A 253,061-nucleotide genomic window follows, 5' to 3' on the forward strand; every position below is an offset into this window, starting at 1 on the left:
CCAAATCTGTAGGCATCTAAAGCCTTCTTACTTTCCAAGGTCACCTGAGATCTTCTAGTCTAAACATCCAAAAGCTTTTCATTGATCAAAACCCTCCTTGAACTTTTTTATTTTTTTGAGACAGAGTTTCACTCTTGTTGCCCAGGCTGGAGTGCAATGGCGGGATCTCGGCTCACTGCAACCTCCGCCTCCCGGGTTCAAGCTATTCTCCTCCCTCAGCCTCCCGAGTAGCTGGGATTACAGGCGTGTGCCACCACGCCTGGCTAATTTTGTATTTATAGTAGAGATGGGATTACTCCATGTTGGTCAGGCTGATCTTGAATTCCCAAAGGTGATCCGCCCACCTCGGCCTCCCAAAGTGCTGGGATTACAGGGGTGAGCCACCGCACCCGGCCCCAAAATGGATCTCTTTAGAGACATGGGGCTGGGTGCGGTGGCTCATGCCTGTAATCCAAGCACTTTGGGAGACTGAGGCGGGAGGATCACTTGAGGCCAGGAGTTTGAGACCATCCTGGGCAACATGGTGAAACCCTGTCTCTACAAAAAATACAAAAATTAGCCGGGTGTGGTGGTATGCCCTGTAGTCGTAGCTATTTGGGAGGCTGAGATGGGAGGATTTCTTAAGCCTGGGATGTTGAGGTTGCAGTGAGCTGCGACTGAAACTCTACACTCCAGCCTGGGTAACAGAGTGAGACTCTGTCTCAAAAAACAAACAAAAAACAAATTTTACTATTTTTCCCACACAGATGACTAGTGGGATATTGATGAAGCTTAAGGTCTTATGTCCAGGATGCTTTCTTATAAGTAAGTGATTCCCAATGTTTCCATTAAGAATCATTGTCATAGTCAGCCACGGTTATTTATGGACTGTGTCCTGTGGTTTACACTTATTGAGGTGGAAACGGTTAAGAATCAGTATATGGTATACAGAAGGTGGTTTGAAGCTTGCCTCTCCCTGTAGAACTTGGAATGTGAATCACCCCAAGATTCTTTTGTCTGGAATATGGAAGGTGACTTTCCCCAGGGGTTCCTTCCGGAGAACTTACAAGGTCCTGGGCCACAGGTTTTCTTCCTATAGACTTTGCTATTTCCGACTCTTAATTGGAGTCCAGTAGATCTGGGGGTCACTGAAGAAGCTTGTTGGGATGGGCATGCTGCGAAAAGGGAGTGCACTGGTGGCAGAATTGGGGTAATCCCCATCCCGGTGTCTACACTTGGATGGCATATTACCAAAAACCACATCCCAGTGAAGCCATGGGACCAATTCACCAAGTGGGTTAAAAAGTCTCCTGATGAAGAGGTGCTTCTGGCTTTGATGGGCCACAAGGCTTGTCATGTGGTTATAAAACTCCTCTAATAGGTGCTGTCACTCAAAGATTACCTTTGGAATTCTCTCTAGGCCAAATGGTATCACTCCATTCTACTGGTGTCAGCTGCTTGAAATAGTGTAGACACAGAGAGTTCTGGGACCCATGTCACTCAGAAACAATGTCAAAGTCCTGGCTGAAGGTATCTACATTACCCACGATTTGCTGTATATGAGTGGAATGTACAAGCACGGATGCAATAGCAAGAGAACTAAATTTGTTTTGTGCTTCAAAGTACACAGTTTATAAAGACTTCTATATTCTACTATCTAAATCCTAAAACAGTCCTTAAGGTCAGCAGGGCAGGCATTGCTATCAACACTTTGGAGATTTGTAGATAGGTAAACTGAGTCTCAAAAGCGACTTGTTCAGAACCATATACTAGTAAGTTGTTGAGCCAACTGCTAAACACAGGGACTTTATTCACATTTTTTGTTTTTTGAGACAGAATTACTCTGTTGCCCAGGCTGGAGTGCAGTGGCATGATCTCGGCTCACTGCAACCTCCGCCTCCTAGGTACAAGTGATTCTCCTGCCTCAGCCTCCCAAGTAGCTGGAATTACAGGTGCATGCCACCATGCCTGGCTAATTTTTGTATTTTTAGTGGAGACAGTGTTTCACCATGTTGGCCAGGCTGGTCTTGAACTCCTGACTTCAGGTGATCTGCCCACCTTGGTCTCCCAAAGTGTTGGCATGAGCCACTGCACCCGGCTGACACTGGTTTGTCGATGGCATCAACAACAGGAAAAGTTAAGTGCCAGTAGGAGCTTAAGGACATGGAGAGAGGTACTGGACACAAGATAATCAGGAGATGTCACTTGATTACCACATTTGCAATTTCTTGAGCAAGTTTAAACATCATAAGAATGCAGAAAACTTTTTGAGTAAATTTCTCAAGCCATGTTGCATAAGCTGTGATCCTGGGGCCAATACTGGTTGATCCACACACATGGGGAATGCTTAACACTAAGCAGGAGAAAGCAATTGGATTTTGCACAGGTAGGTGACCAAAGGGGAATAAAGCAGTCCACTGGTGGCCTTGAGCAATCAGAGACGTGAGACTTGTCACATGATGACCCTCCTGTAGCACATTCAAACCCCTGCTGATCACAAGCCTCCTCCAGAATTCAAAATTACCCAATGGGAATCAGATACCATCTCCCGTTGCTTTTCTTGCTTCTCTGGACCATAGTGTCAGCTTCCTGTTCATCACCCCTATCCTAAGCTCCAGTTATGCAAGGCAGGGGTCATTTTGCAATTATTTAAAAGGCTCATGGGTGAGAGGCAGTGGCTCCCTTTTCCTTCGTCATCAGCTTATCTAACATAAGATGGTTGATTCTGGCACAGTTCCTCCTCCTTTTTCTTTTTTTTCTGGGGAGTTTCCAAATTTATTGCTTATCAATGGACTCATCTTGGAAATTGAGCTGTAAAACACCACAATAGAGGATAGTCTTGGTTGCCAAATCTGTTCCCCTACCAGGGCAGTGTTGTTTACTTCCAAAACATTTTAGGTCTCCTCCAAAGGACTCAAGGGAAGGGAATTTCACCACCTCTCATGGGAGGTTGTTTTATAGCCTCTTACATCTTACCCATTATGAAAGTTCTTCTGATGAAACATTTTTTTTCCCCTTTGGTTCATTCATTACCCTTAGATAATCCCCTAAAGAGCACCTTCACAATCCCTCTCCTTCTTTGGGGCTTATGCCTTCAACTATCTGCACATGGCTATCAGGCCCCCATCCCACACACAGGCACCTACACTCCTTAGCTCTTCAGCCAGGCCTACCCACATGCAATTCTTTTCATCTTTCCTCATACATCAACACCGCAAGTGAATTCGAAGGGGGATTATGGCTCTCTTCTCAAGATTTTCTCACGTCAGCTGCATCCCTTCTCCTCAACCACATACCAGGTTTGTGTACACCAATAGTCATTCACCAGTGGAAATGAGGTTTTTCTGGAATGCTGTGTTCTATAGTTAAGAAAAAGATTCCTTCTACCCATAGCTCATATCTAGATTGGATCAATATTTATACAAACTATAATAAGGAGGAAAAATCTAAAAGAAGTCTGGAACTACCTTAAATCTCCAACCCACCAAGAAACTTTTAAACTACAAATAAAAATCTCAAAATAATATATTTCCCTTAAACATAGGCTATGAATTAATAAAAGAAATTCAATCACCTTTTGGTAAAGGAAGCATGAAAGGATTGACTACTCATTTCTTTATGGATGAAAAATTAGCATGGATGAGTGCCCCAAATGGAAAAGAACCCTTCCTTTTCGTCTTGTTTTGTTATTTCCTTCCCACTGACTTTGTCAGGAGCCACTTCCTTTTGTTCCTCAACCACTCTGAATAGCTGGTAGTTTCCATGCTCTCTGAAGGGATTCACGTACACCACAGTCCTCAGCGGCAATAGGGACCACCAGGAGGGCCTCATCCTCCTTATGCAACCTCAGGCCTTCCTTCTCCTCTGTTTTCTCCCAACTGCACTGAGTGCCAGCCTTCTACAGCCCTAGGGGCATCACAGACATCTTCAGAGCCCAAGACCCCACCTATCATTCCTACGCTTAGAAGGAATCTCTCCTTTTCCAAACCTTCCCATCCGAACCCGATGGGGCTCTCTCTTCCTTCCCAAAACTTACCCATCCATCAAGATCTAGCTTCTGTTTCATTTCCTCCAGAGGAAGCTGCCTTTTCCTCTAAACTTCATAATGTTTAGTGTCTATACCATTAAAATATGCTACTTCGCATTATTCATGCCTCCATTTGCTGCTGCTGAATTTTTTTTTTTTTGAAACAAGCTCTTTCTCTGTCATCAAGTTTGGAGTGCAATGGCATGGACACGGCTCACTGCAGCCCTGACTGGGCTCAAGCAATCCTCGTGCCTCAGCCTCCTGTGTATCTGGGATCACGGACATGCATTACCATGCTCAGCTAATTTTTTGATTTTTTTTGTACAGACAGGGTCTCACTTTATTGCCCGGGCTGGTCTTGAATTCCTTGTCTCAAGCTCGGCCTCCCAAAGTGCTGGTGTTAGCTGCTGTGCCTGGCCCATTTGCTCCATTTTTTAAAGTTTTATTTTATTTTTAAATGATAAATAATAATTCTATATACTTATGAGGTACAATGTGACATTTTGATACATGTATACATTGTGGAGTGATCAAATCAGGTGAATTAGCATATTCACCACTTCAAATATTTGTCATTTCTTGGTAGTAAGAACATTTTAAATCCTCTTTTTTAGCTATTTTGAAGCACACAGTACCTCATTATGAACTGTAGTCACCACACTGTGCAACAGAATACCAGAACGTATTCCTCTTGCCTGACTGAAAGCTTTTAGCCATCGACCACTCTCTTTCCCTCTCACCCACCCCTCACCCCTAGCCTCTGGTAATCACTGTTCTACTGTCTACTTCTATGAGTTCAATTTTTTTAGATTCCACATATAAGTGAGAGCATAGGGCATCTGTCTCATTATACCTGGCTTATTTCACTTAACATAATGTTCTCTAGGTTTATCAATGTTGTTGTAAATGACAGAATTTTCTGTGTTTTTTTTCAAGGCTGAGTATATTATATTGTGCATATATACCACATCTTTTAAATCCATTCATCTTTTGATAGATACTTAGATTGTTTCCATATCTTGGCTATTGTTAATAATCCTGCAGTGGACATGGGAAAGGAGACATCTATTCAACACACTAATTTCAGTTCCTTTGAGATTCCTGGAACATATGGTAATTTTATTTTTAGTTTTTTTGAGGAACCTCCATACTGTTTTCCAAGATGTCTGTACTAATTCACAATATAGCCAAGCATACAAGGGGCCCCTTTTCTCCACAGCCTCGCCAACACTTGTTATCTTTCTTTTTTCTTGAGACAGGGTCTTGCTCTGTTGCCCAGGCTGGAGTGCAGTGGTGTGGTTTCAGCTCACTGCAGCCTCAATGCCTCAGCTTCCCCAGCTTAAGTGGTTCTACCACCCCAGCCACCTGAGTAGCTGGGACTACATGCACACACCCCATGCCTGGCTAATTTTTTTATTTTTATTTTTACTTATTTATTTATTTATTTTTGTAGAGGCGGTGTTTCACCATGTTGCCCAGGCTGGTCTTGAACTCTTGAGCTCAAGTGATCTTCCCGCCCTGGCCCCCCAGAGTGCTGGGATTACAGGTGTAACCTGTAACCACACCCAGCCAAGATCTCTTTATAGGGACATTCAAGACTGATTATTTTGACAAGGCTGATGTTTTACTGAATGTGAAGGGGGGCTTCAGGCCAGTGAGTAGCCCTAGGTGGGGCGCCAGGAGTTGGGAGAGGAAAGTCTCTCCTCTAGCCTCAAGGAGGAGAAACTGCAGGGTGACCACCACCACCTATGGGACCAGCCCCATTCTGGGGCATCATGCATGCTTATAGGGGAGCTGGGGCAGGTGATCGGAGGCTGGAGCAGGGCATAGGCAGGAATGTGCTTGGGGGCCCATGCCACAGTTTTAATTCAGAGACCTGCGGTTATAAAGAAAGCAGATCAATCCTGATATCATGCGTAGTTCCATTTTGTGCTCAAGCTTACAATTCTAGGCCCAGGACTAAGCAGAGCCATGGGAAAAGGTTCCCAACTCAGCTGGATCCAGATATCCACTCCCCTTTAGTCCCGCATCATACTGTCCTTGTCCTTTGCTCTCTGATCCAGCCTCCCAACCAGGTCGTAGCCTTTTTCCCATACTGAGCCCCACACCCTTAAGGAACTCCCTCTCTTGGTGTATCTCACCCGTAAGCCATGGAAAGGCAAGCCTCAGAACAAGGAATATAGACAACCTAGGACTCTGCGGTCCTCTCCTCTGCCCCCTCAGCACCCTGAAGTATGTGAGACTGGGGTTCCTCCTGCCCCTGTCCTTTCCCCGCAGCTGAGAGGGTGAAGTGAGGGAGGGGAGCTGCCCGTCTCTACTCCACCAGGGGACAGCTCAAGGTGAGACAGGACAGGAGCCTCAGACCCATTGGCTGAGCCTGGGAGGTGGGCAAAGCCTGGGAGGGGGGCAGTGCTCTTCAGCCTTCCTCCCCGGCCTCGGTCCCCACCCCAATCCATGTCGGCCCTTTCAGGAGCTTTTAGTGGGAATTAGCTCAGACCCACAGCACAGGCCCCGGCTCCCCTCCCGTCTCAGCTCCTCCCATTGCTCTTTGATCGTCTCTTCTGTCCAATCTCTGAGCCCTCTCTCCACCAGGCACATCTGCAAGCAGCCCCCTTCATCCCCAGCATCGCCTCTTCCTCCTGTTTCTCCTTCCACTCCCAGTTCCACATCCTCCTCCTATTCCCCTCTCTCCCCTCTTCAGACCCCCACCTTCCAGTTCCCTCACCTCCCCTTTCTGCTGGTCCCTGGGGCTTGCAGCAAGAGGGAGAGACAGCTCCTGACAGGATTGATGGTCCTTCCCCACCCTGTCCTCTCATCCACTCCCTCCCCAGCGGGCACAGACATCCCCCTACAAAAGGCAGGAGCCCAGGCTGTGTGGAAACAGCTGCTCTCAGACGCCCTTCCCTTTGCTCTCTGCTGGCTAGGCTGCGCTGCGCCTCTGCTCCCTCTTCCTCCAGCTGAGGGTGGGCACCTGGGGTACCGGGCCTCCCTACCTCATTCCCCATGAACGCTGTGGAAATTCCTGAGGGGCAGGAACTGCAAAAGCTGGGGAGTGGAGCCTGGGACAACCCCGCCTACAGTGGTCCCCCTTCGCCACATGGGACGCTGAAGGTCTGCACCATCTCCAGTACAGGGCCCCTCCAGCCCCAACCCAAGAAGCCTGAAGATGAACCCCAGGAGAGGGCACACAGGACTCAGGTGTCCAGCTGCTGCCTCCATATCTGTCGAGGCATCAGAGGTACCGGATGGGGGAAGGTTCCCCTGGGATATTACAGTCAGGAGAAGGAGTCACCAAAAGCTTTAGGGCAGGGGGTGGGGGTGGAATGTGATCTGAAGAAGAGGTGACCTTTCAGTGTCACTTTGGGGTGTGTGAATTGCCTGTGGTAGTGCTGCACGCCCCAGAACACAGAGACCAGCTGAGCAGTCTACTGGTTGTGGGGAGCCTGGCATGGTCATCACCTGGGGACCCAGAAGAGTATGTGGGAGCTGGGTTGAGGGAGGACGTGGATGTGAGGATGCCCTAGACTACCCCACCTGGAACAGGTGCCTCCTTTCCATGCCTTCATTCTCTACGAGCCAGGACCTTCACCTCTGTCGACCTCAGGGAGTTGATGGGAAGGGCAAGCATGGGTGTGGGTAGAGAAGCTAGATTCAGACAAGGATGAAGGTGATGGGCAAGGAAGGGCAGGGGTGGAAAGGGGCTAAAGTCTACGGACAGATGGGTGGGGATGACTGGGAGGAACACTGCCACTGAGGATCCCAGGCATCTCTCCCATGCCCCTTAGGACTTTGGGGAACAACCCTGACTGAGAACACAGCTGAGAACCGGGAACTTTACGTCAAGACCACCCTGCGGGAGCTGTTGGTATATATTGTGTTCCTGGTGGACATCTGTCTGTGTGAGTAGCATCTGTGTTTGTGTACCTCTGTCTGTGAGAAACATCTATGTGTGCTCCATCTGTATAAACATTCCTGTGGGTAACACCTGTGGAGCCAGCATCTATCTGTGTAAGCAGGCTATATCCGGGAACTTTAGATAACAATATTCCAATCCCATCTATTTACCTTTGCAGCTTAAGATATTTTGTTTAAAAGGAATATGTCAGAAGAGGAAGGCAGTTTGGTCAATAATTACAAGGGGAAACCAATTTTTAAGTTCACTTTGTGGCCATTGTTTTCTATTGGCTGAAAAGGTGAAAGGTGAAAATTTTTTACCCTTCTGTAGAGAGTGGGCTGGCACGGTGGCTCACGCTTGTAATCCCAGCACTTTGGGAGGGCGAGGTGGGCACATCACCTGAGGTCAGGAGTTTGAGACCAGCTTGGCCAACATGGTAAAACCCTGTCTCTACTAAAAATACAAAAATTAGCTGGGTGGCAGGTGCCTGTAATCCCAGCTACCCAGGAGGCTGCGGCAGGAGAATCGCTTGAACCCGGGAGGCAGAAGTTGCAGTGAGCCAAGATCGCGCCACTGTACTCCAGCCTGGGTGACAGAGCGAGACTCTGTCTTTAAAAAAAAAAGAGTGGAAAACCACTCCCTTCTGTTTGGAAAAATAGTTTGGTGGGCTTCACATAGTTATTATACTGTATCTGATTCATGTTTCTTTAGAGGCAGTAAAAGAATGGAAGAAAAAAGAGAGGAAGTAAAAGATTCAGGCGACTTTAGATCTCAGATCCCTGCTAAGAGAGGGAGGGACACACATGGAGTGGTGATGGTCCCATGTGAGAGACCACCATGCCACACACCATTGGAGGAAGCTTACTGAGGCTCTAGCTATAGACACAAACTGAGAAGGTTTGATCTCCAAGTTGAGAGAAGCAAGTGAAAAGATAGGAGGGCGACTATGGAAAGATAGAGTCAAAGAACTGTAAATAATAATACAATTGGACCAAACAGATACTGTTAGACCTGTAGGTAGTGACAGCACTTTGTATTTGGTTTATTACTTCTTTCAAAAATTGCACAAGTGATGTTTGCCTAGTTTAATATAGTTGTGTGTGGAGTCGTGTTTTGATTAAAGCTGTAGGTTGGACCATACAACTAAGGTGCCCTCATTATTAGGTGTTCTAGGCTCCACAATACTCTGTTCTTGTCGGGCTGCACAAATCTTTTGAAAGTGGAGTCAGAGAGTCTCATAACATCAATGTTGATGGAACGTTTTCTTATTTTTTGAGCCACCCACATTTGTGCGAGCCCTCTAGGAAAGCTGGCAGAAAGCACTGGTTCTGGCTGTGCTCTATCGGAACTCACTCCATGCTGGACAGAGGGGACAGTCCTCTGTGTTTGCCACTGGCCACTCAGCAGGGAGTGAAAGGATACAGTGCAAGTGAGGAACAACGGCTGACCCAATGTACATTTTTGTGGAGCCTTTTCAATTCCTTTCAGCAAATGGCTGTCAGAAATTCATCTGTTGATGTATTGATTTTTTTGTCCTAACCATCTGCTAGCAAGGAGAAGTCATCCCCTTTTTCAGATCCCATGACAGCAGCTGAATCCCACAGGCAGAGCCTTTCTCTAAAATGACTTAAACATCTCTCTTTCCAGATTAGCCTCTGGAACAGGACTGTTTCTAGCTCCCCAGAGTTACAGTGAACCATTTCTAACTCCATTGTATGGAGCTGGAAAGAGTGGAAGCTTGGGTTCTGGAAGTCCAGGAGTCCAATCCACTCATGTTCTCTGCTTTTTGAGATCTCAGTGCACTGATGCATTGCCGGATGGTCTGTGACTTGCCAAAATCTGAGTCATAGACTTAGTCCAATAATTACAGAATCCTTGAGTGGATGGGGACGTTAGAGGTCATCTAATTTTAGGATGCAGAATACGTGCAATCCTTTCTCTGTGATCCTTCCCATGGCGCTCTGTCAGGAGGCCAACCAGCCCAACTGGGGGAGTGTCAATGGGGCTGTCACCATTTCATGAGGCAACCCGTTCTACTACTGGGCAGCTCTGTTTCCTTCCTCTTATGAAGCCCCCTCCTCCGAGCCAGACGTTGGACTGAGAAACACATAGATGACAGATACTTGGGCCTTTCCCCTCAGAGGCTCACTTCCTTTTTAGAACTTTCTTCTATTAAGCTAACTACTGATGTGTACCTGTTACTCTCTGAAGTGACAACCTTTCAACTGTTTGAGTGAATATAGCTTGCCCTTGGTCATCTGTTCTCTAGGTTAAATGACTTCTATTTTATCACTAATCTAGTCATGATACTATGGTTTTCAGAGGTAGTATTATGCAGGGATTGAAGGCATGGGCTCTGAATTTGCACAGGTTTGGTCAAACATCATGCATTGCCATTCACCATTTGAGGGCCCTCGAGCAATTTGCTTAACTTCTTTGAATTTCAGTTTCCTCATCTGTACTTACCCAATCCAATAGGATTATGTGAGATAATAGCCATGAAATCATTAACTCAGTGCCTGGCATGTATTAAAAGCAATTTCAGAACGTTCTCCATACTGGTTGCCTGCCTGCAGACTTCATCTATGTGATGCCTGGCACTGGACAAAATATGCCATGGACAATCTGACCAGCACAGAGTACTGCGATGCCATTATTTCTGTTGTACCCAGATTTGGGGGATCTGTGAGGAAATGCAGAAGAAGTGATATCTGAGCTAAAACCTGAGAGATATGGAGGATTTATCCCCTTGAAAGGGAGGTGAATAAAAAGGAATTCTCCGGGAAGAGGGGACAGCATGTGCCAAGGCCCAAAAGGGACAGAGGGCACAGTTTAATTAAAGTGCATCAACGTGGCTGGAGCAGACAGTTTGAGAAGCAAAATGGTAAAAGACACCAAGGCTGGCCTTATAAGAAGGGGTTGATCATGAGGGGCCTTATAAGGCATGATAAAGAATTTGGACTTTATTCTGAGGGGTACAGGGAGAGCTATTGAAGAGTTTTAAGCATAGGAGTGACATGACAAATTTTAAGTTCTCCTGAGGAGAGGACAGAAATATAAACCTTGGGTCACAGAAATATCTCTGGGAAAGTTGAGTAGGGGAGATAATAGTCCTTTGCTAAGGATATTAATGGGATTTTTAAAAACAAAAGCCTTACAAGGGCCACTGAGTCAATCTGGTGGCAGTATAGCCTGCTGGTTAAGCAGTGAGGCTCTGAAGTCGACTATGTGGGTTCAAGATCTGGTGCTTCCCCAATTATCAGTTGTGTGATCCTGAGTAAGTTTGCTAACCTCTCTTATCCTTGGATAATGATCAGACCCACCTGAGAAGATGATTATGCAGGTTAAATAAAACAGCTCACTAATATGCTTAGCACAGTGTCTGTCTGGCACGTGGTAAATAGCGCCTGTTGTCTTCAAGTCACAGCAGCACTGTAAAACTATAAATGTGGCATCATAAACCCAGCCAGCAGTGGAGGGTGAGGAAGGGAGAATTAATCTGATACCTTTAAACCTCAGAAAACCTCCAAGTCCTATGGAATTGGGCTCTAAATAAAGACCCTGAAATCGTTAGACTACCTGAAAATGTGCCGTTTAACTGCCTTGGGCCTTGAGAATTAAAGTCCACACTCACAAAGTGCCGGCCACACAAGAACTTTTTATGAAACAGAATTAGGAGGCCTTCACATTCTGATTATTCCTACAACATTTAGTAAGATAAAACGAATACTAGTTTTCTAGCCCCTGCCTCTACCTGCCTTTTCCTTTCAGACATATTTTCAGGCAACATGGAGCCTTGGAATGGCCTCAAGAGGGCCACTTCAGCGCTCTCCAAGGTCCTGCCCTCACCTCCCTGGTGTCTCAACTCCCTGTTAGCCTCCCTGAGCTCTGGCCAACTGCATCAGACCATACGTTCTCAGTGGGGATGATGTAGCCCCCAAGTGTGTAAAAATAGTTTCTGCAAGGGCAAAAACAATCCTTTAGATATTACAATGGCTTTTGGGCCTCCGAAGAGCCATGGTACATAAGAAAATGTAGAGTCTGTCTGCGGTATTGGAACTGGGAGTGATTAGGAAGAAAATGTCTAAAGAGACTTCTGGGGAGGTGGGTAATGCAAAAAAGGTAAAGAAACACTGAACCAGATCCACTTAATTTGGCTAGTCAGTATGCTGACGGAGCTCTCCTGCCTAAGGATTGGGCATACAAGTTATAAGACTGAAAGCTGGCACCAAGCGGGGTGGCTATTGCATTGCTCTATCAGGATGCTGTTTTCTAAGAACTGGAGTGACATGCAGTTGGATAAGCAGCTGTGCCAGTGTGCTTTTCCATGTCAGTTCCCGTGACTGGGTTTAAATGCTCCAGAACCCGTGTTTATTATTAGGTAAGCACTGTGGCATGATGAAAGCATAAAAACATTGGAGTCAGATGCAGTGGATTCAAATACTAGCTCCTCTACTTCCTGGCTTTGTGACCTTGAACACTTGTTCTACCAATAAGGATAATAACATTTGTCTTCTGGAGATAGCATGCATAAAGAACCAAACACAATCACTGGTAGTAGTTATCTTTGTATTATCTAGTGGAAATTCAAAACCCTCACCTGGTCTTCTAGACTGGTCATTTAAAAAATATCTTTCAAGAGAGAAGTCGATCTGAAAAGGCTACATACTGTGTGATTCCAACTATATGCCGTGGTGGAAAAGACAAAACTATGGAGATACTAAAAGCTGTCAGTGGTTTCTAAGAGTTGGGGAAGGAGAAGGATGAATAGGTAAAGTACAGAGGATTTTTAGGGCAGTGAAACTACTCTGTATAGTGAATACCTGTCATTATATGTAAAACCCATAGAATGCACAATACCAAGAGTAAAACCTAACATATACTGTGGACTTTGGGTAACAATGATGTGTCAATGTAGGTCCATTGTATAATAAAGGTACCACTCTGGTGTTGGATGTTGATGGCAGGGGAGGTTGTACTTATGTGAGGGCAGGGGATCTATGGGAAATTCCTGTACCTTTCATTCAATTTTTCTGTGAACCTAAAATTACTCTAAAAAAATAAAGTGGGCTGGGCGCGGTGGCTCATGCCTGTAATCCCAGCACTTTGAGAGACCGAACCGGGTGGATTGCCTGAGGCCAGGAGTTCGAGAATAGCCTGGCCAACATGGTGAAACCCCATCTCTATTAAAAATACAAAAATTAGCCAGGTGTGATGGCGGGCCCCTATAATCCCAGCTACTCAGGAGGCTGAGACAGGAGAATCGCTTGAACCTGGGAGGCGGAGGTTGCAGTGGAGCCAAGATCATGCCACTGTACTCCAGCCTGGACGACAGAGAAAGACTCTGTCTCAAAAATAAATAAATAAATAAATAAATAAATAAAGTTTATCTAAAAAAGTGCATTAAAAACAACTTTTCAGTGCTGCTTGTGGAAACCTGGAAAAAATAACTTTCATGATTACAGTTAATAATAATGTATTATATCTTTCAAAATAGCTAAAAGAGAGGATTTTAAATATTCTCAACACAAAGAAATATTTGAGACGATGGATATGTTAATTAGCCTGATTTGATCATTCCATGATGTACACATCTGAAGAAACATCACAATTGCACCCCATAAAGATACAGAGTGGGCCGGGTGCAGTGGCTCATGCTTGTAATCCCAGCACTTCGGGAGGCCGAGGCGGGTGGATCACCTGAGATCAGAAGTTCGAGACCAGCCTGGCCAACATGGCAAAACCCCGACTCTACTAAAAATACAAAAATTAGCCGGGTGTGGTGGCTCGCTCCTGTAGTCCTAGCTATTCAGGAGGCTGCGGCAGGAGAATTGCTTGAAGCTGGGAGGTGGAGGTTGCAGTGAGCCGAGATCGTGCCACTGCACTCCAGCCTGGGTGACAGAGCAAGACTCCATCTCAAAAATAAAATAAAATAAAAGCAGTGATTATTTGCCAATTAAAAGTAAATCAATAAATAACATAAAATTACCTTTCAAAATTTGTAGTTGGCTCCACATATAGGGATAGTATTATTTGAGTAGCATCCTTTAAGTGACGTCAGACTTTTAAGATAAGTACTTTCCCTGGAAGCCCTCAGTTTATCACAACCACTACCACCATCATCATCATTATTAACAGCACAAACAACAAACCTTTATTGAATAATTTCTCAATGCACCTAGCGCTATGTTATGTACTTTAACTCACTGGCTACTTCCAATGACTCTGTGAAGTTGGTTCTGCCTATCACTACCATTTTACAAATCAGAAAGATTTAGAAAAGTCAAACAGCTTGTTCAAGGCCACACATGCAAGCAAGTGAAGAAAGAGGAATCCAACTCAGCAATTGGTTGCCTGACTTGAATTCCGAGGCTTTTAACCACTGGAGTATACTACGGTCTTTCTACCTGGAAATGTATTGCTCATAAATTTACTAACACCCATCATCATCTTAGCAAGGACCACTCCGTGCCCTACCCTAATAGAATCAGAGTATTGAGAAATTCTACTAGCTAACTACTATTCTTTCTTTTTATTGCTGTATTTAAAAGATGATATAAAAATATTAAAGAATATTTTAAAATATAGTTCGCGACCACTGTATTAAAGAATTTTTCATTTTTCATATTACCAGTGTTTATGTATACATTCTTACCTAGTTGTATTATATGGTATATTTTCATTTATAACATTTCATCATATTTCTAAGTAGTTTTTATTTTTTCTTTTTTGAGACAGAGTCTGGTTCTGTCACCCGGGCTGGAGTGCAGTGTCCTGCCTCAGCCTCCTGAGTAGCTGGGATTACAGGTGCCCGCCACCACGCCCAGCTGATTTTTGTGTTTTTAAGAGACAGGATTTCACCATGTTGCCCAGGTTGGTCTGGAACTCCTGACCTCAAGGGATCAGCCCACCTCAGCCTCCCAAATTGTTGAGACTACAGGCATGAGCCACCGTAGTTTTTGTTTTTGTTGTTGTTATTGTCGTTTTGAGGCAGGGCCTCGTTCTGTTGCTCAGGCTGGTGTGCAGTGGTATAATCTCAGCTCACTCCAGCCTCAAGCTCTTAGGCTCAGGTGAGCCTCCCACCTCAGCCCTAAAAGTAACTGGGTCTACAGGCATGCACCATCACACCTGGCTAATTTTTGTATTTTTCATAGAGACGGGATTTCCTCATGTTGCCCAGGCTGGGCAACTCCTGGGTTCAAGCCTTTCAAAGTGATAGGATTACAGGCGTGAGCCACTGTGCCTGGCCTCTAAGTAGTTTTCATATTCCTTCCCTTCCCTTCCCTACCTTTTTTCTTTTCTCTCTTTTCTTTTCTTTTCTTTTCTTTCTTTCCTTCCTTTCTTCCTTCCTTCTTTCTCCTTCCTTCCTTCCTTCCTTCCTTCCTTCCTTCCTTCTTTCCATCCTTCCTTCTTTCTTTCTTTTCTTTTTTTTTTTGAGACAAGTTCTCACTCTGTTGCCCAGGCTGGAGTGCAGTGGCATGATTTCAGCTTACTATAGCCTCAACCTCCTGGGCTCAAACAATCCTCCCACTTCAACCTCCCAAGTAGCTGGGACTATAGGTGCACACCACCACACCCTGCTAATTTTTAATTTTTTTTTTTGAGACGGAATCTCGCTCTGTCGCCCGGGCTGGAGTACAGTGGCTGGATCTCAGCTCACTGCGGCCTCCGCCTCCCGGGTTTATGCCATTCTCCTGCCTCAGCCTCCAGAGTAGCTGGGACTACAGGTGCCCGCCACCTCGCCTGGCTAGTTTTTTTTGTATTTTTTTAGTAGAGACGGGATTTCACCGTGTTAGCCAGGATGGTCCCGATCTCCTGACCTCGTGATCCGCCTGTCTCGGCCTCCCAAAGTGCTGGGATTACAGGCTTGAGCCACCGCGCCCGGCCTAATTTTTAAATTTTTATAGAGATGGGGTGTTGCTATGCTTTCTAGGCTGATCTTCAACTGCTGAGCTCAAGTCATCCCCCTGCCTTGGTTTCCCAAAGTGCTGGAATTACAGGCATGAGCCACCATGCCCAGCCAGTTTTTATATTTTTATTTTAAGGACTACAGTCACACCACAATTATCTAAAACATTTCTCTGGTTGTTTCTGTATTTGCCTATCATGGGTAAATGTATCTATAGCTGCAGCTTTTTTTTTTTTTCACTTTTGTTAAATTATTTCCTTCGGAATTGCTAAGGAGAGAGATTACCACGAGGCCAAAAGATAGAAATATCTCCTTAGTATTTGCTATGGTTGTCATTTTACCTCTGTAAGGGATTATACAAATTTGTTATGCCACTACTGCTATAAGATCACATCAATTTTGTCACAACCTCATCAAAATTGGAGGTTCTCATTTATAATTTTTATTATTAAATAGGTATAAGATGGTACAACTCACATTAATTTACTTGCCTTTTATTACCAATGAGGTTGGACACTTTTCTCATGCTTTAATTTATAATGTGTAATTATTTTTGTGTAAATTGCATGAGAGATGTTTTCAGGGGGACAAAAGAGGGAAAGGAAAGTGGGGAACTTGGACCATTAGACCCTAGGTGGGGAATCAACCATCAGCGACCTCATTTCCAGGATCTGGGCTCTTGGGAGTGGAAAGAATAGCCAACAAAGTTAGCCATCACCTGCCCAGCAATTTGATGGGGGACAAGCCCTGGTAGACTATCATGGTCAGCCATACTGACCATGTTTCTTCTCCCTTATGCTTTATTCTAGGAACTGGTGGACCTAGAAACCAAGACTATTTGGAATCTCATCTGTCTAAAACACAGCTATCTTTTTCATGCAGGCAATATGGGTGACCCATCAATTGTCTGATAATAATAATAATGTCAATTGTGCAATCCTTGAAACCTTACACAGAGATTTCACACGTATTATCTCATTTTATCCTGACGGCAATCCTGTAATGGCTCAATATTTTTACTTTCTTTCTGCAGATTAGGGAAATGTTATTATTGTCATTATGAATAGTTCAGGAATGATTAGTCACTCGTAGCTCTTTCTGAGGGATGGAGTCAGTCCTGTCCCAGCTATTCCTCAGCAGAGAAAGTGCTGGAGAATAATCTTCCTGGCTCGCCCTTCCCACTGGGCCCACACCATCATCATGATATTTATGAAAAGGCTTCCAGCCCTTTGTCTTCTTGGAGGGATGGCTGTAGCCTTTTGTTGATGGAGGAAACATTGAAGGTCTTTGTGTAGAAATAATGGCTGTTTGTTTTAGGAGACATTATTGTTATCTGAAAGGTGCACCTGGGACTGGCCCTGTATAGGAGAGGCTCTAAGCCAGGAAATGGCTGGGTCTGATCACCATGGAGCTGGGGAGGAGGGCAGAGACCCTCAACCTTTAATGCCTAATGGCTACATGCCAATTAATATCAATTGGATGCTCTTAATCCATCACTCGTTTTAAAGAAATGCATGCCTCTCTTTACTCTGCTTTCTTTTAGTGGATTTCAAGGTTCTATCCGTAGATTGGTGGAATTGCATTAATAGGAGAGGTTGAAGTGAGCTTGTCGAGAAAGCTTGACAGTATTTCTAGAATCAACAAAGAAAGGAGCAGAAATATATTGGAGGTTCAGAAAGTGTCTGTGGCTGAGTCCCTGGGTGGCTGTAATGATGTGAGAAGATACTTTGTGATATAGAACCACAATTTTAGTGAAGGCACAGTTGTATAACGGAAAGAGTGTGTGACCTGGAATAAGGTGGTCTGATCCAAATGATGGTACTACCAGTTATTAGCCACACATCTTTGGCAAATAGGTCAAGATACTTAAATCTTTCTAAACCTTGATTCCTCAAGTGAGAATAACATCTTCTTTTGTGAGGTTGGTGGAAAACAAATTAGGTATTTAGTAGTACAGTGCTTGGAATATAATAGGCTTTTAATAAATATTAGTTGTCATTCCCCATCAAGATATAAATTAGGAAAATATTGAAATACATCTCAGCCAGGCTCAATGGCTCACGCCTGTAATCCCAAAACTTTGGGAGGCTGAGGCAGGTGGATCACCTGAGGTCAGGAATTCAAGACCAGTCTGGGCAACATGGTGAAACCCCATCTCTATTAAAAAGACAAAAATCAGCTGGGCACGGCAGTGTGTGCCTGTAATCCCAGCTACTCGGGAGGCTGAGGCAGGAGAATCGCTTGAACCCCCGAGGTGGACGTTGCAGTGAACCAAGATCGCACCACTGTACTCAGCCTGGGCGACAGAGTAAGATTCCATTTCCAAAAAAAAAAAAGAGAGAGAGAGAGAAAGAAAAACATCTCAATACTCTGGATTGTTGTAGATGAGGCCAGGATGCAGTACTGCTGATGTAAGTGGCTAGCAAAAGAGCATATAACTCGTATTACAAGGTGTGAGTTTGAGCCCTAGCTCTGCCTCTTGCCCTGAGCAAATCATGTACACTCCGAACTTCATGATTCATAGAAAATTTTATGAGTAAGATGGAATCAGCAGACATGTCTGATAGGCAACTGGGAGACATTACATAGGAAAACTCTTTGAAAACTATGAAATAACGTACACAGGTAGGGTAGGTAGGGGATTATAAGGATATTGACAATTATGTTATTGGGTGGTGGCAGCAGGATTGCTGAGATTTTAAGTTCAGACAGAACTTCCAGACTGGGCAGAGGTTCAACTAACAAAAATAAGGAATGAGGGCAATCTTTTCTTTTTCTTTTTTTTTTTAGACAGAGTCTTGCTGTGTCGCCCAGGCTGGAGTGCAGTGGTGCAATCTCGGCTCACTGCAACCACTACCTCCCAGGTTCAAGTGATTCTCCTGCCTCAGTCTCTGGAGTAGCTGGGATTACAGGTGCGCACCACCACGTCCGGCTAATTTTTGTTTTTTTTTTTTAATAGAGATGGGATTTCACCATGTTGGCCAGGCTGGTCTCGAACTCCTGACCTCAGGTGATCCGCCCACCTCAGCCTCCTGAAGTGATGGGATTACAGGCATGAGGCACTGTGCCTGGCCAGAGCAATCTTTTTCAAAAGTGTCCTCTGAGGACCCCTAGGGTTTCCTGAGACCCTTTCAAGGGGTTTGTGAGGTTCTCTCTTACCCCAAAACATATTTGCTTAAGGTCATATTTTCTTCATATATTTCAACCAAAATAACATATTGCAACAGATTGTGCAGAAGCAGATACGAGAATACAGCTGTCTTCTATTAAGCCAGACATTAGGAGACTTGCAAACATGGAAAACAATTCCATTAACATTTTTCTTTGTTTGTTTGTTTTGAGACAGGGTCTCACCCTGTCACTGAGGCTGAGTACAATGCTGCCCTCAGGGCTCACTGTACCCTTGACCTCTTGGGCTCAAGCAGTCCTTCCACCTCAGCCTCCCAAGCAACTGGGACTACAGGCATGTGCCACCACACCCACTTAATTTTTGATTTTTTGTAAAGACAGGATCTCATTATGTTGCCCAGGCTGGTCTTTTTTTTTTTGAGATGGAGTCTTGCTCGTCGCCCAGGCTGGAGTGCAGTGGCGCGATCTCGGCTCACTGCAAGCTCCGCCTCCCAGGTTCACGCCATTCTCCTGTCTCAGCCTCCCGAGTAGCTGGGACTACAGGCATGTGCCACCACACCAGGCTAATTTTTTGTATTTTTAGCAGAGACGGGGTTTCACCGTGTTAGCCAGGATGGTCTCAATCTCCTGACCTCATGATCCGCCCACCTCGGCCTCCCAAAGTGCTGGGATTACAGGTGTGAGCCACCGCGCCCGGCCAACCCAGGCTGGTCTTGAACTCCTGAACGCAAGTGATCCTCCCAAAGTGCTGGGATTATAGGCGTGAGCCACCGTGCTCAGCCAAATTTTTGGGGGGTTTGTTTGAAAAAATATGGTATTTTAAAAAAATGTGTTATTTGTGTTTACATATATTGGGATTGTTATTTTCAAACGAATGAATTAATACATATTTACATTTTTCCTGAGTTTTATTTTATTTTTATTTTTTTGAGACGGAATCTTGCTCTGTCACCCAGGCTGGAGTGTAGTGGGGTGATCTTGGCTCACTGCAGCCACTGCCTCCCAGGCTCAAGGGATCCTTCCACCTCAGCCTCCCAAGTAGCTGGGACTATAGGCACTTGCCTCCACACCCAGCTAATTTTTTGTATTTTTGGTAGAGATGGGGTTTTACCATGTTGCCCAGGCTGGACTTGAACTCCTGAGCTCAAGCTATGCACCTGCCTTGACTTCCCAAAGTGCTGGGATTACAGGCATGAACCACTATGTCTGACCAGTTTTAACTTTTATAAGGTAATGATTGATAGATATAACCCAAATAAATGAAAACTGTTTGCAGTCCTCAAAATGTTGAAGAGTTACAAAGGGGTTCTGAGAACAAAATGTGTGTAAACCACTGGCTCAGAGACTGAGTCTAAGCTGGTCGAATTAGATTATTTCATAGCATGGAGGAAAAAAACAGATGAGACAGAGAGCTCATTAGCAAAATGCTGAAACTAAGTTTGAGATCCTGGATATTCACACATTCATTCATTCAAACATGTATGAAGTCCTACTATGTGCCAGGCCCTAGGCCAAGTGCTGAGGGTTTTGAAATACCTGAGACAAGGCCGAGCAAGGTGACTCACGCCTGTGGCTCAGCATTTTGGGAGGCCAAGGCGGGCATATCACCTGAGGTCGGGAGTTTGAGACCAGCCTGACCAACATGGAGAAACCCTATCTCTACTAAAAATACAAAATTAGCCAGGTGTGGTGGCACAAGCCCGTAATCCTAGCTACTTGGGAGGCTGAGGTAGGAGAATTGCTTGAACCCGGGAGGCAGAGTTTGCAATGAGCCGAAATCATGCCGTTGCACGCCAGCCTGAGCAATAAGAGCAAGACTCCGTCTCAAAAAAAAAAAAAGAAAAAAGAAAAAAAAAGAGAAATACCTGAGACACATCTTCTGCCTTCAAGGAGTAAGAAAGGTTGACATGTAAACAAACAGTGACATAGAGTGTGATGAGCGCTACAGTGGAGAGTGCACTGGGACCATGGTAAGAACTGGGAGACAAAGTGGGCAGGGAGATCTGGGAAATCTTGAATGTCCCAGAGACAGGTACCATTCATGTTTGGGGAAGCCCAGACATCGCCATTTGCTTGCTTACTTATTTTAACAGTGCTAAAACTGTTTTTAAGTAATTGCCAGGGAGGCCCAAAGTCATTGCCATTTGCTTGCTTGCTTGTTAGTTTTAATAGTGCTGGCTGTCAGCCTGGAGGAGGCAGGGGAGAGAGGAGGTAACACCAGCCAACTAAGGCCTCAGGCTAAGAATATGCAAGAGTTTTGCCACAGTCAGAGTCTCAAAGGGCAAGTAAGAGGAAAAAGGTGTAAACCAGTATTTCTTTTCTTTTTTTTTTTTGAGATGGAGTCTCGCTCTGTCGCCCAGGCTGGAGTGCAGTGGCCGGATCTCAGCTCACTGCAAGCTCCACCTTCCGGGTTTACGCCATTCTTCTGGCTCAGCCTCCCGAGTAACTGGGACTACAGGCGCCCGCCACAAAGCCCAGCTAGTTTTTTTGTATTTTTTTAGTAGAGACGGGGTTTCACCGTGTTAGCCAGGATGGTCTCGATCTCCTGACCTCGGGTGATCCACCCACCTCAGCCTCCCAAAGTGCTGGGATTACAGGCGAGCCAGTGCACCCGGCTCATTTCAATTGTTTTCTAGACACATATAAATATACATGAATTTTAGATAAAGAAGCTTCTGTTGGTTTACACTAGAAGGATGTGTAAAGTCAACAGCAATGCAGTCTGTGAGGTGGAATGTCCGCTGATTGTGATAAACGTAGTGTAGGAGGCTCCCCTAAAGTGCTGATGGCTAAAATGGCAATAAAGTCAGTGAAGGAGGTGCTCTGGATGCACTTTGTGAAAGATAAATCACACTTCAGAATAACTCTAAGGCCCTGCCAGCTTGCAGCGAAGCCCAGGATCAGGAACAGTACTTCTTGCTGGATACTTCTGGGCCCTGGACTGGCTCTCCCCGTGCCTGCTTCCTTGTCTCTCTTCTCTCTCCCCAGGCACTGGTCCGCTTTGCTTTCTTCTGCCTGACCTCTGCCCACAGCTTTTGACTCCTCCTCTTTTCTCCCTGGTCCTCTGTCTCATAGGCTTTTCAATGTCTTCCTGTTCCAGACACACAAGCCTATGGCTTCTTGAGATTTTTTTTTTTAAGGGCTCTCCCTGCTGGGAACTCCAGGGAATCACATTTTCCACTTTTGGTTCTTGAACCCCAGGAAAAGTTTGATAAAGGTGTTTCAGGAAGTTCATGACCTTCCAAGTGGTTATAACATAGTTTCTGTTTAAATTATTTACAGGCAAGGCATGGTGGTTCATGCGTGTAATCCCAGCAGTCTGTGGGAGGATTGCTTGTGTCCAGGAGTTTAAGACCAGCCTGGGCAACATAGAAACCCCATCTCTATTATTAACATGAAAAAATTACATATATAACAATTGTTTATAAATCAAGCAACTATTAACTACTTAAATATGATTTCCTTTTATATGTAACCATTTGAGAGCCTCCTGTTGTGTACCGAGTGAGAAAGCCCATGGTAAAGAAGGTGATGGCCGGGTGCGGTGGCTCAAGCCTGTAATCCCAGCACTTTGGGAGGCCGAGGCGGGCGGATCACGAGGTCAGGAGATCGAGACCCTCCTGGCTAACACGGTGAAACCCCGTCTCTACTAAAAATACAAAAAACTAGCCGGGCGAGGTGGCGGGCCCCTGTAGTCCCAGCTACTCGGAGGCTGAGGCGGGAGAATGGCGGGAACCCGGGAGGCGGAGCTTGCAGTGAGCTGAGATCCGGCCACTGCACTCCAGCCTGGGCGACACAGCGAGACTCCGTTTCAAAAAAAAAAAAGAAGGTGATGTATCTCTCTGGGGTGACCAACGCTGTCTGCGTAGAGTCTTCTTGAATGGCCTTTATTTTGCAACACTTCATGAAACAATGATGAGTTATTGATTGGTTATTGAACCAATGCCAATAATCAATTCTCTCTGGAGTTACTGGGTCTATTGAGGGTAGATAGATATAACTCAAATAAATGAAAACTGTTTGCACTCCTCAAAATGTTGAGGGTAGGCCCAGTAACTCCAGAGAGAATCGATTATTGGCATTGGATGAACATATGATTCGGTCATGGTGTTGATTATCCTGTAATCCTTACAGAATCTTATTGATCCAGGTAGCTTATACTTCACAATTACAGGTAAAAGCCAGGACTTCTATGTAGTAAAATCACTTGTTACCAACTCTATTAATTTAGTTACTGCTCCCTTATCATTTGTTAAGACAGTGTATGAAATTGGCAATCCAATTGGGGTGACCCCTTATATATGTAATCACTAGGTTTTTCCTGCCTGATTTGCCATCTTCTCGGGTCCATATGTTCAAAGACTCCAGCTTGGGCACCTTTTAACAAGGGCCACTCTTCTCATGGTTTCTAGCACTAAATACTTTTTTTTTTTTTTTTTTTGGTTCAGCTAGATTTAGGCAGCAAAAAGTCTCCGGGTCTCAGCACTAGTATACTCTCTGTAGCTTTAGTTTTTCCAAAATGGCCAGTTTCTGGGAAATCTTGAGCAAACTAGCTCAAAGAAGCACTGTAAGAGCAAGCGCAACTCTTCCTCTTTTACCTTCTACAGGAGCATGTGGAATCACCACTGTCTCATCAGCCGGAAAAATCCCTATATCAAGATAGGCCTTTTATGTTTTACTACAGTTGGTGTCTTCAGCTCTTTTGAAACAGTGTGCCCTCCTTCACAGAGACCATAGCTACAGAAGTCTTACCTTATCTCTTATGACATTAACTGAAGTTCATGCTATGTCTCGAGGTTTCTGGGCCACACAGAAGCAATGCTATCAAGGGGCAGTATTTTTCCAGGATGACTCTAGAGAAGACTCTTCATCTTCCTTAGGACTCTTGACTTCCTGATTTGATTGCTGTCTTCGTAAACTCTTTACACAGTTCTGACACCACATGAGAATTTACAAGCCATCAACTAAAGCCATACTGAATCCATAAGAATCAATGGCTTTGTTTTCTCTTGATTCTGCATTCAGAATGGAAGAGAACAGGGAAGTTCCAGCAGCCTCCTTGTTTCATCGCCTTATGCCCTGGCCCCTACTCCTATCTCCAGCCTTCTAGGTATCTGATTTCAGTGTTCCATCCCCTGAGAGAATCTATTATATTGATTAAGCATGGACAAGTATGTATAGGTCTATTCTTCCAGCTGGGCTAAGATCTCAGAGCTACTAGAAACTTCAGGGGGACCACTAACAAGGTCTTGGATTCATTTCCGTTTTTCCAGAGTAATCATCCTCAGTCTGATTGTTTTTCCTTCAATAGCAACTCATAAAACCTTTTGGCTCTGAATCTAATTTCCTAAGAAGAAACTGACCATGTGTCATAGGTTCTCTAGAACCACAATCTTCTGAACCTAAAAAGCTTAATAATGCTCATAGACTTCATTACTGAAGCAGATGTGAGTGAATCTAGTTCTCTCAGTTGTAGTCTCTGTAGACACACTGATATGAAATGCACGGTTTCAACAACCTTCAGTGCATACCCTGAGGTTCTAACCCTTCCCTCGTTTCCACGTTCCTACTTTCCCCTGCCTACTCTCTGTCTTAAGACACATGAAGTATTTGGAATCCAACTTGGAATGACCCAGTAACGTTCACCAGAATGTGTGGTGGGACAGTAGCAAAGATAATGGAAGGAGGAATTGCCCAAGAGGAGGAAGCAGGAGGGGAGGAGGAGGAGGAGAACAATAAAAGACTTTTTTTTTTTCAGTAGGGAACTTTCTACTCCAAAAGGAATAAGGGTCTGTGTACCCAGTAAATGGTTTTAACCAATAAATCTGATTAGACTTGACTTTATTAGGATAGAAAGTTTGTGCTGTTTGTTGACATCAGTTCTATGTTTTTTCCCTCTAACAGCAAAAAGCCCCAAATTTTTATGTGAATTTTCTTGGAAAGACTTCTTTTGGAAAATATCCATCTGGCATGGGTATATTCATACAAGTATATGTTGGGATATGGATTTAGCTGCAAGAACGAGAACAAAATAACAGTGGCTTAAATAAGATTGAAGTCCATTTCTTTCTCACATAACAGTCTGGGCCATAAGAAGCCCTGGACTAATGTGGAGCTTCACAAGTGACGTGGAGCCCAGACTCCTTCTACCTTACTACTTTGTCATTCTCAATACATGGCTTCCTTTTTTTGTTTGTTTGTTTGTTTTTTGAGATGGAGTCTCACTCTGTTGCCCAGGCTTGAGTACAGTGGTGTGATCTCGGTTCACTGCAATCTCTGCTTCATGGGCTCAAGTGATTCTCCTCCCTCAGCCTCCTGAGTAGCTGGGATTACAGGTGCATGCCACCTTGCCTGGCTTAATTTTTGTATTTTTAGTAGAGATGGTGTTTCACCATGTTGGTCAGGCTGATCTTGAACTCCTGACCTCGAGTAATTCTCCTGCCTGAGCCTCCCAAAGTGCTGGGATTACAGGTGCGAGCCACTGTACGCAGCCCTCAACACATGGCTTCTATCTTATGCTTCAGCTGCTGCTCTTCTGTCCATACTTCGGCTAGCAAGAAGGAGGAAAGTAAAAAGGAAAGGCATGTTCCTTCCTTTAAGGACATGAGCTGGAAGTTGTAAGCGGAAGTATATCACTCCACTCACATTTCACTGGCCAGAACTTAATTAAATGGTCACCAGGCCTAGCTTCTAAGGTAGGCTGGGTGATGTGGTGTTTAGTGGGACAGCAACGTGCTCCAAATATAATTGCATTATTATGTAAAAAGAGGGGAAAGGTATTGGGGAATAACTAGCAGTCTGTGCCAGTTAAGGTGAGGAGGAATCTTGCCCATAGTTTGGTGCTGGGTGAAACAACAGTTAATGGAACCTGGAGAAATCAAGGCATTAATTGAAAAATCTCCTGGAGACAAAATCATTAGGAAGTTGGATGAGAGGTGATTCTTTTCTAACAGGAGTGGATGTGGATATTAAAGTGCATAGCTAAGCTATTGTGAAACTATTACCAGAGGCTGTTGAGGAGGCATAAGAAGGGATCATTTCATGACATTGTATTGTATTTCACAAGAAAGTGAACAACCCTGTAGGGATAACCACAGACCTCTCCTCACCCCAAATTATTTATATGATCAAAGCCAAACTGGATCTAGTGTGCCAAGATACAGATAGAGATGTTTCAGAGAACTTCTCAGCAAGATACGGGATGAGGGGCTCAAGAAGAGGCCATCAGAGGAGCGGATAAATTTAGAGAACTGATAAGGGCCCAAGGAACTTCCAACTCTTCAACAGTTGGAGGATTGACGGAACAGTGGAGGCTCTATCTGAACAATGACTGTCAAGGGAGGGATTATGAGTGGAAGACATCCCCAGATTTCTAGAGAAGCATCCTTACTGCTTCTCTTCAGAGCTATCTAGCTTAGGAAGGAGCAGTTGACTTTTGAGTGTCAAAAAAAGTGTATATATAATAGTTCCTTTATGTGTGCCACTAGTATAGACACATAAAGGAACTATATACACTTGCTGGCAGATGCACCCCAGCCCTCCGATATTCTTTGTCAATAAGTTGAGGAAAGGGATTCCATTCCTTCCCAAGGAGAGTATTGTTGGAAAAGGACAACTGTGTTCCATCACATATCACTTATTAGGGGCAGGGAAGAAGCTCAGTAGCATACGATGGCCTATATATGGCAATCACCTGGGAAAGGAGATGTACAAAGTTTCCGACTGAAGTCAGCGCTGGTGACTTCTTACTGCTCTGAGCTGGGCAGGTCTTCCAGCAGTTCAAAAGAAAGCACAAAAATATTCAGTCTCTACTGTAAACATAGGAGTGGATAAAATTTGGTTATACCCAAGCTCATGATGTTAATGATTAATAATAATTATTAGTCATACTTCTTCAGTAACAATACATTTATGCCCCACCTATGTCTAAAAGGGATCAGAGCTTATGTTAAAAAGTGCAGATACAGTGAAATATAGCCTGTTAGAACTACAATAAAAACTACTTAGCAAAAGAAGTGGGAAAAAGTTAGGAGAGGAAAAAAACATGTACCAGAACACTCAAGATTAAACAAGAGTACTGCAAATGATAACAAAGCCTGAGGTTCCTAGTGGCCAAAGCAAAGAAGAAAACACAAATAGGTTTCATAGTTCTCATTGCTGAGTAAGAAAAAAGCACACCAGTTAATAAGGAGGTGCTAACTCTGGGAGCAATTGGTCTTATTGGTTTTTATATAAGGAGTATGGAATATCATAAACGATGAAAGCAATGTTAAAAATTGGAGCTTCTGGCCAGACACAGTGGCTCACGCCTGTAATCCTAGCACTTTGGGAGGCCAAGGAGGGCAGATTACCTGAGCTCAGGAGTTCGAGACCAGCCTGGGCAACATAGTGAAACCCTGTCTCTACTAAAAATACAAAAAATTAGTTGGGAGGGGTGGCCCATGCCTGTAGTCCCAGCTGTTTGGGAGGCTGAGGCAGGAGAATTGCTTGAACCTGGGAGGTGGAGGCTGCAGTGAGCCGAGATCGCACCACTGCACTCCAACCTGGGCGACAGAGTGAGACTCTGTCTCCAAAAAAATAAAAAATAAAAATTGGAGCTACTTTTCATCTGACTTTTTTTTGTATCTGTCTTTCTTAAAATTCATATTAAATACTCATCTTATAAGGGCAATTTTAGGAGTGAGGTGTGTGTGTGTGTGCCTGCACACACATATGTAAATGTATGTGTGTGTATGAGTGTGTATATAATATACATTTTTCATGGTATTTTAGAGATCTTGCTTTACCCAAAAATAAACCTTGAAGAGCCTGAGGACTTAATGATAGGCATGTTTTTAGAATACCATCATCAGTTGACTTGCTCAGCAAGCTCCTTTTAATATAGGATAAGAATGTATTTTAATTAATGTAGGCTTTGGCATCCATTGCTCTCTTTTATTTTGTTGTTGTTGTTGTTGTTGTTGTTGCCGTTTGGTTTTTGTTTGAGACAGGGTCTTGTTCTGTCACCCAGACTGGAGTGTGGTGGCACGTACACAGCTCATTGCAGCTTCAGCCTCCTGGGCTCAAGCACCCTCCTGCCTCAGCCTCCCCGAATAGCTGGGGCTACAGATGTGTGCCACCACATCCAGCTAATTTTTTCTCTTTTTGTTGAAATGGGGTCTCACCATGTTGCCCAGGGTGGTGGTGAACTCCTGTACTCAAGTAATCCTTCCACCTTGGCCTCCCAAATTTTTGAGATTACAGGTGTGAGCCACTGCGCTGGGCTCACTGCCCTCTTTTCTAGCTCTCTTTTCCTCAGAAATAGTGCAACCTCTTTGAAAATGTTATGGTTGCGATATAAGTAAGGACTATGTTACAATGAAGGACAACCCAATGAAAACTAGCTTAAACCATAATGGGATTTATTGTCTGGGTAACGAAAGTTCAGAGAAGGGCAGGGTTCAGGGCTGATCAAGCTAGTGGCTTAATGACATTGTCAAGTATCTGTCTGTTTCTGTTACTCAGTTTGCCAGGGGCACAATCAGTTTCATCCTAAGGCTGACTTTTCTGGGGCTTTCTCATTCACATCTAGTAGAAAAGAGAAGATCCCCAAAGGTTCCAGAAATCTCTCTTTATGACTCCTTGGCCTGAAATGGGTTACAAGGTCATCCCTGAACCTGTAATTGTGCTAAGGGAGGAGTCTTTGCAGATTTGCTCTGACCTGAACTGCTTGTCCAAGTCCTATAGCCAGGATTGGATTTAGCTTCTGCCAACATATCTGAGATGACCCGGAGAGGTGTGATACCTCAAACAAAATCATGGTATTAGCCAAGAGAGGAGGGAACAGATCTTAATGAAGCAATAGCAAAGTCAGTACAGCATCCAGCACCTGGAAATTTCAGCCTACAACTTGGAAACACACAGACGAAAAATTTTAAAATAATTTTATAGTTTTTATATTCTTTTACTATTATTATAGCATTAATTAAACTCCATGAGAATGAAAAGAAAGAAAATGCAACTATTATACTACTGGTTTTTTTTTTTTTTTTTTTTTTGAGACGGAGTCTTGCTCTGCCACCCAGGCTGGAGTGCAGTGGCCGGATCTCAGCTCACTGCAAGCTCCGCCTCCCGGGTTTACGCCATTCTCCTGTCTCAGCCTCCGGAGTAGCTGGGACTACAGGCGCCCGCCACCTCGCCCGGCTAGTTTTTTGTATTTTTAGTAGAGACGGGGTTTCACCGTGTTAGCCAGGATGGTCTCGATCTCCTGACCTCGTGATCCGCCCGTCTCGGCCTCCCAAAGTGCTGGGATTACAGGCTTGAGCCACCGCGCCCGGCCTATACCACTGGTTTTTTAAAAGTCAGTTTTTCCTTCAAGTTTTTACACTTAGTATGTTTTTAAAAAATTTTCATTGTATGGATACAATCATTGTATGGATAGAATTTTGCATTGTTTTTGTTACTATTTTAATGACTGTATCATATTCCATTAAGTGACTCAGTGATCTCATAATTTACTTAATAATTGTCTCTAAGATTTTTAGGTTGTTTGCAATTTTTTTGACATTATAAATAACCCAGGTATCATTTTTGTGCATGTGACTTTTTCCTTCCTTGGGACTTGTCTATGTCAGAATATGGTTCCTGATACAGATTGAGATACCGTTATTCATTTCATACCAGAATGGAAACTTCTTCCAAGACAGCGATCTTTTGAGTTTAACAAGTGCTTCTGCAATTCACTTTCAGACTCAGATATTAAACTCTTAAAACAGAGTTTGCTTATAAGGACATCTTATAAACTTGCACAATCCTAACTATTTGGATGGAATTTTGAAAGGAGAGTCAGAATCCTTAATCAGAAGGGTTTAGGGTGTTAGGATGATAGCATGATATATTAGTGTAGTATAGAATAGTGGTTAAATCATGGTTTTTGGAGTAAGGCAGACTTGAGTTTGAATCCAAGTTGTATTAATCCTTGCTTACTGTATTATCTTTTGACAAGTTATTTAATACCATTCTGGGGCCTGGCACAGTGACTCATGCCTGTAATCCCAGCACTTTGGGAGGCCAAAGTGGGTGGATCACCTGAGGTCAGGGGTTTGAGACTAGCCTGGTCAACATGGTGAAGCCTGTCTCTACTAAAAATACAAAAATTAGCCGGGCGTAGTGGTGCGTGCCTATAATCCTAGCTACTTGGGAGGCTAAGGCAGGAGAATTGCTTGAACCTGGGAGGCAGAGGTTGCAGTGAGCCGAGATCGTGCCATTGCACTCCAGCCTGGGCAACAAGAGTGAGACTCCATCTCAAAAAAAAAAAAAAAAAAAAAGCAACATTCTAAATCTGAGTTATCTGCATAAAATGGAGATGGTAATTCCTATTTTATTGGTATTTTTCAGGATCCTGGGAGAAAATGTATATAAAGCCTGGTGAATACTGTGTCAATAATGGTGGTGGTTGTTATTATTGAACAATTGTGAATTTGATCTGAGGCCAAGATTAAGAAGCATGATGTAATGTGTGCAGAAGAATTTAATTTCTGTCCAAGAAAAAAAAATCGGATACTCTCTATATTTGACGTGAAACCATCACCTAGTCTCTGAATCCCCTTCACACATTCTTATGTAGTTATCATCCAGTCTCCAAAGATCTCCTGGAATGAGCCCATTTCTGCCTCAAAATGGTAGTGATATATTGACATACTGGCATTTGACATACTGAGTCAAATCCTGACTCATTCCACCCTCTGGTCTAGTGTTACCTTATGAAATACAAAGGGCAATTGCACTCTCACTGTATCTTACAGGAAGGAGCTGGGAAGGCCAGCCCTAGAACCCCCTCCATGTGAGCCTCAGATGATCCTCAGCTGACAATACTTTGCTGACACTCCCAGTGGTGAAAAGGATGTTTGTGAAGTGGCCCATTTCATAATTGAAAGCACTAGTGGTGAAGAAGGACTGCCTTTTATGTAGCTTAAGTTTCTCCCCTAAAACTTATTTTTTTTTATTATTTGAGACAGGGTCTCACTCTGTTGCCCAGGCTGTAATGCAGTGTCATGATCACTGCTTACTGCAACCTCAACCTCCAGGGCTCAAGCGATCCTCCCACCTCAGCCTCCCAAGTAGCTGGGATCACAGGTGCCCACCACCATGCCTGGCTAATTTTAAAAATTTTTTGTAGAGACAAGGTCTCCTGGTTTTGCCCAGGCTGCTCTATGAATTCCCAGGCTCAAGTGCTCCTCAGGTCTTGGCCTCCTAAAGTGTTGGGATTACAGAAATGAGCCACTGCACCTGGCCACCCTCTGTAACTTCTATCTCTTGGGATAATTCTGGGAGTGATACACAATCAGTCTACTATGGAGGCAGACAGATTTGCATTTTAATCCTGGTTCCATTAGTTGTTTTCCTTGGGCAAGTTACTTAAACTCTCCAAAACTGGAAAGCATGGATAATATTGGCACCCACTGCATAAGGCTATAGTAGGATTAAATGAAATAAGCATGTCAAGCACTTAACACAGGACACATAATAGGTGTTTTGAGGCAATAGGTGTCTAGTCTTGTCATTTCTTTCTCCTGATTTGGAGAAGGGTGATGATGAAATGGATACATCGAGCCTCTGTCAGATTCAGAAATCTTTGAACCAGGTGTTTCAGTTAAACAGGCTGGTTCTTGACTGTAGAGTCAAACTATGATACTTATTACCTGAAGAGAATAGAAACTAGTGGGGATGTAGGGGGAGGAAAACACCAGGAAATATCATCAAGTTATTTTCTCTTTCTTTCTCTCTTTCTTTCTCTCTCTCTCTTTCTTTCTTTCCTTCCTTCCTTCCTTTCTCTTTCCTTCCTTCCTTTCTCTTTCCTTCCTTCCTTCCTTTTTCTTCTTTTTTCTTTCTTTCTCTCTTTCTTTTCTTTTTTTTTTTTTGACAGGGTCTCACTCTGTCACCGATACTGGAGTACAGTGGCACGATCATGACTCACTGCAGCCTCCATCTCCTAAGGCTCAGGTGATCTTCCTGCCTCAGTCCCCCGCATAGCTGGGACTACAGGTGTGTGCCAACACACCTAATTTTTGTATTTTCAGTAGAGAGAGAGTTTTGCCATGTTGCCCAGGCTGGTGTCGAACTTCTGTCTCAAGCAATCCACTCGCCTTGGCCTCTCAAAGTGCTGGGATTACAGGTGTGAGCCATCGTGCCGGACACATCAAGTTGTTTTCAGTTTTCTTCTGCAATAATGCACCCGAGGGATGTGATCCCCTTACGTGACTACCAGTGGTCCGTGTGGGCAGTGAACTCAGTGATTTTCCCCTGGAGTGGGAAGGAGGTGTCCTAAGTGGTCTATGTAGTTTATAAAAGCATCTTGCAATCCCTGGGAAGTTCTGAGGTTTTTTCTGGGAGGTTTTTTCTCTTTTCTACTCTCTATCTTGAGAATCACCAAAATAGATACTGGGAAACCCCCTGCCTTCTTGACATCTCTATTGAAGACAAGTGGGATTGCTTGCTTGTCTGATTGCAACAGGTCAAGGGAGCAGTTCTCAAAGTGTGGTCCCATGACCGCGAGTATCACTTTGGAACTTATTAGAAATGCAAATTGTTGAGCCCCACCCAAACCTACAGCAATCCATGTTTTTTAGGGGCTTTTTGTTTTTGTTTTTGTTTTTTTGTGATGTTCGTGGCTAACTGCAGCCTTGACCTCTCACCTCAGCCTCCCGAGTAGCTGGGACCCCAGGTGCACACCACCATGCCTGGCTGATTTATGTATTTTTTGTAGAAACAGGATCTTGTCATGTTGCCCAGGCTGGTATTGAACTCCTGGACTCAAGTGATCCACCCATGTCAGCCTCTCAGAGTGCTGGGATTACAAGAGTGAGCCCTGTACTTGGCCAGCAATTTGTGTTTTAACAAGCCTTCCAGATGATTCTGATGCATGCTGAAGTTTGCTTATCATCAGTGGGTTAAGAAAAGGGGAGAAAGACACAGGAGCCAAATCATCACCCCGTGAACAAGCCTGGGTTTCCTCTACCCTGCTTTTAGATTCAGATTCCTGCAGCCTCCATGCCTGATGCCCATCTGATGCTCTCAATGGATGACTTATTAGAGAGACTGAGTTCTGCCAGCACCATTTCTACCCTCACACTGTGTAGGGAGGGGTTACTGGTAAGCTGTGCTTGCTTGCTAGGTCAACCAAGGACTGGCTTTCTCTTACCCAAGACTTGTATGAATGTATTATTCTCTTTGGACTAAAGAATGTTCCAACCGGCCAGGCACGGTGGCTCAAGCCTGTAATCCCAGCACTATGGGAGGCCGAGACGGGCGGATCACGAGGTCAGGAGATCGAGACCATCCTGGCTAACACTGTGAAACCCCCGTCTCTACTAAAAAAATACAAAAAACTAGCCGGACGAGGTGGCAGGCGCCTGTAGTCCCAGCTACTCGGGAGGCTGAGGCAGGAGAATGGCGTGAACCCGGGTGGCGGAGCTTGCAGTGAGCCAAGATTTGGCCACTGCACTCCAGCCTGGGCGACAGAGCGAGACTCCGCCTAAAAAAAAAAAAAAAAAAAAATGTTCCAACCTCTTTCCAACATTTTCTAAATATAAATTATCCTTGACTATTTTGATGACATTGCTGTGATGGGTCAAATATGGAGTAATAGTGTTTTACTCAGTTTGAAAATGATTCACTTGGCCGGGTGTGGTGGCTCATACCTGTAATCCCAGCACTTTGGAAGGCCAAGGCAGGTGGATCATTTGAGGTCAGGAGTTTGAGACCTGCCTGGCCAACATGGTGAAACCCTGTCTCTACTAAAAATATAAAAATTAACGGGGTATGGTGGTGCGTGCCTATAATCCTAGCTACTTGAGAGGCTGAGGCAGGGGAATTGCTTGAACCTAGGAGGCAGAGGTTGCAGTGAGCTGAGATCGTGCCACTGCACTCCAGTCTGGGTGACAGAATGAGATTCCGTCTCAAAAAAAAAAAAAAAAAACCCTGGCCCAGTGGCTCACGCCTGTAATCCCAGCACTTTGGGAGGCTGAGGCAGGCAGATCATGAGGTCAGGAGTTCAAGACCAGCCTGGCCAACATAGTGAAACCCTGTATCTGCTGAAAATACAAAAAATTAGGCATGGTGCCAGGCGCCTGTAATCCCAGGTACTCGGGAGCCTGAGGCAGGCGAAGCGCTTGAACCCGGGAGGCAGAGGTTGCAGTGAGCCAAGATCACGTCACTGTACTCCAGCCTGGGTGACAGTGTGAGACTCCATCTCAAAAAAAAAAAAGAAGGAAAAAAAAAAGAAAAAAGAATGATTCACTTATTTCATTTCTATCCTTTATTATAGTATTATAGTTATTTTTAATTTTTTCACTGTTGGTTCAGCCAACAAACACTCATTGGGAACCCACTCAACTACTTGTTGAGTTACCTAAGTGGTATTATACTTCCAGTTTTACAGATGAGAAAGCTGAGACTCAGAGCCCAAGTCTATATTGTAAGTGGCAGAGCTGGGATTTGAACCTAGATCTGTCTGGCTCCAGTGCTCATGCTCATTCTGCTACATCAAGTTCATTCTGGGACATGTCTTCCTCAATAGAACTTTTTAAGGATAGAAACCATGACACTGCTGGTCATGCTGGCTCACGCCTATGTTTCCAACACTTTGGGAGGCTAACGGATGAGGACAGCTTGAGCCCAGGAATTCAAGACCAGCCTGGGCAACATAGTGAGAACTTGTCTCTACAAAAAATAAAAAAATTAGTCAGAAGTGGTGGCACGCACTTGTGGTCCCAGCTACTCAGGAGGCTGAGATGGGAAGATCACTTGACCCCAGGAGGTTGAGGCTGCAGTGAGCCATGATAGTGTCACCCCACTCCAGCCTGGGCAACACAGCAAGACCCTGTCTCAAAAAAATAAAAGGAAAAGAAAAGATAAAGATAAAAGAAACCATGACACCTAGCAAGGTATTTTACACATTGTAGAATTTGAATAATGTTTGTGTAATGAATATAAAATGTGTTTTTAGAATAATTCAGGTTGATAGGCTGATAATATGGGTTACTAACTATGAACATCGAGGATATTAGAAATAGTTTGGGTTTCATAAAATGGTGGGAAAGTACCCCTCATCTCATGGGATGAAGTACAAAATTAACAGATATAAGAATGAACGAGGGAGAAAGAGTGTTTGTATGGGGAGAGAGTGTTGAACAGGTACTAAACGAAATTTAGATTCTAATTTAGAAAATTTTTAAGGTTGCTTCTTGGTCTTTTCTGTACCTATGCACTTCAATTTAAAAAGTTACAAATAACGAATACTCAATTTCTGCCTGTCAATAGGCATTTTACCAGGTGAAGCCATTTTTCTCAGAAGACATAATATTTACTGCCTTGTATAATAATCAAAGATATTAGGCATCCATATATAGTTGACAGGCCATTCAGAGCAAGGTTAATTCTCTGAACTGGAAAAGAGTAAAAGCTACAGCAATGAGTACCACCTAGTGGTTACTCAGAAGATGTGACAATTTAGCCAACCTACTTCATTAGGAAAGGTTCAGCTTGCTATCGGTTGTAACTGTGATGGGCTCTCCGCACGCAGAAGTTTGATTTCCAGCAGGAACCCATTTTCTAGATCCAGAAAAACTGAGTCCAGATAACTAACGACAAGTAATCACAGATTTGAGTTAGAAATAAAGCCATGTCTTGGACTTAACAGTGTGGAATGGGGAAATGTGAATAATAATGTTTCCTTCTTTGCTGTTTCTCCCCCGTGAAAAAGTATAATGTTAGTGCCCAATCCGTGATCATTCTCCTTCCAGATGAGGAAATGGGAGAAAATATGGCCCAAGATCTGAAAAGGAAAATTCTTAAAGGGAATTGCTCACAAGAGGCTGACAAATTCTACTTTTAAAATGTTTGATGTAGCTGGGCGCGGTGGCTCATGCCTGTAATCCCAGCACTTTGGGAGGCCGAGGTGGGCAGATCACCTGAGGTCGGGAGTTTGAGACCAACATGGAGAAACGCCGTCTCTACTAAAAATATAAAATTAGCTGAGTGTGGTGGTGCATGCCTGTAATCCCAGCTGCTCAGGAGGCTGAGGCAGGAGAATCGTTTGAACCTGGGAGGCAGAGGTTGTGGTGAGCCGAGATCATGCCATTGTATTCCAGCCTGGGCAACAAGAGTGAAAATCTGTATTAAAAAAAAAAGAGTTTGATGTAATTATAGACTTACAGAAAATTTGCAAGAAAAATACAAAGAATTATTGATACACTGCACACATTTCACTCAGATTTTCCATATATGAACATGTTACCATGCTTGCTTCTCCTTTCTCATTCTCTTTCCCCCATCCTCCACACATGTGTGTATACACACACACACACACATATATATACACAACACATACATGAATACATGAATTAGGAATAAGGGAAAGCTCTTCTGAAGAAAATGTCAACTAATAAATGGAGAAGGAATTGTGGAATTTAAAAAAATCGCCATTTGAGGTTGGCGCAATGGCTCACACCTGTAATCCCAGCACTTTGGGAGGCCAAGGTGGGCGGATCACCTGAGGTCAGGAGTTGAAGACCAGCCTGACCAACATGGAGAAACCCTGTCTCTACTAAAAATACAAAATTAGCCGAGTATGGTGACACATGCCTGAATCCCAGCTACTTGGGAAGCAGAGGCAGGAGAATTGCTTGAACCCAGGAGGTGGAGGTTGTGGTGAGCCGAGATCACACCATTGCACTCCAGCCTGGGCAACAAGAGTGAAAAAACAAATCACCATTTGACAATATTAGTAATAATCAGGCAAAAATCATCAAGGGATGCTAAAACTAGCATTCATTGATGCTCAGTGAAAGTGAATGATGGATGAGTAACAGAATATTTACACAGTTTGAAAGGGTCTCCCCCAAAAAACACATATAATTACAGAAAGAAAAACAGTAATTTTATGTTGAAGAAACGGGCAGACACCACCTTAACAAAAGATCAAAGTTAACCTCACTAGTAATGAGATGAACAGGCAATATGTAGTTCCTGATATCATACCCTGAGAAAGACACAGTATCACTTCTATGGTATTCCTCCCCAAATGCATAACCTGAATTAAAAAAATGAGAAAACATTAAACTATCTTAAACTGAGGGACAATCTATTAAATAAATGGCTTATACTTTTAGAATCCTGCTTTGTAAACAAAACTTAGAACTCCCTACAGCCCCACCGGCACATGGGACTGGATGGGTGTGTTAGGGTGCATGAGGGAGATCAAGTTCTTCAGGGTAAAGGCCAGTTTTCTTTTCTTTTTCTTTTTTTGAGACGGAGTCTTGCTCTGTGGCCTGGGCTGGAATGCAGTGGCCGGATCTCAGCTCACTGCAAGCTCCACCTCCCAGATTTACACCATTCTCCTGCCTCAGCCTCCGGAGTAGCTGGGACTACAGACGCCCGCCACCACGCCCAGCTAGTTTTTTCTATTTTTTAGTAGAGACGGGGTTTCACCACGTTAGCCAGGATGGCCTCGATCTCCTGACCTCGTGATCCGCTACAGGCTTGAGCCACCACGCCCGGCCAGTTTTCTTTTTTTTTAATTTAACTTGCACACAATGTATGCACAGGGAGAATCACAGGGCGATTGTTTCTAGGTCTTTTTTGATCTGGGAACACTGAGTTGCTCTCTCAGGAGATGACTGTGCCCATCCAATTGCACAAGTCATGCCAGGGCCAGAGGTGCTGTGCCTACCTGCCACTCCCATGGCTACAGTCACTGACACCAGGGGCCATGAGACCATATCTCTATTGTAAGGTGTTTGGCCAAGGCGAAGGCCTTGAACTCTAGAGGGAGTACTCTAGAATTTGGGGGCATTTCCCAAAAGGCATCACTACCTTTTGGAAGAGGACAAAAGGAATCACTACCCAGTGCAGAAGGCAGAAATACCTTGGCTCTGGGGAGTAAGAACTGGGAAGTTAAGCTGATTCAGAAAAAGAAAAGTGTAGTTTCATAATGACAATGTAAGAGATAACTACTGAGCAGAGTTCAGTCTTTCTGAGGTGAATTGGAAGAAGAGGAGGAGACACTGTAGCTACAACGCTTCCCTCATGCATTTCCTGGTCTTCCTCATGCCACCCTTAGGCTCCTAACCAAGTCTAGGGGATGGGTCCAGATGGGGATGGGCTTCCATCTTGGAAGCATCTCTGGCTCCAGGGCAATGGGTTTTCTTGTCTCCTCTGGGGGAACAGTGAGAAGGACACAGCCTCTTGGGTTGTTTTCTAGTGACCTATGGAATGACAAGCTCCAGTGCTTATTACTACACCAAAGTGATGTCTGAGCTCTTCTTACATACCGCATCAGACACTGGAGTCTCCTTTCAGGCCATCAGCAGCATGGCAGACTTCTGGGATGTGAGTATAAGATCTTTTCTACCCCTCCCCTCTCTTTCTCAATGGCCTGAGGCCACAGGTTAGACAATGGATCAGACCTTATGCTGGGAAATCAGGTCAGTCAGGGATCAGACTGAGTCAAAGGGCCAGGTTGAATTAATGGGTTAGGCTAGAGTTCAGGTGGAGGTGGGTAAGGGATTGATTAATACAGCGATCAGGGAATTAAACCAGGAGTTAGACTAGTATCGGGAGTCAGAGGTAAGGCTGAACTTCAAAACAAATTTTAAATAAAGAGCAGGGCCACTTCAGATCAGACTCTGGTCAAAGTTCATTGGTCAATGGAGGAGTTTTAAAAAGCAGGCCAGGCACGATGGCTCACACTTGTAATCCCAGCACTTTGGGAGGCTGAAGGAGGCAAATCACCTGAGGTCAGTTGTTCAAGACCAGCCTAGACAACATGGTGAAACCCTGTCTCTACTAAAAATACAAAAATTAGCCGGGTGTAGTGATGCATGCCTGAAATCCCAGCTACTTGGAAGGCTGAGGCACGAGAATCGCTTGAACCTGGGAGGCGGAGGTTGTAGTGAGCCGAGATTATGCCACTGCACTCCAGCCTGGGTGACAGAGTGAGACTCCATCCCTTAAAATAATGATAATAATAATAATAATAATAATGATACTTTTTTTAAAGCAGACTAGAGACAAGCTGGGGAGTCAGAGGATGAGGGCAAAGGTGGTTATCCTAAGGGTAGGGGATCAGGAGGATGCTGGGTAAGGTTCAAGCCAGCTTGTGGTTCAGTTTGCCCAGGGCCCACTACTGGACAGTTTATATTGGACCAAATGGTACAACAACCAGAGCCTGGGCCATGGCTCCCACTCCTTCATCTACTATGAGAACCTGCTGCTGGGGGTTCCGAGGCTGCGGCAGCTAAAGGTCCGCAATGACTCCTGCGTGGTGCATGAAGACTTCCGGGAGGACATTCTGAGCTGCTATGATGTCTACTCTCCAGACAAAGAAGAACAACTCCCCTTTGGGCCGCTCAATGGCACAGCGTGAGTGAGCCTATCCTACCAATGTCACAGGGCTTGCCCCTCCAAACCTGACACCATCCCAAGGTATGGGAACCACTTCCACTGAGGCTTAAAGAGCCTCGAGAGCACTTCAGGGGACTTCAGGGGGCATCTCCCTGAATCCCAGCTGTGGCTGTTTGGGGACCTTGGTCTGTGTCACTCAGGAACAGAGGAGGTAGGTTAGCAAACACAGCCGTAGCCTCCAGACTTGTTCCCACACACGGGTCGCAATCACACTTGTCCTACCTTGCATGCAGTTCTTCCAGGGAAAGCTTCCTTTCTTGCCTAGAAGTTGGTTAAGGGTATAGAGAATGGGTGAAATTGAAAAGCCCAACGCTTGAGATTGATACGTGGAGCAGCAAGGGGTCAAGGATGGATGATGAATTAGGGAAGAAGGAGAAAAGGGTGGACAGGACAGGATGGAAGAGGGAGGAAATAAACACCCAGGATAGAAAGTTTAGTGGATAGAATGGAGAAACATGAGGTGAAGGAGCCTGATGTGCAGTCACAGAGCTGGAAGGAGCTTTTCCTTCTGGTCCAGGTGCTTCCCTTAGGGGGACTATTCAAGGTGGGCCAAAAGTGGGGCTTGGCTTTGTCATCCAAATCTTTGAGTGACATGGTGAAAAATCAGATTTGCATTTGAGTTTCAGTTCTGTCATTCATAGCTGCATTATTTCGGTAACCTCTTTCATAGTTTTCTCTTCTGCAAAATGTGGATAATAGTCACCCTCCCTTCTCAAATGGTTGTTAGTATCAAACAGAATAATAAATGATACACTATATATGTATATATCACATATCATACACACACACACACACACACACACACACAATATGTAAACCTGTAAAGCCCAGACAATAATAAAGCATTGTCATTGCCTTGGAAGATGAACTTTTGGGCTGGCTCAGCCGGCATTTTCTGTGGCAGGTGGACATACCACTCGCAGGATGAGTTGGGGGGCTCCTCCCACTGGGGCAGGCTCACAAGCTACAGTGGAGGTGGCTACTACCTGGACCTTCCAGGATCTCGACAGGGTAGTGCAGAGGCTCTCCGGGACCTTCAGGAGGGGCTGTGGCTGGACAGAGGCACTCGGGTGGTGTTCATCGACTTCTCAGTCTACAATGCCAACATCAATCTTTTCTGTGTCCTGAGGTGAGCCCCCTTTCCCTACTTCATCCCCCCTTCCCTGGCTCCTGGTTCCCGTCTCTTGTGCATGAGACCCTTCTCTAAACTCATACCCTGTGGTGAGGGTGGAGAGGAGAGGAAGTGGGAGGAGCTGTCCCAGCCCAGGCTCTACTAGATGTCTCCCCCTCCCCCCATAGGCTGGTGGTGGAGTTTCCAGCTACAGGAGGTGCCATCCCATCCTGGCAAATCCGCACGGTCAAGCTGATCCGCTATGTCAGCAACTGGGACTTCTTTATTGTTGGCTGTGAGGTCGTCTTCTGCGTCTTCATCTTCTACTATGTGGTGGAAGAAATCCTGGAGCTCCACATTCACCGGCTTCGCTACCTCAGCAGCATCTGGAACATACTGGACTTGGTGGTCATCTTGGTGAGGGACAGATATCTAGGACTTGGGACATTCTGGGGGGAGGAGGGGGTTCCACTCTGATAGGGGCTCCAAGTTCTTCCATTTGGAGCCCTAAGCCCTCCTTCTGACTTTTGGTTAAATCATCATTTAACAGCTCCCTAAGTGAGATGGAGATGTTCCCCTCTCTCAGCCCTTGGGAAACCCTGTCTCTCACATCTCCTCTCCTCCTCACCCGTTATCTGAGCCCTGCTCTTTTTTTTTTTTTTACTATATGCTGTTCCTTCCTTGTCTTTTACGACCTGTTCTGTGGAAACCCATGCCTTTTGTCTTCTATTCAAATATTCTGCCCCTTCATCTTCATCTCCCTCCTATTAACAGGACACATTCATTTCCTGACCAAAGCTTGGAAGTGGTGGGAGCGGAAGGAAATGACTGGTTCCAGTTCCCTACAGCCCTTTACAATCTATATATTAATATTTACCACTGGCCCCAAACCCTTCTCTTGGGCTTTAGAACACTTAAGATGCTCCCCAGTCATCCTACCCAGTTCTATTTGAACCTGAGATAGTGAACAAGTCAGCAAGGAAGGCTTTTTTCTCACCTGTCTTACCTACCCTGGCTCTTCCTTGGGGCCTCATCTTGGAACTTCCCTGGAGATCCCCTTGCCTTCTCTGACACCCCCGTGACCCCTGTGTGACAGCTCTCCATTGTGGCTGTGGGCTTCCACATCTTCCGAACCCTCGAGGTGAATCGGCTCATGGGGAAGCTCCTGCAGCAGCCAAACACATATGCAGACTTTGAGTTCCTCGCCTTCTGGCAGACACAGTACAACAACATGAATGCTGTCAACCTCTTCTTCGCCTGGATCAAGGTACCTGGCACTCCCACACCCAGCTTTGCTTCAAGGCATGCTCATTCTCCCTTCTTTTTTCCTTCTTCTTCTTCTTTTTTTTCTCTTTTTGAGATGGAGTCTTGCTCTGTTGCCCAGGCTGGAGTGAAGTGGCACAATCTCGGCTCACTGCAACCTCCGCCTCCTGAGTTCAAGTGATTCTCCTGCCTCAGCCTCCTGAGTGTCTGGGACTACAGGCGCCTACCACCACGCCTGGCTAATTTGTGTATTTTTTGTAGAGACGAGGTTTCACCTCATTGGTCAGGCTGGTCTCGAACTCCTGACCTCAGGTGATCCGCCAACCTCAGCCTCCCAAAGTGCTGGGATTGCAGGAGTGAGCCACCATGCCTGGCTTTTTTTTTTTTTTTTTTAAAGACAGAGTCTCTCTAGAGTGCAGTGGCACAATCTCAGCTCACTGGAACTTCCACCTCTCAGGTTCAAGTGATTCTCTGCCTCAGCCTCCCAAGTAACTGGAATTACATGTGTGTACCACCACGTCCAGCTAATTTTTGTGTCATTCTCCCTTCTTCAATGTGTGTCTCATTTTCTTTGTCTGGCTTGGCAACTCCTGTGGCTTCCATAGGCCCTTGGCATGGTCTTTTCAACACTTTTCCCTTTTCCTTCTTCATGCCTTGGTTCAACATGGTCCTTCCAGATATTCAAGTACATCAGCTTCAACAAAACCATGACCCAGCTCTCCTCCACGCTGGCCCGCTGTGCCAAGGACATCCTGGGCTTCGCCGTCATGTTCTTCATTGTTTTCTTCGCCTATGCCCAACTCGGCTACCTGCTTTTCGGGACCCAAGTGGAAAACTTTAGCACTTTCATCAAGTGCATGTGTGTGTCCTGCCCCCTTCACTCCTTCACTCCTCCCTGGCCCCTCACCCTCCAGCTCCATGGGTGTATGTATCCTTGGGGAAGATGAGTATGTGCGTGTGGGCATGTCTGCGTTTAAAGCATCTGTGTGAGCGTCTCCGGAAGCCCTGATGTGTGTGTGCTCAAATAATCTAAGCACCCTGCGCTGTGTCTATCAGATTGGGGTGGACGTGTGGTGAGGGGTCTGTCTGTGGTTAGGAAAGTGGGATAAGGGGGTGTTTATTAGGCTCTAGGTAAAGCCCAGACCTGGTCTCTCAGTTTCACTCAGTTCCGGATAATCCTCGGGGACTTTGACTACAATGCTATCGACAATGCCAACCGCATCCTGGGCCCTGCCTACTTTGTCACCTATGTCTTCTTCGTCTTCTTCGTGCTCCTGGTGAGGGTCTCTCTGAGGGGTGGGGACAAAGAGGGCCTGCAGGGTGGAGTTTTTGTCCCAGTATGTCCCTCACTCAAGATTGATAAGTTCCTTAAATCAAGGATGGAGAGTGAGTAGGGGGGGCGGGGTGGGGGCAGATGTCTGGATCTTCTGAGAGATGGTTAATGTAGTATTAACCAGTTTGCAGGTTTGCAGAGTATAAGGGAACCTGCAGACTCCCTCAGTAAAATCAAACCCTCATTCTCCAAGGATGAAAAGGGGAGAAAAGTGCCTCATGAGGAGTAGTAGCTGCACCTGGAAGCTTCTATGACTGTCCTCCAAGACTCCCCTTCTTCTGGGGATCTCATGCTGGTTTCTACTGCCACTACTTGGTAGTTCTCTCTCCCTGCCAACCAGGAATAATCTGGATTTTAATTAATTAATTAATTTATTTTAGACAGGGTCTCACTCTGTCACCCAGGCTGGAGTGCAGTAGTGCAATCTTAGCTCACTGCAACCTCTACCTCCCGAGCTCAAACTATCCTCCCACCTTAGCTTCCTGAGTAGATAGGACCACTGGCATGGTCGGGAGCCACCACACCCAGCTAATTTTTGTATTTTTTGTAGAGACAGGGTTTTGCTATGTTGCCCAGGCTGGTCTCTAACTCCTGGACTCAAGCAATCTGCCTGCCTTGGCCTCCCAAAGTGCTGGATTACAGGTGAAGGCCACTGTGCCTGGCTCTTGGATTTTATTCTTACTAACAAGGCCGGTGATTTTATTTGATCAATGGATGGGGATACAGATATGGATTGCGGGGTAGATGGTAAAGAGATCATAATTGTACTCTCACCCTGAAAAGCTTCTAGTTCCAATGATTGATGGGCCCTTATATGAAGGAGGTCTGTGGCATATGTTAGGGTATCTCTGTGGTCAGAAAGGCTACTGCAGCAACTGAGAGTGAGGACACCAGTTTGGTCAAGAAGCATGATCCATCTCTAACAGAATTGTGCTGAAAGGCTGGGCTCTGGGGACCCTGAGAGGCAGGGATTGGTGGGCTGCCGAGCTGGGATTGAGAGCACTGACTCCTTTGGAACACAAGTCTTGGACATTAATGGGGTCAGTGGGCTCAATCCTTCCAGTGGGTCTGGAGGTGAGGACCCAGGTCCCCACTTTATTTTCCAGAACATGTTCCTGGCCATCATCAATGACACATATTCGGAAGTCAAGGAGGAGCTGGCTGGACAGAAGGATGAGCTGCAACTTTCTGACCTCCTGAAACAGGTGACTGCTCAGTCTCCTTGAGCTACACATTTTCATCAGTGCTGCAGTCTAAGTCTCTGTGTCCTGGTCTGTTCCTGACTGACTGAGGTGCCTGTGCCCTCGTGTGCATTTAATTTATCCTTGGAAGCCTGGCATACTATGAGTGGGGCTGGGGGCCAGGGATGTGTGAGCAGCTTGTGAGAACTTGTGCCTACTTCCTTTCCCTTTCAGGGCTACAACAAGACCCTGCTAAGACTGCGTCTGAGGAAGGAGAGGGTTTCGGATGTGCAGAAGGTCCTGCAGGGGGGGGAGCAGGAGATCCAGTTTGAGGATTTCACCAACACCTTAAGAGAGTGAGCAACCAGAGACCCGGCCTTCTCTAATACTAGTCTCTTGAGTCCTCAACCCTCAACCATACTTCATTTGCCTATAAGCCTTTGGTTTTGGTTTAGGGGCCTCTGATCTTGACTTGCAGGCTTCAGATACGTGCCCATAGGTCTCTGCTCCTGACCTTCAGAACTGTGCCCTTGGTTTAAAGATCTCTGACCACGATCTATAACATCCTGGATCTTGTTGAACAACTCTTAGGAACCAATGTAATAATTCCCTAATCATTGAATACACAGCCCACTCCCACAAAACTCTGATTTTTGTTCTATGCTTCCCCACGAACACTCATCTATTCCTTTAGCTATTCACTCCCTGATTCCCAGTCAAACATATTAATACACATTGAACAAATACATTGTGAGCACCAGCTGCAGATCAGGCACTAATAGACAAACTAATTTTATTTTATTTATTTATTTTTTGAGACAGAGTCTTGCTCTGTTGCCCAGGCTGGAGTGCAGTTGCACAATCTTGGCTCACTGCAACCTCAGCTTTCCCGGGGTCAAGCGATTCTCATGCCTCAGCCTCCTGAGTAGCTGGGACTACAATCATGTGCCAGGACGCCTGGCTAATTTTTGTATTTTTAGTAGAGATGGGATTTTGCCATGTTGGCCAGGCTGGTCTCAAACTCCTGGCCTCAAGTGATCCACCTACCTCAGCCTCCCAAAGTGCTGGGATTAGGAGACAACATAATTAAATGGGACAAAGTCTTTGTTTCCTAAGAACTCATAGACTTGCAAATAAACTGAATCACAGAAGAAGTTCAACAGAAGTGACTGGGAGTAGAGGGTGATCAATTCTATCTCTGAGCTTAAGGGAAGGTTTCCTGGAAGGGGTAATGTCTAAATAGGGTATTGGAGGATGGATAGCTCACAAGTGGACAAACAGAGGAAGGCTGTTCCAAGAAGAGATGAAAACACATATGAAAGCATAGAGGTCTGAAACCAAGCAACATACACAGGAGGAATAAGTAGTTGAGCATTGCTAAGGTATTAAATCAAGGGGCAGGGACAGGGGGTGGTCATAGCAGGAGATGAGATGAGAGAAACAGGCAAGGGCCATACTGAGAAAGGCCACACTACCACTCTGCCAAAAGAATAGGGTGGCAGAAGGGGTTTCAAAAAGGGACATTTTTAGACCTGCATATTAGAAAGGTTAATTACTTTAGTTGTATTGTGGACGATGAATTTCAGGGGTAGGGAGTAAAGGGAAAGCTGGGGGATAGCAGGCTATTTAGAGACAAACAGATTTTGCAATAATCCCTGTAGAAGCTCATGAGGCCCTGAACCTAGTAAGCAGGAGTCAGGAGAGGAAGAAGAAATAGAACCAAGTGTTTTCTTGGGGGTAAGATTGCTAGACTTTGGAGAACCTTCTTTTCTAGAAAGCAAAACTTTTGCCAGAGTCAAGCAAAAGAGTGAGGAAGTCCATAACTGAGAGGTCACAGCCAGAGCTGGGCAGAAATCATTTCATCATCCTTTTCTCAGACTGGGACACGCAGAGCATGAAATCACTGAGCTCACGGCCACCTTCACCAAGTTTGACAGAGATGGGAATCGTATTCTGGATGAGAAAGAACAGGAACAAATGCGACAGGACCTGGAGGAAGAGAGGGTGAGCTGGGTTGATGGGTGGAGAGACAGTGTAAGGAAATAGCTCACCCTCCCCTTCCCCCAACACACCTAGAACACAAACCCAACCTGAAAACTCTCCCATAGACAGTAAAGATCTCTCTAGAACAGTAGTTCCCAAACTGCTGCACATAAGAATACCCTGGGGGGCCTTTAAAAATCTTCATACTCAGGACACACACTCTAGACCAATTAAACCAGAATCTCTGGGTGTGGGGCCCAGACATCAGTACTTTTAAAAACTCTCTAGGTGATTCCAGTACATAGCCAAGGTTGAGAACCATGCTTTAAAATACAGGCTCAGGGAAAAATGACCAATTGCCCAAGAATCACTGATAATTCCCTCAGAGGACTTACCTTCTTCTGGGAATTTTCAAACTCAGATTCTTGGCTGTCCCTACTCTGCCTGCTCCATCCCAATCCAGTGTAGACCAAAAAAAGTCAAAGGCAGGGTGACAGCAGTCTAGAAAGTGCCAAGAATACTGGTAGTGTCCCTCCTCTGCTAAAATGAGTTGACCTCTAGTAAACACCTCATCCATCAAGGCTTCTAGGATCTTGTGTTTTCTTTGAGAGGTGACTCCTCCAGAGGTTGGTCCGGCACCACCACCCTGACCCTATTGTCTCCAGAGTCTGGGAGGGAAGGGGAATAGCAAGAACTAGAACCTGAGGCTTGATCCTGAGGTCCTGGTAGAGGGGGTGATAGAACAGGAGCTGATGGCTTCCCAGAGTTATCTCCTCCCCTCTAACCTCTGACTTCCTGAGCAGGTGGCCCTCAACACTGAGATTGAGAAACTAGGCCGATCCATTGTGAGCACCCCACAAGGCGAGTCTGGTCCAGAGGCTGCCAAAGCAGGAGGCTGGGTTTCAGGAGAAGAATTCTACATGTATGTGCAGCCAAGAAGGACTGGCTCAGGGCTGGCAACACTTCTATTATGATACCCTATCTTGTACTTTTCCCCACAACTTTCCAATTATCTGTCCTACCCCAGGAGGAACCTCTGCTCCCCTTTAATTCTGCCTGCAAGGCTGGGTCTTCCCTTTCTGTTCCAATCCGGACACATGCCCTTCTATGAACCCTGCCTCTTTAGACATCCAGTCCCCAGACACAGATTTCTGCTCCATTAGTCTCTCTCAAATCCCGCACAGGCTCACAAGGAGAGTTCTGCAGCTGGAGACTGTGCTGGAAGGCGTAGTGTCCCAGGTTGATGCTGTCGGCTCAAAGTTGAAAATGCTGGAGACGAAGGGGTGGCTGGTTCCCTCCCCAGGCGTGGTGAGTGGCCCTTCACCTGGTCCTCTTAGTTCTGCACAGCTGAACTCTGCCATCTTTTCCACTCAGTGGGTGGGGCAAGAGTATTTTTGAAAGACTTATGTTTTCAGGCTCCTGGGGAAACATGTTTACAGTGGTCAGCCTATCAGCAGAGATGGGTCATGGAGATAAGGCCTGGAAGTTGCTTGCCCTGGCCTAACGGCTGCCTTGGCCACTCTGAGATGGTCTGTGTCAGTCTGTTTGGGCTGATATAATACATTATCATAGATTGGGTGGCTTATAAGCAACACAGGTTTGTTCCTCACAGTTTGGGAGGCTGGGAAGTCTAAGATCAAGATGCCAGTAGATTCAGTATTTGTTGAGGGCCCACTTCCTGATTCATAGACAGCTGACTTCTTGCTGTGCCCTTTCATGGTAGAAGGAGTAAGGGAAGTCTATTTTATTATTTTATTTTATTTATTATCATTTTTTGAGATGGAGTTTTGCTCTTGTTGGCCAGGCTGGAGTGCAATGGCACGATCTTGGCTCACTGCAACCTCCGCCTCCTGGGTTCAAGTGATTCTCCTGCCTCAGCCTCCCAAGTTGCTGGGATTACAGGCAAGCGCCACCACGCCCAGCTAATTTTGTATTTTTAGTAGAGATGGGGTTTCTCCATGTTGGTCAGGCTGGTCTCGAACTTCTGACCTTGGGTGATCCACCCACTTCGGCCTCCCAAAATGCTGGGATTACAGGCATGAGCCCATTCATATGTGCTACATACTCACTATCTAATCCCCTCCCAAAGGTCCCACCTCCTAATACTATCACATTGGGGGTTACAATCTCAAAGGATGAATTTGGGAGGGATGCAAACAGTCTATAGCAGTCTGAGTTCTCTGGAATCAGATACAGAGAAAAGAAAAGTGGTACACAAACTATTTCTTCAAATTATTTGTCCCTTTCTTCTTCCAACAGGAGGAACAAGCTATTTGGAAGCACCTGCAGCCAGCCCCAGCTGTGACCCCAGACCTCTGGGGAATCCAGGGTGGGCAGGAGTGTAGTGAGGAAGGAGGCCTAAAGCATCAGACAGCAGGCTCCCCTCTCTCTGCCTCCCCACAGGCCCCCTCACCACAACCCCTGCACTTCTAGGACAACAGGTCCCATCATGGCTGCTGCTGAGCCCCACCCAGAATCTGGCCTTTTGAGCCAATGTTTGTGTGTGTGGTGGGCATCATGCTTAGGCTTGTGACTCAGTGTTTCTGTGTGTCGCCACATAGCTCTGTGAAATAACATCTTCCACTGGGCCTTTTACTCCCTGTGTACTTAGCTCTGTGTGTTAATTAAAAAAGAAAAAATTAGCAAACAGGATAAAGGGAGGGAGGGTAATGGCTCTTCCTAAGCACCTGGATAGCCATGGTGTGTGAAAAAGGTAGAAACCAAGACAGTAGGCAGTATCTACATGTCTTCCTACTTCCCAGTGAATCTTATTCTTATCCTTTGTGCATCCCAAGATCTATTACTAGCACCCATGGGTTTCTCGTTTTCCCCTATAGAGGTTCCCTATAAAAGAGAGAGGAAGCCTTAGAGGACAGGAGACTCTCACGTGGTGAGATTCCAATGTTGCAGAGGAATTAAGTATGAGGCACTCCTGCAGCAAAGGCTATGAAGGATCTTCTGCAAGAGGCTGCCTCCTGGTCCACTGAACCTGGGAACTGAGTGGGCTTTAACCAGGAGATAAAAATGGAGCCTGAAGGGAATCAGGCAAGGAAATGACCTCAGGATTCAGAGATCTTTGAATTAATATGTGGTGGGTTCTGACATTCTTCCATAAGACCATGTGGGTTTCCATGGTGGCTATCAATAAAACTCCTTAGGAAAACTAGGAGTTTGCATTTGCTTCTGGTATTATAGAGGGAAAAAAGGCTGAAATTGTGGGCCATCCACGTGCCTGGGCTGGAATAGTTCATGCTCTCCAGGAGGTATAGAGTAGGTGCAGTGATGTGAAGGAGCTGGGCTACTACAGGAATCCTCAAATAAGAACTTCTAGGCCCAGCACGGTGGCTCACGCTTGTAATCTCTACATTTTGGGAGGCTGAGATGGGTGGATCACTTGAGGCCAGAAGTTCCAGACAAGCCTGGGCAAAATACTGAAACCCTGTCTTTACTAAAAACACAAACAAATTAGCTGGCTGTGGTGGCACGTGCCAGCAATCCCAGATATTTGGGAGGCTGAGGCATGAGAATTGTTTGAACTCGGAAGGTGGAGGTTGCAGTGAGTCAAGCCGAGATTGCGCTACTTTACTCCAGACTGGGTGACAGAGCGAGACTCTGTTTCAAAAAAAAGAACTGCTGGTTCGCAGGAATGGCTTGAAATAGTGGCTACTATGGTTGCACCATGGGAAAAGTGAGGACAGGTGACAAGTGAGACTCAGTCCTCAGAGTGGAGACAGTCAGGGTAGGAGGGCTGGGGATAAGGGGTAGCTGGTGTGTGTGTGTATGCATATGGTGTACTGGCATCGGGGTGGGGTGAGAGGTTGCAGATGGAGGATAACCAGGGATAAGATAAGAAACTCCTACACCAAGATTTTGGGTGTCCAGGAGCCTGCCTGAGGCCTGTTGAATATCTCCTCTCCCTTCTTCTGTGGCCTTTATCCCTCCTCATTTTGCACCTTCGATTGCTCCCCAGTCACTTCTTCTCATCTACCTCTTTCACTCACTCCTGTTCTCCCATCCCATTAAGTACTCTGTACACCTAGGAGGCTTGTGAAACAGTTTAAATGCAATTAAGATAACCAGAGTGTATCCTCAGCCCTAAAAAAGTTACAGTCCAAACTTTCTTCAAGAAAGGCTGTATCAACTGAAGAGAAGTAGATGCCTGTCTGCAGTTTTAAGAAATAGGGGCCAGTGAGTTGGTGTTAACCCAGGACATTGGGAGGGAGAGTATTTAGGACCAGGGATTAATGCCTGAAGGTTTCCCCAAAGCGTGGACGAGACAACCTGTAAAACTTTGGATTTCCTGAGCCATCTTTTGATGACTAACTCCAGTGCGGAGTGTCATGGGAGGGGGCAACCTGTCTTTAGTGGTTTTGTTCAGCAGGCCACAAACAGGGTTGACTATTCCCAGACGGGTCATGAGTGGTACAAGACGAGTGATCCCTCCAGGGTGTGACTGTAGGGATGAGCCAGCCCTCAGTCCCAGACGTCGCGACTGTTGGCAGTGGATCGATTCACAACAGCCTGGCGTAGCTTCAGTTTCGGCTCCGGAATCACCCTTTGCTGTGTCATAGACCTGAAGCTGGACTGGACTGCGAGGTGCAGGACTGCAGGGTCGGCCGGGTGGGCGGGGCACACCCAGTGCGCATGCGCAGCACCCCGGCCCGGAAACAGCGCAGGGTCAGCCATGGCGGCTGCAGCCGAGGGCGTACTGGCTACCCGGCGTGATGAGCCCGCCAGAGGTACCCGGAATGGATGAGGAGGAAGCGTCCGGTGGGGGGCCTGGGGCTCCGTCTCGGGAGGGCGAGGTTGAGTGTGTGATTGGCTCACCTGGCAGGAACGGGCTGGTGGGAGGAGTACACTTGTCTCTGCGCGCGAGTGTTTGTCCTGTCAGGGTGACTGGGATGGTTTAGCAGGGGTGCCGGGTATCGGCGAGGGGCTGTGCGAGGGAGGCGAATTGGTGTGTCAGATGGGCAGGGACGCCGTGAAGGACTTGAAATTATGGCAGATGGAGAATGGAGCCGACTTGATGGAATGAAGGCAAGTGGAGGGATGTCGGAACAGGCAGTTTTGGCTGGATTAGCACCGGGTGTAGGCGGGACACTTAGTCATTCTCCCTTGGCCCAGACGATGCCGCCGTGGAGACAGCTGAGGAAGCAAAGGAGCCTGCTGAAGCTGACATCACTGAGCTCTGCCGGGACATGTTCTCCAAAATGGCCACTTACCTGACTGGGGAACTGACGGGTAAGGCTGGGTCTGGGTTGATTGGGGTGCGGTTTGGCCCGAGAGGCCTGGGAGATGGTTAACAGCATCAGTCTGCAGCTCCGTTCCTACCCTGCATGCCCTGAGACAGGCCTCTTGGAAGTTTGGGGACGTCATGAATGGGAGAGAAAGAGAATACAACTCTGCAGGCCTCTGTAACATAGACTAATGAGAAAACAATGACAAAAAAGAATTAATATCCAGCAACATTAATCAAGAAGTGCTTCCTTGGGGAAAGTGTATTTTGAGCAGGGTTGTGAAGGGAATTGTTGGTGGAAAAGGGGGAGATGATACAACTAGTGAATGACGTGGTATGTGCAAGCAGTGTGTTTGGCTAAAGCAGATGTGTTTACTGGGGTAAAGGGTAATGAGGAACGGGGAATGACCTGCAGATTTAGGGACCTATTAAGTTGGTCTGAGGATTTGATAACCCACCCTTTGGGACATGACTAGTGTTTGATTGTTTCCCAGTGGACACATGACCTATGTGTGGAGGAGGATCAGAAAGTGAAGTATGGACCGGGCGCGGTGGCTCACACCTTTAGTCTCAGCATTTGGGAAGCCGAGGCTGGTGGATCACTTGAGGTCAGGAGTTTGAGACCAGCCTGGGCAAAATGGCGAAATCCTGTCTCCACTAAAAGTACAAAAGTTAGCTGGCCGTGTTGGCAGGTGCCTGTAATCCCAGCTACTGGGGAGGCTGAGGCAGGAGAATCACTTGAACCCAGGAGGTGGAGGTTGCAGGTTGCAGTGAACTGAGATCATGCCACTTGCACTCCAGCCTGTGTGACAGAGTGAGACTCCATCTCAAAAAAAAAGAAAAAAGGAAAAAGAGAAAGAAAGTGAAGTCTGGGCCAGTACAGCATCTCAAAAACATTTATTAAATTGTTTCACTTCTCCAGAAAATTACTGTAAGCTAAATTTGTGAATGAGAATCTATGAGAAAAGGCTTGATACAGAATAGTAGCGTTGTGAATCTGTAATTTTTTTTTTCTTTTTCTGTTTTTAAGAGACAGGGTCTCATTATGTTGCCTGGGCTGGTCTTGAACTCCTGAGCTCAAGTGATCCTCTTTCCATCTATTTTGGTTTTAAGCCTGGTATCCAGTCTTAGTCTGCTTCCATCCCTCAATATCTACTTGAACAAGTCCTATAAATTCCACTTCTGTAATGTTCTTGCTCCTATGCTCTCCTTTCCATTCCTTTTACCACCACTCTGCCTGAGATCTTCATTACTTTTCTTTTATTATTATTATTATTATTGTTATTTTTTTAAATATGACCAGACACGGTGACTCACGCCTGTAATCCCAGCACTTCAGGAGGCCGAGGTGGGTGGATCACCTGAGGTCAGGAGTTCCAGACCAGCCTGGTCAACATGGTGAAACCCTGCCTCTATAAAAATGTAAAAATTAGCCAGGTGTGGTGGTGCACGCCTGCAATCCCAGCTACTCGGGAGGCTGATGCGGGAGAATCACTTGAACCGGAGAGGTGGAGGTTATAGTGAGCTGTGATCGTGCCATTGCCCTCTAGCCTGGGCGACGGAGGGAGACTCTGTCCTAAATAAATAAATAATAGAGACGAGGTCTGCTCCGTTGCTCAAGCTGGTTTTGAACTAATGGCCTCAAGTGATCCTAATGCCTCAGCTTCCCAAGATGCTGGGATTACAGGTGTGAGCCACTGTGCCCAGCTGTGACTTTCTAAGTTATCAGCCTGATTATTTATTTGTTTGTTATTTTTAGCAAGAGAAACCAGGTAACAAAATGTAGACCTTTGGCTTCCCTTTAACAATTCCAAAGATTTGGCGCTACTAGCCCCAGCATTCTTTCAACTATAATTGACTAGAGCTGAGCAGCTGCCTCTTTTAAAAGGACTAGTGCTATCTAATTTGTCCTTACCACTTCCTGTTTTCTCCCCTAAGAAACTGAGAACTAGTGTCAAGTGCCATTGATCACTGTTATTTTTATTAGTAGCAGTACAGAAATGGTTTTCTATACCAATGCCTCTGTCAAAACTGGTAAAGCAAATGATGGGCAAAGAGGACCACATATTCCAAGAAGTAAGGGGAAGCATATCTCTTCGTGGAAGTGAATAATTTTCTTATGCATTTAATGTGCAAACACTTGGCTTACTTTACTCATTTACATTATCTTGCTGGCTTCTAGGTGTTTGAATACATCACCCCTGTTTTATTTTATTTTATTTAGATGGAGTTTTCACTCTTGTTGCCCAGGCTGGAATGCAGTGGCACAGTCCCGGCTCACTGCAACCTCTGTCTCCCCGGTTCAAGCAATTTTCCTGTCCCAGCCTCCCGAGTAGCTGGGATTATAGGCACATGCCACCACGCCTGGCTAATTTTTTTGTATTTTTACTAGAGATGGGGTTTCTCCATGTTGGCCAGGCTGGACTCGAACTCCTGACCTCAAGTGATCCACCACTTTGGCCTCCCAAAGTGCTGGGATTATAGGTGTGAGGTGCAATGCCTAGCCGTGACCTTTGTTTTAGAGAGACTAATTTGATAGCAGTATCAATATGAGAGTATAGATATGGGGGAGAGAGAACAGAAAGAGATGAGCAATAATTCAGATGAAAAGTAATAGAGGACCAGGCACCGTGGCTCATGCCTGTAATCCTAGCACTTTGGGAGGCAGGAGGATTGCTTGAGGCCAGTAGTTCAAGACCAGCCTGGGCAACATAGCACGACTCCATCCTTGTAGTCTTGTCTTTTCCCCTACCATCCAGAGGTTACATGCTCCAAGTAATCTAATAATAATAAAAGAAAAGAAAAGTAATGATGATCTGAGGCAGAGTGGTGGTAAAAGGAATGGAAAGGAGAGCATGGGTGCAAGAACATTACAGAAGTGGACTGTATAGGACTTGATTAAGTAGATATTGAGGGATGGAAGCAGACCAAGATGTATCTGAGGTTTTAAGCCTGGGTGGTGCCATCAGCCAAAATAGCTGGAAAGAGGAACCATGTTTAGTGTGAAAATATTTTCAGTTTTGGGTTGACTGCTTGTTGATGCAACTAGGGAACTCAGGTGACTTATACATTGGATTCCAGAGCTCAGAGACTGATCAGAGCACAAGAAACAGATTTCAGAGTCACTTTCATAGTGGTGCGATTGGAGGCTGTGCAGGATGAGATTGCCAAGGAAGAGCTTAGAAGTAGGTAAGAGAGCCTAGGCTAAAATGTCAGGGAATGTGTATATGGTGCACTTAATTTGTTTTTAATAACACTTAACATACCTAGGTTTCCAAATGATTTATTATATAATTAATTTAAAGCAAATTGTTCTTTTCCTATGATTGTTATTCTTACTTGCACAAATGCTTTATTGAATTTAAGAGTAAATTGATATTTCCTCTTAAACTAGGCTAGTTTCTAGCATAATCCTGGGAATACCCATAGGTATGTGCTACCCACATAAACATCAGTTACGTGTTACAGCTGAGAAAAAGCTGAGCGCTGATAGTTAAGGGGGTCTGATAAGAAAGGATCTGGCATAGAAATCTAAGAAGAGCAGTTAGAGATTAGAAAATCGGTGTAGTACAATGCTATAGCAGCCAAAAGAAATGAGCATTTCTCAAAGAGAAAGATCAGTAATGTCCAAGACAATGAGAGGTTTAAGAGGATAAGAACTGAGCAAATGCCATGGATTTGGTGGTTAGCAGGGCACTGATGACCTTGGAGCATGTAATCTCTGGATGGTAGGGCCATAGACCAGACTGCAAGGGTATATGCAAGTTGCAAGTAAATGTTAAGGAAGAGGATGTAGTGAGTGTCAGCTACTTTTTCAAATTGTTTAGCAGCGAAGCTCCTTTGCTTTACTGAGCAAATGATACAGGTGTAGCAGAATAGAGAGAGTGCTTTTGAGCTGGAGGAAATCTGAATATATTGCTATAGAGAGAGGAAGGTGCCAGGAGAGAGGGAGAATTTGGAAGTGCAAGTGAAAGGAGATGATTGAAGAGAGGCCCTGAAGAAGTAGAAGTGTTTGGGATCAAGGCCACAAGAGGAGGGGGGCTGTCTTGGCAAGAATAGAAACACTTCTGCCTCTTGGGAAGATATTAAGATCCAGAGAAGTTTAGAAGTAAGGCAGAGAGAAAAACAAAAAACAAAAGAAGTAAGGCAGAGAGAAAAACAAAAAACAAAAGAAGTAAGGCAGAGAGGTTGAAGCAGCTTATGTTTATAGACTTGGCCTTGGGAAAGTTGGAGTAGAGGCCATTTGCTTTGAATGGGGATAGGGAAAGAACTGAGGATATGAGAAGCAGACAGATGGTTTGGAACTGTCACTGCATAAAATGCAATATAGAATTATACATGGTAATACATGAGTTAACTAAGAAGTAGTGAGGTCCTAGCTGATTGTGTGTGTGTGTGTGTGTGTGTGTGTGTGTGTGTATATATATATATATATAATTTTTTTTTTTTTTTTGAGATGCAGTCTCACTCTCTCACCCAGGCTGGAGTGCAGTGGTGCGATCTCAGCTCACTGCAACCTTCGCCTCCCGAATTCAAGCAGTTCTCTGCCTCAGCCTCCTGAGTAGCTGAGATTACAGGTGCCTGCCACCACGCCTGGCTAATTTTTTTGTATTTTTAGTAGAGATGGGGTTTCACTATCTTGACCAAGTTGGCCTTGAACTCCTGACCTTGTGATCACCCACCTTGGCCTCCCAAAGTGCTGGGATTACAGGCATGAGCCACTGCGCCCGGCCTGATAGTATGTATATTATATGTCTGTATGTTAAATGTTTTCATGCTGTAGAAGTACCAAGACTATTTTACCTCCCTTTTCTTAGGACATGAGTTTATTATTTCCCTTTGTAACCACGATCCTGAACCTTCTGGATCTTGCTTGGTTTAAATAATTTTCTGATTGTTGCCTGAATTTCTACTGAGACTTTCAGAGTACATAGGCTGAGTTATAAATGTCATAGATCAAAAGTGGCCCACTCCATTGACACTTCCTTGGTCCTGCCTTGAACTACCACTTAGCCTATACTCCCACATTCTAATGATCTAAGACAAATCTTAAAGGCATTACGTCTTCTGTTTAATTTTCAAGCCACCAGTGAAGACTATAAGCTCCTGGAAAATATGAATAAACTCACCAGTTTGAAGTATCTTGAAATGAAAGATATTGCTATAAACATTAGTAGGAATTTAAAGGACTTAAACCAGAAATGTAAGTAATAATATTTTTAATTAAACATGTTTGTATTTAATGTTCTTTTGTGCTTGGGGCCATGGAGAAGAGGAGGGAACATGACATCCTTGTCTCGTGGGAGCTTGTTTTCTAAAAATGAATTCCAAATTTAAGATGAATCTCTTCCATTCTGAGGATGAGCATGTTTTGTTGGTATGGTTATTTTTGCTTCTAAATCTTGATTTTATCAGTTTATTCCTGGAAGGGAGGGGGCGAAGGAGGGGTGGCCAGATTCTAATGAACTGATTTACAAATCCATAAAGGATTACTCTATAAGCAGAAAACCAAAAACTCTATAATGGAAAACACTAATTTAGAGTAATTGAATATATTTTTTCCATTGACTTATTATTTTTGTGTTCCTTGTCTCTAGGGTGCTCTTTCTTGGTATGGGAGTACCCAAGAAACAGAATCAGTAATGGAAAGATTGCTCGAGGAGCAAGAAATTAAAAAGAATGGAAAATTAGTAGATGAGAGACACTAAGTCTGGGCCACAGTTGAGGCTGATCAACTAGCTACTGTCTTCTAAAGCACCTGCCCTGCTAGTGGTCAGAATCATGTCACTCCACCTAATCTGTCTTAGCATAGCTGGAGAGACACTAGCATTATTACTTTTCCACTCTTTTCCTATATTCCTTGTTAATAAAACCATATAAACATGAGTTTTTTCTTTGTTTTTAAAGATGCTGGACTACAGCCTTATCTGGATCAGATCAATGTCATTGAAGAGCAGGTAGCAGCTCTTGAGCAGGCAGCTTACAAGTTGGATGCATATTCAAAAAAACTGGGTAACCGTTTTTATTTTTGTTTTGATATAATAAAGAGTGCCTCTTGGCCAGCATGTCCTTAGTAAACGTAATAGTTAACATTTATGGTGTGCCTACAGTGATCTATTAATCTTCACAAAACCTTAGTAATTTATTATTATATTAATAAAAACAACATTTCCCGATTACTTAATGATATATCAGGCACTATTCTTAGTGCTTTACATGTATTATGTTTATTTTTTGTTTTGTTTTTTTTGAGACGGGTTTCATTCTTGTTACCGAAGCTGGAGTGCAATAGTGCGATCTCGGCTCACCGCAACCTCCACCTCCTGGGTTCAAGGGATTCTCCTGCCTCAGCCCCGCCAAGTAGCTGGGATTACAGGCGTGCCACCATGCCCGGCTAATTTTGTATTTTTAGCAGAGACAGGGTTTCTCCATGTTGTCAGGCTGGTCTCGATCTCCCAAGCTCAGGTGATCTGCCTACCTCGACCTGGCCTGTATTGTGTGTTTTATCTTCCCAATAATCTGAGGTGAGTACGTGATTTTTGTTTTGTTTTGTTTTTTGTACTTTTAGTAGAGACGGAGTTTCACCATGTTGGCCAGGCTGGTCTTGAACTCCTGACCTCGTGATATGCCTACCTCAGCCTCCCAAAGTGCTGGGATTACAGGCATGAGCCACCACGTCTGGCTTAAGTACATGATTTTTATCCCTATTTTGTAGGCAAGGAAACTGGTTTAAGGGGATGAGTAGTTGCTTAAGGACACAAAGCCAGTACATGTAAGAGCCATATTTCTAAGCAGGTCTGTTTGCTTACAAAGCTCAAGTTCTTATTTATAGTTGAGAAGGCAGAAGCACCTTTAATAATGTAGATAAATATGTCTTAAACAAATAGTTGAGGATTTTCTTGAAAGATCACTTTTCCTTTGAGGAAGAAACTGGTACTTTTAGTGCTTGTGGCTTACTAACTGGCTCTGGCTCTTACATACATGGTTAAAAGTAAAGAATTTAGTGGTTTTTTGTTTTTTTGTTGTTGTCTTGTTTTGTTTTGTTTTCATAAGAGATGAGGCCTTGCTGTGTCACCCAGGCTAGGGTGCAGTGGCGTGATCATAGCTCACTGTAGCCTTGAACTCCTGGGCTCTAGTGATCCTCCTGCCTCAGCCTCCTGAGTAGCTGGGACTACAGGTGTGCACCATCGCATCCAGCTACTTTAAAAAATTTGTTTTTGAAACAAGGCCTTGCTGTGTTGCCCAGGCTGGTCTCAAACTCATGGCCTCAAGCAGTCCTCCCACCTCAGCCTCTCAAGTAGCTGGAATCACAGGCCTGAGCCATCACATCTGGCCTGAGTTTGTTTTTGTCCTAGATAACATTTATAGATTATTTTATTTTCATCATTTAACAAGGGCTGATTACTTCAAGAGAGTAGTTTGTAGTAGGCTAGGGTTTGATATGGGTGGTGATTAACAATCAGTTTTATTTTCTACAGTTACATTTAGCCAATGATTACTGTGAACCTTACTGTGTAGAAGGCAGGGGTAACCTTACCATGTAGAAGGTATCTTGGTTCACCGTAACCATTTGTGACAGAGTCCCTTTTTCTGTTAAAATTGTGAAACCAGGTGCTTTCATGGTTTTAATAGAAAAATGAGATGTCACAGTAAGAGGCTTATTTGATGGCCTTTTAAATCTCTGTATCTTTCAAAATTGCTTTCCTGGAGTAAGGTGTAAGGATAAGAACATAAAAGAGGAAACATACATTTATACTTCCTGAGGGTTCCAGTCTGGTTCCAGAGGGCACCTGGGACAGTGCTGAGAGAGGCAGTTTTTCAGTAAGGCTCCCGATAGGTCAAGTGACAGATCTGCCCCATCCTGGTGGAGCTGTCTAAGCAGATGCTGTTGACAGGGTTAGAACTTCGTGAACCTGTGTTAGGCTCTCGATTCTGAGTGTCTGTGCTTGAATTCTTATTCCAAGTTCTACAGATCAATGATCTGTATATTTGGACAGATGATGAGATAGAAGCTAATAGATTTTTAGCAATATAATACGTATTTTTTTAACTTGACTGGAAATGCTAACTAAAAACTCTTTGTAAGAGCCAGTTTTAAAAGATGTAACTCTCCCTCATCCCTCACAGAAGCCAAGTACAAGAAGCTGGAGAAGCGATGAGAAACTTATTTCTATGGGACAGAGTCTTTCTTTTTAATGTGGAAGAATGTCTTATAAAACCTGAATCCTGAGGCTGATGAATTGTGAAAACTCCTCAAAAGGAAACTATGCTGGTCATCCCAGGAACATCTCAATGTTAGAGTAAACTGGAGGACTGTGGCTATTCCTGAACCTTCTTTGAGGCAGAATCCCTCAGAATCTCACACTTATAACTCCCTACCTTTTACTTGAATGCTTTACCATATTCAGGACAGAGACTCTCACAAAGTTCAGAAAACAGCTGGGCTTACCAGTGAAATCAAATGAGAGGACCTATTTTCTCTGGTAGTGGTTGATTACTACATTATTTTCTTAAGTGGCTGGTTTTTGAGCTACTATGTAAATGGTTGTTTTTTCTGTTAATGATGCTAATGTGTTGTAAACAAGATTCTAAATTTAAAAAGGAAAACAAACTTGTTCTTTGCAGCTTATCACCTTGTGAATGTTGGTAACTTACTTTTCCGTAGTATTGCAAATAACATAAAATCTTAAAATAATTCCAAGCTGAATCTTCTAGATTGAGCAGAAATGGTGAAAGGAGTATTGATAACTTGGCATATGTGATGGGCCCCTCTTGTTTATTTTCTGTGTGAGTCAGATTGACATGTGGCCAGTTTTGGAAATGTGATGAAAACAAAGACTAGATGGGTATGTGTGTTTATGTGTTGGATGGGGAGTTGAGGATTGCCACTCATAAAATAAAGGATTTTATAAAATGCCTTCCTACTGTGTGTGTGGATCGGGGGGGATCTTAGGGACCTAATCGACTTCTTTTCACACTAAAGACATCAGACAATGGGACATACTGACTGACCAGTCTAGGTTGAAAGATAGGCAGCCTTACCCAGAACACAACATTAGCAGCTGAGAAGGTGTCTGAGGTCCCCAATTACATATCCCAAAGAGTTTCTTACTTCTGTTTCTGTCGTTTCCCCTCTGTTCCAGATGGTCATCATTTATCCTCTGTTCTTCTGGACTGTTGCTGTGGGCTCTTCTCATCTTAACTGTCCCTCCATACCACCCTCCACACTGCTGCCAGAGCAGTCTTAAAAATATAAACTGGCCCCATTACTCCCGCTTAGAACCCTATAGTGACATATCATGGCCTTTTTGAAAAAACTAGACTTTCATTACACATACAAGTCCCTTATGTTTTTTCGTTTGTTTATAGACAGGGTCTCTATTGTCACCCAGGCTGGAGTGTGGTGGTGTGATAATAGCTCACTACAGTCTTGACCTCCTGGGCTCAACTGATCCTCCCACCTCAGCCTCCTGAATAGCTAGGACTACCAGCATGCTCCACCATGCCTTGCTAATTATTTTTTATACAGATGGAGTCTCACTATGTTGTCCAGGCTGGTCTTGAACTGGCCTCAAGTGATTCTCTTACCACAGCCTGCCAGAGTGCTGGGATTGTAGGCATGAACCACCATGCCTAACATAAGGCCCTATTTAAACATCTTTTTAAAACTTGTAATATGTATATTATTTTCTCCCATTATAAAAAATAAAAAAAGAGAAACTGTAACTCTACCATTTCAACATAGAATCAGTCTTACCCCTTCCAACCCTTTTCCTTTTCCGTGCATGTATTGATCTTTTTTTGTTTTTTTAGACGAAGTCTCCCTCTGTTGCCCGGGCTGGAGTGCACTGGTGCAATATCAGCTCACTGGAACCTCTGTCTCCCAGGTTCAAGCGATTCTCCTGCCTCAGCCTTCCGGGTAGCTGAGATTACAGGTGCCCACCACCACGCCAGGCTAATTTTTGTATTTTCAGTGGATGGGGTTTCACCACATTGGCCAGGCTAGTCTCGAACTCCTGACCTCAAATGATCCACCCACCTCAGCCTCCCAAAGTGCTGGGATTACAGGCGTGAGCCACTGTGCCCGGCCATATTGATCTACCGTTTTTATTTCCTGTTACACTGTGTTCAGCTATCTTTAGCCACCTTAAATTCCCATGGATGAGTTTTCATAAACTTTTTTAGAATAGATTTAGATTTACAGGAAAGTTGCAAAGATAATACAGAATTTCATGGATGAGGTTTTTATATTGATATGTAATAGATGTATGTATTTTCAGAGTGTGTGATAATTTAATACATGTATGTAATGTATAAATATTAAATCAGAGTTATTGGGATATCCATCACCTTAATATTTATTTCATCTTTATGCTAGGAACATTATTTGAATTATTCTCTTCTACCTATTTTGAAATGTACAATAGATTAACATTAGCTATAATCACTCTTCTGATCTATCATAGGTCTTATTTCTTCTGTATTTGTGTCCACTAATCAAACTCTTTATCCTCACATCCCCACTACCTTTCCTGGCCTCTGGTAACCACCAATCTACCTCCATCTCCATGAGATCCACTTTTTTAGCTCCCATATGTGAGTGAGAACATGTAATGTTTGTCTTTTCTGTGCTTGGCTTAGTTCAGTTAACACAATGACCTCCAGTTTCATCCATGTTGCTGAGCGTGACAGAATTTCATTCCTTTTATGGCTGAACAATATTCCATTGTGTATATATACCACATTTTCTTTACCCATTCCTCCACTGATGGGCACTTAGGTTGATTCCATATTTTAGCTTTTGTGAGTAGTGCTGCAATAAACATAAGAGTGCATATATCTCTTTGATAATGTTGATTTCCTTTCTTTTGGACACATACCCAGTAGTGGAATTTGCTGGATCATATTGTAGTTCTATTTTTAGTTTTTGGAGGAAACTCCATACAATTTTCCATAGTGGCTGTACTCATTTACATTCCCACCAGCTGTGTGTAAGAGTTCCTCTTTCTCTGCATCCTTGCCAGCATCTGTGAATTCCTGTCTTCCTGATAGGAAATTTTAAGCGGGATGAGGTGATACCTTGTTGTGGTTTTGATTTGCGTTTCTCTGATGATTAGTGATGTTGAGCATTTTTTCTTATAGCTGTTGGCCATTTGTATGTCTTGAGAAATGTCTATTTTTGATCTTTTGCTCCGCCTCCTTTTTTTTTTTAAGAGATGAGTTCTCATTATGTTGCTCATGCTGGAATCAAACTGGGTTCAAACAGTCTTCCTGGGGCTGGGCTTAGTGACTGAGGCCTGTAATCCCAGCACTTTGGGAGGCTGAGTAGGTGGACCATCTGAAGTCAGGAGTTCAAGGCCAGCCTGGCCAACATAGTGAAACCCTATCTCTACTAAAAATACAAAAAATTAGCCGGGCATGATGGTGAGCACCTGTAATCCCAGCTACTTGGGAGGCTGAGGCAGGAGAATCTCTTGGACCCCGGAGGTGGAGGCTGCAGTGAGCTGAGACTGCACCACTGCTCTCCAACCTGGGTGACAAAGTGAGATTCCATCCCCCCACCCCACCCCCCCAAAAAAGAAAACAAAAACACCACCTGCTTCAGCCTCCTGGATAGCTGGGACTATAGGCAAGCATCACCACATATGGCTTTGCCCATTTTTAGATAGGATTATTTATGGTTTTTTTTGCTATTGAGTTGTTTGAGCTCCTTGTTTTATTTATTCTGGTTATTAATCCCTTATCAGATGGATAGTTTGCAAAAATTTTCTTCCATTCTGTGGGTTGTGTCTTCACTTTGTTGATTGTTTCCTTTGCTGTGCAGAGCTTTTTAGTTTGATATAATCCTATTAGTCTATTTTTGCTTTTGTTGCCTGTGCTTTTGAAGTCGTATACAAAAAAATTTTTGCCCAGATCAATGTCTTGGAACATTTCCTCAGTATTTTCTTCTGGTAGCTTCGTAGTTTGAGGTCTTTTTTTTTTTTTTTTTTTTTTTTTTTTTTTTTTTTGAGACGGAGTCTCGCTCTGTTGCCCAGGCTGGAGTGCAGTGGCCGGATCTCAGCTCACTGCAAGCTCCGCCTCCCGGGTTTACGCCATTCTCCTGCCTCAGCCTCCCAAGTAGCTGGGACTACAGGCGCCCGCCACCTCGCCCGGCTAGTTTTTTGTATTTTTTAGTAGAGACGGGGTTTCACCGTATTAGCCAGGATGGTCTCGATCTCCTGACCTCGTGATCCACCCGTCTCGGCCTCCCAAAGTGCTGGGATTACAGGCTTGAGCCACCGCGCCCGGCCAGTTTGAGGTCTTAATTTAAGTCTTTAATCCATTTTGATGTGATTTTTGTATATGGTGAGAGATAGAGTTGAGTTTCATTCTTCAGTTTAGGGCTATCCAGTTCTTCAAGAATCATTTATTGAAGAGATTGTCCTTCCTCATTGTATGTTCTTGGCACCTTTGTACTTTCGGTACTGACTAAAATGAGTTGGTTGTAAATGCATGTATTTATATGTGAGTTTTCTATTCTGTTCCATTGGTCTATGTGTCCATTTTTATGTCAGTACCATACTGATTGGGTTACTATAGCTTTGTAGCAGATTTTTAGGTTGGGTAGCATCATGCCTTCAGCTTTGTGCTTTTTGCTCAGGATTGCTTTGGCTCTTTGGGGTCTCTTGTGGTTCCATATAGATTTTAGGATTTTTTTTTCTATTTCTATTTCTTTGGAGCAGCAGTCCCTAACCTTTTTGGCACCAGGGACCGCTTTTGTGGAAGACAATTTTTCCATGGACGTGGGGGGATTTTTTTTTTTAATGGTATGAACCATATTTATTGAAAACATTATTTCTCACCTTTCTCAAATTGAAGACTGCAAAAAATAAGAGCAGTGCTTTACTGAGTTGTCATTAACCTTGAGAGCAGTGGCGCTGCCTCTCCACGCTCTGGGTACAGTGGAAACCGTGGCTGGTGCGTACCACATCTATCCCACCTCGCTTTACAAAACAATTCTGATGTCACTATCGTGGCCGGGCGCGGTGACTCACGCCTGCAATCCCAGCACTTTGGGAGGCCGAGGTGGGCGGATCACGAGGTCAAGAAGATCGAGACCATCCTGGCTAACACGGTGAAACCCTGTCTCCACTAAAAATACAAAAACAAAATTAGCTGGGCGTGGTGGCGGGCGCCTGTAGTCCCAGCTCCTCTGGAGGCTGAGGCAGGAGAATGGCGTGAAGCTGGGAGGCGGAACTTGCAGTGAGCCGAGATAGCGCCACTGCACTCCAGCCTGGGCGACAGAGCTAGACTCCGTCTCAAACAAAAACAAAAACAAAACGAAACAACAAAGTATCGTACATGACATTTACCTTAGAAAAAGAGAGCTGAGTGTAGGGATGGGGGATGGTTTGGGGATGAAACTGTTCCACCTCAGATCATCAGGCATCAGATTCTTGTAAGGTACGCAGCGCCCTAGAACCCTCGCATGGGCAGTTCACAACAGGGTTCCAGCCTCTGTAAGAATCTGGCACCACCACTGATCTGATAGGAAGTGAGCTCAGGCGGTTATTCTCACTTGCCCACCGCTCACCTCCTGCTGTGCATCCTGGTTCCTAACAGGCTACAGATGGGTACTGGTCCATAGCCCGGGGGTTGGGGATCCTTGCTGTAGAGAATGCCATTTGTATTTTGATAGGGATTGGATTGATCTGTAAATTGCTTCAGGTAGTGTTGTCATATTTTTTTTTTTTTTTTTTGAGACGGAGTCTCCCTCTGTTTCCCAGGCTGGAGGCTGGAGTGCAGCAGCTCACTGCAAGCTCCGCCTCCCAGCTTCACGCCATTCTCCTGCCTCAGCCTCCCGAGTAGCTGGGACTACAGGCGCCCGCCACCATGCCTGGCTAATTTTTTTGTATTTTTAGTAGAGACGGGGTTTCACCATGTTAGTCAGGATGGTCTCGATCTCCTGACCTTGTGATCTTCCCGCCTAATTATTCTAATCCATAAGCGTGGAATATCTTTCCTTTTTGTGTGTGTGTCCTCTTTAATTGCTTTCATCAGTTTTTTAGTTTTCCTTTTATGGATCTTTCACTTCTTTGGTTAAATTGATTCCTACGTAGTTTATATTCTTTGGTAGCTATTGTAAGTGAGATTGCTTTCTTGATTTCTTTTTCAGATTGTTTGCTGGTGGTGCATATAAATGCTACTGATTTTTGCATGTTTACTTGGTATCCTGCAACTTTTACTGAATTCGTTTATTATTTCTAACAGTCTTTTTCATGGAGTCTTTTGATTTTTCAATATGGATGAGTTTTTATATCTTACTTTTGTATCCTTTTCTGGGAATTATTACCTGCTCAGGTTTGGCAAACTTCTACTCATCTTCAAGATTCAGTCTTGAGTGCCACTCCTGGGCGGTGTTGTATTATCCAAAGATTAGGAAAAAATGCATGCTTATATGCCAGCAAAGCAGAGCCATCAGTGTTTATGAGGCAAGAAACAAAAAGAAGCCTTGCAGGCTGTGGGAAAAGCCAGAACTTTGTAGTTTTGTTTGGTTTTTGAAACAGGGCTTGCTCTGTCACCCAGGCTGGAGAGCAGTGGCAAGGTAATAGCTCACTGAAGCCTCCATCTCCTGGGCTCAAGTGATCCCCCAACTTCAGCCTCTGGAGTAGCTGGGAGTATAGGCATACGCCACCATGCCCAGCTAACTTTTTTTTTTTTTCAGGCTTCATTCACTTTATTTTTCTTGTATAAAAACCCTATGTTGTAGCCACAGCTGGAGCCTGGGTCCACTGCAGGGAGACTCTGGTGTGGGTCTTGACAAGGTGGTCAGTGATTTCCTGATAGGGAGACTTGGTAAATACAGTCTCCTTCCAGAGGTCAGGGGTCAGGTAGCTGTAGGTCTTAGAGATGGCATCAAAGGTGGCCTTGGCGAAGTTGTCCAGGGTGGCAGTGCAGCCCCGGGCTGAGGTGTAGCAGTCATCGATACCAGCCATCATGAGCAGCTTCTTGGGCACAGGCGCTGAGACGATGCCAGTGCCCCTGGGTGCAGGGATGAGGCACACCAGCACAGAGCCGCAGTGGCCTGCCACCTTGCAAGGGACAGTGTGGGGCTTGCCCATCTTGTTCCCCCCGTAGCCTCTGCGCACGGGGACAATGAAGAGTTTGGCCAGGATGATGACCCCATGGATGGCGGTGGCCACCTCCTTGGAGCACTTAACACCCAGGCCAACGTGGCCATTGTAGTCCCCGATAGCAACAAAGGCCTTGAACCCGGTGTGCTGGCTAGCACGGGTCTGCTTCTGCACCGGCATAATTTTCAAAACCTCGTCTTTGAGAGAGGCACCCAAGAAAAAGTCAATGATCTCAGATTCCTTAATGGGCAGGGAGAAGAGGTAGATCTCCTCCAGGGACTTGATCTTCATGTCCTTGACCAAGCGGCCCAGCTTGGTGACGGGCATCCACTGGTTATCCTTGGCCTTGCCTCCGGGAGCTCCGCGGCCTCGGCCCCAGCCCCAGATGCCACTGCCGAAACCTCCGCGGAAGCCACCGCAGTTCCCCATCCCAGGGCCACCAGGGCCTCCAGGTCCCCCTACTGCACCGGCGTCATCCACCATTTGGTGTTTTCTTGGAGAAGAAGCACTTTTTTTCTCTTTCAAAATTTGTAGTAGAGACAAGGTCTCGCTATGTTGCCCAGGTTGGCCTTGAACTCCTGTTCTCAAGTGAACCTCCCGCCTTAGCCTCCCAAAGTGCTGGGATTACAGGCATCAGCCACTGTGCCTGGCCTGTAGTTCTTCTTTAATCTTATGTTTTAATTATTTTGAATTATTTAGATGTCCTTGATTAGTCTTTCCTTCCCCTCAGTCGTCAGGATCTCTCTATTGTTTCCATTTCCTTACACACTTGTTTTCTACCACTTGGCCTGAACCCTTCAAAAAAGTCAGTATTACAAAAACTAAAACCAAATAGGTAGGAGGGCTTTTGTAGATTAAAATAAACTAGAGACAGAACCAAATGCAAGTGTGAAACTTGATTGGATCTGAATCAAAACAAGCCCCAAATATAAAATCAATTTGGGGGGACAAATGGAGAACTTTAAATATGGATGTATATTAGATAATATTGAATAATTAATGTTAATTTTCGTAGCTGTATTAATAGTATGATGGTTATGTAGGAGGATGTCCTAATCTTAGGAGATGCATGCAGATGTATTCCTGTTGTCTGCACTTTATTTTGTTTTTGAGACGGAGTCTCTCTCTGTCTCCTAGGCTGGAGTGAAGTGGCGTGATCTCGGCTCACTGCAACTTCTGCCTCCTGGGTTCAAGCGATTCTTCTGCCTCAGCCTCCCTAGTAGCTGGGACTACAAGCACGTGCCATCCCGCCCGGCTAATCTTTTGTATTTTTAGTAGAGACGGGGTTTCACCGTGTTAGCCAGGATGGTCTCAATCTCCCAAAAACGCTGGGATTATAGGCGTGAGCCACCGCGCCCTGCCTGCACTTTACTTTCAAATGATCCAGTGAGAATGGAAAAGTTTGGGCACTTTGAGAGAAAGAGAACACAAGCAAATTTGGCAACAGGCTGAGACTTACTGAATCAAGGTAATAGCCATTATTCTTTTAACTTTTTTTTTTTTTTTTTTTTTAATTTGAGACGGAGTTTCGCTCTTGTCCAGGCTGGAGTGCAATGGCGCGATCTTGACTCACTGCAACCTCTGCCTCCCAGGTTCAGACAATTCTCCACCATGCCCGGCTAATTTTTGTATTTTTAGTAGAGACGGAGTTTCACCATGTTGCCCAGGCTGGTCTTGAACGCCTGACCGCAAGTGATCCGCCCGCCTCAGCCTCCCAAAGTGCTGGGATTATAGCCATTAGCCGCCCCGCCTTTTAACTTTTAACTTTTTAACTTTTTGATGGGTTAAAAACTTACAAAAAACGTGGATCGAGGGGGTCTGTCTTGCCCACTACACCGATATGGTTAGGTCAGGTCAGGTTAGGTTAGGTTAGAACCCGACATTCTGCTCTGTACTTCCTAGCCATTCACTCGCTTCAAGTGCTCTGAAATGTAATTTAAAAAATTATAATTGGAATTCTTTTGGTCACTTCCTCTTTCTCTCTTCACTCCTCCCCTTTCCTCCTGATTCTTCCTTGAGGCGCAGCCACCTGAGAGAGGCTTCTGTCCCTCGGCGGTCTCCGTAAGTAAGTGAACCGTTATTGGCTGGAGGGCGCTGACGTCTGATTGTTGCGCGGTCACATTTTTCCGAGGAGCGCAGATTCGCATTCCCAATTTTAGGTGGCAGTCCCAACTCATACTATTCGGACAGATGGCACAGAAACCGCTGCGCCTGTGAGTGACCGTGAATGGAAGCCTCTCTCTTTTTGTCTCTTTCGTGTGTGTAGGTGTCGACACCGGTGGGAGTCTTTCCCGTGACAGGAAGGGAGAAGGAAAAGGCGGAGAGACACGGGGCTGCTGGGGAGCTTAGGTGATGTCTTTTCCTGGCCGGGGCTGGCCTCTTTTCCTGGCTTTTTTCGCTTCTGAGGAGGTTTTTCTTGGCGACGCTCGTTGGGAGAGGCGGAACCTCCCAGAGTTAGGCCTCCTCCATCTTAGGGGGCAGTCTTGGCCTCTGACACATCCTTTCCCTTTCGTTTTTCCTGTCCCCATATATTTAGTCACCAAATACTCTTAGCCACTTATGGGCCCTGGGCAGTGGTGGACAGAGTAGATAGGGACCCTTCCCTGGCGCACTTCTTTTTGCGGGGAGGAGGGGCGCGGGTGGTGGCTTCATTCAGCAAGTATTTATTGAAGAATTGCAGGTGTGCTGGACGGTGTGCTAGGTGTTGCAACAGATGGAGTTCCTGCTTTAACCAAGCCTATAGTCTAGAGGGACAGGCACTAAAGAATCCAGATAATGGGCCGGACGCGGTGGCTGAGGCAGGAGAATCGCTTGAACCTGGGAGGCGGAGGTTGTAGTGAGCCGAGATCGCGCCACTGCACTCCACCCTGGGCGACAAAAGATACTCCATCTCAAAACAAAGAAAAGAAAAACCAAACCAACCAACCAAACAAACAAAACAAATAATGGCCGGACGCGGTGGCTTATGCCTGTAATCCTAGCACTTTGGGAGGCTGAGGTGGGCGGATCACTTGAGGTCAGGAGTTCGAGACCAGCCTGGCCAATGTGGTGACACCCTGTCTGTTCTAATACACACAAAAAATTAGCCAGGCGTGGTGGCGCTTGCCTGTAATCCCAGCTGCTCAGGAGGCTTGAGGCAGGAGAATCGCTTGAACCCAGAGGCTGAGGTTGCACAGTGAGCCAACATTGCACCACTGCACTCCAGCCTGGGTAACAGAGCGAGACTCAGTCTAAAAAAAAAAAAAAAAGGAATTCAGATAAATGTGAAGTTACCATAGTGAGAGGGCCAGGCGCAGTGGCTCACGCCTGTAATCCCAGCGACTCTGGAGGCCGAGGCAGGAGGATTGCTTGAGTCGAGGACTTCAAGACCAGCCTGGGCAGTATAGCAAGGCCCGGTCTCTACAAAAAAATACAGAAAAAAAAAAAATTAGCTGGGCGTAGTGGTCCCAGCTAATTGGGAGGCTGAAGCGGGAGGACCACCTGAGCCTGGGGAGGTCGAGGCTGCAGTGAGCTGTGATCATGCTGCTGCTCTCCAGGCTGGGTGACAGTTTGAAACCTTGTCTCAAAAAAAAAAAAAAAAAAAATTGCAATAGTGGTAAATTTTGGGAAGAAAAGATTCATGGTTCTGGGAGAGTGCATAAGAGGCATGTTTGGCTTAATGGTAGGAGTCAAGAAGGCTTCCTGAGAAAGTTAGGATTGAGCCTTGGGAAATAGAGTAATCCATTGCTTAACAGCAGGGTTATGTTCTGAGAAATGAGTTAGGCGATTTCATCATTGTGCGAACATCTTTGGTGTACTTACAGAGACCTAGATGGTATGGCTTCCTATACACCTAGGCTAAATGGTGTATAGCCTGTTGCTCCTAGGCTACAAAGCTGTACATCATGTTACTGTACTGAATACTGTAGGCAATTGTAACACAATGGTAAGTATTTTTGTATTTAAATATAGAAAGGGTACAGTGAAAATACCTGTCTGGGTGCGGTGGCTTACACCTGTAATCCCAACGCTTTGGGAGGCCGAGGTGGGTGGATCACCAGAGGTCAGAAGTTTAAGACCAGCCTGGCCAACACGGTGAAACCCTTTATCTAATAAACATACAAAAATCAGCCGGGCATGGTGGCGGGCGCCTGTAATCCCAGCTACTCAAGAGGTTGAGCCAGGAGAATGGCTTGAGCCTGAGAGGCGGAGGTTGCAGTGAGCCGAGATTGCGCTACTGCACTCCAGCCTGGGCCACAGAGTGAGACTCTGTCTCAAAAGAAAAAAAGAAAATACTGTATACAGGGGAAAAAAAAAGGGTATACTCGTGTAGGACACTTATCATGAATGGAGTTTGCAGAACTGAACGTTTCTCTGAGTTAGTAAGAGGTGAGTGAATGTATTACTTTACGCTATTGTAGACTTTATGAATACTGTACACTTCACCTATATTAAATTATTTATTTATTTTTTTTTTTTTTTTGAGATGGAGTCTCGCTCTGTCGCCCGGGCTGGAGTGCAGTGGCGCGATCTCAGCTCACTGCAAGCTCCGCCTCCCGGGTTCACGCCATTCTCCTGCCTCAGCCTCCCGAGTAGCTGGGACTACAGGCGCCCGCCACCTCGCCCGGCTAGTTTTTTTGTATTTTTTAGTAGAGACGGGGTTTCACCGTGTAGACCAGGATGGTCTCGATCTCCTGACCTCGTGATCCACCCGTCTCGGCCTCCCAAAGTGCTGGGATTACAGGCTTGAGCCACCGCGCCCGGCCCTATATTAAATTTATAAAAACACTTTGTTTTCAACAATAAACTTTAGTTTACTGTAACTTTTACTTTATAAACTTTAAGTTTTTTTAAACTTTTTGATTTGTTATAACACAGCTAAGATGCAAAACACATTGTACAGCTGTACAGAAATATTTATATCCTTATTCTACAAGCTTCTATTATTATTTTTTCTTTTTACCCTTTAAACTTTGTTTTTTTTTTTGGAGGCAGGGTTTCACTGTCGCCCAGGCTGGAGTGCAATTGTGCAGTAACGGCTCACTGCAACCTCAACCTCCTGGGCTCAAGTGATTCTCCCACCTCAGCCTCCTGAGTAGCTGGGACTACAGGCACAAGCCACTACACCTAGCTAATTTCTGTATTTTTTGTAGAGAGGGGGTTTTGCTGTGTTACCCAGGCTGGTCTTGAACTCCTGGGCTCAAGTTATCCTCCTGCCTCAGCCTCCCAAAGTGCTGGGATTACAGACATCAGCCACTGTGCCTGGCTTTAAACTTTTTTTGTTGCAAACTAAGACACACACACACATGAGTCTAGGCCTACACAGGGTCAGGATCATCAGTATCACTGCTGTTCACCTCCATATCTTGTCCCACTGGAAAGGCTTCAGTAGTAATAACATGCATGAAGCTGTCATCTCCTATGATAACAGTGCCCTGTGGAATGCTTCCTGAAGGACCTGCCTGAGGCTTTTTTACAGTTAACTTTTTTTTTTTTTAAATACGTAGGAGTATACTCTGCAAAATAACAGTAAAGAGCATATCATACTACTTTTTTTTTTTTTTTTTTTTGAGACGTAGTCTCACTCTGTTGCCTAGACTGGAGTGCAGTGGCGCAATCTCGGCTCATTGCAAGTTCTGCCTCCCGGGTTCACGCCATTCTCCCGCCTCCCTCCTGAGTCGCTGGACTACAGGCGCCTGCCACCACGCCTGGCTAATTTTTTGTATTTTTAGTAGAGACAAGGTTTCACCGTGTTAACCAGGATGGTCTCGATCTCCTGACCTCGTGATCCGCCCACCTCGGCCTCCCAAAGTGCTGGGATTACAGGCGTGAGCCACCGCACCTGGCAATAGCATACTAAATATTATATATATACGAGTAACATAGTTGTTTATTATCATTATCAAATATTGTATACTGTACATAACTGTATGTGCTACACTTTTTATAACCACCGGCCCAGTAGGTGTTTATACCAGCATTACCACAAACAAATGAGTAATATATTGCACTGTAATGTTACAAATGGCTAGACATCACTAGGTGATAGGAATTTTTCAGTTCCATTATAATCTTATGGGACCACCATCATGTATGTGGTCCCTTGTTGACCGAAACATTGTTATGTGCACATAACTGTATTTTTGTCTTTAACCTAAAAGGGTTATTGAAATGCTTAAGAATGCCTTGGCATGATCAAATTTTCATTTTGGAAAACAGTTCTGTTTGCAATGTGGAGAACAAATCAGAGCCAAAGTAGAGAACAGTTGGGATTAGGTGGAGTGATGACAGAGGAAAAGTTTAGGGATTAAAGTTTATTCAGGAAGTAAAATCATCAAGGCTTGTGATGGTTTAATTGTGAGTGAAAAGGAGTTGGCCCTGTTGGGTCATAGATTTCTATGTTTGTTCAGCGAGATAGAGAACACTGGAAAAGGGCCCAGATGAGGAGATGAGGCACCTCATGATGTATAAACTGGGCAGTGGATCGCCCAGAAACAATGATAATTCCATGTGACAACTGCTGTGATGGAAGAAATGCAGGATCCTATGGGAACACTAGAAGTTGGTAACTGGCCGGGCACGGTGGCTCACGCCTGTAATCCCAGCACTTTGGGAGGCCGAGGCGGGCGGATCACGAGGTCAGGAGATTGAGACCATCCTGGCTAACACGGTGAAACCCCGTCTCTACTAAAAATACAAAAAATTAGCCGGGCGTGGTGGTGCGTGCCTGTAGTCCCAGCTACTCGGAGGCTGAGGCAGGAGAATGGCGTGAACCCAGGAGGCGGAGCTTGCAGTGAGCCGAGATGGTGCCACTGCACTCCAGCCTGGGCGACAAAGTGAGACTCCGTCTCAAAAAAAAAAAAAAAAAAGAAATTGGTAACTGATAGGTACTAGAAGTCTTCCTAGAGGAGGTGGCACTCAAAATATAAATAAAAGTCCTGTTAGTTTATGACAGAGCTTGCTCTGAAATGCTGTAATATGGTTTCCTGAGGTTTTGAGAAGGGGATGACTTCTGAGCCAGCCAGCGAGGCTTCAGAAATGTGCTAAACCCTGAAGGATGGGAAAAGCTTAGATTCAGGATGGGTAGGGTGGAACTACCCTAGGGAATGACAGAGGCAGAGAGTAATCAAATTGCCAGTAAGTAAGGTTTCAGTTAAGAAAACTTGCAGAAAGCATTAGAAAGACGACAGGTCAAGGCCTATGGAAAGCTGTGGTTCTGTAGGCAGTGGGAAACCTCTTAATGTTTTGAGGAAAGGACATTAAGCTGACAACTTTATGTAGGATGGATAGGAAGAAGAGAAGGCATTAGAGGAAACATAAGTGTATTTTCTGCTTGGAATCTAACACTAGATTCATTGTATTTTTCTCTGATTCTTCCTCTGCCATAAGAAGGGGGTGGGGTGGAGTGGAGTGGAGGTTGCAGTGAGCCAAGGTCGTGCCACTGCACGTTAGCCTGGGTGACAGAGTGAGACCCTGTCTCAAAAAAAAAAGAAAAAAGTTTGGCGAGGTGGACAATAAAAGCACGCCAGAAAGACACACTCACAAAACAATTAAATTTTAGTATTTCAAGATGAATTAAAAGACATTAAGAAAATGATATAAGCCATGGAAAAACCATATAAATCAGAATTAGAAAAACTCAGAAATGAGATGATAGTAAAAGTCCCTTCATAACCTAGGGCCAGTTTACCTTACCGATGTCAGCTCTTGCCATTTTCTACTTCCTGCCCCATAACACCTGTACCTCCTGTTATAGCCCTTTTCTTACAAATTTATAACGATTAGAGTGTTTTCCTTTCCCTGATTATAAACTCCTTGAGTCTTAAACTGAGTCTTCCTCCACCTTGTACTGCTAACATGTTCATAGTATACTTGGCATATTGTACTTAGCGTATTGTAGCTGTCCAGAGTCTGTTTATCAAATGAATGAAGCCCTGTACTAAGATAGGAGGAGTCAAAATAAAAAGGATAGAATGAATGTGAGATGTCTGGAAAAAGGGATTGATGGGACTTGGTGACTGGATGGGATATTTTTGACTCTTGTTGAGCGTGTCAGCCATAGACATGTCCATAAAACTTAGGAATGAGGAGAAGAAGCTGGCTCAGTCGTGGAGTAAATGATAAGCTAAATTTTAGATATCGCGAGTGGGAGGTGTTGGTGAGACCCTCAGTGGATCTGCCCAGTGGTTTACATGCCCTGAACCTTGCAAGGTAACTACAGAGAGACTAGATCATGTATCTATCTAATCCAAAAGACTAGTATATACCAAATCTGGCAGGCCCATTTGTTTCCTGAATTGCTATAATGTTTATCTGTTTGTTTGCAGCTTGGCTTGTGGAGATGTTGAAGGAAAGTTTGATATTTTGTTCAATAGAGTCCGAGCAATTCAGAAGAAAAGTGGAAACTTTGATGTAAGATGTTTGTTTTTACTGAATTTAATTTTACCTTTGTAGTCACACGTAAAAATAAAGTTTGCACTCCTTTAGGTCTTGATTGAACATATACCATTTTTGTTAAATTGAGTTCCCTTCATGAGCATAGGAACTTAGTAGCTACTGAGTGGTTAGGGGAGGGAGACCTATTTACTATTTACTATTGATCTTTATATTTTTTGACTTTGAATCTTGTTACTTTATCACTGTACAAAAAACTGAAAACAGACTAGCAACACTTCCCTAAGTGATTCTGACCCCTGGGTTTGGGAAGCACAGATCTATTTCATGAATGTGGTGAGGATTAAGTCAGGTAACATATATATCAATGCATCACAGGCTTAAAAGCTCTATGTGAATGTTGTGTATGGTTGCCAACTAGACTGTAAACTCTTAAGAGTACAGAAGAGAGTATTCCAAGTATGAGGATAATTTGTTCATTGGGTTAAAGGTTGAGTGAAGACAACAGTCAGGAAATGTGTTTTTTATGCCCCGTATTTCTCAGAGTTTCTAATATTTTAAGTTTTTTTTTTTTTGTTTCACATGGGGATCTTTAGAGATCTATTTCTATGTGACTGTATATTCCAGGGAAGGATATGTGGAGAGAGCCATGAGTGTCAGAGTGGGACTGAGAATTTGAGGAGTCCTTGAATTCTAACTTCTTTTAAAAGTTTAGTTCCTTGAGTGTAACATGAATTTGACAGCCAAAAGCCAAAACTTAATAATTCATAGAATTAACAGTTGCTGCTAAAGAATTGTATATTGAAATCTGTAAATTGATTAAGAATAAACTGATTTGAAACTATTGAATAACTAGTTAAATATTACTATCAATTATGTACTGTTTGATATTTTAAAATCTCATATATCTGTTTAAAAAACTCATTTTAGCTGCTGTTGTGTGTAGGAAATTTCTTTGGCTCCACCCCAGATGCTGAATGGGAGGAGTATAAGACTGGCATCAAGAAAGGTATAGAAATTATTTTTATTTAACATACGATTTCTAATAAAATTTCAAGGGCCACAGTTCTTGCTGAGTTGTTTTTCATTATTTAGGAATTTAAGAATAATTTTCAGTATTTAAGAATTTAAGTTGTTTTTCATTATTGAGACTATCCCGGTGCGGTGGCTCACGCCTGTAATCCCTGCACTTTGGGTGGCTGAGGCAGGCGGATCACCTGAGGTCAGGAGTTCGAGACCAGCCTGGCCAACATGGTGAAACCCTGTGTCTACTAAAAATACAAAAATTAGCAGGGCATGGTGGTGCATGTCTGTAATCCCAGCTTCTCGGGAGACTGAGGCAGGAGAATCACTTGAACCGGGAGGCAGAGATTGCAATGAGCCGAGATTGCGCCACTGCACTTCAGCCTGGGCGACAGAGCAAGGTTCTGTCTCAGAAAATAAAACAAAACAAAAAATAGTCAAGCTACAAGGTTGGGTGTAGTATATCCTTAGTGGATAGCAGTTCCACATTTAGGATTGCTAAATATGGGGAATGTGAATGCATGGACGTTTACTTTTGCTGTAAATATTTTTTCTATAGAGAGGCATATCTCAAGTTCTAAAGCAGATCTGGTAACTATATGGTGTCATGTCTGTTTTCCACACTAGCTCCTATTCAGACATATGTGCTTGGTGCCAATAACCAGGAAACAGTAAAATATTTCCAGGATGCTGATGGATGTGAATTAGCTGAAAACATTACTTATCTGGGTAAGCTGATACTTGTTACATTTGTGTGTGTGTGTGTGTGTGTGTGTTTTTTTTTGAGACGGAGTCTTGCTCTGTCACCCAGGCTGGAGTGCAGTGGCGCAATCTTGGCTCACTGAAACCTCTGCCTCCCAGGTTCAAGTGATTCTCCTGCCTCAGCCTCCTGAGTAGCTTGGATTACAGGCGTGTGCTACCATACCTGGCTAATTTTTTATAGTTTTAGTAGAGACGGGGTTTCACCGTGTTAGCCAGGATCATCTTGATCTCCTGACCTCGTGATCCGCTTGCCTTGGCCTCCCAAAGTGCTGGGGTTAGAGGCGTGAGCCACTGTGCCTGGCCGATATTTGTTGTATTTGTAATGAACATAATATAGTGTTCTCAGGAATTAGTGTCCCAGGAAATTTTTGGCTAGATTTTTCAGTGATTACAGCCTGAGATAATGGGGTTTGGAGGGTTTTTTCCCAAAGTCTGTATATGTGCTGCTGTGCCTTTAGGACAATACCCTTAGAACAGCGGCATTTTTCCTTTATTATTTCTACCACTTAGCCCCAATCTCGTTATGTTCCCACAACCCAGTACACACTTGTTTAGCCAACTAGAGGGATAAACTCCTTGTCTACGGTATATGGGATACTTAAGGTATAAATTATGTTCACACAAAGGAAATTTCATGTATGTGGCCTTACCATACAATCTTGCTGGATATATACAGCTTACTTGTTAATTAGGCTCCCAACTATTTACCGCTCTAGGTTTCACTCTAAGGTTTTGGCAACTCACATTTTTAGTGCTGTTCTTTGGGGATTTTTTACTTTTTTTTACTCTCCTTTTTCTGGTTCCAGGTACACTCTTCAGTTCCAGCTTAAAGTTGTTTCCTCCACAGTCCTCTGTATTGCTTTTAGTGACTCTTTCAATGTCTGGCCATTTTCAAAAGCACTGTCAAATTTTGCTTTTGTTTTCCCCCCACCTGCTGGCAGTCTGCTGCCTCTTAGATCATTCAACTCCTTTTTTTTCTTTTTTTTTTTTGAGATAATGTCTCGCTCTGTTGCTCAGGCTGGAGTGCAGTGGCGTGATCTCAGCTCACTGCAACCTCCGACTCCCTGGTTCAAGTGATTCTCCTGCCTCAGCCTCCCGAGTAGCTGGGATTATAGGCACGCGCTACCACACCCAGCTAATTTTTATGTTTTTAGTAGAGACAGGATTTCAGCATGTTGGCCAGGATGGTCTTGATCTCCTGACCTCGTGATTCGCCCGCTTCAGCCTCCCCAAGTGTTGGGATTACAGGCATAAGCCACTGTGCCCGGCTTTTTTTTTTTTTTTGATTGACTCTACTATTCTTCACATTTCCTCTTTGTTGGTCTTATTTCTCTAGAAAGCTTTTTCATTTTCTTTGCTGTAAATGTCTTCTCTCTCCTTCCCCATTATAGTTCATCTTGGCCTTTAGTCTCTGTTTGGCTGTGGCCCTCCTGTTACCAGTCTTATTTTGTTCTAATCCTATGGGACTTCTTTAAGCAAAAATTGAAGGAAGGACTTTATTTGTTTTGTTGTTTTAATATGGAACTCTTCATGAATTTGCATGTCATCCTTGTGCAGGTGCCGTGCTAATATTATCTTTATCTTTCCAGTTTTAGTATATATGCTGCTGAAGTGAGCACTGTTTATTTTTAACTACACATGTCAGATACACATTTTGAAATTCTGTTGTTGTATATTTTAACATGCGTCTGACATGCAGTTCTTGGTGTAGTCTGTAGATTTGGATTAAGGGCATTACTATAGATACTTGGCAGCCATTTTACTATATGAATTTAGTGTCAGGAGTGTAAAGAGCAGCTGAGGTACTTGGGTTACTTCTGTGAAATAGATTTTTTGGATCCAGTAGGAGGATCAAGCAAAGAACTTGGTAGTGAACATGTGACAGTGAGCTTGAAGTACTGGTAAGACATCCAACATATAGTTGGAAGTGAGCGTTATTATTATTATTTTTTTGAGATGGAGTTTCGCTCTTGTTGCCCAGGTTGGATTGCAATGGCGTAGTCTCAGCTCACTGCAACCTCTGCCACCTGGATTCAAGCGATTCTTCTGCCTCAGCCTCCTGAATAGCTGGGGTTACAGGTGTGTGCCACCATGGCCGGCTAATTCTGTGTTTTTTAGTAGAGACAGGCTTTCACCTTGTTGGTCAGGCTGGTCTCGAAATCAAGGAAGAAATACAGTCAGAAGGGAAGCAGGTAGATGATAGTACCTTGGTGGGTGGGGATGGTATATCTTCATCTTGGGGGTAGGAACAAAGACATAAAAGTGCTTAGAGGACTGTTCAAGAGGTAAAGACATTGTCAACTTCAAGGAATCTAAGTGAAGATAACATAGTTTCAGGAGAACATTGGCAAATATAGCGTGACCTTTGAGAGAGTGATGGGAGAGGGAAACTGATTGCAGGGGCTTTAAGGAACTAATAAAGTAGGCTGGGCACGGTGGCTCATGCCTGTAATCCTAGCACTTTGGGGGGCTGAAGAGGGCAGATCATGAGGTCAAGAGATTGAGACCATCCTGGCCAACATGGTGAAACCCCATCTCTACTAAAAATGCAAAAATTAACTGGGCATGGTGGCGGGCACCTGGAGTCCCAGCTACTCGGGAGGCTGAGGCAGGAGAATCACTTGAACCCGGGAGGCGGAGGTGGAGGTTGCAGTGAGCCAAGATCACACCACTGCACTCCAACCTGGCGACAGAGCAAGACTCCATCTCAAAAACAGAAACCAAAAAAAAAACCAAAAAGCAGGTAAAGCACTTAGCATGGACTGCTCTTCAGAAGTTCAAAACTGAAGACGAGGAAGTTTCTTAGTATGTGTGTTCATTTTGGATGGGGATGATTGAGCATGTTTTTTTCTGAACAGAAAGCGCCAGCTGTGTAGACTCAGTAGATGAAAGGGAGGTGAAAATTGATGGAGCAAGGTCTTGAAGGCAACAGGAGGGAATAGAAACAAGGCCACAAGCCAGGAATAACCCTAGAAGAGAGTAGAGTCTTTAATTTTTCCTAAACACTTGCTCTTTCCAAATGTTTTCCTTCACTTGGAAGTTGCTACCTGCTCCCAAGTAGCTGGGACTACGGGCACATGCTGCCATGCCTGGCTAATTTTTTGTATTTTAGTAGAGATGAGATTTCACCGTGTGCATCTTTTCTAGACTGTAGCTTCCTTAGAACTGTATTTTTCTTCTCATTGCCTTTTCCTGTGTCCTGATGTTTGCATTTAAGTCCATGTAGAGTCTTCTCTAGAAGGCAGAAAGCCTTTTTCCTAATCTTCTCTTCCTAGCTTTTTCTAGTAATATTTGTAAGGCACCTGGTGTAAACATACTGGCCCGTGGGCTCAGTAGCCTCCATGTAGGGCTGTTTGTATTTACTGAGCAGGAATATTGTTGGTAGCCATTCACCATTGATGCCTAGCAGCCAGAAGGGAGTTGCTGGAGAGTTTACACTTCAGATATGTAAAATGGCAGGGACATAGGAGAGTCATGGGAGATTCATCCCCCTATTGATGGCTTTTCATTCTACAATTTTGACTAAAATTTGTTCGTTTTTCTTTGAACCCAGGTCGTAAAGGTATCTTCACTGGAAGCTCGGGGCTGCAGATTGTGTACCTCAGTGGCACAGAGTCCTTAAATGAGCCAGTACCAGGTTATAATTTTAGTCCCAAGGATGTGTCTTCTCTGAGAACAATGCTGTGTACAACCTCCCAGTTTAAGGGTGTTGATATCTTGCTCACATCCCCGTGGCCCAAGTATGTGGGGAACTTTGGGAATTCTTCTGTGAGTAGTACTTGTTCAGTTGGAATTTCTAAAAGCAAATTGCACTAGCTTGAGTTGGGCCTTTTTTCTTTTCCTGTTTATATTGAGTATTTTAGCTCTTGGGTACTTTTTATTAGAAGTCTTTTGTGAAAATTTTCAGGATTCTAAAAGCTGTATCAACTGACCAAAGCAAAAGTTAATTTCATGAAAGTGTGCTTCATAGATGAGACTGCTGAAATCTTAGTTATAAAGGATTTTTTTTTATATTCTCTGCTTCAAGTGCCCTTTCCTAAGCCTCTTAATGTTTTGAGGCTTCATTGATTTTTTATTTTTTTGAGATGAGTCTCACTCTGTCACCCAGGCTGCAGAGCAGTGGTGCAATCTTGGCTCACTGCAACCTCCTCCTCCTGGGTTCAAATGATTCTCCTGCCTCAGCCTCCTGAGTAGCTGAGATCACAGGCATGCGCCACTGTGCCTGGCTCTTTTTTTTTTTTTGAGGTGGAGTTTTACTCTGTCTGTCACCCAGGCTGGAGTGCAGTGGCGCCATCTCTGCTCATCACAACCTCTGCCTCCTGGGTTCAAGCAATTCTCCGGCCTCAGCCTCCCAAGTAGCTGAGACTACAGGCGCACGCTGCCGTGCCTGGCTAATTTTTTGTATTTTAGTAGAGACAGGGTTTCACCGTGTTGCCCAGGCTGGTTGTGAACTCCTGAGCTCAGACAATCTGCCTGCCTTGGCCTCCCAAAGTGCTGGGATTACAGGCGGAATTTTTTGTATTTTTAGTAGAGATGGGGTTTCACCATGTTGGCCAGGCTGGTCTCAAACTCCTGACCTCAAGTAATTTGCCAACCTTAGCCTCCCAAAATGCTGGGATTACAGGCATGAGCCACCGTGCCCAGCCTAATTTTTGTATTTTTAGTAGAGAGGGGGTTGCCCAGGCTGATCTTGAACTCCTGGGCCCTAGTGATCCACCTGACTTGGCCTCCCAGAGTGCTGGGATTACAGGTGTGAGCCACCATACCTGGCCAGATTTTAATATTTTATGAGTAATGTTGAAAAGGATGGTACACCAGGAGTGACAACTATCATGGGGAGTGAAATACTACACTGGTGGTAGTAAGCCTAAGGAATATTTTGAAAAGGTTATGTGTGAGGACAGAAAACATTGGCTGAGCTTCATTGAAGAGAAATGTAAGAATGCATTTGGGGACAAATCTCCATGGATGGATTCAGGATTATCAGTGATGATCCAGAAGTGGAGCCTGTACACCACCCCCTGCCAATTTCAGCACCATGTGTCCATGACCAAAAAGGCCAACAGGATACCAGGCATTATCAAGGAGGATGCTCTGTTCTTTTTTGACAAACCTGTGGTTACTCTTTACCTAGACTACAAGGGGTAGTGCTGGTTGGAGCACAAGGATATAGCAAAGCTAGGGAAGATCTAGAGAAAGGCTGCTAAAGTGATGAAGGAAGAGAGAAAGACACATGTGATGCTCTGTAAGGAAGGATGAGAAAATGAGGCCCCTTCGTCTTGCGGGGAGCTAAAAATTGATTTTGATCAAGGCTTATAAATAACCATACAGTATATTTATGGAGGAGAAAAGTATAGTTCACCAGTCCCTAAGATACTAGGACCGACCTCAAAGCTAATTCCCTGCCCTTCAGCAGAAACCTGAAGGAAACAAGCATAAGACAAAAGGAAATTCCTGCTTTACGTAGTGGAAAACAAACTTGGTTAGCTTATTTCCAAGTAATACCTTCTCTTAGAATACAGTTCATAAATAATGCTGTGGGTGAGAGATCACTTAATTGGTTGTTAACAGAATCTGAGGTGTTCTGGGAACAAGAATAAGTTTGGGCAAACTTCATGTTACTTAAGAAGGGTGTGGTTATGCCCTTCCTGAAACTGCTGCTTCCTTGACTCACGCAAAATAAAGGATTATATGCTCATGATGAAGTCCTTGAGTGCTCTATATCAGATATTCTGTGGATCCTAGGAGCCCTGAAACATAGCTTTTCACTTTGGTTTTCTGAATTGACTATGACTCTCTGGACCTGTGAACTGCAGATGCAGTACAAACAAACTAGAGGCTGGGTGTGGTGGCCTACGCCTGTAATCCCAGCACTTTGGGAGGCCCAGGCGGGCGGATCATGAGATCAGGAGTTTGAGACCAGCCTGACCAACATGGTGAAACCCCGTCTCTACTAAAAATACAAAAATTAGCTGGGTGTGGTGGCATGTGCCTTTAATCCCAGCTACTAGTGAGGCTGAGGCAGGAGAATCGCTTCTCGAACCCAGGATGCAGAGGTTGCAGTGAGCCGAGATCGTGCCACTGTACTCCAGCAGCCTGGGCGACAAAGCAAGACTCCATCTCAGAAAAAAGAAAGCAACTAGAAGCCCAGTCTGTGGGCTCCAGAGGGAGAGCTTACTTTCCAAAAAAGGTTTTAATTATGTTTTGGGTATTGATATGGAGGAGTAACCTTTTAATCTCTGGCTTCCAACAGTTGTTCCTATTTCTACATTCATAATAGTTCAGCTCCCTTATTTAAGATTTTTTTTCTGATTGCCATATGTGTGAAATTCACTGTGCAATTCCTTCTGCCCACATTTGTATTCATGTATAAATTTCAAAGCCATTTCAAAATGTATTATTTATTTGCATTTCTTGATAACTTTTGGTCTGTATGGATGACTAAGTTTTTGTTTACTAGGGAGAAGTGGATACCAAAAAATGTGGTTCTGCTTTAGTTTCCAGTCTTGCCATGGGCTTGAAACCAAGATATCATTTTGCTGCTTTAGAAAAGACCTATTATGAGAGGCTTCCATATCGGTGAGTAGCATTTCATTCTCTTTGGCTTTTTGAAGAATTTGCCATGGATCTTCTATATAAACTTCTCTTGTTCGTTTTTAACCATATAACGTCTTGGTTCCATTTGGTTACTCAGACAGTGAAATAAGTGACTCTCAAGTGATTCATCTTCTCTGAGTTTGTTCCCTAAGTTGAAATCACTTTGGAATTCCTTCAGTTTCAGAATCAAGAACTTGTATCAGTTTTTTCCTTTTCAGGGCCAGGCATGGTGGTGTGTGCCTGTAGTTCCAGCTACTTGGAAGGCTAAGGCAGGAGGCTCGCTTGAGCCCAGGAGTTCTAGGCTATAGTGTGCAATGACTATGCCTGTAAATAACCACTGCACTCTAGCCTGGGCAACATAGGGAGCCCCATTTCTTTAAAAATTTTTTTACCACAAATAAATATGAGATAATACATATGTTGATTAGCTTGATTTAGCCATCCCACAATATATATACATTTCAAAACAACATGTTGTATACCATAAATATATACAATTTTTAGTTGTCAATTAAAAGTAAATGAGAAGGAAAAATTAAAAAAATTTTTTTTTTGTCTTTTTTTTTGTTTTTGAGATGAAGTCTCACTCTGTCGCCTGGCTGGAGTGCAGTGGCATGATCTCGGCTCACTGAAACCTCCGCCTCCTGGGTTCAAGCGATTCTCCTGCCTCAGCCTCCTGAGTAGCTGGGATTACAGGTGCGTGCCACCAGATCCAGCTAATTTTTTTTTTTGTATTTTTATTAGAGATGGGGTTTCACCATGTCAGTCAGGCTGGTCTTGAACTCTTGACCTCATGATCCGCCCACCTCAGCCTCCCAAAGTGCTGGGATTACAGGCATGAGCCACTGCGCCCAGCCAAGAAAATATTTTTTTTTCTTTTTTTTATTTAGCACTCAGAGGTGGAGTTTTTATTTTTTTAATTTTTGTGGGTACATAGTAGGTATATAGAGGTCAAGTTAATTCTTTAAGAAAGAATATATTGCCAAGAAAACCAGTGTTTTACAAGTGAGCGAGTTAAGTAAAAGCTCAGAATTATCTTCACCGATGAAGGGCATGGATTATCCTTAAAATAACTTATTTCTCTTCTTTTTTTACAAAAGTAATATACACTTGTTGCCAGTTAAAAAAATGTAAGTGAGCAAGAAGAGAATACCCCCCTTACCGTAATCCCATACCCTAATGCAGAATCATAGGTGATACAGCTTTTTCTGTTAAATCTCCATATATGCATTCCAGAAAAATGTCTTGTTCTCTAAAAATATACTGCAAAAACAGAAGTTTTGGGAACAAGCCACTCAAAACGTACACAGTTCTTAAGAATCTGAATACAGTTTTTCGTAGAACATATGAAAATGGCCAATAGGGCTGGGCGCGGTGGCTAACGCCTGTAATCCTGGCACTTTGGGAGGCCAAGGCAGGCAGATCATGAGGTCAGGAGATCGAGACCATCCTGGCTAACACAGTGAAACCCTGTCTTTACTAAAAATACAAAAAATTAGCCAGGTATGGTGGCGGGCACCTGTAGTCCCAGCTACTCGGAAGGCTGAGACAGGAGAATGGCATGAACCCAGGAGGCGGAGCTTGCAGTGACCGAAGATTGCGCCACTGCACTCCAGTCTGGGCAACAGAGAGAGACTCCATCTCAAAGGAAAAAAAAGGCCAATACACATATAAAAAGATGCTCGTATCATTAGCCATTATGGTAATGCAAATCAAAAGCACAATGATCTACCACTTAAATACCCACTAGGAAGGCTGTAGTCAAAAAGGCAAATACATAATAACAAGTGTTGGCAAGAATGTGGAGGAATTGGAACCCTCACACATTGCTGGTGAGAGTGTAAAATGGTGCAGCTGCTTTGGAAAACTGTTTAGCAGTTCTTGAGAGGTTAAACATAAGAGTCAGCAGCATGGTAATGGCAATTTTATTCCTGTCCCAAGATAAGGGAAAACATATGTCCACACAAAAACTTGTACACAAATGATCATAATAGCATTATTTATAATAGCTCAAAAGTGCAAACAACCCAAATGTCCATCACCTGATGAACGGGTAAATTAAAAGTGGTAAATATATGATGAAATGTTATTTGGCAAGGAAAAGCAATGAAGTACTGATATGTGCTACAACGTGGTTGAACCTTGAAACTTCATGTTAAGTGAATGAAGCCAGACACAAAGGACTACGCATTTTTTTTTTTTTTTTTGAGACAAGATCTCATTCTGTATCCCAGGCTAGAGTGCTGAGGTACGATCATGGCTCACTGCAGCCTCAACCTGGTGGGCTCAAGTGATTCTCCTACCTTAGCCTTCTGAGTAGCTGGGACTATAGTTATGCACCACTATACCCAGTTAATTAAAAAATTTTTTTGTAGAGACAGTCTCACTGTGTTGCCTAGGGTGGTCTCAAACTCCTGGGCTCAAGCAGTCCTCTTGTCTCAGCCTCCCAAAGTGCCTGGCCTATTTTATTTTGGCTCTTTATTACACAAAAGAAGAGGCAATAGTAAAATGAACCCTCATGTGCCCATCACTTAGCTTGAACTATTGTCACCATTTTACTAATTTTACAACTCTTTTAAAGCCAAAAGTTGGAGTTTTGATGGTTTCTGAAGACATAATCTCATCTCTTCCTAAAACAGCCTTGTGAGGTAGGGATCGTTGCCCTATTAGACGGATAGATAGTAACTTATCTGAAATCATTTGACTTGTGATGAACTGAGGACCTCTGCTCTTTTTATGGCCCCATGGAGTCCACATATTTTGTCATTGCAAATCAAAAGTAAAATTGTAATATTTTGTCTCTCAAATATGTTCTAGAAACCATATCGTTCTACAGGAAAATGCACAGCATGCCACCCGGTTTATAGCTCTGGCAAATGTTGGAAATCCAGAAAAGAAAAAGGTAAAGATTCACCTATTTGGTGGAAAGTTGATATTCACGGTCTGCCTGATAAATGTATCTCTTGCCCAGTTTAGCATTCAGATCTTTTCTCCCTCACTGCAAGGTCCCAGCAGCTTCGGAGACTCCTTTGTAAAGATACGGTAATGAAAGGTCAAGTCTCTTTGGGTCTTTTTGTAGGAGACTTTAAAGAAGGGTTTGGGAAAATAGGCCCAGAGGAGTAAAGGCAAAATATCAAATGAACAGCATCTTTACTTTCACATCTATGTGGTTGTCTTTGTGAGTATTTGTGAATTTGCCCTCAGATGCTTGCTCACTTCTTTTAGCAACTTCATTTAGCTGAAATAAAAAAACCCCAAAGAGCTGGGCATGGTGGCCCATGCCTGTAATCCCAGCACTTTGGGAGGCTGAGGTGGGCGGATCACTTGAGGCCAGGAGTTTGAGACCAGCCTGGCCAACATGGTGAAGCCCCATCTCTATAACAAATAAAAAAATTAGCCAGGTATGGTGGGGGGCACCTGTAATCCCAGCTCCTCAGGAGGCTGAGGCAGGAGAATTGCTTGAATATGGGAGGCGGAAACTGCAGTGAGCTGAGATAGGGCCACTGCACTCCAGCCTGGGTGACAAAGTGAGACTCTGTCTGGGGAAACAAAAAATCAGAAAACCCAGAGGACTTACCTAAGCCCTCCTTAGGGCTAAGATTTCCTGAGGGATATCTTAATGATACCTAGAATCTATCTTTGTATTGGAAAACAGTGCAGTTGATGAAAGAGAATATACCAGAAAAGTAGGTTGTTTTTCTCACTTCTCTGAGAGCATTTCTGATTTCCCAGGGCCAAAACTGACCTATTATGGATTGAGACAGCTAAAATAAGAACAGTTAGTGAAGTGGGAAAATAGGCAGATAAAGAGTCTGAAGATTATTCCATTATCACATGCCATAGACAAAGCATACAAAAGATAAGCAAATCGATATTTTTTTTCATAATATTTTAAGCTTTTTTTGGGGGGGGGGTAGGGCGCGGATCTGAAGTGATTTTACCTTTATTTCCTTCACTTTAAGCCAATCATGAAATTTCACAGTGATTTCTAGGGTGGGGACAGAAGGAAGACAGTGTTAAGAATCATCAGGGCTGTGGCCCAGTTGGCCGCGGAAGTGCAGGCAGGGTGGCCCCTCAGGGGCAGCTGGAGGAGCATGGACTGCCCCGCTGGAAGGGAGGTGATGTTCCCAGAGTATGAGAGCTGGTACGTGATGTCCTCTGCAGCTTCCAGCTTGCGCAGCTCGATCAGGCTGTTCCCTGTGGTGGCCAGTAAGTTGGCGATCAGCTTGGCTGCCTTGGAATCGCCCTCAGAAGAGATGATGGCTGCCTTTTTCTGCTGCTCAGCCTTTTCTACCACAAATCTGGCGCTCTCTGCTTCCTGCTGAGCCACCTGTTTGGCTTCCACTGCTTCTGTGAACTCCTTCCCGAAGGTCAGATGTGTCAAGGACTTGTCATCCAGGATGAGCCCAAAGGTGGCTGCTCACTCCATAAGGTCATTGCTCATCTGCCTGGAGACCAGCTCTCTTTAGGTGATTAGTTCTCCAGCATCAAAGTGAGCCACCACTGACTTGAGGATCTCGGTAGTGATGGACAGCAGCACATGCTCATCATAATCCTCTTCAATGCTGGTCAAGATGCGAGGAAGCTGGCTAGCGACAGGCCCCCATGTGCACCGTGATGTCATTCTGTAAATCTTTGCTATCAGCGATGACTGGCACATTACATGGTCAAGAACGGCAGTCAAAGATAATTGGTTTCTGGACCCATGGAATGAGAAAGTGAATCCTTTCCCCTACCACAATATTCTGTATTCCACAGAATTGGTCAAAGATGACCAATTTTTGCCCAGCATCCACGTTATATAGGGCAGAGTTCACCACATCTCCTGCAACAGCTAAGTCCAGGCCAAACTTGCTGATGGACTCATAACACTCTGGCAGCTATGTTTTGTTCTGTTGGACCCTCTCATACCTGCTTCCACTTTGACCTCCACATAAATTCCCCAGCCTATTTTCAGCTGTTTTGCCCAATTCTTAGCAAGTTTAGATTTGTAATTTTTCTTTTAATTGCCCTTTCAAACTGAATAACACTTAGTATTTTCAGTCTGTTTTATTCTCAGGGACATGTTAGCCTCAGCCATAAGCAACTTATACTTTAGTCAAAAGGTGTGCACATTATAAAATTTGGCAAGCATTATTAAATTCATCTAAAAATTTTGTTCCAATTTGTACCCCTACCCCAGCGGTGTGTTTTGTTTTGTTTTGTTTTTCTCTCTCCATAATTCTCACTGGATCACAGCAAAGTTTTTTTTTTTTTTTTTTTAAGATAGAGTCTCTGTCTGTTGCCCAGGCTGGAGTGTAGTGGCATGATCTCGGCTCACTGCAACCTCTGCCTCCCGTGTTCAAGTGATTCTCCAGCCTCAGCCTCCTGAGTAGCTGGGACTATAGACATGTGCCACTACGCCTGGCTAATCTTTTGTATTTTTAGTAGAGACGGGATTTCTCCACGTTGGTCAGGCTGGTCTCTATCTTCCGACCTCAGGTGATCCTCAGCCTCCCAAAGTGCTGGGATTACAGGCATAAGCCACCACCCCCGGCCCTCATCAAAGTTTTATTAAAGTTTTTGCCAATGTGATAAATGATATATAATTGTTACTTAGTTGCAGTAGTAAGTTTAAACATCTATATCTTATCTAAAGTTTTCGATATATGTGGCATTAGTGCAAGATTCCAGATATTTATATGAATATCTACTTCTTCGCTGCTAGTCTCTTAAGAAAATTTTATTAGCATATATAGCAGAATTTGTATAATATCAAGAGAGAGAAACCCCAAGTTCATTTGTAATTTTCATTAGGAAAAATGAATGGCAGTGCCACAATTCTGTGGACAAAGTACACAAAGATAAGGGACTCAGAGGCAGAAGCAGTTTGTCTTCAAGCGTTATAGAGCAAGTCCCTCTGGGGGACAGTTGTCACTATTCCATTATTCAAGTGAGAACTCCTGGTTTGTGAGGGCTGGGGCTTTGATTTGTTGTTCATTTCTTTGTCAGCCCTTGGTGAGCCCCTGCAGAGGCCACTGAATTGGCATTTGATTTACTGTTTATTCTCTGAGCTCTGGATGGGCTGGTTGCTGTTCTTTTAATTTTACTTAGTTTCACATGTTTTCCCTGAAATCTTCACAGTAAAATAGGTCGATTACAGTTGGATAAATAGTATATCCCCTAATGTCGTTATGTTCTTTTTCTGTAAAGTATCTTTATGCATTCAGTATTGTTCCCATGAAGCTAATGGATGCAGCAGAACTGGTAAAACAGCCTCCGGATGTCACTGAAAACCCTTACAGAAAATCTGGGCAGGAAGCATCCATAGGAAAGCAAATTCCTGCCCCTGTGGTATGTTCTGATTGAGGGCTGGCATTTTCTGGGCAGGGTTGCCCATTACATGTGTTCTTTTCCTGGTTATAGTTTAGTACATAAAACAAGTTTAATCCTTAGAATCTAAATCTTTTTTTCCCCCCTTGGGAAATCATGATGATGTTTAGAAAATCTTAGTGGATTTTAACTAAGCTTAGTGTTTTTTATTGTAGTTTGGGGTTAACAGTTTCATAGATTAGGTCTTTCTTTGTCCAGACTGGATTCATACGTTTGGGGTTACAGTTTTATTTGTAAAGTCTTTGTCTAAAGTCGATTATCTGTTCTTAGCTCTTTAGGCAAGGCCATAGCAGTTTCGTAGCAATGTAATTTGTGATTTTATGATGATTGCTAGTAGGAAAATAAGATTCACTCTGAAGAAATTTTCTTAATAGCAGAGTTTTCTCAAATTAATTTTTTCCCCACTAAAGCAAGGAATGTCAAGTTCCCTTACTAGCATGCACAGTCTGCTTTCTCAGACTTTTCTTTCTTTCCAAGCAGCCTTCTCATCTCTCAGTCAAGGCTGAATTAGGCTTATTTGACCTGTGAAATTGTATGACTACACTATGTTCCTGTTGAGAGAAAAAGGAAAAGGGAATTTGGGTGGGTTCATGTTGTTCTGTTTTAGGCAAGAATTACTTTATAACTTGCATTTTAACTTGTTTTTCCAAAGAGATGAATTTGGCAGTAGTTTGGGTAAGCATTGATGTGTGACTGAGAGTTCAGGCGTCAGAATTGGGAAGATATTTTGCTTCCTTAGAGTATGCAGAAAGGACTGAGAAGAAAGAAAGATACGGCATGGCAGGAATGTTCTCTTGTATGTGAGTGGCTGGCTACTTATCTAAAGGTTGGTTGAATAATATTTAATCTTCTGCTTTTGGCCATTCCAGGAAGAATCAGCCTGTCAGTTTTTCTTTGATTTAAATGAAAAGCGGGGAAGGAAGCGTTCATCCACAGGTAGAGATAACAAATCTTCTCCTCACCCAAAGCAGCCTCGCAAACCTCGTAAGTACCTTTATTCCAGAGGTGTCCTCTGTGAACAGTAACTGTTATTTTGGCTTTTGTTTGGAAAGCAGCATTGCTAAGAGAGCCTCTTCTGGCGGGGGAGAATTGTGCAATGAGTCATTAGGATCAACAATAAAAATAAAATATAAACATGGCCTTGGCTGGGTGTGGTGACTGCACCATCTTATATTCCCACCAGCAGTGTATGAAGATTTCTGCTTTTCCACATCCCTGTCAACATTTGTTATAGCAATAGCCAGTTTTACAAGCTAGGTCTCTCTTTTCCTCTCTCATAAATAGGTATGGTTCTCCAAGGGTGACGCTTTTATATACTTCTTGGACTCTCTGTATTTTCAGCCCATCTACTTGAGAGAGATGAGTTCCTTTTGCTAATTACCATTTAAAGAGATTTTCTTTGTGCTGAAAAGGCAGTCTTCTGTTGCTTATATACCCATATTGGGATAAAAATGTTGATATTCTTGGCCAGGTGCGGTGGCTCATGCCTGTAATCCCAGCACTTTGGGAGGCTGAGCCAGGCGGATCATGAGTTCAGAATTTCGAGACCAGCCTGGCCAACATAGTGAAACCCCTTCTCTACTAAAAATACAAAAATTAGCCAGGTGTGGTGGCCTGCGCCTGTAGTCCCAGCTACTTGGGAGGCTGAGGTAGGAGAATTGCTTGAATCCGGGAGGTGGAGGTTGCAGTGAGCCAAGACCATGCCATTGTACTCCAGCCTGGGTAACAGAGTGAGACTCCATCTCAAAAAAAAAAATTGATATTCTTTTTATAGCTTCAGATTCAGAAACTAGAGCTACATGAATTTTTATCTAGATTTATGTAATGCTGGAAACTGATTCACACTAAGTGTAATCCCAGCACTTTGGTAGGCCAAACAGCTGGATCACTTGAGGCCAGGAGTTCGAGACCAGCCTGGCCAACATGGTGAAACCCTGTCTCTACTAAAAATACAAAAAATTAGCAGGGCGTGGTGGCACCCACCTGCAGTCCCAGCTCCTCGGGAGGCTGAGGCAGGAGAATCACTTGAACCGAAGAGGTGGAGATTGCAGTGAGCCAAGATCGTGCCACTGCACTCCAGCCTGGGTGACAGAGCAAGGCCCTGTCTTAAAAAAATAAAATAAGACTGGCCTGACTTTTAGGCTGTTCTGAGGCGCTTCCTGCAAGAACTATGGAAAAAGCATCTTTCCTTTATGTCTGTAAAACATGATGAGGTAAAGAGCCTCCAAAACCAATATAGGTTCATAAAATAATAGAATGATCAAACTCGGAGGAAGGACTTTAAGGTTGTTTCATTGAGATTCTCTTTCTTCGTCTTTTTGTTTCACAGAAGAAGCTGACCTTAGGGTAAATTTTCCAGGGTCATCGCTAATGGCATAGTTGGGGCTATAATTAGGGCTCCTGACACCCTGTTCAGTGTTCTTTTGTTGTAGCCTATTGCCAGTTATGTGCTACTTTAGTCAGTGTGTGATTTTGCACTTGTGGGTTACCTACCTGTGGATTGGTTACAAATTCTAATGGAAGTTTAATTTCATTGAAAATGTTCATGGGGATCATAGTGAGGAACACAGGCTCAGCCCATTGTGGCAGTGTTGTATACCAGTCTTTTCAGGATATAAAAATCAGATAAGGGGCCGGGTGCGGTGGCTCAAGCCTGTAATCCCAGCACTTTGGGAGGCCGAGACGGGCGGATCACGAGGTCAGGAGATCGAGACCATCCTGGCTAACACGGTGAAACCCTGTCTCTACTAAAAAATACAAAAAACTAGCCGGGTGAGGTGGCGGGCGCCTGTAGTCCCAGCTACTCGGGAGGCTGAGGCAGGAGAATGGCATAAACCCGGGAGGCGGAGCTTGCATTGAGCTGAGATCCGGCCACTGCACTCCAGCCTGGGCCACAGAGCGAGACTCCGTCTCAAAAAAAAAAAAAAAAAAAAAAAATCAGATAAGGCTAAGTTCTGTGGGGTGATTATATGCTGTGCTTGGACCATAGTAACACCCGGCTTTCTTTTACATGAAGCTCAGCCTCCAGGACCCTGCTGGTTTTGCCTGGCTAGCCCTGAAGTGGAAAAGCATTTGGTGGTCAACATCGGCACACATGTGAGTTACTTCCTTGGACCTTTATAGAGAAGGAGATGCCTATTTGTTTTTTTTTTGTTTGTTTGTTTGTTTGTTTGTTTGTTTTTGAGACGGAGTCTCGCTCTGTCGCCTAGGCTGGAGTGCAGTGGCCGGATCTCAGCTCACTGCAAGCTCCGCCTCCCGGGTTTGCGCCATTCTCCTGCCTCAGCCTCCCGAGTAGCTGGGACTACAGGCGCCCGCCACCTCGCCCGGCTAGTTTTTTTTTGTATTTTTTAGTAGAGACGGGGTTTCACCGTGTTAGCCAGGATGGTCTCGATCTCCTGACCTCGTGATCCGCCCGTCTCGGCCTCCCAAAGTGCTGGGATTACAGGCTTGAGCCACTGCGCCCGGCCTGCCTATTTGTTTTTTAGTAACTTTATTGAGGCATAATCTACATATAACATTTACCCATGTTTAAGTGTACGATTCAGTGATTTTCATAAGGTTACTGAGTTAGGCCACCATCACATAGTATAGTTTTAGAACATTTTTATCATGGCAGTAAGATCTCTTATGCCCATTTACAGTTAATCCCTGTTCCCAACTTTAGCCTCAGGCAGCAGCAAGTAGTCTACTTACTATCTCCATAGTTTGCCTTTTTTGGACATTTCTTATAAATGGAATCATACAACATGTAGTCTTTTGTGTCTAGCTGTTTTTACTTAGCATCATATTCTTGAGGTTCATCCATGTTGCAGCATGTATCAGTATTTCATTCCTTTTTATTGCCAAGTCATATTCCAGTATATAGATATACCACATTTTGTCTATATCCGTTCATCAGTTGATGGACATTTGGGTTGTTTCTACTTTATGGCTATTAGAAATAATGCTCCCATAAAATATCTGCATGCAAGTCTTTGTGTGGATATATGTTATTTATTTTGGATACACCTGGAATGGATTTGCTAGGTTATATGGTAAATTTATGTTTAACTTTTTAAGAAACTACTAAACTGTTTTCCAAAATGACTGCACCATCTTATATTCCCACAAGCAATGTATGAAGGCTTCTGCTTTTCCACATTCCTGTCAACATTTGTTATAGTAGTAACCAGTTTTACAAGATAGGTCTCTCTTTTCCTCTCTCATAAATAGGTATGGTTCTCCAGGGGTGATGCTTTTATATACTTCTTGGACTGTCTGTATTTTTTAGCCCATCTACTTGAGAGTGATGAGTTCCTTTTGCTAATTACCATTTAAAGTGATTTTCTTTGTCCTAAAAAGGCAGTCTTCTGATGGCTTATGTACCCGTATTGGGTTAAAAATGTTGATACTCTTTATAGCTTCATATTCAGAAGCTAGAGCTTTATGAATATATATATATATTTTTTTGAGATGGAGTCTTGCTCTGTTGCCCAGGCTGGAGTGCAATGGCGCGATCTCAGCTTTCTGCAACCTCTGCGTCCCGGGTTCAAGTGATTTTCTCTCTTCGTCTTTTTGTTTCATGGAAGAAGCTGACCTTAGGAGGGTAAATTTTCCAGGGTCATCGCTAATGGCATAGTTGGGGCTATAATTAGGGCTACTGACACCCTGTTCAGTGTTCTTTTGTTGTAGCCTATTGCCAGTTATGTGCTACTTTAGTCAGTGTGTGATTTTGCACTTGCTTCCCGAGTAGCTGGGATTACAGGCACCTACCATCATGCCCGGCCAATTTTTGTATTTTTAGTAGAGACAGGGTTTCACCATGCTGGCCACGCTGGCCTCAAACTCCCGATCTCAGGTGATCTGCCCACCTCAGCCTCCCAAAGGGTTGGGATTACAGGCGTGAGCCGCCACACCCGGTCTATTAATTTTTATCTAGAATTATGTAATGCTGGAAACTGATTCACAGTAACTGATCACATCGAAGATAAAATTTCAGTTTTGCTTATTAGTGGAGGGTGTAGCTTACTAATGACAGGAATACCCATATTCACACTCCTGGTGTGAGTATCTAGGAACCCAAGATGATGATAAGGTTGTTTAGTAAGTATTGAATCAAACTATGAGAACGGGACAGTCTTGAGTATGATTTTATTCAGGTGGTGGAAAGCTTGAATGTGTGTGTCTCATGGGAAAGTCATTCTACTTCACATTTCCCCAGATACTTTTGCTTGTGTAGGGCTGGATTAGATATTAAATAATACCTGTCTTCGACTCTCTTTCCCTGGGTTTTCTATAGACCATTGTTCTTTTTCATTCATTTAGAATGCAGAAAGCTTAATTTTTAACACTGTAGTCACTGATGACTGGAACTGGATATTCCCCAGGATTCCTGAGGAAAATATTTACAAGCTGTTTTTGTTTTGTGACAGTTTTGGGAGGTGGGGCCTAATAAGTGGTGATTAGGTCATGAGGACTCTGCCCTCATGAATGGATTAATGTTATCACAGGAGTGGGTTATTATGAGAGTGGCTTTGTTAAAGTGAGTTCAGGTCCCCTTTTGCTCCTTGACTCTCACCCTCACTTGCCCTTCTGCCATGGGGTGATGCAGCACGAAGGCCATTGCCAGGTGTCAGTGCTATGCACTTGGACTTCCCAGTCTACAGAAACACAAGCCAAATAGATTGCTATTCATATAAATTACAGCCTGGTATTCTATTATAGCAACACAAGATGGACTAACACAGTTCCTTAAATGTATAGTGCTTCTGAAGACAGGTGCTGTCATCCATTTCTCATTGATTTGTTCAACTTTTGGTTTCCGGGGTTGATCCTTTCAACTTATCCTAACAATCTGAGGACCCTTTTTTGTGTCTTCCTTCCTATAGACTGACTAGAGTTTCAATTTCATCTTGTACTTTAAGGGGTTACTCTTCTGCCTGTGTTGTTTCCACCTGTAGAGTCTCAGTCTTTTACATTTTAAAAAATGTCTTGGCCGGGTGTGGTGGCTCACGCCTGTAATCCCAGCACTTTGGGAAGCTGAGGCGGGTAGATCACGAGGTCAGGAGTTTACGACCAACCTGGCCAAGATCGTGAAACCCCGTCTCTACTAAAAATACAAAATTTATCTGGGCGTGGTGGCAGGTGCCTATAATCCCAGCTACTCGGGAGGCTGAGGCAGAGAATTGCTTGAACCTGGGAGGCGGAGGTTGCAGGCCGAGATGGTGCCACGGCACTTCAGCCTGGGGGACAGAGCGAGACTCTTGTCACAAAAACAAAAAAAAGTCTTAATTAGTGGCACACTCCTATCTCTAGGGGGAGCACTAATGGGGTCAAAGCCTGTGACTCAACTGAGCCACAGAACCTATTGGATGACATCTTGGGTGGAATAAGAGCAAACTTGAGAAGCTCTAGCTTTTACAGCAGTGCCCTGTTTGGATGATCTCTTTTGCATCTTTTTTCCTTTTTGGATTAGTTTATGCCATTTTTCTCTCCCACACAATTTGTATAGTAAGGCAGGCTTTGAATTGCCTTCTGTTTGGGAAGCTTCTGTAGGTTCAAGATCACACGCAGGAGATAAGAGATTTGGAATGTGTGACATAACTCAGTGCTGCTCTAGGCCTCAGTGAGAAGTGACTTTTCTTTTCTGTTCATCTTTCTGTTGTCCAGGTTATCTAACTCAGGATGTGGGCCTGGGCAACAATCAAGGAAATCTGTTTTCTTCTCATCTAGGCCTGAAACTAGAGGGGAAAATGGTCTTGTTTGTGGGCCAACCCAACATCCCAAGTAGGCCACATGAGTATTTCAGCCTCAAGCCTACACTGTCCTTAGGTAGAAAACGCTTACAAACCTGGTGTCTGGAGAAGGGTTTGGGATCTCTTCCCTGCAACTTTTCTTTTTGATTGCCTTTTTTTGTTTGTTAGATTTTTTTTCCCTGGCTTTCTCTTTGCCATGCCTTCCTCAAAGGTAGTACATAGAATTGTGCTGATGGTCATAGCCACAGATTAGTTAAAAGGGGGAAGGGCTGCTGATAGTCTAAAAAATTATTGCAAAATCAATGCATTTTACTTATGGGGAGAACCATTTATTCAGGTCCTATTTATACATGGTTAGAGATAATTCTAGTATAGAACAGATTAGAAGGCGAGATTTTGAAAAAGAGAGGAGATTAGGCAAGTGTGAAACTATTCACAAAAATTGCAAGTACAGGATTAGAGATGGTGCGGAGGAGCTATTTAGTTTAGACATCATTACCTAAAGAATGCATATCATCATAGAAAAGCTGATGTTTATGGCAGTGACCTTCTGATAAAAAAATCTAGAAGACTCAGGCGTCTAGAGTAACCTTTTAAACAAATACAATATAAAGCGGTTATTATAAAAATAAAAAAAATGTTTAGTGCCTATGAGGTTTTCATCAACTTCAGTCATCTGGCAAATTAAGTTTGTCAACATGCCCAGTCCTCTCTGCCAAACAAATCAAGGACAATCATGCTTTAGTATCTTTCCAATACATATCCTGTCATTCTATTGGACTTTCTTATTTAGACGAGAAATTATTCTCTCCTTCAGCCTTAACTTTGAGCCCACTACACTAACAGTATACTTGGGATAAAGTTTTTTTTTTCTTTTTTTTTTTCCCCGAGACAGAGTCTTGCTCTGTCATCCAGGCTGGAGTGCAGCGGCACGATCTCGGCTCACTGTAACCTCCATTTTCCAGGTTCAAGCAATTCACCTGCCTCAGCCTCCCAAGTAGCTGGGATTATAGGTGTGCGCCACCATGCCCAGCTAATTTTTGTATTTTTAGTAGAGATGGGGTTTCACCTTGTTGGCTAGGCTGGTCTTGAACTCCTGACCTCACGATCCACTCGCCTCGGCCTCCCAAAGTGCTGGGATTACAGGCATGAGCCAGTGCGCCCAGTCTGAATAATTGTTTTCTAACATATCTATGTTTGCCTATACTGCTACTCAATGGGCCCTTCTGTGCTCACTCATGGCATCTTCCCATCAGAAAATATCTGAGTGGTAGAACATTCTTGCATGTTTTGGTTTTTACAGAAATATTTTTAGTTGCCATTAAAGGCTGACATCCATTGTTGGAAACCATTCTTTTCTGCCTCTTTGGATGCATCTGAGTTTGAGGTTTTACTTTCCTTCTACCCCATTAGGTTGTATGTTTGCTTTTGTTTTGTAGAGTTTAGTCAGCAGCTTAAGGCTTAGGAACATTAGATACTAAGCATGCCATCTTAGCCTTTTTTGTGAGCCCAAGGAATAAGTATATTTGGGGGTGGGGGTGGGAATGAAAGCTACTGGGGAGGCAGAAAGTGGTCATTTTCTTTTTTTTTTGAGACGGAATCTCACTCTGTCACCCAGGCTGGAGTATAGTGGCACGATCTTGGCTCACTGCAACCTCTGCCTCTTGGGTTCAAGCAGTTCTGTCTCAGCCTCTCGAGTAGCTGGGGGACTGCAGGCACATGCCATCACAGGCCTGGCTAGTTTTTGTATTTTTAGTCAAAATGAGGTTTCACCATATTGCTCAGCCTGGTCTGGAATTTCTGACCTCAGGCGGTCCACCTGCCTCGGCCTCTCAGAGTGTTGGGATTACAGGCGTGAGCCACTACCCCAGCCACAAGTGGTCATTTTGAAATCAGAAGTTGTATCTTTTTGTGGTTCAGGGTGATAAAAACTGAAAAACTGTTTTCAAGTTTGGAGCCTGGGAGGGAAAACGCAGCGATTTGTTCTGGTCTCTCTCAGCTCAGTGTGTTTGAAGCCAAAAGCCTGTTTGTGTGCCTCTCCCAATTCATTTACTCCTAGTTCATTTGCTTCTTGTATAGAAATTTTTTATGTCTAATCTGATTCTTCAGCGGATACTTGAGAACATTGTTGCTGCAATCTCTAAAATCAGAGTTTTTAAAGAAAGAATTTTTATTAATAACCTCAAGTACTTCCCCTACATCCTAAGACTCACTCTTTGTATAGGCTTTTCTCCCTGGAGAATCCTACATGCTGTATTGATGTCTCAATTCTGTGTGCTGCTTCTTCAGTGCTACCTCGCCCTGGCCAAAGGAGGCTTATCTGATGACCATGTCCTCATCCTGCCCATTGGACACTACCAGTCAGTGGTGGAGCTTTCAGCAGAGGTGGTAGAAGAGGTGGAGAAGTATAAGGCCACACTGAGACGGTTTTTTAAGAGTCGAGGGAAACGGTGTGTTGTATTTGAGAGAAATTATAAGAGCCATCACCTCCAGCTACAGGTAGGTGATCTGTTCATAGAAACTTGGAAGGGCACTATGGGGACCTTCATATTGGTAAATAAATATTTAAATAGGCCGGGCGAAGTGGCTCATGCATGTAATCTTAGCACTTTGGGAGGCCAAGGTGGTTGGATTGCCTGAGCTCAGGAGTTCGAGACCAGCCTGGGGAACACGGTGAAACCCCATCTCTACTAAAAATACAAAAAAAATTAGCTGGGCATGGTGGTGGGTGCCTGTAACGCCAGCTACTCTGGAGGCTGAGACAGGAGAATCGTTTGAACCTGGGAGGTGGAGGTTGCAGTGAGCCGAGATTGTGCCACTGCACTCCAGCCTGGGCGACAGAATGAGACTCCATCTTAAAAAAAAAAAATTTAAATAATGTTTAGCTTTAATATTTAAAGTATTTAATATTTTTATATTACTATTTAAATAACGTTCATTTAAAAAGTTTTTAAAAAGTATCTGGTGGTAACCCCAGAGACTTCACAGGGAAGTGTGTGGTCAGTACATGTAAACAGCATAGATAGTAAGTTCTTTGTTTAGAAAAGGAATGGGTAGTTGAGGAAGTTCCAAGGAAGTGCCAAAGAAGATGTGCGGCTTGTTGGATAAGAATTTGGAAGAAAGTGAGTATTTTGTGTGGAGGCCCAGCATAAGGGAAAACTTAGTGGCAGGAAATAGTCTCAAAGCCTGCATGGGGCTAGCAGCTCAGAAAATCAGATTGTAGATCATTTGTAGTTGTGGTGGTTTTCTTTTTGGCACATTTGTTAAGTTTTCAAATGGGCCTAACTCTGCCACATATATAATATCGGAGATGGCAAAGGCTTGTGACAGAGATATCTCTCTTAAGCCTTTCCTGCATCAGAGAATGACTCCCACATGTGGCAGGCCATCTCATAAGTTTAAGTCCTTACAGACCGGCTGACACAGGCTTGTCTGGCCTGAGGAGATTCTGTGCTGAGGGGTGTTTCTCTACCCCTGTGATGGGTTTGCCACTTCTCAGAGACCATGCAGGCACAACTTCTCTGGGACCTGCACAAAGCATTTCTCCTTTCTTCCCAACCCCCAGGTCATTCCTGTACCAGTCAGCTGCTGTGCTACTGATGACATTAAAGATGCCTTCATTACCCAGGCCCAGGAGCAGCAGATAGAGCTGTTGGAAATCCCAGAGCACTCTGACATCAAGCAGGTGAAACGGGATGGTGATATTCAGGGAAGAATAAAGATCTGTTTTTTCTGTTGTTGTTGTTTCTTTGTGTTTTTGAGACAGAGTCTCGCTCTGTTGCCCAGGTTGGAGTGCAGTGGCACAATCTTGGCTCACTGCAACCTCCGCCTTCCAGGTTCAAGTGATTCTCCCGCCTCAGCCTCCCTAGTTGTTGGGACTACAGGCATGTGCCACCATATGTGGCTACTTTTTGTATTTTCAGTAGAGATGGGGTTTCACCATATTGGTCCGGCTGGTCTCGAACTCCTGACCTTGTGACCTGCCTGCCTTGGCCTCCCAAAGTGCTGGTGTTACAGACATGAGCCACCATGCCTGGCAAGATCTGGTTTTTGACATGATGAGCCTAAGGTGCTATCAAGGCATTCCAAAAATGTTATTACATAGGCAATAGGTCGGACATGGTGGCTCACACCTGTAATCCCGAGGCGGGAGGAGCACTTGAAGCCAGGAGTTCAATACCAGCCTGGGCAACAAAGTGAGACACTTTGTCTCTACAAAAAATTAAAAAATAAGCTGTGCATGGTGGCATGTGCCTGTAGTCTTAGCTACTCGGGAGGCTGAGAGTCAGGAGGATCACCTGAGCCTAGGAGTTTGAGGATGCAGTGAGGTGTGATTGCATCACTGGACTTCAGCCTGGGCAACATAGCAAAACCCTGTCTCAAATAAAAAACAAAAGAGGCAGTGGACAATTTGGAACTAGAGTACTGGGTATTGACTAGACTGGAGATGAAGAGGGCATTACTCCAAAGTTTAGTGCTTTCCTGGGAAGAGCAGGAAATTAGAATTTCCTAAGGTAGGAACTTAGAAGGATGGATGCCACTGGGAGGATATTGGTAGTATCTTCCAGTTAGGCTTTTTAAGCCCTAGTTCCACTAAGTGGCTTGGGATCTGTAGCAACATACACATCTTTTTTCTTGTGCATTTAGACTGAATTCTTTGCCTAGAGATAAACTAGGATTATCGATTTTTAAAGCATTATTGGACATCCTCATACAACTCTGTTTACTTTAGATTGCACAGCCAGGAACAGCATATTTTTATGTTGAACTTGACACAGGAGAAAAGCTTTTCCACAGAATTAAAAAGAATTTTCCTTTGCAGTTTGGAAGGTATGTTTTTCTTCTTTTCAATGTATTTTCACTAGACTTTGTATGAACAAAGTGGTGGGTACATGGGACAATTGATAAAAAGCTAAATTGTAAACAGTCCTTGCCCCAAAGGACCCATGGTCTTAGGGCAGATGTTTACATATATGACAGTAATGTAATGTAGAATGTGAAGAGTACCATGACAAAGTTTTGGAGAACAATGTGCTGTAGAAATTCAGAAAAGGGACAACTCATTTCTACTTGGTGAAAACCTTCAGGAAAGTGGCAAAGTTGAACCTGAGAGTCATATTTAGAGGGCAAAGATTGGGGTGAGGGCATTCTAGCCAGAAGTGCTAGGGAACTTTAATTGAGCACATACTCTGTGCCAAGAACTGTGCCAAGAACTTTACACATACATGACTCATTTAATCTTCACAACTCTGTAAGGTAGGTACTGTCATCCCGATTTACCAGTGTGGAGAATGAGGCTCTAAAGTAGTGCCCAGTAGACTTTTCACAACGATGGAAATGCTCAAATATATGCACTGTCCAATACAGTAGTGACTAGCCACTTGTGGCCGCTGAGTGCTGAAATATGGCTAATGTGACTGACGAACTAAATTTTTGATTTTATTTAATTAATTAGAATTTAAATTTAAATAGCCATACCTGGCTTATGGTTACCCCACTGGATAGCAGGCTGTAGAGAGGTTAGGTAACTTGTCCGTAGTCACACAGTGGTAGGTTCAAATGCAGGCCTGTTGGACCTCAAAACTTGAGATGTTAACCTCAGTGTTCTACAGTATGGTAAAGGCCTGGAGGAGGCTTCAGTTCCTTTCCTCGTATCAGGCAAAACATGACTGCAAAACCATAGAGGGAGTAACATAAGTTAGGCAAAGATTGAAGATGGGAAGTTGCTGACAAGAAGATACGGTTTGAAGGGGAGTGGAAAGTGTGTAGAAGAGAGTATCTGATGCTGGTGTCTGTGATTTGCAGCTATTTCTTCCCCTCTAGTTAACAATGGGCTTTGAGTGAGCCTTAAACCTGTCTTGGACTAATTCAGAAAGCCTCCAAGAGACTGCCCCCTTAGATAAGTCCAGTAAATGTAGTTGTCTGCATTTTTCAGAAAGATAAATGGGAACAAGTGTGTTACGAGCTTCAGACATCTGACATGATTTTTTGTTGTTGCCTCAGCAACAGATGCGGTTATGAACATTGACAACATAAGCACATGATTGCAGATACACATAGGTGTATAAAGCACACAAAAAGGAGATTTTCTGAATGGTTTTGTGCTTATGATAGTTGTATTTTCAATATTGAGTAATTATCAAGATACTAATTTATAGTTTTATAGCATTTTATAGTTACCAAAATATTTGAAATGGCATTTTTTTCAGCTGTACAAGAAAGGTAGTTCTATTTTCCTTTTACATTTGAAATAGGCTCAAAGTTTGCCTATTGAAAAGAGCGTAGGTTCTTTGACTTTTAGAGCATTCGTGATTTGTTTCTAACTCTTCTATTTATTGTAACTTCAAAGTGGAAAATGAACCACATAAATGGGTAATAGAATTATTTCTAATATATCAAAATAAATAAAAATAAAAATATAAAGCAATGGCAATTAGAAGGCAGCTTGTGTGTGTGTGTCTGTATGTAGTTATTCTTTAGTCCTAAGAACCAAGATAAGTTGTTTTGTTGATATTGGGCTTATGCTGCTGTTATGTGGGCCTGAGTCCCCTAGAAGGAGAGGCAGAGGAGTTTTAAATCAGAGTGGGTATGACTAGGCTCCTGACTCTGCAAACTCATGTCTAGGTGAGGTGACAAAACTACAGTTTAAGGCAGGTTGTAATCACAGTTAATATGGCACTTTGTGTTATCTCTGTACCTCACAAAAACCCTGTATAGTGGGTATTCTTATTTGCATTTCATAGGTGAGGAAATCAAGACTCAGAGATGAAATCATCTGTCTGAATCATAGATAGCAAGCGGCAAAGCTGGAAATGGAATCCGGTCTCTGATCTTTCTCACACCAGGGCCTGCCCTTTTTCTACTATGTGGTGTTGCTTCTCTAAGTACCAATAATATAGTTCCGAGTTTTTTAAGAGAGGGAGAAGCAAGTGGTGTTTGAAGGATCAAGAAATAAATAGTACCTGAGCCGGTCATTTAAAATGGGTATGATTTGATCAATAGTATGCCAGAGATGGCACTCAGGGCAGGAGAGCAAAGTCAGATAAATCTGCATACCTTCTTTGGGTGATGTTGAGGAGAACTCAGGCTTTTAGTTTCCATTTTGACTTCTTTGTGCTCTTTCTGCAGGGAGGTCCTGGCCAGTGAAGCCATCCTTAATATTCCTGGTAAGTCTGACTGGAGGCAGTGTCAGATCAGCAAGGAAGACGAGGAGACCCTGGCTCGCCGCTTCCGGAAAGACTTTGAGCCCTATGACTTTACTCTGGATGACTAAACAAAGGGAAGACCTTTTTATGAACTTCATAGGCAGTAGTAAAGCCTTTTTGTTTTTTTTTTAATTAAAAGAATTTTTTTCAAGACAAGGTCTCGCTCTGTCACCCAAGCAGGACTGCAGTGGCGCAATTGTGGCTCACTGTAGCCTCAAACTCCTGGGCTCTAGAGTTCTTCCCACCTCAGCCTCCTGAGTAGCTGGGACCACCAGGCGCATGCTACCATGCCTGGCAAACTTTTTAAATTTTGGGTAGAGGGTAGAGACGGGGGTCTCCCTGTGTTGCCCAGGCTGGTCTGTAATGCCTAGGCTCAAGGGATCCTCCGCCTTGGCTTCTTAACCTGCTGGGATTACAAGCATGAGCCACCATTCCTGGCCTAGAAGCATATTTTTAAAGAAACTACAATCTCCCATGGGGACTGTTTCCCCACCTCTTTTGTGCAGTCCCATGGAACTTGCCTGCAGCAAGAGGCCTAAGATTGAATCTTTTTGGGGAAAAGTCATTCTAGGATGAAAATCCTATGTTAAGGCTGGGCGTGGTGGCTCACGCTTATAATCCCAGCACTTTGGGAGGCTGAGGTGGGCATATCACAAGGTCAAGAGATGGAGACCATCCTGGCCAACATGGTGAAACCCCGTCTCTACTAACAATACAGAAATCAGCTGGGTGTGGTGGCGCACATCTGTAGTCCCAGCTACTCAGGAGGCTAAGGCAGGACAATTGCTTGAACCTGGGAGGCGGAGGTTGCAGTAAGCCAAGGTCGCACCACTGCACTCCAGCCTGGCAACAGAGTGAGACTCTGTCTAAAAAAAAAAAAAAAAAAAAAAAATTCCTATGTTAAAAGCGTGTCACCAGGCACAGTGGCTCATGCCTGTAATCCCAGGACTTTGGGAGGCCGAGGCAGGTGGATCACCCGAGGACTGGAGTTTGAGACCAGCCTGGCCAACATGGTGAAACCCCATCTTTACTAAAACTACAAAAATTAGCTGGGTGTGGGGCCAGGCACTTGTAATCTCAGCCACTCGGGAGGCTGAGGCAGGAGAATGGCTTGAACCTGGGAGGTGGAGGTTGCAGTGAGCCGAGATTGCTCCATTGCACTCCAGCCTGGGTGACAGCGAAACTCCATCTCAAAAATAAAATAAAAGAATAAAAGTATGTCTGTCATCCAGCTTCAAGTACAGCTTGTGTATATCAACATTTTCAAAAACCTTTAAACTACTAAATGAAATCCAGATGTTTTTCCATGGTTGAGAAGTGTCTTGTGTTCATGTTGCCTATGACCATTGAAATGAAGTAGTATGTGTAATTGGAGGGGCTAGAGCTTTAGGCCCAGCTGTTACTCCAGAATCACACAGGGCGGTTTCTCCCTGAGCAACCCAAAGTGGAGAAGGGATCCAAGGCTTTTGCTACTTTTCTCTTAAAGCATTCATCTGATTCATAGATAACAGCCCATTTAGTCCTTCAAATATTTAACTCTTATGTGCCAGGCATTTTTCTAAGCTCCAGGACCATAGTCATGTACCAATATGGTCCCTGTTGTCCCAGAGATTACAGTTTAATGGGGAAGAGAAAGGACAGATTAAAAAAAAAAAAAGATAAATTCTGCTTTGGATATTGTTTTATGTGCTTAATATATCTAATGTGTGTCTTTTTTGCTGCTGGGCATTTCTAAACTCATTGGTACCTGGGTTGGTTACAGGGCTTTGGGGATCATCAGGGTATAGGCCATAGGTGAAATTAAGATAGGGTAAATAACAGTCCTGAGCTGAAGATGATTACCTAAGAAATATCAGTTTTTTTTTTTTTTTTGGAGACAGAGTCTCGCTCTGTCGCCCAGGCTGGAGTGCAGTGGCCGGATCTCAGCTCACTGCAAGCTCCGCCTCCCGGGTTTAAGCCATTCTCCTGCCTCAGCCTCCCGAGTAGCTGGGACTACAGGCGCCCGCGACCTCGCCCGGCTAGTTTTTTGTATTTTTTAGTAGAGACGGGGTTTCACCGTGTTAGCCAGGAGGGTCTTGATCTCCTGACCTCGTGATCCACCCGTCTCGGCCTCCCAAAGTGCTGGGATTACAGGCTTGAGCCACCGCGCCCGGCCAGATTTTTTGTATTTTTAGTAGAGACGGGGTTTCACCGTGTTAGCCAGGATGGTCTCGATCTCCTGACCTCATGATCCACCCGTCTCGGCCTCCCAAAGTGCTGGGATTACAGGCTTGAGCCACTGCGCCCGGCCAGAAATATCAGTATTTAAGGAGGGCTTGAAAATAGTGATCTAACATTTACATGGAGAAGGAGCAAAGAGAATACTACATAGTAGGAGCCAAAAGAAAAATATTTTTACCTTTATATTGGGCACTTATGGTCCAGACACTGTTTCATTTAATCTTCACAAAATCTCTGTGAGGTAGGTATTACCTCTATTTTACACATGAAAAATAATAAAAACTGAAGACTCAGAAAATTGAAGATTGTGGAGCCTGGGGTCAACAGGCTTAGGCTTTTTAAAAAATTTGAAGGCTGGGCGAGGTGGCTCACGCCTGTAATCACAGCACTTTGGGAGACTGAGATCAGGAGTTTGAGAGCAGCTTAACCAACATGGTGAAACCCTGTCTCTACTAAAATAGAAAAAATTAGCCGGGCATGGTGGCACGCGCCTGTAATGCCAGCTACTCGGGAGGCTGAGGCAGTAGAATTGCTTGAACCCGGGCGGTGGAGGTTGCAGTGAGCTGAGATCACACCATTGCACTCCAGCCTGGGTGACAGGAGTGAAACTCTTGTCTCAACAACAAAAAACAAATTACTCATGGCCCTGGGAATGGGGGCATTTAAAAAGTTAACAAAGGCAACCAACCTGGTTTCCACAAAGATGGCCACTTCCAGGTCAACCCAATCATCAGTATCCCTGGGTCCTCAGCATCCCTTCCTCGTTTGAGTGCGAATTATGAGATTACAGCTCCACCTATGGAAATTGAGCACACTAGCACTGGCCATACTGTACATACAGCAAACGAGAGGGCTTCATACTGTTATAACAATCTGTACCACAATTCTCTGTGCGGTCTGCCCAGCTCTAAATGACATGTCCTCAGAGGCACCATCATCTCCAAGTCCATGGAAACCATGCACTTATAGAAACCAGAACCTCCCATACCACATGTTACTAATGACCTACAACATCGACTTGGTCTGTATCATGCAGTGCTCAACATTCTGGTTGCAGCATTACATTTCTCAAGAATTTGATTCCATGCTGACTCCTTTACTTGGAGTATTGAGATTCCCCAGGTACAGTGAAAATATGAGCCTCTGAAATGGAAGACCAGGAGCTGGTTTCCCTATGCTATGGCAATCTGCCACCCGGAAGCACTTACTGCACCAACAGCATTCCCAAAGCTTGCCTCTGCAGCCCTGCAGCACCCATTAGAAACACTTCTCACAATGAACTACTGTGCTGGCAGAGCCATAACTGGACTGCCGGACAGCAAGCTCTGTGAGGCATCTAGGAAAAAAGTTCCCGAAATCCCGAGAAACATTCTTCACTCCGGAATAGCGTCACATCATTGAGTCATTTGGGATGACGGGGGATATCATGGAGCAGGTGTATTGGGAAGTCAGTGAACAATAAGGCTGATTCATTAGTGGGCCTGCTGGCGTAGTATTTTTCCGATTCCGCAGCCTTTAAATCATTGGTGGTCTTTAGCGTGCCGGAACAGCGGGTGGTGGAGTTGGAGGATAGATGGCAAGGATCTGAAGAAAGGTGTAGACAGGAGTGGAGACAATGTGAAGTTTAGAAAAAACTAATTGCCGGGCGTGGTGGCTCACGTCTATAATCCCAGAACTTTGGGTTGCCGAGGTGGGAGGACTGCTTGAGGCCAGGAGTTCGGGACCAGCCTGGGCAACGTAGCAAGGCCATGTCTCTACAAAAAAAAAAAAAAAAAAAAAAAAAAAAAAAAGCCAAGCGAGGTGGTGCGCTCCTGCAATCCCAACTACTCGGGAGGTGGGAAGATTGCTCAATTCCGGGAGGTCGAGGCAGCAGTAAGCCGTGATCATGCCACTGCACTCCAGCCTGGGCAACGAAGCGAGACCCCATCTTAATTTAAAAAATATATATATTTAATACAGGAGAGACTGGACTGCTTTGAAAAGTTGATTTGATGGGAATGTGAGGTTGGAGAGATCTTATGTTTTCCAAGACTAGAAAAACATTGTGGTTCCGTTCAGCCCTCCCGGAAAATACCTAGGGGACATAAAGAGCAGACCGAGTACCTGTTCGTTTCCCCAGCCCTTGGCCGGCAGAGATCCGGCAGCGCCCTGGGAAAACTTGGGGAAGGGCAGGTCTCACAGCGGTTACCGGAAGTGACGCATTCCTTCTCGCGAGAAGGCAGACGCGCGAGCATCCGCGGTCCGGAACCGGCCTTGGAACATCGGCGGAGCCTGAGGCCGCTTTCCCTCCCGCCCCATGGAGCGGCCCCCGGGGCTGCGGCCGGGCGCGGGCGGGCCCTGGGAGATGCGGGAGCGGTTGGGCACCGGCGGCTTCGGGAACGTCTGTCTGTACCAGCATCGGGTGAGGCGGGGCGCGAGAGGGAGCGGCGGTGGTTTTGAGCGTCTGTGGAACACAGAGCTGACAGTGTGGGATAGATGGTTGGTGGGACCTTGGGCCGTGTTTGTGGGCCAGTGGGCTTGTGTGTGTGTGTGAGAGAGAAAGATACTCTGCCTGTGTGTCCAAAGTTGTATCTGAGGTACTGGGCATAGATAGAGCTGTTGCGGGGAACTTGGGTATGACTGTCAGGCTGTGACCAGGTGTTTAGTGAGTGTGACAGTGCGCGTGTGTCTCTGTGAATGTAGACTGTCAGGGTGTGTGAGGCAGATGCACGTCACAGTGTGTATGTGCGAGCACGAATGTGTGAGAAGAGGGTTGAAGGAGACTACCTGTTGGAATGTGTGCGTCCGTGTGTGTGGGTCCGTGTGTGTGTGTGCGCGCGCGCGCTTGGAGGCCGTGTGATATCAGTGGGGACTGCAGTAGACAAGGAAGGCTTCATGATGGGTCCAGAGTTAAACCTTTGGAAACATGGATGGGCTTTGGAATTGGGGATGTATTCCAGGTCGGGACAGTATGAGGGTAAGTTGGTGCAGATCATGGCTTCAAACGGAAGGCGATATTAATAGATTGGAGATGGGAGGCGCTGCAGTCGGTGGAGGACAGTTAACATCAGACTCAATAATTTTACTTTGATTTAATAGAGAATGTTTAACCATTGTAGCAGCAGTTAAAAAATAATATTTGGGTCATGTTTGTGTGTTTGTTTGTTTTTGTTTTCGAGACGGAGTCTCACTCTGTTGCCCAGGCTGGAATGTAGTGGCGCGATCGTGGCTCACTGTAGCCTCCTCGTCCCGGGTTCAAGCGATTCTCCTGCCTCAGCCTCCTGAGTAGCTGGGATTACAGCCGCCCGCCACCACGCCTGGCTAATTTTTTTGTATTTTTAGTAGAGACAGGGTTTCACCATGTTGGCCAGGCTGGTCTCGAACTCCTGACCTCAGGTGATCCACCTGTCTCAGCCTCCCAAAGTGCAGGGATTATAGGCGTGAGCCACTGCGTCAGGCCTGGGACATGTATTTTTTGATATAAAAAATGATAATAAAAGCTATGAACCCTTTCCCCAGAAAAATTCACAGATGCACATCCACGCAACCATGCATTGCCATTTGAGAGGTTCATGCTTTCCTAAAGGACATTTTAGGTAAATAGACCCTGGACTAACACTTCCTGTAATACAGGCTTTGTTTTGTTCCCTGTAAAATAGGTATAGTATAATACTTGCATGCATCATGGGTTTGAGAGTTAAATAAAATAATAATGTATGTAAAGCTAAATACAGTACCTGACCTGTGAAAGCCCTCAACTGTTAGCACCTGCTGCTACTTTGTTGTTGCTGCTGCTGTGATCATAATGCTCCTCATTAATTGGCCTTAAACAAGGAAATGTCAAGATTAAAAGTGTTGTTCTAGGAAAATGGTTTTGTGGAGGATAAATTTGAGTGGAACAACATGTGGGACAAGATGAACAGTTAAGATTTTACTAAAATGCCTAGGCTTGGATTGTGAATAGAGAAATGAATTCAAGAGGAAAAGTAATAATTTGTTATCTAAAGGAACATGGGTGTAGTGAGAAAGCTCATAATTTGGGGTGGGAGAAAGGGGAGATAGGTGTCTACCTTGGGGAAATAGGCATGTTTAGGGTAATTAGAATGACAACTGAAACTGATAGAACTGAGGAAGTTTTGTGAACCAGGTTTCTAGATAAGGCATGGGAGAAAATCTTGGAGAAAGAGAATGGAAGGTGAAGGACTAAGGCATTAAATCCTGTGATAGCAGGATAAGTAGTAAACTTAATAATTCTCACCATCAGAGGGAATATAACACACTAAAAAAAAAAGTGGGAGCCAAGTGCTTCCAGTGGCATGTTGCCTGTGTTATCTAAGCCTGCCTATCGACTGGTCATAAGGAAAAAGGATGCATGCTGGCAGCTTTTGTGACTTCTTTTTTTTGGTCCCTGGGTGGGGATGGATGAATTCATCACTTTTTGTTTTATTATGGTAAAGTATACATAACACAACATTTATCACTTTATTTTTAAGTGTACAGTTAGGTAGCATTAAGTATATTGATGTTGTTGTACAGCCATCACCCTATCCCCAGAATATTCCAGCTTTTTAAGCACATAACTTTGTTGTTGTTGTTGTTGTACATCTATAAACTTCCCATAGAACATTCTTTGCGAAAAGGTAGAATTTCACAGAGTGGATGAAATATAAATTAAGGAGTTGAAAGATCTTACAAAGTGGGATTTTTGAAATAGATAACTTACTGCTCCATTAACATGAGCATTTAGGACTCAGTGCTGTTCATGGTTGTGCCTGATTCTCATCTCCATGGTGGTAAAGGCCTGCATGGGACATAGATATAACTGGCCACCTGCTCATAACAAAAGGAAGACTGAAGGGAGTGAGAACTGTGGGTAGGCTAGCTTGTAGTCTATCCTATTTTCCTTCTTCTGTATGCACCAAGTATCATCTTTTTTTTTTTTTTTTGAGGCGGAGTCTTGCTCTGTCGCCCGGACTGGAGTGCAGTGGCCTGATCTCAGCTCACTGCAAGCTCCGCCTCCCGGGTTTATGCCATTCTCCTGCCTCAGCCTCCCAAGTAGCTGGGACTACAGGCGCCCGCCACCTCGCCCGGCTAGTTTTTGTATTTTTAGTAGAGACGGGGTTTCACCGTGTTAGCCAGGATGGTCTCGATCTCCTGACCTCGTGATCCGCCCGTCTCGGCCTCCCAAAGTGCTGGGATTACAGGCTTGAGCCACCGCGCCCGGCCGCACCAAGTATCATCTTATCTCTAGCCTCTTTTTTCCTCTCAGCCCCCAATTCACACTACCCTATCCAAGCTGTGTCTTGCTTCCCCACCTATAATATATTTTTTTCTGTCCTGGCCCCTGGGCTCTTCTTTCTTTATTCACAGCCTTTATTACAACTCTGGTTTGTGTCAGAGATTACATATGTTGGCAATTCTTTTGAAATCTCTTCGTGATATCGGAAACATAGTGTAGCCTGTTTTGCCCTGGCTGCTGTTTCTGAGCTGCATTATTAGCGTTGCCAGAATATGATGGGATCTGGCTATTTCCTGTAATGTACATCAGAATGGGTTTAATTTCAGTCAGAATTGGCTAAATTACTAGTCACAGACCAGAGATGTTAGGTTCATTGTGTAGATATGGAAACAGAAGTACACTCATTGGTAGGACTTTTTTCCTTCATGTCATTTGAAATGCATACATTAAGATTGGAATTTTTTGCTTTAGGCTTGGTTATATTAAAACTTTCTCTTGCTGTTTGGAGTCCAGGAAGCCCTGAATTACCTTCTTCATTCTAGTTATGCTGGGAGCTGGGGCCCATATTAGTTGTCTTGATTAAGCTCTGAATGAGATTTGCTGGGGAGACAGGATCTTTTTTTTTCTGACATTACACATGAGAGAGAGTTCCAAAGAGACCTGTTGTAAAATCAGTTTCAGTCACTTTTCCCTTGTGTGCTGTTGTGTGTTTGAAGGTCAGTTTTAAAGCATTGGTGTAATAGTCTCATGGTTTATCTTTTTAAAAAAGCGTTGCTTCAAGAGAGCTGTGGATAAATATATTTAATTAGTAAAGCTAAAAAGTTTTGTTTTAGGTTATTTCTTTGGTAGCAAATAAATCTGCACAAGAACCTAATTTTTTTTTTCCTGTTGATTTTCTATTTTGGCAGGAACTTGATCTCAAAATAGCAATTAAGTCTTGTCGCCTAGAGCTAAGTACCAAAAACAGAGAACGATGGTGCCACGAAATCCAGATTATGAAGAAGTAAGTGTACTCCTTGACTTATATTCCCCTGGTTCTACAGCCCAACCAGATGTCATCATCGGGAAAGAGACCAGGAATCCACTCTTCTCAGGATCTTTTTGGGAACATGTATTTTTTTCTCTCATTAAATATATTATGTTTCAAATAACATCACATTAGGATTAAGAAGGTTTAGTTAGGCCGGGCGCGGTGGCTCAAGCCTGTAATCCCAGCACTTTGGGAGGCCGAGGCGGGCGGATCACGAGGTCAGGAGATCGAGACCATCCTGGCTAACATGGTGAAACCCCATCTCTACTAAAAAATACAAAAAACTAGCTGGGCGAGGTGGCGGGCGCCTGTAGTCCCAGCTACTCGGGAGGCTGAGGCAGGAGAATGGGGTAAACCCAGGAGGCGGAGCTTGCAGTGAGCTGAGATCCGGCCACCTCACTCCAGCCTGGGTGGCAGAGCGAGACTCCGTCTCAAAAAAAAAAAAAAAAGAAGGTTTAGTTAAAATCAGCTAGGACACTTACACACTGTTGGTAGGAATGTAAAATTGTACAGCTGTTATGGGAAACAGTATGGTGATTCCTAAAAAATTAAAAATAGAATTACCATATGATCTAGCAATTCCATTTCTGGGTATATACAAAAATGAATTGAAAGCAGGGACTTCAAGAGTAATTTGTACACTCATATTCATAGCATTATTTTTCACAATAGCCTAAAGGTAAAAGCAACCCAGTATCTACCAACAGAGACATGTATAAACAACATGTGGTATACTCATGAAATGGAATGTCATGCAGCCTTAAAAAGGAAGGAAACTGACACATGCCACAGCATGGATGAATCTTGTGGAGATTATGCTAAATGAAATAAGCCAGTCACAAAAAGACAAATACTGTTTTATTCCACTTATATGTGGTACCTAGTCTAGTCAAACTCACAGTGAAAGAAAGTAGAATGGTGTTTGCCAGACAGTGAAGGGACCAGCAAATAGAGAATAATTTTTAATAGGTGCGGAGTTTCAGCTTTGCAGAATTCAACAGTTTTGTGCAGTATAGTGATAGTAGCAAAACAATGTGAAAGTATTTGATGCCAGGCTGGGCACGTTGGCTCACACTGTAATTCGATCACTTTGGGAGGCTGAGGCGGGTGGATTGCTTGAGCTCAGGAGTTTGAGACCTGCCTGGGCAACCTGGCAAAACCCCATCTCTACAAAAAATACAAAAATTAGCCGGGTGTGGTGGTACATGCCTGTAGTCCCAGTTACTCGGGAGGCTGAGGTGGGAAGATTGCTTGAGCCCAGGAGGTCGAGGCTACAGTGAGCTGAGATCATACCACTGTACTCCAGCCTGGGTGACAAGAGCAAGACCCTGTCTGAAAAAAAAGGAAAGCATCTGAAGCTACTAAACCATACACTTAAAAATGGTTAAGGTGGTCAATTTTATGCTATGTGTATTTTACTACAGTCAAAAAAGTATTTCATTTCAGTTAACGAAAGTCAGTTAGGGTATGGTGACTCACACCTATAATCCCAGCACTTTGGGAGGCCAAGGTGGGTGGATCACCTGAGGTCAGGAGTTTGAGACCAGCCTGGGCAACATGGCAAAACTCCATCTGTACTAAAAATACAAAAATTAGACGGGCGTGGTGGCGGGCGCATGTAGTCCCAGCTACTTGGGAGGCTGAGGCAGGAGAATTGCTTGAACCCGGGAGGCGGATGTTGCAGTGAACTGAGATCATGCCACTGCACCCCAGCCTGGGCGACTCTGTCTCAAAAATAAATAAATAAATAAATAAATCACCCCAACATTTTGTGGCTTAAAATAGCAAACATTTAGTATCTTATAGTTTCTGTGACTTAGGAATTTAGGAGTGGCTTAGCTGGGTGATTCTAGCTTAGAGTCTTTCCTGAGATATCTCAAGATACTGGTTGGAGCTGCAGTAATCCAAAGGCTTAACTGGCACTGGAGTATCTGCTTCCATGCTCACTTATATGACTGTTGGCCAGAAGCATCAGTTCTTCACTGCGTGGGCCTCTTCATGGGGAAGCTTGAATGTCTTCATGACATGGAAGCTAGCTTCCCCAGAAAGAGTGAGTGATCTGAGAGACAGAGACAGCGAATGAGCGAGCAAGATGAAAACCGACATATCTTTTATGATCTTTCCTCGGAAGTGAGACTCCATCCTTTTCCACCACATTCTGTTTGTTACAGTGAGTCACTAAGTACAGCCTACATTCAAGGGGAGGAGAGTTAAGCTTTTAAAAAGAGAAGTAGACATATTTTAAAACTTCCACAGGTAGTATGCTAAGTGCTTTACAAATCATTCTTCCAGTTTTCACAGCCATCTTATATTTAGGTATTATTTTGTAAGTGAGGAAGTTGAAGCATATAGAGTCACATGGTTGGTAAAGTGTGGATTTGAAATAAATGCTTTCTGACTCTAATATATCTGTGCTTAATTTCATTTTGCTTCTCAAACTTGGTTATGTGGCTGAATCACCAGGGAAGCTTAACAATATAAATTATCAGGCCCTACATGTACATGGAAATTATGTTTGTTTCTTTTTCTTTTTTTTCTTTTTTTTTTTTTTAAAGAGATGTGGTCTTGCTGTGTTACCCAGGCTTGACTTGAACTCCTGGGCTCAAGTAGTCCTCCTATCTCAGCCACTGGAGTAGCTGGGACTATAGGCATGTGCCACCACACCTGGCTAATTTTTAATTTTTTGTAGAGATGAGGTCTCAGTGTTACCCATGCTGATCTCAAACTCCTGGCCTCAAGCAATCCTCCCACCTCAGCCTCCCGAATTGTTGGGATTACAGTTGCAACTGCATCCAGCCTAAAACGCCAGATTTGAATCCTTACTTGACTACCTACTGACTGTGTTACTTAGCCAATTTGTGCTTCAATTTTCTCCTGTGTGGTGAAAGTATTAATAAATCTACCTATATTAGGATTATTGTGACAAGTAATTGAGTTAATATATTTAAAATGCTTACTGCTTGGCACTTAGAAATGTAATAGTAGTAATAGTGATGGTATTTTTATGTATTTTTTTAAAAAATTACTAATTTTTAATTATACAAATCAGAAATTAGAGTATTATAAATAATACCGACCTTTCCCCCTCTGTTCATCCACCCTCAATTAAGTAGCATTTCAAATCCAGTCCCTTTTTATTGGAAATAAATTTTTTTTGTAATGTTTTTCTTTCTTATTAGGTTGAACCATGCCAACGTTGTAAAGGCCTGTGATGTTCCTGAAGAACTGAATATTTTGATTCATGATGTGCCTCTTCTAGCAATGGAATACTGTTCTGGAGGAGATCTCCGAAAGGTAGTGTGGATGTTTTGAGATGAGAGATAGTAAATCACAAACTTTAGCATTATTTGAATCATCATGTTAAATATAATAAACTAGAATAAGAATCGGAAAAACTATGGTCTGCTTCCTGTTTTGTAACTAGTTTTCTTGGAACAAAGCCACATTCATTTCTTTACACATTGTCTATGGCTGCTTTCTTATGACTGCAGAATTGAGTAGTTTAACAGAGGCTATGTGACTTGCAAAACCTAAAGTATTTCCCATATGGTTCCTTACAGAAAATGTTTGTTGACTCCTGATTTAGAAAATGCATTTTTGTTGTTGCTGTTTGATGGGACTATAGCAGTGGTATTAGATGAAATTTTCAGTGGTTAAGGTGCTTGTAAAAAGTTGTTTTCTGTATTGCAATCTTTCTTTTCTACCTAATTTTAAATGTGCCCATATGACCATTTTTACATATATCCCTGAGATTTGTCAGCCTTTTCCAGTTTCAAGTGCTTTTTGCTTCTTTTTACTTTTATGAGCCTTATCATGAAATTTACATGCCCTCAGTATGGATTTGGTAATTGTATTCCCTTGTATTTTATTATGACTTATTTTCTCATTGAATATTCTCTTAGAGTATAGTAATTAATGTGTGGTCACTATTACAGCCCAGCAATTTGCAGAACACATTTTTAGATTTCTTTCTTTTTTTAGCTGCTCAACAAACCAGAAAATTGTTGTGGACTTAAAGAAAGCCAGATACTTTCTTTACTAAGTGATATAGGTATGTAATCAGTATTAAAATACCATTGTGATGTAATTCCCCTTTGGTCCATAAAAGATTCTGTACCTTTTTGGGAATTCAGGAGAATTGTTGATACACTGTACAAAGTCTATAGAATTTCAACATCTATAAGAAGTTATCATATAAATCTATTACTGTTGATGCTAAATTAAAACTAGGATATTTTGACTGGGTGCGGTGGCTCACGCCTGTAATCTCAGCACTTTGGGAGGCTGAGGTGGGTGGATCACGAGGTCAGGAGTCCAAGACCAGCCTGGCCAACATAGTGAAACTCCATCTCTACTAAAAATACAAAAGGCCTGTAATCCCAGCACTTTGGAAGGCCGAGGCAGGCGGATCACAAGGTCAGGAGATCAACACCATCCTGGCTAACACAGTGAAACCCCTCTCTACTAAAAAATCCAAAAAATTAGCTGGGTGTATTGCGGGTGCCTGTAGTCCCAGCTATTTGGGAGGCTGAGGCAGGAGAATGGCGTGAACCCAGGAGGCAGAGCTTGCAGTGAGCCGAGATCACGCCACTGCACTCCAGCCTGGGCGACAGAGCGAGACTCTGTCTCAAAAAAATAAAAATAGGCCAGGCATGGTGGCTCAAGCCTGTAATCCCAGCACTTTGGGAGGCCAAGACGGGCGGATCACGAGGTCAGGAGATCGAGACCATCCTGGCTAACACGGTGAAACCCCGTCTCTACTAAAAATACAAAAAACTAGCCGGGCGAGGTGGCGGCGCCTGTAGTCCCAGCCACTCGAGAGGCTGAGGCAGGAGAATGGTGTGAACCCGGGAGGCGGAGCTTGCAGTGAGCTGAGATCTGGCCACTGCACTCCAGCCTGGGTGACAGAGCAAGACTCCGTCTCAAAAAAAAAAAAAAAAACAAAAATAAAAATAAAAATAGAAAAATTAGCTGGGCACGATGCCACATTCCTGTAGTCCCAGCTACTCGGGAGGCTGAGGCAGGAGAATTGCTTGAACCCAGGAGGTGGAGGTTGCAGTGAGCCGAGGTCGCGCCACTGCGCTCCAGCTTGGGCAACAGAGTGAGAGTTTGTCTCTCTCTCTCACACACACACACACACACACACACACACACACACACACACAAACTAGGATATTTTATTTATTTTTGGCTAGGAGTCCTTTTTTTATCTAATAGGTGTTCCAATAGCTGACAAAAAAATCATGTGAAATGACCTTACTCAATTTCACTCCCCCTACACCATTGACATAGTAATTTTTTTTACAGTGGAATTACATCTCCTTGAGAGATGGGTCCTCAAGTCGACTCTTTTTTGTTTGTTTTGAGATGGAGTCTAGCCCTGTCACCCAGGCTGGAGTGCAGTGGTACGATCTCAGCTCACTGCAAGCTCTGCCTCCCAGGTTCAAGTGATTCTTCTGCCTCAGCCTCCTGAGTAGCTGGGATTACAGGCGCCCGCCACCATGCCTGGCTAATTTTTGTATTTTTAATAGAGACCTGGTTTCACTGTGTTGGCCTGGCTAGTCTCAAACTTCTGACCTTATGATCCGCCCGCCTCGGCCTCCCAAAGTGCTGGGATTACAAGCGTGAGCCACTGCGCCCGGCCAAGTCAACTCTTGGGGTGAAAAATCTCTGCTTAATCAGAATGACTCCAGAAAAATTCCTAAAATAACTAGTACCTAACCTTTTGGAGGAACCTCAAAAACCAAAAATTTGTTTCTGCGTAGATTTTGGTTTTGCCTCTTTTCCAAGGTCATGAGAGCTAAAGTCCAGTTTAAATGGTTGATTTAGGTGGGAGAAGGGGGCTTATTAGAGTTACAGGGATTTTCCCAATTGCTTGTTGCATTTCTATTTAATGTTAATTCTAATGAGTTAAATGAACATACAGTATAATTTTGTAGTATTTGTTTAATGTTACGTTTTTCTGTGAAGAAAACCTGAACTACTGTAATATTAGTTGTGTAGTTACGATGATCCATATAAACTTGAGCATCAGAGCAGATTTGTACAAAATGTGAGGTGAATTTTTCTTTTAACTCAATGCTTTCTGTTACTTCAAAGTGTATTTTAAACTTTATTTAGGGTCTGGGATTCGATATTTGCATGAAAACAAAATTATACATCGAGATCTAAAACCTGAAAACATAGTTCTTCAGGACGTTGGTGGAAAGGTAGGTGAAACCTGAAATAATGTTTCATGCCTATTGAATATAGTCTGTCTGATATAGTTAGTCCTTGAGCTTTGGTGTCTTTGCTGTATGCCCGTAACACTCTTACTTTTTCCATTTCAGACCTTACCACACTGAACTGTAGTTTTGTGTTTAGTTTTTTGTCCCTTCTGCTAAACAGTGGTTCCATTAAAGAAGGAACTACACCTGTCTTGTTTTTCTTTTTCTTTTTTTTCATTTTTCATACTTAACCCAGCTCCTAGACTTCACCTGTCTTGTACATGTCTGTTTTTCCAGCATAGTATCTAGCAAAGATACTGGCAGTGAATACATAATATGTTAACACTTACTATTTTATTCTTATGAAGCACATCCAAAACACATACACACACATCCTGGGTTCACTTTAAGGAAAAAAAGAAAGTGTATAGATCTTTAAAACTTATTTTCCTTCCCCCAATTTAAATGAGTTATCTGGAGAAGAACCAGAAATTGTGAGTTGACTCTTAAAATGTTCATTTAATTAGTAATTTTTAAGCAGTTTTCTTGTTTCCAGCATCCAAATTTCATTCCAGTAAAGACTTAAAAGCCAAGAGTCTGCACCTTGTGTTGAGTTGTGTGTGCTGTCTCTTCAGTTAGCGGAAGATAGTTGTTGGTCTTGTGGGGGTGTTGGAACCTTAGTGATGCTTCTTCTCTTAGGAGCCTTTCATGTATGCTTGGCACCAAATATCTCTGCTTTTTTTTTTTTTTAATCCAAAGACTTCAGGACATTCTTGAAGTTAGATCTCAGTATTTACTCACATTTAATCCACTCTAAGGGGGTATGATGCTTCTTCAAGTTTGGAAGTCACCCTTGCCTTTACTTTCCAGTTTAATGGATCGAGCTTATTTTGATTATAGCAAAATAAAAATTAATAGCCCACCTGTATTTAATTTTTACCATGTACCAAGCACTGTATTACCTTCTTTACTTTCATTATTTCATTGGATCCTAATAACAATTCTGTGAAGTAGGGACTGTTAGTCGTCCAATTAATTACTGAGAGAGGTTAAATAACTTGGTAGATCAATTAGATTACTGAGAGAGGTTAAATAACTTGGTAGATCACACACCTAGTTAAGTGGTGGCACTCAGACTTGAAATATTTTTGTGATATTACAGAGCCCAAGCTCCTCACCAGCACCCTCTCTATAGCCTTATAAGGATATTGTTGTCTTTCCTTTTTAAATTTCTCTACCATTTAATACTTAATCTGTCTTATTGTTTTTCAGATAATACATAAAATAATTGATCTGGGATATGCCAAAGATGTTGATCAAGGAAGTCTGTGTACATCTTTTGTGGGAACACTGCAGTATCTGGTGAGGCCTGTATTGTTTCTTTGAATTTAAGTGTGTGTAGGATTCTCTTATTTCTGAAGATTATGAATATAGTAGTTCAAAAATAAAGTAGTTTTTCCCATACAGTGTTGGTGTTTAAAACATTTTCTCTTTTGAAGGCCCCAGAGCTCTTTGAGAATAAGCCTTACACAGCCACTGTTGATTATTGGAGCTTTGGGACCATGGTATTTGAATGTATTGCTGGATATAGGCCTTTTTTGCATCATCTGCAGCCATTTACCTGGTAAGAAATGGATGAGAACTTGGGCACGCTTAATGGGAATGGAAATATTTTCATTTGTCTACTTTTTTTTTTTCTTTCTTTAATTGCCTTTGAAATATACAATTGAATATAATTAAATGGCAAGAAATCTTAAGAGTATTTGTGAGAATCACTTTGTCAGCTGAGGTAGCTTTTGATTTTATAGGCATGAGAAGATTAAGAAGAAGGATCCAAAGTGTATATTTGCATGTGAAGAGATGTCAGGAGAAGTTCGGTTTAGTAGCCATTTACCTCAACCAAATAGCCTTTGTAGGTAAGTATATTTTAGTTAAGGAAGTTTGCCTCAGTTTCTCCGGGGTTGTAAAGGAACAGTAGAGTAGTTTTCTGTTTCAAGTTGCATTATCCAGTAGCATTTTCTGTGATGATGTAGAAACTTTCTATATCTCTGTTCGCCACATGAGGCTATTGACTACTTGACAGGTAGCTAGTTTGGCTAGGTAACTGAATTTTGAATAAATACTAAATGTAAATAGCCATTTGGGACTGACTAGTGGCTACCATATCGGACAGCACAGATCTAGTGGAAACAAGAACTGCCATTTGACTGATTGACATAGGTCCTAAGAAGGTTCTTAGGATAATGAAGGAAATGGGTTCTTTGCAGAATGGATTTGGACTCATCCGTTGGAATTGTCAGTAACTAACGTGGAGTTTTGAGTAGTTTTTGGTGGAAAAAAGTTTGTTCCCTGTCATTTCATGAATTTGAAAGTAAGTTATGAAATGGTATAGACAAGTGATGTGGGAAAGAAAGTGGACAACCTACAAAATTACCTTTCTAATAGTATAAAGGGAAATTGGAACATAATGATTTGCTTTTCACCCTATTTTGTATGTTTTCTAGTTTAATAGTAGAACCCATGGAAAACTGGCTACAGTTGATGTTGAGTTGGGACCCTCAGCAGAGAGGAGGACCTGTTGACCTTACTTTGAAGCAGCCGAGATGTTTTGTACTAATGGATCACATTTTGAATTTGAAGGTTAGTCTTAATGGGTCTACTGCATAAGACCAGCATTGAAATTAACAAGTTTATTTGGAAAATTAGCATAAATGTAGTTTAATAATCTTTTCCTGTTGCTTACTTATTTATTTTGAGACAGGGTCTCGCTCTGTCACCTAGGCTGGAGTGTGGTGGCACGTTTTAAGCCCACTGCAACCTTCACCTCCCAGGTTCAAGCAATTCTTTTGCCTCAGCCTCCCAAGTAGCTGGGACTACAGGTGCATGCCACCACACCCTGCTAATTTTTGTATATTTAGTAGAGATAGGGTTTCACCACGTTGTCCAGGCTGGTCTTGAACTCCTGACCTCAGGTGATCCGCCCGCCTTGGCCTTCCAAAGTGGGATTACAGGCGTGAGCCACTGCGTCCAGCCCTGACGCTTATTTGAACAAAGAAAATTATATTCTTAGAGCTGATTTTTAAAAAAAATTTATTTAGCAAGCTGTCTCAGTTTGCTTCTCTGTGGTCTTTGTTGATTACTCCTTTGAAGCAGCTTTTTAATTTACCTTTTCCCATGTTGTTGCCATTATCCTCATTCATTTATGTCTAGTCATACTGGATTTGATTTGGTAAGGAAGGTTCCTATCTGCCTTTCATGGCTCTGCACTTACTCCCTAACCTATAGTTAATTCAATATGTACTACCTATCTCATCTTCTGAAAATGCTTTTTTATTCTTCTGCCCAAGAAACTAACATAGTTCTTTTTTTAAACAAGTCAAGTGTAAACTGATCTGCTTGGCTTTTTGGGGGGGCTTTCCCTAACCAAGTTTTGCCTTGTACCTGCCTCTTTTAACCTTTACCTCATACAAGACCAGCTTGTCACTGCTCCTTATACCTCAAACCCATTATCTACCTTTATGCTTTGACAGATGCTATCCTTCTGCCTAGTATGATATCCATTTCTGTGTATCTCCTCACCTACACTGGCATGTCTTCAAGAACTTTTCTTTAAATGGTCTCTGCCACACAATTTGTCATTTAAAGGCTATATTCTCTATTTCTTATCTTCCATTCATGCATCTTCATATAGATTGTTTTCTTCTTCAATGTTGGGATTGTTTTACTACTTTTATTAACAATCACCCACCCTACCCATCCTAACCATGGCATTCAGTACAGAGCAGGGCATGTATCAGGTTCTTAGTAAAGTATTTATTGATATGAATGAGAGCTATAGATAGTTCTGTTGGGCAGTGTACCCAGAAACAACTCTCATCAATAGTCTTTACATTTTTATTGATAGTTTATAGTATACAGGTTTCTAAAATTGAAATGAGAAATTATAATCATTTTATGTTGGAGTACATGGCGAGATAGTTCACTTTAGTCTGGAACTCCTGAGCTCACGTGATCCTCCTGCCTCAGCCTCCAGAGTAAATGGGACTGCAGATGTGCGCCAGCTCTCCTGCCTAATTTTTAAATTTTTGGTAGAAATGGGGTCTCGCCATGTTGTCCAGGCTGGTTTTGAACTCCTGGCCTCAAGTGATCCTCCTATGTTGACTTCCCAAAGTGCTGGGATTACAGATGTGAGCCACTGTGCCCGATCTTGGCATACTTTATTAAATAGAAACTTGAGGCCATGTGGATGTCATTCTTGGCTAACACTGAAAAGATACCTAGCTTCTTCTTGATTTGGTTTCCTTCTACTGTGCCAAAGAATAAATTATCCCTCAGTGCGTTAGGAAAGCAGGGCTTTAGTTCTGTGTTGCCTCTGAAACATTTCGGTTGTGAATGAATCACATCTCTTATTTGTTACATACTTGTCATAGGAATTATAGCATCATTTCTGCTTTGAAGGGCATGTGTGAGCCTCTTGTTATAGGGCATGGGGAAAGATTCCACATTATGGAGTTTGTAGTTTACAGACTTAAATTCAGTTTGCAGCACCACTATTTATTTATCTGTGAACCTGAGCAAATGTTTTTTGTCTATCTCAAGGACAGTAATATCTTCCTCAAAGCATCAATATTATTATGAGGTTATACAGAGTAAGGTATATATAAGGTACTTGTTATAGTAGTTCAAGAAGCTTCAAGGATGCTTGTTAGACATGATAATAGGACTGAATTTTGAAGAATGAGATTTTTTAGGGAAAGGGTGGGGGTGGGATAGATTTATAGGCAGCAGAGCATCATGAGCAAAAGTACAGAAGTATGAACTACAAAACAGCTTGGTGTTACTGTAGGACATTTTCCTAAAATGTTTATATATATTGTACAAGAAAGGAATGATGTCTGTTTGATTTTCACTTAAAAAAGGAAGCAACAAAACAGTTACTATTTCCCTTTTGGAAAAACAGCTTAGCAAGTCTGATTGTATGCATACTTTCCAACTGTTTATTATGAAAATCTTTAGATACGTAGAAGAGTTGGAAAAAGTGTACTGAACCTACCACTAAAAATAATGGTGAAACAGCAACATTTAATTATTTTTTTCTTTTTTTTTTTTTTGAGACGGAGTCTCGCTCTGTCGCCCGGACTGGAGTGCAGTGGCCGGATCTCAGCTCACTGCAAGCTCCGCCTCCCGGGTTCACGCCATTCTCCTGCCTCAGCCTCCCGAGTAGCTGGGACTACAGGCGCCCGCTGCCTCGCCCGGCTAGTTTTTGTGTTTTTTTTTTTTTTTAGTAGAGACGGGGTTTCACCGTGTTAGCCAGGATGGTCTCGATCTCCTGACCTCGTGATCCGCCCGTCTCGGCCTCCCAAAGTGCTGGGATTACAGGCTTGAGCCACCGTGCCCGGCCAATTATTTTTTTCTTTGCCTCCTCTTTCATGCCCCTAAATGTAACTGTATTCTGAGTCTCTTCTTGGTTCTTTTTCCATTACATTTCCTTTTTTTTATTAGGCAGTCTCTTCAACTGTATAGCTTTACCTATAAACGGCACATGGATAACTCCTAAAGTTATTTCTCTCCATAGCTTTGACTTTTCCACCAAGGACTTATAACTGTCGTATAACTGTATAACTATCTGGTTGTTCCACTGGCACTTAAGACTTAATTTATTAAAAACTGAACATATTTGTTCTATCCATTAAATTTATTTCTTTTGTTTGTTTTTGAGATGGAACCTCACTGTGTCTCACGATCTCAGCTCACTGCACCCTACACCTCCTGGGTTCAAGTGATTCTCCTGCCTCAGCCTCCTGAGTAGCTGGGATTACAGGCAACCACCACCATGTCTGGCTAATTTTTATATTTTTAGTAGAGATGGGGTTTCACCATGTTGGCCAGGCTGGTCTTGACACCCTGACCTCAGGTGATCCTCCCACCTTGGCCTTCCAAAGTGCTGGGATTACAGGCATGAGCCACTGCACCTGGCCCCATTAAATCTACCTCTATGGATTTCCTACACTCTTATTTGCACTGTCACCTTTTCAGTTACCCAGATGGGAAACTTTAGCTGTCTTGACTCTTCCTTTCTCTTCAATTGATATATCCAATTATTTTATAAATTTATCTTTTGAATATCTTAATAATTTTGAGCTTGCCAGGTACTCAATTTAGAAAGGCTTGCATAGTTCTCTTTCACTTATTGAATAAAGTTCAGACCCTTTCATTGGTACTCAGAACCTATCTTGGTTTCATATCAATTTATACTTCTGGACTTACCTCTTACTAATGCCCCGAGAGAGCATCATTTTAGGTACATTTGAACTGCATTAATTGTATTCTCTGATTATGCCCATCCCTTTCTACTTTTCTGCTTCTGCTCACCTTGTTTTCTGCCTAAAGGAACTTATTTTTCAGTCCTTTCCCATTTCAGTCTTTCTTTCATTTCAAAGTTTAGCTCAAGTAGTGCCTCCTTTATGAAGTGCCCGCTTCCTACTGCCAAGTGTATGATACTTTACGCTGATTATAACACCTATCACATTTTACCTGGTACTTTAGTTCTCCTAGTATATCTTAATACCTTCTGTTTGACTATAACTGTATGGAGGGCAAGGATCATCAGGTACTCAGTTTGTATACCCACTACTACCACCACAACACATTTAATATTATGTACCAACAGTATGTACATACCAATAGTAGGTACTCATTAAATATTATAGTGAACAAAAAAATAAATTTAGGTTGTATTTCCTCTTTTTTCTTTTGCTCCCTTCTGGCCTGGAGCTTTGGTAGTGGGATGCCATGATGACATATCCTAATATCCTGTGTAAAAGTAGATGTCCATTATAGGATTTTCATCCTAAGTTTCTGCTATTGCTATAAATGGCAGCTGTCATAGTGTGAAATCTGCCTAAACTGAGAAGGCGTGGAAAGTCTCAGGTAGTATAATTGTATTGTAAATCCATATCAGTTTTGAAGATTTCCCTACTCCCCTTTTAAACATAAAAGATTTATATTAAAGAGAAGTCTCTTAATAAGAGAAATACTGGCAATCATGTTGTGACATTTGGAATTCACATGAAAAGGATCAACTTCAGGCTATAAAAACAGTTTGGTATTTCTTTTTAAAAATTTTGTTAATACAGGTGCGGTGGCTCGTGCCTATAATCCCAGCACTTTGGGAGGTGGAGTCAGGCGGATCACTTGAGGTCAGGAGTTCAAGACCAGCCTGGCCAACATGGTGAAACCCCATCTCTATTAAAAATACAAAAATTAGCCAGGGATGGTGGTGCATGCCTGTAATCCCAGCTACTCGGGAGGCTGAGGCAGGAGAGTTGCTTAAACCCAGGAGGTGGAGGCCGCAGTGAGACGAGATTGCAACACTGCACTCCAGCCTGGGCAACAGAGAGAGACTCTGTGTCAAAAACAAACAAACAAAATTGTTAATATGCTTTTAAGTTTTTTTTGTTTGTTTGTTTTGTTTTTTTGAGATAGAGTTTTGTTCTGTCACCCAGGCTGGAGTACCATGGTACGATCTCCACTCACTGCAGCCTTCACCTCCCAGACTCAAGTGATTCTCTCGTGCCTCAGCCTCCCACATAGTTGGAATTACAGGTGTGTGCCATCATGGCTGACTAATTTTTTTGTATTTTTAGTAGAGACAGGTTTTCGCCATGTTGGCCAGGATGGTCTCGAACTCCTGTCCTCAAGTGATCCACCTATCTTGGCCTCCCAAAGGGCTGGGATTACAGGTGCGAGCCACTGCGCCCAGCCTAATTTTTTAAATTGACAAATAATTGTACATATTCATGGGGTAAATAGTGATGTTTCAATACATATACTGTGTAGTGATTAGATTAGGATAATTAGCTTATCCATCATCTCAAACATCATTTCTTTGTGTTGGGAATATTCAGTATCCCTTTCTTTCTTTTTTCTTTTTCTTTCTTTTTTTTTTTTTTTTTTTTTTTTTTGAGACAGAGTCTCTTTCGGTCGCCCAGGCTGGAGTGCAGTGGCCGGATCTTGGCTCACTGCAAGCTCCGCCTCCTGGGTTTATGCCATTCTCCTGCCTCAGCCTCCCGAGTAGCTGGGACTACAGGCGCCCGCCACCTCGCCCGGCTAGTTTTGTTTTTGTATTTTTTAGTAGAGACGGGGTTTCACCGTGTTAGGATGGTCTCGATCTCCTGACCTTGTGATCCGCCCGTCTCGGCCTCCCAAAGTGCTGGGATTACAGGCTTGAGCCACCGTGCCCGGCCTTTCTTTCTTTCTTTTTTTTTTTTCCTTTTAGAGACGGAGTCTCACTCTGGCGCAATCTCGGCTCACTGTAGCCTTGATCTCCCAGGTTCAGGCAATTCTCCTGCCTCAGCCTTCTGAGTAACTGGGATTATAGGCGTTGTGCCACCAAGCCTAGCTAATTTTTGTATTTTTAGTAGAGACGAAGTTTCACCATGTTGGCCAGTCTGGTCTTGAACTCCTGACCTCAAGTGATCCACCTGTTTTGTAATCCCAAAGTGCTGGGATTACAGGCGTGAGCCGCCATGCCCAGTCTCAGTTTAGTATTTCTGTAGCACCACTTATTTGGGCATCTGTGTTAGGATTTGTAAGTGGAAATAATAGTGGGCCTTTAAACTAAAAACTGTACAGCAAAGGAAGCAATTAACAAAACGAAAAAGCAACCCATGGATTGGGAAAAGATACTTACATACCATACATCCAATAAGAAATTAATATCCTAAATTTATAAGAAACTCATGCAACTCAATACCAAAAATGTCAATAACCCAATTAAAAAATGTGCAAGGGACCTAAATTAGACACTTCTCACAAGAAGAAATTCAGATGGCCAACAAACATATGAAAAGGTGCTCAACAACTCTTAGCATCAGGGAGATGCAAATCAAAACCACACTAAGATAGCACCCCCCCACCTGTTGGGATGGCTATTGTGCAAAAGAAAAAAGGTAAGAGTTAGGATGTGGGAAAAAAGAAATCCCTTCTACACTGTTGGTGGGAATGTAAATTATTACAGCTATCTTGGGAAACAGTATAAAAGTTCCTCAAAATTAAAAATAGGACTACTGGCCAGGTGTGGTGGCTCACACCTATAATCCCAGCACTTTGGGAGGCTGAGACAGGTGGATCATGTGAGGTCAGGAGTTTGAGACCAGCCTGGGCAACATGCGGAAACCCCGTCTCCACTAAAATTACAAAAATTAGCTGGGCATGGTGGTGCACATCTGTAGTCCCACCTACTCAGTAGGCTGAGGCAGGATAATTGCTTGAACCCAGGAGGTGGAAGTTGTAGTGAGCTGAGATCATGCCACTGCACACCAGCCTGCGTGACACAGCAAGACTCTGTCTCAAAAAAAAAAAAAAAAATAGAACTGTAAGATTCAATAATCTCACTTCTGCGTATCTATCCAAAGGATTTTAAAGCAGGCTTGTGAAGAGATATTTGCACTCCCATGTTCATCGCAGCATTATTCACAATAGTCAAGATATGGAAATAGCCTAAATGTCCTTTGACAGATGAATAGATAGGGAAAAGGTGGCATATATACACAGTGGAATAGTATTCAACCTTAAGAGAAAGAAGGAAATTCTGCCTTTTAGGACAATGTGGATGAACCTGGAGGACATGCTAAGTAAACTAAGCAAGACACAGAGAAATATTGCATGATCTCACTTACATGTGGAATCTATAATAGTTAAACTTAATAGAAGCAGACAGTAGCATCATAGTTGCAGGGGCTGCAGGGACGGGGGTGGGGAGGTGTATGTAGAGATGTTCATCAAAAGGTCCAAACATGGCAGCAAAAGAAAAAAATACAAAAATGACAACTATGAAGAGGTGACAGATATATTAATTCGCTGAAATGTGATAATTTCACAATGTATATCAAAACATCAAGTTGTATATCTCAAATATATAACTTTTTATATGTCAAAAAAATTAAATTGTCACAAAATAAAATATTTAAAAGATAAAGCAGTAAATGAGGAGAGGGCTATGACAGATGAAACAAGATAGGCTCTATGTAAATGATGGTTGAAACTAGGTGAGGTATTCACAGTTTTGGGAAGGGGCTTATTATACTGTTGTCTATAGTTTTATGTCTTTGAAAACATCAATTCAAGTTTGTGTTTTAAAGGGAAAAAAAAGAAATAATAGTGGCCTTGGATTAATGCCCACATTTGTAGTAAGGATTTTCAGCAGAGAGAATTTTAATCATTTGCATATACTAGTCAATGTAAGGCATGGAGAAATGTAGGCATTAATTTTGTATGGCTTTTCTAAGGACACTGGAAGGAAGAGAATTTAAAATCATGTTCTTTTCAAAACACTGAAGTCCAACTCTGTTGCTGTCCGCGCTTACATGGGCAGAGCCCCACCTGACTCAGCCTCACACTCACTTGGCCTGTATCAGGTTACTTTTACTGGGGCTTTTGGAGAGAGTGATAAAACTGTTCTTGTTTGATTTTGGGCCCTTAGGCAGGTTGCTGCTCTGGGGTTAGGTTGCCTTATAAAAAGGTAACTCACCACGCATAACAATGCTTTTTCCTGTTTAAAGAGAGACCTAGTTCTTCTATCAGATGATTTCTTAAGGCAGCACAAAGTAGCCAGACACAAAAAGAGTTAAGATCCAAGCTCTACCAGTTATTACCTGTGTGATCCCTAACAAGTTATTTAACTTAGAACTCTGGTTTCTTTCTCTGTTTAAAATGGAGATTAAAAGATCTAATTATTGGGGATGTTATGTGAAAGTGGTTTACCAGTCTGGTGCGGTGGCTCACGCCTATAATCCCAGCACTTTGGGAGGCTGAGGCGGGCGGATCACGAGGTCAGATCGAGACCATCCTGGCTAACACAGTGAAACCCCGTCTCCACTAAAAAATACAAAATATTAGCTGGGTGTGGTGGCGGGCGCCTGTAGTCCCAGCTACTGGGGAGGCTGAGGCAGGAGAATGGTGGGAACCCAGGAGGTGGAGTTTGCAGTGAGCCGAGATTGCGCCACTGCACTCCAGCCTGGGCAACAGAGCAAGATTCTGTCTCAAAAAAAATAAAATAAATAAAGTGGTTTACCCCAGTGGTTGTCTTCTGTTAGGCACTTCATGAATTGGAATGTTTCCTTTTAGGTCTATGATAATGTTTTTTTCAAAATAAATAACTGTTCTTTCAAATTGGGATTTTTATTTATTCATTTTGTGCATCCCTATAACTTTGAAGTTTTATTGTTGGAACTAACATCTATTGTAGAAAAGGAAATTGTTCAGTTTTCAGAATGTCATTTTATAATTATAAAAGGAGATCTCACTTTGGAGAATGAGTGAACCTTGTTTAATGTAGAAATAATGCCTGTTGATATTCACCTTTTAGTATCTGGCAGTGAATCTTTTATGTAGCAAATGATCAATAAATTTACCTTTTTTTCTTATTTATACAGATAGTACACATCCTAAATATGACTTCTGCAAAGATAATTTCTTTTCTGTTACCACCTGATGAAAGTCTTCATTCACTACAGTCTCGTATTGAGCGTGAAACTGGAATAAATACTGGTTCTCAAGAACTTCTTTCAGAGACAGGAATTTCTCTGGATCCTCGGAAACCAGCCTCTCAATGTGTTCTAGATGGAGTTGTAAGAAAATTAATTATAATATCCCTAGAGTATATGAAATCTAGAGGGATTGCATGCCCTGCATTTTTATGCATACGTGGAATTCCTTGGTCTGGGGAGCACATTCTGTTTTGGTTTTGTCCTACTCCCAACTCTTATCATTGCTTTGCAAGGTGAACAGGATAGAAATTTGTTGTTTTGAACTTTGCAAGACTTTTTCTTTGGTGCCAGTTTTCTGCTCCTGTACCCACACCAAACTGAGGGTCAGGTTGCTTACTCTCTCGGCCCAATAACGAGATGCAGATGAACTGGGAGAGGAGGGAGTTTTTATTTCAGTAACCAGTTACAGGTAGAAGGCCTGGAAATTATCGCCAGACCAACTCAAAATTACAAAGTTTTCCCAGAGTTTATATATCCTCCTAGCTATATGTCTATGTGTAAGTTTGCATTCATCTAAACACATAAATGATTATTTTAATCTGTAACTAAGGTCTGAGTCTTGACATTCCTCTGGAGCCTCAGTAAATTTATTTACTCTAAATGGGTCCAGGTGCTGGGGTGATTGCCCTTATCTTGTCTCCTATTAAATCACAGAGGTTTGAGGAGTTCCTACAGACCTCCAATAAACTTGTTTGTGGAAGCCTGAGGAGTTTCTTCAGACCCCTAATAAAACATTTAATCCTAAATGGGTCCTGTTAAGAATTCCTTCATTATTTTGCTTTTAGGCCCAGGAAAGGCCTGGGTGGAACTCTTGGTAGGCTTTGGTTACATTTCATCCTTTGTGTAAGGGCACTGGCTTTTCCAGTTGTTGTTGTTGTTGTTGTTTTGAGACAGTCTTGCCCTGTTGCCCAGGCTGAAGTGCAATGGCGCAATCTCAGCTCACTGCAACCTCTGCCTCCTGGGTTCAAGTGATTCTCCCTGCCACAGCCTCCCAAGTAGCTGGGATTATAGGCGCCCGACACCACGCCCAGCTAGTTTTTTGTATCTTTGGTAGAGATGGGGTTTCACCACTCCTGACCGACCTCAGGTGATTGGCCCACCTTGGCCTCCCAAAGTGCTGGGATTACAGGCGTGAGCCACTGCGCCCGGCTGTTCTTTCAGCTTTTAGTATTTAACTTCACCACTCAGTGAGTGCTGAAACAGTTGTTATGGAGGCCTGTGTTAGTGAGACCTGGCCTGCCACACTCCCACTTATTATTCCTTCTTGGCTTGGTGCAGTGGCACATGCCTGTAATCCCAGGACTTTGGGAACCCAAGGTGAGTGGATTGCTTGAGTTCAGGAGTTTGAGACCTGCCTGAGCAACATGGTGAAGCCCTGTTTCTACAAAAACTACAAAAATTAGCTGGGTTTGGTGGTGCACCCCTGGAGTCTTAGCTACTTGGGAGGCTGAAGTGGGAGAATCACTTGAGTCCAGGGAGGTTGAGGCTGCAATGAGCCATGATCACGCCACTGCACTCGAGCCTGGGTGACAGAGCAAGACCCTGTCTCAAACAAAAAAATTTCTTTTCATATTTGAAGTCCAGTACTCTGAAACTACTGTGAGACCAGCAGTCTCATAGGTCCTGCCAAAGGATGGATGGGTGGTAAAATACGACTGGTCATCACTTTTTTCCCCATTTTTCTTTTTATGACTTTATTCAGGCATATTAATTATCATGTTCTCATTTAAGGTGTACAATATAGTGATTTTTTGTTTCTTTTTTATTAACTTGTCACTGACTTGATGCTCAATTGCAGTGATTTTTTTTAAAGTAAATTTACCAAATTTTGCAGCTATCACCATAAATCAGCTTAAAAATGTTTCCATTAACAGTCCATTAACTGTTAATCTCCATTCTGCCCACCCCAGGCAACCAGGAATCTATTTTTTATCTCCAAAAGTTTACCTTTTCTGAACATTCCGTATAAATGAAATTATGTAATATATAGTCTCCTGTCTGACTTTTTTTACTTGCCTTGTATTTTTGAAGTCCATGCATGTTGTAGCATGTATCAGTACTTCATTCCTTTTGATTACTGAATAGTTTTTTCACTGTATATATCTTTTTGTATTTGTTCTTTGGGTTTTGGTGATTGTTCACTTTAGCCCATACAAAAGTTTGGGTCGTTTTCCTCAACAAAAGTATGGACTCTGTTATTTGTAAGAGATATGCTAATACACATTGACTTTGTTCATTTGCATTTCAAAGTAGAAAATCTGGTACATAAGTATTTAGAAAACCTAGGATTTTCAAAGATCCTTGAGCAGGATTTTAATTGTTTGTTTCTTTTTCAGAGAGGCTGTGATAGCTATATGGTTTATTTGTTTGATAAAAGTAAAACTGTGTATGAAGGGCCATTTGCTTCCAGAAGTTTATCTGATTGTGTAAATTATATTGGTAAGTCCAGTCCGTTTAGCAGCTGAGCTTTAAACATGAATTAATTTAACTTTAACTCTCAGTATGATTAGTAGAAATGGACTTTTGATGTTGTGTTCTGTATCTCATACTTGAAGTTTCTATATGGAGTTATATGAGAATTCTGAAAAATTGATTTATATAGTTTGGAAGGTGAAAAGGTAGATATTAAATCTCCACCAGATCATTCATTTAAGAGAAGATTTAATTTCTTGAGGATAGGACTCTCACAGGAGAATGAAACTTCATTATTAGTTAAACCTACTTTTTAATTGTCTCTTCATTGTCTAAGCATGTTCAAGTATTTATTTCATTTTTCCTGTGAATACTGCTTGATGTTCAAATGTTTTAATTTATCATGTGAAAATTATTCTTTTCTTTTGAACAAGTTAAGTGTTTGATCACTGTATGTCTACCCAAATAAAATAAAGCACAAAATTACAAAATCAACAACAAAATTGAGCAGAGGGGCTGAAATATATGTAATCTTACTTTTTAAAAAATCTTTTTATTAGTTTTCTTTTGAAATTTTCGTTTAAATTGAGGCAGTTTACATAGAGTAAAATTTACAGTGTGAAATTCACAGATCATATATTTTGATAACTTTTGACAAATTTATATACTTGTGTAATCCATACCACAGTCATGATGTAGATCATTTCCTTCACCTCAGAAAGTTCCCTCATGTCTCTTTTCAGTCAACTCCCCTTGCCCCAGACTTTATTATTATTATTTTACTAATGGACTTTTTTTTTTAAAGAATGGTTTTAGATTTGCCAAAAAATTGGGCAGATAGTACAGAGTTTTCATATAACTCCCCTTACTCATGCATGTAGTTTTTCCTATTGTTAACATTTTACCTGGGAGGTGGAGGTTGCAGTGAGCCACTGTCACACCACTGCATTTCACCCTGGGCAACAGAGTGAGACCCTTTCTCAAAAAAAAAAATAAAAAACATAAAATATTAAAAAATATTAAAAAGTTAAAAAAATCTATTTTACATTAGTATGATGCATTTGTTACATTTAATGAACCCATATATTATTAATTGAAACCCATACTTTATTCACATTTCCTTCATTTTTACCTAATATCCTTTTTCTAAGATCTCATCTAGGATACCACATTATATTTAGTTGTCATGTCTTTTTAGCTCCTCTTTGCTGTGACATTTTCTCAGACTTCAAATAGTCCTTGTTTTTGATGACTTTGACAGTTCTAAGGAATACTAGTCAAGTATTTTGTAAGATGTCCCTCTGCTGAAATTTGTCTTTTTTTTTTTTGAGACAGAGTTTCGCTCTTGTCGCCTAGGCTGGAGTACAGTGGCGCAATCTTGGCTCACTGCAACCTCCACCTCCCAGGTACAAGCGATTCTCCTGTCTCAGCCTCCCGAGTAGCTGGGATTACAGGCACGCACCACTATGCCCAGCTAATTTTTGTATTTTTAGTAGAGACAGGGTTTTGCCATGTTGGCCAGGCTGGTTTCGAACTCCTGACCTCAGGTGATCCGCCTGCCTTGGCCTCCCAAAGTGCTGGGATTACAGGCATGAGCCACCGTGCCTGGCCCTTTTTTTTTTTTCTTTCATGATTAGACTGGGGCAGTGGGTTTTTGAGAGAAAGGTCACACAAGTAAGATTGCAGTGAATTGAGATCATGCCACTACATTCCAGCCAGGGTGACAGAGCGAGACCCTGTCTCAAAAAAAAAAAAAAGAGGGAGTTATGTTCCCCTCTTTTAGGATAGAGTATCTACATAATTTATTTGGAATTCTTCTGCATAGGAGATTTGTCCTTGCTCTCCCATTTATTAATTTCAGTCATTTATTTATATTAGTATGGATTCATGGGTTTTTTTAATACTTTATATTATAATCCAATACTAGTTTATTCTGTTGCTCAGATTGTTCCAGGTTTGGCCATTTGGAGCTCTTTCAGTGGGCTCCTGTACCTCTTTTACATGCCCCCATCAATGAGTTGTTTTTGTTTTATTTTGTTTAAAAAGTTTGATTTTTTTTTTGGTCTGTTGTAGGAAGCCACAGGTGGAAGTTTGGGTATACAATAGGAGAAAGGCTAATTGAGAATATTAATAATTATTAAGGGAGGCAAATATTTTTCCATTTATATAGCTTAATTTATTTAAAGTCTGCTTCAGAGGATGTGTTTTCTCGTAGGAACACTAGTGTAGCAAGTTTTGCCTAACCTTTGTCTGAAGTTTTCATTAGAAAAAAGTAACAGGGAATATACTTGCTGCCTTACAGTATGAATCTGTTTCAATGTTGGAGAATTTCATATGTTAAAGTAGAATTTCATTGAACTTAACACATGGTTTTAGAAAAGTAGCGTTCCTTTTACCAAAGAATGGGTAAGATAAAATCACAAATAGATAACTTTTTAAAGTCTGGCATTGAAGAAAGCATATTTTATTAAACTGCCATTTACCCTCTGTGTTTTCTTTTTTTCTTTTTTTTGAGGTAGAGTCTCACTCTGTCACCCAAGCTGGAGTACAGTGGTGCGATCTCGGCTCACTCTAACATCCACCTCCTGGGTTCAAGCAATTCTTTTGCCTCAGCCTCCTGAGTAGCTAGGACTGTAGATGTGCATCACTATGCCCAGCTAATTTTTGTATTTTTAGTAAAGACAGGGTTTCACTATGTTGGCCAGGCTGGTCTTGAACTCCTGACCTCAAGGATCCGCCCGCCTTGGCCTCCCAAAGTGCTGGGATTACAGGTGTGAGCCATCACATCTGACTCTTGTGTGTATTCTTAATGCTGGATTGTTGGTCCAGGATATGAAATTTATTATTTAGAGGTAGGAAAGACCCAGAGGAAATGGGACTTGATTTAGAACTTGAAAGAAATAATTTGGATTAGCAGAGAGAAAAAGAGTATTCCAGATTGCAGAAAAGCAAACAAAAAAGACAGATATAGGAATAATCTCAGGCTCTGTGACTGTAGTGATTGTGTCATTCATTGTTTTCCCCTCCTTGTATCTGGAGCAGGGCTTATGTATTGCAGGTGCTCTGTAAATGTATATTGAACTGAATTAAATGGAAACAAGTGGCTGTTTTAGCATCAGTTTCTAGCATCTATGGGAATCCAGTTTTTGTAGACAGGAAATCACAGAGAACGATAAATCAACTCTAAAATCCTCAAAAGTAACTAACTCCCTTGCCCCTTTTCTCATCTTCTTGTATATAGTACAGGACAGCAAAATACAGCTTCCAATTATACAGCTGCGTAAAGTGTGGGCTGAAGCAGTGCACTATGTGTCTGGACTAAAAGAAGACTACAGCAGGCTCTTTCAGGGACAAAGGGCAGCAATGTAAGTGGATTCTGTTGTTTATAAGCACAATGCAATGTGCATCATATACTCAAGAATTAATCTTGCTGGTTTTCACTAATCAGTATTTCATATAATAGTAACATACTGGGCCAATTTGAAGTGTAATGTTCTGATTAAACTTGTAGAATTCTCACTAATGGACTGAGACCATTCTATTATAATGACTTGAGGGTAATAATTCCCATATGGTCCTAGTACAAAAAGATTGTTTATCACAGAATATTATAGGCAGGAAGTCTTTAGAGATCAGATTCTAGAGATCAGTTATTTCTCATAGATTGATAATAGACACTTAGGTTTTGGCCTTGTGGCAGTTTATGTTTTTAAATTATTATTCAATGTTTCTGAATGCTGAATGCTGATAATATCTTTTTTCTTTTTCTTTTTTTTTTTTGCTATGGTTTAGGTTAAGTCTTCTTAGATATAATGCTAACTTAACAAAAATGAAGAACACTTTGATCTCAGCATCACAACAACTGAAAGCTAAATTGGAGTTTTTTCACAAAAGCATTCAGCTTGACTTGGAGAGATACAGTGAGCAGATGACGTATGGGATATGTAAGTGTCTGAGTAATATATTTCAAAGGAATATCTGGTTTCTTAAAGCCATCTGTTGTTTTGCCTTCTTAACTCACCCAGTTGTTTTACTTACCTTCACATTAGAACAGGAGACAGGACAACTTAGATTACCATAAACCATGTTTGTTTTGAATGTTACCTCTTTTTAAAAATTTGCTTAGTTGAGCAATTTAGTTTCACAATTGGGCTAATTATTTAGCTCCAAAAAAATACAGAAGCAATTTAATAATCTTGAATTTCAAACCTAATTTAAAAATAAATACAAAATCTGGACTTCTTAGCCAGTGCTGTGGACTGAATGTTTGTGTCCCCCATGAAATACGTATGTTGAAATTCTGACCCCGAAGGTGAAGGTGTTGGTAGGTGGAGTCTTTGGGAAGTGACTAGGTCATGAGAGTGGAGCCTTCGTGTTTGGGATTAATGCTCTTACAAAAGAGGCCTGAATGAGATCCCTCACCCCTTCTGCATGTGAGGACAGAGCAAGAAGATAGTCATCAGGAACCAGAAAGCAGGCCCTCACCAGATACCAAATCTGCCTTGTTCTTGGATTTCCCAGCCTTCAGAACTATAAGAAATAAATTTCTATTGTTTTTATGGCACTTAGTCTGTGGTATTTTGTTATAGTAGCCCAAATGGACTAAGACAACCAGGGGAGTCTTAAACTACTTACCTTTCTGTAAATAATGACACAAATATTCTAAGGCTATGATTTTTTTCAAACCATCTACTGTGGAGTCCTACTATTTTTTGCATACACGGTCTCCAAATTTTCAGTATTTGACTCCAAGCTTATCTCCTTCAGATACACTAAGGAAATGTAAAAAGACAGAGTTAAAATATGAGTAAATTGAAGGAGTCACTACCAGCATGTCTGTTTTCTTTTATAAAACAAATCCTTTTTAGGAAACAAATACTGCTTGTACACTTGTCCTGAGCAAGGTATGTGTATCTCAGAATAAACAATCAATAGTGTCCAGTTGAGTGACTGAATTTACTCTCCAGAACTGGTTTTATTAATATTATTGTTATTTTATCTCTATTTGTATATTATTGACATTCTGGCAAGGGATAAAACATAATTATTTCATTAAAATACCTTAGACTTGTCAAAGGCTTATACAATTGTTAAAGAAGAATGAGGTAGATCTATATGTGCTTTTATTAAAAGATCACCTGGGTCTTTAGTTGACAGCAAAGTTTTAAATTGTGGGAAAAAATAAAGAGTATACCGGTGGTTTCATTTGTGAGGGAGCAGGGTATGTGTCTGTGTAACAAATAATCATAGTAAGGTCCATTGAGGTGGATGGTAGAAGGGAGGAAGAGAGAGTCTTTTCTGTTTATATCCTTTTATAATATTTAATTTTTAAAAATCACTTTCAAGTATTAAATTTCTTTTCTGGCCAGGTGTGGTGACTCACGCCTGTAATCCCAACACTTTGGGAGGCCGAAGCTGGTGGATTCCTTGAGCTCAGGAGTTCAAGACTAACCTGGGCAATGTGGGGTAGAACCCCATCTCTACAAATAACACAAAAATTAGCCGGACATGGTGGTGCACACCTCAGCTATTCAGGAGGCTGAGGTGGGAGGATCACTTGAGCCCTGGAGATAGAGGTTGCGGTGAGCCAAGATCATGCCACTGCACTCCAGCCTGGGTGACAGAGTGAGACACTATCTCAAAAAAAAAATTGTTTTTTCCTTTATCCACCTATCTCCACACTGATATACATATTTTTTTTTTAAGAAAACAATCGGCCGGGCACAGTGGCTCACGCCTGTAATCCCAGCACTTTGGGAGGCCGAGGTGGGCGGTTCACGAGGTCAGGAGATCAAGACCATCCTGGCTAACACGGTGAAACCCTATCTCTACTAAAAAATACAAAAAATTAGCCGGGCATGGTGGTGGGCGCCTGTAGTCTCAGCTACTCGGGAGGCTGAGGCAGGAGAATGGTGTGAACCTGGGAGGCGGAGCTTGCAGTGAGCTGAGATTGCACCACTGCACTCCAGCCTGGGTGACAGAGTGAGACTCTGTCTCCAAAAAAAAAAAAAAGAAAGAAAGAAAACAGTCATCTGTATTCATTTCCTAAGGGTCCCATAATAAAATCCCATAACCTGGGTGGCTTCAGCAATAGAAACTTATTGTCTCACAGCGCTGGAGGCTAAAAGTCCAAAATCGAGGTGTTGGCAGGGCCATGTTTTCTCTGAAATCCGTAGAGAAGAATCTTTCCTTGTTTCTCTCTAGCTTCTTATGGTCTTATGGTCTGCCAACTATCATTGGCATTCCTTGGCTTACAGTTGCAGCACCTTAATCTGTCTCCATTGTCACATAGCATTCTCCCCTGTGTATCTGTATCCTGTGTCTCGTCTTTTCTAAGTACACTGGTCATATTGGATTAAGAGCCCAGACCATTCCTGTATGAGTATTAATTTATCTAATTACTTCTGTAACGACCTTATTTCCAAATAGGTCACATTCTGAGATATTGGGGGTTAGGAATTCCACATATCTTTTGGGGGGCCACAATTCAACTCATAACACATCTTTGATGTTGACATGGCAAGGAGGCAGGCAGGCCAGTAATTAAATATATGGCTATTTCTGAGATAACCAATTTAGACTTTTCTTTTAGCTTCAGAAAAAATGCTAAAAGCATGGAAAGAAATGGAAGAAAAGGCCATCCACTATGCTGAGGTAAAATCATTGACCTCATTCTGTATACTTATTAATTCTTGATGTCTCCATTAGCAACTGTCTTTGGTTTTGGTATATAAAGAGCATTTTTCATGTCATTCCCGAAATTCAGACAAAATTCTAGTAGATGCTTTGTATATAAAGAGGGAGGTATCATAGTGATTAAAAACAAGGGCTTTTTGAAAATTACCTAGTGCCTTACTGAGCTTCAGTTTCCTTTATTTATTTATTTATTTTTTGAGACAGGGTCTCACTGTGTTGCCCAGGTTGGAGTGCAGTGGCATGATCAAAGCTCACTGCAGCCTCAACTTCCCAGGCTCAAGCAAGTCCTCCCATCTTAGCCTCCTGTGTAGCTGGGACAAGAGGTGCACCACCATGCCTGGCTAACTTTTACATTTTTTTAGTGACAGGGTCTCACTATATTGCCCAGACTTGCATCAAACTCCTGGGCTTAAGCAATCCTCCCACCTCAGCCTCCCATAGAGCTGAGATTATAGGCATGAGCCACCACATCCAGCTAGTTTCCATATTATGGGCACAATTTCTTTTCTAGTAGGGTTATGAAGATTAAATGGGAGTCAGTATTATTTTTGCGACTGGTTTAGATAGGATGGCTGCACATCTGGGTTTACTGGGACTGTCCCAGTTTATACCTAATATCTTGCCATAATTATCAGTAGTAGTCCCTTTCACTCTCAAAATTACGCTGGTTTGGACAATAAATTATATGGTGTCCCTAGGCATAGATCATTCTCTAGGTGGCAGATTTTTTTCCCCTTATCCTGTACATTTGTCCATGGTCCTAAGTTATTACACTACTTAATGTCAGTACTTACCCTGAGGATGTGGGTGGGAATACCCATGGTGTCCTGGGGTGGGAAATCCAAGGTCTTTATCTTTTTGTGTCCCTGTTCAAGGCAGTGGGGGCCAGGAGGCAATCAAAATCATAGAGCCAAGATACAAGTAATATCAGTGGTTTTGGTCTTTCTTGTTAGTTGACACCTGTTGTACCTTTTTGCTTCTCCATAAAAGCAAATACTAGTAGTTTACTGTTGTCAGGAGAGAAAAGAGAAGACTAAGAAAAAGTGTATTCTTATGTGAAGGATTAAGTGTCAGAATCTGAAGAATAGAAAGGCTTTAACAATATCAGTGTTTCATATTATATTATTTAGTTCTCTAATGAAGCAGCAGGTCATTCTGTATCCTTAAGATCTGAATTTTGTTTCCAATGATGTAGTGGTAAGCCTTTCATTTCCTTTGTATTTTCATCATATTTTAGGTCGGTGTCATTGGATACCTGGAGGATCAGATTATGTCTTTGCATGCTGAAATCATGGAGCTACAGAAGAGCCCCTATGGAAGACGTCAGGGAGACTTGATGGAATCTCTGTAAGGATGTACTTGTGTTGTTGGTCTTGACATCTGTAATATTTTGTAGCAGATTGTTCTTTCTGCTTACATCTGGCAAATTAAACCTCTATGTGGTTCTTTTCTATAGTTTTCCTTTCCCCAAATATATTGGCATTATCTTTAAAGTGGAAGCTTTTTCTTAGTCACAGGGAACTTCAGAAATAATTCTTTGGGTTGGCCTTTTTTGGTTTTGAATAAAAGCATTTATTTCATATGAGTGTTAAGAATTTTCCAAGTATAACTAAGTTACAAACTGTTTCCTTACTCATAGTACCTCTGGTCCAAGGTATTGACTCTTAAATGCCCTAAAATTTGAGATTTTTTCTGAATTAAAGTTCTGGATTAAAAACTTCAGATATTTTCTCTAATTATAGGTCATAATTTTTGTCTGTTTAAGTGTCTCTGGTGCAGAGATGTCCTCATGGTAGATCAGAATAGATAGGGACTATATTAAACTTTGCATTTTAAGAACTTGTATAGTTCTTATTACTCAATAAAATGCTCTGTGAAATACTCGTTGGCAATATGAACTTGCTTTAAAATGGGTTCATTATTCAAATAAAATAATATTGTTTCAAGTTGTAGATTACTGAAGTCATTAAATTACCTTCACATATCAGAGCATGTTTTCTCTTTTACAGGGAACAGCGTGCCATTGATCTATATAAGCAGTTAAAACACAGACCTTCAGGTAAGACACTTCTATCACAGTGCTTGAAGGCATTTTAGGTAACTATCACTAGCCTAACAAATGTAGGGGATTTAATATTTTTAAGTTAAAATTTTTCTTAAAGCTGCAGAATAAATTCCAGTTTTGGTATTGCCATTGAGACATGGTATAATAAGTTTTAAGTTTGTGAGAATTTAGGAGATTAAAAAGAGAAAGTAACAGAGAAAATGAGGTAGAAAAATTTTAGAAGGGGACGTGAAAAGAAAGAATGGAAGACAGAAAAAAGGAACTCAGAGGAAGAAGCAGCAAGAAAATGTTTAGAAAGATGAAAAAAAATAAGTGTTGCTTAAGATTGGAGAGGTTGGGCAGGTTGTGGTGGCTCACACCTGTTATCCCAGCACTTTGGGAGGCCAAGGTGGGTGGATCACCTGAGGTCAGGAGTTCAAAACCAGCTTGGCCAACATGGTGAAACCCCATCTCTACTAAAAATACAAAAGTTAGCCGGGCCTCGTGGCACATGCCTATAATACCAGCTACTTGGGAGGCTGAGGCAGGAGAATCGCTTGAACCTGGGAGGAGGAGGTTGCAGTGAGCCAAGATCGCGCCACTGCACTCCAACCTGGGTGACAGAGCGAGATTCTGTCTCAAAACAAAACAAAACAAAAAAATATTTAGAGAGGTTGGAAAGAATTTGGGGCAATGGGTTCAGGTTTGGAATGGTTAGAGGGAAGGCCTGTGCTGTTCTAGGCCAAAGCAGATTGCCTTGAAAATAATGCCTTCATCTGCACTGGTCACTGATGACTTATTTTATTGGTAAAACAATTCCTGTTGAACACCTGCTAAATACTGAGCAAGGTCTGCTGGAAAGAGTACTGGATGGGGAATCAGAAGGCTTGAATCCTAGGTTGAGTAATTTACCGACCGTTACCTCAGACAAATCTCCGTTTCCCATTTCCTTCTGCAAAATGGGGTGGGAACCTAGCATTCCTACTCAGTGAGTATATTGTGACAATGTATTTAAGAGGATGTTTGTGAAAATGCTTTGAAAACTATAAACTGTTATGTACCTGCAAGATATTATCATTTAGTTAAAAATTTGTTTTGAAGGGTAACAGAAGAAATAAAGTCTGTGCCCTAATGTGCATTATACTTAAATGCATGTTAAAAAAGATATACTTTTATACTTTAAAATTTGTAGACACATAGCAACACATGCAAATTAATATACATGTGAAATTGTATTTCATATACTCTTTTCACATTTAAAAAAGAACACTATCTCCTCTTATACTGCTTTTATTTTACTGAAATGTATTCAGTTTAGTCTGACCAGCAGTTCTCAAAATGTGGCATATGGACCTGTGAGAATCCTTGAAACTTTGTCAGAGAGTCTGTGAGGTTAGAACCATTTTCATAATAAGATGTTATTTGTGTTTTTCACCATGTTGACATTTTCACTGATGGTGCAACGTAAAATGGCTTGCACCTTAGTATGAATCAAGGCACTAGCGCCAAACTATGCTAGTAGTCGTTATATTTTTTATCACCATGCATTCACAGTTTTTTAAAAATGACAGTTTCACTTAAAAATGTTCTTGATAAAGCAGTAAAAATAGTATTTTATTTAAATCTCAGCCTTTGAGTATGTTTTTAATATTTTGTGTGATGAAATGGGAAGTACTCATAAAAGTGTTTCTTCTATACAGTGAAGTATGATGGTCATCTTAAGGAAAACCACTTCAGTAATTGTTTATGTTGCTAGTTGTCTGGCCTCTTTCAAGGAAGACACCGTTTTTACTTGGAAGAGCAACTGTCAGGCAAACTATGATTATTCAGATTTGCATACATGAGATAATTTCTAAGAAATTAAATGAAAATAAAAAGTATAGCGCACTTACTACTTTAAGGGAAAAAAAAACAATATTTGTTGTCAATGATAACATTCCATGTTTCAAGCAAAAAGAATTTTAGAAAACTTGTATTTACCAGCTGGAATTTGTCAGCTTCTCAGCACTTAAAAACTTTTCTGACAAGATCAGTAGTATATCAGAAAGATTTGAAAAATGTAAAACAGTGCAAGGGTTCTCACTAAGATTTTTTTGATTTAGAAAATAATTTTTTTTGGTTTTTGTTTTTAGAGGTGGGCTCTCGCTATGTTGACCAGGCTGCTCTTGGACTCCCTGGGTTCAAGCAATCCTTCCACTTCAGGTTTCCAAGTATCTCAGGTAGCAGTAGCCAGGTGAAAGGAGGTGGCTCTCGTAGATATGAGTATTCTGTGTAAAGACATGTATGTATAGTACTTAGCATGTCTGAGGAAATGCAGTATGACTGGAGTCTAGAGTTTCAGGAGAGAGAGAAAACCTAAATATAGGAGAGAGAGAAAACCTAAATATAGGAGAGAGAGAAAACCTAAATAAAGGTTTTTTTTTTTTTTTTGTATGTTTGTTTTTAATAAAAACATGTTAGTGGGCAATAGGTTTGTTATTTTTAAATGAATTAAGACATGAGTATTTTTAAATTTCTGTTTAATTCCTGAAAAACCCTTTGGGGTTCTCAAGAATTTTCTAATGTAAAGGTATTCTGAGACCAAAAAGTTGGAGAACTGCTTATCTAGACTATTCTCAGAAGTTTGGCTGCTCAGGAAAGAAGAGAGGTGAGTGAGTAGCTAAAAGGAGATGTAGAGCCAAGGGAGGTCACTTTTCAGAAGGAAGACTTAAACATCAGGTGCCACATGATGGTGTTTTAGTTAACAACAATCTGTGCATACTATGGTAGTCCCATAGAGATTATACTACTGTATTTTCACTATGTATTTTCTATATTTACATGCACAAATACTTACCAATGTGTTACTGTTGCCTACAGTATTCAGTACAGTCACTTGGTGAACAGGTATGTAGCCTATTGTCAAAAGGCTATACCATACAGCTTAAGTATATAGCAGGCTATACCATCAGGGTTTGCATAAGTACACTGTAATATTCACACAGTGATGAAAATGGCCAGTGATGCATTTCTCAGAACACATACTCGGGGCCAAAAAACCCTGTGGAGAGGGAGGTCCCTGAACAAGTTGAAAGGTTGGTTCCAAAGAACAGTAGGAGGGATTAGCCTTGATACTATTGATATTGGAAAGAGAATGAGTGTGGATACAGATACTTTTTTGGGAGTAGAGGTTGGAAGGTCAGGGTCTTACTGCCTTATGGCCTCTTATCCTGCAGTGGTAAGTGAGGTTAACTGAAATGGAAGAGGTGATGACCTCATAGATTTGAATAGTGTGCTGAAGACTTCTAAAAGCCATTGTGTGCAGTGGAAGATGTTGCTGACCCAAAACATACATTAAGAATCCAGGCCAGGTGGCTCATATCTGTGATACTGGGGGCTTTGGGAGGCCGAGGCAGGAGGATCGTTTGAGGCCAACCGTTTGAGACCAGTCTAGGCAACATAGTGAGACCCTGTCTCTACAATAAATAAATAAATAAATAAATAAATAAATAAATAAATAAATAAAAATTTTAAAAAGCTGGGTGTGGTAGTGTATGCCTGTAGTCCCAGCTACTTGGGAGGCTGAAGTAGCAGGATCGCTTGAGGCCCAGGAGGTCCAGGCTGCAGTGAGCCAAGTTTACACTATTGCACTTCAACCTGGGTGACAGAGCAAGACTTTTTCTCTAAAAAAAGAAAAGTATCCAGAGCAGAAATGAAAAACCTGTGAATTAGCAGTGGCAAATAGTGAACAGTAATATTAATTTTTTGTTGATAATTTAGTAGCTTGGATACAGGAACTGATAGAGCAGATGGTTGGATTAATCCAAGGTTAGGATTTTGCTGATGTAATAAGAGGATAAAAAGGTTGAAGATGTTAACAAAATAGTGATTTAAGTAATAGAAGTTGTAGCTAGAGTAAAATATTAAAATCTAAGATTTCAAATAGAGCAAGTCCAATTCTTTTTCTTTAATCAGTATTTCTGGGCCAGGCATGGTGGCACATGCCTGTAATCCCAGCTAATCTGGAGGCTGAGGCAGGAGAATCACTTGAACCAGGGAGGCGGAGGTTGCAGTGAGCCAAGATTGTGCCACTGCACTCCAGCCTGGGCGACAGAAAAAAAAATTGTGACTTCCAGTCTTCTGGCTAATGAATCAGATTCCGCAGATACACAGTGATAGCATTTGTTTAGGTTATATTTTTTAAAACTTTGAGGTAGCCCTGTCAACATAGCACGAAGCTCAGAAATAAACTGCTATCCAGGTAGCTTGAGTGTCACCTTGAGTGACAAACTGTAACAAGATTGTGTCTGTCATTGGGGCCTATTATATAATCACACTTGATTTGTGGCCTCTGTTGTCTTTTCTAGCTTAGAGTTGACTTGAATCTCTTGTTCATCTGAAAATGGTTAAAACCAGCTTTCTTCATCCTTTAGCCTTGGAGAAGGCTAAAGTTTGAGGGCTTTCACTATCTAAAAGAGCTAGTTATATGAGAAGGCTCTTGGCTTGGTCCATGGTATTTAGGAAGGAATGCTGTTTGGAGAAGAACCTTTTTGGAGCCTTTCATTTGCTTGTTGGTGAGGAGGAGACAACACAGATGTGTGAGGAATAAAGTTGGGCTATGGGGGAGGTATTTGGAGTGATAACAAAGGACACAATGTTTTTTAAACCTTCTTTGATGCTCCTTTCATCATTTCCTTTTTGGTAAAATGGGGGTAACAAAAATAGTCCTCACAGGACTGCTGTGAGGATTAAATGGGAAAATTATAAGCAGAGTAGCAAATATTATTATTAGTATTGCATTTAGGCTTAATTATTGTCCAAAGAAAATACCAGCATGATGCATGAGCAACTTTCAACTCCTTTAGTCATTTTCTGAAATATAACAATTAATGATAGTTTTTTTTTTTTTTTTTTGAAATCGAGGTCATATTATAAACTGTAGAACTCATTGTGACCAACAGCTATCCCAATTGAGGGTATCTGGCTGCTGCCAGTTAAGGCTTTAAGATGTCATACTGCCCTCAAATGGAACTTTCAGGCTGTCTATGGGTCCCTTTACTAGTTGGTTTCAGTGAGCTTTTTTCAAAGTTTTTCTGGGCTGTAAACGGATGGAAAAACATGAAATTCCAAGCAACCTAGTTCAAGGGCCTCCTTCCTTTAGGCAATGAAAGTTTGATGAATTGTCCTACTGTTTCTAAATATGTGGTTAATCATCCAAGAAAAATTGTTCTCTGGCCAGAGGCTGTATTTGTGTCTGGGGCTTGGGTTAGTATGGGTTAAAGATAGCCAAGACTATTCTTCTCAAGCACAGGCAACTAAGGTCTCTTACTGATAAATTTATATATACATTATACACATACAAACTTTATTTTTTATATATAACTGGATTTTATTTATAGGTAATCTTTATATCTTTTAACCCAATTTTTAACTTAAATGGAGATGTTTATTAATTAAAATTAGTTTCAGAGTTTCAGGGATTTTTGAGGAATTTTTTGTTTGGAGGTTGATATGTTACAGAAGAAAGATTATACCCACTGACTGATGTCTTTTATAGATCACTCCTACAGTGACAGCACAGAGATGGTGAAAATCATTGTGCACACTGTGCAGAGTCAGGACCGTGTGCTCAAGGAGCTGTTTGGTCATTTGAGGTAGGAAAATTGCTTCATTTCCTACTGAAGAACCAGGATACGTTTATCTTGTTCCTCTCAAAGTACAAATGCCCTCTTTGGTAAAGTATACTTACCCAGGAAGGATTCTGAAAGTACCTTGGGTAGCTTGGCCTTAGCTATCAGCATTTATGTGTCCTTTTGTATGCATTACTTTGGAGATCAGTCATTAAATCTGATGCTGATTGTGGTTCATTTCCTCAGCTGGGTTTTGGGAATATGGTATACATACAGTCTTGGGGAACATGTAAGTGTCTGACACTGATTTAATCTCTCCAGCAAGTTGTTGGGCTGTAAGCAGAAGATTATTGATCTACTCCCTAAGGTGGAAGTGGCCCTCAGTAACATCAAAGAAGCTGATAATACTGTCATGTTCATGCAGGGAAAAAGGCAGAAAGAAATATGGCATCTCCTTAAAATTGCCTGTGTAAGTAATTATTAATGAATTATTTAATGTGACACTGAGTTGCTCTTATTCCCTGCAAAGGGGATTTTTATCAGCATGAGGTGGGCCCTCTTGAACACGTTTTGCGCTGGCATGTATATATTTTGCACTGGCATGACGTCCATATTCCTTGCTTGGTGTCCAAACTAGCAGTTGAGATGCAGGATTTATTATCATCTCTCCTTTCCAATGTCTCTGTTGTTATACTCCTCTTTAGCCCTTGACCACTGTGGTATTCCAACCCAACTTGGGGACAGATGTACCTGACTAGATAATGAAACTGACTATCTATTCAACTGGGTTTTTTTTCTTTCTTCAACTAAAATGGTATAAGATGAATGGATACATTTGGTTTTAGTCAATGAAGAAAGGGGCGAAGGACAGTTTACTAACGGTGTGTAAAGGTGGGAATAGTTTTGCACTGAAATACTCTGGTTGTGCATATAAGTAGTAATGGAAATGTAAGTCTTAGGAATGTGGTAAGAAATTGTGTGAATCAACAGAGATGCTTGCCTGTAATCTTTTGATGATTTTTTTTCTTTTCTTTCAGACACAGAGTTCTGCCCGGTCCCTTGTAGGATCCAGCCTAGAAGGTGCAGTAACCCCTCAGACGTCAGTATGGCTGCCCCCGACTTCAGCAGAACATGATCATTCTCTGTCATGTGTGGTAACTCCTCCAGATGGGTGGGTTTACTTTGTAACAGTAGATAGCTGTGTATTCATAGCAGTGGTATAGGAATGAGGCAGTAGTTGTTAAGGTAGTCTTCTGTGCCTTCAGACCAGGGTTGAGTCCTGACTATCCCTTTGTGATAATCTTAGGCAACTTACTTGACTTTTTTGATGTTCATATTTCCTCACCTGTAAAACAGGAATGTCTCATAGAACTGTTGTGGAAATTTGATTAGACAATGTATATAAAGTGCTTGGGAAATAAATGTTCAGCAAATGTTGCTTATTATTAGCTCAGTCCAAGTTCTAAGTCCTTTCTTTTATTGGCTTATTACTTTCTTTTACTCAAACCTTATTCCTTCATTAACAGTTTATAAGAAAGTATGCTATCATTTTGCATTTATCATTTTGGGGATCCTTGATTACCTTTCTAATAAATTTTTGAGATCTATTTTATAACTTTGCATTTCTAAGATTAGACTTTTTTTAATGTTTTAAATCAGTTTTGCAAGTAAGAACTCAAATTCCAAGCCCTATATTTTATTAATTCCTACTCTTTTGCTAAAGCTGAATGACTATCCATTTCTGTTATTTTCTCAGCATAAGATGTGCCGTATCCAAAGCCAGTGGCTCTTTGCTAGCTTGTGTATTGTCGCTTTTCTCACAACTCATGGAGACCTCTACAGCACCAGCATTTCCTGGAAGCTCTGCCCATAATTAGTTTTGCAGAAGAGCAGCCATGTTACATCACTGCTCAGGAGGTCATGCAGTTGCACATTCTGTACTCTACTTTTATGAGAGAAAAGCACATGGCAGGAAGGCAAGCTGATATCAGGTATTTTATTTTTTTAAAGAAAGGAAGTTCCAGGGTATATATCTTGGGGTCATTATACATGTGGCCCAATGCAGTACACCTACAACTGTAGCATAGGCTATAATTAAATACATGGACTTTACAAAATATTCTAGTAACAGAGTTGAAGGAAGTAAAATGTAATACTTTACTTACTTTTTTGACTTGATTAAAGGCATTTAGGTTTTTTAGTGGATGCTAATGTTTGCAAATATCACCGCAATACAGGTAATTTCCAATTTGAGGTGTGGTTGTTTGCAAAAGTATATGTGACATATTTTCAATGTATTTTCTAGAAGAAACACATTATCTTTTATTTTGAGATGGAGTCTCGCTCTGTCGCCTAGGCTAGAGTGCAGTGGCACAGTCTTGGCTCATTGCAACCTCCGCCTCCCTGATTCAAGCAATTCTCCTGCCTCAGCTTCCCAAGTAGCTGGGATTACAGGCACGTGCCACCATACCTGGCTAATTTTTGTATTTTAGTAAAGACGGGGTTTCACCACGTTGGCCAGGCTCGTCTTGAACTCCTGATCTCAAGTAATCCACCTGCCTCGGCCTCCAAAAGTGCTGGGATTACAGGCATGAGCCACCATGTCCAGTCAGAATACACTGTATAAGAAAATTGATTTCAATTATTATGTACCTGTGGTACTTAACTACCAAGGATTGGGAACTGTTTGGCCACAATTTTTCCATCTGTTGGATAAGAGCTGAATCAGAATGTCATTCTAAGCTGATAGTGACTATCATCCATGACCTAAAACAGACTCTTGTTAGGGGACTGAAGTTGGCAAAGGGAGAAGATAGAGGCCATATAGAAGAGGAAAGCATGAAGGTAGAAACCACAATCAGGATTGCCTTCAAATATGAACTTCCAGGGATACTTCTTGGTTCTAGGTAGCTCCCCCACCACACTGTTCACTGTTTTCTTTTGCTGTCCTCAGGAATCAGCTTGCTTGTTTTATTTCATTGCTATCTGTAGTTTCAAATGAGTTTTTCACTTTCTGTGATCTCTACAGAATAGATTTTACTTTTCTCTCTTCTCCCCTATATTTGTGTCTGTGAAGTATGCATGCTGGTGTTTTTACTACTTTTAAGGAAAGAGAAGTATTTAGAAACAAAAAGATATTTCATCTGTCTTTGCCACAAGGATTTTTTCCTCCCTAGTTACATTTTCAGGGGAAAAACAAGTTGTACGTTAAGTGCCTCTTACGTTTCAAAGGAAAGTCAGATTGGAGTTATAGTGGACTTCTTATCCTTAGAGGTAGGTAGAGGTAGAGGCAGAAGCTTGTTTTAAACAGGACTCTGCCTCTGTAGGGAGGGATGAGGAAACTAAAGACTACAGGAGTCAACTGCACTGGGGTACTGGGTTACAGGAAGGGTAGTGATTGTGCTAACCTAGAAGACTAGAAAGTAGAGGAAATTCATATGCCCTTTTGCTGAATTTGAAAAGGCTTTGTTCTTTCATCTCACAGGGATACTTCAGCACAAATGATAGAAGAAAATTTGAACTGCCTTGGCCATTTAAGCACTATTATTCATGAGGCAAATGAGGAACAGGGCAATAGTATGATGGTAAGTTTTGTGTGGATATGGGTGCCTGCTTTGGCTATGTTGGGTGCAAAAGGTTTAACTTTCCATGCTAGCCTATCTGGCATTTGGGATGCATATGGGAAACAGAAGAACTCAAGAGGAAAGAGCATTTGGGGAATATCCTCAACCTTAAATCCTTATCTGCTGTTACTCAGGGATATACTAGGATTATGTCATCAGTTATCTTCAATAATAGCATTTTTGGTCAAATTAAATGAGTGGTAAGCTTTCTTAACAATGTGACCATTGAAATTGAATGGTTTGTTCTGTACCTTTTTGCTTCAGCAATCCATTTTCTTCATTAAGATGGGACTTGTACTTTAATTCAGATATGGTACCTCCTGAATAGAAAATAAATTATGTTTATATAGCTGTAAAAATAAAAGTGTGTGTTAAGATTTGGTTACTATAAACTACTGATTTGTTAAAACTTGGGGAAATTACAATAAAATGTTTACTGCATCAACTTTTGCTGCATTTAGTCTTAATGTCAGTTCTGTATATTTCCTCTTTCATTAAGAAAAATAGCAGCGGCCAGGCATGGTGGCTCACGCCTGTAATCCTAGCACTTTGGGAGGCCAAGGCAGATGGATTGCTTGAGACCAGGAGTTTGAGACCAGCCTGGCCAACATGCGAAACCCTGTCTTTACAAAAAATATAAAAATTGGCTGGGTGTGGTGGCACACACCTGTGGTCCCAGCTACTTGGGAGGCTGAGGCAGGAGGATCGCTTGAGTGCAAGAGTTTCAGGCTGCAGTGAGCCGTAATCCTGCCACTGCACTCCAGCCTGGGTGACGAGTGAGACCCTGTCTCAAAAAAAGAAAAAAAAAGAGGATGATAATGGCGGCCAGCCATAGTGACATGTACCTGTAGTCCGAGTTACTAGGGAGGCTGAGGCAGAAGGATTGCATGAGCCCAGGAGTTCAAGGCTGCAGTGCATTATGAAGAGCCACTGCACTCCAGCTTGGCAACGTAGCAAGATCCTGCTCTCTTAAAAAAAAAAAAAAAAAGAAAAAGAAAAGGGAAGAATAATTGTTTGCTTCAAATATTTATGAAAAAAACTCTGAAATTTTTAAAATCAGGAAATAAGGTAAATGAAATGATTTTTCAACTTTTGATTATAAAATGTCCAAACAGACAGAAAACTTGCAAAAACGAACACCCATATACTTATTACTTATAGTCAACATCTAATTATAACTTTTTCATGCCTGGTTTTAGAATCTTGATTGGAGTTGGTTAACAGAATGAGTTATCACTTGTTCACTGTCCCCAAACCTATGGAAGTTGTTGCTATACATGTTGGAAATGTGTGTTTCCCCCATGAAACCATTCTTCAGACATCAGTCAATGGAAGAAATGGCTATGAACAGAAACTACATTTCTACTATGATCAGAAGAACATGATTTTACAAGTATAACATTTTTGAGTAATTTAAGCCTCTAAACTGACAGAAATTTATAAAAAGTCAATGTACTTGTTTGAATATTTGTTTTAATACCACAGCTGTTTAGGAGCATCATCATGACACATTTGTGCCTTCAATCTTGGTAAAACATTACTTACTTAACTGATTTAAAATGCCTTCTATGTATTAGTTTCCACTTTTAACTGTTGGGCATAAGGCCAGATGTAGTTTTGTATACAGAGAAGAAAACCTCAACTAATAGGCATTTTAAGTAAAAGTTGTCTATGTTTTTTCTAAAAAGGCTGCTCACAAGTTTTATTTCTTGAATAAATTCTACCTCCTTGTGTTGCACTGAACAGGTGCTCTTCCTGGCATCATAAGGAGTTGGTGTAATCATTTTAAATTCTACTAAAAATTTAACAGTATTCCCTTCTTACTGAAGGGATTGTGTATCTATGCTTCTAATATTAGTTGGCTTTCATAAATCATGTTATGTGTATATGTATTTAAGATGTACATTTAATAGTGTCAAAGATGCCTGTTAATTTATAATGTATTTGAAAATTACATGTTTTTTCATTTGTAAAAATGAGTCATTTGTTTAAACAATCTTTCATGTCTTGTCACACAAATTTATAAGGGTCTGCAATCCTTTATCTGTAATTGTAATTCCAAAATCCAAAAAGCTCTGAAAACAAGGTTTCCATAAGCTTGGTGACAAAACTCGTTTGCTTGCAATCTAATCTGAACTGACCTTGAATCTTTTTATCCCATTTAGTGTGACTATTCCTTTATTTTGCTGCTTGATGATGAGAGGGAGGGCTGCTGCCACAGACTCTGATGAGGGCTGGTTAACGTAGTATGGTATATGCACAAAATTACTTTTCTAACATCTAAAATTTCTTAATTCTGAAACATCTTGCCCCAAGGGTTTCAGATAAAGGACTGTGGACCTCTATCATCTGTTAAGTAATTTAGAAGATATTATTTGTCTTAAAAAATGTAAAATGCTTTTATATTCTAACAGTTTTTCACTTTGTGTATTAAATGGTTTTTAAATTACTTTTTTGATCTCTATTCATTATAAAAATCAGATTATAATAAAACAGTTGAATATGGCTTAGGAAAATATGAAGGTTCCATGAAGTGGAATTAAGAGCACAGGATACATGTACTTTCCTTAGGGGTACCAGGACGTATGGTAAAAGTAGTATTGGACAACTTCTTTAATAGTGTTTTCCTCTTGAGATGTCCTATCACCACTATCTACATCTAAAAAGCATGCTCGTATCTTGCCCTATAAACTGATGTCACAGTCCCACCATCCCCATTCTTGCTAAAGTGGTATCATTTTCCTAGTCAACCAAATTTTTTAGTCATCACATACCACTATTCGTCATCTGTTATAATAGGCAGTCTCTATCTTGTTTCCCTACTTTTAGAAGATTTTAATAATAAACATTTATTGGGTACCTATTACTTGGAGGGTATTAAGCTAGATGGCAAGATCAGAAACAACATAGGTAGTACAGTAAAAGTGCTTATCTGGGAGTCCGAACATTACAAGTCATCCAAGCATTGCAGTTATTGTTAAGGATCATTTTTCAGTGGTCATGCATTTCCTAAATATTTTAACAATTGGTGAAAGATTTGCTATAGGGTGGGAGCTGCTGCTGGTGTGTGGCTGGGGTTGTCAGGGCAGCCTGACCTATATAATTTGGGCAGATGGTGTGAGTCAGAACAGACTATTATAGTGGGATCCCCAAACTTGCTTTTGATGCATGAGTTGGACCACTATTTTTTGGTGGGTAACAACTTTTCAGAGGGGAATGGCAGTTGTGAATTGTATACATTTCATTCTTTAAGCAATATTATGAAAAACTTAAGAGAATGTCTACAGAAAACAGGGTATGGAGCAAGTTATTTTCCATTCTTTTTGCTTTTTGGAAGTTGAAATACCCAAGCTCTGCAAATATCATTTATTAGGAACAGATAAGGTCCCAGACATTCCTAGATAATAAAAATCAAATGAATGATACAGGTAAGTGTATTTATTGAAGGGTGTGGGTAGAGTGGTCTGGGAAGGCTTCCTTTAATGAAGACAAATTGATTCTATTTACCTCTTCTCACTTCCACTACTAAAGTAACCCTTGGCCTGCAGTTTCCTAACCACTTGACTCTTGCCAACAGTCTGTCTCCACTTTCAGCCTTTTATAGATTAATTGACCCTAAAGCACTGTTTTCCCATACTTCCCTACCCAAGAGGGCAGGAGTCCTCAAGCCCTGGGCCGCGGACCGGTACCAGACAGTGGCCTGTTAGGAACCCAGCCCCATAGCAGGAGGTGAGCGGCGGGCAAGTGAGCATTATCGCCTTGAGCTCGGCCTTCTGTCAGATTAGCCAGTGGCATCAGATTCTCATAGGCACGTGAACCCTATTGTGAACTGCACAGGTGAGGGTTGCGGGCTCCCTGTGAGAATGCCTGATGATCCGAGGTGGAACAGTTTCATCCCGCAACCCACACACACCCCCACACCCCGTCCGTCTTTACGGGGACTGTAAAGGTCTTTTCTTTATAACCCTAGTCCACCTTGTCCAGTTATAGTTCCACCTCTAGCCTTTAAAGGCTTAAACCATGAATGCCCTTAATTTCTCTTGTATTCATCTGTCTCCCACCTATACCTTTTTCCTTCCCTTTTTTATTTTTGGCAATAGGTGCACATGGTTTAGAATTTAAAACGAACAGAGTATGTAGTGACGCCTACCATAGCACTCCTTTCCATCACACAAGCCTTCAAGGAAACTGAAGTACTTACTTTTGTCTCCCTGGAGAATTCCCTCTGCCTCCCGCCCCATGTGCTTAGCAATTCTGTTCCTGTTGTCTGGATGGCCTTCATAAAGCCCTCACTGGACCAGCATTCTGGCACATAATAGGAACATTTAAAAAACGAGAGAATGATGCAGTTATACCTAATGTCTTCCTCTTCTGAACTTTGACAGCACTTTATTTGCAACAAGTTTAGTTGATCCTGAAGTGCAGGATCTGTGCTGGAAGTACGTGCGTGTTACACAGTGGGGCTCCGCATACACTGCAAAAGGACAAATAAACCAAACAGCTACCGCTTGAGAGTGACCGAGTGGGTGCTCTGCACAAGAACAAACCAACCAGTCCCTTGTCCGAAAGGCCCTCTCCTTTTCTCTGCTTCGCTGCTCACTCCAGATCCTCGGTTGTCCTCTTCCGGAGCAGTTAACCAGCAGTGTAGCGAAAAACAGCGACTTGCTTCCAAAAAAGCCTCCGCGGCCCGCGGCTAGGGGAATTTTGTCCCATGCGCTTCCCGTCTCACTAGTCGCGGGCCGGGGCTACGCCTTGTGCGTCCCCGCGCAGCCGCAGTACTGGGCGAGTAGGCGGGGCCGGCTGTTGGCGGCGGTTGGCTTGGCCCGGGAGTCGGCTGCACGTGCGGGCGGGGGCAATGCGTCACTGATCGGTGAGGCGAGGCCAAGGGGTCGGCTTTCCTCGCGAGCCTGCGGCTGGGCTCGTTCTCAGTGCCTTCCACCCGGGAGCGACCCTTGGGAGAGAGGGTGTCAGGAAGCTCACCGAGCAGGGGCGGCCCACTGGCCTCCAGGGGCGGAGGAGTTGGCAAGGGGTCAGCGGGCTCCGCCAGAAGGGAAGAATGAGGGGACTGGGGCACTGGACTCCGCGGCTCAGCCTGCGAGAGAGCGCCAAGCTTCCGAAGGGAGAGGGTGGAAACTGGAGGGGGTGGACCTGTCACTCACGGGACTGAGGGTGCTTTTCTCCCGCTCCCAGGAGGAACGAGGATGAATATGACTCAAGCCCGGGTCCTGGTGGCTGCAGTGGTGGGATTGGTGGTTGTCCTGCTCTACGCCTCCATCCACAAGATTGAGGAGGGCCACCTGGCTGTGTACTACAGGTGAGCGGCTTGTACCGTCAGTCAGGGCTCTAGAGAACATTAAAAGGGTACTCCAGAGTGGAGTCTGGGAAGTTGTTCCCTCTGCAGCGTTCGGGGGCGCATGTCCCATCTCTAGGGAAAGCACGGGGGTCGAAGCGGGCTTTTGCGGATCACCGTCCAGATGTTGGACAGTTTTAGTGCTATGTTCGTTTTGTTGCAGAGATTAAGTCTCCCTACGGTTATTCCTATACACAGCAAACTCAGATTATTTGTGGAAAAATGAAGAAGGAAGAAAGAAAATAGTCATTCTACCTCTAACTGAAGAGATGGATAAATTATAGTTCGTCCAACTGTGCAGACTTTAGTTTGCCGCTGTAGACTATGCTGTATAGAAAATTTGGTTCTGTTTATGATTGTTTCTTAGACTTTTTCATGTAAAAGCTTCCAGTGTCTGGTTACGTCTTGTAACACCATGATGACCATGATAGTGGTTATATCCCTGGACATCCAGGGACATAAGCATAACACTGATGGGCCATTCTCCTCCCCCCTTACTGTTTCTTTTCAACTTGGGGACAGGAGTGGTGTGGGAGCTGTTGCTTTCTTGTTGGGCTCTCATAGCTTTTCCTTCAGCCTAATTACCACAAGTTCCTTTTGATGTAGACTAGTAAGAGAGAGGCCAGTTTGTGAAGAAATTGGGATAATGGTGTATTTAAAAAGAGGGTCAACTTTTTGCTTGCTTCCACTATCCCTCAAAACTGATATTTCTACTTTCGGATCCATCCTGAATCCTAGAGAAAGAACCATGTTAATGGTATATCTTAGCAGATGGAGCGCTAGCATAAGAAATTACAGATTAGTCCAGATTTCCTTCCAGTTTAGCATTGTCTTTCTGGCAGTAAAACCAGAGAAAGGACATTTCAAGGAATGACTCAATTAGTGATGAACCTCAAACAGTTCATCTTTTCTTGTTGTTATGACTTAGCAAACGTGTTTATATTTTCAAGAGAGGAAGCTAAGTTCTATGAATTTACAAGGTGCAAAATAGGACTTCTTTGTTTTATTTGCTCTCCAAATGCCTCCTTTTTATAATTTCCAGGGCTTGCTTTCATAGTTTTCACATTCCAGGATTTGGTGAACAAGCCCTTAACCTATGTGTTTATATAGTCTTATCACTCTTCATCCTTTCATGCTAATTTTTTTTGTTTTTATATAGAAATTTTATGTTCCTAGTATTTTAATTACCTTGCAGATAGATTGAAAGAACTATAAGCCTCAGAAATTTTCTCTTTACTTCAAAGTTTACATTGTCTTTTTTCAACCTGGTGATTAAATGTATTATATATTTTGATTTGGCTCTTGTTATGTACAGTTAATGTACCTCTACTGAAAGCCATTAAAATTTTTTAAACAAATATTTCTCAGAAGGTTAAAGACTGAGGAGAATCCTTTGAACCTGAGAGCAGTGCTGGAGACCCAGAGGTACGGTTGGTTGAGCTTATGAAACAAGGTGTAACATTGGCAGTTTAATTTGATCTTTTTGCCTTTTTAGGCGTGGAGGTATTTTAAGCAGTTGTTCATTATGAGTAATTCATATTAGTGAGGCTTTAGTAGGTCAGCAGCATGAGCAAGAGTGAATATTTATTATAGCATTTTAGATTTAGAGAGATAATTTTTCTTTTTATAATTTTGTCAAATTGAAACATCTTTTTGCAGGGGAGGAGCTTTACTAACTAGCCCCAGTGGACCAGGCTATCATATCATGTTGCCTTTCATTACTACATTCAGATCTGTGCAGGTGAGTGATTCCTAGGGAAGCCCCCATACCAGATAGACAGGTGTGACAGGAGTTACCACACTTCTGGGTGGAGATAGATTTCCTTATTGCTTAAGCAGATGGTGGTATTTACTTAAATGCAGGAGTTAATGTTCAGAGTACAGTTGTTACAACACAAGTTACTATGTTAAACCACCTCACTTACTTGAAATGAATTAAAGGTATGAACCAGGTAGCTTGGAAGGACTGACTTCTACCATCTATATCGTGGTATGTAGGAAATTTTTTGTTGCTGCTATCACAATAAAAGTAAGAATTAGGAACACAACTAGACATACAAACCAGTGATTTGATTATGTGGTTTAGAACAGTGTTTGGTTTCCACAGAGGCAGGCTCCTGGGCTACTGTTAACATGGAGGATCAAAATTTTTATACACAGCTTTTCTGCCTCATGTTTTTTTGCCTGGTATATTAAGCACAATTTTATGTGGAACCTTAATGAATGTTATATTTTGATGGCATCCCAGGATATTTGAAATAAGTGTCTGATCGTTGAAAAGTGTCTTGGCCATGGGAGACAATAAAATAAGCATCTTTCAATGTAACAAGATGACAAAACCAGGATTAGACTGTGACCACTTTTGCAAGCCCAATGTGATCATAAATCTTTGGATTCAGAAGTTTGTCTGCCATCTGCTGCTAATTTTTCAGGATTCAGGAAAATTCTATGTTATTTAATCTTGTAATCTTATGTCTAGGCTTCCTGCTAAGTGAGAGTTTAATTATAAATTCTTAAATCCCCCAGGTTTTCTTCCTGTCCCGTTTTAGATGGCTTAGGGAAAAAATTGTGTCTATTGAAGTGAAATGTATGCTTCCCCTAGTCAGACTGATTTCCTTATGTTGTTGCATATTTATTTTACCCATTCTTTCCTTGGTTCATGCCATCACTTCTTTATCTACCATCTCACTCTCCATTCCTTCTCTCCTGTCTAAATCTTGCCAGGCTTTTGAAGGCTTGTCCCAGATTCTTCCTCTTCTGATCTATAGCTCTTAAAATCTGTATTGTAAATTTTGGCCCTTTGCCTTATTTTCTTTAATATTGTTGTCTTGCATTGTTTGCTAAGTTTTTTTGTGTGTTTTCTTTCCAGAAAGGCTCCAGTTTTCTTAAAGACAGGAGTTGTAACACATTTGTATTTCTGGCTATTTATGGTGGAAGTTGTTAAATTGAGCTGATTTCTCAGGAAGCAATGTGGTGTGGTGAACATGGGGACCTGGCATTGCCACCAGTTGGTGGCATGACTTTGGAAAAATTGGTTAACTATTGTAGACTTCAGTTAGTCTTCTGTGAAAGGAGAAGTTTTAATTACGTGACTTCATAAGTAGCCCAAACAATCTATAATAATGTTAGCAATGGTAGCATTAGACCCTTACAAATCAAGACTCTAAGGCCGGACACAATGGCTCAAGCCTGTAATGCCAGCACTTTGGGAGGCTGAAGTAGGTGGATTGCTTGAGCCTAGGAGTTTGAGACCGGCCTGGACAACATGGGGAAACTCCATCTCTTAAAAAAAAAAAATCAAGACTCTAACAAATAGATTTTGTTCAAAACCAGGTAGATCTGTCTCTGCTTTAATGCTTAGTATGTTAAGTCATACTGATGCAAAAATATAAATAAAGGAGATATAGATAATAGTAAACAGATTTGAGAGTTTAATTGTTTATATATATAACAAATATATAGTGTGTGTATATATTAGTAATAAACTATCATAAGAGATGTAAATGAAATTAGTACAGACTTCAGTGTAAACTAAAATACTTTGCATCTACAAAAAAGTTTTACATGCTAGAGCCAGCCAGTGTGACTAAATAGGAATGTTCTTTATGTGTAAAACAGTAACATTCTAGGAAATAATTATATTAATAAAACCATATTTAAAAAGTGTTCTTGGCTGGGCGTGGCGGCTCCTGCCTGTAATCCCAGCACTTTGGGAGGCCGAAGCAGGCAGATCACTTGAGGTCAGGAGTTCAAGACCAGCCTGACCAACCTGGTCAAACTCCGTCTCTACGAAAATACAGAAATTAGCTGGGTGTGGTGGTGCGTGCCTGTAATCCCAGCTGCTTAGGAGGCTGAGGCAGGAGAATTGCTTGAACCTGGGAGACTGAGGTTGCGGTGAGCCGTGATCGCACCCTTGCACTCCAGCCTGGGCGACAGAGCAAGACTCCATCTCAAAAAAAAAAAAAAAAAGTATTCATAGGAGAGTAAGACATAAATTTATTTTTAGGAATTTTTGGAACATATTAGAAGACATAGTTCAAATAAATGGTTTAACAAACTTGGCAATTGAAAGGAATGTATATAAATGTGAAATTCCATATATGATGTAAGAAGAAAAAGCAATAGAGAAATTATATGAAAACCTTCAGCCTTCGTAAAGTAGTCATAGATTCACTTTTTAAATAAATGTTCTGTCATACTGGGAAAGTAATTTTTAAGAGGACATAAAAGAAATATAAAAGTACATAAAGATAGGATGTTAAACAGGAGATTTAATGTTTGAACTCTTTTCTAGTTCTTCTCAGTTTGAAAATTGGCTAGAGAATATCCTTTTGGTTTAAATAGGAATGTGTATGTAAAGTTGGTGTGGAATATGGAAACTGAATGTTTTAAAGGAAATAAATAGAATTTGTCTCTTCATCAATCCCCCTAACTTTACCTAGAGTTACTGCCAATGTTAACTATCATTCTAATCTCTCAACCTAAGAGTTATTTTTTATTCTTTCCCCCCCCTGAAATTTTATATCAACCAAGTATCAGATTCCTCCTCTATTATGTCTGGATTGACAGCTTTCATTTCATGGCCTTTACTCAATTAATCTAAATTAATTAATTATTTAGCCTCCCAGCTGGTTTTCTTACCTCCATATAAGATGGAGAATGAGAACTACGTCACATATGAGAAAAGGAATTAAGTAAACATATTTTTGAATGGTTCGTTTTGTGACTGTATATAAGGTGAACTAGAGAGAGCCCAAACTCTCCAGCCAACATTCAGGGCCCTCTATCTAATATCACCGTGGTCTCTTGTCAGAATTTCATCTCTCATCCAAATTGCCCCTTCTGCTCCAGGCAAGCCTATCTACTTTGGTTCGCCTATACATGTATTGTCTTCTTCAACTGTGTGTATTTCAGTAGGATATTTATTGAGCTTAAGACGTTCCTCTGCTTCATCTGTTCTTATTTCTCCCACTCTAGACCTGGCTTATAAATCCTTCACCTCAGAGAGCTTTTCACACTACTGTTTTTTTAACTTTCTGTAATTTACCACTTAACAGTTCAGTTTATAATCTGTGTTTTTGGTTTTGTTTTTGTTTTGGTTTTTTTGTACGTGTTGATGGATTGCGTTGTACTGGATTGTGAACTCTTTGGAAACGGGGACTGTGCTTCCTCTTTCCTTTGCTTTGTGCTTGATAAGATGCAGTGTGTCTAGAATGTGCTCATTAGGTGCTGACCTATTTGAGGCCTTAGAGTACAGCAGGAAGTTGTTCATTCTGGATCTGAACAAAGGTGTGACATGGGCAAAGCAATTAAGTACCAGATTGTTGGTTCACCAGGAGGAAGCAGTACTGGTGGTGGCACTTCTATTAAAAAGGAAACTGAATAAGACATATGAGAGATCACTAGGTACTAAACTAAAATGTTGACCACAGCTTTAGAGAAGAAAGGTTGCTGTTGGGTTCAAGGGCAGCTTTGAGTCTTAGAGTACTTGTATGCATATAATCTCTTTTATCTTCAATATAAATAGTAGTATTAGCAGTGGAATCAAAGTTCAGAGCACAAGTCCTAGCCAGAGTATCTATGTGAGCAAGCTGTGTTGTTTACGATCCCTGGCCAGCTCCAGGCAGATAAGGGACTCTGGAAAAGTTTTCTGCTTAGTAGCAGATTGAACATTGAACCTTTCCCAGTGCATCTTGATTCAAACATTCGCTGTAGGCTGGACACAGTGGCTCACTCCTGTAATCCCAGCAGTTTGGGAGGCCAAGGTGGGTGGATCATATGAGGCCAGGAATTCGAGACCAGCCTGACCAACATGGTGAAACCTCGTCTTTACTAAAAATAAAAAAATTAGCTGAGCGTGATGGTGCATGCCTGTAATTCCAGCTACTTGGGAGGCTGAGGCACGAGAATCGCTTGAACCCAGGAGGCAGAGGTTGCAATGAGCCAAGATTGCACCATTGCACTCCAGTCTGGGTGACAAAGCAAGACTCTGTCTCAAAAAAAAAAAAGAAAAAAAAAATTGTTGTAAAATATTTTCTGTCTCAAGTCTTTCATTTCTACTAGAATACAAAAAGAAATGACTATTCTGAGAGCTAATCTTTGGGAACTGAAATTGTGATGGAGCTCTGCTGTACTTACTGTCAGCAGCTCTCCAGAGATTTGCCTCTGGCACCAGTAGTTTTCTGACAATGTGTGTCTTGAGTGTTGATGAGATATCTTTTCCTCCCTAGACGACACTACAAACTGATGAAGTTAAAAATGTGCCTTGTGGAACAAGGTAAGCTTTCTCTTTGCCTACCAGCCTCCCTTTAGTTCAGATGGAGTTTCTGTTCCTACACCTATGATCACTTAGACATCTCTCAAATGGGCATGATAGTTAACCCAAGGGGATTTCTGATTTGAGCATTGTTTGAGCAAAGGCCTATCTCCAAATAGGAGCTTTTCCATCTTAAGAACCATTAGGGTATTATTGAAAAAAACTGGAGTTTTAGAGCGAGTAGACCTAACTGTATTAGCACTGCTGCATCTGCTTTATTGACTGTTTTTTAAAGACTTTATTTTTTACAGCAGTTTTAGGTTCATAGTGACATTGAGCAAAAAGTACAGACAGTTTCTATATACCTTTTTCCCCAACAGATTCCTTTATTGACACTTTAACCTAACCAGTACTTGGCCCAGAATAGATGCTTAATAAAACATAGTTTAAAATTAATCATCCCACCTTCTTCTCATCTGTAGTGTTAAATGCCATCTAATTTAGAGTTTCTGATTCAGTAGGTCTGGAGTGAGGCCTGAGAATTTGCATTTCTAACTATAAAAGTTCCTGTGTGATGCTGATACTACTGGTCTGAAGACCTCACTTTGAGAATTGCTGTCCTAAAGAGGTTTAGGGAAAGAAAGGCAAGCAGGGCCCAAATTATTTCTAGAGTATAATCACTGCATTGAATTGTATCCAAAGAAGAATGTGAAGTTCAAGGTATTTGTTAAATTACTTATTTTAAATAACTATTGCAAGTGTACAAAAGACATTGACACCTATAGAGGGGCAGAAATGCTATGAAAAGGGAAGTGAGTTATTTCTGTGTTTAAGTGAATATTAATATGTTTGATTATCAGCTTCTCCACAGGTCTATAACTGTATTTTATGGATTGTCTTTAGTAGTTCACACTTTTTTTTTTTTTTTTTTTTTTTAGTGGTGGGGTCATGATCTATATTGACCGGATAGAAGTGGTTAATATGTTGGCTCCTTATGCAGGTATGTTACCCGTCTATCTGTGGTTTTTATAGTTATAGCCAGAGGCTTTATAGCTGAGAGATTATTTGAGGAATAGAGGGGTACTTTGAAAGTTTTGTGACTTTATTGATCACTGATTAATAAATTTCTGGGGAATAGAGGCAAAAATAGGTCAGAAGTTCTGGACAGAGTTGACTTTATGCAAGTGTATAAGTTACTTTTCCCTGAGCTTAGTGTTTCTAAGAGCAAGATGGTCATTGGTTATTTCTAGAATAGGAAAGTAGTATTTTATCCAGTCAGGACAAGAGATAATTTCCTTAGGTGTTAGAAATCTGTAACTGATAATTCCTTGGCCCACACTGATTTGCCATCAAAGAGAAGTATTTTCTAGTTGACATTTGCTGTAACTTGCAAAGCAGTGTGAAAGCCTTCAGTGTGGGGAAAGCATTTTCTTGATAAAAGATGAAAACCTACAGAAATGGGGTGGGTAGGTACTGTTGTAATCAAAAACTTAATTAGAAGCCGTGAAGAAAGATATGCTGTTTTAGATGCATGCTTGTTAATAAAATTGGCATGTCTAGTATATACAGAATATTGTGTTTAGCAAGAACAATTTAAAAAGATGAAATTAGAGCCTTTGCCTTCAGGGGTTTTAATTGTACTTGAGAAGACATAATACAGACCTAAAAAAGAATATATTGGGATGTAAGGTCATAATAAATTTTCACATCACCAGTACAGGCACAAATAGTGAAAAGATTTCAGAGTAGAGAGCCAGGTATATTACTGTCAAGTGCATTTGGATTATATTTTTCAGAGATTAAGCATTTTCCTTGTCTTTTTTTCATCTCCTTTCCTTGATCACAAATCAATGAAATGGATTATAATTGAAAAAGGGAAGGGACTGATGATTCTTTAGCCAGAGATTAAATAGGAAACTATTAGATATAATTCATTTGGGAAATGATCAGGCAAATGATTTAGGTATTAAGTATTTATTAATGGCCTGTGCATTAATTTTTTTTCTTTTTTGAGATGGAGTCTTGCTCTTACACCCAGGCTGGAGTGCTGGAGTGCAGTGGCACGATCTCAGCTCACTGCGACCTCTGCCTTTTGGGTTCATGCAATTCTCCTGCCTCAGCCTCCCTAGTAGCTGGGACTACAGGTGTGCGCCACCACACCAAGCTAATTTTTGTATTTTTAGTAGAGACAGGGTTTCACCATGTTGGCCAGGCTGGTCTTGAACTCCTGACTCAAATGATCCACCTGCCTCCATCTCCCAAAGTGCTGGGATTACAGGCATGAGCCGCCGCGCCCGGCTGTGCTTTGAAATCCAGTTACATCTAATATCCCACATGGGAAGGCCAGTGGAGCAAATTCTTGGATCTGAAGACAGAAGTAGAAAGCAGCATGTTTTTATAGATAGAGAACAGGTTCTGACATGGTCTAGTATGTACCTTTTGGGGCATTTCTAAAATTCTCTGGTTCTTAGTTTCCTGATATGCAAATTTAGGAGACTTCAGTGCTGATTTATGTAAATTACCTGAGCTAAAACCCAGCTCAGTTAATAGTTTGCTCCTTTCCCTTCTAGCCTGGTGTCTTTTTTAACAGCTTTAAAAAATTGCCTTTTAAAAAATGGTCTTTTGCAGCTGCTTTCTTTTATTTCTACTGTTCCTCAGTTTGCTTAGTCTCTCTTTACCTCTTAGCTAAACTTTTGCAGTAATTGCCTTATGCTTTCCCTGTCTCTGATCTCTGTGCCTCTCAGTTCATCTTCACACTGCTGGCCAAAGTGTAAATCTGACTGTCATGCCCTTGCTTGAAAACTTTGATAGTTCCTTATTACCTCCAAACTAATGTATACTTTTTAGTATGGACTTAATTAAAGTTAGCCTCTGTTTGATGGGCTAACCAGCAGGTGTTTGGTATTAGTATTGCAAATGCAAGGGTATATGGAAAATTGAGCACAAGCAACACATCAAGATTTGTTAGTTGTGGTTTTTGGTTTCACTATTTTGTTGGCACTTTTCCTCATGTGTAGTATATCACCCTGACTTTGACCCTGGCTGAATTTGAAGGTACCTGAGTCATTGTTGGGTAAAACAAACATGGGTTGTACCTCTCCTTCAGTGTTTGATATTGTGAAGAACTATACTGCAGATTATGACAAGACCTTAATCTTCAATAAAATCCACCATGAGCTGAACCAGTTCTGCAGTGCCCACACACTTCAGGAAGTTTACATTGAATTGTTTGGTAAGTGTCTTAATTCTTTTAAATATGTAAATAGCCAACTGGAAATCTAGTTCAGCTTACTTATTGAGGTTATATTGGTAAACCTTAGTGCTATTTAAGCATTTGTTCTGAATTTATCATAGAGCAATTGTCTTTAAAATATTTTTTATCTTAAGTTTTAAAATTTTTATATAATTTGGTAGAGATTGGAAAAACTACTCACAGACTATATTGTTTTTACTGTAATAACTTACTGAAAATAGCTTTGTTGCTATTTTAATAGATAATTTGAAAAATTTAGAAACCTGTGTCTTGAGGCTCCCATTTCTGATGATTTGGTAGGAGACTGACACGACTCAGCATATAGTTGTGGTCACAGCTAAGATTTATTAAAGCCAAAGGGTACAAAGCAAAATCAGCGAGAGGAAAAGGCACATCAGCAAAGTGCAGAGGAAAGCAGGTGCAGGCTTCCCAGAGTCAAACACATGTCTAATTCCCACAGCAACAAGCTGTGATGACACATGTGAAGTGTTGTCGACTAGGGAAACTCATTAGAGACTCATTGCCTAGGGTTTTCACTGGGGGCTGGTTATGTAGGCACCCTCTGCCTAGCACATAACAAAATTCCAGACTCCTAGAAGGAATGCAGGTGTTTGGCATAAACCACATTGTATAAACAGTTCACAGCAAGTCAGTTGTATTAGCTCTGGGGATGGTGGGACCCTTCCACAAATCTAAGTTCCTAGGTACCAAACAAGGACCAGTTTGCAAAAGGCCTTCCTAAGGATCGCAGTATCAGCCCTGCTTTCTTAACTCACTTCTGTACAACTTAACTTTTCATTTATGATAGTGGAAATTCTGACCAGGCAATGAGTTTTTGCTGTTGGTAGCTCACTTTTCCCTCCTGAAATTTTTAGTGAATTTCTAAGATGAAGGAATAAGCAAGAGTAATCAATTTAAAATGTATCAGTTGAGTCCTCTTTGGTGATTGTCAACCGCTGCAGTGGCATGTGAGGAAACTGATGGGTCCTGCTTTGTCTCACCAGCAATCATTTAAATAGCTGAAGTACCATTGAGGTGAATAGAAAGTGCATGGTTACAAGCCCAAGTGTTCATGCTGTGTGTACTTCAAATACTTTTCTATGAGCTTTTCTCTCTGTCTCTCTCTTTCTCTCTCTTTAATCCAAAATAACAGTAAGGCTGAGATCCATGGAAATGAAGTTTAGTTATATGGGAATTCGAGTAAAGATTTACTGAAGATAGAAATTTGCTTTTCTTTGAGAATCAAGAAAATTATTGAGTAAGAGCCCTGAATTAAGATACTAGAGATCCAGATTCTCCATTTATTAGATCAACATATTTTACCCAGTAGTTGTTTATCCAGTAAATAAGTCTAATAAGTTACCCAGTAAATAAGCTTATCCATAGTTAAGTAATACATTTAGTGGGTGAACTTACTGGATAAACAGACTATCTGCTTGTCATCTTCCTTCCTTAATTTATTAAATAATTCCGCACATTTTTTTTCCCACACAAAAGAGAAGAAAAGGCAGTTTAAGCTCTGTAAAAGAATAGTACTGTGGAAACTTTAGGTCTAATAGTGATTAGTTTTGTTTCGTGAATACAATGTAAAAAAAAATTGAATATCATGAGATCTGTTGTTCTTGGCTTAAAAAACAGATCAAATAGATGAAAACCTGAAGCAAGCTCTGCAGAAAGACTTAAACCTCATGGCCCCAGGTCTCACTATACAGGTAAGTTCTTTTCCTAGGGAAGTTCTCTGGGGATTTTGAGAGTTTTGAGTTTGTTCCTCCTTTCATTGGATTGTTTATTCAGCAATTATTTGAGATGCTGTGGTGATTTATAGAATACCTTTCTCAATTTGACTTCAGATCTCTGCCAAAATAAAATACTCTCGTAGCTTATTATGGGTGACATTTGTGAACTCCTAGAGGGAACTGATAAGCTGAGGCTCTTACAAGGAAGTCAAATTTATATTTCTGCCATGTATGAAGCACTAAGATACAGTAATGGTTATAAATCAGTGTAAGCATAATCTCTGCCCTCAGTAAGATTATGGAAAGGGAGTTCAAGTGTAAGATTTGAACAATTCTGGACAGAATAGTTATCACAAAGTATTAATTGACAGATAAATCTATTGAATGATTATTGCTGTAAGAGTAAGAGAACATTGGAAGACAGCGTGTCTAGGAGAGGGCTATGATTGAGTTGAGATTTTAAGTAGGTTTGGAAAAATTAATTGGATTTAAATAGGGGAAGAATGAGAAAGTTATTTCAAGTGGGAGGGAGAGCCCTAGTAAAAGCAAGGTAGCAGATGAATTTAGTGGTAGTGGTGATGGTGACATTGGGAAATGGAATGGTGAGAGGTTTTACCCCTGCTTTTTTTTGAGTCACTGTGTTTTCAGATTGTGGGTTTTAAATCAACTTTAGTGAGTCATGAACAGCATTTTAAATAAAATGAAATAGAATAGGAAAAGAAATGGCATGTAATAAGTTTAAATATTCTGTGAAACTTGTGATTCACAGTCTGGGGGGGTAGGTGTTTATGTTGGGTGTCAGTGCAAAATTTGTTTCTCACTGTGTCCACAGTCAATAACATTCCAAAGCCACTGCTCTGGATCTAGATAACCTAAGAAGTGGTATTGAGGCTTCTCTAGTGTCCTTTTACAGGGGCTCTAGAGACCAGTTGATTGTTGATTGTTGTGATGAACATTACTGCAACTAAAGCTTATCACGTCTCTCAGTTCTTTACACTCAGTGCCACTGCTACTGAGAGTGTGCACTCACTGTGATTGTATGTGTTTGTGCTTCCTCATAAACCAGACTCGAAAGATAGGTGGGGTTTTTCTCATGGCCTCATTCATGCAATGTCATTATCTCAGACAGGCGCCTGAAGGTGAGCCACCAGAGTTAAGGGGTAGTTTGAAATATCCAGAGGTAACTTTGGAAAATCCTGAGTTGTTCAAGTCAGTTGTAGCTGGAGTAGCTTTTTAATTTTAAAGATAGTGAATGTGAAGGTCAGCTCTTAGATTCTGCCCAGGGTGTTACTCAGAGATCTAGCTTATTCAATGGCTGTTTAGAATTCCTTGCCTTATATTAGCCATTTTTCTGTTCCCAGTTTTTTGCTATTAAACAATAGTGTAATGAACATTCATGACACATGTTCTTGTATGTACAAATTATCTTTCAAACTGACTGTACAAATCTACATTCTTAACAGCAATATGTGCAAGTAATTGTGACCCATGAACTCACCAACATTGGAAGCAATCAGACATATTGATCGTTACCATATGGATGGATGGGCAATTATATCTCCCTTTGATTTGTATTCCTTTGGTTATTAATGAGATTGAACATCTTTTGATATATTTATTGGTCATTTATACTCTCTTCGGTTGATCACCTGTTCATATCTTTTGCCCATTTTTCTGTTGGATTGTTTTCTTGCCTACTGATTTGTTCTGTATAAATTTGGAATTTTTTTTTTTTTTTTTTTTTTTTTTGAGATGGAGTCTTGCTCATCACCCAGGCTGGAGTGCAGTGGCGCGATCTTGGCTCACTGCAAGCTCCGCCTCCCAGGTTCACGCCATTCTCCTGTCTCAGCCTCCCGAGTAGCTGGGACTACAGGCGCCTGCCAACGCGCCCGGCTAATTTTTTTGTATTTTTAGCAGAAACAGGGTTTCACCGTGTTAGCCAAGATGGTCTCGATCTCCTGACCTTGTGATCCGCCCTCCTCGGCCTCCCAAAGTGCTGGGATTACAGGCGTGAGCCACCGCGCCCGGCCTAAATTTGGAATTTTTATACACACACGTTATATGTGTTGTAGAAAGAAGTTAGATACTAGGAAAATGATGAAGAATAAAATGAAATTCACCAGTAATCTTATTGAGCAGGGATAACATCATTTGTTGTATCTTTTCTGACTCTTCATATATATGAACAAATGTTTGTAGATATAAATGCATACATGGTCAACTAAAGCAGAATCATACCATACTTGCTTTTTTCACTAACATTATCTGTGAACATCTTTCCAAAACAAAAATATAGGTTTGGTAAATTGTTACTTTTAATGGTTATATTTAGTGAATCTCTATGGTTTCAAATTTTTTACTATTATATACATGTTGAAATGACCAAGCTTATATATTCTGTACATCTTTTTAAATCCCTCTCTTACAATAAATTCTTGAAGTGGGATTGGTGATCAAAGTGTATTCCCTGTTTGGGGACTTATTGATACATACTACCAAATCACCTTTTAGAAAAATTTTAGCAGCTCCCACCCTCTCATTAGCAGTGTTGGTAAGCTGTAGGTTTTAACACATTTGATTGAATGATTGTACCCAAATAATTAGCAGATGCAAGCTTTCCCTTTCTCTTTTAATCCTTTTGGAGAAAATTAGTCTGTTATTTTGTATTAATTATTGAAGTTGAATACCTTAGGTTATCAGTCATTTTTATTTCATTTATAAATTGTTGGTTTTGCTCTTTTTTTTAGTTAATGGTTTTTCTCACTGATTTTAGTAAGCAATTTTTGACTGGGCATAGCGGCTCACATCTGTAATCCCACCACTTTGGGAGGCTGAGGTGGGAAGCTCCCTTAAGCCCAGGAGTTTGAGGTCAGCCTGGGCAACCCCTTCTCCACAAAAATTTTTTTTTAAAAATTAGGTGGATATGGTGGCATGTGCCTGTAGGCCCAGCTACTTGGGAGGCTGAGGTGGGAGGATGACTTGAACACAGCAGGTTGAGGCTGCAGTGGGCTGTGTTCATGCTGTACTGTTGTCTGGGCAACAGAGCAAAACCTTGTCTATAAGTAAGTAAATAAATAGCATTTATATATAGAGAACTTGTTTTTGAACCTTACCCTTTGAGAGGGGTAGAATTCATTTTTAAAAATAAACTATTTTTCATATGTTAGTTATTGTAGCTCTTTTTTATATTTATAGGAAACATTTTCTTCCAGTTTTTTCTTTGTTGTTTAACTTTGTTTTTGCCTTGCTGATAACTTTGAAGTTTTCATCTTTTACATAGCAATTTCAGTGATTTTGTCTTTATGGTGTGTTGCTGAGCTGGCATGTTTTAAGAGCCTTTCACCACCTTAAAAGTACAGGAATTAAAATTAGAAATTACAAAAATTGTGTCTGCTTTTACAGTTGTATTCTTAGATTTAAATCTTTTAATTTATCTGGAACCCATTTTGATGTCAGTTGCAAGGTAGGCCTTCAACTCCATCCCTTCAACCCCAAATTGGGTAACAGCAGTAATTACTGAATAGTTTATTTTTCCATCTTCCTCATTCTTTGAAATAGTTTTTATGTTACATGCTATATTCCATTATATACTAGAGTCTTTTTCTGAACTTAGTTCTGTTCCATTGATCTTCCCATTCCTACTCTTTCATTAGTTATTGAGTCTTTGGTGTTTTCTCGTCAAATCAGATTTTCTCCTGTTTTTTTTTCATCTTGTCAGTTAATGGTAACTCCTTCCCCTCAAGCCAATCTAGAAGTGTAGGAGGCATCTTTGACAATCGTCTCACCCTCAGCATCTAATCAGTCCCTGTGTCATGCAGATTCCACCACCAAAATCCATGTGTTAATAAAACTGACCACACCTCCATCTTTACTGTCGTCTCAAGCCAAGCTACCAACTCTTACCTTGACATGTGCAGTAGCAGTAGCTGCCTGTCTTCTTTCCCCACTTTCACTCTTACCTTTGTCTACTTCATTTTCTGCACAACAGCCAGAAGGATCTTTTGAATTTACTTACATTCGTTTTTGTAAAAAGTTATTGAGTGAAAAAATGTAGTTTTGTTATACATTCTTAAAGTGGTAGAGAAGATCTCCGTTGTTTTAGGGTTTAAACATTTTTTAAATAATTTTTATATTTTGCAATAACTTAAGCATACCCTGAGAAGAGAAGAGCTCTTTTGGTTGCTTTTGTCTTGTTATAAATTTTTTTTTTTTTACAATAGTTGAAATGCATTTTAAGAATTCCAAGTCTGTGTTTGAGCTTTTTTATTTTTAACACATTACCATATGGTTGTGATAGTTCAACTTTTTATTTTAAAATCTGGCAAGAAACATCATCTTTTAAAAAATAATGGCCTTTGCTGTTTCTGCCAGTTTAATCTTCCAGATAAGTTTTCATTATCGATATTTTTAAGCTATATCAGGCACCTAAGTAGTCATATATGTGTTGTGTGGTTTTGTTTTGAGACAGGGTCTCCCTCTGTTGCCCAGGCTGGAGTGCAGTGGCATGATCATAGCTCACTGCAGTCTTGAACTCCTGGGCTCAAGTGATCCTCCTGCCTTAGCCTCCCAAGTAGCTAGGAGTACAGGCACACACCACCACATCTGGCTAATATTTTAATTTTTTGTAGAGATGGGCCCTCGCTGTGTTGCCCAGGATGGTCTCAAACTCCTGGCTTCACGCAATCCTCCAATATAAGTTAAAAATAGAAACATAGTTTATGGCTTTACTTTATCATATCAGCCTTTCTGGTTTTTAGAATTTCTGATTTGGGCCAGGTGCGGTGGCTCACGCCTGTAAACCCAACACTTTGTAAGGCCGAGGCAGGCGGATCATGAGGTCAAGAGATCAAGACCATCCTGGCTAACACGGTGAAACCCCGTCTCTACTGAAAATACAAAAAATTAGCCAGGTGTGGTGGCGGGCGCCTGTAGTCCCAGCTACTCAGGAGGCTGGGGCAGGAGAATGGCATGAACCTGGGAGGCAGAGCTTGCAGTGAGCCGACATCACGCCACTGTACTCCAGCCTAGGTGACAGAGTGAGACTCCATCTCAAAAAAAAAAATAAAAGAATTTCTGATTTGGGGGAGAAACTCATATCCTAAGTTAAATTAATACCAATGGATTTAATGTATTTTAATGCCGTTCAATCATTGAGGAATGTGATTGGTTCTTGGTGGATTTATCGTATGTCTACAGCTTGAATTCACTGCCTTCTAGTAATTTTTGGGTTAAATTACATGAGAGCAACCTTACCTTGTTGTTCACTGCTATATCCACAATTCCTGCAACAAATAGCACTTGACACAGAGTAGGTACCTGATAAATACTTATTGTTGAATGAACATTCTCTGTTAACAGTCATTTTATTTTTTTCCTTTCCATATATTTGTATCCCATTTTTCCTCTTGAAAAACTACTCTGGCAAATTAGAATGATGAAAATGGTGATCTTTGATTTTTTTTCCTATGTTATTTAAGGGAGTGACAATATTTTAGACTGACTTTTGATTTATAATATATGCTTAAAACCCAGGGGTTAGTTTCAACACATATATTCATTTCATTAGCCATTTTTTTTTCCTCCATTCACTCTGTGTATGTGAGTGGTGTGGGGGCATTATTTTATTTTATTTATTTTATTATTTGAGGTTAAGAGCGGAGGTTTAATAGGCAAAAGAAATAGAAAGGAGAACAGCTGTCTCTCCTGTGAGGGAGAGGGATACCCAAGTGGGACTTTCCTGTCATTTTACTTTTAAAATCTCTCATGATGCAACTTACTTATGGTATCTGTACAGTAAGTATTTATGCTTTTACATATTTGAAAATCTGTGAAATTTCCCAAGATTGGCAAGCACAATGTAGTATGTTCTTCAGCCTCATTCAGCAAAATAGGAGTCTTCAAAAGACAGTCCTGGCTGGGTGTGGTGGCTCATGCCTGTAATCCCAGCACTTTGGGAGGCCAAGGTGGGTGGATCACCTGAGGTCAGGAGTTCGAGACCAGCCTGACCAACATAGTGAAACCCCACCTCTACTAAAAAAAATACAAAAATTAGTCAGGCATGGTAGCACATGCCTCTAATCCCAGTAACTAGGGAGGCTGAGGCAGGAGAATCGCTTTAACCTGGGAGGTGGAGGTTGCAGTGAACTGAGATTGCACCACCACACTCCAGCCTGGGTAGCAAGAGCAAAACTCTATCTCAAAAAAAAAAAAAAGAAAAAGAAAGAAAGAAAAAAAGGCAGTCCTACTTTATGCTTCTTTTAATAAGGCTGAAAAGATATGTAGCCAGTCTCTTAATTAAATGCAGTGTGACAGTGCTTCCCTCAGAGTCGTATTAATCCATATTGGAAGTGATCTTATGTCTGCTAGTCATATGGTGAAATCTGACATCTCACAAAATCTGGTCCTGAATTTTTATTTGTCTTCTGGATGTCTCCACTGAGTTGTGAGGCCTCACATGTGTCACTGCCAGTGTGTTTCCACACAGCCTTCAGCTGCTTATTTCATTCCACTGTAATGCTTATATTTAGTTATGATAGTCCTCAAAATTACCTACAAATTTGACTCATCTGTTTCATGTAGGGAATGCCATATTGCTTAAAAGTTTTAAAAGCCTTTAAAGAAGACTAAGTGCTTAAAGGCTTTGTTATAATACCTAAAAGGTTAGCCAGTTTTCAGAAGGAAAACTTCCTCAGATCAACAGTGTTTTTTGTGTGTTTGCAGTATAGGTGGGGCGGCAGGGTATCGTATGTTTAGTAAAATCAAAAGCTTTTGAGAGATCAAGTCCTTGATGTAGAAAAGTCAGCCTTCAAAAAACAGTACTGTCCAGGTAGATAATCTTAATTATGTCAAAGAACACTGTGATTAGGGAAACAAAGTGTCTAGTAAACAGCCTCTACAGAGACAGACTTTCTTCTAAGTGAGAGTTCAGGAAGAAAGAATATAAGCTTTTAATTGATATTTGTTTTCCTTCAGCCACTGGGCTGTTTACTTTATAGCAAATACCGAGTGATCGCAGGGGTTGGAAGTGATAGATTAATTTACTCACTACTCACTGTATTAAATTGCATACACCAAACTGGGATTTTTTGTTTGTTTTTGTATTTGACTAATTGTTTCTGACTTTACAATTTCAGTCTTGGAAGTGTGCCTTCCTGGCTTCTTTGGTTTACAGGATTAAAAAAGAAAGCAAAAGTATCTAACGACCTTTGTAAAACATCTTTTAAGGGAGAACCTTTTTCCTAAGGCAATTGTTTCCTCAGTGGGTAGAGTGGTTTTTCCTGTAATCTGGCATTGTGTAAGGAAGTAAGAAGCAGCTTGTCTTTGATTCTTGGTGTGATGGCATGAAAAGTAAATGTTCCAGTGGGATCCCCAAACATGTTAGTAGGCCGCTATATTATAGCTGTTGTTTTGTTAGATTAGTATCATTTGAGGAGCTTTTCTATAGAAGATTTAATTGAAGATTTATCTTTCAAATATACTTTGGCTTTTTCACTTTTATTTTTTAGGCTGTGCGTGTTACAAAACCCAAAATCCCAGAAGCCATAAGAAGAAATTTTGAGTTAATGTGAGTAATATGCATGGGATCCCAATATTTCTGTTCAGGGCTGTCTGCATATTAACACTCCAGTCTAGAGGAAACGTGAGATAGTACACTCTGGGGTGGAGTATATGTCTATCTTCTTTACTCTTACTCTAGTAATATTGCCTACTCTTATGTCTTAATTCCCACTAGACTCTTATTAGTGTTCTTCTGTATGTGTGAATATTTCAGGAGCAGTGTCAGTGTCTAAAGATGCAGTTTGCTGTAAAACTATTGTTGGAAGCTTAAGGAGCTCTAATTTTATATGAATAGTACCTTGAATTAAATATTTAATAGAGGAAAGAGTCCTGAAGCTGTGTTAGGGTTGAAGAGAGTGCTCATATTTTGTTTCTGTGTTGTAATGGTAGGAGTAGATATCTTGTTGGTATAAAGTTTGGTTTTCCATTGTATGTGATTGTATATCTAAAATTAGACCTGGTTCTTTATACTGTGCCTCTAGGGAAGCCTTGCTTCTCTTGACTCCTGATGGTCTTCTCTTTTATGTATCCAGGGCTGGCTGGGAATGAGAAGACATGAAATTAGTTTCTAAGAGGATCCCTTTTAGGGGAATACTTACTGTGTTTGAAATGGCAATATTGTTTTCGAATGACTGGTACTGAAAAGAAGAAATAAAAGTCTTCAGGAAATTTGGCTGTTATGTTAAAGGGACAGATGCTGGAAAATAAATTTGCACAAGTCAAGGATACCACAGATGTATAAATACTGGAGGTCCAAGGAGCAGTAATACTGCTTTATGAGGTTATTTACTTCTGAATCCTTTTCGTTACCATGCATATTTTTTTTGTTTTTTTCTTCTTTTATATTTTTCTTTTCCCTCATACCTCTCTGAGCTCATACAGAGTTTTATTTCTTTTTCTTATTTATTTATTTTTTGACACAGGGTCTCACTCTGTTGCCTAGGCTGCAGGGCAGTGGCACAATCACGGCTCACTGCAGTCTCAACCTCCCAGGCTCAAGTGATTAATCAAACCTCCCACCTCAGCCTCCTGAGTAGTTGGGACTACCAGTGCATGCCACCACACCTGGCTAAATTTTGTGTTTTTCGTAGAGACAGGGTTTTGCCCTATTGCCGAGCCTGGTCTCAAACTCCTGGGCTCAAGCAGTCCTCCTGCCTTGGCCTCCCAAAGTACTGGGATTACAGGTGTGAGTCACCACACCCAGCCTGTTTTCTCTTTTTCATTGTAGACTAGGCACTCTTCTTTTAAAACTGTAAAGTATAGAGTGCCAGGCTAGGTAGATTATGGGTGTGATCCACTTATTTAAAAAATATTTGTAGGCGGGGCATGGTGGCTCATGCCTATAATCATAGTACTTCAGGAGGCTGAGGCCAGCAGATCACCTGAGGTCAAGAGTTCGAGACCAGCCTGGCCAACACGGTGAAACCCTGGCTTTAGTAAAAATACAAAAATTAGCTGGACATGGTGGCAGGCACCTATAATCCCAGCTACTTGGGAGGCTGAGGCAGGAGAGTCGCTTGAACCTGAGAGGCGGAGGTTTCAGTGAGCCGAGACCATGCCATTGCACTCCAACCTGGGCAACAAGAACAAAACTCCATCTCAAAAAAAAATTTTTATTAAAGGCTCAGCATGTCTTAGGCTTTAAATATGATTGCTATGGTGATGGAAAAATGAATATTGTGTGTTTTCTGCTCTCAAATAAATCATAGTATTCAGACTGTCATTTGATGTCTTTATCAGTGTTATCAGAGGAAAGGGGAAACTTTGAGGGGAAGTGTTTTGGGGAAACTATTGGAGTTACTTTTCAGATGATTCTGGATCTTTCTTAATTTTATAGACTATTGGAATTCCAGAATTAAAAGCTACCTTGAGATGATCCAGTATAACCTTGCACCTGATAGTAGTGTTTTCTTACACCATTTCTGCCACGTGGTTACCCAGTAGCTACGTGTACATGCTTAGTAATAATGCCAGCTGTTTCCATTATGGGTTTAGTATCCCTTATCCAAAATGCTTGGGACCAGAAGTATTTTAAATTTTGGATTTGTAAAGATTTTGGAATATTTGCATAGACATAATGAGATATCTTGGGGATGGGACCCAGGTGTAAATATAAAATTTATTTTTGTTCTTCCTTGTTGGTATAGTGGTTAGTTTGTTTTTTTATTTTCCAGATATTTATTTATGTCCCATATACACCTATAGTCAGAAGGTAACTTTATAGAATATTTTAAATAGTTTTGTGCATGAAACAAAGTTCACCTTAAGTGCTTATGTGTGGAATTTTCCACTTGTGTCATAATGTGGGCACTCGAAAAGTTTCAGATTTTGGAGCATTTTGGATTTCAAATTTTCAGATCAGAGATGCTCAACCTGTATTAGACACTGGAAACCTTAGAAAATTCTCCTTACACTAAGCCCCAGTTTACTACCTAATAACTACCACCTAGTTACATCTTCTGTGCAACAAATATGGCCACTGCACATGGGTGCCTGCCTGAGGAGGGCAGGGGCTGAAACCCAGCTTCATTCTGCATGTCAAACCATGCACCTGTGGGACTGCATCTGCCCAGAGGCTGGTGCCATTTTCTAATTGGCACAGAGCTACTGTATGGACTAGCTGGAGGTCTAAGAGCAAAGGAAGTATTGATATATTCCCTTCCAAATCACAGGCTTTACACAATACAACTAGGAGAAGAAAGCCAAACTAAAATTCACATGTACTAGATTTTTTTCCTATCTCTAGGTGACTTTGGGCAAATCATTGAATCTTTCAACCTCAGATTTACCTTAATGGGTGCAAAAGCTCATGTTGAAAAAACAGTTCTCCGACTCACTATAGGGTCAGAATTACTAGCTGTGACTGCACATAAGAGAATCATTTCTAATTTTTATAACATTTTGCTTCACAGGGAGGCTGAGAAGACAAAACTCCTTATAGCTGCACAGAAACAAAAGGTTGTGGAAAAAGAAGCTGAGACAGAGAGGAAAAAGGCAGTTATAGGTACTTGGATTTCTCTCTGAAATGATTGTCTCTAAGTACATTTGTTGTTTGTCCTGTTCTTTGTCAGTCTCATTTTGGGTATCATGGGACTCAGTAAGATTGCATCATAGGTAATGGGGAATTCTGGAATCTCCACTGTACATTCAGATGTTCTAATGCCTTTAAAAGTAGGTGAGACCAGTACTTAATGATGTGCTGTGGCTCTCCATCATGTTGTTGGCTGCCACTGTTGTCTCTTTCAAGAACAGGGAGAATGGATAGGGTTTATAGGCAACTTGAGTCTGTGGATAGCATTTTCATTTGTACAGATTAAGAATAGGGAAGTTTTTTGACCAAAGTTTCAGATTGCAATATGCATCCTTGTTGTTGACATGCACTTCGTTTTACCTGGATAGATAGTGCCGTTTATGAAAGCATGGCAGGGTTGTTTACGGTTCATTTTGGATTACAATGGCTTCCCTTATACTCTAGGTCACTGTGTATTAGACTGCCCTCTTTGGCCTTCAGTTGATGCTGAAAGTTTAAGACATCGTTAATTAAATAATTCAATAATATGGGAATGTACAGAGAACAATATAATGAAAGCTTAAGATTTTGCCTTATTCCCTTCAGGTCAATTTTATTTTTTTTTTAAGAAAAAAATGAAGTATCTGAAGCCTCCTTTGTATGTTCGCTGGTCCTACTCCTTGACTTTTCTTCTCAGATTAGCTTCTATTCTGAAGTTGATGTATATCCTTTCTGTCCATATTTTTATACTTTTACTGTTAAGTGTGTAACAGTTTATAAAATTGTTTTACCTGTTTGAAACTACAAAAATGATATCAAACTCTTATTTTACAACTTGCCTTATTTTCACTAACATTGTTTGAATTTTATCCATATTGATACATGTAGATCTAGGGGTTTTTTCTCTTTTTTTGGCATTTTATCCTTATTCTCTGTGAGATGGTACATCGTTTATTTTTAGCTGCTATATTTTTCATTCTATGAGCAGACCTAGTTTTATTGTAATGAATTACCAACGAAGAGTAAGGTAGCTTCTAGTTTTTCCTTATTACAAACACTACCACAATAACATTCTTATCCAGTGCCTCCTGGATACAGTGCACATGTGCAAGTTTCCGTAGAGTAGCATTATTCAGTGTATGGTGTGGGCCAGTGCCCTATCACTAGCTTTTCATTTCTAAGCCTTAATGAGATGAGTACAGAAATTGAGAATGAGTGTTTAGAAGTTTTTATAGCATTTTAATACAGCAGTTTTATGTCTGTTGAATCAAAAATAAAAAATCAGAGCTTATATATTTATGTTTTTGTTTTTTAATTTCTTTTTTCTAGTACTATAATTTGTTTTTGTTATAGTTTACAATTTATTGGTTCCTCATAAATTGAAATACACACACTAAAAGGTAAGGTATTTTTCCACAGGTAGTTTGAGAAGCACTGCTCTAGAATAGCTATCTCGAAGTAGAATTGATGGGTCATAGGGTAGCATGTCTTCACATTCAACATATTGACAAATTGCTCTCTCAAGTACTTCTTTGATTTTACTGTCTCTTCAACAGTATTTGATTTCCAGTTTCTGTGCTGCCGTATTTGAATTCCCATTTCCACACATCCTTCTCGGTCCTTGGAGTTATCAGACTTAAAAATTTATGCCAGTTTAATGGAAGACATGGTATCACATAATTTCAATTTGAATTCCCCTGATTGTTAGTAAAGTTTAATATTCCTTATTGGTTATTCAAGTTTCCTTTTTTTTGTTGTTATATGAATTGCCTATTGTCCTTAGCCCATTATTTGATTGCTTTTTTGCGTTGATTTGTAAGAGTTTTTTATATCTTTTGGATACTAATCCTTTTTCAGATTTATGCATTTCCAACATCTTATTTCAATTTGTGGTTTGTCTTTGAACTTTATAATGTCTTCGATATACATATATGTGTAGTTTTTGTATAGTCAAATTCATTAGTCTTTTCCTTTATGTTTTGTGCTTTTCCTATCTTAAGAATTCTTTCCCTAGTCCAAAGTAATACTTTTATTCTAAAAGTTTTAAAGTTTTGCTTTCATATTTAAGTCTTAACCCATCTGGAATTTATTTTGATGTTGAGTATGACATAGGGATTCAGTTTAATTTTTTCAAATGGCAAGCCAATTGTCTCAGACTGTTTATTGAATAGTTTATTATTTCCTCTACTTATTTCTAATGCCATATCCATCATATAATAAGATACTATACATAATTTGTTCTGATGCCAGAATCTCTATTATTTTCTAATTTTTTGGTCTCTCCTTCCTCAATACTACTTTTTTTAAATTATTGTAGCTTTTATGTTAAGTCTTGCTATGTGGAGAGTGAGTTGTGTAACTATTCCTCCTACCTGTTAACTATTCCTAACTATATTTAAAATTATCCTGGACTCTTCTAGGCCCTTTATTCATCCACATGAATTTAGAACCAACTCCTTAAGTTTTGTGTAATATTGTGTTGAGATTTTGATTGGAATTGCATTGAATGTATACATCAATTTGGAGAAAATTATGATATTGAGTCTTATAAATCTATTTCTCTATTTATGAGAGATGTCTTTTAAAAAGTGTCATAATTTTCTTCTAAAGTTCTTGCACGTTTATTAAAGATTTGTTCTTATATACCTTTATGTTTTTTTGTTACTGACTTTTTAAAGGCACCTTTTCTACTTGGTTTTGTGTAAGTGTGCTGTTGATTTTTTTATTTAGCAATATTGCTGAAGATGCTCTTATTTCTAATAGTCACTTAGATTTCCCGTGAACAATCATATTGTCTTCAGACAATAGGTCATTATCTTCACAGAAGTACAATTTTATTTTTCTTCTTTATAGTCACATACCTTTTATTTCTTCCTATCTTACTGCTTTAGGCTATGACTTCTAGTACAGTGTAGAAAAGAAAGTGACAAGCATTCTTGTCCTTAACTTTAAATAGTCCCGGTGACATTTACTGTACTTAACGCTGGTTAATAAAGTTTCAATCTGTACTTGCTGAGAGCTTTTATTTTGAATGGCTGTTAAAACTTTCAGAATATTTTTGAGACAGGGTCTCGCTTTGTCACCCAGGCTGGAGTACAGTGGTATAATCACAGTTCACTGCAGCCTCAGCCTCCTGGGCTTAAGTTATCTTCCCGCCTCAGGCTCTCGAGTAGCTGAGACTACAAGTGCACGCCACCACACCCAGGTAATTTTTGTATTTTCTGTAGAGACACGGTTTCACCATGTTGCCCAGGCTGGTCTTGAATTCCTGAGCTCAAGTGATCCACATGCCTCAGTCTTCCAAAAGTGCTGGGATTATAGGTATGAGCCACTGTGCCTAGCCTGAAATTTTTTTCTACATATATTGAGATGTTTTTAAAGCTGTTAGTATGGTAAATTATATTAACAGATTTATCTTTGCATTCCTGGGATAAACATCCACTTGGTCATTATATAGGTCATTATATACATTTTTATATAGTTTGCTGATAATTTCTTTAGAATTTTTACCTTTATTTTCATAAATGAGATCAGCTTATAATTTTCTTACACTTTTAGTGTCAGGTTTTTTGGTATCATGGTTATACTGTCCCCAAGATGAGTTGAAGAGCATGGCTTCCTTTTCTGTGTTCTATTGTAAATCAGATCATTATATATCAGATCTGTATAACTTCATCTTTGTAGGTCTGGTGGAACTTGTAAAAGTCATCTTAGTCTTGTGAGGTTTCTGCTTTATTTTTGTTTGCTTTTTGTGGTAGTATTTAACCTATTGATTTAATTTCTGTATTGAGTATAGGTCTATTCAAATACATGTTTCTTTTTAAGCCAGTTTTGGTAGTTATATTTTCATAGAAAATTGTTCATTTCATCTGATATTTCAAATTTGGGGGCATAAATTTGTTTGTAGAATTCTCTCATGATTTTTAAAACTTCTACCAAATCTGTGTGCTCCTTTTCATTGCTGATACTGTTTGCTTGTGCCTTTTCTTTTGCTGAATCAGTTTTGCCAGGGGTCTGTTTTATTTCATTCATCTTTTCAATAATTGGCTTTTGGTTTTGGTTTTGTTGACTGTTACTTTGTTTTAATTATTTACATGTTTTAAAAATTATTTCCTTCCATCTTTTTTTTTACTTTATTCATTTGTTCTTTTTTAACTTCTTGAGTTGGATAGTTAAGTTTCAGTCTTTTCTAGTGGAAACTTGGAGGATTATAAATTTTCTTCTAAGTACTGCTTTAGCTATGTTTCACAGGTTTTGAAATGTACTTTGTTTATTGGTGTTCAGTTTTAATTTTTTTTAAAAACTTTTTCCTTCTAATTTCTTCTTTGGCTCATGAATTATTAAAAGTATATGTTTCAGTTTTTGGTTTAGCAGGTTTTGAGGGGCTACCTTTTTATTGTTGATTTCCAGTGTTACTACATTGTAGTCAGAAAATAAGACCTGTTATATGGATTCTTAAATACTTGTTGAAAATTGCTTTGTGGCCTACCTGTACGTGGTCCTTTTTTGTAAATGTCTGTGTGCTTGAAAAGATTGAATCTGTGTTCTCTGGTTGTTGGATGCAGGTTTCTTTATACACCCGTTTGGTCAGGCTTATGAATTGTGTCGTTCGCATCTTCTGTATTCTTCTAATTTTTGCCTTCTTGAGCTATCAATTACTGAGAAAGATGTGTTAAAATCTCCCACTATGACCATGGGTTTGTTGACTTGTAATTTTTTTCTTTATATATTTTGAGACTATATCATTAAGAACATTCTGGTTCACGATTGTTATATCTCCGTGGAGAATTGCTTCTGTTTTGTAATAACTTTTATCCCTAGATATGTTTTTAACTTAAGAGCTATTTTGCCTGATAATACAGCTATACCAGATTTTTCTTGGTTAGTTATTTTCTTGGTGTACCTTTTCCCATTCTTTTACTTTCAACTTTTCTATGTCATTATGTTTTAGGTGTGTCTCTTGTAAACAGCATATAGCTGGATTTTGTTATCTTATCCAATGTGAGAATCTGTCTTTTAACTGGTGAGTTTAGTCTTTTTATATTTATTGTGGTTACTGCTATATTTGGATATGTTTGTATCATTTGATTATGTGCTATTTACCATGCATTTTTCTCTGCTGCTTTTTCCCTTTTCTGATTGGTATTGAATTGATTGAATTTTCTTTTCTTTTCTTCCTTTTACTTGATTGGAAGTTTTACATTCCATTTCTGGAATGTATAACTAGTTGTTAATCATTCTATCCTCTTTTTGAACAGTACCTTAGAATGCTTTAACTCTTATCACTGTCCTCCAGTCTTACATCTTATTATTGCATAGTATTTTAGTTTCATGTTGTCTTTATCCTCCCATTGATTATGATCATTATGATTAATCCTTGCAGTAAACATTTATTTTGATTGGACTTGTGTTGAATAATGTGTTTTCCTCTCCATTGCTTCTGGTGATTTTTTTTTTTTTCTAGTAATTTTTTTTTTGCAGTGAAGACTAAGGAGTAAAAGTTATCTTCAGTCCTCCTTGGTCTGAAAATGCTTTTATTTCATTCTTGAATGGTAATTTAGCCTACAATTCTAAAGCAAGCTAATTTTTCCTTATCAATATGGCAATATTATTTCAATTTTGTTTGGCTTCTTGTACCTATTTACTACGTATGCTGTTAGTCTAATTGCTCCTTTTGGGTAATCAGCCTTCTCTTTTTGCTTTTAGCATGTTTCTCTCTGTATTTGGGTGTTCTTCAGTTTCACTGTGATGCGGCTAGGTAGAGAAAAGGTCACTTCTTAACTGGGCTGGTTGGTAGTGTTTTAGTTCCCCTTTCATTAGAGTTGCAGCCCTCTAGAGGTCTCAGTTTTATGCAAGGGTCTTAGTCCTAACATCACAAGGCCTCATCTCCTGGTCTTGCATGGGTAATAACCCAAGTCCCATTCCCTTGTCTAATAACCACCCCAGGGACACCACCCATACGGGCTCTTGGCTCCCCGTTGGCTTAAGTCACTTGAGGATCTCTCATTCTTTCTTACAACTCAGCCATGCATTAAAAAACAAATTTGCTAAATTTCGTCTAGCATTTTAAGATGTTGTTAGATGTATAAAGGGTTTTCTCTCTGGCCTTTTGCACCATTTTTCTAGAAGTCTGGTTGTGCTTTTTATTGATTTTATTCCCACATGACAGAGAGCTTTGTTAAATGAGATTAGGACAATAGTCCCCCTAGGCTGAGGCAGCATTCTCTGGGTTCTAGCTGCAGGCTTCAGATCCCTCACCTTTTATTCATGTTTTATCTTGAGTTTCTCCTTACAGTTCGATTTCTAGCCCCATTGAACACAGTTGTTTTTGGATGGTGTAATATAGATGGATTTTACATTGGTGGAGAAAGAGGGAATTATTTCCTGGAGTAGTTCGTAAAGCATACTGTTTTCTGGAAAGAAAAAATCGCTTGGAAGTTTTCTTTCCGTTATGCACTTTCTCTAGGGGTCAGAGATAAGATGTCTTAAAATACCCATCTTCTTTGAAAAGGAGAATTGAGAATGTTCTTTAAGAATAGCAGTGATTGAATGTAAAGTGTAATTCGAGTCTTTCTTCCTTGTCCTGGGTCATTTGGTAGGCCAGAGGTTTGTTAAAGATGTTGAGTTTCCCCGCATGTACTTGCTTGCTGCACCAACATGTTCACTCCCAATGCTTGTTTTCACCTTCTCAAATGAATCACCCTGCTTTCTGCTTTATTTCCCTACAGCAGTTGGAGTACTCCTCTTCTGATACCATTTTCATCATGTCATTTCCCTAATGGTAGCTTAACAGTAGATCCTGAGTACAGTAAAACTAAGCTCCTTAGCCTGTCACTTGACAGAGGTCTCCTAGCCCTCTTTCTGTTCTTATTTTTTGTTGTCTTGTCGGCTGGCTCCGTATCACCTCTCCATTGTGACTTGTTCATTTGTGCCTTCTTGTCTTTCTTGGTTTTGTTTTTGTTTTTTTTTTAAGGCAGGGCCTCACTCTGTCACCCTGGCTGGAGTGCAGTGGTATGATCATGGCTCACTGTAGTCTTGACCTCCCAGGCTCAAGAGATCCTCTTGCCTCAGCCTCCTGTGTAGCTGGGACTGTAGGCACGCATCATCATGCTTGGCTAATTTTTTAATTTTTTTGTAGAGATGGAGGTCTCACTATGTTGCTCAAGCTAGTCTTGAACTCTTGGGCTTCAGAGATCCTCCTGCCTCAGCCTCCCAAAGTGCTGGGATTACAGGCGTTAATCACCATGCCTGGCCCTTCTTGTCTTTCTCTGTGCTTCCTGGCATGTCTTCTTAGGTCATATACATTATTTCCTTTAAGGTTGCTTCCAGAAGGCCTTCCTTGGTTTAACTTATCTCACTCATTCTTTCTTTCTCCTGCCCAGATTAGTTAATTGCCCTGTATTGCCATGCATTTATGTTGTTCTGTTTTTGTTCTCTGGTACTTTCATAAAGGATCTTTTTTTCCCATTAGCTTGTGGACCATTGCTACAGAGTTGCATGAAGGACTGGCACTTTAACCTTTTTTACTCCTTCCCACAAAACTAGCACTGTCAAAATAGAACAGTAAATTAGGAAATAAATTCCCTTTTTTCCTTTGAGTAGTTTATGGTCTGATTAGATAAAACTTAGTGAAACAATTAGCACATAAAACTTTCTGTAATTAAGTGTTAGACTTTGTGCTGCTGGTTCGAAGTGCCTCAGGTACTATAGAAATGGTTTTGAATGTGTCTTCTTATGTTATATGATTATAGAAGCAGAGAAGATTGCACAAGTGGCAAAAATTCGGTTTCAGCAGAAAGTGATGGAAAAAGAAACTGAAAAGCGCATTTCTGAAATCGAAGGTACATTGTGGGGAGAGGATGAAGCTCTGACTGTCCTGAACTGCCTCCTCTCTGCCTTTGATTGTGGTGGGTGAGAAGGCCATGGAATAATCTGGTCTGGAGGAAGTAGCTGTCCTGATGATATGAATCAGTTTTTTTTTAATTGCTGTCACATATCCAGCTTTTGGGTTTGTTTGTGACTGTGGGTAGCTCAGCTTTCCTTTTCTTCCTTAAATTGGGGCTTATTAGCTACCACTTTATTTTCAGGCAGACAAGATCTGAAAATTACCCATAATCGATTGTAAAGAATATACAAGATAATAAACCCCACCATCACCACCAGTTTCTTTTCCACCTGTCCAAAATAAAAATAAAATGGAAAAAAGTTTTCATGGAGGGCCTCACACTCCTTGATTTCACATAGTGAGATGTTGATATTCTTAGCTCAGTCTTGAAGTCACTTGTTTATATATTACTGCTTCCTGTCTGTCTCTGTTGACTGATTCTCGATCAAATTTGGAGGGGCTGGAGACAATGCAGTAAATAGAGCTTTTATGTCTGGACTTATTTTGCTTGAAGCTTAGTACCTGGGTGGAGTATGAGGCTTTGAGTGATAGGAGGTGGGAGAGTGGGTAGAGGAAAGAAGGAGCAACTTAGAGTAGAAAACAAGTGGGCTCAGATGAGCTGAGAGTTATTTGACAGTGAAAAGAGTATTCCTCTTGGAGAAATTGCTGTCTGGGGACTGGGACTCAAAAACTGCTAATATGTTTTTTAAACTTTCGATGTGAAATAAGCAGTCAAAATATTAGGCAGTGGGAAAAGGGACTTTTAACTAGCTGAGGGAATGGATTGACACCTTTTCTTTGTTTTTATTTGCTAGATGCTGCATTCCTGGCCCGAGAGAAGGCGAAAGCAGATGCTGAATATTATGCTGCACACAAATATGCCACCTCAAACAAGGTGACTGGCTCCCTGGCCACTTTCCTAATCATGCATGTCGGGTTTTTGCTTTCTCTTTTCAGGGGCTCTGATATGATAGAAGTGATTTTATCCATTGTCAAGAAAGTGTTGTGACCAAGACATCCTCCAGAATTAGTCAGTCAGCAAGAAATATTTCACATTCATTGGGTAGGGAATTTTATATAGTCCCTTATAAAAGCAGGAAGCTTAGGACAAAGGCTAACGTATATAAACACAGGCCAAACGCCATAAATCCATGCTGTATAAGGCTCAATAATTAGTCAAGTTGAAGGTCTTCTGAAATAAGAGGGACAGGAGAAGAGTAGAGTCTATTTACAATTGCTTTCCAAATAAGGTAGTTTTTTGGGTAGATACTTAGCTTGGTTAGAGCAGTGTTTCTCATCAAAGGCATTCCTGGCATTTGGGGTTGAGATACTTTTTCATCATTGAAGACCATCTCATACATTGTAGGATATTTTGTATCCCTAGCCCTTGTCTACTAAATGTCAGTAATGGTCACCAGTTGTTTTAACTGCCACACACACAGACACGTATTTCCATATGCCCCTTTTTGAGTACTCCTTGTTTATTGGATTTTTTTTTTTTTTTTTTTTGAGACGGAGTCTGGCTCTGTCGCCCAGGCTGGAGTGCAGTGGCGCGATCTCGGCTCACTGCAAGCTCCGCCTCCCGGGTTTACACCATTCTCCTGCCTCAGCCTCCCGAATGTTTATTGGATTTAAAAAACTATTCCAGTCATGAGGAATTTCATGTGGGATAACTTAAGAAGGGAGGTTGGGTGATCTGTACGTGATAATTTGGTGTAAGGACTGGGGTAAGCTGGCTAGAGGGTACAGGGCTAGTGAGCAGGGGCTATATAAGAGGCAGCTAGAACTCTGATAGTATTCTGAGAAGGTTATTGTGGAGCAGACTGGAAGAGATAAAGGGTTGAGAAAGAGATTACTAAAGTGGATGATGCAGTTTGAAGGATTAGAGTCAAGATATAGACAGGGCTTTCAATTTAGAAAGGAACAACAATCTGTATTCAGAAGAAATGATAAGATATGATAGAATGAGAGTTGTCAGTACTTTGAAAACCAATATACATTTTAAAATGAACGTAACATTGAAAGACAGTTCTATAGACACAGAATGGAATTTGACCAAGAGAAAGGCATGACAGGAAACTCCAGTTGAGGAAGCTAGGAGTCCAAATCTAATGGGAGAAGCTCATCTGCCACAAGTTTCAAGACCTTGCCATTGAGGTCTACCTTATTCAGAAAGAGGCAGTAGTTTTATGCCATTTTGAAAAATGTGACTCATATACTAACCTATATTAAAAAGGCTTGAGGAAGAAATGTGGTTGTACACTATGACCAGATTTGATTTGAGTGTTTTGACAGAGGATATGAATCACCTGGGGAAGATAGAGATCCAGGGAGTGAAAGATGTCAAAGTGTAGAAAATAAATGCTGTAGGACTGTGAAGGACAAGATGGACTTTTGCCTGGGGGACAGGCCAGGACTCAAGGAGAGGATCTATGGGGCTTTGAAAGGCATATGTTCCAGGGAACAGTGGAAATAGATTTTAATCAAACCCAGATAGATTCTGGTTAGAGACATCTTGGCATCCTGATTTAGGCAAAAAAAAAAAAAAAACTCTGTGACAGAGGGAGATCTGGTGGTCGACGAGTTTTAATCAAACCCAGATAGATTCTGGTTAGATAATCTTGGCATCCTGATTTAGACAAAACACTGTGATAGAGGGAGGTCTGGTGGTCAATGAGTTTTAATCAAACCCGGGGAGATTCTGGTTAGATAGATACATCTTGGCACTGATTTAAACAAAACAAAACTCTGTGACAGAGGGAGATCTGGTAGTGGACAAATATCTGTCTGTCACAGACAGCTTAAACATCCAGCTTCTGGGGAAAGGCAAAAGACCGGATCAGATGACCTTTTGAGATTTTATTCTAGTTCTAGAATTTGTTCAAGAAAAGCAGTACCAGCCCTTCGTTTGAAGTTCTGCTCTCATCCATTGATCTGTGTATCTCTCTCAAGAGAATCAACAGAGAACCAGGCATGATGGCTCATTCTTGTAGCCTCCCTGGAGGCTAAGATGAGAGTATCGCTTGAGCCGGGAAGTTTGAGGCTGCAGCAGCGAGCTATAATTGAACCACTGTATTCTAGCCTGGGCAACAGAGTGAGATCTCATCTCCAAAAAAAAAGAGGCTGGGTGCAGCGGCTCCCATCTTTAATTCCGACACTTTGGGAGGCCAAGGTAGGAGGCCAGGAGTTTGAGACCAGCCTGGCAACACAGACCCCATCTCTATAAAAATAAAAATAAGTTTTTTAGAAAAGAAATCAACAGAAACTCCAGACCAATTCCAGGTTGAATTCAACTAGATGAAATGAAAGTCACTATAGAAATATTAGTTATTATCATTAGTTATCACAAATTGTTTTCTAACCTCCCCCATCCTTTTATTAAAAAGTAGACAGCTTCTCTTGCATTAAGTCAAGAGCTTATTGAAGGAATTTTAAGTCAGGAACACAGCTGTTAATGTGATAGCCACTCTCCAAAGTGAGAGAGGGTCATTGGCAATTATTCAGGCTTGACTCGTGATACTCAGAAGAGCAATAGGAGAAATGTATGTAGAGAGAGAGAAGACTGTTGCATCAGAGTATCCTGATGCCTTTGCTCTTGTTTGCTCCCACACAGCACAAATTGACACCGGAATATCTGGAGCTCAAAAAGTACCAGGCCATTGCTTCTAACAGTAAGATCTATTTTGGCAGCAACATCCCTAACATGTTCGTGGACTCCTCATGTGCTTTGAAATATTCAGATATTAGGACTGGAAGAGAAAGCTCACTCCCCTCTAAGGAGGCTCTTGAACCCTCTGGAGAGAACCTCATCCAAAACAAAGAGAGCACAGGTTGATGCAAGAGGTGGAAATGTTCTCCATATGAAGATGTGGCCCAAGGGGTTAAGTGGGAACAATGGTTATACGGACTCTTCAGATTTACACAGAACTTACACTTCATCTGTTCTGCCTCTCCTGCGATAGTCCTGGGTAGTCCACTGATTAGAGGATATAGCCAGCTGTCTGACACACAAATGGTCTTTTCAGCCACAGTCTTATCAAGTAACCTATATGTGTTCCTTTCTAAACTGCTACTCATGAGTGAGGAAAGTCGGATGCTAAGATACTGCCTGCACTGGAATGTTAAACACTAAATACATAACAAGCTGCGTTTTCCTAAGTGGAGATCAGTTGAATAATGTTTACATTGGTCCCCGGGGGCAGTGTGTGCTCAGCCATTCAAGAGATGACTGAGAAGGATATGGTAAGTTCAAGAAGACTGATTGCACTTGGGACCCAGGCCCTTTCTTTGGGATCCAGTCCCAGCCTTCATCCATGTGATTAAGATCCAGGCCACTGAAGTTCCCCAGGAAACGATCTTCCACTTGAGCAACCTTTTACTTGATACGATTTGCACCTTTCTGTTTTCCTACAGGATGGTGGTGGCCTGCAGGGACCTGAGCTTTGCTACCCAACCAGAGATTCCTCATAGAGATTCCTAATCACTAGTTTCTTGTATTCATAAGCTCAGAGATACAGAGGGCTTGGTTTAAAGTTTGGGGTGAGATGAAACCTTTGCTCTGAACCAAAGCTCTGGGGCCCTGCATTCCCTGCATTGGGTGATGACTGTCAGCCTCACTGCCGCAGGCCATGCTTGGCTAAGGTGCCTGGTTTTAGCCACAGCCACCTCCTTGTGTGTTACCTTTCGGCTCTGACTGGCCAAGAGTGGGACAGGGCTTTAACCACAAATAGGAGCAGCATACAATTCCTAGTGATTTGCTGCACAGTATTGTATCATAATTGCAGGAAGTTTTTATTTTTAAAACTGGATCTGGGGTATATTCATTTGCCCCATCACCTCTGTCTAAAGGCCCAAGTCCAAGGGCTGCCATGGTCACAAGCACACTGATGCTCCTTAAGATTGTTTGTCTGGAGCCCACATAGTGTGGAACAAAAAGTCACCTAGAAAGCATCCTTGGTCATTGTCTCCTTCCCACCTGGCCCAGAGATGCTTAAATCCAAGTTGTTTCTCCAGCTCTCACCTCCCCCAGGAAATCAGGATTCCACTGACATCCTGGGCAGCCAGCGAATTTAATTTTCCATGAGAAACAACAGAGTTAACCTGTGGTAGTAGGAGACCTACTTCATGTGGACCTTTTTTTTTTCCTTCAGTTTAACTTTTCTGGAGCAACGTGCTGCGTAGTTCGGCCTGAGTTTGTGCAGCTTGTTAAGACACCTCTTGTGTACACTATGTTGAAGCTCAACAGAAAAGTCATGGGACCACTTCTAGGAACCTTTCAGCTGTCAGGCCTGTCAGTCTCATGACAGCTTGTTGGTTGTGCCAAACACTTTATCTGGGAAAGGAAAGCCCAGATTTGAGTGGGTCTTTCCCCTGGGCCTTATCCTATAGAGGCATTTGTAATATGGAGAAAATAATTTTTCATTTTTGCTCATTTAATTCTATAAATTCTCTTTATGAATGAACTTTGTGTTCTTTAGTTCTCCTTAAAAGAACTTTTGAATTATAAAAATAAATTCTTTACCTGTCGAATTGTTGCCTCAGATGATTGTCGTGGAAAATCTGGATCACTGACCTCTGTGCTTTCATTCCTAGAGATGTTTTATAGTTACATGAGCAAAGCTGTTGCCCCAAAGTGATGGCCCTGGAGGCAGGGCTGAGGAACAGGGAAATGCCGCTGTGAAGTCTTAAAGCACTTCTGCTTAAACTCCACATGTGAGGAGTGTGCCTCCCTGTGCCCTCTCAGCTCTGAGGCTGGCTGTCTTTCAGGGTGTTCCTTTTGGCAAATATACCCTGTAATCTTGAGTCTAAATTTATATGTTGAAATGCTACCTTTTTTAAAATAAGAAACTAAATAAAATTATTTTACTATCAGTGATTTGTGTTTTTTTTCCCATGTCTTCATTTTTTTGTCATCTTAACATGCTCCTAAGGCTGTCTTGCACATTAGAACTAGGGAGCCAGTTTATTTGCTGGTTTAACTTAACTGTAGAGGTTTTTATTATACTCTTCCCAGAATACTGCCTACCTGCTGTAAGAATGTTTAAAACAAGGTGTCCACTCTTTGCTGACTCCTGGAATTTAACAAGGGATGTTCTTCTAATTCTTTGTGGGACAGGGCCTGCAACAGAGGGGTAAGGAGGGAGGATGGAACATCAGGCTACTGGGATCCGTCCCTAAGAGCAAAAATACTTCTACGCCGAGCAGGGGAGGAGACAGACCAAGCCAGAGGAAGAACAATTTGTGTAAATTATAACTCGCAATGTAATGGCACAATATAACCAACTTCACTATTAAGATGTTAGCGGCGCAAGAGCCAGAGTTGGACTTGCTCTTCCCAAACGTTCTATACTACCTCCTGGGGTCAATTTCCTGGTGATCTTGGGCCAGCAGGGAGTGGTAATGGGAGTTTTGGGGAAAGCAGCTCTTTCCTCCTGTTCTTAGGGGATCAACCCCATAGTATCCTATGTCAGTTGCTGTGGACCTGAGAATAATTTGAACTGATCATCCTATAAGCTATTGGTAGGTATTAAAATGAAGTGATTTCTGCCTCTTTTGTGGCAAAAGAATTTTGTGAATTGGAAACTGGCTTCTAATCGCTTTGGGATTAAGTCTCAAATGTGTGCACACTAAGTTTGTGATCTGACCCCTGCTGTCCTCTCCAGCCACCCTTCTCTAAGGTCCCTGAATGCACCTTCTCTCTGTCCCATCTCATACACTGTTCCATCTGCCTGGTTCACTTTCCTTCCCTCGTAGTGCTGACTTTCCTTGGCCAACTCCTGAGTCTGCATCACTTCTTCAGATGTAAAAGCTTCAGTTCACTTTGAACTGCTTGGCCTGGGTTAGCATCCTGTATTTTCCCCCGTCACATGTTATGCACACATCGTGTCTCTCATTATGTGTTCGATGTCTGTTTTCACAAATGCTAATCTCTGTGAGGGCGGGGGCTGTGGCTGTGCTGTTCCCTGGGGATTGTTTCTGTTGCTAATGCCTAAGATGGCATCTGGCCCATCTGAGATGGCTTTGTTGCATGAAAGAACAAAAAGTTGAATATGACATGCAGGTAAATCAGGCAAGTGAGTCATGGAAAAAAGAACTTAGGAGTGAGCCTACAGTGTCCATGTCAGGACTTTATGTGTAACCATGGGAAGTTACCTAACATCTCTGAACCTGTTTACTCATACTTACAGGGCAACTCTTCAGTGGGTTCAGGAGGATATTTTGATGCATCTAGCTTAGAGATTTGTACATGGTAATTGCTGGGATGCATTAGTTCACCTTGTCTACAGGAGTCAATATATGTGTCTGTCTCTTGAGTAGCTGTAAGTTCCCATAGTGGAGAGAGCACAGTGCCTGCTATCTGCAATTGCATAATAGAACACGTTGATTAATGTCTTCAGCAGCTATGAGCTAAGCTAGCTGGATGTTAAACCCCAACCACAGCCCTCCAGGAGCATCCCAACAAGCTGGGCCAGCTTCTCATCTTTCTCCTGGTCTCTGCCCTGGTATAAACACTTAAAATGAATTTACTGGGTCAGGCGCAGTAGCTCACGCCTGTAATCCCAGCACTTTGGGAGGCTGTGGCGGGCTGATCGTGAGGTCAGGAGATCAAGACCAGCCTGATAAACATGGTGAGACCTCATCTCTACTAAAAATACAACAATTAGCCGGGTGTGGTGGCGCATGCTTGTAACCCCAGCTACTCGGGAGGCTGAGGCAGAAGAATCACTTGAACCTGGGAGGTAGAGGTTGTAGTGAGCCAAGATCGAGCCACTGCGCTCCAGCCTGGGCAAAAGAGCAAGACTCCATCTCAAAACAAACAAAAACTAATTTACTGTTCATTCATTACTCACTTCTAGTGTCTATTTTGACATAGACCGTAACTCAGAATGATGTTTTTACTTGTCTCCCTTACCATATTCTGAATTAGTACCTGTCTTTCCAATCAGTTTTTCTACTTTTTTTTTTTTTTTTAATTTTAAAAAATGTGTCATTCCGGCGGGGCTCGGTGGCTCACGTGAGCCTGTAATCCCAGCACTTTGGGAGGCCGAGGCGGGTGAATCAACTGAGGTCAGGAGTTTGAGACCAGCCTGGCTAACATGGTGAAACCCTGTTTCTACTAAAAATACCAAAAAAAAAAAGTCTCCTTTCTTTCTTTCTACAAATATTTATTGAGCATCTACTGTGTGCTAGTTGCTGAGGCAACAAAAAGCCATATGCCTTTGTGTGTGTGTGTGTGTGTATGTGTGTGTGTGATGGGGCAATGCAGCAAGTAAGTAGGCAAGTGTGATAGTGTGGTAAGTAAGCAGGGTATTCACTGGGTGCTGTGGGGTACCGGTAAAGATCAGCCCAGCCTTGTGGTTTCTAGGAAGCAATGTCTGACCTGAGCCACATTTTTAAGGATGGACAGGAGGCAGCCAGCCAGCTGAAGAGAGCAATGGTGGTGGTGGAGTGTGTTCCAGGCAGTGGGAGAAGCACTTGCTATTGCATTTCAAAATGCAGTTTACTGGGTCCCCTTGCCTCAGCAGTGCCAAGAGGCATGAGGAGCTGTCCATTGCAAACCTTATGAGGCTCTACTGTTACTTCATTTCGTAGCTGAGATCTAGAGAGAGTACATTACTCAAGATCCCATGAATATGAGTGGCAAAGGATTTGAACCTGTCATGTTCCAGATCCAAGTTTACCACAGCCCTTTATATTTGCCTTTGAAGCCATTACGTTTAGGGTGATGGAAGCTCTAAATTGAGGGGAGATTTTAGAGGATGTTTAGAGATTTGTAGGTCCTGCAGTCGAGGTCAGGAAAAGGGATAATCAGATGGTTCATGTGTGAAGTGGTGACCTATGGGTGACTTCTGTGCCCTCTGCAGGGCTTGGCAGAGGTGCTTTCAGTAAGCTGAGCAGTATGACAGCTGATTCCAGAAAGATCAGCCCTTTGGAGCCTAGGGGAGCCGCTCCCCTTATTTGTGTTACAAAGCAAGTGGAGGTGAACAGTGCAGGGCTGATGACACAACCCCCAGATCCCGTTTGCAGATGTGAACCACTCATTCTCCCAGTTGCTGGGAGTGTTCGTGGTGACAGCTTTTAGCAGAGTCGCTCTGCAGAAATTTTCCTCGGCTAAAGACCCCTGCCCTGGGCCAAGGTCACATCCCTTCCCTGGGGACAGCACATTCCATAAGTGGTTGATGTAGGGGTCGAAAGGCAATTTGTCCTAAACGAAATTGCCTTGGTTTTCTCCATATATAAGTCTGTTAGGGTGTGCATCTTAATAGGCACAATAACTGTAACTGGATTTCAGACACATAAGGCAGGTTCTGACACACTGGGTGTGTCTGATGCCTCTGGTGCCCTATCACAATTCCGTTCCACCCCACCTCTAATTCCAGCTGTGGCCATGGTAGACAGTTCCATGAGGCATCAACTCACTTTCCTCTGACTGCATCTCACCTCACACATGAGCTGCACTTACTGCTTTTCACCCTAGGGATCCTCCAACACTATGGGGGCTGCAGTCAGTCCAAACATATGCTCAACTCAGGCACAAGAATTAATAGCCTCTGGGACAACTCTCAACTGGTAGGAGACAGGACTACAAATGGTTAGAGAGGAGGTGACCCAAAAAAACCTTTTCAATGGAGACAGCAACCCTACTCACACAAGAGAAGCTGTGAAAATCACATTAAATACAATTTGACAGATGTTTGTTGAGTACCTGATATGTGCCAGGAAACCTAAAATGTATAAAGTAATGGGCCAGTAATGAACAACAGTGAGTAAGACAGACATAGTATCTGCTCTCTTAGAATCAACAGTCTCAGGCTGGACATAGTGGCTCATGCCTGTAATCACAGCACTTTTGAGAGGCAGAGGCAGGCGGATCGCAAGGTCAGGAGTTTGAGACCAGCCTGGCCAATATGGTGAAACCTCGTCTCTACTAAAAATACAAAAATTAGCCGGGCGTGGTGGTGTGTGTCTGTAGTCCCAGCTACTTGGCAGGCTGAGGCAGGAAAATCACTTGAACCCGGGAGGCGGAAGTTGCAGTGAGCCAAGATCATGCCACTGCACTCCAGCCTGGGGGACAGAGTAAGACTCTGTCTCAAAAAAAAAAAAAAACAGTCTGGTGGGAAAGTAGGCCTTAACCAAAGCACTTGAGAAACTTATCAAAGTGGGAGGAATGCAGTGCTAGTAGGGTCTAAAAAAAGAGGGAGAAGATAAAGATTGAGAAAGAGAATAAGCCAGTTAAAGATTGGGGAATAACAACTCAATAAAATGGGCAAAGGATCTCAACAGACATTCTCCAGACAAGATATACAAATGGTCAATAAAAACATGAAAAAGATGGTCAACATCTTTAGTAATTAGCGGAATGCAACAAGATAGCCACTTCACACCCACTAGGATGGCTATAATAAGGCAGTAACTAGTGTGGGCAAGGAAGTGAAGCAATTGGAATCTGCATAATTTGCTGGTAGGAATATAAAATGAGGGAACTGCTTTAGAAAACATTTTACAGTTTCTCAAAATGTTAAACAGAGTTAACATATGATCCAGCAATCTCACTTCTGGGTATCTACCCAAAAGAATGGGAACATGTCCACTTGCGAAGACTTGTACATGAATGTTCATAGCAGCATTATGCATAGTAGCCAGAAGGTGGACACAACCCCAAAGTGTACATCACCTGATGAATGGATAAATCAAATGTGGTATATCTATACGATGGAATATTCTATAAAAAAGGAATGAAGTACTGATGCATGCTATAACACGAATAAGCCTTGAAAACATTAGGCTAAGTGGAAGAAGCCAAGTCCTAGTTATATTAAATGTTCATCATAGACACATCCATATGGACAAAAAGACTGGTGGTTGCCTGAGGCTGGGAGGAGAGGGAATTGAGTGGCTGCTAATGGGCATGGAGTTTCTTCTTGGGGTAATGAAGAGATTTTAAAATTTGATTTTGGTGGTAGTTGCATAATTCTGTATACACTAAAAACTGTTGAGGCTGGGTGCGATGGCTCACGCCTGTTATCCCAGCACTTTGGGAGGCTGAAGTGGGCAGATCATTTGAGGTCAGGAGTTTGAGGCTAGCCCAGCCAACATGGTGAAATCCTGTCTCTACTGAAAATACAAAAAAATTGGCTGGGCATGGTGGCGTCTGCCTGTAATCCCAGCTACTGGGGGAGGCTGAGGCAGGAGAATCATTTGAACCCAGGAGCAGAGGTTGCAGTGAGCCAGGATCGTGCCACTGCACTCCAGCCTGGGCGACAGAGCAAGACTCCATCTCAAAAAATAAAAATTAAAAAAATAATAAAAACTATTGAACTGTATACTTTAAATTATAGATTGTATGGGATATGAATTATATCTCAAGTTGTTATTTTTTTTAAAGGACTGAGTAATAGCATGGAGACCTCAGTTCAAGAACCTTCCAGAAATGGTAAAAAATATGCAACATAGGCACAACATTAGTGAGAATGGGAGCACCGAAACATGAGACCGAAGAGGTGGTGTGAGAAGAGGGGAAGGGCAAGGGCATGGTGGGCCTTCTAAGTCTTATTACCCATTGGTGGCTTTTCCCAAAGGTTGGAAACAAAACCTTTCAAACAAAGCTTTTTGTGACAAGATGGCAGCAGCTGCCCACGGCAGGAGAAGTGGTGGCGGAGGCAGTAGCTGGGCCAGTGGTGATCCCAGCTGCCAGACAGGCAGTAGCCTCAGTGGCTTGTTGGCTACGTGGAAGACGGATGAGAAGCATGGAAAAACTGACAAGTGGGATGGATCCACTGTGAAAAACTCTGGATGATTCTGCCAGAAAGGTACTTCTGGAAAAATACCAGTAGGGGGAGAATTTTGATCTCATTGACATTTGCCTCATCATCTGAATGTACTCCTGTTTCCTTGCCATAGTGGCTTTGATTTGGGATTCTATGTACCCCTTTCCAGAGTCCAAGCCCTTTTTGGCCATGTGCATCCTATCCTATTTTGTGATGATGGGGATTCTGACCACTTATTTCTTTTTTTATCTTTTGAGTCAGAGTCTCGCTGTATCCCCCATTTTGGAGTGCAGTGCCACAATCTTGGCTCACTGCAACCTCCATCTCCCGGGTTCAAGTGATTCTTGTGCCTCAGCCTCCCGAGTAGCTGGGATTATAGGCACATGTCACCATGCCTGGCTGATTTTTGTGTTTTTAGTAGAGACAGGGTTTCGCCATGTTGGCCAGGCTGGTCTTGAACTCCTGGCCTCAAGTGATCTGCCCTCATTGGCCTCCCAAAGTACTGGGATTACAGGCGTGACCCACGGCGCCTGGCCATGACCATTTATAGCTCACATAAGAAGAGTCTTGTGGCGCACAGAAAGGATCCTGCAGGAGTGGATCCTGGTATTTGGCAGCTGACCTTCATCACTGGGAGAAGAAGGCAGCTGCAGGAAGCCGAGTTCACCAACTTCATAGCCAAGTTTTTTGACCATGGTGGGACACTGGTCAGGGATGCATAAGAACCTAAAATATCCAGGCTCCATGACAGTCTCACCACAGAAAGAAAATAAAATAGCCAGTTCTCACAGGAGCCCTCTTTTTGCTAGATCATGCTGAAAATACAGAAAATTTTAATTGGGTGAAGTAAGGAATGTTTAAAATGTCCCTGTTTTGTCCTGAAATTTTATTCTGGATAAATAGGATCTTCTAGCAAGATACGAGAAGGTGTAGCCCTGATGTCTGGCTGTAGCCTCCTTGGTCTGCTGATTACATTGTTTTGATTTGCTTTTCTGGAAAAGCACTTTTGCTAAAAGCGGTACAGATTTTTTCCTTTGTACCTAGCAGTACTTTATATAGTATAGCTTTGTGTCACGCAGCACTTGAAGACTCAATTTAAAAATACTATTAGGCCAGGCATGCTGGCTCATGCCTGTAATTCCAGCACTTTGGGAGGCCAAGGTGGGTGGATCACAAGGTCAGGAGTTCAAGACCAGCCTGGCCAACATGTTGAAACCCCGTCTCTATTAAAAATACAAAAATTAGCCAGGTGTGGTGGCAGGTGCCTGTAATCCAAGCTATTTGGGAGTCTGAGACAGGAGAATTGCTTGAATCCAGGAGGCGGAGGCTGCAGAGCTGAGATTGTGCCACTGCACTTCTGCCTGGGCAACAGAGCGAGACTCCATCTCAAAAAAATATATATATATAAACATATAAAAAATATATATTTCTATATAATTTTATATATATAAAATATATATATTTATAAATACATATATATATAAATATATATTTATATTTATATATTACATATTATATGTTATATATTTATATAAATATATAGTTATAAATATATAAAAATATATGTATATATGAATATATAAATATATAATTGTAAAATATTACAAATATATATTTATATATAAATATATAATATATTGATATAAATATATAAAAATATATTTATATTGATATAAACATTAAAATATATATAAATATATATATTTATAAATACATATATATATAAATATATAAATATATAAATATATAAATACATAAAAACTATATATAAATACTATATATATAAAATTAATCTGTTGCTGACTCTTTTTAATTCGTATTTCAACATTTGTTTCCCTGAAGAATTCAGGATACAACTTCTTGTGTATGACAGGTTTCCGTCACACATTGTTTTTGTTTTTGTGCATGTGTACATAGCGGATGGGGAGAATTTTTAAAATACATCGCTTTAGAAAATTTGTTTAAAACACTGTACTACAAGGCTACAGTTACCAAAACAGCATGGTACTGGTACCAAAACAGAGATATAGACCAGTGGAACAGAACAGAGCCCTCAGAAATAACACCACATACCTACAACCATCTGATCTTTGACAAACTTGACAAAAACAAGAAATGGGGAAAGGATTCTCTATTTATATATTTATTTATTTATTTTTTTGAGACGGAGTCTCGCTCTGTCGCCCAGGCTGGAGTGCAGTGGCGGGATCTCAGCTAACTGCAAGCTCTGCCTCCCGGGTTTACACCATTCTCCTGCCTCAGCCTCCCGAGTAGCTGGGACTACAGGCGCCCGCCACCTCGCCCAGCTAGCTTTTTGTATTTTTTAGTAGAGACAGGGTTTCACCGTGTTAGCCAGGATGGTCTCGATCTCCTGACCTCGTGATCTGCCCGTCTCGGCCTCCCAAAGTGCTGGGATTACAGGCTTGAGCCACCGCGCCCGGCCATGATTCTCTATTTAATAAATGGTGCTGGGAAAACTGGCTAACCATATGCAGAAAGCTGAAACTGGATCCCTTCCTTACACCTTATACAAAAATTAATTCAAGATGGATTAAAGACTTAAATGTTAGACCTAAAAATAAAAACCCTGGAAGAAAACCTAGGCAATACCATTCAGGACATAAGCATGGGCAAGGACTTCATGTCTAAAACACCAAAAGCAATGGCAACAAAAGCCAAAATTGACAAATGGGATCTAATTAAAGAGCTTCTGCATAGCAAAAGAAACTACCATCAGAGTGAACAGGCAACCTACAGAATGGGAGAAAAATTTTTGTAATCTACCCATCTGATAAAGGGCTAATATCCAGAATCTACAAAGAACTTAAACAAATTTACAAGAAAAAATCGAACAACAAAAAGTGGGCAAAGGATATGAACAGACACTTCTCAAAAGAAGACATTTATGCAGCCAACAGATACATGAAAAAATGCTCATCATGACTGGCCATCAGAGTAATGCAAATCAAAACCACAATGAGATACCATCTCACACCAGTTAGAATGGCAATCATTAAAAAGTCAGGAAACAACAGGTGCTGGAGAGGATGTGGAGAAATAGAAACACTTTTACACTGTTGATGGGACTGTAAACTAGTTCAGCCATTGTGGAAAACAGTGTGGTGATTCCTCAAGGATCTAGAACTAGAAATACCATATGACCCAGCCATCCCATTACTGGGGATATACCCAAAGGATTATAAATCATGCTGCTATAAAGGCACATGCACACGTATGTTTATTGCGGCACTATTCACAATAGCAGACTTGGAACCAACCCAAATGTCCATCAGTGACAGACTGGATTAAGAAAATGTGGCACATACACACCATGGAATACTAGGCAGCCATAAAAAAGGATGAGTTCATGTACTTTGTGGGGACATGGATGAAGCTGGAAACCATCATTCTCAGCAAACTATTGCAAGGACAGAAAACCAAACACCGCATGTTCTCACTCATAGGTGGGACTTGAACAATGAGATCACTTGGACACAGGAAGGGGAACATCACACACTGGGGCCTGTCATGGGGTGGCGGGAGCAGGGGGGGATAGCATTAGGAGATATACCTAATGTAAATGACGAGTTGATGGGTGCAGCACACCAACATGGCACATGTATACATATGTAACAAACCTGCACGTTGTGCACATGTACCCTAGAACTTAAAGTATAATAATAAAAAAAATGCAAATTCCCCCCCGCCAAAAAAGAAAACTTGTTTAAAACAGACCTTCTGTTACATTGTATGCTCTTAATCAATTGAAGAAGCCAATGGCATTTTTAATTTTATATTGTGTTTTCCACTAGTATATCCCTGTTGATTCATTGCTACTTTTTATTAACTGACATTTTCTAAAATGTTTTTCAATAAAAGGAAAGAAGATGTGGGAAAAAGGAAAAAAAAAAAAAAAAAAAAACAACCTTTCAAGAGTTCTGAGCAGAAGATGGACATGATTCGGTCATTGTCAAACTACCCTTTACCCAGCATGTTTACCAGTTCCCTCTATTTATTCACCTGCTTTCCACATCCAGATCAACATTAAAGTTCTCACTTTTCACAGTATTTCAAAGTCAATAATTTACTTCCCTGAAATGTCTGCAAGTGTATACTCACAGAAACAGCAAAAACACCAGTGGATGCTGGTTTCACAGAAGGTACCAAAAGTAAGACAAATATATGTGAGGTCCCCCAGCTGATTCTCTTTACCTTGGTTTTTCTCCATGCACAAGCTCATCCTCAGCCCTGGCCCTATCCTCATGGGCCCTGAAGCCCTTTACATAAAAATCCTCCTGGTCCTTGTGCTAGTGGATATGTGAATGCAGGCTAATCAGCAAGTCTGCTTAATGGAAGTAAATAGTCTGCTGTGGGAAATACAGAGGGATGGCTCTGAAATAAGAGAAAAATATCAGAGTAGAAAGCATTTAACAAATAATTTTAGTGCTGCAGAGATTTTCAGTGTTTGCTACAATAAGTAGTAGGAAAACCACAGTGGATTTCTTTTTGGATTTTTTAAAAGATGTATTATAGTAACAATTTAATTCCCCATAAAATAATGTATAGACCATGAGACATTAATAGTAAGGTTTATCTCAAAGAATACATCTCAGGATCTTGGAGAATTTGCTATTATTAAAAATCAAAGAATCAATAACAGCGTTATTTTAAATGCAAATAAAAATGAGGTAACATTTCTCAACTACCAAGTTAGTAGATGTTTTCTTTGTCTTTACCGTGGCAAAATGTAAACAACAAAAAAATTTACCATTTCCACCATGTTTAAATTCTACAAGTAGTGGCAATAAATACCACCACTATTATCAATTTTCAGAATTTTTTCAACATCCCAAACGGAAACTCTGTGACTGTTAAACAATAGTTCCCTGCCTTCCTCCTCCTCCCAGCCCCTAGTAACCTGCCACTATTCTATCTTCTGGCTCTGTGAATTTGCCTATTGAAGGTACCTCATATAAGCAGGATCATACAATATTTGCCTTTTTTTGTCTGGCGTATTTCACTTAGTATAGTGTTTTAAAGGTTCATCCTTGGGTAGCATGTATTACAATGTCATCCCTCCTTAAGGGTGAAAAATATTCCATTGTACATATAACTACATTTTATTTATCCATTTATCTGTTGATGGACACGTGCACTTTTCTTTCAAATACCTCAGTTCACTGTCAAGAACACAGTAGACTTCTAACTGATGAGAGAAATGAGAAAAATGATGTTTGAGGAGGATAACTTTGACAGCTGTGTCTTTCCAAATCAGATCTCAGAATATATGACCTGTTTTCTCTCATTTGTGAAGTTAATTATTTGAACAGTTTCAGAAAGCTATGAAAAGTGAAATGAAGTTTGAAATGTAATCAATCATCAATGCTGAAAAGTACATATAATGGGGATGCTTAGAAATTCAAAGAAAAGTTGCAGAGTTTCTGAATAAGAGGTAGGAAAGAGATGAACCCTTCTGAATCTTCTTAATCTCAAGTTTCAGCAAAGTCAACAAACTCAAAACCTCTTTCCATTTTTTTTCCAAGTCCAAGAACTCGGAGCAGCCTTTGTCCAGCAGGGACAGATTGGTTCCAGCTGCTCCTCTCTAAGCTTTTGCTTTCTGACTAGTGACCCAGATGGTTGCTAACACCCAGGAGTGAAATGGAGTTCCTGGAACTCGCTGCTTGGCTCTTGCGATATGTGTCACTTGCCTGATTTTCTTTTTGGTGTGGAAGAAAAGTCACACGGGGAAGGCTTCTCCCGGCCCAACTCCGCTTCCCATGATTGGGAATAGGCTGCAACGAAACCCCAAGGATGCCCTTGCATCTCTCTCCAAGATAAGGGGCTTTGATTCCAAGGCTGGTCATCTCTAGGCCAGGTTCTGCATCTCAGAGCCTCTCCTCGGCCTTTCTTAGTTCTTCACATCATGGAGCCACTTTTGGTTGTTTATTACTGTCGTACAAGACAGATATCCTCTTGCTTTAGGACTGGAGAGCAGGTACTGAGGATGTTGACCTAACTTGAGATATTGGTTGAATTCTAGTGAATGAGAAAATCCTGGGGTCAGAACATACTTCCATTGGAAGTCTTCCAATGCCCCCAGCATATAACACCAAAAAGCAAGACATGGAAATGTAAAAATGCAATAAATTGGATTACCTGAGGTCAGGAGTTCGAGACCAGCCTGGACAACATGGCAAAACCCAGTCTTTACTAAAAATACAAAAATTAACCGGGTGTGGTGGCATGTGCCTGTAGTCCCAGCTATTCAGGAGGCTGAGGCAGGAGAATCGCTTGAACTTGGGAGGTGGAGGTTGCAGTGAGCCAAGATTGCACCACTGCACTCCAGCCTGGGCAACAGAGCAAGACTCTGCTTAAAAAAAAAAAGAAAAAAGTAATAAATGCCCTCGGATATGATTACTATTATTTTACACTAAATGATCCATGGGAGGCTTTGTGATCCTCTCTAGAGAGTGATCTTCACTCCTCTCCCCAACACCCAGCTCTAATGCAGCCAGCTTGGCTACCCTGGCTGATATTCATACCTTTGGAAGTGCTGTTTGGGGGAAAGATATTATCTCCATAAATTCATTGCAAAAACATATTATCTAGGACACAAGAAGCAGTATAGGACATTTATCTGATGGTAAGCCTTAGCACTAATTTCTTAGATAAACATTCCATGAGCCATACTTTTTGACAGGGTGCCCTTTTGAGTCTAGGAGCATTGCCATGAACAAAAGATGGGGAAAAAACCCTGACCTTGTATAACTTAAACAATTCTAATAAGGAGAGTCAGACAAAACCAAAACAAGTCAACACATGTTAAGTATTCCTTATCAAAATGTTTGGGACCAGAAGTGTTTCAGATTTCAGATTTTTTCAGATTTTGGAATGTGTGTGTGTGTGTGTGTGTGTGGTGTGTGTGTGTGTGTGTGTGTGTGTGTGTGTCAGAGTCTCACTGTAACCCAGGCTGGAGTGCAGTGATGTGATCTTGGCTCACTGCAACCTCTGCCTCCTGGGTTGAAGAGATTCTCCTGCCTCAGCCTCCTGAGTAGCTGGGATTACAGAGGTGCACCATCACATCCGGCTAATTTTTGTATTTTTAGTAGAGATGGGGTTTCACCATGTTGTCCAGGCTGGTCTTGAACTCCTGACCTCAGGTGATCCATCTGCCTCAGCCTCCCAAAGTGCTGGGTTTACAGGTGTGAGCCACCGCACCTGGCCATGATTTTGGAATATTTGCATTTACATAATGAGATATCTTGGAGAAGGGCCCCAGGTCTAAACATGAAATTAATCTATGTTTCATATGCATCTTATATGGGTCTGAAGGTAAACTTTATACACTGCTTTTAATAATTTTGTGCATAAAACAAAGTTTTGACTGCAATCCATTACATGAGGTAAAGTGTGGAAATTTCCACTTGTGACATCATGTTGGCACTCAAAAAGTTTTGAATTTTGGAGCTTTTCAGATTTCAGATTTTTGGATTAGGGATACTCAACCTGTTTTATATATATATATATATTTTACTTTTTAGAACAGTTTGAGGTTCACACCCAGACTGAGTGGAAAATACAGAGAGTCCTTATGTACCTCCTGCCGCTACATATGTGCAATGTCCCCCACTACTGACCTCTCACACCAGAGGGTCCATTTGTTACAATTGATGAACTTGCATTGACATGTCATCATCATCCAGAGACAATAGTTTACCTAGGTTCTCTCATGATGTTGTACATTCTGTGAGTTTGGACAAATGTGTAATGACCAGGTACCCACCATTATAGTGTCAAACAGAATAGTTTCCTGCCTTGAAAATCCCGTGCTCTGCCTATTTATCGCTCCCTCCTGCCAAGCCCTGGCAAACACTGATCTTTTTTGCTGTCTCCATACTTTGGCCTTTTCCAAAATGTCATATAGTTGGAATCATACCATCTATCACCCTTTCAGATTGGCTTCTTTCACCTAATAATATGCATTTAAGTTTCCTCCATGTCTTTTCTTGATTGGATAGCGCATTTTTTTTAGCACTGAATAATATTTCATTATCTGGATGCACCACAGTTTAGTTATTCATGTATTTACCAAAGAACATCTTAGTTGCTTCAATTGTAAAAAAAGCTGCTACGAACATCCACATGCAAGATTTTGTGCAGACATAAGTTTTCAACTCTTTTGGGTAGGAGTGTGATTGCAGATCACATGGTAAGAGTATGCTTACTTTGTAAGAAATGCCAAACTGGGCCAGGTGTGGTTCTTTATACCTGTAATCCCAACACTTTGGGAGGCCAAGGTGGGAGGATTGCTTAAGGCCATAGGTTCAAGAAAAGCCTGGGCAATATAGTAAAACCCCATCTCTACAAAAAAATTTTAAAATTAGCCAAGTGTGGTGGCACATGCCTGTGGTCCCAGCTACTTGGGAGGCTGAGACGGGAGGATCACTTGTGCCCAGGAGTTAGAAGCTGCAGTGAGCTGTGATCAAGTCACTGCACTCCAACCCAGGCAACAGAGCGAGACCCTGTCTGAAAAACAAAACAAAACAAACTGCCAAATTGTCTTCCAAAATGGCAGTTTCATTTTTTGTATTCCTACCAGCAATGAAGGAAAGTTCCTGTTGCCCCACATCCTCATCAGCATTTGGAGTTGTCCATGTTTTAGATTTTGGCCATTCTAATAGATGTGTAGTGGTATCTCATTGATGTTTTGATTTGCAATTTCCTAGTGATATATGATGTACAGCATATTTTCATATGCTCATTTGCCATCTGTCTTATTCTGTTTTCTGCTGCGGTAATAGAATACCACAGACTGGGTAATTTCGAAAGAAATGAAGCATTTTTTTTGGCTCGTGGCTCTGGAGGCTGGGAAATCCAAGATTGAGGGGCCACATCTGGTGAGGGCCTCTTACTGTATCATAACACGCAGCCAGGAAGCACGCACAAGAGACACAGCAAAAGAGGACTGAACTTCACCCTTTTATCAGGAGTACAGTCCTGTGATAACTAACTCAAGCCCACAATAACACGAATTCCTTCAGGAGGGCAATGCCTTCATGACCTAATCACAAGTCTTAAAGGTCCTGCCGCTCAACACTATTACCATAGCAATGAAATTTCAGCCTGAGTTTTGGAAGGGACATTCAAGCTGTAGTACCATCTGTGGATCTTTTGTTGGTGATGTGTCTCTTCAGATCTTTTGCCCATTTTTGTGTTTTATTTTTGAGATAAGGACTCGCTGTGTCACCTGGGCTGGAGGGCATGTTTCCATAACATTATATAACTTCCTGTAACAAATTTCAAGTGACTGCTTTGAATTTAATTGCATGAATGTAAAATAAGTTTGAAAACCAGCCCCTAGTTATTGGATACTTTAGTACCACATTTTCCTCCTTGAACAACACCGCCATAAATATATGTTGGGTTTTTTTTTCTTTTTTTTAGAGATGAGATCTCACCATGTTACCCAGGCTGGTCTTGAACTCCTGGGCTCAAGCTATCCTCCCACCTTGGCCTCCCAAAGTGCTGGGTTTACAGGCATGAGCCACTGCGCCCAGCCAATATATGGATATCATCCTCGAAAGAGTTTATACCTGCATAGTGAGCTCTCCCTGAAGCCCTTATCCTGGCTGCTTCCTCCTCATCTTTAACTTAAATACTACCTCCTCATAAATGCCTTCTCTTACCTCTCTGTTTTATTAAGTTCTCCCTTTGTCATCCAACAAATATAGTTTGTTTGGCTGTTTATTTCCTGCCACTTTCACCAGACTTTCCATGAGGAATCCTGGGCTGTGCACAGTGTCTGACATAGCATAGATGCTTAGTAAATATTTGCTGAGTGATTGCATATATAAATGAAGGAAAGAATGAATACATGCCGATACCTCAGGTTGAACTCCTAAAATGGAACTGATGGAGCAAAGGCTAAGCCACATGTATAATTATTACTTAATTTCTCCCCAAACCTTCAACAGATTTCACACTAGCACTTACACAGATGCTTGCATCTCTTTCCAGCTGGCCAGAGTACGGCTCTGTTTACACCCTGTACTTTGGATCCTGGCCCACCGTGGTCTTCCATGGATATGAAGCAGTGAAGGAAGCTCTGATTGATCAGGGTAATAAATCCCTTGGCAGAGGACGTATTCTACTTATTGTTGATGCCCAGAAAAGATATGGTATGTTTCAAATCAAAATACAGGTTTTCTTTGGCACCTGAATATTTAGCAAAAAATTTTGATCAACTAATTCAACGGTGTCTGTTCTGTACTAAGCAACTGACTAGATGCTACCATACTGCAATGCAATTCTGACAGTAACTACCCAGAGTTAGCATAGACTCCACAGATCAAGGACACAGTCCCCAAAAAGACTGCCCTCACCTCAGATGCCAGCTGCAAGTTCAAGGGTCCCCAGGTCACCCATATTTCTGATCAACTGACTAAAACAAATCAGGGTTTCCCATGACCCTTTCAGGTATGATAATTTGCTAGAACAACTCACAGGACTCAGGAAGGTGCTATACTTACAGTTTTATTCTATAAAGGATACAAATAAAGAATCCCATAAGGTGAGGCCTGGGAGGCTCTCAAATGCAGAGCTTCTGTATCCTCCACCTTGGAAACATAATGTGTTACCCCCATGGCCCACCAATGTGTTCAGCAACCAGGAAGCTCACCTGAGCCTCAGTGCCTAGAGTTTTTACTAGGGCCTCATTACATGGGCATGATTGATCGAATCATTGGCCATGTAATTGAATTCATGAACTCAGTCTCCAGCCTCCTCTCCTCCATGGAGGTTGAGAGTTCAGGCTGGTATCACTTGGCTCAAAGCCCCAACCCTCTAAACATATGGCTGGTCTTTCTGGCATGGCTGGCCTCCATCTTAAAACTATCCTGGAGTCCACCTGAGTCATCTCATTGGCACATACTCAGGTGTGATCCCAGGGATCCACCATATTCCAAAGACACTTTTTTTTTTTTGAGATGGACTCTCGCTCACTGCAACCTCCACCTCCCAGGTTCAAGTGATTCTCCTACCTCAGCCTCCCAAGTAGCTGGGATTACAGGCATCTGCCCCCATGCTAATTTTTGTATTTTTAGGAGACAGAGTTTCACCATGTTGGCCAGGCTGGTCTCAAACTCCTGGCCTCAAGTGATCCACCTGCCTTGGCCTCTCAAAGTGCTGGGATTACAGGTGTGAGCCACTGCGCCCAGCCTACCAATGACACTTCTAACACTCAGGAAATTCCAAGGGTTTAGAAGCTCCCACAAACTATGAACAAAATATATATAATATGTTTGTTTGTTTAATTATATGACAACAGATGCTCTGGTAGCTCCACTGAGATGAACATCAGAAACAGACCCCAAGTATCCTGCAAGTTAATGCTGTGAATCTAATTGAGATAAAAACAATCTGAGAACCTTTGAAATAAGAATTGTTACCCAGAGGTCTCAGGGTTGAGGGAGCTGGAGCAGTCATGCTTGCGGTATAGTTTCCCACGACACACAGGATGCAGTGGCACCGTGGCCACAACAGAAGACAATGACTAGACATGAAAATAACTGTGCTTTCAATGATAGCCTGGGCACTAGGGGGATGGAGAGGAGGTAGGGTCAAATCAGGGGTGTCACGCACAGGGAGCTATAATGGTACCAGCCATGTTTTAGTTCTTCAGTTGGATAATAGGCTCACAATAATTCCTTTTGTTGTTATGCTTCAAAATTTAGATGTGTTACATATATTCCTTTAGATGTATCAAGTAACACACAATAAAAAAAATTTAGGACAGTCTGAAAGTCTCCTCCAAACCACTTAAAATTATAAAATTGCAAGTCCTGGAGAAGTAGAAACTAAATTCTTTCAAAGCATATTTATGAATCATTAATTAAATACAATGCAGTGTATTTAGTGCTACAAGAGAAGTGAGTTTTGGTCTCTCTCACATAAGATCAAGGTACATTTGTTTACTAAAGAAGCAACCAATTCTTATCACTGAGTTTACGAGAAAAGAAAAAGAAATAAAAAAAGAAGAAGTAACCAAGCTCTCCTTCTACAACCTCCCTTTTTGAAAAACAAGTTGATTATATTGGGTGTGCATGACCTTTTATATTAATTTTAAAACTGGAGATGGAGGTCACTGGGCTGGATTGCACTGAAGATGGGGAAAATCGTTGGTCTAAAACTTGCAGTTTTGGTAACTTTGAAAAAATTGGTTTCCAAACTTTCCATAAAATTCTTGTTACCACACCTTACTAGCCTGTAATGGGAACAGATAATTCAGCCCTTCTTTCCACTAACCTTTCTATTTTAGAAAATAACAGAGAAAAGAGCCATTCATTGATATTTTAGTTTTCCTTCTCTATTAGTTCCCTAGGGCAGCCATAACAAAGTATCAAAAATTTGGCGGCTGGGAACAACAGAACCTGATTGTGTCACAGCTTGGGAGGCTGGAAATCTGAGATCAAGGTGTCGGCACAGTTGGTTTCTTCTGAGAGCTGTGAGGGAGAATCTGTTCCATGCCTCTGCCTTAGCTCCTGGTGGCTTTCTGGTAATTTTTGGAGTTCCTTGGCTTGTAGGGGCATCACCCTGAGCTCTGCTTTCATGTTCATGTGACATTCTCCCCATGTGCATGTCTGTCTCTGTGCCCAAATGTCCCTGTTTTATAAGGACAGTCATATTGGCTTAGGGCCCACCTGTGACCTAATTTCAACCTGACCTCTGTAAAGATCCTGTTTCCAAATAAGTTCACATTCACAGATACTGGGGGTCAGGGCACCAACATTTTTTTGCGGGGGGGGAAACAATTCAATAAATAATACCTTAGTAAATGGAATAACTGCTAAAATACTAAATAGCTTTCTGAGATCTTTATTATTTTTTGTTATTTATTTATTTATTTATTTAAGAGACAGGCTCTTGTTATATTGATCAGGCTGGTTTCACAGTCCTGGGCTCAAGAAATCCTCCTGCCTCAGCCTCCCAAGTAGCTGGGACTAAAGGCAAGTGCCACCACACCTGGCTAATTCTTGTAGAAATGGGGTCTTACTATGTTGTCCAGGCTGCTCTTGAACTCCAGAGCTCAAGCAGTCCTGCTGCCTTGGCCTCCCAAAGTGCAGGGATTACAGGCATGAGCCACCATGCCTGCCCTGTTTTCTGACATCTTTAAACAGCTATAACATAGTGCTCCATATTCCTGGAATATACATCTAGCTAATCAAGTTGTTGAAACCTTTCCTGGTAAATATTGACTCAATATTTTGCCTCATTTCTTTTTTTTTTTTAAGTTGAGATTGGGTCTCACTATGTTGCCCAGGCTGGTCTTAAACTCCTGGGCTCAAACAATCTTCCTACCTTGACCTCCCAAAGAACTGGGATTACAGGTGTGAGCCACTATGCCTGACCTCTCATTTCTTTTCTTTTTTCTTTTTTCTTTTTTTTTTTTTTTTTTTTTGAGATGGAGTCTCACTCTGTCGCCCAGGCTGGAGTGCAGTGGCACCATCTCGGCTCACTGCAAGCTCCGCCTCCTGGGTTCACGCCATTCTCCTGCCTCAGCCTCTGGAGTAGCTGGGACTACAGGCGCCCGCCACCACGCCCGGCTAATTTTTTGTATTTTTAGCAGAGACAGAGTTTCACCATGTTAGCCAGGATGGTCTCGATCTCCTGACCTTATGATCCGCCTGCCTCAGCCTCCCAAAGTGCTGGGATTTCAGGCGTGAGCCACTGCGCCCGGCCTCATTTCTTAATCTTTGCATTTTTATCTCATTAACAGATGGCAACAGATCAAACTCTTACTTTATTTTATTCATTTGAGCCACATACCAATATTAGATGCTATTGTTCATTCACTGAAATGCAAAGTTTAAAATAACTTAGTGCTCTTAGAGGCACGGATAAACAGCCCCTCATGCCTTACCTGTGGGAGCACAGATACTATAACATTTTTGGAAAGGAATCTAGTAGTATTTATTGACGTATAAATTGTAGAGACCTATGGGAGAATCTGGTTTCCATAAATAGGAACAACCCTTTATGCGATGACGCAACCCATCCACGCACTCACACAGACACACTGGGGTGTGGAGGGCATTGCTTCCTTGAAAAGCACCAGAATTACAGGGACACAGGTATGAGAGAGACAAGTAAGTATACTTAAAAATAGATATATTTACATAAATACATAATATGTTATAGCATAAATTACAATTTATAATATATAAATATGATAAATATTATATATATTATATATTAATAACCATAATGTAAATATAGGATATACAAGTATATGTTACATAAATAAATAATGTATTTTATTTTTCAGACAGGGTCACCATGGCTGGAGTGTAGTGGCACCATCATGCCTCAGGTGATCCTCCGACCTCAGACTCTCGAGTAGCTGGGACTACAAGCACCATGCCCAGCAAATTTTTGTAGTTTTAGTAGAGACGGGGTTTCACCATATTGCCTACGCTGGTCTCGAACCCCAGGACTCAAGTGGTCCCCCTGCCTCAGCCTCCCAAAGTGCTGGGATTACAGGCATGAGTCACTGCGCCCAGCTAAATAAATATATTTTAAATGTATACATATATATTCACAAGTTTCTCCATAAAGAGTAAGGAGACATGGGAGAGCCTTCCAGGTATCTCTTGTTATGTGACAAACCTCCCCAAACTCCGTGATGTAAAGCAACCGGCATTTTTCGTCCTCGTAAGTTCTGTGGGTCAGGAGTCTAAACGGGGTAGTGCAAATGGCTTTTCCCTGATCCACTAAGCCTGGGGCCTCAGCAGACATCCAAATTTTTTCCACCCTGAACAGCTGCATGGATTCAAATGGCTGAGGGCTGGAATCCTACTGAGGCTTCTTCACTTACAAGTCTGGCTTCTGAGCGGGGATGACCTCAAAGCTGAGGTCAGCTGGGAGCATCAACTCGAGCATCTTCATGGCCTGCCCACCTCATGGCTTAGCGCCTGGAACCCAGGAGGGAGCCTCCTAGGAGACATCTAGAGAGCGAGGCAGAGGCTGCGAAGCTTCTACCTACCAAACCTCAGAATATGTATGGCCACCGTCTGTTCATTGCAAGCAACCCCCAACAGCCAACCCAAATTCACGGTGAGGGGAGTAAGGCCTCTCCTCTTGATGGGTAGGTGGTGTCCACACTGCAGGAGAGCAGGAGGGACAGGGGATATTGCTGCCAGGCAGATGAAGGGGACCTCTGAGCAGCCTAGGAAACACCAGCCCCAGCGGTGGGAAGGACACCAGAAGACGGGGAGACTCAGAAGCCAAGGAGGAAGAATTGTCAGCTGGGTTCATGGACCATAGGTGTGGATTTGGCCAAGCAGGTGGTGTTCACATCCTTAGCAGGAGCCATGTCAGTAGAGCGAGGGCGGAGCTGGGCTGCAGTGGGATGAAGAATGAATGGGAGGACTTCTGCTCCCATGCACAATGAATGGCGGAATGACTTTCTCATCAAAACTACTATTACATTTGGATAAAATATTCTTTCCATAGGCAGAAAACTTTGTTTTCTTTTGTCTTTTGGGATGGGGTCTTGCTTTATTGCCCCCTGCTGCAGTGGTGCAATCATGGTTCACTGTGGCCCTGGCCTCCTGGCCTCAAGCCATGCTCCCACCTCAGCCTCCTGAGTAGCTGGGACTATAACCACGTGCCACCACACCTGGCTAATTTTTTATTATTATTTCTAGAGCTGCTGTCTCACTATATTGCTGAGGCTGGTCTCAAACTCCTGGCCTCAGGCTGTCCTCCCACCTCAACCTCACAGAGTGTTGGAATTACAGGCAAGAGCCACTGCACCCAGCTCAAGCAGAAAACCTTTAATATTTATAAGTATTACAATAAATATAATTTGAGGACTTCCAGTTTTAGCTTGGAGAAGTAAAAAGCTAGAAGAGCATTGCTCTACCCATACAAGAAAAAAAAAAAAAAAAAAAAACCTCAACAGTAAATTAACTTTTCTTGAATTCATCAGAGAACTGAGGATTCAGGGAAAGGTGCAACCTGAAAGCCAGGAAAGACAGGCGACACAGGGCTGGAACATGTGCTGGCCTGGGAAAAAGAGCACCCTCACACAGTATAAGGTGATTCAGCTAAAAATCTTTCATGAATTGCTAATGGCCAAGTGAGGGCTGGCAAGAATATGTGAAGCCCTAGGCAGGAGAACAAACCTAAGGAAACAGAAGAGGCTTATCTCCTCTCGTAGCCCCTTCCTCGGTGTGCACTACCAGACTCCCACCGGGACGATCAGGGACAACTCTGAGAGGCTTGCCATGGTGCTTGCTGGGGAAGAAGAGTGGCCACTGCTGGAACTCCTCCAATTCCAGGCAGAGTTGTCTCTCCTACTTGCCCTATGGGGCAAAAAGCCTTCATCGGTTAGGCAAAGGGCATCAAAGCTGTAGTCTGGGCTGGGCACGGTGGCTCATGCCTATAATCCCAGCAGTTTAGGAGGCCGAGTTGGGAGAATAGCTTGAGTCCACGAGTTTGATACCAGCCTAGGCAACATAATGAGCCCTTGTCTCTACAAAAAAAAAAAAAAAATTTAGCCGGACGTGGTGGCGAGTGCCTGTAGTCCCAGCTGCTTCGATCCTTTGAGCCTGGGACAAAGGATCTGCTGAGGCTGCAGCAGAGTCTTGATGGTGCCACTGCACTCCAGCCTGGGATACAGAGCAAGACAATGCCTCACAACAAACAAAAAGCAAAACACCCTTCACATAGCTCATGATTATAGTCAGTCCCTGGAAAACACAACTGTCTCCCTCTCCCTCCATCGTATTTGCCTGGCATATACTCCAACCCCGGAAGAATTCAACCACCTGTCTTCTCTGTGTTTGTGCTCAGAAAAGGAGCCCTTCTAGAGAAATTCTCACAAGAATTAGACCAGCTTCCCTTTACATTTATACTTGCAGACCTCAACTTGTGTCTTGATCGGCTCAGTTAGTTCCTCTATTTTGCTCACTTTTCCATTCCCAGAGACTCCTTATTTCTCCTACTAACCCCCCATTATGCACTTGCACTCTCAGAGCTATTGAATCATTACACGTTTTTAAAAAATAGGCTGGGTGCGGTGGCACACGCCTGTAATCCCAGCACTCTGGCAGGCCGAGGAGGATGGATCACCTGATATCAGGATATTGAGACCAGCCAACATGGTAGAACCCTGTCTCTACTAAAAATACAAAAATTCGCTGGGTGTGGTGGCAGGCGCCTGTAATCCCAGCTACTCGGGAGGCTGAGGCAGGAAAACCGCTTGAACCTGGGAGGCAAATGTTGCAGTGAGCCAAGATCACACCACTGCAATCCAACCTGGGCAACAGAGAAAGACTGTCTCAAAAAAAAATAGAGGCATCACCAAGGAACCTTCTCTCCTCTTCAACATTTTATCTATAGGTCTAGCTGCCTCTACACCCATATTCTCCTTTTTTCCTCTAATTGCAACTGAAAAAGTGTACCTTCTCCTGACAGGGAGAAGCTCCATCTGTGCCCTAGGTCCTGCAGCATCTCACCTGCCCGAGAATCTGACCTCTTGGGTAATGCCGTCTCCCTCAGGGATGATCCATTTTTCTCTGGGCTTGACCTGAGAACCATTTCTCTCCTGTCTCTCATGGGCCCTTTTTCTTCAACAGTTTTAGGGTGCTGCAGGCTGGACTTCCTACACTCCTTTAACAGCTGTCTTCTGGTAGGATCAGCCAAAGGGAGGCAATGGCAAGAGAGTGGGGAGTGGAGGAGAGAGGAGGCCAGGGCTGGCATATCCCCCAAGGCTGTATATCCCCCGGAGCTCCAGCTCCTTCAGGCTGTCCTGCTTTGGTTCCAGCTCTTGTCAGGTAACCCAGCCCCTGAGCTCCAAGGATGCCAACTCCTCCTTTCGTGCCTCCACTGGGAGGTGGTGGCCACTTTCTGCTGCTAATCATCACCAGGTTGGCTTGCTGCCCCTGATGTAGCCTCTCAGTGTTTCCATCTCCTTTATGCCAATTCCCTGGATTGAGTTTCCTGTTTTAAATATTTAGGCCAAGCACAGTGGCTCACTCCTATAATTTCAGAACTTTGAGAGGCTGAGATGGGAGGATTGCTTGACCCCAGGAGTTCAAGATCAGCCTGGGTGACATAGCAAGACCTTTTCTCTACAAAACGTTTTAAAAATTAGCTGGGTATGGTGCCATGCACCTGTATCCCAGCTACTCGGGGGGCTCAGGTGGGAGGATTGCTTGAGCCCAGGAGCTGAAGGCTGCAGTAAGCTAGGGTTATGCCACTGCACTCCAGCCTGGGCGACAGAGGGAGACTATATCTCTTAGAAAAAGGAGGCAGGGCTACACAGTGGCTCACATCTATAATACCAGAACTTTGGCAGGCTGAGGTGGAAGGATCACACGAGGCCAGGAGTTCGAGACTAGCTTGGCCCAGATAGTGAGCCCCCCATCTCTAAAAAAAAAAAAAAAAAAAAATGAAGAGAAAAATACTCTCCTCCAATCACATCTAACAATTTTCAGGCCAGGAGTGGTGGCTCACACCTATAATCCCAACACTTTGGAATTTGGGATCATTTGATCTCAGGAGTTTGAGAAAATAACAATTCTCATTATTATTATGACAGCTAACATTTATGAGTACCTTTTATGTGCCAGATAGTCTACTAAGGATTTTGCATGCATTATCATATTTAGTCAACGTAATAGTCCCATGAGGAAGATACTACTTTTTGTTTTCATTCTTCATGTGAAGTTATTGAGGCAATCAAAGTTGAATAGGCTGGGCTCAGTGGCTCACACCTGTAATCCCAGCACTTTGGGAGGCTGACTTGGGGGGATGGCTTGAGCCCAGGAGTTTGAGAGCAGGCTGGTCAACGTGGTGAGACCCTGTCTCTACTAAAAACTACAATAAATAAATAAATAAATAAGTATATAAATAAATAGCTGGGCGTGGTGGTGTGTGCCTGTAGTCTCAGCTACTCGAGAGGCTGAGATGGGAGAATCACCTGAACCCGGGAGGTTGAGGCTGCAGTGAGCCGAGATCACACTGTAGCACTCCACCCTGGGTGACAGAGTGAGACCCTGTCTCAAAAACAATCAAACCAACAAACAAAAGTTAAGTAACTTGCCCAAAGAAGAAAGTGTTGGAGATAAGATTTGAATGTAATTTGCTTAGTTCAAGAGCCCATACCACTAAGCATATTGCCTCAACACACTAACACATTTATTTTTATGTACTGTCTCCCAGATATTATCCATATACATGCATATTTTACACAGTTGTATTTATAGTATACAGACATTTTTTCTTTTCTTTCTTTTTTTTTTTTAATTAGAGACAGGGTCTCACTATGTTGCTCAGACGGGTCTTAAACTCGTGGGCTCAAGGAATTTGCCCGCCTCAGCCTCACAAATTGCTGAAATTACAGGTGTGAGCCACCATGCCCAGCCTAGAAATTTTTGCATACTGATTTCTTCTAAAATGTTATTAACATTTCTGATATTTCTACATAGTTTTCATAATTATCATTTTCATAGTTGGTTAAGTTTTCCTAATATTGGTTTATTGTAACAATGCAAACTGTTACCCAATTATTAGAACTTAGATTGTTCACAGATTTCTTAAATTAGTATTGATGGTGTGAAAGGAAAAGAAATCCTGGGACCCCAAACTCTCTAAGCCAAAGGGAAACGTCAAGCTGGGAACTGCCTCCCATTTTGGTTCCTAAATAAGATGGCTACAGAGATGAACAGCTACATCCCTCCCTCACATTCTGCCCATGAGGAAATTCCTTATGGGTTCCAAGGTCTTTACCCTAAAGCGTTTCTGTTAAAGTTCACCATGGCAATGTAAACTGATAGCTTATCTTCACAGATGGTAGACACAGGACAGAACTCAAATCATCACATCCCTGTGCCTACCTGAGACAAATGCATATCTGATTGTCTCCTCTGACCTGTTGTCTACATTATCTTATGTAAAAATACAGTTTCACTGAGCCAGATGAAGGCATGAATGACTATTTTCCCCCGTTCCCCCCACATGAAAATTGTGTATTTCTGAATATCTCACCTGATATGGTTTGGCTCTGTGTCCCCACCTAAATCTTATGTCAAATTGTAACACATGTCAGGGGAGGGGCCTGGTGGGAGGTAATTGGATCATGGGGGCGAATTTCCCCCTTGCTGTTCTTGTGATAGTGAGTTCTCACAAGAACTGATGATTTAAAAGTATGGCACTTCCCCTTTTGCTCTCTCTCTCTCTCCTGCCACTATGTTAGATGTGCCTTGCTTCCCCTTTGCCTTCCACCATGATTGTAAGTTTCCTGAGGCCTCCCCTGCTGTGTGGAACTGTGAGTCAATTAAACCTCTTTTCTTTATAAATTACCCAGTCTCAGATAGTTCTTTATAGCAGTGTGAAAACAGACGAATACACTGCTCTTTCCCTTTTAAATACTGAAGCCCTCAAAATCATCTTTGGAGAAAGGCATAGACCTGTCTCCTGCGCACACCTCCTTAACTTGGGCAAATAAACCTGCTGGAATGATTTGAGACTTGCCTCAGTCATTCTCCTTGATTGATAATAGCATTGTAGTGTACATCTTATACCTTCTGTTGAATTATTTCTTTTTTTTTTGAGAAGGAGTCTCGCTCTGTCGCCCAGGCTGGTGTACAGAGGCGCAATCTCGACTCACTATAAGCTCTGCCTCCCAGATTCATGCCATTTTCCTGCCTCAGCCTCCCAAGTAGCTGGGACCACAGATGCCCACTACCACACCTGCCTAATTTTTTTGTATTTTTTGTAGAGACGGGGTTTCACCGTGTTAGCCAGGATGGTCTCGATCTCCTAACCTTGTGATCCACCCACCTTGGCCTCCCAAAATGCTGGGATTACAGGCATGAGCCACCGCGCCCGGCCTGAATTATTTCTTTGTATAAATTCATAAGACAGCAATTAATGGATCAAAGATAATTTTAATGGTTTTTGCTGTAAATGTTGCTTTAATTTCCAAAATATATAGTGATATGCAAAGTGATCAAATGAATGCATCAAATTTGCCACAAGCTTGATTTCTCTAGGTACTATAATTTTTCAGTGCTTGCCAATTTGTAGATGTGGGATGAATTTTTTTTTTTTTTTTTTTTTTGAGACAGAGTCTCACTCTGTTGACCAGGCTGGAGTGCAGTGGTGCAATCTCAGCTCACTGCAACCTCCGCCTCCCAGGTTCAAGCGATTCTCCTGCCTCAGTCTCCCGAGTAGCTGGCACTATAGGTGTGCACCACCATGCCTGGCTAATTTTTTTTGTTTTTATTTTTAGTAGAGACGGGGTTAGGGATGAATATTTTAAAAATTATGTATTGAACATCTTCCATGTGGAAGGTGAGAGACTATCATGTGTCACAGGAAGTGTCTGGAGGGGTGAGCCAATCCTGTAACCTCATACTAGGTTATAGGAGATCAAAATCTAGACTAAGGAATTGCACAAGTAAACAAATGATTAAAACAAGGGAGAAAATATAAATTGCATGAAAGCATTACAAAGTAAAGTTAAAGGAGAGATTACCTCCAGTAGAGAAGTACAGGAAAGACTTCAAAGAGAAGGTTTTTGAGATGGCTCTTAAAGTGATAGCTAGAAACTCAAGCAAAGAGAGCAAAAGCATAACTGTATGCACGAGGGAAAGAATGAGCAAAATGAGGATGCAAAACAGCGCAGATGAGTTTAGTGAACAGCTATGCTTGGCCCATCACGCACGGGGTGGGAGTCGAGAGAGATGCAGTGATGGCGGAAAGGCTGAGATTTTAAAGACATCAGTGTTGTTCCTGTAATTTGGTTTTCAGTAATCTGGCAACTCTGTGGAGTTAGAGGGCCGAGAGAGGAAACCTGTCTGAGACAAGTGTAACTTTTTAGATTTCTGAAAATGTTAGAACCTGAAGTATAGTGGTGTAGTATGGATTGGCAGGAAAGGAAAGATGAGAATGACATTTTGGAGATGGAATCAATCAATAAAACTTAGCAAAGGCAGATACGTAAGGTGAAGGGCAAGAAGGATGAGAAGATGCCCCTAAGATTTGGATTTGGGAGCACTAGACATTGATGGTGCATTAAGAGAAATAGGAGGCCCCACGGCAGTGGCTCACACTTGTAATCCCAGCACGTTGGGAGGCTGAGGTAGGAGGATTGCTTGAGTCCAGGATTTTGAGATCAGCATGGGCCAATAGTGAGACCCTGTCTCTGCAAAAATTAGCCAGGTGTGGTGGCGTGTACCTGTAGTCTCGGTTACTTGGGAGGCTGAGACAGGAGGATCATTTGAGCCCACAAGGTCAAGGCTGCAGTGAGCTATGATGGCACCACTGTACTCCAGCCTGAGTGACAGAGTGAGACCCTGTCTCCCAAAACAAGTACAACTTTAAAAAAATTTATTTACAATTTTAAAAGAAAGAAAAAAAGAGAAATAGGAAATTTAGGAGATATTGTTCAAAGGAAGAAATAAGCATTGGTATGAAACATGCTGGGTTCCTTTGCTCCACTCTTTCTTCTTTTTCAGATGAAGATAACATTAGCTATAGTAAATTCTGAGGACTATAGAAACATAAACCGCATATTGATTTGCTTCAAAGTTGCTTATCCTCTAATAGAGAAAAATCACATATAGAACTGAACTAAAGCAGAAGTTAGAGATTAAAGGTTGAAAAAAAAAGAAACCCAGGAAGTGGGTTTGTGAGATCATATACCACTTTCGACTTTTTTTTTTTTTCTTTAACAAAACCAGACAGAGAACCCTTCCATTCTTGGGAATTTTCTCCACCTGCCAACCATCCCCCTTGTCCAGTTCCACCTTTTCTGCCTCCTTTGACCAGAACTTGGATTTTATTTTCTTTATAACTAACATTTCAGCCCAAACCACAGATCCGCTGTTAAATTCCCAGCTCTTAATCCCTGATAAGGGGCACTGGAAACTTGAGGGACAGCTGAGCTCTATGATACAAAGTACTTTTTTGCTCATTGCTTCTCTCCTAGGACTGCTTTTCAGGAACGGAGAGAAGTGGAAACAATCGCGACGCTTCTCCCTTATGATCCTGAGCAACTCTGGGATGGGAAGAAAAACACTGAGGAGGCCAGGTGCGGTGGTTCAAGCCTGTAATCCCAGCACTTTGGGAGGCCGAGGTGGGCAGATCACGAGGTCAGGAGATGGAGACCATCCTGGCTAACACGGTGAAACCCCGTCTCTACTAAAAATACAAAAAAAAAAAAAAAATAGACGGGCGTGGTGGTGGGCGTCTGTAGTCCCAGCTACTCGGGAGGCTGAGGCAGGAGAATGGCGTGAACCCGGGAGGCGGAGCTTGCAGTGAGCCGAGAAGGCGCCACTGCACTCCAGCCTGGGCGACAGAGCGAGACTCCGTCTCAAAAAAAAAAAAAAAAAAAAAAAAAATTGAGGAGAGGGTGCAGGAGGGTGGAGGAACTCAGAAAAGCAGAGGGAGAATTCCCTTGACCGTGCCCTTGGGGACACGGGGACTTCTTACACACACCGCCCCGTCCACACTCCTCCCTGGGAAGTGACTTTATGATTACCCAAGATCTGCTCTCTCCATCACCGAATCACGGAGGGAGCAAGGAGTAAAGGGATGGGAGGAAGATGATCTCCAAAGCTCTTCGTAACCCTAACCCTGGAATCCTTTTGTCTGGATTCATTTCCCAACTTCGGCACTTACCAGATGTGTAAATTTGGACAAACTAACTTTTCTGTTTCGACCTTTTAAAAGTTTTTAAATTTTTATTGTTTGCTTTTTTGGACAAATTTTAACCTTCCTTCCTCCCTCCCTCCCTCCTTCCCCACTCCTCCCTTCCCCTCCCCTCCCTTTCCCTTCCTTTCCCTTCCTTTCTTTGACGGAGCTTCACTCTTGTTGCCCAGGCTGGAGTGCAATGTCGAGATCTCAGCTCACCACAACCTCCGCCTCCTCGGTTCAAGCGATTCTCCTGCCTCAGCCTCCCGAGTAGCTGGGATTACTGCCATGCACCACCACGCCCAGCTAATTTTGTATTTTTAGTAGAGACGGGCTTTCTCCATGTTGGTCAGGCTGGTCTTGGACTCCTGACCAAGGTGATTCGCCCGTCTTGCCCTCCCAAAGTGCTGGGATTACAGGTGTGAGCCACTGCCAACTGGCCTGACAAATTAACTTCTCCTTTTTTTTTTTTTTTTTTTTTTTTTGAGGTGGAGTCTCACTCTGTCACCAGGCTGGAGTGCGGTGTTGCCATCTCGCTCACCACAACCTCTGCCTCCCAGGTTCAAGTGATTGTCCTGCCTCCCAAGTAGCTGGGACTACAGGCGCTTGCCAACATGCCCAGCTAATTTTTATATTTTTAGTAGAGACGGGGTTTCACCATGTTAGCCAGGCTGGTCTCAAACTCCTGACCTCAGGCAATCCCCCTGCCTTCCAAAGTACTGGGAGTACAGGTGTGAGCCACCATGCCCAGTCCAAATTAACTTTTCTAAGATGCATTCTGCTCATCTAAAAATGAGGGGCTAAAAACCAAACCTCAGAATGAAGATGAAATAATACAGTATGTAAAACATTTACACAGTATCCAACATATCATAAATGCTCCATAATATTACTTGTTGCTATGATTAAGATTATAGCATCCATATAATAATGTTATTAGCGTATAGTATAGTACTACACAGCAATTCATATCCTATGCTATAATATAATACTACTACTATATTTATTATTACATCCTAGATTGGAGAAGTTTAGAGGAAAATGAACTCTCTATATAAATCTGACAGGAGGGAAGCCCAGGTCTTCAAATCCTGATGCAAGATGATTACATTATAAATGTGGGGGCTGCTATTTTCTCACATTGGCTCAGCCCTTTGACTCCACGTTCATCCTTGCCTCTGCTCCCTGCAATTTACCTGCTCCTTCCTCTTCAGGGACTGTTTCCAGTACAAGAATGAGACATTCCTCTCCCTGATGGGTTAAATGAAAATTTTAAGGCCAATTCTGGGCATACTGCTTATGAGTTAGCCATGCTCCACAAGGAGCTGTTCAAAAAAAAAAAAAAAGAGGCCAGGCGTGGTGGCTCATGCCTATAATCCCAGCACTTTTGGAAGCCAAGGCGGGTGGATCACCTGAGGTCAGGAGTTCAAGACCAGCCTGGTCAACATAGTGAAACCCCATCTGTACTAAAAATACAAAAAATTAGCCAGCCACAGTGGCGGGCGCCTGTAATCCCAGCTACTCGGGAGGCTGAAGCAGGAGAATCGCTTGAACCCAGGAGGCGGAGGTTGCAGTGAGCCGAGATCATGACATTGCACTCCATCCTGGGCCACAGAGCGAGACTCCATCTCAACCAAAAAAAAAGTAAAGGAAACTTTTTTTTTTTGTGAGATGGGGTCTTGCTGTGTTGCCCAGGCTGGAATACAGGTGTATGAACTCAGCTCACTGCAACCTCTGCCTCCCGGCTTTAAGCAATTCTCCTTCCTCAGCCTCCTGAGTAGCTGAGATTACAGGCACTGCCTGCCTTGGCCTCCCAAAGTGCTGAGATTATAGGCATGAGCCACCATGCCCAGGCTTGCTTGCTTGCTTGCTTATTTATTTATTTATTTATTTATTTATTTGAGACAGGTCTTGCTCTGTCACCCAGGCTGGAGTGCAGTGGCACCATCTTGGCTCACCGCAACCTCTACCTCCCGGGTTCAAGTGATTCTCCTGCCTCAGCCTCCCAAGTAGCTGGGATTACAGGCGCCCACCACCACACCCAGCTAATTTTTGTATTTTTAGTAGAGATGAGATTTTACCTTATTGGCCAGGTTGGTTTCGAACTCATGACCTAAGGTGATCCACTCACCTCGGCCTCCCAAAGTGCTAAGATTACAAGCATGAGCCACTGTGCCTGGCCTAAATATTTTCAATATATATTTCAGATGAGCTGAGTGATATATATTACACACACACACACACACACACATTTGTTTCTGAACATATGTTTATTGGGGAGTGGGTAAAACACATGCATTTTCTCTATAGATCATTTACACTTGTATAACACTTATTGCCAGGCACGGTGGCTCATGCCTGAAATCCCAGCACTTTGGGAGGCTGAGGTGGGCAGATCATGAGGTCAGGAGATCAAGACCATCCTGGCCAACATGGTGAAACCCTGTCTCTACTAAAAATACAAAAAAAATTAGTTGGGCGTTGTGGCACGTGCCTGTAATCCCAGCTACTCGGGAGGCTGAGGCAGGAGAACAGCTTGAACCAGGGAGTTGGAGGTTGCAGTGAACCAAGATGGTGCCACTGCACTCCAGCAGCCTGGCAACAGAGTGAGACTCTGTCTCAAAAAAAAAAGTCATTTTTTTCCTTTTCTTTTTCTCTTTTCTTTTAGAATTAGGGTGTTGCTCTGGCACCCAGCCTGGAATGCAGTGGTATGATTAGAGCTCACTTTAGCCTTGAACTCCTGGGCTCAAGCGATCCTCCCACCTCAGCCTCCGAGGAAGCTGGGACTACAGGCACACATAACTACACCTGGCTAATTTTTTTGTAGAGATGGGGTCTGACTATGTTGCCCAGGCTGGCCACAAGTGATTATTTTACCTCAACCTCCCAGAGTGCTGGGATTATAGGCGTGAGCCACTGTGCCAGGCCATAGCCACTTTAGCCATAATGCCTTCTCAGATAGCATGTCATAGATCAATACATTATAAAAAGTTGATTATGTTTTCACATAGAAACAATTTTGTTGTTTGAAACTGGCCCTGGATAAAGGATTCTAAAGCAAATACATTATACATTAATCATGGGTGTTGTTAAATGTATTGAACAACAACTATAGCACAGTCACCGGTCCTTAGAATACAATTGAGCATTAAACACCAGCTGGACAGAAGAAAAATATGTTAATGTATAAACACATGTAACAACTCAGAATCTGAAAATTATACTTTGAGCTTTGTAAAATTAGCATTATTTATATAAAATTCCCCTAAATATACATAAATGAAAGAAAACTACCACTCAACTATATCATATATATGCAAATTATAGCAAACATTTAATTCATAATAACCTGTTTAACCTTAAGCTCCCGGAGGGCTGGTTCCTTAGAAACTCTGTCTGAGGCAGGAATGTTGCCAGGATTTTGCAGTTACTTCTCACAGATTTCCCTGGAATCAGTTAAGGCATTTAAAATCATTCTACTTACTGAGGAGGTACATGAAAATGTACTATTCATTCTGATGGACTCTCAGAAGACTAGATGTGAATCTGGGAAGGAGAAAAAAAAACATAGCCAGGTTGTTTATTTAATCCTTCACAATTTTTATTTAGCATCCATTGTGCATCAGACTTGCTTGGTAAAGGGAATAAAATGATGAGTCAGATAATACCCTACAAATTATCTCCCAATACTAGCAATGAAAAAAAAAATTTTAAATAGTAATACTGGCCAGGTGCAGTGGTGCATGCCTGTAATCCTAGCACTTTGGGAGGCTGAGGTGGGCAAATTGCTTGAGCCCAGGAGTTTGAGACCACCCTGGGCAACATGGCGAAACCCCATCTCTACAGAAAGTACAAAAAAAATTATCTAGGCATGGGGGAGCATGCATGTAGTTTGAGCTATGTAGGAGGCTAAGGTGGGAGGATTGCTTGAGCCCAGGAGGTTGAGGCTACAGTGAGCCGTGACAGCACCACTGTACTCCAGCCTGGGCAACAGAGCAAGACTCTGTCTCAAAAAAGAAATAGTAATAATAATAATAATAATAATAATACCTTGCAATTGTCTTTCATAGCACTTGTCACTGTTTAATGAAATATTATTTAATTTACTTCTGAATTCTCTACTACACTATATACTCCCAGAGGCCTGGGACAGTGTCAGTTTCCCACAGTGTGTATTACTAACAACTAGTACATGCATGGAATATTACAGGTGCACAATAAAAGAAATTTACTTACTAATTAATAATGATACAGTTTGTCAGAATGTTAAGCTAATAAAAGAGAAGATTAATAATAATACAGTCCTTGCCTTCATGGAGCTTATAGTCTAATGCAAAGATCATTCAAACAAGCGATAACAATGAAATGCTAAGAGAGGGAGTACAAGCTGCTATGGGAGGATGTGACAGGAACTAATGTGAGCCAGGGAGGGACTTCTAACCCAAGGCCCACTGGGTACATCCCTCCATGGGCAGTGATTGAACTAAGAGCTGAAGAGTGCGTAGGGATCAGTGGTGTGAAGATGGCAGAGAAAAATACACCAAGCAGGGGAACCAGATGTGCAAAGGCCCCAAGGCAGAAGAAAGCTGGGAATAAGAGGGGGAGAAAGAAAGCCGGAGTGACCAAGACCAGAACAGCAAGAGGTCAGCAGCCAGACCTCTGCCAAAGACCTGGGAGGCCATAGCAATGTTTCCTTTTTATCCCAGTAGCAATGTAAATTATTTCCAGGATCTAAGCCTTGTGTAAATAATGATCATATTTGTGACGTGGATCGGAGCCATCAACTGTGGATTCAGGGAGAGCAGCTAGGAGTCATTTCAGAGCAGGTTTCCTAGTTGCAGAGCCTGAAACAGGCATTTGTATGAGTGATTTATCAAGGCAAAGCAATCAGGAGAAACTTGTATGTATGTGGATGAGAGAAACAGGACAGGAAGGGGGAAAAGTTAGACATAGACGTGGTTTCGTGTCAAGTCTAGCTTCCACCTGATGCTTCGTTTTCTCTTGGCTGCTTTGTAGAACATCATGCAAAGGACCATTCATTGTGGTTTTGCTTTTATAGATCAGAATTACGTCTAATGATGCTGATAAGCAGAGAGGCTTTTAAGAACTCAAAGGCTTTCATTTCAGTTTAAAAATGGAGAGGAGCTTCTGAACCCCACATTTTATATATGAGATGCTTGCCCAGGAGTGAGCCCTAATGGAATGGAGAACACATGGGTTCCATGCTGGCTTCTCATCCCCAGCCTGCCAGTACTTGACTGTGTGACCTCAAGCAAGTTATTTCATCTTGCAGACTTCTATTTTCCCACTTTGAAAATGGACCAAATTCCCCAAAGGGGACTTTTAGCTCTGATATAATTTTGAATTGAAATTCAAAAATGAAATTGTAGTCGCTGGATTATCTCAAGCACATTCTCAGAGATCTGACTATAGGAAGCCAGTGTTTGCATTGCTCAACAAAATGGTGTTTGCCATTTTCACAAAACATGCAGGAGAGTGGGTGAAGCTGACAAGGAAGATGGCCCACTAGAGTGAGGATTAAACATTTCCCCTCAACAGCAGCATTGCCAGGTAATGTGGAATAAGTCAGAATCCCCGCTACCCAGGTCCTCTCCTCGCCTCTACAGGAGAACAACCAATTAAGCCAGGAGGCTGAGGACACACCTGACCCAGCCTTCATTTTTCCTGCAGCAAAGTCCTTGGTGTTTGCAGCAAAAGAGAGAACAGGAATTCCATCAGGAGCAGAGCAACGGCTTGCTTAACAACATGTCTTTGACCTTGGGAGTCTTTTATTTTATTTTGAGACGGGGTCTCACTCGCCCAGGCTGGAGTGCAGTGGTGTGATCATAGCTTACTGCAGCCTTGACCTCCCTGGGCTCAAGTGATCTTCCCACCTCAATCTCCCCAGTAGCTGGGACTACAGATGCGTGCCACCATGCCCAGCTAATGTTTTGTGTGTTTTTTCTAGATATGGGGGTCTCCCTGTGTTGCCCAGGCTGGTCTCGAATTCCTGGGCTCAAGTTGTCCATCTGCCTCAGCCTCCTGGGAGCCTTTGTAGGCCACTTTCCATCACACATTGCGAGCACTTACAGAGCATTTCCAGGTCGCATTCATGATTCATGTCTCTGCAGACGAAGTTCATGAAAGAAATTGATCATGTGATTGGATGCAACCAAAGCCGCTCCATGAAGGACAAGACAAAGCTGGGCCAGCCTGCATGAGATACAAGGATAAATCACCCTCCTTTCTTCTACTCTGCCCCATGCTGTGGCCCAGGTCCTACTCAGACAGTGCACCATCCCTAAGGTGAGATGAGTCTGGGCAATCTGACTGAGATAGAAGAGGTGCTGGGGTCCAGAAGTTTCTCAGTTCTGTTGCTGCAAGAGAAGCAGTTGAGAGTCACAGAAAGAACAGAAGGCCAGAGTGACGTGCCTGGGTTTGAAATTTGTCACAGTCATGCAGTGCACTTTCAGGCCATTCTGTCACCTCTAGGGCATGTCTCTGTCTTCCTAGAATGGAGGAGGCTGGCTTGGGGGCTTCCAAGGTCCCTTCCCGCTCTCATCTCAAATGTATGAAGGGAGCCCTGATTTCCATTCATAAGAATCTCATGGGAATGGAAATCTGATTTTTCATGGTGGATTAAAAAAGGGGGCAAGAGATGGAGATGGTACCTGCAGCTCTAGGGTAATCAAGGCAACTCTCACCTCCTTTAATCTTAATGCCATCCTCTCAGGATCACTTGTACTCAGACATTTGGGATATTGCTGCCTCTGACAATTAACTTTTGTAAAGCACATAGAATTTACCAAAATGTGTACATGCACACTGGGGATGTAGTCAGCCTTACATAGTGATTAAGGGTTTGGGCTTTACATTTAAACAGTTCCAAAGCATAGAGGAGGAAGAAAAGATGCCAAACCTGACCAAAATACTACAAACAGAAACAGCCACCAATCTCACTTACAAATATCAATGCAAAAGTCTATTGATGCATAGGTCTGGCATCATATTAAAAATACTACACCACTGGCTGGGCATGGTGGCTCACGCCTGTAATCCCAGCACTTTGGGAGGCCGAGGCAGGCAATCACCTGAGGTCAGGTATTCGAGACCAGCCTGGCCAACATGGTGAAACCCCTCCTCTACTAAAAATACAAAAATTAGCAGGACATGGTGGCACATGCCTATAATCTCAGCTACTCGGAAGGCTAAGGCAGGAGAATTGCTTGAACCCGGGAGGCGGCTATTGCAGTGAACCAAGATCCTGGGCGACAGAGCAAGACTCCGTTTCAAAAAAACAAAAAGAAAAAAAAAAGAAAAAATTACACCACTAACACAGGAATCAGGAACATAGCAGTGGTACAATACCAGGAAATCCATCTTAAGAAAACTCACCATATAAATACAATTTTGTATAAATTATGCAAAATTGTATAAATACAATTTTGAGAGAATAAGACGAGGCCGGCTTATGCCTGTAATCCCAGCACTTTGGGAAGCCGTGGCGGGTGGATCACCTGAGGTCAGGAGTTCAAGACCAGCCTGGCCAACATGGCAAAACCCGGTCTCCACTAAAAATACAAAAATAAAATAAAATAAAATAAAATAAATTTAGCCGGTCCTGGTGGCCCGTGCCTGCAGTCCCAGCTACTCAGGGGACTGAGGTAGGAGGATCACTTGAGACCAGGAGGTGGAGGTTGCAGTGAGCCGAGATCGCACCACTGCACTCCAGCCTGGGCGACAGAGTGAAACCCCGTGTCATAAATAAATAAATAACAAGGCTATTTACCATTACAGTATTGTTCAACTGGAATTAGAAAAAAGTAACAAGAAATAAAAAATTTAAAAGATGGAAGCAAAAACTTTAGTTGCTGTAATCGTACCTGAAAAACCCAAGAAAATTGACTCCTACAGTCAAGTAGGAACAAACCCCCAAATCAACAGATATCGTGCAAGGGCGGGTGACCTCATCTCCCCGACGACAGGGGTCGGGGCTGGGGCTAGGGCTGCGGGTGGGTGTGGGGGTGCGGGGCGGCCCTGGCCCAGGCAATGGCTCAGGGGCAGGGGCGCGGCCGTGCAGCTGTCGTCCGAACCCGGCCGGGTCCAGGGCGCCCGCCGCAGGCGGTGAAACGCAAGATTCAAGCCCTGCCGCAGCAGGAGGACGTGAAGACGGCGCGCAGGGCCTGCAGCAGCAGCTGCACTGGGGGCGCGAGCGAGCGAGGCGAGAAAGCTGAAGGCGATGTGGGTGTCCTCAAACGACGCATCCAGCTAGTGTTACTGACCATGGGTTCTTGGGCTCTCAATGCAATATAAATTGACATGAGGTTGAAAGAGTTTTTCTAAACAAGGCCTCATTGGAACTTATGACTGGACATAAGGGAAGCAGCATGAATGAGAGAGAACTCCCTGACTGACTTCCGGAAAAGAGCCGTAAGGCTTTTTTATTAGGCAAAGCGCAGGAATTGACATCAGTGATAGGGCATGGAGGCTGGGCTAGGCTGGGCAAAGCACGTGAAGGGCAGGAGATGCAGGTCAGCCCGATCTGAGGGCAGGAGATGCAGGTCAGCTTGATCTGGTTGCTGTGTTTATCTTGAGTAAAGGGCCACCTGGTGGTCTGGCTGGAGGCAGCAAGGCTGTAAATCAATCGTTCAGCATTCCTGTCCGAGGGGAACCTTGGTTATTTCCTAAAACCACTTCCTGGAATTCTTTAAGGAAAAACACAGGGGATTGGCTGGGAGCAGTGGCTCACGCCTGTAATCCCAGCACTTTGGGAGACTGAGGCAAGCGGATTACCTGAGGCCGGGAGTTAGAGACCAGCCTGACCAACATGGAGAAACCCCGTCTCTACTAAAAATAAAACATTAGCTGGGTGTGGTGCCGCACGCCTGTAGTCTCAGCTACTGGGGAGGCTGAGTCAGGAGAATCACTTGAACCTGGGAGGCAGAGGTTGTGGTGAGCTGAGATCACTCCATTGCATTCCAGCCTGGGCAACAAGAGCGAAACTCCATCTCAAAAAAACAAAACCCAAAAAACATGATGGCATCAGTGAGATAGTGGTGGAGTAGGTTTTGTCATCAGTGGGGATGCATGAAAGAATGCTCTAGTGTGGTGGGCTGAAGCCAAAAGAAGACAAGCCCTGTTCCTACCCTCTCACTAGGAGTTTAGGAGTTTATCCTTCATGTATGTTTTCCCCAAAGAATATTTATTTATTATAGCAATATTTTTGATATTTGCTTTTTTTTGAGATGGAGTTTTGCTCTTTCACCCAGGCTGGAGTGCAATGGTGCGATCTCTGCTCACTGCAACCTCTGCCTCCTGGGTTCATGCAATTCTCCTGCCTCAGCCTCCTGAGTAGCTGGGAGTATAGGTGTGCACCACCATGCCAGCTAATTTTTGTATTTTTAGTAGAGATGGGATTTCACCATGTTGGCCAGGCTGGTCTTGAACTCCTGACCTCAGGTGATGTACCCACCTCAGCCTCCCAAAGTACTGGGATTATAGGCATGAGCCACCGCGTCTGGCCTAACATTTTTGATGTTTAAAGACTGGAAAATCCCTTTAAAAAGGACTGCAAAAATTCTGATATTTCTATAACATGAAATACTAAGCAAGCTACAGAACACTATAGGATGCTACCATTTATGTGAAAACAATGGCGGCTGTATATGTGGCTGTGTGTGTGTGTGTGTGTGTGTGTGTGTGAATCCATAAGATATTTCCCAGGAGATATAAACTGGTAACTGTGATTACACCAAGAAGGAAACCAGGTGTTAAGTATACTGTATAGGAAAGGGAGGAAGACTTATTTTCTTGTTTTTGGGTATTTTTTTTTTTTTTAGACTGAATTTCTCTCATTGCCCAGGTTGGACTGCAGTGGCAGGATCTTGGCTCACTGCAACCTCCGCCTCCCGGGTTCAAGCAATTCTCTGCCTCAGCCTCCTGAGTAGCTGGGATTACAGGTGCCTGCCACCATAGCCAGCTAATTTTTGTATTTTTAGTAGAGATGGGGTTTCACCATGTTGGCCAGGCTGGTCTCGAACTCCTGACCTCAGGTGATTTGCCGGTCTTGGCCTCCCAAAGTTCTGGAATTACAGGTGTGAGCCACAGCACCCAGCTGGAAGACTTATTTTCATTTTTTACTCTTGTGTACATATTTTGGTATTGTATACCATGTGCAGGTATTACCAACTCTAATAATTGTACAGATAATGTTCAAGGAAATACAAAATGAAGTTAAAATGGAAAAAGGAAGCTTTCACTTAAACAGGAGTGCTTTATAATCAGATAGAACTTGGTTTGAATTCTATGCCATGTGACAAAAGCATAATTTCCAGCAAGGTATTTCTCCTTTCTGAACCTTGGTTTTTCTCATTTATACAATGTGAAGAACAATAACAAAAGCAGCTACTGGGTATAGTTTATGTGAGAATGAAATGAGATTTAGGCAGTGTGATACGGTTTGGCTTCGTGTCCCCACCCAAATCCCACCTTGAATTGTAATCCCCATAATCCCCACTTGTCAAGGGCGAGACCAGGTGGAGGTAATTGGATCATGGGGGTGGTTTCTCCCATGCTGTTATCGTGATAGTGAGTGAGTCTCACGAGAGCTGATGGTTTTATAAGCACCTGGCATTTCCCCTGCTTGCACGCACTGCCCTGTCGTCCTGTGAAGGAGGTGTCTGCTTCTCTTTTGCCTTCCGCTATGATTGTAAGTTTTCTGAGGCCTTGCCAGCAATACAGAACTGTGAGTCAATTAAACGTCTTTCTTTTATAAATTACCCAGTCTTTGGGTATTTCTCCATAGCAGTGTGAGAACAGGCTAATACACAGTGTCAGGCAAATGTAAAACATCCAATATTATTTGGTCATTTAAGCCTCACAAAGATTGATTGAGGCAAGGAGGAAAGCCAGCTGCTGTTGTCATAAACATTGTGGTTGTTGCCCTACCCCAATTTACAAGCGAGGAAAGTAGAGTTGGATTCAATAGCATCAAGGTTCCAGATCTCATTTTCTTTCATTCACACCTGAATCCAGAAAGACAAAAACAGTTTAAAAAGTCAGCTCTTACGATTTAAGGAAGCAATTCCAGTAAAGATCCTTTCTAGACAGTATGGTTGCAAACTCCAGTTTTTCACATTACCATAATAGTACTCTTCCTGCAGAGAACCATCCGATTAGTAGATAAAAGCTATTGTATGGCAGTGGGTGTAAAATAGCCATAAGTTGAGACAGTCACTTACAGGCAACCTTAAATATGCTCAGTCCTATTAAATCCACTATAATTAAGAGTGTTGGCCAGGCGTAATGGCTCATGCCTGCCAACACTTTGGGAGGCTGAGGTGGGCGGATCGCTTGAGCTCAGGAGTTCAAGACCAGCCTAGGCAACATGATGAAACCCTGTCTCTACAAAAAATACAAAGATTAGCTGGGTGTGGTGGCGTCTGCCTGTACTTGGGGGGCTAAGGTGGGAGGATCGCTTGAGCCTGGGAGGTCGAGGCCACAGTGAGTCGGACTGCACTCCAGCCTGGGCAATAGAATGAGATCTTGTCTCAAAAAAAAAAAGTGTTAGGCCGGGTGTGGTGGTTCACGCCTGTAATTCTAACACGTTGAGAGGCCTAGGTGGGAGGATCACTTAAGCCCAGGAGTTCAAGAATAGTCCTGGCAACATAACAAGACCCTGTCTCTACAGAAAATAAAAGAATTGGCCAGGCATGGTGGCACACACCTGTAGTCCTAGCTACTCAGGAAGCTGAAATAGGAAGATCACTTGAGCCTGGAAGATTGAGGCTGCAATGAGCTGTGATCACGCCACTGCACTCCAGTCTGGGCGACAGAACAAAACCTGTCTCTTTAAAAAAAAAAAAAAAAGTTTTTGACTTGTTTATGAACCAAAAATAAGCAATAAGCATAATAAAATGCTCCTGTTCTCTCCATTTCTTGCTTCCAAGGCACTACTGTGTTGCCATTGTTGTTTCTGGTCTTGTTCAGTTACAAGCAGTTTCCCAAAATGTCTTGGGTCAAACTCAGGACACTTTCTGGATAAAAATGGCTGCTTCAACAAAACATTACTTTGTGCCGTTTTCCCTTGGTAAATACAAATAAACCCATGCAGACCAATACGTATACATTTTGGACAATTTTTTAGCTTCACTTAGTTTGTGGCATAAGTAAGTAATCCACTGAGAACAGCAAAGGCAATCAAACTGTTATAAACTCCCAAATCTAGATGGAATCATTTAAGTCTGTACACTAATAGAATCAGGCAGTCATCCAAGGACTGATTTGTCATTTGGTAATTGAATATAATGACAGTTTTTAAAGAAACCAAAGCAAGTCAATCCAATTTAGATGTCACACATTACCAAATGGCAAAGGGACTCGCTTTTGCAAACTTTTCTTTTTTGATCTCCCCTTTGTAATACTGACTTTTCCAAAACAAAATGTACAGGTTTCTTTCTTTGTTTTAAATGTTTTTTTTTTTTTTTTTTTTTTGAGACGGAGTCTCGCGCTGTCACCCAGGCTGGAGTGCTGTGGCCGGATCTCAGCTCACTGCAAGCTCCGCCTCCCGGGTTCACGCCATTCTCCTGCCTCAGCCTCCCGAGTAGCTGGGACTACAGGCGCCGCCACCTCGCCCGGCTAGTTTTTTGTAGTTTTTAGTAGAGACGGGGTTTCACCGTGTTAGTCAGGATGGTCTCGATCTCCTGACCTCGTGATCCGCCCGTCTCGGCCTCCCAAAGTGCTAGGATTACAGGCTTGAGCCACCGCGCCCGGCCTTAAATGTTAACTGTTATTAATTTTCTGTTTCTTGGAGCCAGAGGCTATCAAAGACCCTTGGCCACTGCATCTTCCTTCTTCCCCTCTGAAATTCAGAGCTTCACATGTCCCCGCCTTTATACAAGAGCTGCTTGGTTCCAGTCACAATTTCCCAGAAGGTGGCAAAGATGATTAGGATTAGCCAACATACATTTTTTTCTCCCCTGTTATCTTATGCGTTCATTTGATTAGTATTTTCAAAAATAACATTTAATATGTTTTGTTTCTTTCTTTTGAGACAGGCTCTTGCTCTGTTGCCCAGGCTGGAGTGCAGTTGTGCAATCACAGCACACTGTAATCTTAAACTCCTGGGCTCAAGGGATCCTCCCACCTTAGCCTCCTCAGTAGCTAGGACTACTGATGCGGGCCACCATGCCCAGCTAATTTTGTTTGTTTGTGTAGATATGGGCTCTTGCTATGTTGTCCAGGCTAGTCTCGAGCTCCTGGCCTCAAGCAATCGTCTCACCTTGGCCTCCCAAAGCACTAGGATTACAGATGTGAGCTACTGCACCCAACCAGTATGTTTTGTTTCTAATTGCAATAATAAATATTCAATATAAAAAATGGAAAATGCAGAAAAGCAGCAAGAGAAAGAAGCTATCTGCAATTTTGCCTTACAGATAATCACTTAGTATTTTACTGTATATACTTCAAAAGATTTCTATGTATGTTACAGTAGGTAGGTAGACACGAGCAGGGCAAGAGAGCCACCCTCCCCCACCAGAAATGTCAGGCGACCATCAGGTGATGGTCAGGCAGTGGTTAACTCTCGCTCCAAAATAATAATTGGTCGCAGCCAGCGCCAAGGAAAAGGCAGTCTCCCAAGAGAAAACACCTGAAGCTAGTGAAGATCTCAGGAACTGTGTGAGTGGGCTCAAGCATGCGCACTAAGAAGCAAAATGGCTGCGTTTAACGGGCACGTGACCACCTTCTGGGAACACTGTGGTAAGGGACCAGTACCTCAAGTGAGTATGCGCACAACTTCAGCAAACACACTGCGCATGTGGCCCCTCCCAAGTGCTGGCAGGCAACTGCGCACATGCGGACAGCCCACCCCAAGGGAAGAATATGGGGAGAAGGGAGGGAATTTCCGGAAGCATGCCAGTGTATAAAACCCCAAGCAGAAAGTGGAACCATGCACTTGAGTCTCTCAAGAGGCTCGCTTGGCTCTCTTTGTCCCTGCTCTAAAAACTTTTTAATAAACTTTCACTCCTGCTCTAAACTTGCTTCGGTCTCTTACTTTGCCTTAACGTTCCTCTGTTGAATTCTTTCTTCTGAAGAGGTAAGGATTGAGGTTGCTGCATACCTGTGTGAATTTGTCACTGCTAACAGTTAATATATAATCTATATTTTTATTTTTACTTATTTTTTAGAGACAGGGGCTCACTCTGTCACCCAGAGTGCCATGGTATGATCATGGCTCACTGAAGTTCTGAATTCATGGGCTCAAGTGATCCCCCCACGTTAGCCTCCTGCGTAGCTGGAACTACAGGTGTGTGCCACCACACTTGGCTTTTTTTTTTTTTTTTTAAGGGACGGTGTCTTACTATGTTGCCTATGCTGGTTTTGAACTCCTGGGCTCAAGCAAACTTCCCACGTTGGCCTCCCAATGTAATAGAAATACAAGTGTGAGCCACCATGCCTGGCTCTTATAGTGTATATTTTAAAAATAAAATTTGGTACATTCTGTACAATCTGATAATCTGCTTTCACTTAGTATATTGCGATAAAAGACAGTCTATGCTATTAATCCATATAGACATTTTTAGGTTGTATGTTAGAGGCACAATGATTTACAATCTATTATAGATAGATGTATAAGTTTCATCTAATTCATCAATATCATAAATAATGATGCAAGTGATATCCTCATAGGTAAATCTCTATTTCTTACAGATAAATTGTCAAAAGGAGAATCACTGAATTGAAGAGTGAAAATTTCTTTAGAGTGTTTTGATGTGTATTGACAAATACTCCTCTAGAAAAACTATACCGATTTATGTCCTCCAGCAGTTTATGAGAGTCCCTTTCTGATTAGTGTTTTCAATGGCTTTTAGGGGCATATTGTATTTGAACATGAAGAGAACTAATGGAAGTGTTCCTTCCTTCCAGGAAAGCGAGCCTATGTTGGAGAGAGTCTGGCCCACATAGAGCTGTTCCTATTTTTATTTTTTTTAAATACATTGTTTGCTCTTTGTTGTTGTTGTTGAGACAGGGTCTCCCTCTGTCACTCAGGCTGGAGTGCAGTGGCACAATCATGACCCACCGCAGCCTCCACCTCCCTGACTCAGTTGATCCTCCCACTTCAGCCTCCCAAGTAGCTGGAACTATAGACGTGTGCCACCATGCCCCAGCTAATTTTCTTCTTCTTCTTCTTTCTTCTTCTTCTTCTTCTTTCTTCTTCTTCTTCTTCTTCTTCTTCTTCTTCTTCTTCTTCTTCTTCTTCTTCTTCTTCTTCTTCTTCTTCTTCTTTTCTTCTTCTTCTTTCTTCATTTTTTGTAGAGATGCGGTTTCATTATGTTTCCAAAACTGATATCGAACTTTTGGGTTCAATCCCACCTCAGTCTCCCAAAGTGCTAGGATTATAGGCATGTGCCATCCCACCAGTCTCCTTTAAATCTTGAATTATTGAATAGCAGTAAGAGCCTAAGCCTTAGGTCGATGTGAAAGCAACATGTAACCTCCAACTCTCCTCCAGGCCCTGGTCTACACAGAGCTGTCTGGAAATCTGCCCTTGCTCCTGAACCCTTGATTTTCTTAGAATTCCAATCCCCTAAATCCAGTCATTTGACTTACTAGGAAACTGAGGCCAGCATGCCAGTAGGGAGTGCCCCCACCCCTGGAGATAATGACTCTTCAGAAAATTTCCAAAATGTACCTAGTACCAATAAATGACCTGCCTGGTTCCCTGATCTTTCCTTCACCACGTAGAGGCTTCTGGATAATTTTGGTCCTCAGTTCACTATTGGGAATCTTCTGTAGCATCCACTCCAAATTAAGAAGATTCACACAATGAACCTAAAATTCATATGAAAATGCAAGGGACCAAGAGTAGTAAAAACAATCTTGAAAGAAGAACAAAACATAAAACTACAGTAATTAAAACCGTGTGTTCCCTGTTAGTCTAGTGACTAGGAAACAAAACCCAAACAACTGTGTGATATTGGTATAAGGACAGACATATAGACTGAGTGTCCAAAAATGAACCCCCACATTTATGATGAAGCGATTTTCAACAAGGATATCAAGACAACCTGATGGAGAACAGTCCTTTCCACAAAGGTGCTGTGATAAGGGTGTATCCACATGGCAGGAGAATGAAGTTGGACCTCTTCCTTAAACCAAGTACAAAAATTAACTCCAAATGAATCATAGACCTAAATGTAAGCATTAAAACTATAACTCTCAGAAGATGTATTAGTCTATTCTCATGCTGTGAATAAAGACATACCTGAGACTGGGTAATTTATAAAGGAAAGAGTTTTAAGTGACTTAAAGGCCTGGGGAGGCCTCACAATCATGGTAGAAGGAAAAGGAGAAGCAAAGGCACATCTTACATGGCAGCAGGCAAGAGAATGTGTGCAGGCAAACTCCCCTTTAGAAAACTGTCGGATGTCATGAAACTTATCCATTATCACGAGAACAGCACAGGAAAAACTCACCCGCATGATTCAATTACCTCCTACTGGATCCCTCCCACAACATGTAGGAATTATGGGAGCTACAATTAAAGATGAGATTTGAGTGGGAACACAGCCAAACCATATCAGAAGAAAACATAGGAGTAAATCTTCATGACCTCGAGTTAGGCCATAGTTTCTTAAAATGACATCAAAAGTACAAATGACAAAAGAAAAAAACATAAACTGGAGTTTATTAAAATTAAAAAACTAAGGGAAAAGATAACCCACAGGATGGGGGGAAATATTTGCAAATCATATATCTGATAAGAAACTTATATCTAGAATGTATAAAGAACTCATAACTCGCTGGGCGCGGTGGCTCAAGCCTGTAATCCCAGCACTTTGGGAGGCCGAGACGGGCGGATCACGAGGTCAGGAGATCGAGACCATCCTGGCTAACACGGTGAAACCCCGTCTCTACTAAAAAACACAAAAAACTAGCCAGGTGAGGTGGCAGGCGCCTGTAGTCCCAGCTACTTGGGAGGCTGAGGCAGGAGAATGGCGTAAACCCGGGAGGCGGAGCTTGTAGTAAGCTGAGATCTGGCCACTGCACTCCAGCCTGGGCCACAGAGCAAGACTCGTCTCAAAAAAAAAAAAAAAAAAAAAACAACTCATAACTCAACAATAAAAAGATTAATAACCCAATTTTAAAATTGGCAAAGGATTTGAATAGACATTTCCCTAAAGTAGATATATACAAGTGACCAATAAATATATGAAAAGACTCTCTAAATCATTAGTCATTAAGAAAACACAAATCAAAATCGTGATGAAATACCAGCTCACACCCACTAGGATGGTTAAAATAAAAAAGAGTAACAAGTGTTGGCAAGAATGTGGAGAAACTGGAATCCTTGTAAATTTCTGGTAGGAATGTGATATGGTACAACTGCTTTCAGCAGTTCTTCAAAATGTTAAGAATAGAGTTACTATATGAACAGCAATTTTATTCACTTCACTGGAGAAATGAAAATATATGTCCAGGTCAGCCATGGTGGTTCACGCCTGTAATCTCAGGACTTTGGAATGGCAAAGTGGGCAGATTTCTTGAGCCCAGGAGTTGGAGACCAGCCTGGGCAACATGGCAAAACCCCATCTCTACTAAAAATACAAAGAAAATTTAGCCAGGCATGGTGACATTCACCTTGTAGTGCCAGCTGTGCAGGAGGCTGAGGTGGGATTATCCCTTGAAGCTGGGAGGTCAAATGTTGGAAACAGGCCCCCCAAAATCTGGCCATATACTGGCCCCAAAACTGGCCATAAACAAAATCTCTGCAGCACTGTGACATGTTCATGATGGCCATAACACCCATGCTGGAAGGTTGTGGGTTTAGCGGAATGAGGGCAAGGAACACTTGGCCTGCCCAGGGTGGAAAACCGCTTAAAGGTGTTCTTAAAACCACAAACAATAGCATGAGTGATCTGTGCCTTAAGGACATGCTCCTGCTGCAGATAACTAGCCAAACCCATCCCTTTATTTTGGCCCATCCCTTTGTTTCCCATAAGGGACACTTTTAATCAAATATCTATAGAAACAATGCTAATGACTGGCTTGCTGTTAATAAATTCGTGGGCAAATCTCTGTTCAGGACTCTCAGCTCTGAAGGCTGTGAGACCCCTGATTTCCCACTTTACGCCTCTATATTTCTGTGTGTGTGTATGTGTCCTTAATTCCTCTTGGGTTAGCGTCTCCCTGACCAAGCTGCTCTTGGCAGTCAAAGTTCATACAAAAGCTTGCACAAGAATGTTCATAGTGGTATTATTTATAATAACCAAAAAATGGAAAAAATCCAAATGTCCATCAACTGAAGAATGGATAAAATGTGGTACATTGATATAATAGAATATCGTTCACCAAAAAAAATGAATGTAGTACTGATGCATGAACCTACACACAGATGAACCTGGAAAGCATGATGCTAGCCTGGCATGTTGGCTCATACCAGTAATCCCAGCAATTTGGGAGGCTGAGGCAGGAGGATCATTTGAGTCCAGGAGGTTAAGGTTGCAGTGAGCTGCATCTGTGTAATTCCATGTATATAAAATATCCAGAATAAGCAATTCCTTAGAGACAATGGATTAGTAGGCACCTAGGGTTAGAAAGTGACTGCAAATGGATGTAAAATTTTCCTGGGAAATGATAAAAATATTCTAAAATTAGATTGCTGTAATGATTGCACAATTCTGTATATTCTAAAAACCACTGAACTATACCTTTAAATGGGTGAATTTTATAGCATGTGAATATATCTCAGTAAAGATTATTACTAATAACACCTATCTTCCAAGGCTAGGAGGTTGTAGATTAATGATAATGTATGTACAATATTTTCCCCGGAAATTAGGAGGGGTTCATACACAAAGTCAAGTTTTTAGACATTCTTTATGATTCTTTATAAGCCATTCTGTTTAGTTCAGTCTGTGAAATTCCAGGCTTAGTCACTATTCAGTCAATTAAAATTTGTTATATTTTTCTGGCATACTATTGACATGTTGGACTTCTATTTTTCTCTAAATTTAAGATGTCATCTGTTTTAAGACACATTCCAGTTTCAGAGACATTAAAATGTGAAAGAAGGAGTGTCTTAGAATCAATGAAATGTATTTGCCCCTGCTACATGTTGGCCCATAGCCCATTACTAACCCAGTTAATAGGGCTACTCAGAGTCTGATATGTGGCAATCCCTCCATCCCAAGTGACCAGATCATTTAGAGCCCGGCTCCTCTTTTCCAGTTAACCTCCTGCCTGATAACCTGTTATCCTCATTGATGTCATATCAGTAAACACACATCACTTTAGCTTTTTTCAAAAGCAGAGAGAACCACTTCACTCCCGACAAAGAGGATTACACAGGTACAGGCTATTTGCAAATTAGGCAACACTGGTACACAGAATAGATTCAGAGTCCATGCATGCATGGCTGCCATTGGCTAGAGGGCAGTCTGAGTCAACATGTCACTGAACCAACGATTGCCCTGTTGGAAGGAGAGTTAGTGGGGCCACATGGAAGAGCCTAGGTTTCTGGAACTCCATGTAGTCATTTCCTGCCCTGTTCTAAAAAGTCAACAAAATATAAATGCAGAGGAGACTGTTTATTCTTTGTTATTACTTTTCAACATGAATACCTGTTATATGCCAGCTACAGACTAGGTAGTAGGAATTCAGAAACAAGTAAGATGTGGTCCCTGCCCTTAAGGACCTTATATTTTAATCAAGGAAGTCACAAGCCAAAAATTATAGCACAATGTAATGTTTGCAGAGAAATATACTCCGAGCTCTATGGAAATACAAGGGAAGGACCCTAAAATCAGACACAAGGCAAATGATGGGAAAGGTTTAGAGAAAACAATGCCTGGATTTATTCTAAAACACAAATAGGAGTCAGCTAACGTCCAATTGGAGGGAGAGGAGATGTTCAAAAACTCAGAGGCTTTTGAAAGACTGCAATTTGTTGGGTATAACTAGGAGGCGGGAGGGGTGCTGGAGAGGAGCAGGGCACGTAATGCTGGGAAGGCAGGAAACATCAGGGCCTGGCAGGCCTTTGCCATGTGAGGAAGTATGAGCTTAACTGAGCAGAAAGGAGAAGCGATAAAGGATCTAAACAGTGGAAGGAAGAGGCGAGCAATAGACAAGAGGTGGTATGTATTGAAGAAAGATCATGGTGGCGACTGCATGATGTGTGCAGTGGAAGGGGGTCGAATCCTGGCAGGAAAATAGATGATGGGAGGCAGTTGCCAAGATCTAGGCAAGGACGAGTGAGAGCAGAACGGAGGCCATGGCAGGAGATGGGGAAAGCAAGGGTCAGCTATGAGGATCAACACAGAAAACGGAGAGGGCTTAGTGAATGAGTAATCATGGGAAGTGAGAAGGAAGAATGTAGAATGGCTCCTGTGTTTTTGACTTGGGCAACAGGTGGTGCCATTTCCCAAGAGGAGCAACTATAGGGGAGGAGACACTGCATTTAGATTCAAATGGGTTGCATTTGTAGTCCCTACAAAATGGGCAAATGGAGAAATTATTCTAGCCAAGGCAATAAGAAGATAATAAATACAACGAACATATACATAGCACTCTATAGTTTATACAGAACTTTTATTGAAATGTGAGACATGACTGAAGCAGTGTGTGGTGGGCATGTGGGGGAGGTGGTGAGTTCTAAGAGGAATTTATTTGGAGAGGAGGAGCAAGCTGTTTGAAGAGAACACTGAAAATCCAGCACTGGATGCCAGGCAACGTGGCTCATGCCTGTAATCCCAGCACTTTGGGAGGCTAAGGGGGATGGATCACTTGAGGCCAGGAGTTTGAGACCAGACTAGCCAATATGGTGAAATCCCTGTCTTTAGTAAAAATACAAAATTATCCAGCCACAATGGCACACACCTGTAGTCCCAACTAATCGGGAGGCTGAGGCATGAGGATCGCTTGAACCTGGGAGGCAGAGGTTGCAGTGAGCCCAGATTGTGCCATTGCACTTCAGCCTGGGCAACACAGAGAGACTCTGACTCAAAAGAAAAAAAGAAAAACTAGATGCAAAAAGTATGAGAAATCCCAGAAGGGTTTTACAAAGCTGTGTTTAGAAGAAAACATGGACCAGGAACAATGGGTCACACCTGTAATCTCAGCACTTTGGAAGGCCAAGGTAGGTAGATTGCTTAAATCTAGTAGTCGGAGACCAGCCTGGGCAACATAGTGGGGCTCCATCTCTACAAAAGTTAAAAAACTGGCCAGGCGTAGTGGTGTGCACATATAGCCCCAGCTACTTGGGAGGCTGAGGCAGGTGAATTGATTGAGCCTGGAAGATGGAGGCTGCAGTGAGCTGTGACTGTGCCACTGCACTCCAGTCTGGGTGACAGAGTGAGAATTTGTTTCAAAAGAAAATACAAGAATATTTATTTTGGCAAATTCGAGGTAAAGATAGTGGGAAAGGGGAATTTTGAATTCACTTCCAACTCTTGAAACCAACTGACAGCCAAGAGCAAAAAAATAAAAAAGAAAATCCTACTTTCAATAAACAGGGGAAAAGTTGTAACACCAAACCAAGGAGGATGACTACTGAATGAAATGAATTTGATCCAAAATATGCGAGGATTCAGAGCCAACACATCCTTGTAGAGATTCTGGGAAAGAGATCAATTTCCCTAAGATGAACTACCACGTTCCCGAGAAATACATCAAGGATCCTCTGTGGGTGGACTGATGAGGTCTAAGGTCTGATTAAGGGTGGGGCAGACATGGCCAATGTTCTGCAATATCATTATCTCTATTGTAATGGAACGTATGATTTTTAGATGGAATAAAGACTGTTTATCTGCTTCCCTTGCGCATAGGCATGGCTGTAAGTTCTAACCTATGGAACATAAGTGAAAATGGCGTGTGAAATTATGGGAAGTGTGCCCTTTTTTAATAGCTTATTGAGATATAATTCACACACCACACAACTCCACCATTTAAAGTGTACAATTCCGTGGCTTTTAGTATATTCAGAGTTATGCAACTATCGCTACATTTTTAGATAATTTTTATTATCCCAAAAAGAAACTTGGCACCCCTTATCCACCATCTCCCAAATCCCCTAATGCTCCAGTCCTGGGCAACCATGAACCTACTTTCTGTCTCTGTAGATTTGCCTATGCTGAACATTTTCTGTAAATAGAATCATACACTAAGTGGTCTTTTGTGTCTGGCTTTTTTCACTTAGCATAATGTGTTTGAGGTTCATCCCTGTTGTCACATGTCTATTACTTTATGTCTTTTGGTTGTTAAATTATATTCTGCATTTTGAATAATGGTGCTATGAACATTTGTGCAAGTCCTGTGTTTCCATTTCTCTTGAGTATATACCTAGGAGTAAAATTTCTGTGTGATATGGTTTTATGTTTAACATTTTGAGAAATTGACAGAACTGTTTTCCAAACTGGTTGCACCATTTTATGTTCCTTCCAACAGATGTATGAGGATGGGAATTTTGATTTTAAAGATCCTGGTTCCTTTTCTTTTTAAAATCAAAATTCCCATCCTCACACACCCGTTGGAAGGAACAGCACTTTGCGAGGTTGAGGTGGGAGAATCACTTGAGCCCAGGAGGCCAGCCTGGGCAACAGAGTGAGACCCCCGTCTCTACAAAAAGTTTATAAAATTAGCAGGTGCACCTGTAATGTTGGTATGCACGTGTAGCTCCAGCTACTTGGTAGGCTGAGGCAGGAGGATCACTTAAGCCCAGGAGTTCAAGGATGCAGTGAACTATGATTGTGCCACTGTGCTTCAGCCTGGGTGACAGAGCAAGACCTTGTCTCAAAAATAAAAAATAAGATAAAGAGAGAAGGTGAGCTCCTTGTTGGTGGCCGGAATGCGAACATGCTGACAAAGCTGGAACGATCTTGAATAGTTGGTGAATGTATGTTGAGACTGGCAGAGCAACAAGCTAAAAGGAGCCTGGACAGCAATGGCCTTGAACTGCCTGCTTCCAAACTTCATTTACCTGTAACTAAAGAAATAAAGCTACAATTATATGGGGCTTTCTCTAACTTAAAGCTGAATCTAATCTTAACTGATACAGGTTGTTGGGGGTAGGGAACACCGCTGGAGAATTAGAGACCATAGGGAAAGGCTCTCAAGAAGGCAGAACCAAGAGGAAGGTGGCTAAAGGAAGAGCCAGACTGACCCACCATTTTATATCTTCCCAAACTGTCTGTCTTGGTGAGGGGGGATGAAGGAGGAGGGACTAGAATAATCAGATTACAACACAGAGCACCTGAGTAAAGTGGGTCATTTTTGAGCCACACCAATGTTCTGAACTCTAGTATCTGAGAAAAGACGTAACAGCAGAGAGCCCAAGAAGCATGGTGAGAGGTGTTTGAGAAAACAACCCTGAACTGGTGTTGGGGATGACTCCTGCTCACATTCCTCACTCCCCTCTACCCTATTTTTCTTTTTTTTTTTTTTTTGAGACAGAGTCTCACTCTGTCACCCAGGCTAGAGTGCAGTGGTGCAATCTCTGCTCACTGCAACCTCTGCCTCCTGGGTTCAAGCAATACTCCTGCCTCAGCCTCCTGAGTAGCTGGGATTACAGGCACACACCATCACGCCCAGCTATTTTTTTTTTTTTTAGTAGAGACGGGGTTTCACCACGTTGACCAGGATGGTCTCAATCTCCTGACCTCGTGATTTGCTCACCTCAGCCTCCCAAAGTGCTGGAATTATGGTGAGAGCCACCACGCCTGGTCTCTACCCTATTTTTCAACACATCATGATCCAGACAGAAACTCCCCCATTCAAAGATGAGGGATAACCAGAAAGGGAGACACGTGGAGATGATTAGGAGAAAAGAAAATACATCACAAGAGAAATTATTCCAGACAACAGAACAAGAGTTCAGATAAAGAATCCTGCTAAGTCCCAAGCCATAGACATTATGATTAACTTGGGGAAACATTTTAAAAGAGGAGTAAGAGATGAGAGAGGAGATGGTGAGACATCAAAAGGAGGCCAGGCTGAGTTGGATGAGCTCAGGAAGAAAAACAAAAGAGGAAAACCAAAATCATGACAAAGAACCCAGCACGGCATACATTGCAGAATGATTAAATCAAACTAATGAACATATCCATCACTTTACTCACTTATCATTTTTGTATGGTGAGGACATTTAAAATAGACTAAGCAATTTTGAAATACACAAATCATTGTTATTGACTATAGTCACCATGCTGTGCAATAGATGGCTAAAATCTATTTCTCGTTTCTAACTGAAACTTTGTGCCCCTTGGCCATCACCCTTTTCCCCTTCCCCCACCCTCAGCCCTGGTAACCACCATTCTATTCTCTATTTCTACGAGTTCAATTTTTTAGGATTTTATATATAAGGGAGATCATGCAGTATTTATCTTTCTGTGCTTGGCTTATTTCACTTAACATCGTGTCCTCCAGGTTCATCCATGTTGTCACAAATGACAGGATTTTCTTCTCTTTTAAGGCTATATAATATTCCTTTGTGTATGTACACTGCATTTTCTTTCTTTTATCTATTGATAGATACTTGGATTGATTCCATATCTTGGCTATTGTGAATAATGCCACAATGAACATGGGAGTACAGATGACTCTTTGAGATACTGATTTCAATGGCTTTTCTCAAGGACCTCAAAGGTTCTGTGAAAACCAATAGGCCTGGCACAGTGGCTCACATTTGTACTCTTAGCACTTTGGGAGGCCAAGGCAGGGGGAATTGCTTGATCCCAGGAGTTTGAGATCAGCCTGGGCAACATAGTGAGACCCTGTCCCTATTTAAAAAAAATAAATAAATAAAAGGCCAGCAGAACATACAGAGACACTGGCAACCTTAATTTTTATGGCAGGCTTGATCGGTGAAAAACTTACTCTGAAGGCCAGACAAATACAAAGTTCTCATAAAATGAGGATTTTTTCTTATTTGAATTATATTCTATGGAGCTCTTTTTCCTTCTCTACAGATTTTCTGTTTCGTATTTAATGATGGGAAACAATAAAATTAGCTTCTCTGAAAGAAAACACAGAAGGGAAGGAAGAAAGGAAGGAATAAAAGAAGAAAAAAAAAAAAGCCCAGTTTAAAAAAAAGATGATAATCTGTCACTTCAAAAAATAAAAGCTAAACAACAGTGAGATTTATGGACACAGAAATGTTATAATACTGGAAATGTACAGATGATGTGACTAACGTAAATCTGGAGACATTAGATTGCAAAGGAGGTTTTAGGAGACGAGAGAGCCTGTTTCATGCCATTCCCCCATTTAAAGCCCTCCAATGGCTTCCCATTACTCTTGGGTTAAAATCTGAACTCCTTGTCAAGAGAATGAGTTATGCACTCACCTCTTCCTGTTCCTCTCACACATGGCCTCCCTGGTCTCTGAGCTTCCACGCTGGCCAGCCCTCTAGTCCTGAGCCAGGCCTGCTCTGCTATCTCTTCCTTCTGCATGGACGGCTCTGTCCCCAGAGATCCACCTGACTGAATGCTTTGATCATTCAGGTCTCAAATCAAATATCACTTGCTCAGACAGGCCCTCTCTGACCTGTAACCTGAACTAGCCACCCAACCCTCCCTAGTCACATACTGTTTTATTTTCTTCATAAATATAATATGAAAAGATCTTATTCATTATGTATTTACTGGATTGTATGTGTTTGTGTGTTTATTGGTTTCTTCCTGCCCCTGTCACACACATACACCCCCTATGAGAGCAGGGATCTTGCCTGTTTTGTTATCTGGCACATACATCAGAGATTGATGTAAACTCTTCAATATATTTTTGTTTCATGAATGAATGAATGAATGAATGAATGAACAAAAAATCTATTACAGCATGGATTGAATAGACAGCATCTAAAGGTGAAATGTCTGCTTGAGAAAACATAAAAGCATGACACCCACCATCCTTTAATGATTTCTATGCTTTTTCTTTTTTTTTTTTTTTTTGAGATAGAGTCTTGCTCTGTCGCCCAGGCTGGAGTGCAGTGGCATGGTCTCGGCTCACTGCAACCTCCGCCTCCCAGATTCAAATGATTCTGCTGCCTCAGCCTCCCAAGTAGCTGGGATTACAGGCACGTACCACCATGCTCAGCTAATTTTTTGTATTTTTAGTAGAGGTGGGGTTTCACCATGATAGCCAAGCTAATTTCGAACTCCTGACCTCAAGTGATCTGCCTGCCTGGGCCTCCCGAAATGCTAGGATTACAGGTGTGAGCCACCATGCCCGGCCACCTTTTTTTCTTTAGAGTCATTAATTGGCAACTATTATTTCACCATGGGAAGACTTTTTTTTTTCTTTTTCTTGTTTTTGTAAATCTTTTTTTAGAGATAGGGTCTTATTTTGTTGCCCAGTCTGGTCTCAAACTCTTGGCCTCAAGTAATCCTGCTACCTCAGCCTCCCAACGTCTTAGGGATTAAAGGTGTGAACCACTGCACCTGGACCCAGTACGAAGACATTTTTCTAAAGATAAGCAACTCTTACAGCTTTGTTTCAACTTCTTTTTAAATATTCAATATAATATTTATTTTTAAAGGCATACACACTATGATCTCATTTTTGTAAAAAGTATTTCTCTACCCTTCTATCTGCAAATTTATTTATTTATTTATTTTTGAGACAGAGTCTTGCTCTGTCGCCCAGGCTGGAGTGCAGTGGCGTGATCTTGGCTCACTCCTAGCTCCATCTCCCAGGTTGATGCCATTCTCCTGCCTCAGCCTCCCAAGTAGCTGGGACTACAGGCACCCACCACCACGCCTGGCTAAGTTTTTGTATTTTTAGTACAGATGAGGTTTCACCATAGCCAGGATGGTCTCGATCTCCTGACCTCGTGATCTGCCTGCCTCAGCCTCCCAAAGTGCTGGGATTACAGGCATGAGCCACCATGCCCGGCCTCTGCAAATTTATTTATTCAGCAGATGTTTATTGAGCATCTACTATGGGCCAGGCATTGTTCTAACCATTGGGGCAGAGCAGTGGGAAAAACAGACAGTAGTCCTTGCCTTCATGCAACTTACATTTTAGTGGGGGATACAGACAAAATATTAAAAAGAAATGAGTAATTACAGAGAATGCTTTCAGGTAATGGTAAGTATTATGAAGAAGAATTGAGTCAAGGGGTAGAGAATGATAAGGGGTAGCAGCTGGGACCGAGTTTAGGTGGAGGGGTCAGAGCCAGCCACTGCAAGGTGTATTTGAGCATGGACTTAAAGGGTGGGAAGAGGAAAGCCGTGAAAAAATTTAGAAGAGCATTCCTGGCAGGGAAAGGAGAAAACGTAAAAGCCTTGGGCAGAAATAAGCTTGATGTGTTCAAGGAGTAGAAAGAAGGACATTGTGTGGCCGGGCGCGGTGGCTCAAGCCTGTAATCCCAGCACTTTGGGAGGCCGAGACGGGCGGATCACAAGGTCAAGAGATCGAGACCATCCTGGCTAACACGGTGAAACCCCGTCTCTACTAAAAATACAAAAAATTAGCCGGGCGAGGTGGCGGGCGCCTGTAGTCCCAGCTACTTGGGAGGCTGAGGCAGGAGAATGGCCTAAACCCGGGAGGCGGAGCTTGCAGTGAGCTGAGATCCGGCCACAGCACTCCGGCCTGGGCGACAGAGCGAGACTCTGTCTCAAAAAAAAAAAAAAAAAAAAAGAAAGAAAGAAGGACATTGTGATTGTTGTTTACTGGGCCTTTATGTCACTGTAAGAATTTTTTATTCTATTTTATTTTTTGAGACAGGGTCTCATTTTATCACCCATGCTGGAATACAGTGGCATGGTGCTAAGACCAGAAGTATGAGATAGATGGGAAAGAGAATTGGAAAGGGCTTGGTCTGTCTTGAGGACTGACTTTCCTGGCCCTCCAGACTTGACCGGGTTCCTTTTGCTCTACCCCCTCTCATAACAGTTAAAATCCAAATATCTCTCAAAGAGTGATTGGTGATTTGAACTAAGCTGAACTTCCACCATGCTCAGCTAGTTTTTGTATTTTTAGTAGAGACAGGGTCTCACCATATTGGCCAGGCTGGTCTTGAACTCGTGACCTCAGATGATCTGCCTGTGTTGACCTCCCGAAGTGCTGGGATTACAGGTGTAAGGCACTGTGCCCAGCCTGAACTTTTGATTCATTTATAGGTGCAGTCAACTAACATTTATTGAGCAGGGTTAAATTATATCAAGATTTCTCTGCAGAGTTACTGCTGGGGATATAAAGAAAGAAATCTTAAAACTACAATAACTAGAGGTCTGGGTTGGGAAGGTTGGTTCACAGGGCTGGCATTCTCTCTCTCTCTCTCTCTATCTCTCTCTCGTTCTTTTGCTCTTGCTCTCACCCTCTCCCTTCCCCTTTCTCCTCTCTCCTTTGTCTAGAGTCTAGGGAAGGATGACAAATGAAAGAGAACAATTGCCCTCATGTCCCTACTTGAGGGTAAGTATCCTTCTGCCTCCTTCCAACCCTTTCTAGATTTGAACGTACTCTCTTTGCTCACATGTCTTTGGTGGCTTCCTACCCTTGTTCCATATTTGAATTCACTGAAATGCATTGAGCAGGACATTAGGCTAACTGTGCCAGAGTCCAGGCCCTCCTCCACCACTTACTAGTTTTGTGACTCTGGGAAAATTTCTCCTCTAAAATGGAATTACATTACTCTCTTCCTTGGGAGGAATAAATAAAGAAGTAGTTGGTACTCTGTAAGGCAATGTAGAATTGTAAAGTGTTATTAATATTTGCCTAAGGCAGAATGGAGATGCATCTGTCCATGTGGGGATGGCATTGAGAACACTGAGAACCCAGAAAGAAGGAAATGCCTAAAATTAGGGTGAGGAGGAGAAGAAACAGAAAGAACTCTGAAGATACCATTTGGTCCGGACCTATGCAGCCATTCGCAGGGCTAGCTGCCCACGATTTGAATCAAGACCCTGGGAGGATGTCAGACAATGAAGCTTTCTGCTCCAGCCTCTCCCCAAGAGCCCCAGTTCTGTGGGTATTTGGGGGTGTGTTTGTTTCCTGTTGCTATGGTTAAAAAAATGAGCACAAATTTTAAAACAACACAAATGTATTATCTTACAGATCTAGAGATCAGAAGTCTGCAGTGGGTCTCATCGTACTAATATCAGGGTGCTGGCAGAGCTGTGTTCCTTTCTGGAGGTTCCAGGGAGCATATGTTTCCTTGCCTTTTGCAATTTTTAGAGGGTGTTGATGTTCTGTAGCTCATGGCACTCTTCCACCATCCTGGGGGCCAGTGATGGCTGCTCAAGTCTCTCTCATATCTCATCCCTCTGACTCTGACCCTCCTGCCCCCTCCTTCCACTTGGAAGCACAATTGTGATTGCATGGGCACACCTGGATAATCCAGATAATAGCTTCCTGTCAAGATCAGCTGATTAGCAACCTTAATTTTTTTTTGAGACAGGTCTCACTCTGTCACCTAGGCTGGAGTGCAGTGGCATGACTGGCTCACTGCAGCCTTGACCTCCTGGGCTCAAGCAATCCTCCCACTTCAGCCTCCTGAGTAGCTGAGACCACAGGCATGCACCACCATGCCTGGCTAACTTTTGATTTTTTGTAGAGATGGGGTCTTGCCATGTTGCCCATGCTGGTCTCAAACTCCTGGGCTCAAACAATCCTCATGCCTTGGCCTCCCAAAGTGCTTGGATTACAGGTGTGAGCCACCATGTTGGGCTGCAACCTTCATTTTTTCTGCAAACTTCATTCCCCTTTGCCATGTAGCATAACATTTCACAGTTTCCAAGTGGGAGACAGGACTCTCAAAATAATCTAGTTAGTTCCACTCCCGCAGATCCTCCAGCCAGCCCTCCCTGACCTCCCAAAACTAGGCGAGTTGAACCTGCTTGGTGCTCCTAAGTGATAAGAATTGGAGATACAAAGACTGATTGTAGTAGCAACTACAAGGGGAGGTATGGAAGACCCAGAATTTGAGCTGGATTGAGCTACCTAGGGAAATAGCATGAGTGAAAGCAGGAAGGCAGGGGCATGCTCCAAAGATAGTAGGTTGAGCAACAGTGCTGCACTAGAGTGAGGGACAGGATGACAAGTTCCAACTGAACTTGGTAGCAAGGACAAAAAGGCTATCTGAGGCATTTGAATTTTACATGACAGTGCATGATGGTTCATTGAAACTTTGCTTTTTAAAAACAACAATTTTAGGCCGGGCGTGGTGGCTCATGCCTCTAATCCCAGCACTTTGGGAGACCGAGGTGGGCGGATGATCTGAGGTCAGTAGTTCAAGACCAGCCTGGCCAACATGGTGAAACCCCGTCTCTACTAAAAATACAAAAATTAGCCAGGCATGGTGGCGGGTGCCTGTAATCCCAGCTACTCTGGAGGCTAAGGCAGGAGAGTCCTTTGAACCCAGGAGGTGGAGGTTGCAGTGGGTGGAGATTGCACCACTGTACTCCAGCCTAGGTGAAAAGAGTGAGACTCTGTCTCAAAAAATAAATAAATAATAAAAAATGACAATTTTATTAAGGTCTAATTTACATACCACAACATTCACCCTTTTTAAGTTTACAATTAAATGATTTTTTTTTTTTTTTTTTTTTTTTGAGACGAAGTCTCTGTCACCCAGGCTGGAGTGCAATGGCATGATCTCAGCTCACTGCAATCTCTGCCTCCCGGGTTCAAACAATTCTTCTGCCTCAGCCTCCTGAGTACCTGGGATTATAGACGTGTGCCACCACGCCTGGCTAACTTTTATATTTTTAGTAGAGATGGAGTTTCAGCATGTTGGCTAGGCTGGTCTCGAACTCCTGACCTCAAGTGAGTCACCTGCCTCAGCCTCCCAAAGTGCTGGGATCACAGGTGTGAGCAACTGCGCCTGGTAAGTTTACAATTAAGTGATGTTTAGTAAAGTTATCAAGCTGACCAACTATTACCATCCCCAGTTTTAGAACATCTCCATCACTCCAATAAGCTCTTCCTTGGATCCAGTTTGAGTGCTGATTCATCCGTTAGAAAGTAAATCCCTCATGCCCATTTACACTTAATTTCCATTCCCATCCCCAACATCAGGCAAACATTATTTTACTTTCTGTCTCTATAGGTTTACCCTTGCAGGACATTTCATATAAATGGAATTGTACAATATGTGTTTTTTTCATGTCTGGCTTCTTTCACTTAGCATAGTGTTTTTGAAGTTCATCCACATTGTAGCATGTAGTCGTATTTTATTCTTTTTATTGCTGAATAGTGTTCCATTGTATGGTTATATCACATTTTATTTATCTGTTCACCAATTGATAGACATTTAGGTGGTTTCTACTTTTTGCCTATTATGAATAATGCTGCTATGAACATTCTGTGGGCAAGTTTATTCTATTGGGTAGGTACCCAGGAATGGAATTGTTGAGTTGTATGGTAAATTTATATTTAATTCTTTTGGAGGGCTGTACTTATTTTTTATTCCCTTTTTAAAAATAGCTTTATTGAGATACAATTTGCATACCATAGAATTAATGTTTTAAGTATGCAACTCAATGAATTTTAGTATATTTATAGAGTTGTATAGCCATCACCATCACCACAATCGAATTTTAGAACATTTCTATCACTATAAAAAGAAATTTCATGTTCACATATCTAATCCCAGCCCCTGGCAACCTCTAATCTTCTTTCTGTCTTTATATATTTGCCTTTTCCAAACATTCATATGAACTTAATCATACAATATGTGGTGTTTGGGGTTTGGCTTCTTTCACCAGGCATGTGTAAGATTCATTCACATCGCACAATGTATTAGCACTCCATTCCTTTTTATTGTCAAATACTATTTCATTGTATGGATATGCCATATTTTGTTTATCTGCTCAGTGTTTAATGGACATTTGGGTTGTTTCCACTTTTTGTCTCTTATGAACAATACTGCTATGGACGTTTATGTACAAGTTTTTGTGTGGATGCGTGTTTTCATTTCTCTTGCATAGATACCTAGGAGTGAAACTGCTGTATTATATAGTAAGTATATATTTAACCTTGTAAGAAACTACTAAAGTGTTTTCCAAACTGGCTGCACTATTTACTTATTTATTTATCTTTATTTTTTATTTTTTTTGAGACGGAGTCTCACTCTATCACCAGACTGGAGTGCAGTGGTATGATCTCAGCTCACTGCAACCTCCGCCTCCTGGGTTCAAGCAATTCTCCTGCCTCAGCCTCCTGAGTAGCTGGGATTACAGGTGTGTGCCACCACGCCCAGCTAATTTTTGTATTTTTAGTAGAGAGCAGATTTTACCATGTTTGCCAGGATGGTCTCGACCTCTTGACCTCGTGA

The 253,061-nt window shown here is 42.1% G+C and overlaps 5 protein-coding genes, 3 long non-coding RNA genes, 2 other non-coding genes and 1 pseudogene across 33 annotated transcripts; 6 read left to right on the forward strand and 5 right to left on the reverse strand.

The window, feature by feature from the left end:
• The first annotated feature begins 6,627 nt into the window (after window positions 1–6,627).
• Window positions 6,628–49,415, forward strand: PKD2L1 (polycystin 2 like 1, transient receptor potential cation channel). 2 transcript variants are annotated; one of them, XM_033185773.1, is made up of 16 exons: window positions 6,628–7,244; window positions 7,792–7,905; window positions 38,180–38,307; window positions 39,086–39,339; window positions 40,286–40,510; window positions 40,681–40,909; window positions 41,589–41,759; window positions 42,433–42,614; window positions 42,912–43,032; window positions 44,195–44,293; window positions 44,504–44,625; window positions 46,147–46,273; window positions 47,056–47,174; window positions 47,437–47,560; window positions 48,512–48,596; window positions 49,090–49,415. In XM_033185773.1, exons 1-16 carry the CDS (start codon window positions 7,010–7,012, stop codon window positions 49,119–49,121), a joined length of 2,367 nt encoding a protein of 788 aa, XP_033041664.1. In that variant the 5' UTR covers window positions 6,628–7,009; the 3' UTR covers window positions 49,122–49,415. The 2 variants fall into 2 exon arrangements, with proteins under 2 accessions (XP_033041664.1, XP_033041674.1); XM_033185783.1 differs by having other exon boundaries at window positions 6,885–7,244; window positions 7,770–7,905.
• On the reverse strand, window positions 40,518–67,121 carry LOC117068532. Its single transcript, XR_004431162.1, has 4 exons — window positions 66,776–67,121; window positions 61,937–61,945; window positions 41,983–41,990; window positions 40,518–40,528 (listed from the first exon to the last, which is right to left on the reverse strand). It is a non-coding gene; the product is annotated as an uncharacterized LOC117068532 (long non-coding RNA).
• BLOC1S2 (biogenesis of lysosomal organelles complex 1 subunit 2) lies at window positions 50,510–60,406 on the forward strand. 3 transcript variants are annotated; one of them, XM_033185796.1, is made up of 5 exons: window positions 50,510–50,991; window positions 51,377–51,493; window positions 56,572–56,691; window positions 57,396–57,500; window positions 59,616–60,406. In XM_033185796.1, the coding sequence occupies exons 1-5, from the start codon at window positions 50,937–50,939 to the stop codon at window positions 59,645–59,647; spliced, it is 429 nt and encodes a 142-aa protein (XP_033041687.1). In that variant the 5' UTR covers window positions 50,510–50,936; the 3' UTR covers window positions 59,648–60,406. The 3 variants fall into 3 exon arrangements, with proteins under 3 accessions (XP_033041687.1, XP_033041698.1, XP_033041705.1); XM_033185807.1 differs by lacking the exon at window positions 50,510–50,991 and adding an exon at window positions 51,166–51,289; XM_033185814.1 differs by lacking the exons at window positions 50,510–50,991; window positions 51,377–51,493 and adding an exon at window positions 53,900–54,677.
• Window positions 67,122–67,911: 790 nt separating the features above from the next.
• CWF19L1 (CWF19 like cell cycle control factor 1) lies at window positions 67,912–103,820 on the forward strand. 11 transcript variants are annotated; one of them, XM_033185909.1, is made up of 14 exons: window positions 67,912–68,069; window positions 74,908–74,992; window positions 75,905–75,983; window positions 76,625–76,726; window positions 80,313–80,527; window positions 83,220–83,338; window positions 86,174–86,258; window positions 89,549–89,689; window positions 90,598–90,712; window positions 92,745–92,824; window positions 98,752–98,961; window positions 100,028–100,147; window positions 101,195–101,292; window positions 103,591–103,820. In XM_033185909.1, the coding sequence occupies exons 5-14, from the start codon at window positions 80,438–80,440 to the stop codon at window positions 103,733–103,735; spliced, it is 1,203 nt and encodes a 400-aa protein (XP_033041800.1). In that variant the 5' UTR covers window positions 67,912–68,069; window positions 74,908–74,992; window positions 75,905–75,983; window positions 76,625–76,726; window positions 80,313–80,437; the 3' UTR covers window positions 103,736–103,820. The 11 variants fall into 11 exon arrangements, with proteins under 11 accessions (XP_033041800.1, XP_033041831.1, XP_033041783.1 ...); XM_033185940.1 differs by having other exon boundaries at window positions 67,913–68,069; window positions 75,921–75,983; window positions 80,313–80,499; XM_033185874.1 differs by lacking the exon at window positions 67,912–68,069 and adding an exon at window positions 68,677–68,814.
• On the reverse strand, window positions 78,272–78,378 carry LOC117069902. The gene has a single exon (XR_004431714.1). It is a non-coding gene; the product is annotated as a U6 spliceosomal RNA (small nuclear RNA).
• LOC117069805 lies at window positions 86,815–88,575 on the reverse strand (annotated as a pseudogene).
• On the forward strand, window positions 99,695–99,841 carry LOC117069951. Its single transcript, XR_004431732.1, has one exon. It is a non-coding gene; the product is annotated as a small nucleolar RNA SNORA12 (small nucleolar RNA).
• On the reverse strand, window positions 101,292–108,079 carry LOC117068609. 3 transcript variants are annotated; one of them, XR_004431189.1, is made up of 5 exons: window positions 107,991–108,071; window positions 107,096–107,471; window positions 106,576–106,683; window positions 103,519–103,731; window positions 101,292–102,131 (listed from the first exon to the last, which is right to left on the reverse strand). It is a non-coding gene; the product is annotated as an uncharacterized LOC117068609 (long non-coding RNA). The 3 variants fall into 3 exon arrangements; XR_004431185.1 differs by lacking the exon at window positions 107,096–107,471 and having other exon boundaries at window positions 107,991–108,079; XR_004431188.1 differs by lacking the exon at window positions 107,991–108,071 and having other exon boundaries at window positions 107,096–107,641.
• A 4-nt stretch (window positions 108,080–108,083) lies between these two features.
• Window positions 108,084–152,724, forward strand: CHUK (component of inhibitor of nuclear factor kappa B kinase complex). 3 transcript variants are annotated; one of them, XM_033185835.1, is made up of 21 exons: window positions 108,084–108,288; window positions 112,014–112,108; window positions 115,315–115,429; window positions 116,117–116,186; window positions 118,256–118,344; window positions 119,614–119,703; window positions 119,841–119,965; window positions 120,150–120,257; window positions 120,846–120,981; window positions 129,777–129,971; window positions 132,227–132,329; window positions 135,544–135,667; window positions 136,095–136,246; window positions 138,895–138,956; window positions 140,236–140,345; window positions 141,008–141,057; window positions 146,579–146,675; window positions 146,973–147,120; window positions 147,689–147,822; window positions 150,136–150,235; window positions 151,474–152,724. In XM_033185835.1, the coding sequence occupies exons 1-21, from the start codon at window positions 108,184–108,186 to the stop codon at window positions 151,501–151,503; spliced, it is 2,238 nt and encodes a 745-aa protein (XP_033041726.1). In that variant the 5' UTR covers window positions 108,084–108,183; the 3' UTR covers window positions 151,504–152,724. The 3 variants fall into 3 exon arrangements, 2 of the variants coding, with proteins under 2 accessions (XP_033041726.1, XP_033041737.1); XM_033185846.1 differs by having other exon boundaries at window positions 108,108–108,288; window positions 147,689–147,805; XR_004431165.1 differs by lacking the exon at window positions 151,474–152,724 and having other exon boundaries at window positions 108,163–108,288; window positions 147,689–148,642.
• On the reverse strand, window positions 148,636–155,014 carry LOC117068617. Its single transcript, XR_004431190.1, has 2 exons — window positions 154,630–155,014; window positions 148,636–150,594 (listed from the first exon to the last, which is right to left on the reverse strand). It is a non-coding gene; the product is annotated as an uncharacterized LOC117068617 (long non-coding RNA).
• Window positions 155,015–155,034: 20 nt separating this feature from the next.
• Window positions 155,035–209,845, forward strand: ERLIN1 (ER lipid raft associated 1). 7 transcript variants are annotated; one of them, XR_004431182.1, is made up of 13 exons: window positions 155,035–155,144; window positions 155,465–155,588; window positions 157,284–157,365; window positions 161,855–161,901; window positions 162,819–162,880; window positions 164,987–165,112; window positions 166,772–166,845; window positions 174,375–174,433; window positions 177,339–177,430; window positions 185,188–185,277; window positions 186,137–186,216; window positions 207,107–207,267; window positions 209,469–209,845. XR_004431182.1 is itself a non-coding variant. In XM_033185975.1 (13 exons), the coding sequence occupies exons 2-12, from the start codon at window positions 155,476–155,478 to the stop codon at window positions 197,102–197,104; spliced, it is 1,029 nt and encodes a 342-aa protein (XP_033041866.1). In that variant the 5' UTR covers window positions 155,035–155,144; window positions 155,465–155,475; the 3' UTR covers window positions 197,105–197,131; window positions 200,963–201,157. The 7 variants fall into 7 exon arrangements, 6 of the variants coding, with proteins under 6 accessions (XP_033041866.1, XP_033041890.1, XP_033041881.1 ...); XM_033185975.1 differs by lacking the exons at window positions 207,107–207,267; window positions 209,469–209,845 and adding exons at window positions 196,901–197,131; window positions 200,963–201,157; XM_033185999.1 differs by lacking the exons at window positions 207,107–207,267; window positions 209,469–209,845 and adding an exon at window positions 200,963–201,157.
• Window positions 209,846–253,061: the final 43,216 nt, after the last annotated feature.

This window comes from Trachypithecus francoisi, unplaced genomic scaffold (genome assembly GCF_009764315.1).
Source record: "Trachypithecus francoisi isolate TF-2019V2 unplaced genomic scaffold, Tfra_2.0 Contig01579, whole genome shotgun sequence".
NCBI classification, from domain to species: domain Eukaryota; kingdom Metazoa; phylum Chordata; class Mammalia; order Primates; family Cercopithecidae; genus Trachypithecus; species Trachypithecus francoisi.

Bases quoted from the DNA above. Each gene is read 5' to 3' on its own strand.
- PKD2L1 (XM_033185773.1), top strand. From the start codon at position 7,010: ATGAACGCTGTGGAAATTCCTGAGGGGCAGGAACTGCAAAAGCTGGGG. The intron at 40,910-41,588 runs GTGAGGGACAGA...CCTGTGTGACAG, and splicing joins TGGACTTGGTGGTCATCTTG to CTCTCCATTGTGGCTGTGGG. The intron at 44,294-44,503 runs GTGACTGCTCAG...TTTCCCTTTCAG, and splicing joins TTTCTGACCTCCTGAAACAG to GGCTACAACAAGACCCTGCT.
- BLOC1S2 (XM_033185796.1), top strand. From the start codon at position 50,937: ATGGCGGCTGCAGCCGAGGGCGTACTGGCTACCCGGCGTGATGAGCCC. The intron at 50,992-51,376 runs GTACCCGGAATG...CCCTTGGCCCAG, and splicing joins GCGTGATGAGCCCGCCAGAG to ACGATGCCGCCGTGGAGACA. The intron at 57,501-59,615 runs GTAACCGTTTTT...CATCCCTCACAG, and splicing joins TGCATATTCAAAAAAACTGG to AAGCCAAGTACAAGAAGCTG.
- CWF19L1 (XM_033185863.1), top strand. From the start codon at position 68,829: ATGGAAGCCTCTCTCTTTTTGTCTCTTTCGTGTGT. The intron at 68,864-74,907 runs GTAGGTGTCGAC...GTTTGTTTGCAG, and splicing joins TTTTTGTCTCTTTCGTGTGT to CTTGGCTTGTGGAGATGTTG. The intron at 90,713-92,744 runs GTAAGTACCTTT...TTTTACATGAAG, and splicing joins AAAGCAGCCTCGCAAACCTC to CTCAGCCTCCAGGACCCTGC.
- CHUK (XM_033185835.1), top strand. From the start codon at position 108,184: ATGGAGCGGCCCCCGGGGCTGCGGCCGGGCGCGGGCGGGCCCTGGGAG. The intron at 146,676-146,972 runs GTAGGAAAATTG...TAATCTCTCCAG, and splicing joins GAGCTGTTTGGTCATTTGAG to CAAGTTGTTGGGCTGTAAGC. The intron at 147,121-147,688 runs GTAAGTAATTAT...CTTTTCTTTCAG, and splicing joins ATCTCCTTAAAATTGCCTGT to ACACAGAGTTCTGCCCGGTC.
- ERLIN1 (XM_033185961.1), top strand. From the start codon at position 155,476: ATGAATATGACTCAAGCCCGGGTCCTGGTGGCTGCAGTGGTGGGATTG. The intron at 155,589-157,283 runs GTGAGCGGCTTG...ATCTTTTTGCAG, and splicing joins CACCTGGCTGTGTACTACAG to GGGAGGAGCTTTACTAACTA. The intron at 186,217-188,934 runs GTGACTGGCTCC...GCTCCCACACAG, and splicing joins AATATGCCACCTCAAACAAG to CACAAATTGACACCGGAATA.